This window comes from Bufo gargarizans, chromosome 7, assembly GCF_014858855.1.
Source record: "Bufo gargarizans isolate SCDJY-AF-19 chromosome 7, ASM1485885v1, whole genome shotgun sequence".
Lineage (NCBI taxonomy): Eukaryota > Metazoa > Chordata > Amphibia > Anura > Bufonidae > Bufo > Bufo gargarizans.
In genome coordinates this window covers 27,526,018-27,774,799 of record NC_058086.1, presented here as the reverse complement: position 1 = coordinate 27,774,799, position 248,782 = coordinate 27,526,018, and the positions used below count along the sequence as shown (strand labels likewise).

Genomic DNA, 248,782 nt, shown 5'->3' with positions numbered 1-248,782 from the left:
CTGTGGTACCCAGACCCGAACCCGGGCTTCTTCACTGAAGTTCAGGTTCGGGTTCAGTGTTCTGTAGATTGTATTATTTTCCATTATAACATGGCTATAAGGGAAAATAATAGCATTCTGAATACAGAATGGGAAGTAAAATGTCCCTTGAGGGTTAAAAAAATAATTTAAAAAATTACTCACCTCATCCATTTGATCGCGCAGCCGGCATCGTCTTCTTCTTCTTGCAGAACCTGCGCTGACGTCATTGCGCTCACCACGTGGTGAGCGCGATGACGTCAGCGTAGGTCCTTTTGCAGGTCCTGCACGAAGAAGAAAGAAGACGATAGCGGCTGCGCGATCAAATGGATGAGGTGAGTAATTTTTTTATTTTTTTAACCCTCAAGGGACATTTTACTTCCCATTCTGTATTCAGAATGCTATTATTTTCCCTTATAACCATGTTATATTGGATAATAATAAAGTGAATGGACCTCATCCCTATTTATTATCATCTCCTTAGCAACCATCCGTGAAAAACGCTTTGCATCCTTGCTTGCGATTTTAACGCAGTCCCATTCACTTCTATGGGGCCTGTGTTGCGTGAAAAACGCAGAATATAAAGCATGCTGCGATTTTCACGCAACGCACAAGGGATGCGTGAAAAACATCGCTCATGTACACAGCCCCATTAAAATGAATGGGTCTGGATTCCGTGCGGGCGCAATGTGTCCACGTCACACATTGCGCCTGCGCGGGAAAGCTCGCCCGTGTGAAAGGAGCCTAAATGTGCATTTTGTACAAGCCTCTTCCTGACAAATAATGCTCATTACTGATTGGTTACTGTGTGTTACAATGTATCGTTGCTACTTTGAACCAGGTCCTCATATATAAATATATTGCACAGAAAGATGTGTCATATATTTTTTCCGGATTGTAAAACTTTACAACTCCAGTTGCAGTACCCCAGACCTGGGGGCATCTGCAATTATTGGTGACGTAATCTGGCGCCTCATGTGTTTTCTGCCGAGATCTTCAAGCAAGATGGAGGCTGGGGGTTCTTTGCGCGCAAATGGAGGCGGTAAGTTTGCATTTCAGGATTCATTGATTCGTTGACACGAAGCACGAGGAAATTCGTCTTCTACGCGAATCGAATAATTCCTGAAATTCAGGTCGAATTCCACTTCATTGGATTCGATTCGCTCATCTCCAGCCAGTACCATACAAGTCCTAAATTGCAGTTATCCAACCTGCTTCCATAATCCTTACTGGTGCTAGAAGATTGCACTTGGAAATTGCTGCTATTGAATGTACCTGAAGTTACACTTTGCACTTAGTAAAAAAAGACTGTTCTACATTTACTTCCGGCCTCATTTTTCAACACTGTTTCCACTGCACCGATCCCCAGGGAGCAACGTCCCGAGGGAGTACACTGTGACACAACACTTTATCAGGACCACTACCACTCCCATCCTCTGCACAAGCTCCTCCAGGGCTTGCTGCACAATGACTATTTTTATGTAAGCCCAAGAGATTAAGGTAACTTTTTCCTACACAGATTTCCTCGCTATTATAACACAACCTCCAGTTGGTCTGACCATCTACAGTGACCGTCATCACCTCTTGGGTTTATGGCAAATGCCAATAAACTGAATTTTGGCGTAACACAGAATACATATTTCCAGTATAAAGGATAAAATAGAGTCTCAGTGCGGTGGATGTGTTTTGAACTTCGAAGAATAATGCATTGGTCTTATTCCAAACCACACAGAAGATGCTTAACCTTCTACTCGTTTACAAAGGGGAGGACGCGGCATCACAAGTCTTCATTCTTAGCCTGAATAGAAGGGCTTCTTTTTGAAAGATGAGGACTGACTGAAGGTCTGCTCTTGACTTAGATCTCCTTTGCTTCTCAGTCTTGAAGTTCTTCCTTGTCCTTGATGACCTCCTGTAATGAAAATTCCAAAAAAGGTCTTTCTTGAATTGAAAATTATGTACCCGTTTTTATTTATCGACTCAAAGCTAATCAAATTCTGGTACACAAGAATAATATTTTTGACCGGCACTTGTCTGCTTAATCTAAATTTCTCAGAATTCGAAGCTACTAAGATTTTTTTTTTTTAAGAACACCAAACAATGTCTGTAGGCACATCCCAGAGATAAATTAAGAGTGGGTAAATAGTCTAAAATAGTGTCCTTGGTAACACCTTCTTGAAGATCATGGGAGAGCTAAGCCTGATTCCCAGCATTCTAGCCACAGGCATCTGTCTTACAGCCCAAAGAATATTGTAACGTGAACGAATACTCTGACGGAAAGAAAGCTCTAGTAGTCTGCTTGCCTACAGTAACTTTGGGTGGAGGTCCCCAGGCAGAGGTGATCTCGGGGTCTAATTTACTTCTACGTTAATAATCAACAGAATCTGAGAATGAACTATCTGAAATAATCTTCCCTTCTGACACCTGAACAGGGGCCACCAATGAAGAACCAGAAGATTGGCTCATGTTTTCCTCTGAATGCCACCTCTTACATTGTTTCTGGTAAATGAACCTTGAAGCCGGAAAAAAAATTGCCCTCAGAGTTTAAAGCGAATGCTTTGCATGGACACATAGAGAATATGCCATTCAGCCCAGTGACAGTGGTGGCAGAGCCTACGGCAAGATCTCCTTCTTGGTTTCCCTCAGAGGCTTGGTAGGACATCTAAGACAAAGGAGCAATAGTAAGGCCAAAAACGCAGCAGTGGCATAAACAGCCAGCATAAAGTATAGCTTTAAAAGCTGGGGTTCACAGTCTGGCAAGAAAACATTGTCTTGGTGAACTAGAGAGACAATGTCCAGGACCTTTGCTGGAAACAGAGGTGGGAGTTTCTGTAATGATGTCACCATAACAGATGCAATGATGACATCAGCCTCCAAAGTGGATGGAGCCGCACTTGTATACTCCTTAAACGATCCCAACCATGATCCCAACAAGAGTTGGGTCCTATGTCTTTTTTTTCACCCATTGGTTATTACGCAATAATTCTGTCTTCTGTCCAACAAGGTGGGATCCAAGGGGTAACCCTTTGTGTGCTGCCAGGGGATCAGTGCTTGATATATATACAGTATGTAGGCATTTATGGAGGGTTTATTGTTGGACCACCTTCTCTGGACTTCAGGAATATAGAAAAACATTTTTGGCCAACGTAAAGGTGTTGCCTTATCTGAGACATTGGTGGCATATCGCTACCTCTGGCACTCGCATCTATCTCCATAACAGGACCCCCGAAGTGGCAGAGAGCAGCCGCCCTCCATTCATTTCCATGGGACTGCTGAAAATAGCTGAGAGCGCTGGCTCAGCTATTTTTGTAACACCCCTAGAAATGAATGGAGAGCGCTTTCACTTTCTGGGCCCAGTTCTGGAGATAGAAGTGGGTCTCAGAGGTGGGACCTCAATTTATCTGATGACCTATCCTAGCAATATGCCATCTAAGTCCCACATAAAGTAATTTTTTTATTAATGTTCATTCACACAATGTTTTGCACAGAATGTTGTTGCCGGTACAGTATTGCAGCCCAAATACCCCAGCACCCTGTATATACCGGGCACGTGACCATTCCGGTCTCTCTAATCTGTAACCATGTATGAGGAAGTCCACAGATGAGATCCATAAAATTGTATTTGCTTCCATGGTATTGATCTTCGTCTCTTATCAGGCCTGCGTGATAATTCAGAGTCATTTCTCCTTCCATTCACCGCGGCTGGAATGTCTGCCGCCGGACGTAATGAAGGGATAGGCTGAAGTGGGAAGAACTTCATTACCGATCCTCACCCCAGGCTCTCTCTCTAATGCTGCAATAGATTTTCATATATCTGCCTTATTTCTTCGCTTCTTGTAATCTCTGCATTTACAGTGCGATTCTGTGGTTTTATTGCGGTTGGATTTTCCTTCCAGATTTCTTTTGGTTTAACCATTTCTACTCCTGTACTGCCAAGTGGGAACAAGGGAATCCTAACGATATAAATGGGTTTAAAGGGATTGTACGATCTGGACAAACATCTTTTGTTATGGCCGCATTAGACAGCCCGATTCTGCCGGCGATTTTCGGGAAGGAAGCATTCCTTACGGGTAATCGTCTGCTCACTAGCGGAGGAGACCGCTGCTATTACATGCGGCGATCTCATCCTCAGTATAGGGAGGAGTGATCATAATACCGTCCTTCATCTCCATATTTTCCTGGTGTTTTCCGGCAGCAGATCATGATTAGACATCACAATCTGCCGCCAGCAAACGATTTTTAAACCTGTCAAAAGATCTGGATTGCATGATGCTCGTTCATTGGGCAATTGACGGCAGTATTACACTGCCAGATCATCGCTAACAAGCCCGACAATCGCCTGGTGTGATACAAGCTTTAGATGTGGTTTCCATTGATTAGCTGGTTATGGGGATGAAGTGTCACCACCAGACATCTGAGAAGCTCTGACAGACGTCTAGAACCTCCTCCTTGAGCTTCCTTTGTTTTGCTTTCAGTTCCTCATCTCGTTAGCCTCTCTCAGCTGTCATGTAGTTGGACTGATTGCATCCCTTTAAAGAGCTTCTGTCACCCCACTAAAGTCATTATTTTTTTTTGGGCTAGTTACATTACTTATAGTGCGATATATGAGAATATAATGGTGTTACTTACTTTCATTCGGCCGTTTCTTATAAAAACGAAGTTTTATAATATGCAAATCAGGTCTCTACCAGCAAGTAGGGCGTCTACTTGCTGGTAGCCGCCGCAAAAAACCGCCCCCTCGTCGTGTTGATTGACAGGGCCAGCCGCGATCTCCTCCTCCGGCCGGCCCTGTCAGCATTTTAAAAATCGCGCGCCTCTGTTCATTCGGCGCAGGCGCTCTGAGATGAGGAGGCTCGTCTCCTCAGAACTCCCTCAGTGCGCCTGCGCCGATGACATCACCGAAAGAGAAGACGTCATCGGCGCAGGCGCACTGAGGGAGTTCTGAGGAGACGATCCCCCTCATCTCAGAGTGCCTGCGCCGAATGAACAGAGGCGCGCGATTTTTAAAATGCTGACAGGGCCGGCCGGAGGAGGAGATCGCGGCTGGCCCTGTCAATCAACACGACAAGGGGGCGTTTTTTTGCGGCGGCTACCAGCAAGTAGACACCCTACTTGCTGGTAGAGACCTGATTTGCATATTATAAAACTTCGTTTTTATAAGAAACGGCCGAATGAACGTAAGTAACACCATTATATTCTCATATATCGCACTATAAGTAATGTAACTAGCCCAAAAAAAAAAAAGACTTTAGTGGGGTGACAGAAGCTCTTTAAATTCCTCCCCATAGTGCATCACTTTGCGGTTTATATTTCTTCCTGGAGTGTGTGTGTGCATGCTGATCCTACTTCCCAGTCTTCTACAAGATAAGTGTTGTGCATTCATTTGTGATTTTCTGTTTGCTGGATCCCAGGTGACCCTGACTCCCTCCGTATCAAGTGTAGGGAGCCGGTGGTCGTGTCCCCTCACTATTATAGGGTGTTCAGGTGTTATACAGTCGAGGTGCGAGGATATGCGATCATCTACCATTGGGATTTTCGCATAGGCTGAGCAGTCAGGGAGAGTGCCAGGTCTTATGCAGGGGTCTCCCTTTTTGTTCCTTAGTTTTGGATCCAGTGAGTCGTAGATTCATTTTGTGTTGTCTTGTTTCCTGTACACCTTCCGTGACATGAAAACACCCCTACAGTCATCTGTTAGTCTTAGAGATCAATGGCGTCTTCTCTTTGTAGGGGAGGTTAAAGGGAACCTGGTTCGTTATAGAGCAGGAGGAGCGGAGCAGATTTAGGGTCCATTCACACGTCCGTAAGTGTTTTGCGGATCCGCAAAACACGGACACACCTGCAATGTGCGATCTGCAATTTGCGGACTGCACATCACAGACACTATATAATAGAAAATGCCTTTTCTGGTCTGCAATTGCGGACAAGAATAGGACATGTTCTATTTTTTTCAGGAACAGAATTGTGGATCCCCAAAAAACGGATGCGGATCCCGAAAATGCGCATTCGCATCCGTTCCAGCCTCATTGAAAGTGAATGGGTCCGCAAATTGCGGAACAAATGCGGACCCAAATTACGGACGTGTGAATGGACCCTTATATATAGTTTTAGGGGAAATGTCAGAATAGACTATATTTTATTGATTTTGTGATGCGTCAGAACTTTTGATCTGTGGGAGACTGAAATGAAGGGGAAGAAGCACTCACCTGAAAACTGTTTCCCTTTGGCTGGGGTTAGAGAGGCGAGCATGCGGTGTATTGGTGTATATCAGGCATGCTCGACCTGCGGCCCTCCAGCTGTTGCAAAACTACAACTCCCAGCATACCCGAACAACCTTCAGCAGGGCACTGTGGGAGTTGTAGTTTTTTCAACAGTTGGAGGGCTGCAGGTTGAGCATGCCTGATCTATATCCTTTCAATGGATCTATATGCTTCTTGGCAGTGGCGTACCTTCCATAAAGGCAAACCATATGACTGCTGTGGGGCCTGGGGCATTCCGATGGAGAACTGCTTTGTCCATTCTCAACATGAAAACACATTTTTATGCAGCCGCCACTAAGGCGAGCTCAGTACTAAGAGATTTGTACATGTTTCATTGCAGTCAATGGTAACTGTATACATTCCAATGCACTGAGCTCCCCCTAGTGGTGGCTTTAGGCAAACAGTTTTATAATATACTGAGGGAGGCCACAAACAGATATGGAGAGCTTTATCAATGCAGTTATGTTGGTTGTCTGGTGTAATTCCTGGTTGTGACTTAGCAAGACATTTATGAAGTACCTGTTCCAATTTTTTTATTTTAATTATGATTAAAAAAATTCTGCACAAAAAAAGTAAGTTTTAGGGAACTATAAAACGGGTGACATCAGCAGAATCCTAGAAGTCTTTTGCATGTCATCATTCATGACATTCTGCCGGCGAATGTGATCTGTTCATGTGATTCTCCGACCCTTTACACAATTACAGAGGAGAGTGTGACACCAATTTCCTGTTTGTCCCGAGCTGAATGAAGCCGACCGCATCTGTAAACTGATGTAAAGGGGAGAACGCTCTGAGATCTGCAGAGCAGCATCTCCCCATGTATGACCAGTGCTGGTGTCATCTACCTTGTAAGATATGATCACCCCATAGATATCTTAGTCTGAGATACTGTATAACATACTGTTGGCCATAGCTGACTGAAAGAATATTTCACATGATCTTAAAGGGAATGTGTCATCAGAAAATGACCTGCTGTTTAACCACCTCCGGACCGCCTAATGCACATGTGCGTTCCGGAGGTGGCAGGGCTGCGCACAGTCACGCATATACGCGTCATCTCGCGAGACGCGAGATGACGCGAGTATGCGCCCGCGCGTGCGCAGTTCGCGCCGGCATTTCGTTCAGGACCATTTCGTCAGCAACCTGCCAGCCAATGATCGCGGCTGGCAGGTTGCTGATTTTTAAAAAATCCAATCAAAGTGCCAGATAGCAGATCATATTAGTAAATATGATCTGTTATATGGCTGCCTGCTCCTCTGCTGGTTCCTTTTCGTCGGTTGGATCCAGCAGAGGAGCAGGCATCACAGTGAGTACACCAAACACCACACTATAGCCCCTGATCACCCCCCTGAACCCCAATTAACCCTTTGATCACCCCTTTGATCACCCCTGTCAATCACAAGTGAAAAGAAAAAAGTGATCAGTGCAAACTGTCACTTTTTTTTTTCACTGTTATTGACCGTTAGGTTTTAGGTATAGTTTAGGCCCCTTGGTTAGGTAGTTAGGGATCAGTTAGCGCCCAGTCCACCGCACCGCAGTCCGTTATTCGCTGATTAGCGTATCGCTAATCAGCATTTGTACTTTTATAGTATCTGAAAGTGATCAAAACTGATCACGGTCAGATCTATAATAGTACTAGTGTCACTTTAGCTCGCCCTCCACCCAAAACGCAGTGTTTGCCCGATCAGGCCTGATCGGTCGCCCACACGTGCGTTTGCCCACGCCCGCCCCACCGCAGTGACAAAAAAAAAATTTTTTTTTGATCACTGCACATTCACTTTACACGCACTGCGGCGATAAAAAAATCAGTTTTGATATTTTTTATCAACCGCTGCGGCCTCCGGTACTTCGCTAGCCTCCCCTTTGTAAGACAGGCTTGCTTTTTTTTTCTTGGGTAGTCTCAGGGAATACCCCTAAATTTAGTTGCCCACATGTCAAACAGGGGGTATTCTTCTGAAGAGGCCTACAGGCTTCTGACCCAGTCGGATGAGGAGTGGGAACCCTCATCTGATGAATCCAGCGGGTCAGAATACGAACCTGTAGAAAGCAGTGGCTCTCTGACCCAAAGTTCGGACGAGGAGGCTGAGGTCCCTGATAGCACCAGGCGTACCCGGCCCCGTGTCGCTAGACCAGCAGGTTGCGCAGGATCCGCTTCAAGAGCAGCAGAGTGGGGCTGGTGCTGTCGGATTACGTGGTGAGGCATACACCAGCAGCCCAGCCCTCCTGGACCTAGTACCAGCACTGCCGTACAACCTGGTGAAGTAGCGAGCACCAGAAGGGCAGTTGAAGCTGGTACGGTGGCACGTGCAGTAGTGACCCCGTAGCAGCCACCGCAAAGACGTGCCCGTAGAGCCCCTAGAATCCCAGAGGTGCTGGCAAACCCTGATTGGCAGTCCCCAACTTCAGCCGCACCTGTAGTTTTCCCTTTCACTGCCCAGTCTGGAGTTCGGGTTGAGACGGCTCAGATCGGTTCGGCCCTGGGATTTTTTGAGCTGTTCTTGACTGCGGAGCTTTTAGACATAGTTGTGGCCGAAACAAACAGGTATGCCACACAATTTATCACCGCTAACCCGGGAAGCTCTTATGCCCAGTCTTTCCGGTGGAAACCAGTCCAAGTTTCCGAACTTAAAACTTTTCTGGGCCTCCTCCTCAACATGGGCCTGACAAAAAAGCATGAATTGCGGTCATATTGGTCCACGAACCCGATTCATCACATGCCCATGTTCTCTGCTGCCATGTCCAGGGCACGTTTTGAGGCCATCCTGCGGTTCCTGCACTTTAGTGACAACACCGCCTCCCGTCCCAGGGGCCACCCTGCTTTTGACCGGCTCCACAAAATTCGGCCCCTCATAGACCATTTCAACCAGAAATTTGCAGATATTTATACCCCAGAGCAAAACATCTGCGTAGACGAGTCCCTGATACATTTTACCGGGCGCCTTGGCTTCAAACAATACATCCCAAGCAAGCGCGCCCGGTATGGGGTCAAATTGTATAAGCTCTGTGAAAGGGCCACAGGCTATACCCACAAATTTCGGGTCTATGAGGGAAAAGATCAGACCCTGGAGCCGGTCGGTTGCCCTGACTACCTGGGGAGCAGTGGGAAGACAGTTTGGGACTTGGTGTCACCCTTATTCGGCAAGGGGTACCATCTTTATGTGGACAATTTTTACACAAGTGTGGCCCTCTTTAGGCATTTGTTTCTAGAACGGATTGGCGCCTGTGGTACCGCGCGAACTAGTCGCGCGGGCTTCCCCCAACGGCTCGTTACCACCCGTCTTGCAAGGGGGCAGAGGGCCGCACTGTGTAACGAAGAACTGCTCGCGGTGAAATGGAGAGACAAGCGTGACGTTTACATGCTCTCCTCCATTCACGCAGACACGACAATACAAATTGAGCGAGCAACCCGTGTCATTGAAAAGCCCCTCTCAGTCCACGACTATAACCTCCACATGGGAGGGGTGGACTTCAATGACCAGATGTTGTCTCCGTATTTAGTGTCCCGCAGAACCAGACGCTGGTATAAGAAGGTGTCTGTATATTTGATTCAATTGGCTCTGTATAATAGTTTTGTTCTCTACAGTAAGGCTGGGAGAACAGGATCCTTCCTCAAATTTCAGGAAGAGATCATCGAGAACCTCCTGTATCCAGGAGGTTCCGTGGCCCCAACCACCAGTGTAGTTAGCCGTCTACACGAGCGACACTTCCCCAATGTCGTTCCTGGTACCTCAACCCAACAGTCACCCCGAAAAAGATGTCGTGTCTGTAGCAGGAGTGGAATAAGGCGTGACACCCGCTATTTCTGTCCTGACTGTCCGGACCACCCTGCCCTATGCTTTGGAGAGTGTTTCCTGAAGTACCACTCACAGGTACACTATTAGCATAGGGATCATCTCACCAGGACAGGCACACAGGGCTATTAGGGCCCATTCACTCACTGCTGCTGCAAACGTCTCCTTTCACATGGGACAAAGTGCATAACGCACTTCGCCACATCTTTGGGCGATTTGCGCTTTGCACATTGACCCATGGGGAAGGAGAGGTTTGTTCTATAAAGGTAAAAAAACAAAAAAAAAAACAGGTAAGCAAACAGGTTAATGTTTAGTTCCAAAAGTTAAAGTTACATGTTCTGTTCCAAAGTTAATAAAATTATTGCGTTGCGGCCTGGTTTTTTGTCTTTTTACCTTCCAGGTGGACCAACCGATTGACTAGCTGCAGCACCGATGTGCATTCTGACAGAAGCATTGCGCTGCTGTCAGATTACACGCAAGTCGGTGTATGCGGCGCTGCAAGACGGGATTTTCTCCTCTGCAGTGACAGATACGTTTGCCGATGCATACGAGCTGAGGAGGAGGCGGCGTTCCTATGCTTTGGCAAACACTTTGTATATATATATATATATATATATAAAAAAAAAAATCCCGGCAATGATTTATTCATCCACATCGATTGATGCGAATGGAGAAATCTGGTTTGCCAGGGCATACGAGCTAAGTGGGTATGGATGTAGGGCGGAGCTCCTATGTCCTGGCAGACGCCTTTCCCCTCCATTTTTTTTTTTTGGCAGAGATTTTTTCATCCACATTGATCGATGCGAATGAAGAAATCTGTGCCGTTCATTTTTTTCTTTCTGCCCAGAGGCTGAACGGAAAAAAAAATCTCATTACCTGTATGCTCAATATAAGGAGGATAGCAGAAACTCCTAATGCTGGCCATACATGTAATGATTGCGGAGACCCTCAAATGCCAGGGCAGTACAAACACCCCACAACTGACCCCATTTTGGAAAGAAGACACCCCAAGATATTTGCTGAGGGGCATATTGAGTCCATGAAAGATTGAAATTTTTGTCCTAAGTTAGCGGAAAGTGAGACTTTGTGAGAAAAAACAAAAAAAAATCAATTTCCGTTAACTTATGCGAAAAAAAAAAAAATCTTTGAACTTGCCAGGCCCCTCATTGGATACCTTGGGGTGTCTTCTTTCCAAAGTGGGGTCACATGTGGGGTATTTATACTGCCCTGGCTTTTTAGGGGCCCTAAAGCGTGAGAAGAAGTCTGGGATCCAAATGTCTAAAAATGCCCTCCTAAAAGGAATTTGGGCCCCTTTGCGCATCTAGGCTGCAAAAAAGTGTCACACATCTGGTATCGCCGTACTCAGAAGAAGTTGGGGAATGTGTTTTGGGGTGTCATTTTACATATACCCATGCTGGGTGAGATAAATATCTTGGTCAAATGCCAACTTTGTATAAAAAAATGGGAAAAGTTGTCTTTTGCCAACATATTTCTCTCACCCAGCATGGGTATATGTAAAATGACACCCCAAAACACATTGCCCAACTTCTCCTGAGTACGGCGATACCAGATGTGTCACACTTTTTTGATGCCAAGGTGGGCAAAGGGGCGCATATTCCAAAGTGCACCTTTCGTATTTCACCGGTCATTTTTTACAGATTTTGATTGCAAAGTACTTCTCACACATTTGGGCCCCTAAATTACCAGGGCAGTATAACTACGCCACAAGTGACCCCATTTTGGAAAGAAGACACCCCAAGGTATTCCGTGAGGGGCACGGCGAGTTCCTAGAATTTTTTATTTTTTGTCGCAAGTTAGTGGAATATGAGACTTTGTAAGAAAAAAAGAGAAAAAAAAAAAAATCATCATTTTCTGCTAACTTGTGACAAAAAATAAAAAATTCTAGGAACTCGCCATGCCCCTCACGGAATACCTTGGGGTGTCTTCTTTCCAAAATGGGGTCACTTGTGGCGTAGTTATACTGCCCTGGCAATTTAGGGGCCCAAATGTGTGAGAAGTACCTTGCAATCAAAATGTGTAAAAAATGGCCTGCAAAATCCGAAAGGTGCACTTTGGAATATGTGCCCCTTTGCCCACCTTGGCAGCAAAAAAGTGTCACACATCTGGTATCGTCGTACTCAGGAGAAGTTGGGGAATGTGTTTTGGGGTGTCATTTTACATATACCCATGCTGGGTGAGAAAAATATCTTGGTCAAATGCCAACTTTGTATAAAAAAATGGGAAAAGTTGTCGTTTGCCAAGATATTTCTCTCATCCAGCATGGGTATATGTAAAATGACACCCCAAAACACATTCCCCAACTTCTCCTGAGTACGGCGATACCACATGTGTGACACTTTTTTGCTGCCAAGGTGGGCAAAGGGGCGCATATTCCAAAGTGCACCTTTCGGATTTCACCGGTCATTTCTTACACATTTTGATTGCAAAGTTCTTCTCACACATTTGGGCCCCTAAATTGCCAGGGCAGTATAACTACCCCACAAGTGACCCCATTTTGGAAAGAAGACACCCCAAGGTATTCTGTGAGGAGCATGGCGAGTTCCTAGAATTTTTTATTTTTTGTCGCAAGTTAGTGGAATATGAGACTTTGTAAGAAAAAAATAAAAATAAAAAATCATCATCATTTTCCGCTAACTTGTGACAAAAAATAAAAAGTTCTATGAACTCACTATGCCCATCAGCGAATACCTTAGGGTGTCTACTTTCCGAAATGGGGTCATTTGTGGGGTGTTTCTACTGTCTGGGCATTGTAGAACCTCAGGAATCATGACAGGTGCTCAGAAAGTCAGAGCTGCTTCAAAAAGCGGAAATTCACATTTTTGTAGTTTGTAAATGCTATAACTTTTACCCAAACCATTTTTTTTTTGCCCAAACATTTTTTTTTTATCAAAGACATGTAGAACTATAAATTTAGCGAAAAATTTATATATGGATGTCGTTTTTTTTGCAAAATTTCACAGCTGAAAGTGAAAAATGTCATTTTTTTGCAAAAAAATCGTTACATTTTGATTAATAACAAAAAAAGTAAAAATGTCAGCAGCAATAAAATACCACCAAATGAAAGCTCTATTAGTGAGAAGAAAAGGAGGTAAAATTCATTTGGGTGGTAAGTTGCATGACCGAGCGATAAACGGTGAAAGGAGTGTAGTGCCGAAGTGTAAAAAGTGCTCTGGTCATGAAGGGGGTTTCACCTAGCGGGGCTGAAGTGGTTAAATCACTTTTTTATGTTTAACATATTTTTAAATAATTTTTGATTGTTTTTTTAATTTTCCATGTCACTTTTTATATTCAAACTAAAACCCTACAGTTTTCGCACTGGCCCCTATGTCTAATAATAGGCGCCACTTCTTGGTCTGTACAGATCACTTTACTGCAGTTATCTGCTTATCTGTCATTCTAATCCTGCCTGTGATGATATCACCTCTGTGTATAGATAAGACAGGATCCTCCCTCCTGACCATTATGTCTATGGCCCATGGGGCTGCCATAAAGCAATTTTTTAATGCTTTGTAAGTGCTGTTAAGAACAGCTCAGGCAAGATGGCCGCCCCATAATAATGTTCAGGAAATCAAAAATAAATAAATAATCTACAATCAGAAAGTAAAAACAGATCAGAAAAAAAAGGAGATTTCTTACTGATTTTAACGGGCAGATAAAATTTTTGGTGACACATTTCCTTTTAAGGAACACCCGTCAGCAGGATAAATCCTTTTAAACCAAGCCTACTTCCTAGTAGGGTTGATCCTGCTGATTAAAACAATGCCTGTCTTGTGAAAATTGGTTGTGCCATTTCTGAGAAAAAACACTTTTCATTATAAGGGATTCAGTGCACAGAGGGGCGGGGCCAGAACTGGAACGCAGAGGAGCTGTGGGGCACTGTTGGTCTAGGCCCCGCCCCTTAGTTTACTGAAGTCCTCATTTACATTAAGAATAAAAGTCATTTTTCTCAGGAACGGCTCAACTGATTTTCACAAGGCAGGTATCAATTTAGTCAGGAGGATTAACCCTATCAGCATGTATATCTGGTTTAACAGGGTTCACCCGGCTGACAGGAGCACTTTAAAGAGGTGAGGGCCTATCCTTAGCATAGGTTATCAATATGTGATCACTGGAGGGTCGGCTCCCGGCACCCTCACGAAATGCTGACTGATCTCTTCATTGATTACCGGGCACAGCTTCACACTTTTAGTGGTGGCTGTGCCTGGTATTTCAGCTCAGTTCTATTCCCTTGAATCAGACTCCAGAGAATCCCTTTAAACCCACTTTGATGAAAAGCAGGGGCGTTGCTAGGGTCTCAAAAGATCCGGGGCACAATCCCCAATAAATATGTTGCCCCCCCCCCCCCCCCCCGCACTTTGCTGTACTTACTATACAGCAGCACTTACCTGTAACATCCAGGGCCTTCAGGTGACGTCCCTTCTCTGTCCATCATCGTCTCTGTAGATATTCTCCACTCGGTCCGGACACTTCTCTCAGCCGCCTCGTCTCTGCAGAGTGTGACACACAGACATCTTAGCTTCCTCACATTCTATCATCATCCCCCAACTGGAGTCCCCACAGTCTTATCCTATCCATGCGGACACAAAAACGCTGCGTGCAGCCGTTTTGGAGGCGGACCCCAAAATGCTGCACGCAGCGTTTTTGTGTCCGCATGGCCTTGCAGGGCCAAATGTATCCATCCTGACTTACAATGTAGGTCAATGGGGACGGATCCCTTTGCATTGACACAATGTGGTGCAATTGTAAACGGTTCCGTCCCCCATTGACTTTCGATGTAAGTCAGGACGGATCCGTATTGAGACTTAGAAATTCAAATCTAATACAAACAAATCGGTCCTGAACGGATGCATTCTGAATGGGAGAATGAGAGACCTGAAACGGATCTCACAAGTGGATCCCCAAACGCAAGTGTGAACGTAGCCTAAACAATAAGTCCCATGTACATAAACATCATTCCCCCCCACCATCCACTTTCAACATACAGTCCCATGTAAATAACATCACTCCCTCCCCCAGCCTCCTCAAGCACACAGTTCCATGTCAATAACATCCCTCCCTTCAGCCCTAACATACATCCCAGTTAAATAACTACAACTCCCAGCATCTGCCTCTCCCTTAGTGATGTCCGGATCATGAACAAATCGTTCACTGATCCGGAAGAGTCGGTTCCTCTGACTGAGCCGATCCGAGTGAAACGGCTCAGTCAGATCAGCAGCAGGCAGTGTAATAGGAGCCGACAATGGACGCTAGCCCCACCCCTCCCTCCAACCAATCAGAGGCAGCAGCAGGCAGTGTAATAGGAGCTGACAGTGGACGCTAGCCCTGCCCCTCCCCGCCCTCCAACCAATCAGAGGCAGCCAGCAGCCAGCACTGACTTACAGCACAGGGGGAGTCGCAGGGACTCAGAGACTCATTTGATTCTTTGAGTTAAAAGAACCGTGAGTCACCGAGTCCCTGCCAGGCTCCCTGCTCTGCGGCTCTCTGTAAGTCCGTCCGTCCGGGGGGGAAGGGGGGGCATTGATCTAGCATGTAGCAGAGCTGTGTGTGTAGCAGTGTAGCATCATGCTACACTGCTACATGCACCCTGTACACACACAGCTCTGCTACATGCTGTAGCAGAGCAGGAAGTCTGGTAGGGACTCAGTGACACGATTCTTTAAACTAAAACTCTCAGACAATTATCTGAGTCCCTGTAATAACTATAGCCACTACATCACAGTCTGCTTCACTGCAGCAGAGCTGTGTTTGCCAGGAGCCAGTCCCTCCTGACCTTCGGTTCACTTGAGAGCCGACTCAGCAAGTGAACTGAAGATTGGATGAGCTGAGCATGCGCACTGATCTTCAGTTCACTTGCTTCTGCCGGCTCAGGAAGTGAACCGAAGATCCGATGAGCTGATTCAAATGAACCGATTCATCTGAAAGATCTGAACTTCCCATCACTACTCTCCCTTAACTTACCTCTCCTCATATACAGATATCACCATTAGGCTCCTTCTCCTCTTCATTCCGGTCCAATCCTGCACTGGTCACATGATGGTGACATCATCCAGGTCATCCTATCAGGTCATCCTATCACTGCCTGTTTTGCTGATCACATGACCTGTGATGTCACCACAGGTCCTTCGCCTCTTCCCAGTGTAAGATTCAATTGTATTGCCGGTTTGTGTACGGCAATACAGTTGTATCTAGCAGGCAGGCAGGACATTCGGGGCATGGGACAAAACATCCGGGGCCCAGGCCCTGAATGTTTTAACCTAGCGACGCCCATGATGAAAAGTTTGTTTGAAACAAATTAACGCAAATGTATACATTTTAATTGGAAAAATGCCTTCCCTTTAGTCAGATTCCACATTGATTATAAGCTGGAGCTGCACATGGATCTGCATTACAGCTGTCTGACTGAAGGTCAAGGGTATATTTAGAGGCTGTATACACCTTCAGAGGCAATTTTTCTACTCATTTTTGGCTAAAAACCTTTTTTTCAATTAGCCTTTTATTAAAAATATTAAGCTGTTCTGTCACAAAGGGTTAACTGTTTTTATAGCTGTGTGACTGGTGCTTTCACTTTGTGCCTTTCAACTAATAAACCTTATCTCTAAACTACTGAGAGGTCAAACACTTATGTAACCCACATTCAGATAATGAGTGTTTCGGAGGTCAGAGATAAGGAGTCCCGTCTGCTCTTGGTCTGGCGGAAAAGACAGAAAATCCAAAGGGGGCTACTAGAGCATCTCAGCTCCGTACAGAAAAAAGGACGCCATATTTTTAATAAAGACCAATTGAAAAAAATATTTTTTGCTCAAAATGAGTACAAGGCAATAATTAAAAAAAATTACCCCCAAAAGTGTACATAGCCTTTAAGCACAGCATTAATGCAGTAATATTCCTGCATCAAATCTCGCATTTACCTTTGGGTTTTGCAGTAAAGGATCCTTAGGTGTGTCCTGTCCAAAGTAACGATGCAATGGAAAATATAATTAATGTAATTTAGAATAAAAAAATTAAATAAAATAAAGAGCTGCAAGCCCCCTGCTGTCAGGACTTGTAAATGTAGACTGAAGGAAATGATATCTCCCTTTCTTAATGAACGTGCACAGTCATCATTCACATTACAGTAAAGCACGAGACAGCATGGCTCTATCTATTGCGTCTGCTTCTCTCATACTCCAGATCTCTGCACTGTGCAGAGGTAAAATCCTCGGAATAATAGTGCACTGTGGACCCTCTAGAGCAGGCATGGCCAACCTGTGGCTCTCCAGCTGTTGTAAAACTACAACTCCCACCATGCCCTGCTGTAGGCTGATAGCTGTAGACTGTCCGGGCATGATGGGAGTTGTAGTTTTGCAACAGCTGGAGAGCCTCAGGTTGGCCATCCCTGCTCTAGAGTCTGCATGTTCTCTCTGGACTTAGGTTTGCAGCTCATTCTGATTTTATTCCATGGTCCAAAAACTGTTTAGACTATTAACAGATCTATGCAAAGACTTCAAGGAACTTCATGTAAAATGTGGCAGTCGCAACTGTTACTTTGAAGGGGTCCTCTCACTTCAGCAAGTGGCATTTATCATGTAGAGAAAGTTAATACAAGTCACTTACTAATGTATTGTTATTATCCATATTGCTTCCTCTGCTGGCTGGATTCATTTTTACATCACATTATACACTGTTTGTTTCCATGGTTACAGACCACCCTGCAGTCCATCAGTGGTGGTCGTGCTTGCACAATTTAGGAAAAGGCACCAGCCTATGTCCGCTCCCTTGGTCCCGGCCACCAGAGAGGCTGATGCTTTTTTCCTATAGTGTGCAAGCACGACCACCACTGATGGATTGCAGGGTGGTCTGTAACCATGGAAACGAGCAGTATATATTGTGATGGAAAAATGAATCCAGCCAGCAAAGGAAGCAAAATGGATAATACCAATACATTAGTAAGTGGTTTATATCAACTTTCTTTACATGATAAATGCAACTTACAGGAGGGAGACAACCCCCTTAACAATTACTATAATATATTTTCCAGACATATTGTTCATAAATTAAAATATTCTGCATTTTATCCATCAATAGTGCAAATTATACTGGTTTTACATTTTAATGATCTAAGGCAGGGATGCCCAACCTGCGGCCTTCCAGCTGTTGCAAAACTAAAACTCCCAGCATGCCCGGACAGCGTACAGCAGGGCATGATGGGAGTTGTAGTTTTGCAACAGCTGGAGGGCGGCAGGTTCAGCATGCCTGATCTAAGGCTATTTCCATGGACACATACTTAATACGGATCTTTGAGCACCATTTTTGAGAGCTAAATACATCCAGCAATTTGTGCTGATTCATATCCTAACACAGGGATCAGCAACCTCTGGCACTCTAGCTGTTGTGAAACTACAACTCCCAGCATGCTCCATTCACTTCTTTGGGAGTTCTGAGAACAGCCAAGCAAGTGTGCATGTTGGGAGTCATAGCTTCACCCCAGCTGGAGTGCCGAGGGTTGCTGACCCTTGCCCTAACATATCTTTAAAGGGGTATATTAGACAGGCAGACAGAATTGTATCACTTATGTCTATGATTATGATAAGAAAGAAAAGCTCCGACTGCTATGAATATGGAGCAAGGCATCAATCAGCAGAAAATGTTGGCTCTCGCTGCCTGCAATCAAGGATGGGGTCTTGTAACGACCTCTATCTCGGAATGAAAATGTGAATTTAATTACATTTGGCCATAGAAAAAAGAGAAAATAGATTTTCGCTGCAGGCATAACCTAGACTGTCTATTCCAAACTAACATTACAGTCAGCAGTTTGCTCTTCTAAACTCCAAGTCCCAGGAGGCAAAACAAGGAGAAGAAGGGCAAGCATCAGATCCATCACCCCTGGCTTCTCATAGAAGCCTAGAATGTGTCGGCAGATAAGACCCATGTGGCCCATCTAGTCTGCCCAGTATACTGAGTACTATGGATAGCCCCCTATCTTATATGAAGCATGGCCTTATGCCTATCCCATGCATGCACTGCACTCTTAAAGGGATAGGGGGTGGCCAGCTGTTTTAATAAATGGTGCAAATCCTTCATTTCTCCTGCAGTGCGCCAGATTCCCATAAAGATTATAGCTGATCACTGGAGTTCTCTGCAATGGGAGACTCCTTAAAGGGGTTATCCAGAAATGGATGATGACCAATCCTCAGGATAGGTCATCATGATCACCTCGGCGGGGATCCGAGTCCCGACACCCTGCCGATCAACTGTTTCAGGGAGCCGCCGCTCTCACCCCAGCTCTGGTGAGCGCAGATAGATCCCAGCAGCAATCCAAGCACAGCGCTGTCCATCGTATAGTGGCTGTGCTTGGTATTGCACCTCAGCCTCATTCACTTCCATAATAATAGGACTATTTTTTTGCGGAACAGACATATGGAAACGAAATGCACACGGAGTAACTTCCATTTCTTTTTACCCAAGACCCAAGACCCATTGAAAAATAATGGTTCTGTACATGGTCCGCCCAAAAAACGGAATGGACACGGAAAGAAAATACGTTTGTGTGCATGAGCCCTTATGTTGTGGATTTTCAGCGAAAAAATTTGTGCGGAAGATACGCAACGTGTGTATGCACCCTAAGAATGGTAGTGTTGTGAGAATGCCCAAAGTGGACCTGCAGCTATAACTAAGGGTCTATTCACACATCTGCAAAGTTTTTTGCGGATCCGCAAAACATGGACAGCGGCAATGTGCGTTCCACATTTTGCGGACCGCACATTGCTGGCATTTAGAATATGCCTATTCTTGTCCGCAATTGCGGACAAGAATAAGACATGTTCTATTTTTTTCGGGAACGCCCGGAAGTGCGGGTCCGCAATTTCGTATCCGGGCAGCACGATAGAAATGAATGGGTCTGCAATTCCGTTCTGCAAAATGTGGAACGAAATTGCGGATGTGTGAATGGACCCTAACAGTATGCTTGGACAGCCAACAATTAAAGGGAGTCTGTCATCAGCATTTCACTTTTTTAACCCTTCCCACGGCTCCCTAGCATGCTTACAGTTAATAAAAACATTACCTCTGGCATCAATCCTGGACTTATAAAACCATCAAAAACGATCTTTATAAGATATGCAAATGAGGGCTCGCAAGTGCCCAGGGGCGGCGTTACCCTCGTAGGTGCCCTGCTAGCTCAGCCTTTTCATTGGCTTCCCCCTGCCCCTTCCTACCCTCCGCCCGCCCATCCTTTCCCTCTGACCGCCTTTCTACTAACTTGTTATTCTGCCGATATCCCGCGCCTGCGCACTCATTCCTTTGGCCGGCGCATGCGCACTGCGATGCCCATTCCCTTGTATGGCATCACAGATACTATTGCGCATGCGCCGGCTAACGACGCGAAAATACAACAAAGGAGGCGGTCCATCGGCGCATGCGCAATAGTTACTGTGATGCTGTACAAGGGAATGGGCATCGCAGTGCGCATTCGCCGGCCAAAAGAATGAGTGCGCAGGCGCAGGATTTCGGCAGAATTACAAGTTAGTAGAAAGGCGGTCAGAGGGAAAGGATGGGCGGGCGGAGGATAGGAAGGGGCGGGGGGAAGCAATGAAAAGGCTGAGCTAGCAGGGCACCTAAGAGGGTAACGCCGCCCCTGGGCACTTGCGAGCCCTCATTTGCATATCTTATAAAGATCGTTTTTGATGGTTTTATAAGTCCAGGATTGATGCCAGAGGTAACGTTTTTATTAACTGTAAGCATGCTAGGGAGCTGTGGGAAGGGTTAAAAAAGTGAAATGCTGGTGACAGACTCCCTTTAAGCCACACACATTAGTCTTTTGTTGGCCAAACCTGCTGAGAACGTTGGGTTCGGCGGACATACTAGTGTGTGTTGGGGGCTCTCCACTCTACCCCGGCAGACGATGTCAGGGGAGACAAGGGCCAGACGAAATTTATATTTTCCTCTGATCCTTTTGCTCTCCTGGGAGATAAGCCGCCGGCTGAAGTGCCCGGCAATGGTTTTCTCCACTCTCCCAATAGAATACACATACATGTTCGGCTGAGTATGGGGAAACTGGGAGGGAGTCGGGAGAGATAGCCGTCGGCCCAACGATCGCTTTAGAGTTCCGAAAGCCACCGGTTGCAGAGCACTGATTTAAAGCAAGGTATACATTAAGGGATTATTTCCCATAATTGGATTTCCACAAGCAACAATCACAATGACAGCATGGTCGCCTTGTGTAGACGTATGGAGCCATGTACAATCACTGCCGGTGACGCAGAACACCACTTTCATTGAGAAAGAAATATAAAATTGCCATTCGTTTTTCCAGGAGCAGGTAGTAGCAGTGCTTTCATCACATCCCCTCCAATAGCGCTCAGTTCAAAGACAGGAGAGAGTAATAATATATGGAGCCATTTCTATAATGACTGTGGGAACAAGTAAAAGGATGAGGCCCTTTCTGGTTACAAGCAATCGTCTGGTTACGTCATATGTTTTTGAAGGTTACATGGCTTTATGAGCTGCAGTGTCCTAGTTTATAGGCATTGGCATTATTGTGTCAGGAAGAGACCTCGACTGCAATCTGCAGCAGTTTTCATTTTCTTTTGTTGCAATCTGCAGCGCTTTTTATTTTATTTTGTTGCAATCTGCAGTAATTTTATTTATTTTTAATTTTTTTGCAACTACCACCCCCTTCCCGCAACCAACAGCAGCCGGGGCATCAATCTGCTGGAGGTTGTAGTTTCTCAGCAGCTGTAAGGTTTCAGAAGAGTAAAGGACATTGTTAGCGCATCAACATCCTGGAACGTAGGGTGAAAAACATAAAGCCACCACAATGTGGCCTGAAAAACAAGTGCACGTTAGGAAAATTCAGGTTGTGTTTGCAAAAGCAATTGAGAGATGACAGGTTCTGTTGGAAAAAGAGTTAAAAAAATAATAATGTAAATTTAAACCAAATATTTGAATTTCCAGAATATGCAGGACAAACAGCACAAGGTAACGCTAACAAGAAGATCAAAAGACGGCCTTGTTTTTTGTGCGTTGCTCGAACCGCTCTTCAGAAGAGTAAAACGGCTGATTTATCAAAAAGCTCTCAATCCTGGCATATGAAGGCCCCACAGGTGACGTGTGCCATATTTATTAAAATGGGGCATTACTGATATTTTGGATGTAAGATCTATACCCATCCGCGACACTTATTACATATGGATAGGGGCGGGTCCCATCGCTTTTGATTATCCAGTATCTCCACTCAGAAGGTATAGAGCGTTCCTTCCACTGACCCAGAAAATTCCATGTCATCACTGATTGCACAATTATCAACCCAACCCAAAACTCTAGTGCTGTGTCAAAAGCCCTTGGAAATTTTAGTACAAGGTCGAAATGCGTAGTAGATCTCCTTGAGAGATTAATAGTTCTTTTCAGTATAACATAGTACATTTTGCAAGACCTCTCGCATTTAACCTCTTCACATCAAGTGAGAATCAACTAGATCTGAATACTTTTAAAATTGCATATAATTAAAAATTTAGTATAGCCACTGAACTAGTCAATATTATCTGTATAGCGCCACCTGCTGTTTATTATTTGCCTTATTTTCAGTCCATCTCACTGAGCTGGTTGAACATGCTCAGTTTAAAGGGTAACCGTCATGTTTTCATTTAAAAAAATGAATTTTAGCATATGTTCCTGCTGCAGCAGCATTATGCATAAAGCAATCTTTAGTTTCTTCACTTACCACTGTTTTCCTTGAGCTTTTCCCTTAGTTACGGCTGTTTAAGCCCCAATAAATATGGTCCAGTTCTCTAAGTCGTCCCCCCTCCCCCCACACACCACATTTTGCTGTACTCGCTATACAGCAGCACATACCCGTCACATCCAGGGCCTCCAGGTGACGTCTCCTCTGAGGTAGATCTTCTCTGTCATCATCTTCTCCACTCGGTCCGTACACTTCTCTCAGCCGGCTCGTCTCTGCAGAGTGTGACACAGGGACATCTTAGCTTCTTCACTTTTCTATCATCATCCCCCAACCTGGAGTCCCCACAGTGTTATCCTGCTGCTCGCTGCGCTCCCCGATACCCCCAGATAATATTCTGGAGGAAAATGAGTGCCCCCATAGTAATACTGCCCCCTACAGTGCCCCCAACAGTAATAATGCTGCCCAAGAGTGCCCCCATTAGTAGAAGATCCCTCTAGTATTAATAATACCCTCTCAGAGCCCCCAATAAAAATAACGCCCCCTATTGTTCCCCCAGTGGTAATAAAGCTCTCTACAGACCCCTCAGTGGTAATAAGTAAAAATAAGGTGGATCTTTGAGTCCCTCCTATAGAGCCCCCCAGTAGTAATAAGAACGCCTATAATGTCCCCTGGATTTGCAGTGCCCCCTGTTGTTATATTCCCGTCTCCACCATACAGTCCCATGTAAATAACATCACACCATCTCTCCTGCCCCCTCCAAAATACAGTCCTATGTAAATAACATCACTCCCCTCCCTTCACCCCGTCCAACATACAGTCCCATGTAAATAACACTATTTCCCTCCGGCCATACAGTCCCATGCAAATAACATCACACATCTCTCCAACCCCCTCTAATATACAGTCCCATGTAAATAACATCACCTCCTCCCCAGCCGCTTTCAACATACAGTCCCAAGTAAATATCACCCCCTCCCCAGACGCCTCCAACATGCATTCCCATGTAAACATCACCCCCTCAACATTCAGTCCCATGTAAATAACATCATTCCCTCCACCAGCCACCTTCAACATACAGTCCCATGTAAATAACATCCCCCAGCACCAGCCCCCTCCAACATACTGTCCCATGTAAATAACATCACCCTGCCCCAGCCCCCTCCAACATACAGTCCTATGTAAAAAAAACACCACTCCTTCCTACAGGCACTATCAACATACAGTCCCATGTAAATAACATGACCCCCTCCCCAGCCACATCCAACACACAGTTCCATGTAAATAACATCCCTCCCTTAAGCCTTAACATACAGTCCCAGTTAAATATTACAACTCCCAGCATTCCTCTGCCTCTCCCTTCACTTACCTCTCCTGATGTAGCAGACATCACCTCAGCTTCTTCCCCTCTTCACTGCCGCCCTCTCTTGCACTGGTCTCATGATGGTGACATCATCGTAGGTCCTTCTCAACTACTGACTGTTTTACTGGTCACATGACCTGTGATGTCACCACAGGTCCTTCAGCTCTTCCACTGCATTAGATTCAATTGTATTGCCATCCTGTGGATGGCAATACAGTTGTATCTAGCTGGCAGGCAGGACATTCAGGGCCTGGGATAAAACATCAGGGGCTCAGGCCCCGAATGTTTTAACCTAGCAATGCCCCTGATGAGGACCTTCTAAAGATGGCTCCTCTGCCAGTTCTCTGAGGCCAAAACTGCTCCCCATAAACACTTGCTGCAGCCAGCAGCTCCCTGCCAGCCAATCAGATTGGATTACTGAGAGACACGCCTCCTCACTCTGAAGCCTAATGCAGGCATGCAGTGTGGAGGACCGCCCCTCCGTCTTCTTAGCCGGAGACCGACAAGCCATAGCAACTGTCTTTTAAGGGACCAGTGTAAAGGGACAGGAGACATTAATGAAAGCTGTTATTATAAGGTAATTACAGAACTTTTGACAATCATTGACAGACTAACTCAGGTATACATGCCGAGCGCTAATAAACTAGCAAATAAAATAAAAAATATGACAGTTACACTTTAAATCTTCAACTGCCACCAGCCATATGTTCGGTTAGAAGTTGTCGCAGTAAAAGGGAGAGAGCTGCAGCAGAAAGGACACACCTCACGAGCTGCCAGGCTGAAGATAATCTAGCAGAGCAATTGCAGCAGTGAATGTGGAGATCTCTGAACCCATGTGAGGTACAGGGATGGTTCTAGCTTTTTTTATTTTTTATTATTGTCATGCACTTTACATCAATCATGGCATAAACCCTTTAAGAAAAAGACACCAACACTGGCTTTGTTGCAGGGTGTTTCCATCGGCTTCTCTTATAGTCTGCAGCGGCCACTACAGGGGGAAATGAAGTATTGCATGTGGCCACCCAAATGTCTACCACTGTTGGCTCACTACTCTGGTTCATGGTGGAGGGTCCTGAGCTAGGGAGTAGGGACCCCCTTTGTGATGGACAAACACTGTAATAAGGTATATGGAAAAGGGTGACCATCAGGAGACAACCATTTTAAGGTATGCTAAACCAAAACCAGATTATGGCTGTAAGTCCAGTGCAGTTTATTAAAATGTATTCCCTATCATATCGGACAGGGAGAGTTTGACTGTAAACGCAACCGCATATTAAATGGCTGTGGTCTGAACCTGCCAATTTTGGCCGGAGTTGCTGGCCATCTAATGTGTATGGGGGCCATCTCGACTGTCCCTCAGCAAGATACGGTAGAGGAAAGAAGTGTTGGATCTCTACATGCCACCTATAGGTAATTATCATTGATTTACATGGAAGTTACCTATAGGTGGCACTAGTGACTATTTTTCCTTCTGGAAGCAGAGCTATTATTTTCCCAAGAAGCATTGCCCTTAAAGGTTATCTACACTTTTGGGGGAATTTTTGCATTGTACTCATTTTGAGCTAAAAATAATTTTTTCAATTGGTATTTTAAAAAAATATTAGTAGTACAGGCGTCACCTGTTAGTAAACAGAAGAAAGAGGCGCAGCATAGGGCGATAACGTTCTATAAAGGTAAGTATTGTGCTCCAAAATGGGAGGCCCACCTTGAGGGGTTTTGCAAACCTTATGCACAACTCTAGAAGAAGCTTGTCTCAATAGTGTAGGGTGGATCCCAGGAAAGGTGGTATGCAGCCACGCTGACACGGATGTCGTTCTTCTTAACGGGGATGCCTGATTCTCCAAGAAGATTCGGAAGTGCTCACAAACAGGAGAACATCCCTCGGCGCAAGGAACCAGCCAGAGGATCCAGGTTGATGCAGGATATTGAAGATTTATTGTGCAGAATAAAACAATGCGTTTCGGGGAGTTATCTGCCCTTCATCAGGTATATGACCTATTGGTAATTGAAACCGATATATATACACATAGTAACACATGAAAAAAAACTGCCAAAAAGAAGGGGTGAAAGGTCAAGGGGGGTCCAGGGGTGTAAAGGAAATTCCCCCACGACAAACACAAAATAAAAATCTAACTGATAAAACAGACATGTGGGTAGATAAAATCCAAATAGACATTGGTGGTACAAGTGGTTAACCACAGAAATTATTAAAGGGAACCTGTCACCAGTTTTATGGTGTCCTAACTAAGGGCAACATAAATAAGTGACTGATTCTCTTAGCAAAATGCTGGGTCACTTTCTTTAATTGACCCAGTCAATCTGCCAACATCTTGTATTGAAAAGCTCCAGCTGATAATGATGAGTCATGAATATTCATGAGCTCCTGACTCTCCCCGCCCACCTGCTGCTAAATGACAGTTTGTTGCCATAGGAATCAGCAGCAGGTGGGCAGGGGCGTGGCTATAGCTGTTAATTAAATATACGCTGGACTCAATGACATCACGCTGGACTCGAATCAGCTCATTAGCATGCAGCATCTTTGTGTGTATATTATGAGGTAACCATCTGTCACACCAGTAAGTGAATACATCTAAGGCACTTTTTAGTAGTTAATGATTGTATATAATTAGTTAGATTATAATCAAATATCCACATGACAGGTTCCCTTTAAAGCATATTAGAATAATATCAATATAGAAAATGCTGTGGAGAGTCACATGATCACTGCCGTCTGGTTGTCTAAGTAACCAGACACTGAGTGCACATACTCATCCAGACGGATAAAATGTACCGTCGGATATGAGGACCTCGGAGGAGGAGATGCCAGGGAGCGGAGTGCGGCGGTCACGTGAGGGGCACGTTGCTAGGTATTCAGACGCTGATGTCCGAGGCAACATCTCGGGCTGATCATAGAGAAATGTCAGAGGACGCTGTGGTTCTGGTTGTGACACGTGTGTCCCTTAGATGGGAGAAACATGGACGGTCGTTATTAGTAAAAATGAATGAATGGCAATGAATAAAACAATGATTGGTCCTTACGATTTAGCCCAAGTGAAAGGGAGGGGAAGACGGAGCACAAATATGTGATTGGATAGTTACATAATATGATGTGATAAAAGTTATTACTAAGTAGGAAGGAGGGTGACAATCAAGGGATTACTATAATATAAGACTGGTGGAAAAGATGCTGCTGGCAGTAAAAATATGATGGATAAACCATGAATATGACAAAAAATATAGATATAAATATATATATGTATACAAACACAGATGTATACACATACCCACATGAACTTAATAGTGGGCAAGGCTGAGAAAGTTGCAGATGGTAATATAAAATATATATAATGTAATATAAATATAAATGATTACAATGATTAAAAAATTATAAATAACTATATTGAAATAAGTAAATATAATGGATAAGCAAAAATGAGCGACAATGACACAATGTTCGGGAATAGAGACCACAGTTTACAGATTAATTTCAAAAGCCTTATTTAAAGAGGACCTTTCATCAGGCTAGCTCTAACCTAATTATTATCCTACATATAGGGCGGCCCCCACTGATGCCATGGCACTTTATATTTTTTTCTACAGAACCCCCCGTTCGTCCGCTGTTGGCCCCGTATATTTTGGCGCCTTATGTTATAATAAGGCGACTCGGTTATACTAGGCGGAGACTTGTATTTTCCCTGGGCGCAGTTATCTTCTCCCTGGCTGTGAGCCCATAAAATTAGTACTCCGTGCATCATCCTTTTTGCTGTTGCCGCTTCCTGTCGTGTTTTTGAGCGGTTTCTCTTCACTGTTGTTTTTAGATAGACAATCACTCCGTGAAAGGGTTTTAGCTCTGTCATATGCTGCTTCAATAATTGTGGGCGGGTATCCTTCTTGGAGGAATCTTTTGCGAATGGGTTCACTCTGAATGGTGAAATCCTCATCTCTAGAGAAATAACGTCTCAACCGTCTGAATTGACTAAAAGGGATGTTTGTCTTCCACTTTTTAAGGTGGGAACTGTAGTAGTCTAAATAACTATTACAGTCAACTTTCTTAAAGAAAGTGCGGGTCACTATTTTATCTGTACTGGTGCTTAATTCCAAATCCAGAATTTTTGTAGGGTCATGTGTCCCTGATAGATACCCCAAGTGGTAGCATTCAGGTGGTAAATGAAGTGGTCAATTGGGGTGATGTATCTGATGCAATCTACAATGAATGTTCTCTGTTCTTCTGGTAGTAGCAGGTCGTTGTCCAGAAATTGTTTGGTACAGATGTAGCAGGGTTAACACACAAACTCTTAACTCAAATTTCTTAACTTATCGCGTTATCTTGAAACAAAAGCCATTGAAAAGCAATTGAAAAGTATTTGCTTAACGCATTTAGTTTAGATAACACGTCTTATAAAGCATGTGAGTTAACTCTACTACATCCGTACATTGGAATATAAGGCCGTGACATCCAAGGTTAACCAATGGTAGGAGTCTCTCCATCTGGTATCTTGTAGGGCCTTAATGAGGGCAGAGGAGTCTCTAGGATAGGAGGGTAAGTCTACAGCGTATTTTTGTAAGAGAACATCAACATAATGGGATAGATTGCATGTGAGAGATGATATCCCCGAAATGATGGGGTGGCCTGGTGTTTTAGTGCTTTTCTTGTGAATTTTGGGTAGACGGTAAAAGGTGGCTGTAACAGGGTCTACGACTAGAATGTACTCCTGTTCTTTTTTGCTGAGTATGTGGGATGGTGAACTGATAAGAGATTTGAAGGCTAAATAATGCTCTGTTGCTGGGTTTTGTGTAAATAGTACCCGGTGTCGAATAGAATGCGAAGTGCCTCTCTGATGTATTCTCCTCTATTCTGGATGACTATCCCACCTCCTTTGTCCGCTGCACGAATGACTATATCAGTGTTATTGTTTAGCCGCTGGACCGTTGACTTCTCTCGGTTGGTGAGATTGTGGTTGGAGACCAGTTTTTGGTGAATGGTCCGAAAGTCCTCCATTACAAGATTATAGACTTGCTCTTGTGATGGATGGGGTAAAAGCAGGAGGGAGGTCTTAAATTTGTGGCCACATAATGGGGTGTTTCAGAAGTAGAGGCATCTACCGAAATAGGGAGGGTGGGCTCTTTGGTGGAGTTTTCCAGAATGCTAAAATGTCTTTTAAGGGTAAGACCAAAAAAAGGTTGAACCCATTTGTACCAGAGGTGGGGCAGAAGGAGAGGCCTTTAGATAATACAGAGATTTCTTCCGAACTGAGTGTGTGTGTAGAAAGATTGAAAATTTTGATTTCTTGATTAAGCTGAGTTCACACAAGCGTGTCCGGATGCGTTGCGGCAAACCCGCGCGAGTAGGTACCCATTTGCAGTCAGTTTTGACTGCGATTGCGTTCCGTTGTTCAGTTTTTATCGCGCGGGTGCAATGCGTTTTGCACGCGCGTGATAAAAAAACTGACTGTGGTACCCAGACCCGAACCCGGACTTCTTCACTGAAGTTCAGGTTTGGGTTCGGTGTTGTGTAGATGTTATTATTTTCCCTTATAACATGGTTATAAGGGAAAATAATAGCATTCTTTAATTCAGAATGCATAGTACAAGGTCAATTGAGGGTTAAAAAAGAAAAAATAATTAACTCACCTTCTCCTCTTGATCGCGTAGCTGCCGGTCTCTTCTTACCTCTTTAATCATGAGCTGCTGGCTAAAGGACCTGTGGTGACATCAGATCACATGGTCCATCACCGTGGTGATGGACCATGTGATGTGATGTCAGCACAGGTCCTTTAGCCGGCAGCTCATGATTAAAGAAGTAAGAAGAGACCGGCAGCTACGTGATCAAGAGGAGAAGGTGAGTTAATTTTTAACCCTCAATTGACCACCTACTAAGCATTCTGTATTAAAGAATGCTATTATTTTTCCCTTATAAACGTTATAAGGGAAAATAATACAGTGAATAGACTGTCATCTTAGCAACCATGCGTGATAATCGCACCGCATAAATCACTTGATTGCGGATGCTGGCGATTTTCACGCAGCCCCATTCACTTGTACGGGGCCTGCGTTGCGTGGAAAACGCACAATATAGAGCATGCTGCGATTTTCATGCAACGCATAAGTGATGCGTGAAAATCAACGCTCATGTGCACAGCCCCATAGAAGTGAATGGGTCCGGATTCAGTGCGGGTGCAATGCGTTCACCTCACGCATTGCACCCGCGTGGAGATCTCGCCCGTGGGGGCTAAATCGTAAGGACCAATCATTGTTTTATTCATTGCCATTCATTCATTTTTACTAATAACGACCAGAACCACAGCGGCCTCTGACATTTCTCTACGATCAACCCGAGGCAGGCAACGGTGTCTGAATACCTAGCAACGTGTCCCTCACGTGACCGCCTTAGCGGTCACGTGATCGCAGCACTCCGCTCCCTGGCATCTCCTCCTCCTAAGTCCTCATATCCGACGGTACATTTTATCCGTCTGGATGAGTATGTGCACTCAGTGTCTGGTTACTTAGACAACCAGATGTCACATGATCTTCTCTGCAGTCACATGATCTCAGCAGTGATCATGTGACTCCCCACAGCATTTTCTATATTGATATTTTTCTAATATAACCCCCCCCCTCCCTCCCCTTGACTCCTTCTTTTTGGCAGTTTTTCATGTGTTACTATGTGTATATATATCTGCTTCAATTACCAATAGGTTATATGCAGTTTTTACCTGATATAGGGGAGATAACTCAGCGAAACGCATTGTTTTATTCTGCTCAATAAATCATCAATAACCTGCATCAACCTGGATCCTCTGGCTGGTTCCTTTCGCCGAGGGATGTTCTCCTGTTTGTGAGCACTTTTTTAACATTATGGAACCCTTTTTTCTGTCTGTACAGAGTTGAGCTGGATTTTCTCTCTTTTCCGTCAGACCAGGAGCTGATGGACTCCTTATCTCTGCTCTCTGACATTATCAACACTCATTGCTCAGTACTTATGTTACTGATAAGAATGTGGCTTAAATAAGTTAAATATGTTTTTATGACCTCTTAGCAGTTTAAGGCTTGTTAGATGACCAGCACAAAGTGAAAGTACCAGTCTCACAGTTAGAGAAACAGTTAACCCTTTGTGACAGAATGGCTCAATAATTTTTTTTAAGAAAGGCCGGCTGAATAAATACCTCCATAACACAGCATGTGTGGGATTATTCTTTCCCATGGAGTCCACATGAATCTGGAAGAATAAAAAAATCTGTATGTCCCTCTGTATAAAATCAGACATTTTGAGATAAATGAGCCAGGATGTGTTTAGCCTTTCACCCTGAAGAGGGGACACTGATGTTGGATGAGAGGGCATGGCTCGCAATCTCCATTATAGTTCATCCCAAAGGTATTGGATGGGGTTGAGGTCAGGGCTCTGTGCAAAGTTCTTCTACATGGTGCAACAGAAAGGGGCCTTCCCCAAACAGTTCTCACAAAATTATAACTATACAATTGGCCAACATGTCTTGGTCAGCTGAAGAACTAGGGTCCATTCACACGTCCGTATGTGTTTAGCAGATCCGCAAAACACGGACACCGACAATGTGCGTTCCGCATTTTGCGGACCGCACATCGCCGGCACTCTCATAGAAAATGCCTTTTCTTGTCCACAATAGTGGACAAGAATAGGACATGTTCTATTTTTTTGCAGGACAGAAGTGCAGATCCACACCTGTGGAACAGATGCAGACCCATTTTGTGGACGTGTGAATGGACCCTTAAGATTTCACTTCACTGGAACTAAGAGGCCTAGGCTGCCCCCTGAAGAACACCCCATAGTATTATCCTTCCTCCACCAACTACAGTTACTTGTCTCGTTTTACTTCTATGTTTGCTGCGTGGGGGGTACCCACAAAGTGTGTTCCGCGACCGTTTTCCTGCTTCTATTTAGCACAATAATCAAACAGCCTCGAGGAATTTACACTTTATTAAAGTACTTACATTTTATATCCATAATTACAACACCAAGCTGCAATAAAATATATATATATAAAAAAACAAAACACAAAAGGAGTCATTTAAAAGAAAAGCAGCATGTGTCTATCCCAGGACTCGCGCATGTGATTTACTCCTTGCAAGACACAGGGAGCAGACACTTTGCTATTTTTTCCCCCCATAGTGGTTATGGTTAGAATTCCAGCAGGGGACAGCTGTACGTCAGTAGGATGAGCATATAATATATGAATTATATATACATATTTAATAACTAACAATAATATTGGTCCACATAGTATTCATTATAACAAATAGATTCTATATTTCTGTAAAACATTAGTGTACGTGTAAAATAGCATGGGGGAGGGGTTCTCATCCACACGTGAATATGAACATGCTTCATTGTATAATGACACGTAATGGGTGTGTAATATATTATATATATATATATATATATATATATATATATATATATATATATACACACACACCAGTGTGTGTGTGTATATATATTACTGTATACACACTGTGTGTGTGTGTGTATATATATATATATATATATTTACAAAAAAACAACTACTTTTTGTCATTACATTTTGTACAATACAGGTTTTACAAATTGAGAATATGTACCTTGTATTTGGGAACACTCACCCACATGAATACCTTCACTACAGCATTGCACAAAACAGACGGGTGGCCCAACAACAGGCTTTTATAAAGGTAGTCCCAGTGGCTGGACCCGATTGACAAAGGAGTTTATGAAATTAGAAAAACATAGCTGTTCTCTAACAGAAACTGCGCCACTCTAATCCACAGGTTGGGTGGGGTATTGCAGCTTTCAAGTGAATGTGGCTCAATGGCAATCATGGAAATAAGCCATGGACAGGTGCAGTGCTGTTTCTGGAGGACTGTCAATGTTTTTTACATGTTCAACAACCCCTTAAAGTGCTATCCAATCCATAAGATAAGTGGTAAGACTCTGATCGGTCGGGGGGTCCAATTGCTGGGACCCTCCCTGATCATGAGGACAGTTATCCCGCATCCCCCCGTTTGAATGGAGTGGTGATCAAGCATGCACAAGGTCACTCGTTTTAAACTCTTTGAGACGACCAAAGGTAGGTGAGCACTGGGTCATCTCGATGCTCGACCACAGCTAAAACTCAAAGGGGAGACATAAGACCCCCTTTCTCATCATCGGTGGTAGGTCCAATCCATCAAACCCCTACTGATCAGACACTTATCACCTACCCCATGGATAGGCGATTTGTTTTTCATTCTGGGACATCCACATTAAAGTCTTGGGGGGGGGGGGGGGACACTTTAAAAAAAATCTAAAATTAAAAAAGTACTGCAAAAATGTGGAGGAGAAGAGTGCTGGGGAAAATGAACCATGGCATATGGGAATGGCTGATTTGGGGTCTGAAAAGTGCATGAATGAGCTTTCTGTTCATTTCATGGCACCAGATGACCAAAAAATGACTGCAGTTTTTGGGTTTCTGCTATTCATGGCTAAATCCAGACATACTAAGTACAGAGCAGCTGTTTATAGTGTAAGACATGTTCACTATTCTTGCCTCCGAACTCCACGTTTGCATATTATAAAGGATCAGTAAGTATCCAACGAGCATTACTAATGGCCAAAATATTTGACACAAGTTCTGACACACGCTCCCATTCAGTTCTGCATGTGCACCATTCCCTGGGTATTGGATGACACCTGCTAAAAAGTTTTGGGGATGGAAATGGGGGGAGTGGTTTAAAAATAGTCAGCAAGTCAAGGCATGCTGGGAGTTGTAGTTTTGCAAAGGCTGGAAAGGCAAAGGTTGGAAACCACTGGTCTATTATGTTAGTATCCAAGCTGATTTTAATTTTACAAAAGATGCACTAGAAACTATAGGGGGGGATTAAAACTTGTTGAGCTTTCGTCAAACTTATAGGTCAGACATGGTAAAGGTTTTGATCGGTGGGGGTCCGAGCGCTGACACCCACACCGATCGATAGAACGAGAAAACAGAAGCACTCACATAGCGCGCCCTGCAGGAGACTGAAGCAAGATGTACTCTATAGAACAGGGATGGCCAACCTGAGGCTCTCCAGATGTTGCAAAACTACAACTCCCAGCATGCCCAGACTGCCAACAGCTATCAGCCTACAGCAGGGCATGGTGGGAATTGTAGTTTTACAACAGCTGGAGAGCCTCAGGTTGGCCGTGCCTGCTATAGAAGGTCTAAGGGCCCATTATGCTTCCTTCTCCTGCTGGAAGAGAGAGACTGCGCTATGCAAGTGCTCCTCTCTCCTTGTTATAGAGATTGTTGGGGTCTCAGCACTCAGACACCCACCAATCAAAACCTTTGATATGTCGCTAGGACTATGATTAAAAGTCTTAAGAAAGCCCGGCGACCCATTAAACTGTACCTCCGCATCTGGTGTTATGGTAGCTAAATAGACAGGAAACTGCTTAAATAACAATTCACTAACATTGATGGCAGTCTATACGCTGAAATGGCTTGTTGTGGATTGGAGGCTCTGTACTTGGAAAGGTGGAATACAATTCTCTTCATATTTTCCCCAATAGGTGTATAGCTACCTGTAGTGGGCGCCTGTGTCCTTGTTGCTGGGTGCTATGGAGGCCAGTGACAAGTCACTTTGCTTTGGCCAGGGTACCTAGCTACAGGACTAGAGAAGCTGAGTCTTTGCCCTCGGAGAAGGAAAGCCTCGGTCACAGGTTGGAGATTAGAGTTAAAAAGCATACACGTAATGAAGCAAGACCCGATGCCCCATAGGTACGGTGAGGTGGAATTTGGCACTAAACTGACGAAGGCAGGTCTACTTCCCACATTGCTCCGGCTGTACACTGCCATCAATAATTAAAGTATTTTGCACATTAAAGCACCTGTTCGCAATTGATGAAGTAACTAAACAAATAAATTAAAGGAGTCGTGTACCTTTTTTTGGGGGGGACCTGAAAAGGGGGGTGTTTCCATTAATCCCCACCGGTGCACAACCCCTTTCATTTAGGTTTAGTTTTTATATCACAATAGTTCAGAATAAAGATAAACATCAGCATTAAAAACAACCAACGCCATCAAACTGCTGCAAAACTGTTACACAAGCAAAAAATAGGGGTATAACATCTGCCAGTTGACCTCTCTGAACACCATTAGGCACTGTGGTTAAACTCTGTAATCTATAGGTGCAAAGTACGCTTTAAAGGGGTTTTCCGAGACTTTAATACTGGATAGGTCATCAGTATACGATCGGTGTGGGTCCAACAAGTGGGAGCCCCATGATCAGTTGAGAAGGCACCAGTGCTTCTGTGAGCGCCGCAGCCTTCTCCCTGCTCACCAAGTGGCCATGCTCGCCATCGAAGCTCAGCCCATTCACTTTAATGGGGCCGAGTTGCACCTTGGCCACGTGACCAGTGAATCTGTCCCTGGTGTCAGACCCCCACCGATAAGATACTGATGACCTACCCAGTATTAAAGTCTCAGAAAACGCCTTTAACTTAACCCCAAGACACGTATTATTTTAGCTGGTCATCCAAAAAGGTATACCTAGTGAGTTAAAAGGGATTGTCCGGGATTTTGATATTGATGGCCTATCCTCAGGATAGATCATCACGGTCTGCTTGGTTGGGGGTCCGACTCCCGGCAGCCTCTGGTGAGCGCTATGGCTTCTTCCTAGGCCAGTGACGTCAGGTTCATTGGTCATATGGCCTAAACGCAGCTCAGTCCCATTCAGGCGAGTGGACCTGAGCTGCAATACCAAGCACAGACAACCCCTTTAAAGGGATTCTGTCATCGGATTGAGGCCTAAAACCTAAACATCTGGCCAGGTCCCTACTAATACCCTGAATCCTAAAATGACATATCAAATGCGCCTGTGGCTCTATAATCATATAAAACAGGTTTATATAACCTGTCACTCACGTCCCAAATGTGTCCAAGGCGACGTCTCATCATGCAGGGTGCCCGGCTGCAGCCATCTCCTTTTGGTGCCCAGCGCCGCCTTTAAACTACAAATCGTCGCCCTCTCTTTCAATAAAGCCACCTTCCTCACGTCATCGCCGCCTCTCTAACCTCAGCGCCGTCTCTGAAATCGTCCGCTCTCCTCAGCCAGATCCCGCGCGTGCACACTAGGTATAACCTGATGCACCCGTGCGGACTCCTGGCAGCGGCCTCGTTGAGCAAAGTGCGCATGCGCCGGCCGGCGCACTTTGCTCAAACCTGCCTTGACCGCCCTATTGCAGCTATCCTCTCACAGCCGCACGGGATCTGGCTGAGGGAGTGGACGATTTCGGAGGCGGTGCCGAGTTGAGGGAGGCGGCGCTGAGGTGAGGAAGGCGGCTCTATAGAAGGGGAGGGCAGCGATTTCTAGTGGGAAGGCGGCGCTGGGCGCCAAAAGGAGATGGCTGCAGCCGGGCACCCTGCATGATTACAGGTTATATAAAACCTGTTTTATATGATAATAGAGCCACAGGCGCATTTGATAAGGTCACTTTAGGATTCAGGGTATTAGTAGGGACTTGGCCAAATGTTTAGGTTATAGGCCTCAAATCTGATGACAGAATCCCTTTAAGAGAACCTACCAGTCTATTATGGCTGCATAAATGATAGTGAGTTTTTCAAAAATACTTGATATGGCTATGGTGAACCACGTTCATACACAGGACTGTTCCTCCACACACATCGTGGTTGCCTGTTGCCACCACAAATGGGAAAATCAGTATCCAGCTGCAATTCAGGTCATTAACAGGGGATGTATACATTTGCATGCAGAATGGTTCCCTCTAGTGGTGGCAAAAGATACCTGCGATTTTTACAAGTTATGGGGCACTACATTCATTTCCACGGGGCAGCCCCACAAGTAAAACAGAACATGTCCAATTTTTGTCCAGAATAGGCATTGTTACAATGGGTCTGCAAACAAAGCAGATGCAACACAGGCGTCATCTGTATTTTTTGCGCATCCGCATTTGTGGAATGCAAAATACATACGGTGCCGTCAATGCACCCTAACATTGTATGCAAATCATTGACCTGTCCTTTTCCATATGCAAATTCTATTCAGTATTGCTTGATGGCAACAAATATGGAAGTCATTACAGCCCCTACTTGGGTTATCACCGTTTTCCGGACTCCCAAGGAGCAATCATGGCAAAACCTAGTAGATCTGCAATTTGGGAGTCTGGTGACCCCTCCTGTCGGCAATCATATGGGTTGTCAGCCAGCTTTGCCAAAATAAGCAAACTATCATTTTTAACAATATGAAAAAGGAGAAAATCAAGGATTTACAATTACCGTCAAAAGGCTTTATTTGGAGAAACCCCCCAATTTCTGGGATGTATCAGATGCTGTACGGAGCCGTTTGTAGCGTGGTGCAACTAGTAACACTGCACAGTTTTATTGCAGGAGCATTCCAGGCAAAACCAATACACTGCGACCCACCTGGGGCAGGGCCCGAGACGGTGGTGCATGATACAGGGACTCCTTAAATCCTAGTGTCCTGCTCCACCCACTCGGGCTATGTACTAAGCATCAGAGGGTATTATTTCTGAGCGGAGAGCTCCTTTATGGAGCACAGGTCGGACAACAGCATACAGAAATACACAGTATCACTCCTCAGCCATGTTCAACACACAAGCAGATGACGTTACCTTTTCAACGCCAGAGACTTCTCTAGCCAAGCAAGGATTGTAGAGACGTTTAAATACTTCATAGGTAGAGGTCGCAAACTATTTAAATATTTCTAGAAACGACACAGTTTTATTCCTATCACACCCGATGGCCCGGATGTTTCATGCTTCGGAGATCTCGGACTTGCTGAGAGCTATCGCTAGCTCCAGGTCCTCCTGTTCCTGTTGCTTTAGCCTCTGTAGTCTCTCCTCCTCCTCTCGCTCGCTCTCCCTCTTCGCCCATTCGATCATATCGTCTTCAGACTGGTACTGCAGATTTCAAGAGAGACATTCACTGGCTAAGTGACGAGTCTTAGCACAAAAAATAAAAAAAATTGTGAAGAACTGAGGATTTATTCACAGAGCGGACAAAAGCGGATGTACATATGGGTTCGCCGCGCTCACTCGGGCAATCTAGTGGGTGCGGGTGCACAACAGGGTTGCAATCACAGGACAGAAACAGACATTGGTGAAGAAGTGAAGGAAGACATTGCATTCACATAAAGACAGACATAAGAAACACGACATAAGATTATTACTTGATGTAAATGGCAGGCTGTCGGCTTGAACATTATATGTAAATCACAATCTCTGGAAAATATACAGTAGTGCAACATAGAGGCTCCCTTTAAAACACAAATCATGACACAATGCCAGACCACGCAAAAGGACACTAATGGTGCCCGTCCGTTGGGATCCCTCTGTGGTGTCTGCATTCTGCACTATTCTTCCCAATTGGCCGATGCAGTGTAAGGGACGTCCAATTGGCTAAGCTTGAGAACTGACCATAAGGGCTCCACAGCGACAGATCGTCATCTGTCAGGCTTTTCCTATGGGAGAGAAAGTTGCGAGCGACCTCGCAAAGTTACTTGCAATATATTTTACCCCCAGGGAAACTTTGAAGTCGTGGTAAAACTCTGTGGTAAAACTCCATTGTCGGATAGGTGCGGGTCCCACCTCTGGGACTCGCGCCTAAACCCAGAATGGAGCGGGGAAAGTGGTGGCTGGAGGACCCCGGGTTTTCCGGGGTCTGGCCACCGCCAAGCGCTCTCCCAATAGAAGTAAATGGAAGCATGCTGCTCCCATTCATTTCTATGTGCCCGAAGGAAATAGCCAACACAGCGCTTGGCTTTTTTCGGAAGCCCTATAGAAATGGAGGGCGGCTGCGCATGCGCCGTGCACCCTCTACAACTTTCAGGGATCTGTTCTCAATGTGCCCCCATTGTCTGAGATGGGATTACCCCTTTAATATCGATGGGCTATCCTCATTGGGCGTCTGACTTCCGCCATCTATGCTCATCAGAGGCTGTGGCTCTATGGTGAGTAGCGTGGACTCTTCCTAGGCCAATGATGCCATTTTCATCGTTCACATGGCCTAATCTCAGCTCAGTACCACTCAATTGAATGGGCCTGGGCTGCAATACCAGATGCTATACAATGCATGGCCGTTTGCTTGGTATGCTGTGAGGAGGCTGCAGTACTCACCACAGCTGATCAGCGGGTTACCGGGAGTCGCACCCCCACAGAGCAGATACTGATAACCTATCCCAAGGGTAGGTCATCAATACTATACTCCCGGAAAACTCCTTTAAAAATCAATCTATATCTGATCTGTCGTAATTAGTTATGACTTGTGCTATATTTTCTTCACCATTCCTTATCGCTCGCTGACAGTAGAAAAGGATTTGCATAGGAAACCATCACAACTAGAGAGGCAACAGGCCACATGTAGGTGGGATAGAGACGTGATGAACTGCTACGCCAATTGACATGGGTGTAACCACAGAAGGCGCAGAGCCTGCAGTCGCACAGGCCAATATTAGGAGATCAGTATTACCACTCTGTAAGGATAAGGGTACAGGACCCTCCTGTGTCTTGAGATCAGTGGGGGTCCAATCGCTGGTATACGGGAAAACTTTGTAGTGAGGGACCCAAGCATAGATTTAGCCCTTGGAGGCTACTGCCACAGAATGTACCGACGAGTATTAGGGCAGTGGTTGGTTACTTGCTTGATTTAAAGAACACCTGTCACCTCTCCTGACACGTCTATCTTAGTAAATGTGTGAATACCCCTTGAAATTCTGGAGAATATTCTCTTACATCGCTGTGTTACGCTATTCCTGTGTTACTCCAGCTGAAAACTTGCAAGTCAATTAAAAATGGGGTGCTACCATTGCCTTTGTTAAAGCAGTGTGTCCCAGCACTGATTGGATAGTGACAGGTTGTGTAGGGATGCATCCCCGACCAGTAACACCACATTTCTAGGTGGGATAACAGAGGAACGGCACAATGGTGAATTATTCCATGAGGAATACAAGCATTTACATCTTCCATCATGACAATCTGATTACTAAAATACTTTCAAACCTATGTGGTTCTAAAGAAAAATTAAGCGAATATCCAGTTATGCGAGAGGCCATGTCCCCCGCCAGAAATCTGTAAGTTAGGAAAGCGGGTGGTCTGGTTTCCTCGGCAACCATGCAAAATCCCGTGCCTCTCTGACAACTGGAACTGCACTTTAAAATACAATGAATCTAATAAATGAGTCTCGAGTGTGAAGGATCACATTTAACTAACATAATGAATGTTCTATTATAACATACTTGGTCATTTACTAGCAATTTTTGAGCGAGCGCAACACATTATGGTAGCGTTACAGCTGCGCCAGGGGCAGAATTACCTTTCCTGGTCTTCTGAATGGTAACTCTGACTGATAATACCGCTGCTCTGTGATTCACAACTGTTGAAAGATCCGCAGTGCAGCAATCTGGGAAAGCGGGATGACCGTGCTTGCAGGAGCTAGCATGGTTGCTCTATGGCACAGATGCCCAACCTGCGGCCCTCCAGCTGTTGCAAAACTAGAAACTCCCAGCATGCCCGGACAGCCTACAGATATAAGGGCATGTTGGGAGTTGTAGTTTTGCAACAGCTGGAGGGCTGTAGGTTGGGCATCCATGCTCTCCTAGAGACTGAATGGTAGGGTTAAGAAACTGACAGGAAAGGGTGACACAAAAAATTCTATTTACTGGTGATTTTTTTTTATCATTTCTGTGAAATCATCTGTAAATTCAAAGTGCAGCTTTCAACATCATTTGGCCTCCGAGTCCAAAATGTTGTGCAGATTAATTACTTTATGATATGGCTTCGCTATGCGTAGAAGTGAAACTATTGGGTTGTCCGGGATTCAAAAATCATGGTCACTTTATTCCAAAAACAACGCCACCCCTGTCCATGTGTTCTGCCTGGTATTGCAGCTCAGCTCCATTGAAGAGAATGGGGCCGAGTTGTAATACCACACAAAACCTGGGACAGGTATGTTTGCTGGTTTTGGAAGAAAGCATCCATGGTTTTCTAGTCCTGGATAATCCCTTTAACTTCAGATAGCAGAGGATTACATGTAGGGGAAGTAAGAAGGGACTTGCCGCCAGAGGGGGAAGGAGACTGATTCTATCTACAGCTCCACCCCAGCAGTAAAGATAAGCTGAACCACGTGGTACCCAAAAATGATAAAAATAGTATTTTTATTATTTTAAGTTGGAAGCACTGCAGATTACTTACACACAGCTATTACCAGCAGGTCAGAACTTTGTATGAAAATGATTTGTGGGATAGCCCCTTTACTAAGAACAGTAAGCTCCTAAACCCACCCTAGAGGTGGCAGAAAACTGAGAGATTGGGATTTATTGCAAACGTACGGCTGTGTGAAAGCAATCAGGGGATTTGGTGCTTTGTAACAGATACAGTACTTCCTCCATCTATTACAAGGACACATCATAAATGTAATCAACACAAAAGTTTGGGAATGGGAGCAGCGCTACAGTCACCAGTTATGTCCACTACACAGTGGACAGAGCTCTGTAGTTCTGGCAGATATTTCCAGCCTCTAAAGCAGGCATGCTCAACCTGCAGCCCTCCAGCTGTTGCAAAACTACAACTCCCAGCATGCCTGAACAGCCTACAGCTATCAGCCCACAGCAGGGCATTGTGGGAGTTGTAGTTTTACAACAGCTGGAGGGCCGCAGGTTGAGCATGCATGCTCTAAAGGGAGGTCTACACGATGCAAGGTACAGACAATTGTCGGAAAGGAAGCGTTCCTTCCTAGCAGTCAGCTGTTCATTCAGTGAAGGAGACTGCTGCATTTACATGCAGCGATCTCCTTCACAGTATGAAAAATGGCTATTGCGATCGCTCGTCCCCATAAAGCTGCATTGTTTCTGGGCAGCTGAACGCCGTGTAGACCGCAAGATCTGCTGCCCACAAACGATAATTGACGTGCCTGCACGAACGACAGGATTTGCTCGCTGATCGGGTGATCGGCAGCACCTTTACACGGTGAGACTGTCGGGAATGAGAGTTCGCAGGAACATTTGTTCCTGATAATCTGTTCGATACTGGGGCCATGTAAATCCACCTTAAGGGTGGGGTGCCAGACCCCTGTCGATCAGATATTGATTGCCTATTTTGAGGATAGGTCATCAATATAAAAATCCTGGTGTTTGAAGGGAGATAAAGAAATAATTCAGGGGAGTGAATTAACAGACCATTAATCATAGACCGTCCCCAGGGGTTCTACTGTTTCCGCCTTGTTTTCTCCATTGCTGTACTGTACACCGCTCAGTTAACTGCTCACAAAGCTGAAAGCTATAACCTCGCAGAAATCCTGACGTCTTGGCTGCACAATGCAAGCTCAAACTGCGCGTGCTAGCAAGCAAAATAATTTACCAAAGCAAAAGAATCAACAAAAAAAAAGACAGGATTGGAATATTTTTTTTTTTTACTTCAAATTGGTAAAAGAACAATACAAGAGGTAAGTAACAATAAAATACAGAACGTTTCATATAATACAGAGGAACCACACAATGCTTGCACCCACTCCCTGGATATACACACAGTCGCTTCGAGATGAAGGATTACAGTCTTGACCGCTTCTGGGCTCAGTTTGTACTTACAGTGTTAAAGCTACTATGACTCCCGGCCTCGCCTGTCCCTTTAAAGGCTATGAAGTTGTCAGACTCCACTTCACTGGGGAAGCTGAGATTGAATGCCTGGAATGGGTCTCCTTGCTTGAACAAGTCCTCTGGCTTAGAGTAGGGCCTCTGGCCTAAATGGAAATAGCAGTATAGGACATTCCTATCAGTACTGTGAATTTTTGGAGATTTGCAATTCATAAAACATGTCGCACCCACTCGCTGGCAGCAACATTGCAGAATTTTTATATGTAAAAACACTCCCAATAGAGTAGTAAAGTGCATCTGTCTGCGCCATGTAATCAACCCTTTTGATTATATAGAAGATTGCCTGCAGGGAATATTTAACCACTTTGGATGGAGATCTACGTAACTACCACGGGAGCTGCAGGTGGCACCGCATAGGGTATACGCCTGAGGAAGCTCTGGATGGGGCCATCGCTGTGGCATCCAACATACAGATGTGTTTGCTTTGTGTTTTTATTGGTCTACACAGAAGAGGACAATGACGAGCTATTTCTTCATTACCTTCACATGGTAACTCACATGAGAATTGTTTGTTTTCTAACCTGTTTTTGGTTTCTGATTGTAGTTTTTGTTTTTCAATTCTATTTTCTGTACATGATTATGGGGTTGGCTAATATTGCATGAGCTGCTGAGATTTAGAGATGCATTTTACAACGGCTTTATGGACATATGAACCAGCAGAGAGAACGCCTTGAATTCTTTGACAGTGTGCTGCAGGCATACTCAGGGACCTGGACTCAGGCCATTGTGCAAGGAGGGGGAGTAGATAAGATGTGACCAGCACTTACTTTAAATGTGGGATCCTGTGCTATCTACATAGAGGTGGCACTGTAATGCAGCCTGCGATGATAATGAGATTACTGCTGGGATGTGACAGCCTATTACGAGGCTCAGTGGCCAATGCGAAAACTGCTATGGCGCCTTCATTCGGAAAATAATTATGGGTTCCAGCTTATGGAGCCCCCCTGAAAGTTCTCTTCAGGCACCACATGACAACATTTTCCTTTAATTATGGAATTATTTCCCTGAGAGATATGACACAATCAAGCAGAAGTGTCACTGTGCGTAGGGGATGTCGGGGACTCCAAAGCAGATTTGATGTGTCAGTTTACTATGGTCCTTTGCAAACTTACAGAATATCTAGACCAGGGATCAGCAACCTCCAGCACTCCAGCTGTTTTGAAACTACAACTCCCCAAATCCTTTCAATTTTATGGGAGTTACAAGAGCAGCCAAGAAAGTGTGGAGTCCCGGAAGTTACAGATCCTTGACCTAGACCATACAATTTGGTTTGGATACCAACCTGGCGGGGGCGGACATGGTCGGGTGGGAGTTCCAGTTTTCGGAGGTAATGCAGGTGGAGTGTCTGTCTGAGAAGACTCCGCTTCAAATGTGTTAATGATGTTTAGTGTCTCTTTTTCGTTTAGGGGCAGTGTGCCTTCAAATGTGTCCGCGCTGCTGTTCTGATGTGTTACAAAAATAAAATAAAATCAGCTAACCGCACAAGAGAAGAGCAATTTTACAGAGCCACCATTTAAGACATGGGATCCGCATTTCACCCTCCTCTCCTCCATTACCTAAATAAATGTGCAGGTATAATGGGAAAAGAGGAGGATGAGAAAACAGTTCTTGTTTGGAGGCTGAAAGGTAGAAACAAAATACACTCATTGACAAAAAAATGATGCACCATGTAACGGCACCAAGGAGGAGTAAGTGGAATTATTATTATTTATTATTAAAGCGCCATTCACTCCATGGCGCTGTACATATGATAAGCGGTGCACATATGATAAGCGGTGCACACACATAATACAGACAATTGCACCAAGCATAAACAAGACGAGTTACAGACTGGTGCAGAAGGAGAGAGGGCCCTGCCCGCGAGGGCTGACAATCTACATGGTATGGGAGAAGGACACAGAGGGTGCGGGTGAAGCTGGTCATGGAATGGCATTAAACTTTCTATGTGTGAATGTAATGATGATATATGTAAGTGATTACAATATCGGGGCATAAGGATACGTTTATTGGGCAAAACTGTACAATTGAAAGGAGGCTCTAGGACCCTGTTGGGCCGCGTCTTGCCTAGATACAAGATGACATACGGTTGGGCATGGAGGTACACAGGTTCCATGTGGTATCCTGCAGCACATTTGCTCACAGACGTTGCACACTCCTAGGTTGCCGAAGCTGGCTGATCTAATCAATGCTTGATTGCCGACATATCTGGTGAAAAATATCAATTGGAAGTCCTGCCATGGCAATGACATTTCTATTTGGGTGCATTATGTTCGATCAATTTAGGAAAATATATGTTGTCTAAAAAAAACTTCTGGACACACCTTTGCCGTCTCAGACAATGGCCGCTGTAATACAAGGTCGACTGGCGGATGCAAGAATAAAGAGCTGCTCTTACACAACAGTTCTCCATTCTGGATCATAGAAGGGGATACAAAGCTAGGGACCCCCCCATGATGGCGATTTAGAAAATGGAAAAGGAAAAACCGGATCAAAGAACAAACCAAAGTAACTACGGTACACATCAAAAACACATTTGGAATCAGAATACCTTGGAAAGGGCACTGAAGTCAGCGAAACCGCTACCAAATGACTCGTTTCCAAAGACTGAAGCAAAAGGGTCATCATGTCCTGTTAATACATAATTTGTATAATACTGAATATCACAAACTACTACTACTATTATATATTGCAAATACTAAGTCACATTAAGCAATATGTATGGTTAGTTAAAAAATTGGACATTGGTCTTCTTTGATTCTAGCCAGTTTAATTTTTTTTTTTTTTTTACAGCCAACAAGACCTTGAATAGTAAAAAACAAACAACTATATTAGGCTAGTTTCGGCTGACGGTGTCCTGTGCAGAAATCGCTCTCCATGTGCAAGCATGATTCCCCCGCTATGGACAGTACTTGTTTTGCAGGAGCGCACAGCCTTATACTGATTTATAATGCTGTGCGTCTCTGCATGACCTTACGTCTAAAGAATTTTCTCATCTGTATCATTGGGGGACACAGGCTTGACCATGGGTATAGCTGTTGCCACTAGGAGGCGACACTAAGCACAAAGGTGTGAGCGCCTCCCTTCAGCTATACCCTTTCTACAGGGACTAAGCTAATCAGTTTTAGCTTAGTGTCTGTAGGAGGCAGACCTCCCTGCGTTGGGGAGGTCTGCTGTTTTTTTTTCTTTCCTTTTTTCTTTCCTTCTAGCTGGAGTTTCCATGGTCAAGCCTGTGTCCCCCAATGAACGGAAGAGAAACAGATTTTACGGTAAGTAAAAAAATCTAGTTATACTGATATAATCTAATTATAATTCTGTAGAAGTAAGGTCATGCAGAGGCACACAGCATTATAAATCATTATAATGCTGTGTACTCCTGCGAAACGAGCACTACCCATAACGGGAAATCATGATCTTACATGGAGTGGGATTTCTGCACAGGACACGCTTGTCTGAAATAGGCCTTAGATGCAGAATATTTCTAGGGTTGTTGACAACCTGGCTACTGGGATTTCTCTAGGTCTGGTGTAGACTGAATGCAGGGAAAGAGTAACCACTAATACATTGTCTTCTATAATTGCTTACCAGTTTCACTGGTTGCTGGGACAAAAGTACCACCACCAGGAGCGAAGGGGTCACTGGCCTTCAAATCTTTATTCTACAACAAAACAATACATGTTAGCAGAAAGAAAACTGCAAGCTGTATGCACCATTATTACAGGAAAGAAGAAAGACCAGTCCCTAAACAACATGAATGATAATGACCTCAGTGCGACTGTATCCCAGAGCTAAGTAAGGCCATACACATTGGTTGAAAGTCGGCTGAACCCCTCGACTTTGCCAGGACCAGCTAGCACTGGTTGTTGCATACACTTGTGTCGTGGCTCTTCCCTAAGGCTACTTTCACACCTGCGGCAGAGTGATCCGGCAAGCAGTTCCGTAGCCGGAACTGCCTGCTGGATCAGGCAATCTGCATGCAAACAGACAGCATTTGTAGATGGATCCAGATGCGGATCAGTCTCACAAATGCATTGCAATCAGTCTGTCCTTTTGTCGTACGGACAAACGGATCAGTCTCAATTTTTTTTTCACATTTTTGCTGCAGTATTTTCTCCGTCCTAAAACATCAAAAAGACTGAACTGAAGACATCCTGATGCATCCTGAACGGATTTCTCTCCATTCAGAATGCACTAGGACGGAACTCTATGCCGGAAAAGAAAAACGCAAGTGTGAAAGTACCCTAAAAGCAAATGTTGGGGGGAAGAATAATCAAGGCTGTTGAATTTCACCATGACCATCCTATTTGTTGTCATGGGAGATCACAGGAGCCTGGCAGCATATTACTCCCTTGCCTTATTGATAACATATATGGCATTGCATACATGTGTATATGGGTCAAAAGGAAACGTTATTTGGCAGTCAGCCATCTACAGTCTTTGGGCAGCGTAAAGGACATCTGTCAGCAGTTTTGCACCTATAACACTGGCTGACCTGTTACACGTGCACTTGGCAGCTGAAGGCGGCTGTGTTGGTCCCAAGTTCATATGTGTCCGCATTGCTGAGACAAACAAAGTTTTAATACATGCAAACGAGTCTCTAGGAGCAACGGGGGCGTTACCGTTACACCTAGAGGCTCTGCTCTTTATTCAACTGCTGTGCCCTCTCCACTTCAATGACTTTAAGAGAAGTCAGGGCTAGGTGTGATCACAGTTACACTACCTGGCCCTGTCAATCAAAGTGCAGGGGGCGCAGCAGTTGCAAAAGAGAGCACAGCCTCTAGGTGTAACGGCCTCCTAGAGGCCCTTTTTTTCTCAGCAATGTAGGACCAGCCTATCATTAACATGGATGCCTTCAGCTGCCAGTTTCATAGGTACAAATCTGCTGACAGATGCCCTGTAAGGCTAGTCACATGTATAACCGTAACATTTAATAAAGAAACTGGAAGAGGAATAATCACCATTATGTCTATGGGACTAAACTCATTGCTGCCAACAGATGGAACCTCTGCTCCCTAGACTTCACTATCTACAGGTGAAGGTAACAACTTGATGTCCACAGAGGCAAATCACACCCATGTGATGTCACCGTGGATGAAGTGTCACTGTAGTGATTGGCCCTCCACAGTCATACGACATCAGCTCTGTGAATGTCAGCTTTACAAGGTGCTTTTGTACTACATACTGCAAAGAGAAGTCAAGTAACTTTCTGCCACAAGCATGGATAATTTACCACCCCACTCTTTCCATCGGAGGATGTGTTGCATTGATTTTGCTAAACTCTTCTAACATTTCTGCTACCACAACCAAGAAATCACATAGTAGTAACTGGAATAGAGGCAAAAGAGGCGTTCTCAATTCCCTAATCTATAATGCTCTCTCTGCACTAGAGTAGTTGAGAGAAAATGCAAAGTACAGTTTGCACAATGCCTTATACCAGGGATGGGCAAACTGCGGCTCTCCAGCTGTTGTAAAACTACAAATCCCATCATGCCCAGTCTGCCTACAGCTATCATCCTACAGCAGGGCATGATGGGATTTGTAGTTTTAAAACAGCTGGAGAGCCGCAGTTTGCACAATGCCTTATACCAGGCATGCTCAACTTGCAGCCCTCCAGCTGTTGCAAAACTACAGCTCCCATCATTCCCAGACAGCCTACAGCTATCAGCCTACAGAAGGGCATGGTGGGAGTTGTAGTTTTACAACAGCTGGAGGGCCAGAGGTTGAGGATCCCTGCCTTATACCATGATAATCATCTCAGAAGTCTGACCTATAGACTGTGCATTATTCCTGCGCTGTGTTGCATGGAAAGCCATTGTAATATACTAAACTGGACCTATAAAAAAGGGTTGTCCGGCCTTGGAGATAACAACCCGTTTGGTCGAGACCTGTGAACAGCACTGATGCACTGTTCAACCCTCTGAATGGCGGCAGCGGTGACGGGACCCAGCGGTTTTTTTTTTAAGTTTAGGGACACAGGCCCAGACCAAAGGGGTTGTCGGCTCTAAAGCCAGACAACCCCTTTAAGGTGAATAGTGGCCTATGGATACATTTTCACCGGATGCTTTCCTGGCATATACCTAATGGACAATGAAGTGGGCACTGCAAAGCGCAGTATGAAAGCAGAGAGCCATTTCGAAGCACGTACCGAGGGCAAGCTGCTGTCTGATAACGGGGCAGAAAAAGGATCTGCTTTGAAAGATGTAAATGGATCCTCGGAAAAGGGATCGGCTTTGGAGGAGGAGAATGGGTCAGATTTTGAGGATATGAACGGATCTGCCTCTTCAACTTTTGAAGAGGTGAATGGATCCGATTTTTCAGCTTTTGCAGATGGTAAAGAGTCTGCACTTGTAGAAGAAAACGGATCTGCTTTTGACAACGAGAACAGATCTGCTGGAGACTGTTTAAAGAACACATCAGAGGCAAAAGGATCAGAGTCTTTAAAAGGATCTCCTCCAAATGGATCTGCAAATAAAGCGACACAAGATCATTATCTGTGGACATTCTCCATGATGCAATCAGTAATATAAAAACACCTAAAGCAGTGGTCAACTCTCATTTTTACTACACTTCGGCATATATGACTGGGAATACTCCTAGTGCACGTTGTAAACATATTCATAGGGCTCCATCCACCCAGCACATGCCAAAAGAGAGATCTCTGGCATGTATTGTTTCACTGAATAGGAAAACATAATCTGCTAGGCCTTCCTACGCAGAGGAATACAGTAATAAATGCATAAGACACGGTATACTTTTTTAAATTCACAATGGAAGTCAATGGAGTATGCAAGTTACTCTGTGTGTATACAGGGGCATACATTGGGGAATACTCCTAACATATACCCATGACAAAAGCAGGGCCTAAGCGTGACGTAAGAGCAGGGATTTGCAGTTTTACATTCTAGGTCAGTCGTGCATAGCAACATCAGGGAGTCTTTGAATGGAACATTTATATGCTGCTCACATCTGTGGGGTGTGCTTTATATCTGTATCTATAGCTCCTGTGACCAACGTAATATCATAATGTACAACACAAACAACTCACCTGTTTTGCCAAATGGATCATCTTTAAAGGGATCACCTGCAGAGAAATACGGAGAGATCCCTCATTAGTAAATAAGGATCACGACAGATGTTATGTCATTTCCGAAGGGTAAGCTAGTTCATCAGCTAGTGATAGACAGGAAAGCTGAATGGATCTATCAGGATGGGGATCGAGCAAAGATCTCCTCATGATCTTACAATGCCAACTGTCCCCCAACAGCTGATGGTGTGGGGAGGTCTGGGGGGATCTCAGGAATGTAAGCTTTTATTTTAGTGGCAATTCTCTTCTTCAGTGATGTCACCATGCTTACAAACCGTCTGCAACAACGAGTGTGGAAACATTTTCCTTGTTTCTAGAACCCTTTATGGCATTATCCAGAGATCTTCGGAAACATCATCTCAGAAGCCAGTAAATACTGTGGGTGGTCATCACGTTGTGGTCTCGTCCCATTGTACATATTCTCTTTCCGATCCATTAACACATTTGCAAGTTTAAAAATCTAAATTTAGATGCTAACAGAATATAAGCCTCAGAATGAGGAAAAACAACTCACTTCCAACAAAAGGGTCATTTTGGAAGAAGTCCAGCCCTGCTTCCGGGGCAGGCTGTGCGGCAGGTGCACTTTGCTGCACTTCAAAGGGATCCACGTGGAAAGTAACTTCCTAAAATAAAGACAACACAGCTGAATAATTTACGTTTCTCTCCCTTGGGTACGCTACATGTTGTGAGGATTAAAAACAGCATTAAAAATTCAGTGGTCGGGCTTGCACACTATAAGAAAAAAGTACTGGCCGCTCTGGTGGCTGGGACGGTGGGAACGTGCATAGACACGAATGGGCAGCAGCCCTATGTCCCGGACACCTCGTATCTGTGCTGCAGTGGTGCCCACAACCAAAAACATGAATCCCGCCAACAAAGAAGGCAATATGGACAATCACAATACATTAGTAAGTGCCTTGTAATAACTTTATCTACATAATAAATGCCATTTGCTGGAGTGACACAACCTCGTTAAATCCCAGGGTCTTAGGCTGAGTTCACACGAGCGTGACAGATTAGGTCCGGATGCGTTCAGGGTGCGTTCAGTTAAACTCGCACCATTTTGCAAGCAAGTTCAGTCAGTTTTGTCTGCAATTGCGTTTAGTTGTTCAGTTTTTTCTGCGCGGGTGCAATGCGTTTTGATGCGTTTTTCACACGCGTGATAAAAAACTGAAGGTTTACAAACAACTTCTCCTAGCAACCATCAGTGAAAAACGCATTGCATCCGCACTTGCTTGCAGATGCAATGCGTTAGTAACGCAGCCCCATTCACTTCTATGGAGCCAGGGCTGTGTGAAAAACGCAGAATATAGAACATGCTGCGATTTTAAAGCATTGCAGAAGTGATGCATGAAAAAAACCGCTCATGTGCACAGCCCCATTGAAATGAATGGGTCAGGATTCAGTGCAGGTGCAATGCGTTCACCTACTGCATTGCACCCGCGCGGAAATCTCGCCCGTGTGAACGCAGCCTTAGGCTAGGGCTACAGGTCGACAATAAGTTGCGCGACACATAGGGCACAACTACACTGCTACATGTGTCGCCCATTGATGTTACACAACAAATTTTATAATGATAGTCTATGGTGTCACACTGCGACAGTCGCAGAAAGATCCATCTTGGATGGATTTTTTGCAACTGTCATGTCGCATGTTGCAGTGTGACACCATAGACTATCATTATAAAATTTGTTGCGCGACATGTCGTCGTGTAGCCCTAGCCTTAGGATGAAGTTCTGTCGCTGAAATTTGCCAATACCAACACCAATTAGATTTTTTTTATTGGTAATGCTGGTCTACAAGCTGTATGTGCCCTGCTTTTACAAAACTACAAATTCCAGCATAACACCTGAACCTGGCATGCTGGGAGTTGTAGTTTTAAAACAGCTTGAGGGCTACACGCTAGAGAGCACTGCTTTATAACCATTACAGGCCAACTTATGGTCCAAATCGAAGCCCAAGACATCCAAGCTCCATACCTGTTCGGCTGGGGCTGGCACACTGGGAGCCTCGTCTTTTTCTTCCCCCTCGCTCCCTGAGGTATGGGTGATTTCTGGACTGCTTCTCACCTATAACGCCAATGTAGATGGTGAAGATTCATTTTCAGCACACAGCAGGACTATATGGGGACAGCATTACACAGATAACCATAACAAATCACATATTACACAATGCACATCGTACACGAACCGGGGAACTTTGGCTATGATTTTCCGGCTGGGCTAAGCTTTCGTACTCGGTCGTTTCATGAAGATTTGCTGGCTCGCTGCTGCTGTTACTCAGACTGGAATGATCTCCTGTGCCATTGACCACTGGCAGGTCTAAGTGGTGACGCCAGTTGATATGAAACTGATCATTTACATGGTTCTCAGTAGGCTTGACATCTTGAAGTTTGGCCTTGGAATGAGACAAAGAGACTGTTATAAAGAAATACATAAGAAACTGGAGATTCTCATAGCTAAAGGTAAAGCGCATCATGAACGGATATCCTCAATGTTTCATTGCACAACTATATATTTTATACAGGGTTAAAAAAAGCAAAAGAATAGCCAAACTCCCACCCAACTCAGCCAGTTTGATGTTCTCCAAAACACCAACCCCCCTATCGCCTACAAAACTGCACCTATTTCCCCCGTCATTCTTTCTGTGAACCTTTCCAAAGAAACATCTGCCATACCTGCTATTCCAAACACAGGCATCCTGCCCGAAATGTATACCGTGCATTATGCTTAAAAACAAAACAAAAAAACTGTATCCTATGGCCAACATATGCCACTATATGGCTATACAGTGGCATATGCTGGCGGCATCAAATGGATATGTCAGCAAATCCTACCTCAAGTGTACACAGTAAACACAGCAAGCACTGACTAAGACCTATAAACAAAATACTGTGATTTCATCAGGGGAAATTTTTTTATAAAAATATCATTTTCAATAAAAAGATAAACAACAAATAGGCCCCACTAACACCCATACTGTATACGCAGTCTCACTAGCCAATGATCTGCTGCAGGGATCAGCAACCTCCGGCACTCCAGCTGTTCTGAAACTACAACACAGTTACAACAACAGCCAAGAAAGTGTGCATGCTGGGAGTTGTAGTTTCACAGCAGCTGGAGTGCCGAAGGTTGCTGATCCCTGATCTACTGGATAAAATCCCTAATGTGGGAGCATCGGCCATGCAGAGGAGAACAGAGCTTGTGCTTACTGGACAAGCCCGTCAGGATTAATACGGATATGACAAATTATTAAATTATTGGAGATTAAAATAGTATGTCCAAATTCCAAGGCAGCAAAAATGCTGCAGATGTAACCCCATTTCCCACAGCGCGACTGCTGGGAAGTCTCTTACTAAGCGTAGCTCTTCCTTGCATTCGAGCAGCTGGTGCTCCAGGGGTGTGAGACGTTCCTTCCCTTGCTCCAGCTTCTCCTCCAGCTGTGCAGTCTCCTCCTGCAGTCTGTTCAGTTCCTCCTTGGCCATGCTCACTTCCTCTTCATAGCTGGAAATCTGCGTCTCCTGGCTGGATACCTCCGTTTGCAATAAAGAGATCTGGATAGATGGGTGAGAGGGATTAATTTGTGGAGACGATGGGAAAGCACAGTTGAGTTAGAAATCAAAATCTGGATTTTAGAGGATCCATGTTGACACAAATTCAGCACAAGATTGTTATTCAGAGCTTAAAGGGGTTGTCTCACCTGAGACATTGGTGGCATAATCGCTAGAAGTGAATGGAGTGGTGGACGCATTTGCACGGGGCACTCTCCATTCACTTCTATGGGTCTTCCGAAAATAGTCGGCTATTTTCAGATCTCCCAGAAAAATGAATGGACAGCAGTCTGCGCATGCACAGTGCACTCTCCTTCACTTTCTGGGGCCCAGGTAGGGGTCCCAGAGGTCTCTATCCGACATAGGTGGCATATCCTGGTGTCTCAGATGAGACAACCCCCTTGGAAAAAGGTAGTTCCAACAGACGTGAATGGGAGTTAAAGAAACGGCGTAGCACAGACCGCTCGACAGTTTTTTCCGTAATCCCAACTACCTTTTGCTGCAGCATATGACGGGTCATTATTCATGATCCGAGTGGGCCTTAGCAAAAAAATGTGTAATAATAAAATATAACTTTTATTAAGATTCTCCTAAAATTGGTAAGGTAATGATAAAAATAAGTCACTTAATAGGAATTGGGTCACTAGGTCTACTTTTCTTGTTTGAGGCGGGGGTCAATATAACGGGCGGCTCAGCTACGACACTGTATTTTCTCTCTTTCGGACCCTAGTCTCAGGTCAGGGAAGAGTCTAGTGGCTGTGTGTCAGAGCACTCGCCCTGAAAAGAGCGACCCCCAGCCTTGGGATACCTCGGTCCTAGTCTAAATCATACCCTTCCGATATAAAGTGATTCAAATGCTGAGATGGCTCGTACTAGAAGGCTTCAACTGCATACGACGGGTTGGCCGATCTCATCTATGAACGGCTGTTATGGGGTTGGGAACACCTCTCTAAAACGCTGTCCCATATCGACCACTAACGTTCTGTATGACAACCTTCTAATTATAAAGATGTCAATGTAAGTGGCAGATTTTTAGTCTTCATGTAGCTTTAGTGACGTATCTACAAAAGGACAGCCATAGCATAAGGGGCTCCGCGTGCTTAGCATTGTAGCTTTGAGGCTAACCCAGATATCCAACACATGCCGATTCAGAGAATAATCAAAATGGCTTCATATAGCGAGTAAGATCTTCCATTGTAGGCGATCTTACTTGTGATTGGGAAAAACAGAGCTTGCATGTGCTACCAGCCTAAAACAAGAATATATTATCTGTGGGAAGAAAGCATTAAAGGAGTTCTCTCACTTCAGCAAGACACATTTTTTTATGTAGACAAAGTCAATACAATACACTTACTAATGTATTGTGATTGTCCATATTGCCTCCTTTGCTGGCTGGATTCATTTTTCCATCTCATTATACACTGCTCGTTACTACGGTTAAGACCACCCTGAAATCCAGCAGCGGTGGTCGAGCTTGCACACTAAAGGAAAAAGTGTCGGCCTCTGGTGGCCAGGACTGTAGGAGCCCACACAGGCTAGCGTTTTTTCCTATAGTGTGCAAGCACGACCACCATTGATGGATTGCAGGGTGGTCATAACCACTAACAGTGTATAATGTGATGGAAAAATTATTACAGCCAGCAAAGGAAGCAATATGGACAATCACAATACATTAGTAAGTGCCTTGTAATAACTTTCTCTACATGATAAATGCCATCTGCTGAAGTGAGACAATACCTTTAATAATGGAATAATCAAAGCATGATCCCAGTGATACCTGAAAGTTTGCCTGCTAATTATAATCTACGGTCCTGACTATAGGGAGAGGTACTACAGAAACTACTGCTGGGACAGATCCACCTGGCACCAAACAAAACTTAGAGATTAAAAGGGTTTTCTGAGATTTTGAAACTGTTGATTTATCCTCTGCATAGGCCACCTTCACTTCAATGGGGCTGAGCTGCGCCTAGGTAATGTAACTGATTAAAGGGGTTCTCCGGGAATTAAGAAAATGAAAATACATAACTATTACTTTATTATAAATATATTCCCAAATACCTTTCATTAGTTATAATGGCTCGTTTTGTCAAAGAGAAACAAAATGGCCGCTGTCCTATTAGTGCACACAAAGCCTGTTCTAATCAGACAGGAGGACAAGTTACTTCAGAGCACTGAGGTAAAGAGCTGCCTCATCCTCCTCTACTACTGGTCAGGGATTATGATCCTGAATACAGATGAGAATATCTTCAGCTGAATCTCTGAAGGAATGGAGTTCACGAGGAGACATGAAGTACAGAGAGGACGGACAGGACAGACTGTGGTAATGAAGACTGCACACAAGAGCTGCTGCTCATTAGCCACATCTGCTCATGAACTCCTTTCCAACAGAGATTCAGCTGATGACTATATTAAACTGTATTCAGGATCATAATCCCTGACAAGTAGAGCAGAGAGGAGGATGAGGCAGCCCTTTAGCTCAGTGTTGTGAAGTAACTTGTCCTCCTGTCTGATTAGGACAGCCTTTGTGTGCACTAATAGGACAGCGGCCATTTTGTTTTTCCTAATCATTGCTCCCCATACAAAACAAGCCATTACAACTAATGTAAGATATTTGGGAATATATTTATAATTAAGTAATATTTAAGTATTTTCATTTTCTTAATTCCCGGAGAACCCCTTTAAGGTGACATCACATGGCCTTGACTAAGCTCAGAGAAGGCCGCAATTGCCTTCTTAAACAGCTTATCAGTGGAGGTCCTGGGTGTCAGACCCCACCGATCAGATATTAATGACCTATCCAGAGGAAGTCTTGGAAAACTAGACATCATATGACTTCACAAGGAACATACCAGCTTGGTCTCCTCTGCACACTGCAGCCGCAGCTCCTGTAGTTGGCTCTCCAGTGTTGCTTTTTGTTCATCGAGCCCGGCCAGGACCTCTTCTATCTCCAGCTTCTGAGCTTGAAGATTCTGCAAGTTAGCGTTCTCTCGCAACACCTCATCCTGCAGGTCCTAAAGAATCAAGCCTCAAATAGTGAGCAAGAGACAATAAGGTGGGCATTTCCCAGAGCCCAGGGGTCTCTCGGGAATTCTGCTGTGTAGAAATTGTAGAGACCTGCCACACCCATCACTAGAAGCATCGTTCTGCTGTCAGAGCCCGGACAAGGCGTCGGTCTCACCCGTATTTTGGGCTCCCTCTGGACACTCATTTGTAATAGCCTCCTCCCCAGCATCCAGGGTTTTATTGAGATTTCCATAGACAGACCGATATGAAAAAGCCTGAATAAACCGTACACTATACAATGTAGTCTACCTATTTTATCCTGATGAAAAATTCATACCCTTCTCACAAAGGTTCCAGATTAAGCGTTAATCAGCTTTGTGACCCGCGAGGATTTAATTAACATTGTACTTCCCCTGCATAACCTTTCCATTATTTAACATTAAATATATTAAGGCCAATTAAGTACAATGACTGCAAAATGAAGATAATAAGGAAACTGTGAACTTTCAGAAGATGACATTAATGAAAAATGTTAAATTATAATAAGCCTACAAATAAAATAATTTTCTTTAGAGTGTAGACTACACATAATACCAGTGTTCTGAGTTTACAGCAAATGCCATTTATCATGTAGAGGAAGTTAATACAAGGCACTTACTAATGTATTGTGACACTGCCTCCTTTGCTGGTTTGATTCATGCTTCCATCACATTACACACTGCTCGTTTCCAGGGATTACGACCACCCTGCAATCCAGCAGTGGTGGACGTGCTTGCACACTGCAGGAAAACGCTCCAGCCTCTGTAGCAGCAGGAACTGTGAGCGTCCATAGGCATCCAGCTCCCATCCCGACCACCTCATATCTGCGCTGCAGGGGTGGTCGTAACCCCTGGAAACGAGCAGTGTATAATGTGATGGAAAAATGAATCAAGACGGCAAAGGAGGCAATATGGACAATCGCAGTACATTAGTAAGTGCCTGGTTATAACTTTTTCTTCATGATAAATGCCATCTGTGGAAGTGGGAAAACCCCTTTAATTGGAATAATCAAAGCATGATCCCAGTGATACCTGAAAGTTCGCCTGCTAATTATGATCTGCGGTCTACAGTGCCTTGTATTAACTTTGCCTACATGATAAATGCCTTTTGCAAGTAAGACAACCCATTATCTACTAAACAAATGCTATTAAAAGGGGCATCCCACAACCTATCCTCAGGATAGGTCATCAATATAAGATCAGTGGGGGTCAGCCACCGGTGCTGGAAACTATAGGGTGGAAGGAAGGCTCCATGTACTGTATAGTTTCAGGTGCCAGAATACGATCTGCAGCACCCCGACATGGTCACTACAGAGGGGACAGTACATTCCGTTTTCAGCTCCGTCCACTGTATAGTTTGTGGCGCGGGCACATGCCCAAAAGAGCTGATTGGTAGAGAAGCCGGGAGTCAAACTCCATCGAGCTGATATTGATGACCTATCCTGAAGTCGGGTCATGAATATCTAAGTTCTGGAAAACCCCTTTGAGTGGTTTCTGGGGTATATAGGTTTCTGGCAAAACTACAACCACTAGCCCTAAAGCCTATGAACACCATTGCGCCAAATCTTTTTATTGTTTATTTGCTTCCTAAATAAGTTTTTTTTTTACTTTACTACTGATGACCTGTCCTCTGTATAGGTCATCAGTATCTGATCCGTGGGGGTCTGGCATCCGGGACCCCCGCCAATTAGCTATTTGAGAAGGCACCAGCATTTGCAGCCTTCTGTCAGTTTAGTCTAAGCCATTTCAGGACATGTTCATTGTGGCCTAGATGCAGCTCATCCTCATTGAAGTGAATAGGGCTGAGCTACGATACCAAGCACAGCCACTAGCAAATGGACGCTGTGCTTGGTGAGCAGGGAGAAGGCCGCGGCACTATTTCGAATGACAGTGCCTTCTCAAACAGCTGATCCGGGGGGGGGGGGTGTCCCAGATGTCGGATCCCCACCGATCAGATACTGATGACCTATCCAGAGGTTAAGCCATCAGTAGAAAATTCTCAGAAAAAAACTTTTAAAGAAGGTCATCACCTTTATGCTGCCCATACTAACGGCAGAATAACGTAGAGACAGGTGAGCTGATTTCAACGGTCGGTCATTTATAAGTTAAAAGTAAGTGGTTGCCGAGAACCAACATCACAATCATTACAGACCGGGCCTGGAGAAGAGTCCCGGCCACCTGAGAAGAGTCCTGGTTATTCAGGACTTCCTGCTCTCCTGCTGATGGCTGGCCGTCTTCTACCTAGTTTTCTCCCTTTCTCTCTAGGAGAGAACTGCCAATCATCAGCAGATGGTCGAGAGAGCAGGAGATTATAATAACCAGGACTCTTCTCAGGTAGATGTGACTCTTTTCAAGGCCGGTGCTGCAAGGATTACGATGCCGGTTCTCAGCAACCACTTACTTTTAGCTGATGAGTCACACACCGCTGACATCAGCATTTCTGGCACTACTTTATACTGCCCTCAGTGAGGTTAGCATAACATTGATGACAGGTTCCCTTTAAGCGACTTTTTTAAACAAACAGTCTCCTTCAAAAATTTCCTATCATTTTGTTTCAGCAGAGAGTGCTTTAAGTCCTTCACCTACCTAGCCGGTGGTGGTGCTGCTGAAGCGGACATAAATCTATCAGAGAGCTGATGCTGTTTCCGATGGCTCTCTCTGCTCTCCCCCTTCCTTCTCTCAGGGTTTGAAAGAGCAGCAGGGAGGGGGAAGAGATGCACATGGTCTAGAGCAGGGCTGGCCAACCTGCGGCTCTCCAGCTGTTGTGAAACTACAATTCCCACCATGCTCTGCTGTAGGCTGCCTGGGCATGCTGGGAGTTGTAGTTTTGCAACAGCTGGAGAGCCGCAGGTTGGCCATCCCTGGTCTAGAGGAATAGAGAATGTAAGAAGAGCAGCTCATAAAGGCTGCAGACAGGAAGAAAAGCACACACAAAGATTGCAGGGGGAAGACAGCAGCATCCAGGGCACACAGATCCAGCATGTGTTACAGGGAGGAAAGACAAACTAGGAGCAGGTTGTAAACTGGAGGTCTGAAAATGAATGAAGGAATGAATATTGCAGTCTGAGACTTAGAGCAAGCATTTTATTCAAGGTGACTGCTAACATATGTAAAAATCACGTCAAGGGTGTCCATAACCTTTAATGAAACATGATTTGTTGCAGTGGACAGTCACTTTGAAGTGATAAAATAACCCAATCCCAGTTGCAGGGACCATGAAGGAAGCGTGTTCTCTTCACCATGTAGCCACTCACGGTGCAGGAGACATGAAAGTCGGCAAAGAGATGCATGAGTAAACCTGGGGCCCCTTCACTCATGATTGATGGGGGTCCTAGAGGTTGGACACTATCCAATCAGAAAGTGATGGGATATGTTAGTGATATGCTATCACTTTATGACATGGGAAAACCGCTGTAACCGCAGCCCAGTCTCTGTTCAGCCGGAGTAGGGAATGGCAGGGGCTAGAGGTGCTAAGCTCCAGAGCAATCAATCACAAATCTAGGCTCCTATCCCAGATCACCAGACCAAGAGCATAGTGCTACTGCATGAGGATAACCCCTATTAGGACCTATGAATGTCATGCCCCTTCCAAAAGGCAGAGCAGAGGGCCGCTAAGTAAAGACGGCTACACGCTTTTAGTAGCACTCCCAGTCTCCCACAAAACTTTTTATTCTATGACCTGTTAGAAAGGTGCATGATGTAATATGTAGAGAAGTAATCTTCCTACCAGTGACTTTGTGAGTTATAACCTCCCTTCTGATCCTGAGCGGTGTCATGTGACCAGCACTCTGAATTCCAACTGACACAGGACAGGAAGTCAGTTACTTCTCTATTCATTCCTATGAGACTGACATTGAGGCTCCCATAGAGAAACTGGCTTCCTGTCCATACATAGGATGCTGTGTTATTTGGAAAGTCACATGACACAGCTGAGGATCAGAAGAGAGGTTATAACTTACAAATATAGTCACTGGTAAGAAAATTACCTTCGCTGCAGTTTACATCATGTAGCTTTCTAACAGGTCATAGAATAAAAACATTAGCGAGAGTGCTTCTTTAATATGGGTTGGCTGAATGCTTATTTAACTGCTGAAATAACTCATATATTGAGATCTATGGACTTTCTATAGAAAACATTTATGAAAGGTCATCTCCCTCAAAATATGGAGGTATAGCCCTTTAACCTGAGGCAAATTCAGTTTGCTGCCCTAGCGCTGTATGTAAGGACCCTGGCTAAGGCAGAGATGCTCCTCTGTGTCCTTCTATGGCATTCAGCACCTATGGCACATCACCCCTACCACCCACATCCTGGCTATGCCCCTGTTCACACAGAAGTCTGTGTTCTTCAGTTGCCCTTCTCATTGCAACTGGTGCAGAAAACCACAACCAAGTTCAGACATTCTGGAGCTTGTGGAGACCTGTCTATAGTCTCTTGGTCATCAAAGCTATAAAGAAGTAAACTAACATGGCTGATCCCGCCTGCTCCCCCTTTTCTCCAGCATGGCGCCCCCCCTGTGGTGCTCCTACTCTGCCCAGTACTGACATACACCATTTCTAAAATCAAGATAAATATTCCATGCATGTCCTTGCACCAAGGCTGTTCTAATGTTATGGGAAAATATAACGGATCCCTAAGCCTAACTATTCACAGTTCACCTTTATATCCTGCAGTCCTATGTAAAAGGTCTGCACTGTAAAAGCCTCTCTGGGGCTGCATTATCTATGAAAACGCCCTAAAATCATACATGGCCTGCAGTCCTATGCAAATCTATTGTAAAATAAAGTGGTGCCGAATGGCAAACACGGCTCTGCTACATTTGGATTCTACTTACAATTGGTCAGGGCAGAGAATAATGGCTGATAAGGCACTGCTGTGCTCTAAGGAGACTGCAGTTACTTAGTGATGGGCTCTGTGTATTAGATTTCACATATAGGTCAGATGAAGGTTAAGCAGAACTGAAGGCCATACAGGGCCGATTATAGAAAAAAAAATAAACAATGGTCAAAGTGTTTTTTGAGGATTTATTTTTTTTAGATGGAGGGGGGTGTCATTGTGCTACCAAAAAAAAAAGAGAAAGTCAAAATTGCATATAACTATATACCTATGAGCCTAACGATGCATGCACTGGCCTATCTGACTGCCACCGCCTGATCAAGCAAAGCTTAAAGATGTAGCAGAGCTGAGTTTGTTAAACAGGTTGTATTTTTACATAGGTAAACCTATTGCACTGTATTATTAAACAAGATCGTTAAATGACAAACTCAACCCTGCTACATCTGACTAGAACACCAACACTTGACGTTGGGGTCATGAAGCATAGTCATGTGACCAGGTTTACTCCGCGGGCGGTAGACTCTTCTACAATTCCTGGGGGGACCAGTCTATTCCTAATAATATGGAGCAGTCTGTGGATAAGTACAAGCCAAGACGCTCTGGGACGAAGCAGCTGGAAAATATACAAGGAAAGCTCATCGATATTTTGCGGGGTACTTGAGGATACAAATATTTCCCATGCTACAACCCAGGTCATGCTGGGACTTGCAGTTCGGAAACCATTAGGTATGCCGCAAGTTGTATATGTTGACTATGAAGGCATTCCTATGGTTCTGTACGTATGCCCATTCATTCCTATGGTTCTGTACGTATGCCCATTCATTCCTATGGTTCTATACGTATACCCATTCATTCCTATGTACTGCCATGCCAAGCTAATGATGGCGTGGCGGCGCTGGGCACTGCTGGATCTCATACATCAATCATGGCCTCACTTACCTGAACCTCACTGGTCCTCTTCTTCACCGTGTCTTCCTTCTCCTTCAGTTCCTGCTCCACGTTTGTCTTCTCCCTAGAAGACCAGCAAACCATACAGGAATATCTCAAGACAGCGGGCATGCTAATCCAGCCCCCTAAACCGGAGTCCCACTTCAGGTACATGTTATGGGGGAGCTCCGCACTGGAACGGTTCAGGCCTAGGGAGCACTAAAACCAACGCCTCATTGTGGAGGAGCGCCCGGGGAGAATGGGAAAAGCTATAGGAGGAGAGGAATGAATGAAATAGTCTGGGATGAGCTCACTGTTGCTAAGGAGAAAGCAGCAAAAGGCGAAATGCTGAGGGTTCAGGAGGGAGGGGGAAGCAACAGACGGGCACGCCGAGCGTTTAACCCTCTGCCGTCCAGCGGCAAGCAAAATTACAGATGCCAAAAGGATCATAGCGTCACCAGCTGCACGGTGCCAGGAGGATGCGTCTGCATCGATCGGGAACTGTGCATTACGGAATATGAAAAGATCACATTTGCTGACAGCTATTGACTCACGGAGGTGATTTATTTCACACCGTAGCAGCTTAATTGACCCGCTGAGACCCTGTACACACTGCCGGCCGCGTCCGTCGCAGCAATTAAATGTCTCTGCAAATTTGGGTAAAGCTTGACAAGCATTGACAATACTGACAAAAGAGCTGCTGACAACGCCCCCGATTAACAGGTTGGGTGCTTTTAATAACCCCGCTTTAGAGGATTGTGCGAGCCCATCAGGGGGGCCTTTTGGCAAGTCACAGTATTAGGCAAGAGAAATAACGGATGTGCTACCTTCCAGCGTTTACACTAGGCTTACGACTTTTCAATTGCCACTTGTGCAAAAATGTTTGCACAAGTGCCGCTTCTACGCCACCCTTGCCTTGCTTTCTGGTTTGGACATGGTCTTTGGGCCCCCACAGATCTATCCTCATTTACACCTAATTTCTATCCACATGGACGGAGGATGCGCTCATTTAATGACAATGCATGCACCCAGTCGTAAACTAAGAGCATCCCCCGGCGGGGCAGGGTATATCAAGATCGTCATAGAAAATCTCCAGTTTTGATTAAAAAACAAAGGGGGAGATTAAAATAAAAAACGCTGGGGCCAGATGTTACATATTGGGCCGCAATTACATGAAATTACAACGCTGCGGTTTTCAATCCACCCATGCCCAGGAAGGTTTTTCTTTACCGGTGTTTTCACATAGACTTCACTAAAGCAAAAAAACACAAGTAAATCGTTGTGCGACTAATACAGATCAACCCCCCCAAAAAACTCTAAACACGCTGATGCTGTCCAGGGTGATTAGACAGTATCGGAGGTAAGAGTACCTCTTCCCTTTAAGTGAAGGCTCCTGGTAGTCACCCGGATTCAGGTAATCGAGGACAGAATTATCCGGAGTGCAAACTAAGGAATAGGGGGGTGTAAAAAAATAAAAAATAAAATAAAAAAGTGATACGCAAAGTAGGACTGCGACAATACATAAATGTACTGTTGCTTAACGGGAGTCTGTCCCCACATTTTCACGCTGCTTCTTTGCCCTGCAGGTGACACAGTGTCAAAAACCAAGCCTTCTGGTCCCGCGATTCTTTTTCAAAACCTTAGAAAAATCTAATTTCAGTTATATGCAAAATTAGTTAAAAAGAGCCCAAGGGGCAGCCCCAGGAACTCCCATCTGTATAAACCCTGCTCTTTCACTTGACGTCTTCCCTCCACTTCCTTCAGCTCTCTACATCAGTGGGCGTCCCGCTGGACTTGAGGAGCGCTTGCGCAGACAGTACTCCTCTGTGGTCATGAGTAAGGCCTCATGCACACGAGTTTTTTTTTCACGGTCCGCAAAAACGGGGTCCGTGGGTCCGTGATCCGTGACCGTTTTTTCGTCCGTGGGTCTTCCTCGATTTTTGGAGGATCCACGGACATGAAAAAAGAGTCGTTTTGGTGTCCGCCTGGCCGTGCGGAGCCAAACGGATCCGTCCTGAATTACAATGCAAGTCAATGGGGACGGATCCGTTTGATGTTGACACAATATGGTGCCATTTCAAACGGATCCGTCCCCATTGACTTTCAATGTAAAGTCTGGAGTTTTCTCCAATCCGATGGTATATTTTAACTTGAAGCGTCCCCATCACCATGGGAACGCCTCTATGTTAGAATATACTGTCGGATATGAGCTACTTCGTGAACCTCAGATCCGACAGTATATTCTAACACAGAGGCGTTCCCATGGTGATGGGGACGCTTCAGGTTAGAATACACTACAAACTTTGTACAAGACTGCCCCCTGCTGCCTGGCAGCACCCGATCTCTTACTGGGGGATATGATAGCACAATTAACCCCTTTAGGTGCGGCATCAGGGCTGTCAGGCAGCAGGGGGCAGCGCCCCCCCCCCTCCCCAGTTTGAATATCGTTGGTGGCACAGTGTGCCCCCACCATCGCCCCCCCCCCTCCCTCCATTGTATTAAATCGTTGGTGGCACAGTGTGCCAACCACCATCGACCAATCTTGTGTGCATCCGTGTTCTTTCACGGACCCATTGACTTGAATGGGTCCGTGAACCGTTGTCCGTCAAAAAAATAGGACAGGTCATATTTTTTTGACGGACAGGATACACGGATCACGGCCTCGGCTGCAAAACGGTGCATTTTCCGATTTTTCCACGGACCCATTGAAAGTCAATGGGTCCGCGAAAAAAAACGGAAAACGGCACAACGGCCACGGATGCACACAACGGTCGTGTGCATGAGGCCTAAGGGTCTCAAATCCATGATCAAAAACGCGTAGACGTTGTTTATGCACTGTGTTATATTTGGATTTTACTGCTTGGAAGAATAAAAGGCATCGCTTTTATTGGAAGCTGGATCCATTTCTTTATTCAAAGTACCCCTCTGTGTGCACCGGCAGTGAAGAAGGACCTATAAAATACAGCTGTGGTATACGTGCAATGTACTGGTATAAGCTTTCCCAGCTCATAAGCCATACGCAGTGTGAATGCACCCTCCACCCGATCCAATGCTCACTTTTACGCCCCATTTACCAGTGAAGTTAGACACAATGCCAATTAACAGAACAGCACGATCCAAATTTTAGGTTCCGGTACTGCATTCCAGGTTTTTGTACAGGCAATAACCGATTAGGAAAATGTCTGTCACAGTTTGATAGGGCATGTTTGTGAACAGACGGTGAAGCGCTGCCATGTGCCCGTGTCTGCCTCTGAACAGAACATCCAGCACTCCATAGAATCATTTTGATTCCTGTGCCAGAATAAAAACCTGACAAAATGCATATAAACGAATACTGTATAATAACATGCAGATGGGGTTCAGAAAATCAGTGTGACTCAGTGGTGAATCTGCAGCACAAGCCGCATGTAACATATATTCTGGGGCGGAGTTGCCGCAGACATAAATTTGTGGCTGGATAGTTCATCAATATCATATATCGGCAGGGGACCGACTCCCAGATCCCCCGTACATCGGTCACATGGCCTTGTTGTAGCTCAGCCCCATACAAGCCAATGGGACTGAGCTGCAATACCAAGAACAGCCACTATACATGTACGGCGCTGTGCTTGGTAAGCTGCCGGGAGCTCCAGCGAGTGTCACGGCTCCCTGAAACAGCTGATCGGCACAGGTGACGGGACTCTAATCCCCACCAATGCGATAATGATTACTTAGGGCTCATTCAGACGGCCGTATACTGTCCACAAAAATGCAGATCCGTTTTTTTGCAGACAGCTCTGCAGGTCTGCAAAAAAACGGATTGAATTACGTTATTTTGCTAATCCATAGACTTCCACAGGGCCATGTCCTGATTTTCACTGACATGTTTCATTTTTTTTTGCTGAGCTGTGCTATGGAAGAAAAGGGCCCCATAGATCTGAATGGGACAGCATCTAATCTGCAAAAAAACTGATCCGCATTTTTGCGGACATCATATGGCCGTCTGAATGAGCCCTTATCCTGAGGATAGGTCATCATTAGCATTTCCCAAATAACCCCTTAAATGTCATGGCTTCCCTTCACAAACGGCAGCCATGACTCTGCGCTGGATTAGTCCTACAACGGGTACAAACTGTGTCAGACCCCACTAAATAATAGGTCCACCAACATTTCGGTAATTTTGACATAAGAATACCGCTACCATCTTACCATCAAAAGTGCCGCAATAAACACTGTTGTGACAAGGAAAAGCTGCTTAAAACTTCCTGACTTCATAGCAATAAACGTTTCCTTACAACTGAACACATATATGCCATGAGTGTCAAACTGGTGGTGGTCTGGCAGCAGTCTTCAAGACAGAGTAGTCCAACTAGGATGTTGTCCCAGTGAAAACTCTGAGTGATGGGGTCTGACCACTGGGATCCCCACAAATCACAAAAACTGGGGTCCCATGTCTTCCGTTTGAATGGACCTACGGTCAAACACGTGCACTGCTGCTCCATTCAAGCTCTATGAAACTGCTAGAGACAACTGAGTGCCAGCGCCACCTCTTGGAAGTGGCCTCCTACGAGTCAAAATCTGACTTTCCAACAAGCCTTGAGATTTGACAAGTGAACATTGCCTTGGGAGATAGTGCTTTGCACTTATGCTCTGGAGAAGTTGTCATTCAGGAACAATTCCTTCAAAGGGTCTGGACACCATTGGGGGCATTTATTTTATTATTGCATTGTACTCATTTTGAGCTGAAAATCTTTTTTTTTTACAGTTGGTCTTTATTAAAAATGTTGAGCCCCTTACTCTGTACAGCCTTGAGATTCTCTATTAGCAAGCTCTGTGTTTTCACCATGTTCCGTCAGGCAGCTCAGCTGATGGCTCCTGATCTCTGACCTTAGAAACACTCATTATAGCTAAATTCTCATCTTACTGATAAGAATGCGAAAGTGTTTTAAGCTATTAGTAATTTAAAGATAAGGGTTATTACAGGGAGTGCAGAATTATTAGGCAAATGAGTATTTTGACCACATCCTCCTCTTTATGCATGTTGTCTTACTCCAAGCTGTATAGGCTCGAAAGCCTACTACCAATTAAGCATATTAGGTGATGTGCATCTCTGTAATGAGAAGGGGTGTGGTCTAATGACATCAACACCCTATATCAGGTGTGCATAATTATTAGGCAACTTCCTTTCCTTTGGCAAAATGGGTCAAAAGAAGGACTTGACAGGCTCAGAAAAGTCACAAATAGTGAGATATCTTGCAGAGGGATGCAGCACTCTTAAAATTGCAAAGCTTCTGAAGCGTGATCATCGAACAATCAAGCGTTTCATTCAAAATAGTCAACAGGGTCGCAAGAAGCGTGTGGAAAAACCAAGGCGCAAAATAACTGCCCATGAACTGAGAAAAGTCAAGCGTGCAGCTGCCAAGATGCCACTTGCCACCAGTTTGGCCATATTTCAGAGCTGCCACATCACTGGAGTGCCCAAAAGCACAAGGTGTGCAATACTCAGAGACATGGCCAAGGTAAGAAAGGCTGAAAGACGACCACCACTGAACAAGACACACAAGCTGAAACGTCAAGACTGGGCCAAGAAATATCTCAAGACTGATTTTTCTAAGGTTTTATGGACTGATGAAATGAGAGTGAGTCTTGATGGGCCAGATGGATGGGCCCGTGGCTGGATTGGTAAAGGGCAGAGAGCTCCAGTCCGACTCAGACGCCAGCAAGGTGGAGGTGGAGTACTGGTTTGGGCTGGTATCATCAAAGATGAGCTTGTGGGGCCTTTTTGGGTTGAGGATGGAGTCAAGCTCAACTCCCAGTCCTACTGCCAGTTTCTGGAAGACACCTTCTTCAAGCAGTGGTACAGGAAGAAGTCTGCATCCTTCAAGAAAAACATGATTTTCATGCAGGACAATGCTCCATCACACGCGTCCAAGTACTCCACAACGTGGCTGGCAAGAAAGGGTATAAAAGAAGAAAATCTAATGACATGGCCTCCTTGTTCATCTGATCTGAACCCCATTGAGAACCTGTGGTCCATCATCAAATGTGAGATTTACAAGGAGGGAAAACAGTCCACCTCTCTGAACAGTGTCTGGGAGGCTGTGGTTGCTGCTGCACGCAATGTTGATGGTGAACAGATCAAAACACTGACAGAATCCATGGATGGCGGCTTCTGAGTGTCCTTGCAAAGAAAGGTGGCTATATTGGTCACTGATTTGTTTTTGTTTTGTTTTTGAATGTCAGAAATGTATATTTGTGAATGTTGAGATGTTATATTGGTTTTACTGGTAAAAAAAAATAATTGAAATGGGTATATATTTGTTTTTTGTTAAGTTGCCTAATAATTATGCACAGTAATAATCACCTGCACACACAGATATCCCCCTAAAATAGCTAAAACTAAAAACAAACTAAAAACTACTTCCAAAAATATTCAGCTTTGATATTAATGAGTTTTTTGGGTTCATTGAGAACATGGTTGTTGTTCAATAATAAAATTAATCCTCAAAAATACAACTTGCCTAATAATTCTGCACTCCCTGCAGATGACCGGCACAAAGTAAAAGCACGATTCTCCCAGCTAGGCAGAAGTTAACCCTTGATGACAAAGCTGCTGAATATTTTCAATAAAGACCAATTGAAAAAATTATTTTAAGCCCAAAATAAGCAAAATGCAATCCTAAAAATATAGCAAGATGAAAACAATACAACGGCGCCAACGTCTATTCAACTTCCACAAAGCTGTGACCTTCCACCTTCTCATCCCAGACATAATCGGCCATGCTGTAATTTTGCATCTGAGGCTCGTTCAACGTGGGCAAATCGTAAACCAACCCTTTAAATGCCAGTGCATATCCACTATGCTTTACACACTCACCCTTGGTTATCCGCAGGATAAGGGCAGGGTGCCTTTAAACAATCGCTCAGCGCACGCAGCATTATAATTGGTCAGTGCCCGTCTGAGTCAGAAACATAATTAAACAATAAAAGGATGAAGATGAGATGAAAGTAGCGCTGGCTGCGAGCAGAAAACGAGAGGTACACCTGCGGCTGCCTTCCCCGCTGCTTCCAAGACACAGAATCCTTCAGAGACTTGGAAGAGGAAAAATAGAAATATGCAAGAAAAGAAAAATAAAAAACCCTAAAAATGATGTGGCTTAATCAAAGATGAACGGGTTAATGAGTCCTGGACACGCAGAGGTGTGGGCGTTAGGAGTCCATCTTCTGGGTTCCTTGGAGGACATCGAGGGCGAGAGTGAGTACACCATCACAGATCCACACCGGTTGTTAGCTCACACCCAAGAGACTTACAATATAAACAGCAGCAGAGCCCATAGCAATAGTCAGACTTCCATAAGCTCCACAGGGCGCACACAAAGCGCCATTTACTACCTGACCTGAAGCCGTTTGCAGATACAAAGCTGTTTTTTGTCAGTCTGTGTCTGCTATCCCACAAACAGAATGCAGGCAGCATACAATGGAAGCGTGCACTATATTAAAGGGAGTCTGTCAGCGGGAAATTCACTGATAAGCCAGACACAGCGCCTTGCAGGACTAGCTCAGCTGAAAGTAATGATACCTTTCACTTAGCGATCCGTTGCTTCTAGTGTTGAGCGAATAGAGTTTCTGATCCAAGATCCGAAGTTGAAGTCAATTTGTTTTCAACTTCGTTTGAATGCTGTACGAAGTCTGTCTCCATACAGAATTAAAATGTATGGCCTCCGACGAGGTGAACACCGTTATCACAGAAGTCCCGTGAGAATAACTTCGGCCGTCAATTTTTAAACTTAATCGGCTTCGGATACAAGTTTAAAAATCAAAATCCAAAATTATCCACCGAAGTCCAGCGAGACTTTTGTGATAACCAAATTCCCTCATCGGAGCCCATACATTTGAATGCTGTATAGAGACGAATCTCCGTAAAGCATTCAAACGGTTTTACACGAAATGAATCGACTTCGGATCTTTGATCCAAAGCTCTGTTCGCTCAACACTAGTTGCTGCATTCTGGAGAAAAAAAGTACTTTTAGGCTTCTTTCACATGAGCGAGTTTTCCGTCTGCGTGCAATGAGTGTAGTGAACGCATTGTATCCGGACTGAATCCTGACGCATTCATTATCGGCGATTTGTGCTGGTGACGATTTCTAGGAATCAAAAAGAACAGTTACGGCCACCGTCATAAAGCTGGCTGGACGGCCCATTAATAAGAGCTGCAGGTACGCAGGGCATTCTGAAAAACCTATTTTTTGCAGAAAAAAAAAATCCCTTTGGCAGGCCGCAGGACTCAGGGCAGGTGGGTGCAGGCTGAAGCGGGACACGATGTACCTTGTGAGCGGGGATAAAAAAAGAAAGCAAAAAATGAGAACGCTTGCACTTTCTAGAGGCCTCACTGTGTTTGTTAGAGAGAGGCCGAGTCGTCCCTCCGAGACTCGGTAACCAGGGAGTCAAGCCTTTCAGACTGTCGCCAGGCACAGAACGATTCCCTAACAGCTTCCATGCCAAAGAGCAACCGTCCAAATAAAGGAATGCCTTAAAGTAATATGGTGGGCTCTATGGGAACCAATACAACAGAAGAAGACAAACCATCTACCTACAGCAAACCCCGGAATAAGTAACAAACTAAAGAAATGAAAGGCGGATTTTGTATGCAAGGAATTATTTCTCTTTTTTTTTTTTAGGCAGTGAACCCTCTCTGGGTTTTTGTATTTTCCACGCAGTCAACACCTTCTTCCAGATGCATGTGTCTGCATTAGGGCTGCAGTAAACGAATATTTTTGTAATCGAGTATTCTATCGATTATATTTCTCGATTCATCGAGTAATCTAATAAGAAAAAGCTACTTAAAATAACGTACGTAATTAGGTATGAATAAAGTTATTGGTTTGAAGGGGTTAATAACTGTATACATGCCTAATGCCAAGGTGCTTCCATTAACCCCTCCAAACCAATAACTTTATACATGCCCATTGGGTTTGGAGGGGTTAATGGAAGCACCTTGGCATTAGGCATGTATAAAGTTATTGGTCTGAAGAGGTTAATGAAAGCACCTTGGAGGTGCCTTCATTAACCCCTCTCTAAACCAATAACTTTATACATGCCAAGGTGGTGCTTGCAGCCTCCATTAACCACTCTCTCTCCATCTGCCTCCCCCAGCCTCTGATCTGCTTGCCCCCAGCCTCTGATCTGCTTGCCCCCCCCCAGCCTCTGATCTGCCTCCCCCCCCAGCCTCTGATCTGCCTCCCCCCCAGCCTCTGATCTGCCTCCCCCCCCCAGCCTCTGATCTGCCTCCCCCCCCAGCCTCTGATCTGCCTCCCCCCCAGCCTCTGATCTGCCTCCCCCCAGCCTCTGATCTGCCTCCCCCCCCAGCCTCTGATCTGCCTGCCCCCCCAGCCTCTGATCTGCCTGCCCCCCCCAGCCTCTGATCTGCCTCCCCCCCCCAGCCTCTGATCTGCCTCCCCCCCAGCCTCTGATCTGCCTCCCCCCCCAGCCTCTGATCTGCCTCCCCCCCCAGCCTCTGATCTGCCTCCCCCCCCCCAGCCTCTGATCTGCCTCCCCCCCCCAGCCTCTGATCTGCCTCCCCCCCCAGCCTCTGATCTGCCTCCCCCCCCCAGCCTCTGATCTGCCTCCCCCCCAGCTTCTGCCTCCCCCCCTCCCCCCAGCCTCTGATCTGCCTCCCCCCCTCCCCCCAGCCTCTGATCTGCCTCCCCCCCTCCCCCCAGCCTCTGATCTGCCTCCCCCCAGCCTCTGATCTGCCTCCCCCCAGCCTCTGATCTGCCTCCCCCCCCCAGCCTCTGATCTGCCTGCCCCCCCCCAGCCTCTGATCTGCCTCCCCCCCCCAGCTTCTGCCTCCCCCCCTCCCCCCAGCCTCTGATCTGCCTCCCCCCCAGCTTCTGCCTCCCCCCCTCCCCCCAGCCTCTGATCTGCCTCCCCCCCTCCCCCCAGCCTCTGATCTGCCTCCCCCCCTCCCCCCAGCCTCTGATCTGCCTCCCCCAGCCTCTGATAACGCAACCCCCCCTCCCCAGTATTAATCATTGGTGGCAGTGGCCACAGGGTCCCCCTCCTCCCCCCCATCATTGGTGGCAGTGTCAGTTCCGATCGGAGCCCCAGCAGTGTAATGCTGGGGCTCCGATCGGTTACCATGGCAGCCAGGAGTCACGCTACTGAAGCCCTGGCTGCCATGGTATGTTAGTAGTGAGCAGAGAGCAGCGCATTATACTCACGTGCGCTGTGGCCGCCGGTCGCTCCTTCTTCTGTCTGTGCGGCGGATTGCTAATGCTGTAAGCATTAGCAATGCGCCGCACAGACCTATGAGAAGGAGCGACCGCCGGCCACAGCGCACGTGAGTATAATGCGCTGCTCTCTGCTCACTAACATACCATGGCAGCCAGGACTTAAGCAGCGTCCTGGCTGCCATGGTAACCGATCGGAGCACCAGCATTACACTGCTGGGGCTCCGATCGGAACGGACACTGCCACCAATGATGGGGGGGAGGAGGGGGACCCTGTGGGATATGGCCGGCGCATTCATTGGTGGTGCAGTGGCCACAGTCCCTCCCCTCCTCCTCCTCCTCAGTCCCTCCCCTCCTCCTCCTACTTGGTCTTCAGCGGCAGCCGCGCACAGTGAGGAGGGAGAGACTCCCTCCTCCTCCCTCCTCCCTCAGCTGTGCCGGCCGCTCAGTCCTGCCTCTCTGGCTCCGGAGGACACGGAAGCGGTGAGTGAGACGCTTAATTTCACTCCCGCTCCGTGATCACGTGATCTGAACGATTCCTCGATGCAGGGAAACTGCATCGATGAATTTTTTGACTCGATTTAATCGAGTTATTCGAATAATCGTTTCAGCCCTAGTCTGCATTATTCATTTAGTTTATCTACAGAATTTTGCTTGTTAAAAAGCATCCGTCAGCAGTTTTTTACCTATGACACTGGCTGACCTGTTCCATGTGCACTTGGCAGCTGAAGGCATCTGTGTTGGTCCCATGTTCATATGTGACCGCATTGCTGAGAAAAATGATGTTCTAATATATGCAAATGAGCCTCTAGGAGCAACGGGGGCGGTGCCATTACACCTAGAGGCTCTGCCAAGGCCAGGCATGATCACGTTTACACTGCATTGTATCGCACAGGGCAAGGGCTTTTTACCTGGAGATCCGGCGACGTACCGGCCTCTCCATGGGTAAGCTAGGCAGAGGCTTCTGCCTAGCAGTGAGCCCGGTGACGGCACCGGGACTGATGGGCGGACTGTAGCCTCCACCTGGCAGTGTGCTAGGGCAAGGGAGAGCATCAGAGCATGAAATGCTCATGTCAGAGGGGTTGAGTGGGCGAAGAAGGGGATATGTCCGGGTTCAGCTATAAACAATATCCTGCAATGGACAGCCCCTTTAATAGCCTTCTTAAAGGGGAACTCGTCACATGTGATCTGTAGGCCGCATGTTACAGGGATTCAGTATAACTTTCAAATTTTTTCATTTTAACCCCTCCTCTTATATATCGGGCAGGGTATTCACTGATTAGTACAGAAATTGTACCCATCTTTGTGCCTGACTTATAATACAGCGGACCTTATAGTAAAACAGAAATAGTGTATTTGCGCTTACCTCTGTAAATCCACAATCTCATTATTCAGCGTGTCCAGCTCCTTAATGGCGGAGAAATCAGAAACAGGACTGGGGGCCGAGGGGACCTATAAATTGCAAGATTCACCATTTAAAATCAATTCCATTTATGATCTGCAAAAAATATAGGGCAGTCTTCGTGGCAGAATGCCACACTAGTAAATTGGCCCCGGCATTGACCACCATGTTAAAGCTACGTATTTCAAATAAAAAAATAAAAAAAGTGTAAAAAGATAAAACCACATTTACAGCAAAAAATCTCCAAACTTCAAATACAAAAGTCAGCCCCACAATGCATATTAATACTATACTACTACATTATAATGATGGCCAACTTCATATAGGCAAAGCAAGCTGACCGTACTGAGGCAGTATAACTTACCTGCATGGACATACAGCAATGGGGGACCTGCTATCCCGGCCTATCTGAGGGCAGCACTGTATAGAGGGGAAGATGCTGATGCTATACATAAACCTTTAGGCCTCATGCCTGTATTTTTCATCCGTGCGCTCTCTGTACGGCACACTGACCCAATCATTTCTATGGGGTCATGAACACATTTGTACTTTTTGTGGATCAGTGTGGCTGTTCTGCAAATTTCTGTGGCACCGCAGAACAGGATCATCATTTCTATTGATTTAAGTGAGAAAAATTAGGAGTGTACAGGTAAGTATCCGTATTTGTCAGATCCATGCTTTTCAGACCAAAATGTCGACACGGTCATGCGCATGAGGCCGTAAAAGAAAATCACGACTCACAGGCTCTCTCTATGTGTGGGTGGGGTAAAGAAGGACTCACAGGCTTCCTCTATGTGTGGGTGGGGTAAAGAAGGACTCACAGGCTTCCTCTATGTGTGGGTGGATGAAGCGGGACCCACAGGCTTCCTCTATGTCTGGGTAGGAAAAAGCAGGACTCACAGGCTTACCCTATGTCTGGGTAGGAAAAAGCGGGGCACACAGGCTTACCCTATGTGTGGGCGGGGAAAGCAGGACTCACAGATGTCCTCTATGTGTGATTTGGGGAAGCAGAACTCCCCAAGCGTGGGAAAGGCAGCGAGGGAAGCAGGACTCACAGGCGTCCTATGTGCGGGTGAGGGAAGCAGGACTCACAGGCTTCCTCTATGTGCTGGCTGAGGGAAGCAGGACTCACAGGCTTCCTCTATGTGCGGGCTGAGGGAAGCAGGACTCACAGGCTTCCTCTATGTGCGGGCTGAGGGAAGCAGGACTCACAGGCTTCCTCTATGTGCGGGCTGAGGGAAGCAGGACTCACAGGCTTCCTCTATGTGCTGGCTGAGGGAAGCAGGACTATTAGGCATCCTCTATGTGCGGGTGAGGGAAGTAGGACTCACAGGCGTCCTATGTGCGGGCAAGAGAAGCAGGACTCATAGGTGTCCTCTATGTACGGGCGAGGGAAGCAGGACTCACAGGCTTCCTCTATGTGCGGGCGAGGGAAGCAGGACTCACAGGCTTCCTCTATGTGCGGGAGAGGGAAGCAGGACTCACAGGCTTCCTCTATGTGCGGGCGAGGGAAGCAGGACTCACAGGCTTCCTCTATGTGCGGGCGAGGGAAGCAGGACTCACAGGCTTCCCCTATGTGCGAGAGTGGGAAGCAGGACTAACAGGCTTCCTCTATGTGCGGGGGAGGGAAGCAGGACTCATAGGCTTCCTCTATGTGCGGGCGAGGGAAGCAGGACTCACAGGCTTCCTCTATGTGCGGGCGAGGGAAGCAGGACTCACAGGCTTCCTCTATGTGCGAGAGTGGGAAGCAGGACTAACAGGCTTCCTCTATGTGCGGGGGAGGGAAGCAGGACTAACAGGCTTCCTCTATGTGCGGGGGAGGGAAGCAGGACTAACAGGCTTCCTCTATGTGCAGGCGAGGGAAGCAGGACTCACAGGCTTCCTCTATGTGCGGGGGAGGGAAGCAGGACTAACAGGCTTCCTCTATGTGCGGGGGAGGGAAGCAGGACTCACAGGCTTCCTCTATGTGCGAGAGTGGGAAGCAGGACTAACAGGCTTTCTCTATGTGCGGGGGAGGGAAGCAGGACTCATAGGCTTCCTCTATGTGCGGGGGAGGGAAGCAGGACTCACAGGCTTCCTCTATGTGCGAGAGTGGGAAGCAGGACTCACAGGCTTCCTCTATGTTCGAGAGTGGGAAGCAGGACTCAATGGCTTCCTCTATGTGCGGGGGAGGGAAGCAGGACTCATAGGCTTCCTCTATGTGCGGGGGAGGGAAGCAGGACTCACAGGCTTCCTCTATGTGCGAGAGTGGGAAGCAGGACTAACAGGCTTCCTCTATGTGCGGGGGAGGGAAGCAGGACTCATAGGCTTCCTCTATGTGCGGGGGAGGGAAGCAGGACTCACAGGCTTCCTCTATGTGCGGGAGAGGGAAGCAGGACTCACAGGCTTCCTCTATGTGCGGGCGAGGGAAGCAGGACTCTCAGGCTTCCTCTATGTGCGGGCGAGGGAAGCAGGACTCTCAGGCTTCCTCTATGTGCGGGCGAGGGAAGCAGGACTCACAGGCTTCCTCTATGTGCGGGCGAGGGAAGCAGGACTCACAAGCTTTCTCTATGTGCGGGGGAGGGAAGCAGGACTCAAAGGCTTCCTCTATGTGTGGGGGAGGGAAGCAGGACTCACAGGCTTCCTCTATGTGCGGGAGAGGGAAGCAGGACTCACAGGCTTCCTCTATGTGCGGGCGAGGGAAGCAGGACTCACAGGCTTCCTCTATGTGCGGGGGAGGGAAGCAGGACTAACAGGCTTCCTCTATGTGCAGGCGAGGGAAGCAGGACTCACAGGCTTCCTCTATGTGCGGGGGAGGGAAGCAGGACTAACAGGCTTCCTCTATGTGCGGGGGAGGGAAGCAGGACTCACAGGCTTCCTCTATGTGCGGGGGAGGGAAGCAGGACTCACAGGCTTCCTCTATGTGCGAGAGTGGGAAGCAGGACTAACAGGCTTTCTCTATGTGCGGGGGAGGGAAGCAGGACTCATAGGCTTCCTCTATGTGCGGGGGAGGGAAGCAGGACTCACAGGCTTCCTCTATGTGCGAGAGTGGGAAGCAGGACTCACAGGCTTCCTCTATGTTCGAGAGTGGGAAGCAGGACTCAATGGCTTCCTCTATGTGCGGGGGAGGGAAGCAGGACTCACAGGCTTCCTCTATGTGCGGGGGAGGGAAGCAGGACTCACAGGCTTCCTCTATGTGCGAGAGTGGGAAGCAGGACTAACAGGCTTCCTCTATGTGCGGGGGAGGGAAGCAGGACTCATAGGCTTCCTCTATGTGCGGGGGAGGGAAGCAGGACTCACAGGCTTCCTCTATGTGCGGGAGAGGGAAGCAGGACTCACAGGCTTCCTCTATGTGCGGGAGAGGGAAGCAGGACTCACAGGCTTCCTCTATGTGCGGGCGAGGGAAGCAGGACTCTCAGGCTTCCTCTATGTGCGGGCGAGGGAAGCAGGACTCTCAGGCTTCCTCTATGTGCGGGCGAGGGAAGCAGGACTCACAGGCTTCCTCTATGTGCGGGCGAGGGAAGCAGGACTCACAAGCTTTCTCTATGTGCGGGGGAGGGAAGCAGGACTCATAGGCTTCCTCTATGTGTGGGGGAGGGAAGCAGGACTCACAGGCTTCCTCTATGTGCGGGAGAGGGAAGCAGGACTCACAGGCTTCCTCTATGTGCGGGAGAGGGAAGCAGGACTCACAGGCTTTCTCTATGTGCGGGCGAGGGAAGCAGGACTCACAGGCTTCCTCTATGTGTGGGCGAGGGAAGCAGGACTCACAAGCTTTCTCTATGTGCGGGCGAGGGAAGCAGGACTCACAAGCTTCCTCTATGTGCGGGGGAGGGAAGCAGGACTCACAGGCTTCCTCTATGTGCGGGGGAGGGAAGCAGGACTCACAGGCTTCCTCTATGTGCGAGAGTGGGAAGCAGGACTCAATGGCTTCCTCTATGTGCGGGGGAGGGAAGCAGGACTCGCAGGCTTCCTCTATGTGCGAGAAAGGGAAGCAGGACTCACAGGCTTCCTCTATGTGCGGGGGAGGGAAGCAGGACTCACAGGCTTGCAGTAAACAGTACTGACAGCATGTAAACAGCAATTTTAAATGAAATAACTGTATCAAATCAGAGAAAACTATAAATATATCGCCAAGCTCGGCATCTCACCCTCTATCGTATGCTGCCCACAGAGAAGTACAGGGGAAATGACTGATTCACCTTTATTGTACTAAAAATAAATTTCCTTAGTAAAAAGCACTAAAGATGAAATAATAGGGACAGAAAACAGCAGAAATCCTGGCTGGGGGATTTTCACATGCAGCAGCCCAATAGTTACTAGAGTTGTGACCTTAACACAGTAATAGCCGCCATTAAATAGCCGTTCAGTGAGGTCACAAGCTCATAAATGACAAACGGCATGGGAAGGAACAATAATTCAGCCCATAAAATGGCAGCTTCCATTGTGCACAGGTAACAACACCACTCAGAATAAACCAACTGCTGCAACCCAGGCGTACAGGTAATAAACAGAAATCAAAGAGGAGATTGTAGTAAAAAGTCTAACCTTGCACAGCCAGAACAGGAAAGGCGAGAGTTAGGAATATTAGAGCAAGGCTGAAAGCAGATGGAGGCAGAAGGTAATAAAACAGTCCAGCAAGCTAGAATAGAGCAAAAGAAAGCAAACCAGGATAGTAGATTAGTGCAGGCAGAACACCAGCCGGTCCCGTCCCAGCCTGTGCACTGCCATTAGGTTAGTAACTGACACTCCTCACCTGCAGCTAATGGGGTAAAGCTGGTTAAAGGGAACATGTCGTCTCCGTCATGCTGCTCTCTCCGACGCTGGTCTCAGTGGTCTGTCCTTCACAAAATAAACGTATCCCCTAGTCACAGTGGGGGTTCCCAATAGTCGACGGAGCCGCCGCTCCATTCACTCTCTATGGGACGGCGAGAAATAGGCAAGCACTGTACTCTGCTATCTCCGGCAGTCCCATAGAGCGTGAATGGAATAGCAGTGCACATGCTCCACCTGCTCTTCCATTCTTTCGCGGGAATGGGGCTCAGCAGAAAGACCCTCACTGATCAGATACTGCGGATAGGGGATACAGTTTGTTAACTTAATGTGCTGTCGTTTTTGAGTACTTGCATGCTAATCCTTGTAGTGCGGCCAGTGAGAAGTTCAATGTATTCATGATATGCATAGTCCCCTCCCCCGACCCTCCAGCCACTGACTGACAGATTTCTCCCTATACACACTAAGGGCTCATTCAGACGGGCCTTATGAATGGGTCCGCATCCGTTCCGCAATTTTGCGGAACAGGTGCAGACCCATTCATTTCAATGGGGCTGTGCTTCCGTTCGCAAAAAGATGGAGCATGTCCTATGCAGACTTCTCCTGCCACTAATTGAAAAATTCCTCTCTATTAGGGTCCATTCACACTAAGGCTGCAGATATCGACTATTTTTGCAATAGAGTATTCTATCGATTGATTAATCAATAGAATACTCTAGTACTCCGATAACAAAAAACTAATTAAAAGAACGTTTTTCCTTTACAAAAACTCATCAGCCCCCTCCCGTGCCACCAGCCGCCCCCTTCCCCAGTGCCATCGCGCCGCCCCCTTCCCCAGTGCCATCGCGCCGCCCCCTTCCCCAGTGCCATCGCGCCGCCCCCTTCTCCAGTGCCATCGCGCCGCCCCCTTCCCCAGTCCCATCGCGCCGCCCCCTTCCCCAGTCCCATCGCGCCGCCCCCTTCCCCAGTGCCATCAGCTGCCCACGACCAACTTGCCCCCCAGTGCCACCAGCTTGCCACACAGTGCTACCATCTCCCCAGCACCAGTGAAATAAAATACTTACCTCTCCTGTAGGGGCGCCGCTCCACAGCTCCTTCCTCTTCTTCTCCCTGCTTACATGCACTATGACCTGACGATGTGTCAGGAGGAAAGTGCAGCGCAGTGCGGGCCGGCAGGTGACCACGGAGCAGTGAGTAATAGCAAGCGCTTCACTCCCGCTCCGTGGTTACATGACACAAACGAATCCTCGAAGCAAAAAATTTGCGAAGGATTTTTGTGTCGAATTACTCAATTCAATCGAGTAATCGTTTCAGCCCTAATTTACACGTCCGCAACTGTTTTGCGGTCCGCAAATTGCTGATTCGAAAAAACCACGGACACTGGCCATGTGCATTCCGCATTTTGCGGACCGCACATGGCCGGCACTATATTAGAAATGCCCATTCTTGTTCGTGGTTGCGGACAAGAATAGGACATGCTCTATTTATTTTTTTGCAGGGCCGCGGAACGGAACCGTGTGCTGTCCTCATCTTTTGTGGCCCCATTGAAAATGAATGAGTCCATACCCATTCCGAGGACGTGTGAATGGACCCTTAAGGAGCATTCCAACGACCGTAATGTTTTGTGGACAAGAACAGGCATTTTCCATTATAGTTGCGGCCATGTGCCTTCCGCAAATTGCAAGACACACACGGTCTGGTATCCGTGTTTTGCGGATCAGCAAAACATTACGGTCGTGTGAATGTGCCCTAATAGAGAGGAATTTTTCCATCAGTGGCAGGAGGAGGCTGCATAGTATGTACTGGAAGATCGCTGCAAGGAATAAGATGTACATTCTCCCAAACTACAGCAGATTGACAAGGATTTGGCGCGCCCGTCACTACTCTATGCCCCCAGAGAAGGCAGGGGTAACAAAGACAACAGGGTCCCTTTAAGGCCTATGTATCAAGCAAACCAAATCTACGGAAACCACATCCATTCTCTTATTCCAGCCCAACAATTTTATAGCTATGGAAATCTAACAAAATGCAACTAGAACTGAGCGGTTACCCACTATGGGGTTAAGTGCAAAGCTAGTTATAGAGCTTTTGAATATATATGTTGTGTTTCGATTCCTCACTACTTTCAAGATCTCTGCTTGCTGTCTGTGAATGAGAACATTAATGGTTTATATCCAGAGGCCACCTGTCCTGAACATGCACAACTGACACATGGGCACTGCTTGTTAAAAGAGACTCGCGTTCACCTATGCAAGGCCTCATTCACATCTCCGTCAGACAGATCCGGCTGCCTGATCACGCACCAATACTGCCTGTTGGATGGACAAAAAACCATTGTGAGTGACGGTTTTTATCCAGCCAAAAGCTGACATTTATGCTGGATCACCTCCGAGCCTCATGATAGTCAATGGGGATCCGGCGGTGAATTCAAGAATCTGGCAATGCTACATTCGGCGAAATCCGGATTTGCTTGACAAAGATGTGAACCAGGCTGAAGCACGACACATTCGTGGTGTGTAGTCAGTGTATGGATGTAATCAAGATTACTTCTATTATTGCTTCGTATTAAGTGGATAAAAAGTTTATTTAGAGACTTCCATTTTGTCTCAGTGTCCGTACTACAGTCACGGGGCTGGGGTTTGTGCTGCCATGTCTCAGCAAAAACCTACCTCCACTGACCGATCTGCATTAGAGGTCCAATAAGACTGCCCCATCCCTTTAGCTTATCCCGACCACAAACTGCCATTGCAGATGTACTCCCAGATCCCGGCCCGTCCTGCCGTCATATTAGAAAAAAATAAGTAATTCAATGGTGGGAAGGGGGGGAGGGGGGGATGAGGATATGAGCCGGGAGCCCGTCAATATGAGGACACGCTGTGGAACAAACAGCTCCAGCCCCCAGCTTCGACAGTGTAAAAGTACCTTTATAAAGAAGTGATGGCTCTCTCTTTTAGTTCTCTGATGCTGTCAGTGAAAAAGATGTCAACCCACCTAGAACAGGCACCCATATATAAGAATCCATCCAAAAAGAGTGTGCAACCAAATCCCTTGTTTTGAGAGTGTATCAGAGCCCTGCCTTTTATTTAGGCTACTTTCACACCTGCGTTTAGGTGCGGATCCGTCTGGTATCTGCACAGACGGATCCGCACCTATAATGCAAACGATTGTATCCGTTCAGAATGGATCCGTTTGCATTATGAAGAACAAAGTCAAAACGTATTCGTCCTGACTTACATTGAAAGTCAATGGGGGACGGATCAGTTTTCAATTGCACCATATTGTCAGGATGGATCCGTTTAGCTCTGCATCGTCAGGCGGACATCAAAACGTTGCAAGTAGCGATTTGGTGTCCGCCTCCAGAGCGGAATGGAGGCGGAACGGAGCCAAACTGATGCATTCTGAACGGATCCTTATCCATTTAGAATGCATTGGGGCTGAACTGATCCGTTTTGAATCCCTGAAACGGATCTCACAAACGGAATTCAAAACGCCAGTGTGAAAGTAGCCTTACCTTTGCATGTGTGTGTCCAGGAATGCTATATTCAATATCGCGGATGGTGATGAACTATATATTGGATCTATATTGAACAACAGAGTTATAAGGTTGGTATATTTTTAAGCAAACTGACGAACACAATGGCCGCTTTTACACGAGCATACTGAGATCAGTCAGTATTCTGGCTCAGGATTTCTGATGATAAAAATATCAGTATCGTCATCAATATTGCTTCAGGATTTCATCAGGATTTACATGCGTATTTCTTCCTTCCTTCCTTCACTATTTATGCACAGACTGTAATGTGTGTATTTGGAAACAAATCTGCACAAAACTCAGACATGCTGCGGATTTCTAATTCTGACGGAAATTATACGCCCATGTGAAAAGCTCTATTAATTAACATTAGCAGCGGATTCCGGGACATAAAATCCGGACTATGTATATATACGCTCATCTGAAAGCGGCCAATAGAGTTATAGACACGCCAATTCCTGTTAATACTTAAAGGGGTTCTTTGGGTATTAAGAAAATGAAAATACTTAAATATTACTTTATTATAAATATATTCCCAAATACCTTTCATTAGCTTTAATGGCTAATTTTGTCTAGGGAGCAATCATTAGATGGAAAAAAAATGGCCGCTGTACTATTAGTCCACACAAAACCTGTACTAATCGCACAGAACAGGAAAAAAAAAAAGAGCTGCCTCATCCTTCTCTCTGCTGGCCAGGGATTATGATCCTGCATACAGTTTAATATGATCTTCAGCTGAATCTCTGTAGAAATGAAGTTCATGAGGAGACATGAAGTACAGAGAAGAGGTGGGGGGGGGGGGGGGGGTTTGCCTGATGAGCAGCAGCTCTTGTATGCAGCCCCACATTACCACAGTCTGTCCTGTCTGTCCTCTCTGTACTTCTTGTCTCCTCATGAACTCCATTCCTACAGAGATTAATTTTAGCATCTGTATTCAGGACCATAATCCCTGACAAGCAGAGTAGAGAGGAGGATGAGGCAGCTCTTTAGCTCAGTGTTGTAAAGTAACTTGTCCTGCTGTGTGATTAGGACAGGTTTTGTGTGTACTAATAGGACGACTGCCATTTTATTTCTCCTAATGATTGCTCCCCAGACAAAACAAGTCATTATAACTAATAAAAGGTATTTGGGAATGTATTTATAATAAAGTTATATTTATGTATTTAAATTTTCTTAATTCCCTGAGAACCCCTTTAATACACAAAAAGTTCAGCGAGTTTGTTACTTCACGCATCCCATTCACTTACACATACTGGTCCCGGGATATAGGAACAAGGTACATTCCACATCGGATAAGGACCAGGCCTCTATTACAATGTGAAGTATACAAACAGAAAGAAGAAAAAAAATACTTCATACATATACACTGGTTTCTATCAGACACACAGAATATATACATGTAATCCACCAAATTAACTTAAAGGGGTTGTGTCACTTCAGCAAACAGCATTTATTACATAGAGGAAGTTAATACAAGGCTCTTACTAATGTACTGTGATTGTCCATATTGCCTCCTTCGCTGGATGGATTCATTTTTCCATCACATTATACACTGCTCGTTTCCATAGTTAGTACCACCCTGCAATCCAGCAGCGGTGGCCATGCTTTTACACTATAGGAAAAGGCACTAGCCTATGTGAGCTCCCACAGTCGTGGCCACCAGAGAGGTCGGTGCTTTTTCCTATAGTGTGCAAGCACGACCACCACTGCTGGATTGCAGGGTGGTCGTAACCATGGAAACAAACAGTGTATTGTAATGGCAAAATTAATTAAGCCAGCAAAGGAGGCAATATGGACAATCACAATAATTAGTAAGAGCCTTGTATTATTTTTCTCTACATGATGAATGCCACTTGCTGAAGTGACACAACCCATTTAAAGGAGTTTTCCTGATAATACTGATTTTCATGCCAGCGTCCGCAATCTGCCCTCCTATGCACCTTTCCAGCCAATGCCTGGCTTTAGCAGTAATGTGGCCACAAGCTGCATGTCACCACTGAAGCCAGTCATTGGCTGGAGCGGTGACCATGCCCATGCACTGCGGGATGTAAACAGTGCGGAGATCGGAAGATGGAGACAGTGGAGGCTGAAGACTGGCGCAGCGTGCAGCAGGTAAGTATAAATCTTCTATTTCAGTGGGCAGGCCGTGGGCACTGGCTTAAAAATGAATATTACAGGTAAACCCCGTTAAGGGATGAATAATAAGTTGAAACAATACAATGAGTAGCAGAAATCCTGGGAGTTGTAGTAACTACATCACAGCTGTGACTGCAATCGTATAGGCTCATTCCAGGACAACCTACCATGGGTGTGGATGATCTTTCGGATGGAGGTAACATTTCTGGAGTGAGGGACTGGGGGGGATCAGTGCCCTTTAATAGCTTTTGATTGATGAGATGAAAAGACAGAGCAAATTGTTCTTTGGATAGTTTCCCACAGTCCTTTGTGTCACACAGAGACCTGCAAAGGCACCATTAAAACAAGTTTTACAAAACCTACGCCTCTCAGATGTAATGCAGTCAATAAAACAAGTCTGCCATATATCACAGCTCTATGCCTCATTCTTCATATAAGCTCATGTTACTAGTGGTCTCCTGGAAACATGCGTCGTGCATGCCTTATGTGCTATAGATCTGTACTCCATTATACACGTAATAACACAGACGTATACATTTTTTAGATTTCCCTTTTTTTAATTGGAAAATTTTAATATCCTTTTTTTTAGGCCAGAGGCTGCAAAGACAACTTATCAGCATCCTGCACCAATAAGGTAACACTGTAAAAAAAACCTTGGTTAAACTTCTTGGTGGCTGTGGTCACTATGGACCACAGTATCTAAGGGGTTAAACAGCCCAAACTGGCGTTCGCACCTATCCAAGTAATTGAAGGAGGGTGTCAGCGGTATGTAACAGCTGGGACTTGCTGCAGGTGGCGCGAGCGCAGCTCCTGTGTCTTTCCTGCATTTTAACGGTGTGTGAAGTCACTCAAAATCTTGACATACAGTTATGTTGTTTTGCTGGAAGAGGTTATACAATTGGGACTAATTGAAAGGAGACTTAAAAGGCATTGTCCCACAAGAAATATTCTACAGTTTTCAAACCAGCACCTGGATCTGAATACTTTTGTAATTGCATGTAATTAAAAATTTTGCATAGTCAGTGAGTTATTCAATAACATGTATCAGTATAGCGCCACCTGCGGTTTGTTTTCCTTATTTCTTTGTCCTGCTCACTAAGATGGCCGCACATGCTCAGTTTCATCCTTCAATTGCCCCCTGAGCTGTGATAGGGAGAGCATGGACACGCCCCCTGAGCAGTGATGGGGAGAGCATGGACACGCCCCCTGAGCAGTGATAGGGAGAGCATGGACACGCCCCCTGAGCAGTGATAGGGAGAGCATGGACACGCCCCCTGAGCAGTGATAGGGAGAGCATGGACACGCCCCCTGAGCAGTGATGGGGAGAGCATGGACACGCCCCCTGAGCAGTGATGGGGAGAGCATGGACACGCCCCCTGAGCAGTGATGGGGAGAGCATGGACACGCCCCCTGAGCAGTGATGGGGAGAGCATGGACACGCCCCCTGAGCAGTGATGGGGAGAGCATGGACACGCCCCCTGAGCAGTGATGGGGAGAGCATGGACACGCCCCCTGAGCAGTGATGGGGAGAGCATGGACACGCCCCCTGAGCAGTGATGGGGAGAGCATGGACACGCCCCCTGAGCAGTGATGGGGAGAGCATGGACACGCCCCCTGAGCAGTGATGGGGAGAGCATGGACACGCCCCCTGAGCAGTGATGGGGAGAGCATGGACACGCCCCCTGAGCAGTGATGGGGAGAGCATGGACACGCCCCCTGAGCAGTGATGGGGAGAGCATGGACACGCCCCCTGAGCAGTGATGGGGAGAGCATGGACACGCCCCCTGAGCAGTGATGGGGAGAGCATGGACACGCCCCCTGAGCAGTGATGGGGAGAGCATGGACACGCCCCCTGAGCAGTGATGGGGAGAGCATGGACACGCCCCCTGAGCAGTGATGGGGAGAGCATGGACACGCCCCCTGAGCAGTGATGGGGAGAGCATGGACACGCCCCCTGAGCAGTGATGGGGAGAGCATGGACACGCCCCCTGAGCAGTGATGGGGAGAGCATGGACACGCCCCCTGAGCAGTGATGGGGAGAGCATGGACACGCCCCCTGAGCAGTGATGGGGAGAGCATGGACACGCCCCCTGAGCAGTGATGGGGAGAGCATGGACACGCCCCCTGAGCAGTGATGGGGAGAGCATGGACACGCCCCCTGAGCAGTGATGGGGAGAGCATGGGGACACGCCCCCTGAGCAGTGATGGGGAGAGCATGGACACGCCCCCTGAGCAGTGATGGGGAGAGCATGGACACGCCCCCTGAGCAGTGATGGGGAGAGCATGGACACGCCCCCTGAGCAGTGATGGGGAGAGCATGGACACGCCCCCTGAGCAGTGATGGGGAGAGCATGGACACGCCCCCTGAGCAGTGATGGGGAGAGCATGGACACGCCCCCTGAGCAGTGATGGGGAGAGCATGGACACGCCCCCTGAGCAGTGATGGGGAGAGCATGGACACGCCCCCTGAGCAGTGATGGGGAGAGCATGGACACGCCCCCTGAGCAGTGATGGGGAGAGCATGGACACGCCCCCTGAGCAGTGATGGGGAGAGCATGGACACGCCCCCTGAGCAGTGATGGGGAGAGCATGGACACGCCCCCTGAGCAGTGATGGGGAGAGCATGGACACGCCCCCTGAGCAGTGATGGGGAGAGCATGGACACGCCCCCTGAGCAGTGATGGGGAGAGCATGGACACGCCCCCTGAGGCAGTGATGGGGAGAGCATGGACACGCCCCCTGAGCAGTGATGGGGAGAGCATGGACAAGCCCCCCTGAGCAGTGATGGGGAGAGCATGGACACGCCCCCCCTGAGCACGTGATGGGGAGAGCATGGACACGCCCCCCTGAGCAGTGATGGGGAGAGCATGGACACGCCCCTGAGCAGTGATGGGGAGAGCATGGACACGCCCCCTGAGCAGTGATGGGGAGAGCATGGACACGCCCCCTGCAGCAGTGATGGGAGAGCATGGACACGCCCCCTGAGCAGTGATGGGGGAGAGCATGGACACGCCCCCTGAGCAGTGATGGGGAGAGCATGGACACGCCCCTGAGCAGTGATGGGGAGAGCATGGGACACGCCCCCCTGAGCAGTGATGGGGAGAGCTAGGACACGCCCCCTGAGCAGTGATGGGAGAGGCATGGACACGCCCCCTGAGCAGTGATGGGGAGAGCATGGACACGCCCCCTGAGCAGTGATGGGGAGAGCATGGACACGCCCCCTGAGCAGTGATGGGGAGAGCATGGACACGCCCCCTGAGCAGTGATGGGGAGAGCATGGACACGCCCCCTGAGCAGTGATGGGGAGAGCATGGACACGCCCCCTGAGCAGTGATGGGGAGAGCATGGACACGCCCCTGAGCAGTGATGGGGAGAGCATGGACACGCCCCCTGAGCAGTGATGGGGAGAGCATGGACACGCCCCCTGAGCAGTGATGGGGAGAGCATGGACACGCCCCCTGAGCAGTGATGGGGAGAGCATGGACACGCCCCCTGAGCAGTGATGGGGAGAGCATGGACACGCCCCCTGAGCAGTGATGGGGAGAGCATGGACACGCCCCCTGAGCAGTGATGGGGAGAGCATGGACACGCCCCCTGAGCAGTGATGGGGAGAGCATGGACACGCCCCTGAGCAGTGATGGGGAGAGCATGGACACGCCCCCTGAGCAGTGATGGGGAGAGCATGGACACGCCCCCTGAGCAGTGATGGGGAGAGCATGGACACGCCCCCTGAGCAGTGATGGGGAGAGCATGGACACGCCCCCTGAGCAGTGATGGGGAGAGCATGGACACGCCCCCTGAGCAGTGATGGGGAGAGCATGGACACGCCCCCTGAGCAGTGATGGGGAGAGCATGGACACGCCCCCTGAGCAGTGATGGGGAGAGCATGGACACGCCCCCTGAGCAGTGATGGGGAGAGCATGGACACGCCCCCTGAGCAGTGATGGGGAGAGCATGGACACGCCCCCTGAGCAGTGATGGGGAGAGCATGGACACGCCCCCTGAGCAGTGATGGGGAGAGCATGGACACGCCCCCTGAGCAGTGATGGGGAGAGCATGGACACGCCCCCTGAGCAGTGATGGGGAGAGCATGGACACGCCCCCTGAGCAGTGATGGGGAGAGCATGGACACGCCCCCTGAGCAGTGATGGGGAGAGCATGGACACGCCCCCTGAGCAGTGATGGGGAGAGCATGGACACGCCCCCTGAGCAGTGATGGGGAGAGCATGGACACGCCCCCTGAGCAGTGATGGGGAGAGCATGGACACGCCCCCTGAGCAGTGATGGGGAGAGCATGGACACGCCCCCTGAGCAGTGATGGGGAGAGCATGGACACGCCCCCTGAGCAGTGATGGGGAGAGCATGGACACGCCCCCTGAGCAGTGATGGGGAGAGCATGGACACGCCCCCTGAGCAGTGATGGGGAGAGCATGGACACGCCCCCTGAGCAGTGATGGGGAGAGCATGGACACGCCCCCTGAGCAGTGATGGGGAGAGCATGGACACGCCCCCTGAGCAGTGATGGGGAGAGCATGGACACGCCCCCTGAGCAGTGATGGGGAGAGCATGGACACGCCCCCTGAGCAGTGATGGGGAGAGCATGGACACGCCCCCTGAGCAGTGATGGGGAGAGCATGGACACGCCCCCTGAGCAGTGATGGGGAGAGCATGGACACGCCCCCTGAGCAGTGATGGGGAGAGCATGGACACGCCCCCTGAGCAGTGATGGGGAGAGCATGGACACGCCCCCTGAGCAGTGATGGGGAGAGCATGGACACGCCCCCTGAGCAGTGATGGGGAGAGCATGGACACGCCCCCTGAGCAGTGATGGGGAGAGCATGGACACGCCCCCTGAGCAGTGATGGGGAGAGCATGGACACGCCCCCTGAGCAGTGATGGGGAGAGCATGGACACGCCCCCTGAGCAGTGATGGGGAGAGCATGGACACGCCCCCTGAGCAGTGATGGGGAGAGCATGGACACGCCCCCTGAGCAGTGATGGGGAGAGCATGGACACGCCCCCTGAGCAGTGATGGGGAGAGCATGGACACGCCCCCTGAGCAGTGATGGGGAGAGCATGGACACGCCCCCTGAGCAGTGATGGGGAGAGCATGGACACGCCCCCTGAGCAGTGATGGGGAGAGCATGGACACGCCCCCTGAGCAGTGATGGGGAGAGCATGGACACGCCCCCTGAGCAGTGATGGGGAGAGCATGGACACGCCCCCTGAGCAGTGATGGGGAGAGCATGGACACGCCCCCTGAGCAGTGATGGGGAGAGCATGGACACGCCCCCTGAGCAGTGATGGGGAGAGCATGGACACGCCCCCTGAGCAGTGATGGGGAGAGCATGGACACGCCCCCTGAGCAGTGATGGGGAGAGCATGGACACGCCCCCTGAGCAGTGATGGGGAGAGCATGGACACGCCCCCTGAGCAGTGATGGGGAGAGCATGGACACGCCCCCTGAGCAGTGATGGGGAGAGCATGGACACGCCCCCTGAGCAGTGATGGGGAGAGCATGGACACGCCCCCTGAGCAGTGATGGGGAGAGCATGGACACGCCCCCTGAGCAGTGATGGGGAGAGCATGGACACGCCCCCTGAGCAGTGATGGGGAGAGCATGGACACGCCCCCTGAGCAGTGATGGGGAGAGCATGGACACGCCCCCTGAGCAGTGATGGGGAGAGCATGGACACGCCCCCTGAGCAGTGATGGGGAGAGCATGGACACGCCCCCTGAGCAGTGATGGGGAGAGCATGGACACGCCCCCTGAGCTGCAGCAGGAAAGACACTTCCCTTGAGCTGTCAGCTTGATATAGATCTAGGAGAAAAATTAATGGGGAGATCTCTGGATCCATGTGAGGTACAGGGCTGGTTCTAGCTTTGTTAGAAGGAGATTGCCTTGTACGATATGATCTCAGATTTATACATTTTTTTACATTAATCATGGGATAACCCCTTTAAATAGGGGTGTTCTTTAAAAAAAAAAAAATATAATAAACTTTGTTTTGTGATTTTGCTTGTTGTCAGTGAGTGGACATGGCTCATTACAGGAAAGCGCTCTACCTGTGTCTGTTGGGTGTGATCATACAACCAGATATATGGCAATTGTTAACCGTACTTACCAGATATGGGCAAGCAGCGCTGGAGGTAATCCTGTTTTCAGGAAGATCTCTTTGACTTCCAGCCCTGACAGCAGGCCATCTTGATCCTTATCAAGTTTTACGAAGATCTCATCATATTTTGCTTTCTCGACATGTGATACAACCCACTAGAGGACAAAATGGGGGAAGAGAGGAAAAGGCTTAGTATACTCATCTCGTCCTATTACTGCAGTCTCACTGGTTACATGGACATCTCATTAGGCCCCCTGAAACATTCACATCTACAAAAGCAAATTAAAAAAGTGAACCTTTACAGTTAAAGGGGTTATGGCAAGTATGAAAGTTATCTCCTGTCCACAGTATAGAGGATAACAAACTGATCACTGGGGGGGGGGGGGGTCTGACTGCTGGGACCCACACAGATCCGGACAATCCATGTCCTCATCATGATGGAGCGGCACGCTGAACATGTGCTTTGCCACTCTGCCAGAAATAGACGAATACATGATTGACCTGCGGCTCTATCAGGACGAGACATGGGACCCCCTCATTCTCGAATCGTTGGGGCCCCAGCAGTTGGACCCGTCAGATATCCCCTATCCTGTGGATAGAGGGTAACTTTAATACTTGCCACAGCCCATTTAACTAAATATTCTTTAATTGTTACAAAAATGTATGTGCCATTTCAGTCTTACCTGTGTCGCGGGTGCTTTTGTGGGCAGAATGCCTACAGGTGGCAATGAATGTCGTGGCTCTTTAGAAGGAGGCATAGGCAGAGGTGGGATGATTGGCAATGATGATGGAGCTCCTGAGGTTTTCCTTTTGGATGGTGGCACTAGTGCAGGAGGTAATATCATGGGGACAGGTTCTTTTTCTAATGCAGAATACACCAGGAACATAGCCTGGAAAGTAAAACGTGTTATGTCAAAGACACGATCGACTACTTATCACAGTACTGTATGAAGAACTCTTAAAGCAGCAGAATCGAGATGAGAAAAGTGAACAATGTGTGTTGATTGGGGCAAAAAAAGGGTATACCAGTTATTTCTCAACTATCTGATTAATGGAATGGGGAAACATACTATTTTCTAATATATATGAGCTGCTCACATAACGCTCCTATACAAGTACAGGAGACGATTGCGTCATTGCACCATGGTATAACCTGGGTCTGTCAGGGCATGCAGGGAGCAATCATTGCACAAAAGCTGAACATCCAGAGTTGGAGACTAGTGCTGAGCAAACTTGTGTTTTAAGTTCGGGTTATCGAAGAATCGCTTTATGGATTCTAAATTCCGTTATTGTCCGTGGTAGCGGAATCCATAACGCGATTCTTCGATAACCCGAACTTTAGACGCCGAACTTAAAACACAAGGTTGCTCAACACTATTGGAGACCAGTGGTATAGCCACATGATGTGTCCTGTGTAGTGCATCCATGGGCTAACTGAATAAGACTTCAGCTAGCCATTGGACAAATGATCATTTGGCCGACAGCTACCCTTTCAGACAACCCCCAATATGCATGCATGCTCCGCTTGGCTGATGGCGGAAGTGTTTTCAATACAGAGATGGGAATAAGCAGCATTCATGCACCTCTGGAAGGAGCGTATCTCCCTTGAGAATAGCGGTCTGGGCAAGTTTAAATCCAACTACCCTACTGCTCTAATGTAGTGATGGTTAGCCAGTTGCGTTACAATGGACGTGCTCGGCTGACATTATTCTCATTTGTATGGCCATCTTAAGGATGGTGTCAGTCACATAAGCATGATATTAGTAGACTGCATCCTTATAATTTATCAGATAAGTTTCCCCTTCAGAGGTGCTAATAATTTACAATCACAGCAAGAGATTACAAGTCTTTTTGATAAGTGGAGAATCCAAGCCCAAAAGGAACAAGAATTTCATCTTAAAAGGGTTGTGCATCTTTCAGGAGGGGTTTAGAGAAGCTCCCCCTTTGAGCAGACCAGCTTACTTATGTACGTTCCTGCTTCCGGCTCCTTCTCTCCCCAGCCTCTGCTGCACCGCTGCGCTCCCAAGATGTAAACTTCCATTTTGATGCTGCAGCAGTCAATCGCTGGCCACATTGGTGACCTGCTTCCCTAGAGTCATGACAAATGATCATGTGATGCAAGGGGAGTAGGTCACCACTGCAGCCAGCTATTTGGTGCAACAGTGTCAAGGTAGAAGGTTATATCCCGAGTGTGAATTAGAGCAGCCGAGGCCAGGGAGAGGGGGAGCGGGAAGCCAATCCCAGGAAGCAGGTAAGTATGCTTCCCTTCGCAGGTCTACCCAAGAAGGGGGTTGCCAAAATCCCCCCCCAAAAGGTGCACATTCCCTTTTAACATGAGGCATGTTGTATTATCTGTTCTGTAAGGGCAACTGTAGAGCCAAGAAAAAAATATCACTATATAAAGCTTATAGTATTTTATGAGCAAAAGATTGTTCATTTTCAGTACAGTTGCCTTTTTCTATTCTCTTCCCCGCCATGGAAATATATCCTGTGAGAAGGGGAGGATGTTCCATTTTAGTTTGGTCATGCACATCACTATCAAGGGGCTATATGGACAAATGAAGACTCCATTACTCACAACAGCAAACTCATCCCGATCCAGTAATCCATCATGATCGATATCACTCAACTCCCAGACCTGGAAGAAAAAGAAAAAAACAAAAACAAACACACAAGAACATTACACAAAAATTGCTAATACGGCACAAATAAAATAGCACCACAATAAAGGAAAAAAAAAACACTCACCCGACCCAGGACTTCCACAGGTAGCTTGGAGTTGAGCAGCACAGGTTTCACTTTGTCCCCAGACAGGAATCCATTCACAGGGCTCAGACTGTCGAATATCGCATCATATTTGGCTTTTTCTTCTGGCTGCAATGTAAAGCACAATATTATTAATGAATATTTCTGCAGGCCGCGACAGCGACACTGTGTGGAGAGGGCACTTATGACAAAACGTCCATGTTTCGTCATCAGTATTAGATCAACTGTGAAGGAGCTGCGCTGAGGCCTCATCATTCACATTGCTTTGTACTGCACAACACTGTTTTCTGAGACTTTACTACTGGATAGGTCATCAGTATCTGATCAGTGGGGGTCTTAGGTCTAACACCAGAGACCCCCACTGATCAGCTGTTTGAGAAGCCAGCGGCACTCGCAGTGGTGGTGCAGCCTTCTTGCAGCCTAGCCTAGGCCATGTGCTGTTCGGATCCATATGTCCATGCTGCAGTGCTTTAAAAAAATAAATAAAATTGAGCATGTCCTAATGCTTCTCTGTTTTGTAGACAAGGACAGGACATTTCTACAGAAGGTAGAAAAAAAAAAAAGGTGACATGCACACGGTCGTAGGGTTGTTTCGATACCATAAAAAAATATTGCTATACTCGATACCATTCGATACCACGCAGAAAAAATAAAAAAACCACCAAAAAAACCTAGGTGCATTCTGCATTTTATGGAATGTCCGGCCCATAATAGAACAGTCCGATCCTATTTTTGGGGGGGGGGGACAAGGTGACAAAAAATAAATGGCGAATTGCGCAGGTGTTTTTTTTTTTTCTGTTATGGCGCTCACCGCATAGGACTTTTTTTTCATATTTTAATAGTTTGGACTTTTCAGATGTGGCGATATGTGACAGGTTTATTTATTGTTTATATATTTTTATATGTAAAATTGGGAAAGGGGGTGATTTATACCTAATATTTTGATAACTTTTTATTTAATAACTATTTCCCCCCTTAGGGGCCAGAACCTGGAATCTTTAAATCCCTTGTCCTATTCACACTAACAGAGCTCTATTGGGGTGAATAGGACCTCACACTCTCCCTGCTGCCCTGAGCTTTGTACACACAGCAGCAGGGAGATTACCATGGCAGCCAGGGCTTCAGTAGCGTCCTGGCTGCCATGGTAACCGATCAGAGCCCCAGGATTACACTGCTGGGGCTCCGATCGGAACTGCCACTGCCCAACACCAATGAGGAGGAGGGGAGAGGACCCTGTGGCCACTGCCACCATTGATTTTAATATTTTGGGGGGGTTGAGGGGAGGGTGCGCACGGCACCACCGATTATTTTAATACTGGGGGGGGAGGGGAGGGGGCGCACGGCACCACCAATTATTTTAATACTGGGGAGGAGGGAGGGGAGGGCGCATGGCGCCACCAATGATAATATAATTAACATTTAATACAGGAAGCGCCAGCACCCGCCTCCGGGATTTGTATTGAACATTTACTTTCATTGGTGGCACAGTGCGCCCACCCCTCTCTCCTCATTGGTGGCAGCAGCAACACAGGGAGAGACTGCTTCCTTCTCTCTGTGCTGCTGAGGAGAACATGGAGCACGCCGAGAGCAGCACGCTCCTTGTTCTCCGATTCTAGACTGCGCAATAGCGAAGCCTAGTTTCGAAAAAAGGCAAATCCTGGTATCGAGGTCGATACCAGGCAAAAGTATCAATTGGGTATCGAAAATCCGATACCCGAAACAACCCTACATGGTCGGTATCTGCGTTTTGTACACCAAAAAAACAAAAACAAAAAAAAAAACACACAGTTGTGTGCATGAGGCCTACGAGCGGGGAAAAAAAATAAAAAAATCACATTCCAATGATGCAATTGCCTTTATAAAGAAAAAAGGTTTTATTTATTTTTTTACTCCGTATCTGATCAGTGGGGGTCTGACACCCGGGACCCCGGCCGATCAGTTGTTTGAGAAGGCAGCGGCGCTCCTGTGACCACCACGGCCTTCTCTCTGCTTTTCCAAGGCCGAGTGATAACGCGTTCATGTGTCACATGACCTAAGAGAAGCTCAGCCCCATTGAAGTGAATGCTATACAATGCACTGCGCTGTGCTTGGTGAGCTGAGAGAAAGCCACGGTGCTCACAGGAGCACGGATGCCTCCTCAAACAGCTGATCAGCGGGGGTCCCGGGGGTCCGACACAAAACGATAAGATACTGAGGACCTATCGAGAGGATAGGGAATCTGTAAATAAATCTCAGAAGACCCTTTTAAGTTTAGTTTCATTTACAGATACAGAAGACTAAAGGTTGTTTCATGAACGGCATCCTCTTTTAAAAGAAAGCCAGCCAGGTGACACCCCCGTTATCCCCAGGGGACGCTGCAGCCAACCAGATATTCTTCCTGCAGTGAAATACTGAAATCTAGTTTCTACAGCCGGTACAAATACGCAGGATGAGACACCAGGACAGAGACAGCCGCATTTATGGCTTTATGAGAGCATTTCAGTAAATAAACAGCTCAATAAAAGAGAATGATTACCTACAAGGTGCATACAAAGTATGGAGCGTCTAGGTACAATGTGAGCCAATGTGGAGAACATGATGATGTTATGTGTGGTCGTGCCAAAAGGGCTCACCTTGACAGGCCACGGCGAATCCACAGGAACCGGAGCGGCTAGCAGGGGGGGGCTTGCCATATCATGCTGAACAAGAACATAAAGATCAGTGAGTAATACAATGTACAAGTCATCAGCGAGGGGAGCACTGGGATTCAACATTTCCCCACAGATCTACATATTACATGAACTGTTCTCAAAAACAAGATGGCAAGCCATCTTCTTGGAGGAGAATTAGCTGAGCATGTGCAGTCACCATATAGACCCACCTATGGGAAATATAGAAATAGCCGAGTGAGCATGCATGCCCGTCTCTGCCACTCTCACAGACTTTAATGAAGACTGATGACTATTCTACCAGGGAACTAGGACATGGCGACTTTTCCATCGAATGCACCATAATGATGGTTCCACACATACTGTAGGGTCTTTCTGCAGACATTAACAGGAAGTGAAAAGGAAATTATGACGCCCAGTATAAAGGTCCATTCACACGTCCGCATCTGTTCCGCAATTTTGCGGACCCGTTCATTTCCGCGGCCTGGCAAAAAAGATAGAGAATGTCCTATTCTTGTCTGCAGCCACGGACAAGAAAAGTCATTTTTATCATAGTGTCGGCCATGTGCAGACCGCAAAATGAAGAACACAAATGGCCGGTGTCCGTGTTTTGCGGATCCGCAATTTGCAGACCACAAAACACTGGCGGACGTGTGAATGGACCCCAATGGTGTGCTTTTTGCAGCATTTTCCTCACTTGTATAGCGTTGTTTGGGTCAATGGCGTTTTGAGTATGCAACCCCCCCCCCCCCTCCAAAAAAAATGCAATCCAAAAAAGCATGTAAAAAAAAAAAAAAAAAAAGACTCAAGAAATCCACCCACAAAAACTGCCACAAGAATCCCTTCATGTGAAGAAAGCCTAAAAGTGATTTGTGGTAAGCTCCTTTAAACGTTGTTCATGTGTTTTTGACATATCTGATGCATGGATCAGTCGTAAGGCACCCGCAGAAATCTACAGGCCCAGAATGAGGTAATACAAAGCCGTTTTCCCCAAATTCATAACAAAACAGCAAAAACATTGCTATACTGTGTATACGCTGAAATGATGTTCCACTATGTACCAGTAAATAGGAACGTAGTAGTATGTCGTCTATAGGCTCCCAGGTTAAATACATGTTTCACGTTGTACATTTTTACATATTTTATCTCCACTGGCTGAATTTGGGCAGAAAGCAGCCTTACAGGGCATTGCTTCTAGTAGAAAAAAGCCGCGCCACACAGAAAAAAAAAATCGTCTGGTAGAAATAACAGTACTATTTATTAAAGAGCCACGGGAACCCCATTTGCCGCCATGGCAAATTCATGCATATGGTTATAAATGTGCAATTCCCCCCTAAATATTTCCTACATATAACACTCTAGAGCCCCAATTAGGGGGTCTGAAAGTGTCTCCATGGACTGTCATTCATTCAAATGACGGCTTTGCACATTACAGCGGCCACTGCAGAGGAAATTTAAAGGGATATACCAGTAATTTCAAGTTATTCCCCATCTACAGGATAGGGGATAACTATTAGATTGGTGGGGACACTACAGCTGGGACCTCCATCAATCGCTAGAACAGAGGCCCCCTGAAATGATTGGAACCTCCATTTATTTCTATGGGACCGTCGGAGATGGCCAAGAACAGCGCTGACAGGTCTTTTGGCCAGAAAGGAGTCTCTTTTAGCCTCCGCAAGGTGAATCGAGGTCTACAGATAAGACTGATGCATACGCCGTGTAAACTGACCCTACATGTGCTACGATATGACACAGATCAGCCTCTGCAATGTAGGACGGGAAGGATTTATGTCATCCTCATTATAACGTGTCCTCTTTGTAGGGATCTGCAATAAGCACTATACATTTCAGATTCTTACAAATCTCGGCGGGGGCACCACCTTCTTGAGGCTGCCGAGTGACACCTCCATTCCATTCTGAGCACAAGCCACCAGCTGCAACGCGGCAAAAAATTCCTGGAGAAAATAAAGCAAAATAGTATTACGACAAGACAATGCAATTCAAATATTTATCGCATGGAGACTTAGATATGTACGCGTCATGAGCGCAGTCACTTTCTAGAGCTAGAAGACAAACAAAAGACGCTGCAAAGAGGAATTCACCTCGATCCGGCTGAGCTGAACGCAGCACGTATGTCGACACAGGAATTCCTGTCTGCTGGCCTGAAACATAAGTGACCGCAAGAAAGAAGGGATGTCCGCACCAGTACGGCTATTCTAGTCTTCCCAGAAAGCATCAGACCGGTGCCCAAATCATTACTGGGATAAAGGTCCTAGACTTGCTTTTATATGCACTTTGCTAGAACGCACTTGCCAATATAGTACCAGTCAGCAAAGGATCATGCTGCTGGATTTCAACATGCCCGATCCTTTGTTCTCAAGGGAGATAAGCCATCTACTGAGAACTCATTCACCCTGAAATGAGTGAGCTGAGTGTGCATGTTTGTGGGGGTTGGAATAAATAGCTGTTTGCCATCTAAGGTTACGTGCACATGACCAGATATGTTTTGTGGTCCGTGAATTGGGGATCCACCAAAAAAAACGAATGTCGTCTTTATGGCATCCTATTTTATTTTTGGGCGGATCCATTGTAACAATGCCTATCTTTGCCCGCAAAACGGACAATAGGACATGTTCTATCTTTTTTGCGGGGCTACGGAACGGACATACAGATGTACACAGTACACGGCGTGCGGTCCCCATTTTTTTGCAGACCCATAGAAATGAATGGGTCAGCATCCTATCCGCAAAAAAAACAAAAAACAGAATGGACATGGAAGCAAAATACGTTCGTGCGCATGAGGCGTATGGTATTATAGATAAGCTCTGACAATCGCCTATTGTGAATGGAGGATCCTGTCTTATCCATACACAAAGGTGATATCATTACAGGCAGGACTAGAATGAGTTAACTGCAGTAAAGTGATCTGGACAGAACTTGAAGTGGCGTCAATTATTAGACATAGTGGGCAGTGCAAAAACTGCAGGGTTTTTTGTTTTAGTTTAAATATAAAAAGTGACATGGAAAATTAAAAATAACCATCAAAAATTATTTGAAAATATGTTAAACGTAAAAAAGTGATTTAAACATCAAGTCATTTTCTGATAACATTCCCTTTTTAGGGGAAGGGCAGGTCCACATGCAGAAGATACAAATTAATTTCCATGAAGATTTCTGTTAATTTCTGCACCCAAACCGCACCAAACTCCACAATACTGAATGGCTGTTTTTGGTGCGGATTTGATGCGGAATATCCACAGATCTTAGCCTTCATTCAAAAAGGGTGAAATCCGCAGTTAAAACATAATTGACATGTTGTGGATTTTGAAATCCACCCGTCAGGTCAATTTCCACACAGAAAAAATCCACAAAGCGTACGTTAGATTTGTTTACTCTCATATGCTTTGCATGTACTGTACTACATTGCGTTTTTTCTGCACGGGAATCATTGCGGATTCCGCAACGTGTGCAGGTGGCCTAACAAAATAGATGCATTGGTTAACGCAAGTTCACACCTGGCAGATTTGTTGCAGAAATTCTAACACATGCGGCAGAAACATCTATATTCAAATTTCTGCATAGAATCAATCTACTGCGTATGAATTTACGCTTAGAGAGAGACAGAGCGCGGGATATTCTCGCATATCCTAGACCAGGCATTGCGTGTCCTCCTGGCTGATCACAAGGCATCGGAAATACATAAAATTTAACTGCGTTACCTGCTTGTTTAAATATCCTTTGCCTTCTGTGTCTGCCAAATCCCAAATCTGTGCAGAGAGAAAGCGCATGATGTCAGCACTAGGAGAAATGACTCTCAGGAAGACACGGATACAGCAAAGGAGCGCATACTCAGCATGAAATATGATTCATCACCACTAATGGTACAATAACAGTTTCCATAAAATTTCTGAAACATTTTAAGTGCATGCAAACTACATATTGCCGTGGAAAAACAAAGAAACAGAGCTCATAGTACCGTGTATACAAATATATAATTTTTAGAGAGAGAGGGGGGGGGGGGATAAATTTGTAACTTGTATTTGACAGTGTTTTAACAATGCTGAATAAGATTGAAAAAAGTAAATGTACGACTTGTACCACTGATAATGACTTGTTTTGGTATGTAGTACCCTGTACAATTTGCTCATTTTATTGAAAATCAATAAAAATGATATTACAAAAAATAAATATAAATGATATATATATATATAGAAGAAAGAACGTGTCCCTGGGATAGCACACGTGTGAAATGTAAAACATGATGACCAATGAAATAGGTTATATATGGTACAGTGACCGGCCATTGACGAAGAATAGATCATAGATATCGGTTGAGTCAACAATCAGAAAGATAGCTACACGGGAGGATGAACAGGGGTTGCATGCAAGTGCAGCATAAACCGAAAAGGGGCAGACCCCAATAGTACCACTACCCAGGTATCAACCTGAATCTAATGCCGTATAAGTAAAAAAGGGGGTAGAGACTCGCCAGAAAGGACCGTCTGCTATATCACCCATGATGGAGCTACCCCAATGCTCGTTTCGGCGTGCCTTCGTCCGGGGGTCAAGGCATATAGCACACGGTCCTTTCTGGCGAGTCTCTACCCCCTTTTTTTACTTATACGGCATTAGATTCAGGTTGATACCTGGGTACTATTGGGGTCTGCCCCTATTCGGTTTATGCTGCACTTGCATGCAACCCCTGTTCATCCTCCCGTGTAGCTATCTTTCTGATTGTTGACTCAACCGATATCTATGATCTATTCTTCGTCAGTGGCCGGTCACTGTACCATATATAACCTATTTCATTGGTCATCATGTTATACATTTGACATGTGTGCTATCCCAGGGACACGTTCTTTCTTCTTTTTTCTGCTTCCTTTCACTTTTTAATGGCATATTATTTATCGCTTTATATTTTAATTATGTCATAATAAAATTATATATTTTTATACACGGTACTATGAGCTCTGTTTCTTAGTTTGTTCGCTTGTTTCACTCGGGAGCTAGTACCGGTCACATTTACGGGTGTCCTTTTGGTTCTATTGGGTGGACACCATTTTCCACTTTTTACCAATTGGCCACCTCTGGGCTTCATTGTTTTTTCTACATATTGCCGTGGATAAATGGACTCCACAGATGGCAAATAAGTAAGACCACTTTACTGCAGCGGTCAGAGTAATATGAGTTACTGGATACAGGACCACTGTTCTCATGATTGGTGGGGGTCCCAGCATTAGAATGCCCACCAATGAGACACATACTCCATATTATGTGGATAGGGGACACGGGTGCACGTCTTGGGACAACCCCTTTAAATAGAGCTTCACTGGGATCCCCACTTATCAGCACAAATAACTGGCCAAGCCACTATCCAAACAGTTTGGCCATACCTGGTGCGGCAGGTCATCCCATTAAAGGGGTTGTCTGGGCTTTTATCCTCAGGATAAGTCATCAATATCAGATCAGCGGGGGTCCGACACCCGGCTCTCCTGCCGATCAGCTGTATGAGGACACGGCGCTCGCAGTGTGCACGTGCCATCACCCATCTCTCTCCTGCTCGCTGCTTTGCCCTAGACAGCAGCGGTGAGCAGGAAGAAAGGAGGGAGACGGCATGTGCCCACTGCGAGCGCCGTCTCCTCTTACAGCTGATCGGCGGGGGTGTTAGACCCCTGCCGATCTGATATTGATGACCTATCCAGAGCCATGCTGCACTGACATGGCTTTACATGGTATATCACCACATACCTCTAAATTAAACCAGCTGACATGGGAGATGTGCGCTTGTTAGCTGAATCGCTATTTTATAATATGCAAATTAGCCCCTTGGTGCAACATGGGTGGTGCAATTGCATCTAGCGGCTCTGCTCACTCGTTTCTAGTCCGCACCCCCACCATGTTGACTGCCAGGGCCAAGCAATAAAGACATAATCTTGCCTAGCCCAGAAGTTTTGGCTCTGAGAATGCGGCTTTGAGATCGGTGCAGGCACAGCATAGTACAGAAGATCGCCGGCGCATGCGCAGTACAGAACCCATAATCTGACAATCTTCTGTACTGTAGTGCGCCAATCACATAGTTGAATGTGCAGGCGTCAGACTTTGGAGCCTGGCATGATTAAGTCTTCACTGAAAGACCATTGGTCAAAGTGGTTGGGGTGTGGACTAGAAGTGAGCAGGGCCTCTAGGTGCAACGGCACCGCCCTCATTGCACCAATGGGATCATTTGCATATCATAAAACACTGATTTCTCCACATTGTGCCCACCGATTGAGATGGGACCAACAGCATTTAAATCAGCTGACAAGTGCACATCTCCCACGTCAGCTGGTTTGGTTGAGAGGTATGTGGAGACACATTCCCTTTAAGATTCTGGGACATTCAGAGCAATTCATGGTAGTGAAAGACGACGGGTTTTTATACTACACTACCCACCTACACTAGAACACTACTGGGCGAACCCTAGGTTACAACAGACTGCAGTTTCATGGATTTTCATACAGCAAGCTATTGAGCTTTACTTGCCTTGCCCAGCACCAAATCTGGTAGCCCCGACTTCTTCAGGAAAAGAGCAGCATCTCCAGCCAAGACTTTCCCAGAGTTTTTGGACTCCACCTGAAAAGATGCAGAGAGGAAGAGGTTAACTACTCCTCTATCACCACAACGCCCATCCTCAGATGGATCTAACAGTGGTTCAATGCATTTAGGTTATTCAGATAACTGATCGTCTATCACAAGGAGCGTCCCAGTTACATCATCGCCCAAAAAACGTATCTGCGTCATTCTCCGAATACCAGGTAATGACCTAACGGCTGACGAAGACAAATGACCTCGAGGGATACAGAGCTGAATTTATTCCGGCTAACCTACATATATGAAGGCATCGTGGCTTATGTACATGCCAAACATATAACTGTTGTCAGAATGGGCACGGCATTCCCAAGTATGGGCCACCTGATATTAATAGCGAAGAGGAGCGGAGATGTAGGCTACGTTTCTGATGGCCTGTATACTTCATATGGCCAAATGATGGGCTGGAAGGAGACAACGAGGGAATGTCTCTATTTCTGAATTGCTCCAGCCTATCAAGGATATGCACTGAACATTCCACAAAACTCTGGACAATGAGAGTCCGAATGCAGGGATCGCACCAACCTTAAAAACAGAGGCGCTTGGTCCCCCCGTTCCCACCAGAGCAGTGCATGTGCCATAAATGTCAGTTTGCTGGCCGTGCCTGTATATTGTTTTCAGACCACAATACTGGCACAGCTGGCACACGTCCGGATGCATGCGCACCATATAATGGATGCCGACCCGTTCACTTGAATGGGTCCGCAATCTGGAAGATACGGAGCAGAGCCACGGAGCAGAAGGCCATATAACCACTACAGAGTGCTTCCATGGCATTTCCATCCGTGTCCCCGCACCACAAATTTTTATTTTATTTTTTATTAAAAAAAATATAGAACATGCCCTATTTTTTTTTATAGTGAGGACAGATCGCGGACACATTCAATTGAATGGGTCTGCATCCATCAGCGCCGGCTACATAGACCATGCCCAGGCATTAAATTTGCAGTCCCCAATGCACGGCAGGCACACGTTTGTGTGTATGAGACCTACAGGGATATTCCGGTTTCAAAAAATGTATGACTATATATTGGATAGGGGATACCTGTTAGATCAGAGGGGCTCCTGTCTGCTGGGAACCCGGCCGATCATGAGCATGGAGGACCCGTGTCCCCAGTATTAACACAGCAGATGGATCTCCTCCTATCTAACTACTGTCCCCCATTCAGTGGATTGGGGATATCTTATACAAACCGCAATAGCCCATTAAGACCATGTGATCAGCACCTTCAGTGCCACTTCTGGTTATGTGAAAATGCTCCTCTACTCTGCACCCATGTACCCCTTCTGGTCACCCAACCATGGCGATTTACCAGGAGCGCCTAATACTAACTGTCCTTTTAGATCCACAGATTTCATCAATGTGCCCCTTAAAATGTAGGTAATGAGATTGGGAATTTTAATTTCCCACATTAAAGCACAATTCATCATGATTTTATAAATTTAAAAAAATAAAATTATAAGGAACTAACCTGGAGGAAGTATTTCTCGTACACAGCATTGTTACTCGGGATCTGAAAGAGAATTAAAAGTAGAAAATTAAACCAAAAATATCCATCTTGAACTAACAGTGGCTGTGCCGTCCACAACTGTAAAAATCTATCATATTTGTAATCTAGAATAATAATATAACCTTTAAGGGGGGCTGTCCGGTTCGGAAAAAAAAAGGGGGTCATTGCATGGAAATGTCATAAAATAACAAAAATTATTATATTACTGGTAGGTACCGCGCCGCCGCTTCCGAAGTGTTTTGTCTACCAGTCTGCAGCGGCCACCTGCCCCCCCTCCTAAAATAGGAAATATACAAGCGGGAATCTGAGCACAGTCGTGGGGGACTAAAGGAGCCAGAAGACATCAGTGGAGAGCTGGGAAGCCGAAAGCCAGACCCCCCCCCCTCCCCCCAGCCCGAAGGTGCTTAACCCCTTTAAAGAATAGTCTAATGAAGTTCTTAAAATAGTTTCCATGAAAAACAAGAAGTTACGTTGTATTTGTGGCTTCTCCATCATAATAGAGAAAACCTCGACAGGAAATTAAAAAAAACACCACAAAAAGGTGCACTTTTTTTTTTTTTTTTACATGCTGTTTTTAGAAAACCCTATGCCGTACTGTGCAACATCAGGCCACATGTGCTTGCACCTTCAAAGTACTGACCACCACAAATCACTGCATAATTACATCCCGTTCATCGGTGGCATGGCCTGGGCACAGCTCAGTTCCATTCAAGTAAGCGCGGCCACCTAAAAGTGAGCACGAGGGCACTGCGTAAGCGCATCCGCCCTCTTTTCACCTCCGGAAATAGGCGAACCAGTGCTCGGCTATTTTCATCACTATTATGCCTCATGCACACGACCGTTGTTTTGGTCCGCATTCGAGCCGCAGTTTTTGCGGCTCGGGTGCAGACCTATTCACTTCAATGGGGCCGCAAAAGATGCGGACAGCACTCCGTGTGCTGTCCCCATCCGTTGCTCCGTTCTGTAGCCCCGTAAAAAAATAAAATAATATAACATGTCCTATTCTTGTCCGTTTTGCGGACAAGAACAGGCATTTCTACAATGGGCCGCCCGTTCCATTCCGCAAATTGCGGAAGCCACACGGAAGGCGTCTGTTTTTTTGCGGATCCGCGGTTTTCGGACCACAAAAAACAGAACGGTCGTGTGCATGAAGCCTTATACAAGTGAATGTTGGGCGGCCGTGCTTACATAGTGCCCTCTCATTTATTTTTAGGGCCCCTATTCTAGAGTTAGTTGAGGGTCCCAGAAGTGAGACCCGCACCTATCATACATTGGTGGCATATCTTAGAGATATGCCACCAAAGTGCGAGATTGGACAACACCCTTTAAAGGGCTTGTCTCACTTTCTCTATATGATAAATGTAATTTCATAAAGTTAAAGGGAACCTGTCACCGGGATTTTGTGTATAGAGCTGAGGACATGGGTTGCTAGATGGCCGCTAGCACATCCGCAATACCCAGTCCCCATAGCTCTGTGTGCTTTTATTGGGTAAAAAAAACGATTTGATACATATGCAAATTAACCTGAGATGAGTCCTGTACGTGAGATGAGTCAGGGACAGGACTCATCTCAGGTTAATTTGCATATGTATCAAATCGGGTTTTTTACACAATAAAAGCACACAGAGCTTTGGCGACTGGATATTGCGGATGTGCTAGCGGCCGTCTGGCAACCCATGTCGTCAGCTCTATACACAAAATCCCAGTGACAAGTTCCCTTTAATACAGGGCACTTACTAATGTATTGTGATCGTCCATATTGCCTCCTTTGCTGGCTGGATTCATATTTCCATTGCATTATACACTGCTTGTTTCCATGGTTACGACCACCCTGCAATCTATCAGTGGTGGTCATGCTTGTACAAAATAGAAAAAAGCGCCAGCCTCTCTGGTGGCCGGGATCGTGAGAGTGTCCATAGGGGGTGCTTTTTTCTATAGTGTGCAAGCATGACCACCGCCGCTGGATTGCTGGGTGGTCGTAACCATAGAAAGGAGCAGTGTATAATGTGGTGGAAAAATGAATCTAGCCAGCAAAGGAGCCAATATGGACAATCACATTAGTAAGTGCCTGGTATTAACTTTCTCTACACGATGCAACTTGCCGAAGCGAGACGACCCCTTTAAGCCCTCAGCATTTACCAATAGTAATTTCTTTTCAGTCATTTTTAGCCTATTCCTCGCCCGTTCTGAGCTCTTATGTCTTGAGACACACAATCCCAATCCACTCCCGACTTCGGACTATGCTCAGCCTCTACAGCGCTGCACCGCAGGCAGCACCCTATCAATGATTTATAGAACGGGGAACACCCAAACGACTACTGGCAATCTCACGGTTTACATCCTGCTGTAAAACGGCTTATAGACATAAATGTGGGGAGGTGGCGAGAGGACAGATAACCGGCGCGTCATCTGCACTGCCGAGCATCGGCTGAGAACTTTTTTTATTAAACATTTCTTTGTTTGTTTTTTCAGTTTCAAATAAACGCTCTTTTTACATATTGTCCTATCATTCAAAAAAGAAATGTAAACTTTTCAGTACATCAAATAAAGGAATTCCCCAAAAAACAACCTACCCTCCCGCCACTTACATCCTAAAACTTATTTTCAGCTCTACCTCTCCTTGCGTCACGATCTCTTATAAGTAGCCCTTCCAGTTTATTCTGCATGGTATTTTTTGATTTGTCATGCAAGCCCACTACATTATGAACTACAAACCCAAGATATCCTTCAGATCCTTCAGCAGGCACCAAGCCGCTAGTTTAAAAGGTCCCATCACCCTCGAGACTGGTGTGGTATGTATTCTAGAATAAACCAAGTGCGGTACAGCGTTTTACCCAATATTTATTTCTGTTTGAGTGATTCAAGCCATTTTAGGTGAAAGATATGTCTGAGTTGATCGATCACCATATCCATGGCCGTTAAGCTAGAGTGTCAGGAGACATCTCTTTGTAACCATCAGAAACTTGTGACCCACTGGACGGAGGATCCTTGCACCCACGCCCCTATCCTCTTGTTCATCCTGATCTCTGTCTATATGCAGAATAACCAGAGACGGGGTGATATCTCTGATACCCACTAATGTTATGCAATATTTGTCCCACTTGCGGCCAGAATCCCTCGAGTTTCGGCCAGCTCCATAATCAGTGATATAAGTCTGCATTTGGGACATGCTGTAAATCTCTCTGGTTTCCCTGGTGTCTTAGACTCTTAGGGAGATCCAATATTGCAATATTTTAACGTGGGTTTCCCTCCATTGCTCGTTTGTTACCGCTTAATATAGTGCTGCTAGTCCTTTATGAGCAAGCATTGTGACCTCCTCTATCCTCAATAACTTTTCCCAATTTTTGAATATCCCTTTGGGGTCTCTAGTCCTCCCTCTGTCTCTCAATATCTGATAAAGGGAAGCTATAGATGGCCTATTCTTGCTGTTGAGAAAAGAGTCAAAGTCGTTAGGCAACGAATCCTGAGATAGATCTCTAACAAGACTCCTACTATAGTTCTTCACTCGCAAACAGGGAAGGTAAGTGGATCCCTTCAGTCCCCATTTCTCCTCCAGCTCTGGTAGTGTTGCCCAGCGAGTTCCCTTTTCATGAAAAAGGTCACCCATTTCCTTGATTCCCTTAGCTGCCCAATCTCTAAAGATCTTGCAGGGTCTTCTCGGCTCACAATTAGGGTTGTTCGTTAGGGGGAGATGTTTAGAGAACCGGTAGGGAAGGTGGAACTGCTTTCTAAGTACTTTCCAGGCAATTATTGTGTCTGAGTAACAGGGACCTCTTAATTGAAGTTGGGAGGTTGGGTAATTTAGTATGTAGTAAAGCCACTAAACCCCAGGGTGCAGCTAGTTGCTGCTCAAGACTCAAATGTGTTGACCCAGTCTAGGAGGTGTCGGCTAATACATGTTAAATTATATCCACTTGTTCTGGGGCTATCAGGGATGGTAAAAATTTTCACCAAACGGTCAGCTAAAATTTTTGATAATAAGCTAAATAGGCCTATAAGATCCCGGTAATAAAGGGTCTTCCCCCGGTTTGGATATCAACTTGATATATGAGATATTTTCCTTGTCTGGGTGTGCTTGGCCTTTCAGTTTTAGAAAACTCATTTTTTTATTAATTTTCTAGTGATGAGGTTTGGCCAGAATACTAAAACAAAAAGCCACCCCCTTTAAGAGACTGCTGGTTGGAGTCGCCAGCTGGCGCCTGGTATACGTGTTTCCTGGATGCTCGGAGGGCAGACGAGTACTAGGGATTTCAACAAGGACACTTTTCGTTAAACTGGGAGCAAATGATTTACATCTGTAACAAAGAGCAGAGCAGCCTGCGGTAACAGGAACGAGGAGGGAGACGTTATCTGCAGGCAGATTTCCTGCAAAAAGCCGGAGGAAAACACTGCCACCAGGAAACCTGGGAAGGAAAGATGGAGGAAAAGATAGAGAGGGGTCTGCTGACTCAGGACAGGAGGGAAGCGCGGGCCGCGCTCCAACAGCAAACACTACGCGGGAAATTAGGAAGTCAGTTTTTCTGGAGTCTGTGTCGGCGTAATTTGTAGGATAAAATGGACGCAACTTTAAATATAAGATATTTGTCTAGAAATGTTACTGTTTTTTACACGGTCCTGTAACATACTGCAGGTAACCAGGTCCACTTTTGGTTGGGGAGAAAGCAGCAGTCGATTTGTGCAAAAATGCCATGCAACATAATTTATGACTTTTTCCCACCACAGTTTTGGCGCAAATGGCATAATAAATCCCCCCCACCCCCGCTTTCTTCCGCTTCTTTGCAGCACTGCATGTCCTGTCAAAATCTGTGACATCATGTGAACATAGTCCTATAAAGGCGACTGTAGTACAGTACGGACAGCGTACAGTAGCCCAATGTACAGTCAATTCTGTGTTCATTTGACTTAAAGGAGTCGTCTCGCTTCAGCAAATGGCATTTATCATGTAGAGAAAGTTGCTATAAAGCACTTACTAATGTATTGTGATTGTCCATATTGCCTCCTTTGCTGGCTGGATTCATTTTTCCACCACATTATAAACGGCTCGTTTCCAGGGGTTACAACCACCGCTGAAGCGCAGATACGAGGTGAGTGGGATTGGACGCTGCTGCGCACACGTGCCTACACAGTCCCGGCCACCAGAGAGGCCACTACTTTTTCCTATAGTGTGCAAGAATGATCACCGCTGCTGGATTGCAGGATGGCCGTAACCATGGAAACAAGCCGTGTATAATGTGATGGGAAAAATGAATCAAGCCAGCAAAGGTGGCAATATGGACAATCACAATACATTAGTAAGTGCCTTGTATTAACTTTCTCTACATGATAAATGCCATTTGCTGAAGTGAGAGGACCCCTTTAAAGGTGAGCCAATATCTTTTTTTACAAAAGGGGCAGGTTGGTATATTGGCTGAGCAGTCATCTCCTCCATCTCTAGCCCAGACCTAAAAGCAGGAATCCGGTAAATGTTGTAGCAGTGGGGAATCAGTGAGGCGAGTAATGCTTCTTTTATTCTGCCCCGTATTTTTTTTTAAATATCCCGCTAGTCCAGGGATCAGCAACCTTCGTCACTCCAGCTGCTGTGAAACTACAACTCCCAGCATGCACACATACTTTGCTGTCCTTGTAACTCCCAGAAAAGTGAAGGAAGGATTGTGGGAGTTGTAAGTTTGAGAACAGCTAGAGTGCTGGAGGTTGTTGAAAAAATAAAATACTAATAAAAAATCTCCCTCTTTACATTTTCAAAAAGTCACGTATATTTTTTCAGGTTCAACGTATACCAGTATAAGGTAAGCTCCCTCTAGTGGTGGCTGCAGGCAGGCAGTAGGTCAAGTCTGCTGAAATGTAAGGTAATCTTGATTGCAGTCACATTACCATGCGCCTTGTGTGTGACACTCCATACACTTTCTCTCTGTAGTACAAGATGTCTAGAGGGATTGTGTTTCTCATGCTGGGCAGCAGATACAGCACCATCCAGTGAGCAGGGGAACAGCAGAGCTCTATCAGATCTGTATTGCTTGTAAAGGTTATCTTACATCTTGTAATAGAGGAGCATGTAGGCATGAGGCAATACCTGCAAGAGGGGACAGCAATCATGGGAACTGAAGTCCTTTACACAGCAAACCCCTGGTAGCATCAAAACAAAGGCGCATCACAGAGTCGTACAAGATCAGGAAAATAATAATTCTGCGATACTGTGGCATCATCTGGTGAGCAGTCAGATAGATTTAGGGACTTTTCTATCATTTTCTCAGCTCGGAAAACCTCCATCCAGAAACAAAGGCTGTGCCTGTGGCTCTGTAAACGACATAATCACCAGAGAAACACAGATATAAAACATTTCTCGGGATCGTTTCGCAACATTCCCCGGAGGCAGCTCGGACTTGTTTCTGTACTTCACACACGCAGATGTGAGGAGAATCTACTTTCAGTTTTCATAGCTGCCAATGTTCTGGGAAGACACACCCGAGATGTGGGCGTAATTTAAGAAATATGGGACACAGACAACAAGTCAGTGAGAGGTTGTAGGTCTGCATTACAGAGTCACACAACCGCCTCATCCAGACATTCCCACCTACATACACCGAGCACTGGGACACAGAGCATCTTGAGTGCAGCAGATAAGAACCACCCCACCGGCTTATCTAGCTCCTCAGGTTCTCCACAGCTTGGTGCTAGCTCTGGATAAACTTACATCGACTGTTATGACTACAGACACTATCTAGAAGTAGGCTTTGGGGAGGCATAGATCGTGCAATTCCCCGGCCAACAACACGGACAGTGCAGTTGAACTGTGTCCATCCCAGAGAATCCTACAATATCTGGTCATTCTGAGGGACATTCCAAAATAGTGGTGGGACCAGGCAGTGTAAACATCACCACACCCAGCCTTGACCATCAAAGTGCAGAGGGCGTAGCTGTTGCAGAGAGAGCCGAGCCTCTAGGTGTAACAGTAACGCCCCCGTTGCTCCTAGAGGCTCACTTGCATATATGAGAACATCATTCCCTGAGAAAGGACACCCCACCCCCCGAGCTGCCAAAATGAAATAAATCTAGCAGGGCAATTGGAGCAAAGAATATGGAGATCTCTGGATCCATGAGTGGTGCGGGGCTGGTTCTAGCTTTGATGGAAAGAGGTTGTCATGTACTATATGACCATGTACTTTTTTCATACCTCACAGAGGGGCCGGACCTGTAATAGTGACCGTATTTCCTAGTCCCGTCTGTGGGTTCTGGCTTCATTGCTCCTATGATGGCTCTGCGGCTCCGGTCATCCATCTCCTGTTGATGGGGGGCGCGTGACTACCGTAGCCAACCACTGGCTGCAGTGGTGACTTGTCATCTGTGTGGCACATCACCCAGTAACGACTGCCGCATGGGTGACAGTTCAAAGTTGCACCCAGTGATTGGCTGCCGCATGTGCTCCCCATCAACAGTATTTAAAATGCCAAGAGACAGGAGCAGCAGGGGAGCGATGGATCTGGAGCCCATCAGCGGGGGACCAGGTAAGTATGATCACCATGGCAGGTCCAGCCACTCTGTAAGGTCTTTATATACACCTGTACCCCTTTAAGCATTGTCCTGGTTTTACATAATAAACATAATTATGACTTTGCGAAACAATAATGAAATCCTGGATATCCCCTTTAAGTCACATGACAAGTAGTTCACATATAAGTTCCTGTTTATAGTGGAACAGAACAGAACAATAGTCTTATTTTTATGGTCACGTTCTGGCGGCCTGTACAAGGGACTAATATAATAATCCAATACATGAAGAACCCCCTGACATTCAGAAATACAGCTGGGAAAGTTCCTATAAAATAGTTCATGCAAAGAATTGTAAAATCCCAGAAGATGCCTGCACTTTCCAATTTCACTTGTGTACGTGAGAATGGGGTTAAGCTGCAATACCGAGCACAGCCACTATACAACGTACGGCGCTGTGCTTGGTAGTGTATGATCGGAGGGGCTGCTGGTAGCCTGACCCCCACATATCAAACAGTGATGACCTCGCTCGAGGATAGATCATCAATATTTAGTTTCTGGAAAACCCCTTTAAACATCATGAGCAATCTCTTAAAGGGAGTGCTCGACTACTTTCTGTAACTCCCACATCCAAGTTATTTTTATTGATGGCCTATCCTCAGGATAGGTCACCAATGTCAGATCAGCGGGGGTCCGACTGCCAAGAGAAGTGGTATCCGTCCTCAATACTTGCTCCCCTTTTATGATCCTCTCCTGATTTTGGCTTTAAAGGGAACCTGTCATCTGGATTTTAGGTACAGAGCTGAGGACATGGGTTGCTAGATCACCGCTAGCACATCCACAATACCCAGTCCCCATAGGTCTGTGTGCTTTTATTGTGTAAAAAAAACCTATTTGATACATATACAAATTAAGCTGAGATGAGTACTGTATGCGAGATGAGTCCGGGACAGGACTCGTCTAAGTTTGATTTGCATATGTATCAAATCGTTTTGGTTTTTTTACACTATAAAAGCACACAGAGCTTTGGGGACTGGGTATTGCGGATGTGTTAGCGGCCATCTAGCAACCCATGTCCTCAACTCTATACCCAAAATCCAGGTGACAGGCTCCCTATAAAAACTGCATCAGCGTGTGGCCGTACCCCAAGACCTCCACCATCTGCAGCATCATAAAAACGGACTCCAGCTCTTAAACTCAACAGGGAAACATTTAATTGTTTCAGAATGAAATTTTAGCTCCGCGCCGTCAGATTATAATAACTTAATGTTGTTTCTTCCAGGAGAAAAAAAGATGGAATTTATGTTTCATCTTTGAAGACCTTGTTCTTCCAGCCAAGAAAACTAAAGGGAACATGAGAACTAATTATATCTGACAAATACAAGAGGAAAAAATTAATAAAACCCAAGTCAGACCCGTCCCACTAACTACACGTATCATCCCCTATCCATACATGATGATTGCTGTGACCCCCGAACACCAAGAAGAGGGTCCACCGAGAACCCCCTTTTAACAGGGCCCTGGGTAATTGAGAGGGGCCCCCTCTCTATGACACCCACATGCTATAACAACACACGAAAAGGGGTGTCCCTCAGACGGACAAACCAACCTGCACCAGGTCTTGCCATGTATTCGAGGCAGAAACCGCCATGGTTTTGTCAGCAGTTTTTCAATTTGAATGCCACAGACGGGCCTGGGGGTAATCCCCACTGAATGGTGCTAAACCACAAAGGGACACGGCAGCCGCATCTATCCTTACACAGGGCTGAGGCTGCAGCTAGCGATTATTTTAGTAATCAAGTATTCTACCGATTAATCCAAGGAATAATCGAGTACTCTAATAAGAAAAAACTAATTAAAAGAACGTTTTCTATAAAAACTTCAACAGTTCCTCCCCCAGTGCCATCACCCCTTCAATGCAACCAGTTCCCGCCTCCAATGCAACCAGCTTCCCCATGTCACCAGTTGCTCACCCCCCCAGTGCCATCAGCTCACCCCCCCCCCCAGTGCCATCAGCTCACCCCCCCCCCCAGTGCCATCAGCTCACCCCCCCCCCCAGTGCCATCAGCTCACCCCCCCCCCAGTGCCATCAGCTCACCCCCCCCCCCAGTGCCATCAGCTCACCCCCCCCCCCCAGTGCCATCAGCTCACCCCCCCCCCCCAGTGCCATCAGCTCACCCCCCCCCCCCAGTGCCATCAGCTCACCCCCCCCCCCAGTGCCATCAGCTCACCCCCCCAGTGCCATCAGCTCACCCCCCCCAGTGCCATCAGCTCACCCCCCCCAGTGCCATCAGCTCACCCCCCCCCAGTGCCATCAGCTCACCCCCCCCAGTGCCATCAGCTCACCCCCCCCAGTGCCATCAGCTCACCCCCCCCAGTGCCATCAGCTCACCCCCCCCCCCCAGTGCCATCAGCTCACCCCCCCCCCCAGTGCCATCAGCTCACCCTCCCCAGTGCCATCAGCTCACCCCCCCCAGTGCCATCAGCTCACCCCCCCCCCCAGTGCCATCAGCTCACCCCCCCCCCAGTGCCATCAGCTCACCCCCCCCCCAGTGCCATCAGCTCACCCCCCCCCAGTGCCATCAGCTCACCCCCCCCCCAGTGCCATCAGCTCACCCCCCCCCAGTGCCATCAGCTCACCCCCCCCCCAGTGCCATCAGCTCACCCCCCCCCAGTGCCATCAGCTCACCCCCCCCAGTGCCATCAGCTCACCCCCCCCCAGTGCCATCAGCTCACCCCCCCCCAGTGCCATCAGCTCACCCCCCCCCCAGTGCCATCAGCTCACCCCCCCCCCCAGTGCCATCAGCTCACCCCCCCCCCCCAGTGCCATCAGCTCACCCCCCCCCCCCCCAGTGCCATCAGCTCACCCCCCCCCCCCCAGTGCCATCAGCTCACCCCCCCCCCCCCCCCAGTGCCATCAGCTCACCCCCCCCCCCAGTGCCATCAGCTCACCCCCCCCCCAGTGCCATCAGCTCACCCCCCCCCCCCCCCAGTGCCATCAGCTCACCGCTGGCCACAAGATGGGAGGCAGACTTCACGCATGATGGGTGTATATATCTTATAGGCTGGTGTGTAGGACTAGAACTGTCCAGCTCAAAGATGCCAAGGGCAGTAAACCTTTTCTAAAGAAAATAAATTGGACTGTGTGAACAAGCCCTGAGAATAACAGATCCATAAACAGCAGCTTGTTGACAGTTTTTAAAGGCAGCAAAGGAAAGGTGTAAATTCACAATCGCAAATCGTATTTCATGTTTGTACCCAGAGTGAAGGAGTGTTAGGAAATACAGTCAGTGAATAGGAGCCCATGGACAGAGCAGAGAAGCTGATGACAGATCAGAAGTAACACCACAAAGCTTCTATTGTCTGGGATCATAATGCACAGAGGAAATGGTGACAGGGGAACCAGTCACTCGCCAGAGGAGCCAGCAATGCAACAGAGCTGGTTTAGGCCTTGGCTACATGCAATCTTTTTAGAGTACATCTGACTTTAAAAGGGTTTTTCGAGATTTAAATGATGTCCTATCGTCCGGAAAGGTCATCAGTATCTGATTGGTGGGGATCTGACCCCCATGTATATTAGATGGTCAGCTAGTCCACGTGATATCAGTGAGTTCAGTGAATATACATCCGATGTTTTTTTATACTAATGACATCTCCTCAGGATAGGTCATCGACATTACAATGCAAGTCAATGGGGACGAATCTGTTTTCACTGACACAATAAGGTGCAGTTGAAAACGGATCCGTCCCCATTGACTTTCAATGTAAGTCAGGACAGATCCGTTTGCTTTATTCTTTAAAAAAAAAGTCCAAGTCCAAACGGATCCGTTCTGAACGGATACAAGCGTTTGCATTATAGGTGCGGATCCGTCTGTGCCTAAGGAGTTCTGGCCCCTCATTTCTGGTGGCTTCTTAGCAGATCACTACAACATGAGAGAAGTGTGCTAAAATGAAAGGTTCCCTTTAAACTTGTAGTAATGCCCTTGCCGGACTGCTGCCGGTATGACCAGTGAGCTACGTGAGCTCGGATGCATGTATGGAATGTGAGATCATCTGCATAACTATTCCATGCATCTGAAGAACAAGTCTGCGGGACTTCTAAAGCCGGCCCCACCGCAGGGTCAGGGTGATCCAATATCTTGGAGGCTGCAGGCGAGCACAGAACAGGCAGAGATGTAGAAAGAATGTAATACCTAATAATCACAGGCGCGGCAGGTGCCCCTCAGACACTCTATGGCTAGGAGATAACTGGGGCCCCGCCGCTCTCTGCTTCCTGGTGCCTCTCAACAAACAGGAGATGGCCATCCCGCCAATCACTGAGACCAGTGCGGCCAGTCAATGGCTGCGAGGGCATTACCTGTGAATCGAAAGTCATCATGAAGCAGACACCGACCTTAAAGGGATGGGTGAGGAGACTATAAGTTAGTGACTGTTGGGTATCCGACACCCGGGGCCCCCACCAAGCAGTAGCGCTGCGGCCTTCTCTCAGCTTAGTCTAGGCCAGGTGATGTCACGTTTGTCGGTTTCATGGCTTAGGAGCAGCGTAGCTCCATAGAGTTAAATGAGGCTAAACTGCAATACCAAGCGCAGGCACTATACAATGTGCGGCGCTGTGCTCGGTGAGCTGAGAGACGCCCGCTGCGCTACTTCAAGTGCTGGTGCCTTCTCAAACAGCTGATTGGCGGGAGCCCCAGGTGTTAGACGCCTACCGATCGGATAATGATGACCGATCCAGAGGATAGGTCATCAGTATAAAAATGTGCCGGGCACCTCACAGGTAATATACTCACCCCGCTCTCGGCGCTGCTCCTGGTCTCCGCACTGCTTCTCCCTGTACATGGATGAAAACATCCGATATCATGGGGGGGCAGCCAATGGCAGACGGGGACAAGCCTCCCTAGCATCACAGGTGACACTAGGGAGGCCACCCCCCACCGGATGTTTTCATCCGTGTACAGGGAGAAGCACCAGGAGCGGCGACGGGAGAGGGGTAAATATAATACCTGTGAGGGGCCCGGCACATGGGGGGCTGTTTGAGAACTTGGATTACCCCTTCAAGGATTTTTAAATAAACTATATAATAACTATATTCAATATTAAAGGAATTGTCCAAAAACAAAACCTGCAGTGTGATTTGCACCATTTATTTTAATGGGTCCATGTGTCCTGTGGGTGCAGGCAGCGTCTGAATCAGGTCATGGCCTACCAGCGTTTGCAGCCCTGTGCACTAGATAAAAGCTGGAAATTCTCGTCCGTCCTGCTCTCTGGAACGCCGCCGGTTATCTTTGGAAACATCATCAGCTGAATCGGCAATAGCCGCTGATCCAGCGTGTAACCCTAGACATGCCAACCTACAGGCGTGTGGGCAGGGAATACTCCAATGAATCCCTGGACTCAGAGAGACGTGCAGGACGGGGCCGAGCCATTCTTCATCCGATTTCTAGCAAATATTTATTTAAAGAAACGATGCAAACTCAAACAACGGGCAGAACGCGACGCCAGGCTGCGGGCGCCCTGTCTGTATAGACTGCTATGGGATTAATGGTCCCTATAATGCCAGGCTCCAGACAGATCGGCCTCAGGCGGCCATGACCTAACACTATGAACCTTTAGGGTACATTCACACGTGGCAGGTTTACATTCAGATGAACAATCCAACTGGTCGGCAATGGTTTTCCTTATTAAAGGGGTACTCCATCCTATAAAGGGACGGAGCTAGAATAGGCCATCACTTAATGGTTGGTAGCGGTCTGTCCTTGGGAACCTCCACCGAACCTCAGAATGAAAGACACGGAAAGGGTTAAAAATAACTTAGATGCTTTACTCGCCTCCTGCGCTGGCCAGCCTCGGGCCACAAATTGGCTGAGCGGGCCTTTCCTGACATTTCCGGCATGTCAAACCGGCACAGGAAGTGAAGAGCAGTGGGGACTGGAGCAGCGCCGGATCGGCACTGACAGGGGCGCATTGGAGGGGAGTAAAGCACGTTCATTATGTTTAACCCATTAGTAGCTGTTTTTTTAACAACATTATCTGCCAACGCATCCCTTTAATCTACACAGATTTACATCACTGGACTCTTTGCAGAAGATTTTGAGGCATTGATCATAAAGAAAAAGCTCCGACTTTCACCTTCTATAATACAAAAGGCTCAGGCCTTATTCACACAATAACGGAAGTTTTTTTTAAATTGCTGGCACGCGGGCGATTACGGAAAAATGACGGTCTATGGGTGTATCCAGCAGTTTTGTACCTATGACACCTGCTGACCTGTTACATGTGCACTTGGCAGCTGAAGGCATCTGTGTTGGTCCCATGTTCATATGTGCCCGCATTGCTGAGATAAATGTATGTTTTAATGTATGCAAATGAGCCTCTAGGAGCAACGGGGGCGTTGCCGTTACACCTAGAGGCTCTGCTCTCTCTGCAACTGCTGTGCCCTCTGCACTTTCATTGACAGGGCCGAGTGTGATCATGTTTTCACTGTCTGACCCTGTCAATGAAAGTTCAGAGGGTGCAGAAGTTGCACAGAGAGCAGAGCCTCTAGGTGTAACGGCAACGCCCCCGTTGCTCCTAGAGGCTCATTTGCATATATTAAAACATACATTTTTCTCAGCAATGCGGGCACATATGAACATGGGAGCAACACAGATGCCTTCAGCTGCCAAGCACACATGTAACAGGTCAGCCAGTGTCATAGGTACAAAACTGCTGACAGATGCCCTTTAAAGGAGTCTCATCTCAGACAATGGGGGCATATCGCTAGGATATGCCCCCATTGTCTTATAGGTGTGGGTCCCACCGCTGGGACCCGCACCTATATCGAGAACGGACCCCAAAAGTGAAGGAGAGCGCATGCACAACCGCACTCCGTTCATTTCTATGGGGCCTCCGAAAACAGCAGAGCACTGGCTCAGCTATTGCCATCTGCCCCATAGAAATAAATGGGAGCATGGGCCGCGCATGCGCGGCACGCTCCCACTCACTTCTATGGGAGAGGCGGGGATTAGCGCTTGGTGGTGGACGGACCCCGGGAAATCTGGGGTCCTCCAGCCACAGCGCTCCCCGCTCCGTTCTCGATATAGGTGCGGGTCCCAGCCGTGGGACCCACACCTATCAGACAATGGGGGGCATATCCTAAGATTGGATTACCCCTTGAATAGAAAGCAGAGTAATATTAAAACATTTTTACCGGAGACAACATAAAAATCCTCCTCATCAATGACTCAGTATGTCAGGGAATTCTCTAGGAACCACGCAGTCCGACAAACAATGGCACTTGTATTGTGCACACGGATTAATACTGGCTGGCAGTGGATGCCAGTCAGCCGGGCACATGCATCCCAGCTATTGTATCCTTTCAGACATTTAGGGATTAGAAAGCAGAAGCCGGATAAACGCGATTTGTGCAATAGATGATTCGTCATTTACCGCTGTATTCTGCAGAACAAGTCCCTTTGCAAACATCATCTGTTCTGTGACCAAACATTGTAAAGATTGGAAACTAGAAGTCAAACTCTGAATTCAAGGTTTACAACCCAGGCGGCATCAACAGTCCATTAAAGGGGTTCTCCGGGCTTTTTCATATTGATGACCTATCCTCAGGATTGGTCATCATCATCAGATCGGAAAGGGTCCGACACCCGACAATCAGCTGTACGAGGAGAAGGCGCACGCAGTGCCGTGTCCCTTCTCTCCTCCTGCTCGCTGCTTAGCGCGCGCCGTCTCCCCGTACAGCTGATCGGTGGGGGTGTCGAGACCCCGCTGATCTGATATTGACGACCTATCCCGAGGATAGACCATCAATATGAAAAAACCCGGAGAACCCCTTTAAGGGCTCATGCTACTGAACGTGTATGCCCTGTGCCACAAACAGCGGGTCCGCAATATACGGGCACCAGCCCTGTGCACTCCATATCACAGATGCAGACCCACTGACTTGAATGGGTCCGCAAACCCGCAAGATACGCAACAGTACAGAGCAGGATCGGATGCCTATGGAAGCACTACAGAGCGCTTCCGTGGGCTTTCAGTCCGTGCCTCCGAAATGCAAAAAAATAGAACATATAATACTATTTTTTTTGCGCTGCGGACCATCTTTTGGAGATCGAAGACCTATTCAAGTTGCATCCGCAAACAGCAGGCACACGGAGCACAGCACGGGCACACACGTTCATGTGCATGAGCCCCAAGCCTGATATCACTGGGCAGTGATGGAGAACGAGCGCTCATTCTCCCTGTATGGGAATGATCGCTGCTTCGATCCTTCGCCTCCATACAATTTCACATCAGCGACACATCCCTATTTCAGGTGATCAGCAGCCAACAATCATCCCAATTGTGCTGATAATTGTGCCCTGTAAATGGGTCCTAAAGGGGTTGTCTCATCTCTGTCACACTGATGTCAGATAGGTGCGGGTACCAGAGGTGAAACCCGCACCTATCTCCAGAATGAGGCGCCCAGAGTGAAGGAGAGCGCACACCTCAAGGTAGCCACTCTTTCTTTACTGCTATGGGAGTTTCAAAAATCTGAGCACCAGCTGGGCTATTTCCGGCAATCCCATAGAGAATGCACAGCGTGCTCTCCATTCACCGCTATGGGACTCTCGGAAACAGTGTGCCCGTCCAGCCATCTACGGAAGTCCTATAGCAATGAATGGAGGCAGGCGTGGTGCGTTTTTCTTCACTTCTGGAGATAGGAGCAGGTCTCAAAAGGCGAGAGCCGCACCTATCTGACATTGAGGCATAACCTGCGCACATGCTGCAAAAACAATCCCATTCACACGTATGGAACTGATTTTCTATTTATTTATTTTTCTTTTCGCAACCGTTCCATTTATTTATTTATTTTGTGGCCCATATGCGGAACTATTAACTTCAATGGGGCCGCAAAAAAACGGAAATGATTCCACGTGCATTTTGTGTCCGCCTGGCCGTTTCTGCCAAAAAATAGACCATGTCCTATTATTGTCCGCATTACGGACAAGGATACGACTGTTCTATTATGTCCCAGATGTTCAGTAAAACGTGGAACGCACACGACCGGTATGCGTGTTTTGTGGTCGTCTGCATGGGCCCTAAGGGGAAGTTCACATCACCATTATTTTTCCGTTTTCCTGATCCATCAAAAGAACAGAAAAAGAAAGAAAAATAAAAACGGATCCTGTGAATCAGTTATGTGCATTTGGCATCGGTTTGAGCCATTTCCGTCTGAGAACCCGCACGCAGGAATTTTCTTTTCCCCCCCGTCTAAAAAAAACCTGATCTCAGTCTGACGTAAATGGCTCAAACAGATGACAAATGCGCATAACTGATTCACAGGATCCGTTTTTTTTCTTTATTACAGATCAGAAGAATGGAAAAATCACAGTGATGTGAAGGGTTTAACCATAGACTTATGTCCTATCCGCAGGTTTGATTGCTGGGGGTCCGACCGCTGCTCCATTCATTAGGGGGCTGCAGATAGCAGAGCGCTGTACTCAGCAGCAGTCCTAAGACAGTGAAGGGAGAAGATGTCACATCTGCGCTGCATTCACATAGGAGACCTGGAGCCCTCCATTCTAGGGATTGTACGGGTCCCGGCAGTCTGACCTGGAGCCCTCCATTCTAGGGATTGTACGGGTCCCGGCAGTCTGACCTGGAGCCCTCCATTCTAGGGATTGTACGGGTCCCGGCAGTCTGACCTGGAGCCCTCCATTCTAGCGATTGTACGGGTCCCGGCAGTCTGACCTGGAGCCCTCCATTCTAGCGATTGTACGGGTCCCGGCAGTCTAACCTGGAGCCCTCCATTCTAGCGATTGTACGGGTCCCGGCAGTCTGACCTGGAGCCCTCCATTCTAGCGATTGTACGGGTCCCGGCAGTCTGACCTGGAGCCCTCCATTCTAGCGATTGTACGGGTCCCGGCAGTCTAACCTGGAGCCCTCCATTCTAGCGATTGTACGGGTCCCGGCAGTCTGACCTGGAGCCCTCCATTCTAGGGATTGTACGGGTCCCGGCAGTCTGACCTGGAGCCCTCCATTCTAGGGATTGTACGGGTCCCGGCAGTCTGACCTGGAACCCTCCATTCTAGGGATTGTACGGGTCTCGGCAGTCTGACCTGGTGCCCTCTATTCTAGGGTAAAAAAGGGGAACATTTTGCTATTATCAAAAATATGGGCAGAATAAAGACGTGCAGACCACTGGGTCCACCTCAGCAAATAAGTCGTATCACAACCTATAGGTTTAAAGGGGGTGTCTGATCTGCAAAGGGTCCAACCGCTGGGCCCACTGATGATCAAGGGAGAGGGGCCAGGGCTCCCCTATTTGAATGGAGCGGCGATCACACTTTAGTCACTGCTCCATTCGGCTCTATGGGACTGCCGAAGATAAACAAGTCCTTCAGCAGTCCCATGGTGTGGAACGGAGCGGTGGACACGTGTGTGTCTGACGCTCATATCAAATGGAGAGCACAGGCCCCCATTCTAGTGATCGGTGAGGGGCCCTAGTGGTCGGACCCCCACTGATCAGACACTTATCTCCCGATCCTGGAGATCTCTTAATGGGACAACCCCTTAAATAAAGCAGTCTTATCAGAGACAATCCCCTTTAGGGCTCATTCAGACGTGTGTACATTATCCGCAAAAATGCGGATCCGTTTTTTTGCGGATTAAATGCAGACCCATTCACTTCTATGGGGCCCTTTTCTTCCGTTTCACGGCTCCACAAAACGACTAACACGTGTCCTATACTTCTTAGGGCTGTTTCACACGAGCGAGTCCATTGCGGGAATCGCGCTCCGTGTGAGAGTGTGATCCTCCGCTCTGGACTTGCAGGAGCGCCCGGCATTATCATGATTTATGATGCTGTGTGCCTCTGCTTGACCTTATTTCGACAGAATCATACTGACAGCTTTATGTCACTATGATTCTGTGGAAAAAAGGCCATGCAGAGACACACAGCATTATAAATCATGATAATGCCGGGCGCTCCTGCAAGTCCAGAGCGGAGGATCACACTCTCACACGGAGCGCGATTCCCGCAATGGACTCGCTCGTGTGAAACAGCCCTTTGTGAAAATCAGGACGTCTATAGGTCTGCAAAAAACACTGAATAAAATCTTTTTTTTTTTTTTTTTTTTGTGGACATGCTGAACTGTCCACAAAAAAAAACGGATCCGCATTTTTGCGGACAGCATATGGCCGTCTAAATGAGCCCTTAGTACGTGTCAGACATCGATCATCGGGTCCAGCCCTAACAGCCAGCCAGGCATATCCCCCACAGTGGCCTCTGCAGGGGAAATGTAGTACTACACGGCGACCTCTGACCAGAACATTTTGAATCCGCTAGAACAGGAGCCCTTTGCGCCCCGTCTACGATGTCCCTGTGCCCTAATGGCAGATGGGACAGTGGTTTGTCGCATTAGACAACCCCTCCCTGTATTAATACACACAGTATATATCATTTTATTGATCTGTTGCGCTCAACCCTGCACAATGATGATAAGCGTCTCAACGGCTAAAGCGTCCACACACCGCAAATCACCACTCCCCACCCACGCGTACACACCCAACATTCAATAACATATCACACACTGCTATTACCCACCAAGTAAGAGTCACATGGAAGATACAGCGCAGGCGGATAACGCAGCCCTCTACTCACCAGACAGGTACTGTGCTGTATAGTGTATCAATAAAGAATGGGAACAACATACCGTCACCTGACGCCTCAAACAAAACCTGCCGTGACTCAAGTCGTGTCGTTACACAAGCCGGGTGCGTGTTGTGTACACACTGCATATCACTACACAGGTGATAGGTTTATAGAGGGATTGTCCAGGGACCGACACCATATGGCGAGGATATGACATCAATGGTCAATCAGAGAGGGTCCAACCACTGGAAGAGCCCATCGAGCCACCCTCCACGTTCTGCTTCCTTCAGGCACCCACTTTAATATCTACTGACTATAATGGATTTATGGAGCAGCCATAATGCAAAACGTGGCACACAGCTATCCTGGTCAGTGCCATAGATTTAAATGGGTGAGCAGGGCGCATACTCGACCGCCGCAGCTCACTGCGGCGAAGCAAGAGGACTCACATTCTTGGGATGAGTGGGGGTCCCGGTGGTGGGGCCTGCAATGATCAGATTTTTTTTTTTACCAAGGCCTCGTTCACACAAACCCACAAACCACTGGCATCGGCCACGTGCACCCAATATCGACTTCCCTTCCGTGTGCTTCCAGGTCCGAGCAGCAAAAACTTAGAGCATGTCCTATCTTTGGCGACATCTTGCAGGACCCCACTGAAGAGAATGGGTCTGCTCTGCGATGCAGGGTGCACGCGCCCGGTGTCCGTGTTTTGCAGATCCACGGTCTGCGGTCTACAAAAAGGACACGGTTGTGTGAATGGGATAGGCGATAGACCTTGATTCTGAGTGGCCTCAATGGTTACTTCTAGGGGAGAACAGCGCTGTACGTACAGGACATATGGCAGAACACAGCGCCAGTGTACAGCCCCTGTACCAGTCACGAGGACTATAAGGGTACGGCAGAAAAACCGTAGCGGTAAAGTCCACACCAAACCGCGTGGACTGAGGTGAAGACTTGCTGCAGATTTCACCCTCTGTATTGCCAAGAGAGAAACGTGGGGCCGATACCCACAAACATTCAATTGACGAGCTGAGGATTTAAAATCTTCACCGTACGTCAGGTTACGAGCGGCTTTCGAAAGTTTTTAAGTCTCATCCACTTTGCTGCAACTGTAAACGTTCGTACGGATTTTCCATATGCAATTCCTCTTTGAAGAATCCCCCTCATTTACGCTATGTGAGCTTACCCTAAGGCTGGGTTCACACCTGAGCGTTTTACAGCGCGTCCCTACGCGCTGTAAAACGCACAACAGGCAAGAACCAATGATTCCCTATGGGAATGGTTCTCACCTGGGCGTTTTACAGCGCGTACGATCGCGCTGTAAAAACGCCCGATGCTCAAACAAGTGCTTGAGCTTTTTTTTGGGCGTTTGTCGCGCGTTCCCGCACATAGATATTCGGGAACGCGCGACAATGTGTGCACGCCTGTCTCTGTATGCGCGATTGTAAACGCCCGTACAATCGCGCATACAGAGCGCTCGTTGGAGAACGCTCAGGTCTGAACCCAGCGTTAAGGCTACACGCACACGACAGTGGAAAAACGGACATCACCTGTATATGGCCTCTTGCACACGACAGTGTGGCTTTTTCAGTATTTTGCGGTCCGCAAAAAGTACGGACGACGTCCATGTGCATTCGGTTTTTTTGCGGAACAGAACAGCTGGCCCCTGATAGAACAGTCCTGTCCTTGTCCGTTATGCGGACAATAATAGGACATGTTCTATCTTTGAACGGAAAAACGGAAACGGAAGAAATTTTTTTTTGCGGAAACATTGAAATGAATGATTCCGTATACGGAACGTGTGCAAGAGGCCTCTCTGAAGCAGGCACACCTACCAGCGCCATTCTCTCCAGGGTAAAAATGAAAAAAACAAAAACAAAGGGGTTTTCCAGGATTTTATTTTTTTATTTCAGAAGATCGGTCATCAGTAAAAATAAACACCTCTTAGAAAACCCCTTTAACGTTAACTTGACGAATTAGTTTAATAATAAAAAATTAAAAAAACTAAACTAAATCAGAGTAAATTAATTCGTTCTGGATGTATATCGTATATTATTCTCCGTAGAGCAAAACCGCCACATCTCCCGTTACTAAGCAGCGACCCCGAACTTACCACATCAATTAGCGAAACCTTCTGCGATAAGGAATCCAGAAAAATCAGTTAATGACAGATGTGCTTTACAATTAAAGGGATTTTCCATAATACCCTACAGAATTTAACTTTAAGGGGATGCAAAAATACTACGGAAAAATCCAACAGAATTACGTGCGGATTATGCCGGTCTGCGTCGAAAAGATAAAAATCCGGAGATCCAGAAAATAAATTGACCCGATGACGATTTAAAATGCGCAGTTTACCGTACAACGCTGCTGTTTTGCTGCGTAAAAATTGCGAATCAGAGGCAAACCCACCGTGTGTGAACAAGCCCCAAGAGCATCACTATCCAATATCACATATTAGTAACTTATTACCCATTACTGGTGCAAAACTACAACTCCCAGAGTGCCAAACTACAACTCCCAGCATGTGCACACAATAAAATACCATATATACAGCCCACAGACACATAATCTACTGCTAAAGTGTGTAATAATATACATATCCATGGGAGTGTGAAGAAGTCCCTGCCACAACCGGACTGTCAACACTCGGTCCCTGTGTCACCGCCACACACTCCGAGGTCACTCAGCCACCGGCTCGGTGCGGGGTCTGTGGGTCACCCCGCACATAACTCGTACCCAGCCCCCCCACTCCGAGGTTTACCTGTGTCCTGGGCAGTGAGGCCGCCATGCTGCTTCCGGCCCGATCCGCCCATCATGCGATCAACCCAGAGACGGAGCAAGCGACGGGCGGGGCGAGCTGTCAATCACGGCAAAAGGGTTGGGCTTAGCGGAAGGGAGGGGAGGGGCCACAAGCAAAGTCAAGTTGGAGTGTGGGAGGGGCAAACTGGGACTCGGACTGGAAATGTGGGCGGGGCCATTAGGAATGTGTGAGGATGGGCGGGAGAGGGAAACCTGAGGTGAACTTGATTGCGCGGAGTTGTCCGAGCCGTGGTAGTAGGGGGCAGGCTACGTAAACAGGGGGAGGGTTATCAAAACTGGTGCTAATTGTGTTGTTTTCTGTTATATTTCCTTTTATAATTGTCATTTGAATAAGGATTATATGAGTCCTCAGAGTTTGTAAATTTTATTGAAAAATCCAATAAAGTTATTTATAAAAAAAAAAAAAAAGAAACCTGGTGCAAAGGAAATCTGGCTTAGCTACCCATAGCAACCAATCAGATTCCACCTTTGATTTTTCAGAGCATCTTTGGGAAATGAAAGGTGGAATCTGATTGGTTGCTATGGGTAACAAAGTCAGTTTTCCTTTGAGGCAGTTTTGATGAATCGCTCCCCATAGTGATTATGGGCAGGGCTGGCAACTTGCAAGTCAGGTTGCAATCCCATTCAGTTGAATGTCTGAGCGCTTGGCTATGTCGCACCCAAAACCACTGCAGAGCCCCAGCCTTAGATCGAGAGGTCATACTGACTCCATCTATGGCGGTTTATTACTTCACACCTGCCTACATCTCTGTTCGGAGCCTCTGTGGCGGATTCTGTCCTATTTAGAGGGAAATGTTAGTGTCGTTCGCAACGCTATTTTTCGCGTCAAAACAATGGATGCCTTGGTGACCATGGTAACACGCTGGATAGTCACCAAAATCCATGCAGAATTCACTCCCAGGCTACTTTTTAATAGGAAATCCACGCTGTGCTTAGCAAAAAATATAGAATTTTGGCCATCAAAACAGTATTTAAAAAAATGTCAAATAGTCCATATAGTCTCACCAAAAATTGTTGCAGTTTTTGGCTCTTAGTCTGGGCTTGTTAGGGAATCATGAGAGTTGTAGTGTCAACTGGAGAGACAACGGGGGAGATATATTAGCCGCTACTCCTGTTCTTTGGTGTAAAAACCAAACATTGCGTCAAGCACGTTTTTGCACAAAAATTAGCAACTTTTTGCACTTTTACACCTCACTCCCCACTTTTCTGAAAAGTGGGTATGGGATGGATGGAGCTGAGTGAGCGTGGCCTCCATGGCTCAGCAAATTTCCAATAATTTTCACGAGATGCTGACATAAACTATAACTGAAACCTGTCCCGGCTTTCCAAAAAGAAAGACACACGACTGCTACAGGGGTCCCAGCGCGGAAATCCTTTTCCGATGTGAAAAAACTGCATTTTCATGCAGCCAACATGCAAATTTGCAATAGATGTAAAGCAGAAGATTTAACCAATTTTTTCCCTATAACATGCACTATGTGGGGGGGGAATGTCACTGCGTCTTATGGGGCGAATACTAATGAGGGCTTCCATTATAGAAGCGTTCATTAGTACAGGAGGACCGGGAAGCAGTGAATGCAGCTCTCCCAGTGAGGGCTCTGTACTCACCGTACTCATCACGGACATTGGGGGTCTGATCTGGGGGTCTAATTGGGGGCTCTATTAACATTGGGGGTCTTATTAACATTGGGGGTCTTATTAACATTAGAGGGTCTGATCTGAGATCTGATTGGGGGTCTTATTAACTTTGGGGATCTGATTGAGGTCTGATGAAAAATATGTATTTTTATTACGGTATTTTCCTCCTCTAAAACCTAGGTGCGTCTTATAGGGCAAAAATACGGGTATCAGTGTATTTATGCCAGTATCTGCGGTAATACATCGAGAAATATGGTGGTCAGAATGTGCCGTGAAGAACCAGTTACACTGTACTGATATAGAAGTCGGGTTAAAGTGGTTGAGCCAAGGGTGACTTTTATTACAAATTTTTGAACGGAAATTTTGTCCATTTAATAAAAAACCAAAACATAAATCCATCAGAAGTTTGGGGCATAGTGGATCATGAATGTTACATGAAAGGCCACCCAAAGATAGCAGCCCATTGGTTTAGACCAGGGATTTCCACCCTGCCGCTCACCAGCTGTTGCAAAACTGCAACTCCCATCTCACCCTGATAGCTGCAGGCTGCCAGGGCATGATGGGAGTTGTAGTTTTGCAACATCGACAGAATGACAGGTTGAGGAACATTGGTGTGTAGATGAACTGAGGCGTAAAAATAAAGCACCTTCCATCGTATTTGACCTGGAGACAAGTATAGCACTATTAAAATGGCAGACGTCCCAAAAGACTCCCATTATGTCGCCGCTGGTGTCCGCTATGCAATGGTTCTGCAGTACGGTTTTAAATTATGATGGGAACCACAGCACAAATGTGGACTGCGTCCAAGACCCCCAGGCATGCAAGATTTGTTTTTACGAGAAAACCAAACACTGTGACAGTTCGTACGTAGGTTTTTATTTGTAGAAATGGGTCGCTCTGGAAGATATGTAGGGAGTTTTTTTCTCTTTGGATTTTATTTTACATCCTCAGCAAAATCTGCATTCAGTACATGCTTATATGTCCACAGATTTGACCACAACTGCAGGGCATTTCTGCCACACAAGGGCTCCTGCACACGGCTGGAAGTATTTTGCCGTCTGCAAATCGCAGATCTGCTAAATAATAATACAGGTTGACTGCATGCCGCCATATTTTTTTTTTACTCCTATAGAAATGTCCTATGCTTATCCACACAACAGACAAGAAGAGGCCATGTTCTGTTTTTTTGCAGGGCCGTGGTATGGACTTCAGATGAATAGGTCCACATCCAATCCACTAAAAACGTGGCCGTGTGCATGAACCCTAACAAGCATGCCATGGAGCTGAAAATCCACAGCATGTGCTGAATACAATGGAATGGACTCGAAATCTTGTATTGTGCTGTAACCCAATGCAAATCTGCCATATCTGAGCATGGCCTTAAAGGGACCCCTTCAGGTTTCCTTTAACTTAAAGGGGTTGACTCACTTCAGCATTTATCATGTAGAGCAGGGATGCCCAACTTTCTCTACATCAGGGATGCTCAACCTGCAGCCCTCCAGCTGTTGTAAAACTACAACTCCCAGCATGCCCTCCTTTAGGCTGATAGCTGTAGGCTGTCTGGGCATGCTGGGAGTTGTAGTTTTACAACAGCTGGAGGGCTGCAGGTTGAGCATCCCTGATGTAGAGAAAGTTCATACAAGGCACTTAATAATGTATTGTCATTGTCCATATTGCCTCCTTTGCTGTCTGGATTCATGTTTCTATCGCATTATACACTGCTTGTATCCATGGTTACGAGCATCCTGAAATCCAGCAGCGGTGGTCGTACTTGCACACTGTAGAAAAAACGGCCACTGAATTCATCTTTAGGCCACTTTCCCACAGCAGTATTTTGGTCACTATGTTTCATAAGTAATTGTAAGCCAACACACAGCTCAGGCTACTTTCACATTAGCGTTTTCCCAGGATCCGGCCGGTTTCAGAAAAAAACGCTTCTGTTACTGACAATACAACCATCTGATCCGGTTATATTATCTTTAATATAGCCAAGACGGGTCCGTCATGAACTCCATTGAAAGTCAATGGAGGACGGATCCATTTTCTATTGTGTCAGATTGTGGCAGAGAAAACGGATCCATCACCATTGACTTGCATTGTGGGTCATGACGGATCCGTCTTGCTCCGCATCCCAGGACGGAAAGCAAACTACAACATGCTGCGGTTTGCTTTTCAGTATGAGAACGGAACGGAATGCATTTTCGAGCATTCCGTTCTGCTCAGTTACGTTTTGTCCCCATTGACAAACGGAAACGTTTTTTTTCCGGTATTGAGACTCTATGACGCTAGTGTAAAAGTAGCCTTAGAAAGGCTGCTGGATCTCCTTAAGGCCTCTTGCACACAAACATTTTTTTTCCGTTTGCGTTCCGTATACGGACCGTATACGGAACCATTCATTTCAATGGATCTGCAAAAAAACCGGAATGTACTCCGTATGCGTTTCGTTTCCATATTTCCGTTTTTCCGTTCCTTTCAAAGATAGAACATGTCCTATTATTGTCCCCATAATGGACAAGGATATTACTGTTCTATCAGGGGCCAGCTGTTCAGTTCCACAAAAAACGGAATGCACACGGATGTCATCCGTATTTTTTGCGGACCACAAAATACTGAAAAAGCCATACGGTCGTGTGCAAGAGGCCAAAGAGACATGCCCTGTGTGGAGACTTATTGGCAATGCTCCATGAGAAACAAATATGCAGAGAGGTATCTCCCCAGGAAGAGAAGCATCTTACCAGCGCCACCTTGTGGAAGTGGTTCCCTATGGTTTAGAATCCTATATTCTCTTGTCAAATCCCAAGGCTTGTTAAAAATTGGGATTTTGAATCATAGGAAGCCACTTCTACAAGATGACGCTAGCAAGATGGTTCTCTTCCTTAAAGAGGACCTTTACCAGTTTTTACTGGTTTTGGCGCCTGGTATGGTAATTAATAGCAGGCCGCAATACAGACGCGGGCCACCTATAGTCGTGTGCATGAGGCCTGACATTGATTGGTTTTACAGATGAATGGCCGGAGTCAGTTCTGCTGCTTGTTAGCGGCTCTCGACTCTTGCACGAGGACAGGGGGTTCAGAGTGTGGGACCCCCGCCATAAGCATTAATAGGGCATATAGAACAGGTTGGTCTGATGAGAGCTAAACAAGCTACTGATATCACACATATATGAACTACGATAGCGATCATAGGGCCAGACAACATTCTGGACTTCTGACAGTTATCGCAATGAAGGTCTGGCCTTCTCTAGGCTGAAAGGACTTATCAGGTAAAATAAGGCCCCTTTCACACGAGTGAGTTTTCCATGCGGGTTCAATGCGTGACGTGAACGCGTTGCACCCGCACTGAATCATCCTGACCCATTCATTTCCATGGGTCTGTGTACATGAGCGTTGTTTTTCACGCATCACTTCTGCATTGCGTAAAAATCGCAGCATGTTTTATATTCTGCGTTTTTCACGCACCCCTTGCCCCATAGAAGGGAATGGGGCTGTGTGAAAGACGCATTGTATCCGCAAGTAGGTGCAGGTGCGATATGTTTTTCACTGATGGTTGCTAGGAGATGTTGTTTGTAAACCTTCAGTTTTTTATCACGCGCGTGAAAAACGCATCAAAATGCATTGCACCCACGCGGAAAAAACTGAACGCAATCGCAGACAAAACTGACTGAACTTGCTTGCAAAATGGTGCGAGTTTCACTGAACGCACCCTGAACGCATCCGGACCTAATCCGCTCGTGTGAAAGGGGCCTAAAGAATAGAAAATGCAGATAATATACAGTTTAGGGCTTTCGATCCTTTTTACCTCTGTCTTTTACAAAATGTTTCTGACTGACAAATCTACAGAGACAAAATGAAAAAAATGTATGCATATAAATTCTCAAACTGAATTGTCCTATGTCACCACTATAGGGGGATATATTAAAATGTCATTTGCACGATCAGAGTTCTATTATCTCTCCTTAAAACTGCGTTAAATAGGTTTTTCTAGACTTATATACTGATGACCTATCCTCTGGAGGCCAACCCAAGTAGGCAGGGATAACAGAAGTAGGAGGGGCAGCACAAGATACCGCCCCCGCAGAACCAAATACCACAGGGCAGCAGAAAATGCTGCCTCAGCAGAATCCAATATCACAGTGCATCACAATATACTACCGCCTTCACCACAGTATTCAACTGTATCACCATCCTGAGGATGGAGATGCAGTTGAATTCAAGAGGGCACCTGGGGGCACTGGTCAGGTGCATAAGTACCTAATGCTCCTAGGGTGAGAGCTTCAGATCGCTATTTACCCAGCTGGCGGCCATGAGGAGGGCTCGGGTGTCCCCCTGGGCATTAGTCTACTGGAAAATTTTCCTGTGGGTCTATGGCCAGTCTGCCCCTGGGTGGACATATCTGTAATGAATGTCGATTGAAATATGGCGCAGTGACGGGTATATGGCTTCATTCACCATATTTGCTGATAAAGTTGCACGATAGTACTCAGAGGGAGAACTAAGCATAGAAATGTTGTGCTCTGATCTAACTCTATAGCCATGTAATTCACTAATTATGTCCCAAACATTCTCTGGTTGCTCAGATGGAACAGTTTCCTATGGTGTCACAAGGTCCACGTTTGCCCTCACAGATGATTAGAGACAAGTCGGCCGTGGCTGGGATACAGCTCTGTTCACAGCTCGTCTTTAGGTGGTGGAGGTTGAGGTAACTGTGTCTGTTCCGGAGTTGAGTCTAATCCGTATTGCTTTTGTAATGTTTTCCGTAGCTTTGTCTTTCTTTCTTTCTCTTGCTTCTCCAGCTCATCCAGTCTTGCAAAGTCTTCCTCTAACTTTTTCCATCTTTGCTTCTTTTCATCTTTTGCATCCCTTTCCTCGTCTTGCATCGTCTTAATTTTCAACTCTGGTTCCTAAGATAAATCAGATCACAAAAAGATGTCAGATGTTATGGTGAGTAGGAGAATAGATTGGCGTTTGTACGTTCTCCGTGGGTTTCCTACCACACCCCAAAAATGCTCACCGGTTAATTTGCTTGCTAAGGAATTGTTGTGTTTGTGAATCAGATATGGAATTTAGCCCCACTGGGTACATGGGTGATGACGATCTCTGTACAGCACACCAGAATATGTTGCAAAATGGATAGTCAGTTCTGAGGTTTTAAAGGGGTTTTCTGGTTTACAAGACACATTTTAAAATAACTTGTTACATAAGCAATACTAAGGAAATCTTGAAGGAAGACCTTAGGCCTCTTTCACACTTGCGTTGTCCGGATCCGGCGTGTACTCCATTTGCCGGAATTACACGCCGGATCCGGAAAATTGCAAGTGAACTGAAAGCATTTGAAGACGGATCCGTCTTCAAAATGCGTTCAGTGTTACTATGGCAGCCAGGACGCTATTAAAGTCCTGGTTGCCATAGTAGTAGTGGGGAGCGGGGGAGCGGTATACTTACCGCCCGTGCGGCTCCCGGGGCGCTCCAGAGTGACGTCAGAGCGCCCCATGCGCATGGATGACGTGTCCATGCGATCACGTCATCCATGCGCGTGGGGCGCCCTGACGTCACTCTGGAGCGCCCCGGGAGACGCACGGACGGTAAGTATACCGCTCCCCGCTACACTTTACCATGGCTGCCAGGACTTTAGCGTCCCGGCAGCCATGGTAACCATTCAGAAAAAGCTAAACGTCGGATCCAGCAATGCGCCGAAACGACATTTAGCTTAAGGACGGATCCAGATTAATGCCTTTCAATGGGCATTAATTCCGGATCCGGCCTTGCGGCAAGTGTTCAGGATTTTTGGCCGGAGCAAAAAGAGCAGCATGCTGCGGTATTTTCTCCGGCCAAAAAACGTTCCGGTCCTGAACTGAAGACATCCTGATGCATCCTGAACGGATTTCTCTCTATTCAGAATGCATGGGGATAAAACTGATCAGGATTCTTCCGGCATAGAGCCCCGACGACGGAACTCTGTGCCGGAACAAAAGAACGCAGGTGTGAAAGAGCCCTAAGCCTGTTAATGATACATGAGAGCCAGGAGCGGACTGGGAATTTAAAGGGGTTCTCCAAGAATTAAGAAAATACTTAAATATTACTTCATTATAAATATATTCCCAAATACCTTTCATTAGTTATAATGGCTCGTTTTGTCTAGGGAGCAATCATCAAGAGAAATAAAATGGCCGCTGTCCTATTAGTACGCACAAAACCTGTCCTAATCACACAGCAGGACAAGTTACTTCACAGCACTGAGCTAAAGAGCTGCCTCATCCTCCTTTCTGCTAGCCAGGGATTATGATCGGGAATACAGCCGATAAGATCTTCAGCTGAATCTCTGTAAGAATGGAGTTCATGAGGAGACATGAAGTACAGAGAGGAGGCGGGGATGTGGCTGATGAGCAGCAGCACTTGGATGCCGTCTCTATTACCACAGTCTCACATTACCACAGTCTGTCATGTCCGTCCTCTCAGTACTTCAGCTGTCTCCTCTTTAGCTCAGTGTTGTGAAGTAACTCGTCCTCCAGTGTGATTAGGACAGGTTTTGTGTGTACTAATAGGACAGTGGCCATTTTATTTCTCCTAATGATTGCTCCCTAGACAAAACAAGGCATTATATCTAAAGAAAGGTATTTGGGAATGTATTTATAATAAAGTAATACTGAAATATTTTAATTTTCTTATTTCCTGGAGAACCCCTTCTAAAGTGGCCCTGGAAAAAAATCCTAAAAGTGGCCCCATGTTGTAGGAGTGTCCAAATTGACAGGAGGTGGGGCAGCACAAGCCAGAAGTAGGCAGGGACAGAAATGGGCAGGTCCAGCAATACGGTTCTGCAGCACAAAATATCGCTCCAGCAGAACCAAATACCACAGTGCAGCACAAAATATCGCTCCAGCAGAACCAAATACCACAGTGCAGCACAAAATATCGCTCCAGCAGAACCAAACACCACAGTGCAGCACAAAATACTGCCCTATCACCATTCTGAGGACGATGATACCGTTCAGGAGAGCACCTGCAGCTGCTGGCCAGTACCTGAAGCTCCGAAGCAATAATTAATGCTGGGAGCATCAGATCTTTATGGACCCGGTCAGCAGCTGTGAGGAGGGCTCGGGCAGCCCCCTAGACATCGGTCCATCAGTAAATTTCCCTGTAGGGTGTAAGGCCAGCCCCCCTAGTGAGAGCTGGATTTTGAAACCAATACTCTGGAGGACGCACAGCACATTTTTGCATTACGCCGTCAGCCCAATCCCTGCAATGGAAACTGTATAATGATTTACTTCTCCTGTATGTAAAACTCCTGGATTGCTTAAATCATAGCTGACCGATTGGGGTCCCACCAGCGTTTCATCGTGCAATCAGAGTTTCTGCGGGGGCTTTGTAAAAACGCATCTGCTTTCTGATCAAAGCAGACAACTCATTAAAATCATCTATCAACAGGATCAATCCTATTAAATTAGGCATAATGCCCAATAGGGTTGATCCTGCCGAGAAACTGATACCTTATTTATGTTGCTGCGTTGAGCCATTCCTGAGAAAAAAAAAATACTTTTGATAAGTAAATAAAGTCTTCAGTGTAGTGAGAGGTGGGCCTGAGCCCCTCCGAGCACCAGCGCTCCCACCACTCTGCACTCTCCCCCAGTCTCCGTGATTGCCAGGACAAGGTAACTCACCTGGCAAGGTAATGTCGCTGCAGTCTACAGTATCGGTGCATGAACAGTGAATCTGCCTCTGCATCTCCAGAAATGCAGAGGACTACTGTGCATGCGCTGATGACATCTTCTTCCACCCGTACAAAGCCAAGCATTACCTTTTCCAGGAGGAGGGTGATATCATTGGCACATGAGCAGTAGTCATCTGCACTGCTGGGTAAGCAACGGCAGATGCACTGTGCATGCGCGGACAGTGAAGGCTATGGCCGAGGTGTGAGTTGCCCATTTTGGAGTCCCGGTGTTAGGACTACTACCGATCACATAGTAATGATACAAACGCTATCACTCAGTATACTAGAAAGACCCCATGTGACATCTGATTGGTTCTAATCTAAGCCTTTAGCTTCTTACCCTGGTTTCCCCCCATGTTTCATTTCCAATTGTCTCAGCTAACTCTTCATCATTGGTAATCAAGAAGTTATCGAAAATTGTGCCAGATTTCACCTAAAACACAATGAAATAAAACAATAAGCGTTTTCTGTATTACTTGTTTCTTCTATAATCCTTGATTTCAGTACATACCTCTTTATAATTTATCCTGCTGCACCGAACATTCACTGTGGCTTGAGAAATTTTGGGCAGGGCCACCCTCTCCCCGACAACCCCCCAAAGTCGACATCAACCTTAATGGCACCATGAAAGTAAGGTCAGTCCCCCATAGAGTTATCACCCACTATAGAACCTTAAAGGGGTTGTCCGAGACGATTAAAACTCTCGGAGGACCCCTACCATTACTTAAAGGGGTTGTCTAATAGTAGAAATACCACCTTCCACCAATGCCTAGGCCCCTCCTATAGACGATACTTAGCCAATCTCCGGCACCCTTCGTCCATTCGGATCCCTGCACGGCCACCGCTGCCAATAGCAGGGCGCGACGGTGACCAGCCTCCCTAGCGTCACCCGCCAAGCTGGGGAGGCTGGTAATCATGGCATGATACATTGACAAGAAGATTTAGACTGGCATATTCATAATCATAGTCATGGGGGCACATCCATAAGGCAAACATAATAAATAAATAATGGCTGCACACACAAATAAGCAGTAAAGCTGAGAAATGGGGATCATTCTAAATTCAAGTGGTACTATACCTACAATTTGGATCAATGGAAGCTCTTAGCGCACATTTTGATCAAACTTGTGTCGGGCCCATCCACCAGGCGTCAAGGTGGCTTCCGCGGACGGGTCCCTATCACTAATAGTACCACTTGAATTTAGAATGATCCCCATTTCTCAGCTTTAGGCCTCATGCACACAAACTTTATTTTTGCGGTCCGCAAAAACGGTTTCCGTTGTTCCGTGATCCATGTCCGTTTTTTCTTCCGTGGGTCTTCCTTGATTTTTGGAGGATCCACAGACATGAAAAATGAAAAAAAAATCTAAGTCAAGTTTGCCTTTGAAATGATAGGAAAAAACGGACACAGGTCACGGACACGGATCACGGACACGGATGACAATCTTGTGTGCAGCCGTGATTTTTCACGGACCGATTGACTTGAATGGGTCCGTGAACCGTTGTCCGAGAAAAAAAAGGACAGGTCTTATTTTTTTCACGGACTGGAAACACGGATCACAGACGCGGATGCCAAAAGGAGCATTTTCCGATTTTTCCACAGGCCCATTGAAAGTAAAAAAAAACTGAACAACGGCCGCGGATGCACAGAACGGTCGTGTGCATGAGGCCTTACTGCTTATATGTGTGTGCAGCCATTATTTTTTTATTTATTTATGATACATTCACAGTTTTTTAAAGTGCCGTTCTCTGTGGCGCTGATCCGATTCCCCTGCTGCTGTTTGTTTGCAAACAGCCATGGAAACGGGCCCCAATACAACAGGTGACTGCTGCAGCCAATCAGCGGTCTACAGCTGAAGTAAGTGATTGGCCGCATCTGTCTCATGCCTAATCCAGATAAAACCACTATCACCACCTACATAGATAATTACGCCGGGTAACACAGTGGTCAAGCCACACGTGTTTTTTTTTTTCAACGCGTTTATTTTATGGCCGGAACAAATGGATTATCAATGATAACAATGCAGCCATATTATGATGAGCTCAATGTAATATAAATGACCCACCTGCCAGAGATCCAGGCCAATAACCCCAAGCTCGTCATATCTATATAAAGTGTCGTCTGGTACGTAATCAGGATTATCAATATCAGGCTGGACCCACTCTCCCTGATAGTGCGGATTGTCTATTATTTTTGGTTTCCAAATTCCCTGTTGAACGAAATCAAAAGTGACATTAATATAGCAGCGGGTTTCCAGTTTTATTCATTGTAAAAAAAAAAAAATTGGCCCACATTTACTATGACCGTCGCATCTTACAGTAGTCTACGGTCTCATGCACAAAATAATGTCCATATTGAAGTCCGCAAGTCACGGATCCGCAAAATACAGTTACCTTCTGTGTGCAATCCGCATTTTCTCCCTCCTATCACTAGAGGTGACTATGCTTGACCACAATACAGACGAGAATAGGACATGTTCTATAATTTCAGGAGCTGACATATGGATGCAGACAGCACATGGGTGACATCCGTCCGCTGTCCGCTCTTTTTGTGAACCCATGAACCCAATCCAATATGTGGATCGGACACAGATGCAAAATACGCTCAGGTGCATGAGCCCTAAGACAGAAGATGGTTGGAGTCATTTTGACCAAATGGAAAGTAGTAAAAACCTACAAACCTGCATTTTGAACTAACAGAAAATCAAATCTATGTGTGCTATGAGCAGACACAGATTTCTACCAAATTTGTCCCATTTTACAGTTTTCGGCTTAAAGGGGTTTTCTGCGATTCTGCTATTGATGACCTATCCTCAAGATAGGCCATCAATATCAGATCGGTGTGGGTCAGACACCTGGGACCCCCGCCAATCTGCTGTTTGAGGAGGCCTCCTCTCAGCTTACCAAGCACAGCCCCATCCATCGTCTAGCGGCTGTGCTATTGCAGCCCAGCGCCATTCATTTGAATGAGACTGAGCTGTGTCTAGGCCACGTAACGTCGCCGGCCTAGGAAAAGGCCATGGAGCTACGGTGAGCTCAACAACCCTTTAAAACAGCTGATTGGTGGGAGTGCAGGGAGGCAGACCCCCGCCAATCCTGAGGATAGGCCAGCAATATCAGAATCTCGGAAAACTCCTTTAATAAATTATACTAAAGCTACATCTTCTCGGAGACCACATCCACTTTTCTTGCCACTTTGCAAATGTTAGTGCTGTTATGTTGCAGGTCATTATTTGCAACTTTTTGGTAAGTTTGAACTAAAAACTGGCATGGACCGCTGACTAATAGATAAAACCTTCTTTTTGATATTCTGAGGCTGAAAACCTGTACATGACCAGTCCTGTTCTCAAGTAACACGTGCGCCAAATTCTATCCAGTCTAGACAATCCTCTGTGATCTAACCAGCCTCGTTTTCCCTGCAGTGATACATTGCAGAGAACAATCAGGACTGGAAAGAAATGTGTGCGGATGATATATATAACCCACACGGACAGATAAAGCTAATACTAGTTATTGTCAAATGCTATGATTTGGCTCAGGTACATTTACTGCTTTACAGAGCATCATTAAAGGGCATCTGTCAGCAGTTTTGTACCTATGACACTGGCTGACCTGTTACATGTGCGCTTGGCGGCTGAAGACATCTGTGTTGGTCCCATGTTCATATGTGCCCGCCTTGCTGAGGAAAATAAATGTTTATTATATGCAAATGAGCCTCTAGGAGCAACGGGGGCGTTACCGTTACACCTAGAGGCTCTGCTCTCTCTGCAGCTGCCACGCCCTCTGCCCTTTGATTGACAGGGACAGACAGTGTAAACGTCATCACACCTGGCCCTGTCAATCAAAGTGCAGAAGACATAGCAGTTGCAGAGAGAGAAGAGCCTCTAGGTGTAATGGCAACGCCCCCGTTGCTCCTAGAGGCTCATTTGCATATATTAAAACTTTATTTTTCTCAACAATGCGGACACATATGGACATGGGACCAACACAGATGCCTTCAGCTGCCAAGCGCACATGTCACAGGTCAGCCAGTGTCATGGGTACAAATCTGCAGGCCGAAATCCATTTACCTTCTCTATTGTAAAAGTGGGGCCTCATGCACATGACTGTATTTTCCATCTGTGAGCTAGCTGATTTTTTTGGGGCAGATAGAACACAGACCTATTAATGTCTATGGGTCCGCAAAAAAACGGACAGCACATGGATGTGATTCGTGTGCTGTCTGCATCCATATGTCCGGTCTGCAAATTATAAAACATGTCCTATTCTTGTCTGTATTGTGAACGAGGATAGTCATTTCTCGTGATGGGAGTTAGAAAAAAGTGGAGTGTATACGGAAGGTATCCGTATTTTGTGGATCGGACCGTAATACAGCCACGGTTGTGTGCATGAAGCCTAACAGGCCTTGTTGCTGTGTTCAGGGGACGCCCATGTTTCGCGGTTGGGAAACAGTTGCCTAGACTGAGACATTCCAGCAAATCCTCATATTGATCATCACATTATCTAATGTGTTAATCATGTTATGAGTTGAATTTATCATACCCTTACCTTGTAATTTGGATTTGGAATCATCGGAGGTTCCCACTGCCCGTCCATACTGGAGTCCCAGTCTCGAGGCTGCTTGGACTCTGGTTCTGGAATTAACTCTCTCTCATCCCAGTCCTATAAAATATGCACAGGAATATTTGCTTTGTCTGATTTATTTTTCTTCTGGGAGTCATACAAATGTGAATCAACTACAGCCAACGTAATTTACGATATGTGATACGCCATCTGTGTTTAGAGAAAACAAATCCAATAAACCAAAAATGTAGATGCAGTGCACACCCCCGTGTCTTCTCCAGGCATTAAAGGGAAATTCCATCCGCAAAAACATTCATGGAATGGTTTTACCATATGCCGTGAATGTCTGATCTGTAGGGGTTTGTTCCCTGAAACCCCCACGATCAGCAAAAAAGGGTCCTGTGCCTATTGGTGCTGCGCCAAAGCACCAGGTAGAAGAAATAGGAGAGTAGTCAGAGTCTATGGAGAGCGCTGGACCAGCTGAATCTATGGGAGATAGGTGAAGTTTATGTCATTCTCTTTTATGGCGAGGACTGCATGCATCTGTCGCAGGAGAACAAATGATTTCTACTCATGTGCCTGGCTTTAGAGCATCAATGAGGGGTCTGAGGCTCCAACTGGAGGACTTACACTACTTCAGTTTAGATTGTCTACTATTATTTTTTATTTTTTTTAAATGACTGCCCTGTGTCATCCTGGGCTTAGAGGGTTTTTCCGTGAATTACGAAAATGAAAATACTTAAATATTACTTTATTATAAATATGTTCCTAAATACCTTTCATTATTTATTATGGCTATTTTTGTATAGGGAGCAATCATTAGGAGAAATAAAATGGACACCATCCTATTAGAACATACAAAACCTGTCCTAATCACACAGGAGGACAAGTTACTTCACAACACTGAGCTAAAGAGCTGCCTCATCCTCCTCTCCACTTGTCAGGGATTATGATCCTGAATACAGATGATAAGATCTTCAGATGAATCTCTGTGGGAATGGAGTTCACGAGGAGACAAGAAGTACAGAGAGGACAGACAGGACAGACTGTGGTAATGAGACTACACACAAGTGCTGCTGCTCATTACGACACCTCGACCCTCCTCTCCGTACATCTTGTCTTTTCTTGAACTCCATTCCTACAGAGATTCAGCTGAAGATCTTATCATCTGTATTCAGGATCATAATCCCTAACAAGCAGAGCAGAGAGGAGGATGAGGCAGCTCTTTAGCTCAGTGTTATGGAGTAACTTCCCCTCCTATGTGATTAGGACATGTTTTTTTTGTACTAATAGGATGGCGGCCATTTTATTTCTCCTGATGATTGCTCCCCAGGCAAAATGATCCATTCTAACTAATGAAATGTATTTAAGAATATATTTATAATAAAGTAATATTTAAGTATTTTGATTCTCTTAATTCCAGAAGACCCCCCTTTAGGGCCCCAATACACATTAGTGCATTGTTGGCCAAACCTACAGAGAAGGATAAGGCAAACAGATTTGTGTTCCTCAACCCTTTTGTTCTTCCAGGAGTTACACTGACAAGACATGAGTGGCCAAACTGAATGTGTGTGTATGGGGGAGTCGGGAGAGATGGAGTCATCTGAACAATTGTTCAGCCAACAGCTATTGACTAAGTATGACCACCCTTAGGCTTCCTTCACACCAAGCCACGAAACTGATGCATTTATTACAAACTTTTTTGGTGTTTTTTTCTGGTCACACATTTTTGGCATTTATTTTTTCCCTACAGGATAGTTTATGGGAAAATATTTGGAAAAAAAGCCATATCCAGAGCAAGCTGCATTTTGGAAAAAAAAATGCTATGGGCCCCAAAAATGCACCGCAAGTGAATTGCACTAGAATGATTAATCATTTCCTATTAAGTTACATCTAACGTGGCTGTGGTTGAAAAAAATGGTGCAAAAGACGCCTGAAGAAGTGGCCCAAGTAGCCTCGAAAGCTTGCAATTTTGTCATCATCTTTTCAGTTAGCCATTAAAAGGTATCAACCACCGAGGCAAAACACACAGCGATTTTCAGAACAAAAAAAAAAGTTTTTGTGGCAGTTTAGATAACGTATTTTGAACCAAAGCCAGAAGTGGATTCAAACAGAATAGGATCTATAAAGGGAGGACGTTTACTTCTCCTTGTATCTGGATCCACTTTAGTTGAAATGAGTCTAAACCCCTTTAGGTGTAATATGAATTAATTGAAGTTTTCCAGGGGTTTAACAGGCTCTAACAATGCCATACAGAGGCATCCAATTCAAGGCAACAATTGGCAATTTTGTGAAAAATTACGAACTATCATTTGTCAAAAAAAAAAAAAAAAGGGCATAATGTCGGGGCCAATCCCTTTAACGGGATTTTCTGATGCCTTTAATTTTCGGTTCATATTATGTTTTATGCCTCAGTTTGACATATACGTTAGAAAAAAAAAAAAAGGATACAAAAACGCAGCACACCATGTCCAGTAAAAAAATAAAATAAAAAAATATACTTTTTTTTATAATGGAACTCTATGGTGAAAGGATGGCATCAGCCTGAGACATCTGTTTAACGTATACGTTTTATGGATAGGAAAAAGCGTGATATGAACCCACCCTTAGATGAATTAATATATATTAAAATAGCTGCTGTAAGACATTCCTGTTTTATTCTTTGCTCATGTACATAATGCGGCCCCGGGGAAATGACGCTCGTATTGCCGGCACCGCATCCCATGTTAACCTTATGGCACTGAAATAAGTTACTTCCGCTAACAGTGGGCTTTAGGCGTTTCCTCTCTTTTCTTACATCTGGCTTTGGCTCATTGGGGTCTTCAATTTTAAGTCTCTCGTCCCAGTCTGCTGGCTTTGTGGCGTTTTCATCTTTGATTTTGCGAGGTAGTAAGAAGTCCCAGTCTTCCTCCAGGGTCCCGTTTGCCACCACTTCGTTGTCAATCTTCACTGCGTATGTGTTGTTAGGTCGGATAATCAGGGTGTACAAGTGTGTGAGCTCGTCGTGCTGGAAAGATACAAGAATAAATTCTCATCAAGATGTTCTAGGATGAGAATTGCCTCTAACTATTCAATGCAGCAAATCTTTCCTCCGACACCGCTCCCATAGACACAACACAAGCAATAAGAATTATCAGGGAATTTTTCAGACAAACCCTTTTTTCCCCCTAACGTTCGCATGCGATGAGCGGTTATCATTCAGAGCTCAATTCTCTTTCATTGCAGTAGGGACATAGGCATTCCAATGGATGCAGCAGGTCCTCCAGCGGAAAGGACGCTCTTGCAGTGGACCCACACTCTGGCTCTGGAGGAGGTCCTTTTATAGGGGTCCCCCTTTTGTTACCTCAAATTGCCCTAACTGGGTAACTACGTGGGGTTTTCTAAATCAGGCAGCCACCTTAATTTATTCAGGCTTCCCTTTAGGGTAGGGCCATGCAGAGTGGAACTGACACAGCCGCAACGTAGCTGGAAACAATGGCGATTTGCAGATGCTCTGGTTTTAACACTGACGGTTAGGTGGCCAGATATTTCACGCATGGACTTTACAATCAGCGACGGAGAGAGCTGGAATCTCATGAATGCGAGGACTCACTGGGGCATGCCCTGAATTGAACAGAGACAGCACTGGAGGTGTTCAATACAGATTTTAGCAAAATGGCTGGGTCAATTAAAGGGGTTTTCCAATACATTTTTAGGGCTCTTTCACACAAGTGGATGCCGTGCGGGTAATCTGCTGCGTGAAAGAGAGACAAGCCCGGCTCCGGACAGCAGAGACACGGAGCATTGACATGATTGATAACGCTCCGCGCCTCTCTGTGATTTTTTTACTACAAAATCACAGTGAGATAAAGTTGTCCCCGTGATTTTGTAGTAAAAAGATCACAGAGAGGCACAGAGTATTATCAATCATGTTACTGCTCCGTGTCTCTGCTGTCCGGAGTGGGGCTTGGCTCTCTTTCACGCAGAGGATTCCACGCACGTCATCCACTAGTGTGAAAGAGCCCTTATACTGATGATCTGTCCTCTGGATAGGTCATCAGTATCTGATCAGCTGTCTGAGAAGGCACCGACGCTCACAGTAACACAACAGCCTTCTCTCAGCTTAGCTTAGCTTAGGCCACGTGACGTCACAGTCATCGGTCACGTGGCCTAGGCACAGTTTAGCCCATTGAAGTGAATAGGGGTAAGCTGCAATACCATGCACAGCCACTATACAATGCAGGGCGCTGTGATTGGTGAGCTGTGCTACTGCGATCGCCGGCCAGAGCCTTCTCAAACAGCTGCTCGTCGATGGTCGGATCGATGCCAATCAGATACTGATGACCTGTCCACAGGCACCAGTTTATGCAGGAATCTACTTAGACTGGTGTTTCATGCCTGCGCCTGTCTTAAGAAGTGCGGTGGAGTAATCTGCGGAAACATTTTTTAAGAGGTGCCTTCATAAATTTGGGGACTCTTTTGGCAGTCCTGTATGTCAGAAAATCAAATCTAAACCAGCTATGAGCTGGTGTATGAGTATGGTAAAACGGTCGTACCACAGGAGGCCGCATTCTGCATCCCCCGTGTAATAGCAATTCTGGAGCCTCTATTCTTAGGATTGTATATTGTGCCACTCTTCTCTTATTCCTGCTAGACGTTAATGGATAAAGGTACAGTTAGGGGGGTGTCCCTGCACAGTCTGGCAGCACTGAGTGGACAATGCCGGACTGTGCAGGAACCCCCCCCCCAATGGGTAACTCCCATTTGTACCTTTATCCATAAACTTCTAGCAAGAATAGAGAAAATATGGCAAAACAGAGAGTCAATAAATGCTCCAGAATAATCATTTTATGTGGAATACAATTATTCTCAAAAGTGGAAAGAGCGGTGTAAAATTGAAAAAAAAAAATTTGAAAAAAAAACAAACTCAAAATGCCACTTTTTGTATGGATTTCTGAGATACACCCTTTGATAAATTCCCCGACTCGGTGTCAGTCACATTACCTTACATGTTATGTTCTTGGTTATCAAATGATATTTCTCCTTATAACTCAGTATAACATGGACTTTTTCATGGATCGTTCCACATATATCAGGCCCTAAAAAAATGAGTGAAGGATAATTTTCAAAACACAAAAAAATGAATGATTAAAAGGAGTTATCCAACCCCCACCGCAATTGTAGTGATAGCCCTGAATCTGCATTTGCCTATTCACCGTCGTTCCAGGGCTGAGAGCTCTGTCCCTGCTGCTTCTGGCCCCCTGTGGAATTGTAACGCCCATTCCATCATCACGTGCACTCCTGGCCTCAGCAGTGACATCTCCCCAAAAGGCATGTGACTGCTGAGGCCAGTGAATGACTGCGGCAGTGCACACGACGTCACACTTCTGGTCTCCTTTGTCTGCTGCTTCTGGTCCTCAGGACACTAGGTGGTGTAACACAGCAGCCATCGATAGGTCAGTGCCTTTCTTCTGTTAGGCAGAGCAAATTCAGGCTTATAGATACAATTGTGGTGGGGGTAGGACAACCCCTTTAAATAGGCTGTTAGAAAATCTATGCAGTCATCATGGTGAATACAATACGACAGGAACGGACTGGCCATAGACCCTTTACGGAAACTTCTCAGTGGGTCGATGCCCTGGGGGCCACTCAACAGGCCCTCCTCACTGCCACTGGCTGGTACATAGGGATACTGTGGCGGAGCATGGGAGCCCATAGCTCCCTGCCCTGCTGTTCACCCATGTAGGCTATAGGCCACTAGATGAGGCAATGTAGAAATGGCGCAGAGACACTTGGCTACTTGAGGAGCATACTTCTGGGGTGACAATATAGCGGTCATTAATAGGGGAAGTTCAGGCAGCATGCTGAAGGTTGGGGGGGGGGGCTTGATGGTGTGCACCGCATCCCACCTCCTAAGCCCCTTCTGCCCCGCTCCATATCTTAACCAGAGACAGTTGGAGAAGGAGCGGGACAGAACAGTGGCAGCTACTGATGGCCCCCACTGACGGACAGTTTCAGGGGCAGAATATTAGGTTCTGCTGAGGCAGTATACTGCGCAGCTATATTCACTGTGATATTTGGTGCCAGTGGCGTACATAGAGAAGTAAGGGCCCCATAGCAAGGATCAAACCGGAACCCCCATACAGGACAGATGGGTTTCCGCCTAAACCCTTTTCAATTACACTTGGGCCATTTTTCCACTGCCTCATTTGCTAAAAGTTGTTCCTTTAGAGGGTAGAGTCCATGTTTTCACCTCCAGTAGAAGAGGAGATAATCCCAACTAAGACTGGGCCCCCTCCTGCCCTGAGCCCCATAGCAGTCGCATGGTCTGCCACTATGGTAGTTGCGCCGCTGTTTGGTGCTGCTGGAGCCGTATATTGTGCTGCACCGTGGTATTTAGTTTTGCTCAGGCGGTATTGTGTGCTACACTGTGTTGGCCCGGCCTTCTGTCCGTTTGGACCCACCTACAACATGAGGCCACTTTTAGTTTTTTTTCCAGAACCACTTTAAATTCCCAGTATGTCCCTCTAATACTATAACAAGTTTGAAAAAGCCCCAATACATCTAAATGAAGAGTCACAAACAGGAAATACCGATACATATCTCACTGTGAGCGAGACTGACGGCATTGCTGGAGAGATCAAAATGGACTGCAATGCTCGTCTACGGAAATGCCAAGAGTGAAAGCTGATGGAAAGCGAAAAGTCACAGTACATAGGAGCTCCTTGGTTCTGCTGATTGCTGGGTTCGTATACTTCTATAGCGCTGACATATTCCACAGCGCTTCACAGAGATTATCATTGTTTTCTGTTTCCAGTAGAGCTCACAATCTAAGTTCCCTATCAGTGTGTCTATGGCGTGCGGGAGAAAACCGGAAAACCCGGAAGAAACCCACGCAAACATGGGGAGAACATACAAACTCCATGCAGATGTTGTCCTTGATGTGATATGAACCTAGGACCCCAGCGCTGCATTACTAGTAACACCGGTTAGCGATGATCTGTTCAATTTTCTGGCCCTTTAAACAGGTAAATCCCAGATATATGGCCCTTTTGACATAAGTGCATTAAGTTCAGTACTGGGTGCATAGATTGTATGGTGCATTAGACTCTGACCATCAAGTAGGCTACACCTAAGAGGGGTATTCTAGTTAGAACAAGTTGTCCCCAATCCGTTGGACAGAGGATAATTGTCAGATTGGTGGGGATCCGACCACTAGGACCTCACTGGCCACCTGCGTGCTGCCTTTGGATGGAGCGAAGGTCAAAGATGAGCAGCACTGCTCTGATCATCTCTATGGGACTCCTGGAGGCAGCCATCGCCAAGCGAACAGCTACACGTTAACCATCAAGTTTAGCTCGGCTGCATCTGTAACTCCAGCGGACCCATACTGTGCATGCTTGACCTTCAATCCATTCAAATGGGGAGCTGTGTTCATGACTAGTGGGGATCCAACTGCTGGGACCCCATAGGACAGTGATGGCAGCTGAAGACCTCTGTGTTGTCCCCATGTCCATATGTGCCCACATTGCTGAGAAAAATGTATATATGCAAATGAGACTCTAGGAGCAACGGGGGCGTTGCCATTACACTTAGAGGCTCCGCTCTCTCTGCAACTGCTGCGCCCTTTCCACTTTGATTGACAGGGCCAGGTGTGATGACGTGATGAAGATTATAAGTAATACATCTCTATAGCTCAATATACTGATAGTAACTCATTACCAGCATGCACTGTGAGCTGTAAAATGATGATATTTACCACCAAAATAATCTAGTCAAGCACCACCAGCCTCAAAAAAATCACGGACACATTTATTTTTTTCATGAACACAGGAAAGAAGTCGCCTATTTTTACCGAATGTAAACCCTGCTCCACCCTCCTTCTGTATACGCATAGAATGCTGATGAACATATCATTGCTACATTGTCCAAAGCCGGCCATACACATTAGACAGAACAAACATCTAGTGAACATTCCTTCCGCAGACACGGTCATACACATTTTAGTACATATTGGCAATTAGTTGTTCAAACTACCCATATACGTTCATTGAAACCAGGAGATGGATGAAAGATCTTTCTGGGAATGTTCTTCAAACAAATCTTTCTTTGAATGAAAGGTCTTCCGTCGAACGATCACATGAAAATATTAAACACGGCCAAATTCATTTCAAATGTTTTGGTTGAAATTGTCCATTTTGCTCAACTTTAGACTAATGTGTATGGCCAGCTTAAAGGGGTTGTCTCACGTGTAAGTAAGTGGCATTTATCATGCACAGAAAGTTAATACAAGGCACTTACTAATGTATTGTGATCCTCTATATTGCTTCCTTTGCTGGCTGGATTCGTTTTTCCATCACATTATACATTGCTCGTTTCCAAACAGCACCCTGCAATCCATCAGTGGTGGTCGTGCTTGCACAATATAGGAAAAAAACACCAGCCTATGTGCGCTCCCATGGTCCCGGCCACCAGAGAGTCCGGTGCTTTTTCCTATAGTGTGCAAGCACAACCCCCACTGATGGATTTCAGGGTGGTCTGTAACCATGGAAACGAGCAGTGTATAATGTGATGAAAAAAAATGAATCCAGCCAGCAAAGGAGGCAATATGGACAATCACAATACATTAGTAAGTGTCTTGTATTAACTTTCTCTACATGATAAATGCCATTTGCTGAAGTGAGACGACCCCTTTAAGAGTCCAGGAGAGCAGGGATGTAGTGCAGTGCTTAGCTGCAGTTATAAAACATCCCTATAATACTTTTGTCTTTTTTAAACACAAAAGTATTTAATATCACATAGTTTTTTTCTGGCTAATTGGTACTACGCTATTTTGGCTATAGATCATGATAAATAAATAATAATAAATAATCTTCACACTGCTCTCCCCTGCCTCCTGTATGTAGGAGCTGACAGGGAGAAACCTATCACAAGCAGGAGGCAGGGGAGAGAGACTGAAGCTGCATCACATAGGATAACATTGAGTCTGTGTAGTGTGGGTTAGGGACGTGTGTGTCGCTAATCTATCACTTGCTGCGATGAGATTGTGCCTCTTTTGTCTCCGCATTAGGGAAACCATATTTGAGGGGATGAAGGAATCAAGATGTTAGGAAACCCACAAATGGCACATCACTTAAAGAAGGTATACACAAGAGCATCTCCATTATTCTTCAATATTAGCCTATGCTTACACTATAAAGGCATTTTGGGCGGAGTGCTTCTTTAACGTTGATATTTTCTGTAATCTATTCTGTAAAAGGCTTACCAAACATGATGCAATAAACGGAATCTGAATGTATCTGCTCTTGGTTAATGTCTGCCGGATATAACTTCACATAGCCGCCTCCACAGTCAATTGCTTGCTCATGTTTAACAGTGAATTGTATTACTAGCGTCTGGTTCTCATTGCTGATTGGCTCAAACCGTGCAGACAGTGCGTAATACTTCCAGTCTTGAGTGGTCTGTATACCTAAAGTAACAGAGGCAAGAATTAGGTTGTGTAATGTGCAAACAAAAATGATGGCATACCCGTCAAATTTCAGGGGCTGACGCTCTGTTTATACGTCACAGCTTTCCTAAACCATCCACCAACAACCGCAGCTCCCAAAATCGCAGGATCTATGAGAAAAAAAATCGTGGTGTGCCTCCATCTAAAGGCAGAGGTACAGTATGGGTGCACAGATTTCTATAAGCACCATATTTGGGATCCATGTCACATATGTCCCATAGATGTGTATAGGAGACGTAGTCAAGATCTATGCTTCACATATCCCACAGATTTCTCAAACAGCTGATCGGCGGCGACCCCCACCGATTAGATACAGATGACCTAGCCAGAGGATAGACCATTTGTATTAAAAACTTGGAAAACACCTTTAGGCCTCATGCACACGACCGTGCCGTTTTTTGTGGTCCGCAAACCGCGGATCCGCAAAAAACCAAAGCCGCCCGTGTGCCTTCCGCAATTTGCGGAACGGGTGGCCCATTGTAGAAATGCCTATTCTTGTCCGCAAAACGGACAAGAATAGGACATGCTATATTTTTTTTGCGGGGCCTCGGAAGGGTGCCATGCGGACAGCACATGGAGTGCTGTCTGCATCTTTTGTGGCCCCATTGAAGTGAATGTGTCCGCACCCGAGCCGCAAAAAGTGTGGCTCGGATGCAGACCACAACAACGGTCGTGTGCATGAGGCCTTAAAGGGAACCTGTCATCTGGATTTTGGGTGTAGAGCTGAGAACATGGGCTGCTAGATGGCCGCTAGCACATCCGCAATACCCAGTCCCCATAGCTCTGTGTGCTTTTATTGTGTATAAAAACAGATTTGATACATATGCAAATTAACCTAAGATAAGTCAGAGCTTGAAAATATCTTCTCTGGTCACACAAGTAAGATATGACTCTTATGTTAATTTGCATATCTATCAAATCGGTTTTTTGACACAATAAAAGCACACAGAGCTATGGGGACTGGATATTGCGGAAGTGCTAGTGGCCATCTAGCAACCCATGTCCTTAGTTCTATACCCAAAATCCCGGTGACAGGTTCCCTTTAAACTAATACTTTATTGTCCAAATCCTTTGCACCATTTTTGATTTATATTAGTTTTAATCAATATGGTAAATTAGGCTTCAGTGCACCGAGGGACGGGCCCCTTGGTGCCCCTCAGCGCCTTTGCTTTCCTGTCTTGGACATGCCCCCTTTCCTTTGACTGACCGGGTCAGGCATCCTCATTGTGCTATTGCCTGACCCTGTAATCCTACGCATGCGCAACAGACTCAGCAAATAGCGCATGCGCAGCACATGTCCTACTAATTTCCCTGCTGGGTTTTTGCCCTAGTCAGTGAAAAGTGAGATACTGGTTGCTTAGATGATGTGGGTCTGGGGGACACGGGTCGGCAGGAATAAATACAGGCACTGAGGTGCTGTAGTCAGGATCCATGACCCACGTGTCCTGTGCACGGTGCCTTAGCATCATGAACTGTTCTAACTATACAGGAACAAGATGGATCCCAGGTATGACATGTGAGGGGACATGAGCTGTCCCATCTCCAGGCGAAAGCTGAACCTATTGTTATGGGTTCTTTTTTGGGAGCACATGAAGGCATCGTTTGGCTTCTGTACCTTTATCTTTCTCTGGATCACCAAAGAATTTTCCGGCTGTCAGCTGCCATTTTCCATAGTCAGATTTGTTCTTGGATTCAACCCATCTTTTCTGCCATTCATCTAAAGACAAAGTATAGAATGATACCAAATACGGGAATACACTTCATGGTTAAGGCTACAGGCACACGAACGTTGTTTGTTTCCATTACGTTTTTTTTGCGGATAGGATGCGGACCTATTCATTTCAATGGGTCCGCAAAGAATGCGGACAGCACACCGTGTGCTATCCGCATCAGTATGTCCGTTCCGTAGCCCCGCGCAAAAAAATATAACATGTCTTATTCGTGTCCGTTTTTGGCATTGTTACAATGGATCCGCAAAAAAAAACGAATGTCATTTTGCAGAACGCAAAACACATACGGCCGTGTGCATGTAGCCTAAAAAAATAGATAAGAGTCACACAAATAAGGCCAGCTTTCCAATACATTTTTGCAAACTTTTGGGAGTACAGTCAGTCATAACTGCACCCCCAGGGAGCCTCATGAGCAGTCCTCAGGGGTGCACCTAGCCTTTCTGCTGCCTGAGGCGAAAACTAAAACGCCCCCCCCCCCCATGCCAATTTCTTAAACTAACCCCTTTGCCACAATGAAAGCGCCCATTGCCCATGGCCCTTCCACTGCCCCCTCTTGCCCCTACTTGGTGCTGCCTCACCTGGCCTCATTGGTGGTGCACCCTGCACCTACCCGTCATGATTTGAGAATATCCCACAGAATGAATACCTGTAGGTCCTGATGCATGGACAGTAATTATATCACCTGCTCAATACTAAGGAAGGAAGTCCTGAAAACATGACCAGCTGGGCCCTGAGGACTGACGTGAGGAACACTGCTCATGAACAGATCTACTGCCAAACGCCATGTCATAAGACAACCACTACATGTATTTTGGAATCATTTATAGATTTAAAAGGATCATCCAAGATTAGAAAAACATGGCTGCTTTTTTTTTAGGAAACAGCGCTGCACCTGTCCACAGGCTGCATATGTGGCATTGCAGCTCAGATCCATTCACCTAAATGGAGAGGAACTGCAGTACCACACACAACCCATGGACAGATGTGGCGCTGTTTGCTAAAGAAAGCAGTCATGTTTTCCTAATCCTGGATCACCCCTTTAAGGTTTGAGTCAGTAGCAGAGAAGAATAAACAGGACATCTCACCACCATCTTCAAATTGCTCCCGGAAATATATAATGGGTTCTGCGGATGCTGCCAGGACACAAGCCGCTAGGAGCACGCACCACTTCATAATGTAGAGATGTGGAATTCCGCTTGACTATAAAAGAAACACACAGCACTTACAGATACTACTGTCCTGTTGACATGCAGCGGAGGTGGCCACCTTCTACTTTGGGGCTCCTGTAAATGACCGTAGGCTGTTTTGTGATCCACAAATTGTGGATCCGCAAAACACGGATACCGTCCATGTGTGTTACGCATTTTGTGGAATGGAACATCCGAGTCCTAGTAGAACAGTCCTATCCTTGTCCGTAATGCAGACAATAATAGGACGTTGTTCCTTTTTTTGCGGAACGGACATAAGGAGACGGAATACACACCGAGTCTTTTCTGTTTATTGAAGTGAATGGTTCCATGTGCGGCCACAAAAAAAATAACAGACACGTTCGTGTGCATGAGCCCTTATATATAGTGACTTAGGGCACTTTCACACTAGCGTTTTTCTTTTCCGACAGAGTTCCGTCCTAGGGGCTCTATACCGGAAAAGAACTGATCAGGCGTATCCCCATGCATTCTGAATGGAGAGGAATCCGTTCAGTTTGCATCAGGATGTCTTCAGTTCAGTCTTTTTGACTGATCAGGCAAAAGAGAAAACCGCAGCATGCTACGGTTTTATCTCCGGCCAAAAAAACGGAACACTTGCCTGAATGCCGGATACGGCATTTTTTCCCATAGGGATGTATTAGTGCCGGATCCGGCATTCAGAATACCGGAATGCCGGATCCGTCGTTCCATTATGTGCATGTGCAGACTGAAAAAAAGGTGAAAAAAATAAATGCTGGATCCGTTTTGCCGGATGACACCGGAAAGACGGATCCGGCATTTCAATGCATTTTTTAGACTGGATCAGGATCCTGATCAGTCTTACTAATGCCATCAGTTGGCATACATTTTGCCTGATCCGGCAGGCAGTTCCAGCGACGGAACTGCTTGCCGGATCTCTCTGCCGCAAGTGTGAAAGTAGCCTTAGGGCACTTTCACACTAGCGTTTTTTATTTCCGGCATAGATTTCCGTCACAGGGGCTCAATACCGGAAAAGAGCTGATCAGGCATATCCCCATGCATTCTGAATGGAGAGGAATCCGTTCAGGATGCATCAGGAAGTCTTCAGTTCAGTCGTTTTGACTGATCAGGCAAAAGAGAAAACTGTAGGGAGGCGACAAAGGTGGGAGAACGGAGCCTCGAGGAGCAGGAACAACGCCCCCCCCCCCCCCCCGCTCCTAGAGGCTAATTAGTATATTATAAAGGTTAGATTTCTGGCGTAACGGGGTCGTAGATAAAAGCAGGAATAGGATAGTTAGGTTTAGCTGACATTAGCACATCTCTATTGTCAGCTAGCTTAATAGGGTTAAGGCCTCTTTCACACTACCGCGTTTTTTTTCCGTTTTGTGGGCCGTTTTTTGCGTTCTGTATACGGTCCATATATGGAACCATTCATTTCAATGGGTCAGCAAAAAAAACGGAATGTACTCTGTATGCATTCCGTTTCCGTGTTTCCGTATCTCCGTTCCGCGCAAAGATAGAACATGTCCTATATTTGGCCGCAAATCACGTTCCGTGGCTCCATTAAAGTCAATGGGTCAGCAAAAAAACAACGGAATGCATACGGAAATGCATCCGTATGTCTTCCGTATCCGTTCCGTATTTTGCGGAACCATCTATTGAAAATTTTATGCCCAGCCCAATTTATTCTATGTAATTACTGTATACTGTATATGCCATACGGAAAAACGAGACGGAAAAACGGAAACAAAAAACGGAACAACAGATCAGTGAAAAACGGACTGCAAAACACTGAAATAGACATACGGTCGTGTGAAAGAGGCCTAAATCTGGTGACAGAATCCCTTTAACTTGAGACAGAATGTTATGCCCGAATTGTGGTGCATTTTGGACCAGGCCCCAATCCCATGAAGCTCTGACCCTTTTTCCCTAAGCCCACCCTCTTTTCGATCAAGTCGGAAAACAGGGTAGGAGACCAAATTGCGCCAAAATTGCACCTTTTTAGAACCAAGGTAATTCTGGGCCATTGTATTTCTACAAATACTGTACAAGATTTCCATTGCAATACATTCTTTGCAGTTACATGGAATTAAAGGGCATCTGTCAGCAGTTCTGTACCTATGACACTGGCTGACCTGTTACATGTGCACTCGGCAGCTGAAGACATCTGTGTTGGTCCCATGTTCATATGTGTCTGCACTGCTGAGAAAAATTAGGAGCATCGGGGGCGTTACCGTTACTCTTAGAGGCTACTTTGATCGACAGGGCCAGGAAGGTGTGATCACGTTTTCACTGCCTGGCCCTGTCAATCAAAGTGCAGAGGGGGCAGCAGTTACAGAGAGAGCAGAGCCTCTAGGTGTAACGACAACGCCCCCAGTTGCTCCTATAGGCTAATTTGCATATATAAAAAAACAATTCGCAGCAATGCGGACACATATGAACATGGGACCAACACAGATGCCTTCAGCTGCCAGGCGCACATGTAACAGGTCAGCCAGTGTCATACGTACAAAACTGCTGACAGAAGCCCTTTAGAGCAATATTCCCATCTCTATACATGGCTGATATTAGAATTCCAATTATATATAGTGGACATAGAAGGTTGGGCTTATGGGAGCAGTTGACTCGGTTGTCCTATGCCAGGGATGCTCAACCTGCGGCCCTCCAGCTGTTGTAAAACTACAACTCCCACAATGCCCTGCTGTAGGTTGATAGCTGTAGGCTGTCCGAGAATGCTGGGAGTTGTCGTTTTGCAACAGCTGGAGGGCCGCAGGTTGAGCATGCCTGTCCTATGCTGTTTCCGTTGCTCCCACTCACTCGTATGGGAGTTATGGAAAAAGGGTAGCACAACCCGATTGGCTGTTTTTGTAACCCAGGCCACCTCTGGCTGAGATAGGAGTATTCCTTTAAACGCTGGCCGCAGAGATTCCAAAATTAGCAATGGTTACTTATGTTACTAGTTCCTGTAGGACTGACAAGTAAAATCACATGCGATTTAGGTAAAGATCAGTAAATAACAGTGCCACCATGTGGCTGTTTCCGTAGCTGCAGGAGAAACATTTCTGGTTCTTCAAAAGCTGGTGTTGCCTCTTGGGTCCTTACTTGGTTTTCCCAAAAAAATAAAAAAAATCTACAGAGAGGAACAAGATGATTATTTTTCCTGTCTCTTGCAGTATTGATTTCCTGAAGATACTGAGGGATGACCCTTCAGAGCATGAACTCAAATGCTCCAACTGTGCCACATTTACCTGTATCAGTATAATGCCATTTCATTCAGGCCTCTTGCACACGAACGTAAGGGCTCCGTGCTCATGCTGCGGACCACAAATTGCACTTGAATGGGGTCTGCGATCCATCCGTTCCACAAAAAATCTTTTTGTGAAACGGATGCACGGAACGGAACACCACAGAAGCACTCCATAGTGCATCCGTGGGGTTCCGTTCCATTCCGCACCGCATCTCTGGATTTGCTGACCCATTTAAGTGAATGGGTCCGCATCTGTTATGCGGAATGCACACAGCTGGTGATCCGTGTATTGCGGAACCGCTGTATGCGGTCTGTGTGCAAGAGGGGTTGCATACCTCCCAACTTTTGAAAATCGCACAGATGGACAAATTGTGGGGCGAGTATCACAGCAGTTTTTTCGTACTAAGCCAATCCTCTAACTCCACCCAAAGCATAATTATTGACTGCAGCAGCTAGGGATTGGCTAGGCGAGTATAAGCCCCTTTATTTGTATTTGGAGACCCTGATACCATTTTTATATTAATTTTTTTGCACTTCAATAATCTAAATATTTGCACATAAACCATCAGATTATAGATACTTTAAGGCAGGCATGTCCAAACTGCGGCCCTCCAGCTGTTCTAAAACTACAACTCCCAGCATGCCTGGATAGCTTACAGCTATTAGAGCATGCTGGGAGTTGTAGTTTTGCAACATCTGGAGGGCCGCAGTTTGGACATGCCTGCAAGGTCTAAATTGCACCAAATAATGAAATTTGGTCTAATATACAATACAGGGAGAAACCTTACAGACACTGCGATTTAGTACATTCATTACTACACATTTATGCATTAATTCCCCAGGTCAAAAAGAGGGACATTTAAGGATCAAAGAGGGACAGAGGGACTTGGGTCAAAAAGAGGGACACTTGGGAGGCCTGGGGTTGTTCCATAAACTAACTTTCACTGTAAGGGCTCACGCACACAACCGTGTGTATTTTGCGGTCTGAAAAACATGGATCCACAACAAAATACAGATGACGTCCGTGTGCATTCCGTATTTTGTGGAACGGAACAGCCGGCCCCTAATAGAACCGTCCTACCCTTGTCTGTAATGTGGACAATAATAGGACATGTTCAATTTTTGGGCGCAATGGCCATACAGAAACGGAATGTACGGAGTAACTTCAGTTTTTTTTTTGGCGGACCCATTGCAGAACGGATGCGGACCCATTTTGCGGATGTGTGAATGGACCCTTACAGCGATATCTGTTGGGCGAGATATAGTCATATTAGTGGCTCAACCTGTCATGTTGAACATGGTGTCTGGTCTGCGCACATGTGCAGGAGGAGATGAATATATTATTTTGTGGGAAAATATTCAGTAAAACTTGTCATTTTTTCATTTTAATTCCTGCTCATTCGGGTCTTAGGAGTCCAGTGGGCGGTCCTACTGGTGGGTGATAGCTTTCCTTGTGTCGGTGTACATAGAGACTGGACGGCCGGTTCGGTATGATGGGTCCCCCTCAGTGGGTTTCAGGCTACGTTCAGACGCAGTGAAAATACGTGGATTCTTCACAACATTTTAGGCTCTATTCCCATCTGTGCAGCGGCTTCCATCGACTTTTAGTTTCCGCCAAGATTTTCATCCATAGCATGTAATGCTCATGTGAACATAACCTTAGATGGTCTCAGAGATGTGTTAGGCCTAGTTCACACGAACGTATGGCTTTTTCAGTGTTTTGCGGTCCGTTTTTCCGTTATTTGTTTCCGTTGTGTTTCCGTTTCTGTTCCGTTTTTACGTATGCCATGTACAGTATACAGTAATTACATAGGAAAAATTGGGCTGGGCATAACATTTTCAATAGATGGCTCAGAAAAAACGGAACGGATACGGAAGACATACGGATGCATTTCCGTATGTGTTCCGTTTTTTTTGCAGACCCATTGACTTGAATGGAGCCATGGAACGTGATTTGCGGGCAATAATAGGACATGTTCTATCTTTCAACGGAACGGAAAAATGGAAATACGGAAACGGAATGCATATGGAGTACATTCCGTTTTTTTTTGCGGAACCATTGAAATGAATGGTTCCGTATACGGACCATACGGAACACAAAAAAAAAACGTTTGTGTGAACTAGGCCTTAGAGGTTCACTATCCCAAGGACTTGCGTTGTACAGTATCACGTCGTACACCACAGACCACATGCAGATGAACTGTGTCCCTTGGGATTCTCTGTAGCTGCGTCTTGAAACAATTGCTAGAAGCTGCTGCCAGCAGCCGTATGCAGTGTCGGACTGGGGTACTTAGGGCCCACCAGTGTAACTGATTCTGGGGGCCCACCTTAGGGCTCCTGCACACTAAGGCCCCTTTCACACGGGCGAGTATTCCGCGTGGGTGCAATGCGGGAGGTGAACGCACTGCACCCGCACTGAATCCTGACCTATCCATTTCTATGGGGCTGTGCACACGAGCGGTGATTTTCACGCATCACTTGTGCGTTGCGTGAAAATCGCAGCATGCTCCTCTTTGTGCGTTTTTCACGTAACGCAGGCCCCATAGAAGTGAATGGGGTTGCGTGAAAATCGCAAGCAAGTGCGGATGCGGTGCGATTTTCACGCACGGTTGCTAGGTGACGATCGGGACCCGATCATTATTATTTTCCCTTATAACATGGTTATAAGGGAAAATAATAGCATTCTGAATACAGAATGCACAGTACAATAGCGCTGGAGGGGTTAAAAAAATTAAAAAATTATTTAACTCACCTTAATCCACTTGTTCGCGCAGCCGGCATCTCTTCTGTCTTCTTTTGTGAAGAATAGGACCTTTGATGACGTCAGTATGTTCATCACATGGTCCGTCACATGATCCATCACCATAGTGAGTGCTGTCCACATCTTTTGCGTCCCCATTGAAGTGAATGGGTCCGCATCCGAGCCGCCAAAACGGCGGCTCGGATGCGGACCAAAACAACAGTCGTGTGCATAAGGCCTTAGTCAGTCAGAAACAAGACACATGCAGCGCACACCAATCACTCATTGGACGGATGTGGCACACAAGACACTTATACGTGGCTCACATGCCACTGATGCATATGTCACATACTGCACATACACCACTGATACATAGAACATATATAGCACACACCAAGACATTTATGCCTAACCCTATAAAGTGTAGCACACCTAAAGGGGTCCTCTCACTTCAGCAATTGGCATTTATCATGTAGAGAAAGTTAATACCAGGCACTTACTAATGTATTGTGATTCTCCATATTGCCTCCTTTCCATCATACACAGCACGTATCCGTGGTTATTACCACCGTGTAATCCAGCAGCGGTGGCACTTCCAGCCTTTCACTATAGAGTGTAAGCACGGCCACCACTGCTGGATTACATGGTGGTAATAACCACGGATACGTGCTGTGTATAATGTGATGGAAAGGAGGCAATATGGACAATCACAATACATTAGTGAGTGCCTTGTATTAACTGCATGATAAATGCCATTTACTGAAGTGAGACAAACTCTTTAACCCTTTTAAGCATAAATGTCTGGCATGAAATTTACCAAATCTTAACCTCCTCATATTGCACATAATCCACATTATGATTAAAAGGGTTGTCCTACCGTAATGACCTCTCGCCCGTCTACAGGTGATGAATATCAGATTGCTGGGGTCTGACTGCTGGAACACCCAGTGATCATGAAAGAGGGTCCTGAGACATTCAGTTACATTACCGCCATCTATGTACACAAGGGTCTTAAGACCACGTTCCCTTGACCACGGGGGTCCCGGCAGTCAGACCTCCATCAATCAGACACTTATCACCTGTCGTGTCATAGCTGTTGGACCTTTTCACATTCCCTATCCTTAAAGGTTTTCTTTGGGTGTAAAAAAATTAAATTAAATTAAAATAAAAAATCTGGCCCAAAATATGTGTCAAACTAAAATAGAAATGCTCGCCTGTTAAAGGGCCGGTGTCCACTTTTCTAGTTATCCTCTATCCGCAGGATCGGGGATAACTAAGTGATCTGTGGGGGTCTGAACGCTGGAGCCCCCACTGATCCCTCTTCTTGATTGATTGGCAGGTCGAGCATCTGCACTGCCTCTCTATCCATTCTCTATGGGGTCACTGGAGATGGCGGCGTACAGCGCTGGATATTTCCAGTGGTCCCAAAGAGAATGAACGGAGCAGCAGGGCGGATGTGTGGCCTGTCAGACCATCAAAAAGGGGGAACAGGACCTGTTCCTGGGATCAGTGGGGGTCGCAGAATCAGACCCCACTAATCATATAGTTATGCCCTATGGTGTGGAGAGGATAACTTGATAACCTGGACAACCCCTTTAAATCCTCCACCACCAGTATCTCTTTACATGGCAGCAGTGATGCCTGTAAATACGGAATATCATCACTACCGCCATGTAAACAATACGTGTCAGTACTGGAGAAGGTGACGCACTGTGCAGAATTTTTCGGACATAAGTCCAACCCCCTTTACAGGTCATAACCTTTAACAAAGACCAAGCTAAGGTGCTAGAGGAGCAACGTGAGGGCACAAACGGAGGGTCATAACTGAAACCTAGGTATTACGGGTCACCTGAGGCAGAGTAATAGTGGGGATCCTGGAGCAGCGGTAACTGGAGAAGAGGCAATATTCATGGTGCATTTAGAGTGGGGGCATCTGGAGCTGGGGCATTTATGGGAGTGCACCTCAAGCTGAGGCATTAGGGTCGCCTGAGGCAGGGTAAAAGTAGTGATCCAGGAGCAGAGGTATTAGGGGGGCAAGTGGAGAAGAGGTAATATTAGGGGTGCATTTAGAGTGGGGGCATTGGGGGGCATCTGAAGCTGTGGCACTAATGGGGGTGCACCTCAAGCATGAGGCATTTGGGGGCATCTAGGGCAGAGTCCCCCCAATGCCACTCTGAATTCTGCAGAAAGCAGCACACATTCATAGATATGAGTCTACTATAAACAAATCCCCTATTCCCCCATTACAGTCTCCTACAGCTCACTACTGTCACACACCTGAGAACTCAGCCCAGCACCGCAGAGGAGTCCATCTCTCCAGCAACCACAGTTTTCTGACAGCAGGGAGGGCAGGAGGATGGCCAGACATGTTCTCTCCTCCTTCACTGCCAGCAGCTGGGAAGCTTAGAAGATACTGCAGGGCCTCCTGTACAATGTACACCAGTAGGAGGCTGCATCACTGTGCGATACTGCCACCTAGTGGCTACAATAATTATCTCTCCTGAGAAACAAGAGAAATAATTACTCCTCAGTCTCATCTCCGGGCGCAGGAGACTGGAGGCCTACTGAGGAATCCCCCGCCTCCCCGGTGGGCCAGTCCGAGCCTGGTCGTATGTACATACATTGCATATGGTATATTAATGTGAATGTAATGTGCAGTACGTAGTCACTTGGGCAAATTTAGTCAATGTGTAGTCCCAGCCTTTCAGGGTAACATGGAAAATCAGCAAACTATACAATCTTTATGACACCAAACCTCACTATGGAGTTAGGAACCAGATAAAACAGCATAGCAAAAAGCAGAGACACTTGAGAAGGATGATGTATGCATATGTATAGAGAGGGAACCCTCTTTGACCACCCAAAATCTTCTAATAAAAGATGCACAGTATATGAAATCAGTCATGTGAAGTATTTTTTGCACAGATAATACTAGGCTTTCCCATCATCCTTTGGGAGGCAGCAGATGATGTGCTACAGTCTTCAGCTCGACTACACCTGGCTCCCTGTAGGTTCAGTCTCAGATTTTATATCAAGACACGGAGGCTCCTATTGCATTCTCTCTCCATACATTATGCCTCGCTGTGCAGTTGTCGGGGTGTATACGTGGTAGCCCATTTGTGGCATATCACAATGCACCGTTGTATTAGGTAGTGCAAGACATAAAACAAAGCTGACCAACAACACATGAGAGATGGAGCAGAGGATACATGTAGTATAAATATATATTGTGAGGTTTCGCTCTGGTAGATAGGGGTAAGCGGGCGCAGTACAGAGGCAAAATACAAGTTCTTAACTCAAAACATCAGTGTTTATTCACACCTGAGGCATTTGCACAACTTTGCAGTCTTGGTGTTAATTCACACACAACGGAAAGTTCATATAACACAAGTCACCTTGCTGGCAGCTCTGCCTCCAGTAGTCCACAGCAGGCTTTAGGGGGCCTGTTTTCCCAGCGTGCGGCTCTCAGCCCTCCAGAACTGCACAAAGCCTCAGATCCCAAAAACAGAGACCTCTCTGCTGCGCCCAGCTGCCTATTTAAGGACAGCCAGGTGCTGCCAAAAGCCAGACCCGCACTTAAACTCCTGTCCGGTATTTGACCTCACCTGGCTGGAAAGGAAACCAACCCAGCCGCACATACTGGGAGGAAAATACCTACCTTGCCAGACACAACCCCTCACTGTGTCACTATATATATATATATATATATATACTGTATATAAATATATTTATTGATTTTACTCATTTATATAGCACCGACTTATTCTGTATTGCTTTACATACATTAGCACCACGCTGTCCCCAATGGGGCTCACAATCTAAGTATATATATATATATAGTATGTGTATATAGTTATACATAATATTTGGTGATAAGGACAGCACTTACCAGCAGAAGGTAGAGAGGATAAGTTTACATTTAGTTAAAAAAATAAAATAAAAAAATTATATATATATACACACAGCAGCATTTACCTGCAGATAGGTACCAGAAGGTAGAGAGGATAAGTTTACATGTAGTATATACCGGTGTGTGTGTATATATATATACACACACACACACACACACACACAGTTGTAGATAATATATAATCTACATCAATGATATTTCTTGATAAGGACAGAACTTACCTGCAGATAAGAAGGTACAGAGGATACATTTACATTTGGTATATATATATAGTCAGTTATACAATCTAGAAGGACAGCACTTACCTGCAGAGAGGCACCAGGGCTGCTGCCGGCAGGTGATGTGCAGGACCCAGGTGACCCTCCTGGAAATAGATTCTACTCCTCAAACTATTTCTCAAACAGATGGCTCATTCCTATTGGCCGGGTGAGGCCCCTGGCAGCCAATCACAGCAGACCACATGCCTGGAGATGCAGGAGATGCCTCTTACATCTTGTATTATGTTTTGTAATAGTGTAAGTTATTATTACATCTCTCATCCTTTTTAGCTGCACCCAGGGTAGCTAACCAAAATTTTTCTTTACATTTTTTCCCCTGGAAAATGCATCCAAAAATCACAGATAAATCAATTTTTACAGGCAAATTTGAGAACTATAATGAACTATAAATAAGTAATACATGTACTGCAAGCTCTAAAATGCTGAGATTTACAATCAAAGCGACCTGCTGAAGTACTGCCACCCTAAAAAAGAAATCACGGACACATCTTTTTTTTGGGACTGTCCAGGAATTTCTGGCTACACCCATATTTCCCAGCATTCCTGATAGTAAATCTACCTAAGGCTACTTTCACACTAGCGTTATTATTTTCCGGCACTGAGTTCCGTCCTAGGGGCTCATTACCGGAAAAGAACTGATTAGTTTTATCCCCATGCATTCTGAATGGAGAGCGATCCGTCCAGGATGCATCAGGACGTCTTCGGTTCAGTCGTTTTCACTCTTTAGGACAGAGACAATACCGCAGCATGCTGCAGTTTTATCTTCGTCCAAAATTCTGGAACACTTGCCGGAATCCGGAATTTTTTTATGGCATTCAAAATACCGCAATGCCGGATCCGTCCTTCCGGTCTGCGCATGTGCAGACAGGTAAAAATGTGGGAAAAAAATTAGAAACATATCCATTTGTCATACGGACGGATCTGTTCTTGCAATGCATTTGTGAGACGGATCCTCATCCGGATCCGTCTACAAATGCTGTCTGTTTGCATGCAAATTGCCGGATCCAGCAGGCAGTTCCAGCGACATAACTGTTTGCTGGATCACTCTGCCGCAAGTGTGAAAGCATGCTGTGGTTTTATCTCCGTCCAAAATTCCGGAACACTTGCCGTAATGCCGGATCCTGCATTTTTTTCCCATTGACATGCATTAATGCCGGATCCAGCCCCGAGTTTTCCAGCAAAACGGATACGGCATTGCAGTCTGCGCATTCTCAGACCGCAAAAAATGTGAAAAAAATAAATGCCGGATCCATTTTTCCGGATGACATGACACCGGAGAGACGGATCCGGCATTTCAATGCATTTGTCAGACGGATCAGGATCCTGATCCGTCTGACAAATGCCATCAGTTTGCATGCGTTTTGACGGATCCGGCAGGCAGTTCCGGCGACAGAACTCCCTGCCGGAATCCTCTGCCGCAAGTGTGGAAGTACCCCTAGTTCTTTTAAAGTTTTCTAGCAGAATCTCCCAGCTCGGCCGTTTAACCCCTAAGCGATTATGGCCTGGGATGACTTTAAAAAAAAGGTTAAAGTGGCCCCATGTTGCAGGTGGGTCAATATTGACAGAAAGTGGGGGCAGCAACACCATGGTACTGCGCAAAATACTGCCCCAGAAGTTGCCCCTCTGCGATGCACACTGCCAGCTGCCACATTCTGTCCTCCTCCTCCAATTCTCTGAAATTAAAGGGGTTATCCCAGAATTTGATATTGATGGACTCTTTCAAGATAGGTCATCAATATCAGTTTGGTTGGGGCTGGACTGCCAGGACCACGATTGATCAGCTGTATGAAGAGGCTGTGGCTCTCCGTAAACGCTTGGGCCTCTTTCTAAGGCCTCATGCACAGGACTGTTGTTTTGGTCCGCATCCGAGCCGCCGTTTTTGCGGCTCGGATGCAGACCCATTCACTTCAATGGGGCCGCAAAAGATGCGGACAGCACTCCGTGTGCTGTCCGCATCCGTTGCTGCGTTCTAAGGCCCTGCAAAAAAAATATAGCATGTCCTATTCTTGTCCGTTTTGTGGACAAGAATAGGCATGTCTACAATGGGCCGCCCGTTCCGTTCCGCAAATTTCGGAAGGCACACGGACGGCTTCCGGTTTTTTTGCGGATCTGCTGTTTGCGGACTGCAAAAAACAGCCTGGTCGTGTGCATGTAGCCTAAGGGCTCTTTCACACCTGCGTTCTTGTCTTCCGGCACAGAGTTCCGTCGCCGGGGCTCTATGCCGGAAGAATCCTGATCAGTTTTATCCTAATGCATTCTGAATGGAGAGAAATCCGTTCAGGATGCATCAGGATGTCTTCAGTTCCGGAACGGAACGTTTTTTGGCCGGAGAAAATACCGCAGCATGCTGCGCTTTTTGCTCCGGCCAAAAATCCTGAAGACTTGCCGCAAGGCCGGATCCGGAATAAATGCCCATTGAAAGGCATTGATCCGGATCCGGCCTTAAGCTAAACGTCGTTTCGGCGCATTGCCGGATCCGACGTTTAGCTTTTTCTGAATGGTTACCATGGCTGCCGGGACGCTAAAGTCCTGGCAACCATGGTAAAGTGTAGCGGGGAGCGGGGGAGCAGTATACTTACCGTCCAAGCGGCTCCTGGGGCGCTCCAGAGTGACGTCAGGGCGCCCCAGGCGCATGGATGACGTGGTCGCATGGCACGTCATCCATGCGCATGGGGCGCTCTGACGTCATTCTGGAGCGCCCTGGGAGCCGCGCGGACTGTAAGTATACTGCTCCCCCGCACCCCGCTCCTACTATGGCAACCAGGACTTTAATAGCGTCCTGGGTGCCATAGTAACACTGAAAGCATTTTGAAGACGGATCCGTCTTCAAATGCTTTCAGTTCACTTGCGTTTTTCCGGATCCGGCGTGTAATTCCGGCAAGTGGAGTACACGCCGGATCCGGACAACGCAAGTGTGAAAGAGGCCTAAGCCAGTGAGGTCACTGTATATCTGTTACATGGCCTAGGCACAGCTGCTATACAATGTACAAGCTGCGAAGAGGCTGCAGAGATCACCTGAGCTGATTAGTGGGGGTGCCGGGAGTCAGGCCCCCGACGATCTGAGGCCTCTTGCACACAAACGTATTTTCTTTCCGTGTCCGTTTTTTTTTTGCAGACTGTATGCGGAACCATTCACTTTAATGGTTCCGCAAAAAAAAAATGAAGTTACTCCGTGTGCCTTCCGTTTCCGTATGTCCGTATTTCCGTTCTGCAAAATAATAGAACACGTCCTATTATTGTTCACATTACGGACAAGGATAGGACTGTTCTGAGGGCCAGCTGTTCCGTTCTGCAAAATATGGAATGCACACGGATGCCATCTGTATTTTTTGCGGATCTGTTTTTTGTGGATCGCAAAATACATACGGTCGTGTGCAAGAGGCCTGATATTGATGACCTAACCTGAGGATATATCATTAATGACAAACCCCCCAGGAAACCCCTTTTAAGATATGGAACAGGTAGCTGAGAACGTGATATACAGGCGACAGAGCCAAGCCAGCCCTACCTTCAGCATACTGCCTTTTCGCACTACCAAACATACAGGAGAATACAGCAGCACATACTTCTTACATTCTGTATCGGTCCCTTTGATGTAGACGTTCTCTTTCCTCATCTTCCAGGACAACTTCTAGTCTCTGCAGGGTTTGCCACACAGATACAGATATCTTGAATTTCTCAGGTTTCTATCACGCATGAAAACCCGCAGATCTCACCCATGTTGTGGATTTCAAAATCCGCTCAGCAGGTCAATTTCTGCAAAGAAGGAAAAAGCAAAATGTACATGAAATGTGTCTAATCTCATACCCTTTGCTGGTACTGTATACGCTGCGGTTTTTCTGCATGAGAATCTGCATGGAAAAAAGGTGTGTAATCCACAACGTGTGCAGGTGTCCTTAGGGGGCTTCACACGCATCAGATTGTGGTGCAGAAATTTCTGCCACTGAAAATCAGTTCCATTCATCTGAATGAGGTTGTTTGGGCGACGAGCAGGTGGAGTTCTGCAGGCCACACACGGGTGGAACTGAAAATCTGCTGATGCAAGGAGGCACCCTGTAAGGGTATCAGGAGCGGACTGAGAACTTAAAGGGGTTATCCAACCCCTATAATACCCCCCTCCCCGACAATGCCCGGGCACCTCATGGAGGTTATACTTATCCCGCTCCCTGGCACCCATATCGCTCCTGATGCCCGCACGGCCACCGCTGCATCTCTCCATCACACGGATCAGAACATCCGGGTGTGGGGGGCGGGAGAGTTTGTTGCTAGCCAATAGCAGGCCGCGACAGGGACAAGCATCTAGCATGATTTGATCCGCACAATGGGAAGATGCAGCGGTGGCCGTGCGGGCATCAGGAACGACGCGGGTGCTGGGGAGCAGGGTACGTATCACCTGTATGAGGAGCCCGGGCATTGTGGGGGGAATTATAGGGGTTGGATAACCCGTTTAATACCACAAGACCCTAGTGTAGAACAAAATACAGCCCCTACAGAACCAAAAACCACAGTGCAGGACGAATACTGCCATCTGTGCCACAGTATGAAACAGTATCAGTGTGAGGAGGACCCCTGCTGGCCAGAAGCATAGGGACCTGAATGATGCTCCTACATTAGTTTAAAGGTTTATCCCTTGACTAATGTAAAAAATAAAAATCAGACGACATCATCTAGTACGTGACAATCTCTTTCTAACAAATCTAGAACCAGCCCTGTACCTCCCATGGATCCAGAGATCTCCCCATTCCTTGCTCTGCTAGATTTATGGGAGTGTCCTTTCTGCTGCAGCTAAGGAGGCGTGTCCATACTCTCTCTATCACAGCTCAGGGGGCGTGTCCATGCTCTCCCTATCACCGCTCATGAGGCATGTCCATGCTCTCCCTATCACATCTCAGGAGGTGTGTCCATGCTCTCCGTATCACAGCTCAGGGGGCATGTCCATGCTCTCCCTATCACAGCTCAGGAGGTGTGTCCATGCTCTCCCTATCACATCTCAGGAGGTGTGTCCATGCTCTCCCTATCACAGCTCAGGAGGCGTGTCCATGCTCTCTCTATCACAGCTCAGGGGGTGTGTCCATGCTCTCCGTATCACAGCTCAGGGGGCATGTCCATGCTCTCCCTATCACAGCTCAGGGGGCGTGTCCATGCTCTCCCTATCACAGCTCAGGGGGCGTGTCCATGCTCTCCCTATCACAGCTCAGGAGGCGTGTCCATGCTCTCCCTATCACAGCTCAGGGGGCGTGTCTATGCTCTCCCTATCACAGCTCAGGGGGCGTGTCCATGCTCTCCCTATCACATCTCAGGAGGTGTGTCCATGCTCTCCATATCACCGCTCATGAGGCATGTCCATGCTCTCCCTATCACATCTCAGGGGGCGTGTCCATGCTCTCCCTATCACCGCTCATGAGGCATGTCCATGCTCTCCCTATCACATCTCAGGAGGTGTGTCCATGCTCTCCGTATCACAGCTCAGGGGGCGTGTCCATGCTCTCCCTATCACAGCTCAGGAGGCGTGTCCATGCTCTCCCTATCACAGCTCAGGGGGCGTGTCCATGCTCTCCCTATCACAGCTCAGGGGGCGTGTCTATGCTCTCCCTATCACAGCTCAGGAGGCGCGTCCATGCTCTCCCTATCACAGCTCAGGGGGCGTGTCCATGCTCTCCCTATCACAGCTCAGAGGGCGTGTTCATGCTCTCCCTATCACATCTCAGGAGGCGTGTCCATGCTCTCCCTATCACATCTCAGGAGGCGTGTTCATGCTCTCCCTATCACAGCTCAGAAGGCGTGTCCATGCTCTCCCTATCACAGCTCAGGGGGCATGTCCATGCTCTCCCTATCACAGCTCAGGAGGCGTGTCCATGCTCTCCCTATCAGAGCTTAAGGGGCGTGTCTATGCTCTCCCTATCACAGCTCAGGGGGCAGTTGAAGGATGAAACTGAGCATGTGCGTCCACCTCAGTGAGCAGGTCAAAGAAATAAGAAAAGAGCATACAGCAGGTGGCGCTATACAGATACATGTTATTGAATAACTCAGTGGCTCTGCTAAATATTTAATTACATGCAATCTTTTATATAGATTTGAGAATTACACCTTTCCAATATAGTTTTATTGTGGCCCCTAAAATCTATAAACGCTGACACTGTGGCCCTAGAAGGCCTGTGCGCCTTCCGTGTCCGCCACACGCTGATAGGATACGTGTGTGGAATAGACGATTCCTTTGCGGCTATTTCTTTAGCAACGTCGCCATCCAAGCGTCTCCTAGCAACGGGAGTGATAAACCATTCAGTGACGTCAATAACCACGCCCCTCGATATATCACGCCCACCCGACGGCATCCGATCCCTCCCCTCGTCCTGATGACGCAGGACGCACGCCCAGACGTCTGTTGTTATTTCCGCGATCCCAAGATGGCGTCTATCATGGAGGGTCCGCTGAGTAAATGGACGAACGTGATGAAAGGCTGGCAGTATCGCTGGTTCGTGCTGGACTACAACGCCGGCCTCCTCTCTTACTATACAGTGAGTACTGCGCGCTTTGGACCCGGCAGTTATTTCAGTTCTCGTTGGTTCAGTCGCGGACCTTTCCGGCTCCACCAATCAGAAGGCAGATAAGTGATGGATTCAGCCAATTACGATGGGTGTGTGGGGCGGCGGCAGCCAATGAGTGCACGCCTCCTGAAGGTTTTAGCCAATAGGTGTGAAGGATTGTGTCGCCCGGCCGCCTTCCATCTTGGTAGAGGCACGCCTGTCTGTCACTGCTCTAGGTGATGTCCAGCCTTTATGGGGAGGTGACGGCTGTGCTCTAGAAATTATAACTTTACCTCACAGTCCAGCAGCTTACACTGTGTCATTATTAATGCATTCAGTATCCCTCCCCTCTAAAATAATTTATTTGGTTCTGGCTTCACTTATCTGTGTCTTGGAAAGCTGGGTTATAGTCATATGGCTGCAGGTTACATCTCCTGCAAGGTTGTCACCCAGCTCTCCTAGACATAGTGATGAGATTGGCGAGACCTCCCTCTTTTGGAGGAACAGTCCCTACTTTAGACCCAAGCCCCCCCCCCCTCTCTGCTCCCCCCCACTTCAGGAAATAGCTTTTATCATATAGAAAAAGTTATGTCAAGGACCTTACTAATGTATTGTGATTGTCCATATTGTCTCCTTTGCTGGCAGGATTCATTTTCGCATTACATTATACACTGCTGGTTTCTATTGTTTCGACCAGCCTGCATTTCAGCATTGGTGGTCGTGCTTGCACACTATAGGAAAAAGCCCTGGCCTGTCTGGTGGCCGGGATTATAGGAACACGTATAGATCGGTGCTTTTTCCTATAGTGTGTAAGCACGACCACTGCTGCTGGGTTGCAGGGTGGTCATAACCATGGAAACGAGCAGTGCATAATTAATCCAGCCAGCATAGGAAGCAATATGGGCAATCACAATACACTAGTAAGTGCATTGTATTAATGTCTACATGATAAATCCCATGTGCTGAAGTGAGACAACTGCTTTAAAGGGGCTTTCCAGGCTACTACAGATATTGATGAGATCAGTACTAAGGATAGGGCTTCAATATCAGATCCACGGTGGATCTCGACACCTGATGACTGTTTCAGAGCAGCTGGCGGCACCAGAAACCATCTGGTGTACAGGGCGCAAGCAGACGGCTCTGTAGACCCTTGAGTATCTGATGTAAGCCAAAATAAATGCTCAGTCACCTATGTCACCACTTTATTTGAAAAGGGGCAAGTGTAGCATAACGCCACAAAAAAGACAACATTTGGATACCAGAAGGGGTTTAAAGGGAACCCGTCATCAACTTTTCGCTGACCTCACTGAGGGCAGCATAAAGTAGTGACAGAAATGCTGATCTCAGCTAATACTAAGTGGCTGCTGAGAACCAGCATCATAACCATTGCAGCCCAGGCCTTGAAAAGAGTCACGTCTACCTGAGAAGAGTCCTGGTTATTATAATCTCCTGCTCTCTCCCCATCTGCTGATGATTGGCAGTTCTCTGCTAGAGAGAAAACTACTGTATTACTGTATTTTTTGCCCTATAAGACTGTAACGGCATACAAGGAAATGCTCCAAACTCCGAACGGAACCTCACGAATAGCTGCCAGCAGACGAATAGGAAACGCACCCAAGCGGCTTACACTCCTTGCAATCAGTCTCTAACAGCATACAGTGAATCCCCCCAAGAACGAGACGAGGCTCCGTGTTGAGGGTCAAGCAGTGGACAGCCAGAGCTGTGCGTTTATTGATCTTGTACAACATTGTTACACACTAGTACCACCCACAGGGTTTTGTAAAAACAACCAATAAACACGTACAATACACTCAGACACTCCCACACAAAATCCTTCCCTCTGCCTGTGATACAATTACCTTACACAATGGGTTGATTTAATTATCACAGGCAGGAGAATACACAGTGTCTTCAGTCCTGGAGACAACTGAGGAGTAAGCCAATTATCTCTCAGGACAAAGGGGAATCGCCAATACACACGTGGGGGACAATAGGACAGACATCACTACTCAAATATACAATGTCCCAACAATTGCAGTACACATAGACATTTAACATATCCCAAAATGGCACGAATTAGACCAGGGGTTCAAAAGTTTAGCATGGGCTGATGAGAGGGCCCATAATCCTGGGGCAAGAGGCTGGCAAACAGGCCCCTCCAAAACCCAGGGGCGAGATTAGTTTCGCCACAAAGACGCACCTAGGTTTTTGAGGAGAAAAATAAGAAAAAAAAAAAATTTTTGAACCAAAAGGTGTGCTTTTGGTGGGTTTTGAACTAATGGTGGTCTGTGGATGGCACTGTTATGGGGGCATCTGTGGATGGCACATATATAGCATCTTATTTAATGTGTCACCCACAGATCCCCCATAACAGTGTCCCTGTGTAGTGAATAAGGGTCAGTATCTGGTTCTGTAATGGCAGCGGGGCCCGGTGCAGTCACTGTATTCTACACCGGGCCGCGCTCACAGTAGTATAATCATATCTAACCTGTAGGCATTTGTTAAACTATTCAAATCATCTGAAATCCAGCGCTTGTACTACTAACTTCATAGCAGTCAGCAGGCCGGGCGGGCGGCAGCGTAACTCACTACGTCACGCGCCTGCCCCGCCCACTTTATAAATGAAGCAGGCGCGTGACGTAGTGAGTTACGCTGCCGCCCGCCCGGCCTGCTGACTGCTATGACGTTAGTAGTACAAGCGCTGGATTTCAGATGATTTGAATAGTTTAACAAATGCCTACAGGTTAGATATGATTATACTACTGTGAGCGGGGCCCGGTGTAGAATACAGTGACTGCACCGGGCCCCGCTGCCATTACAGAACCAGATGCCAACCCCCAGCCCCTCCTCCGTCTCAGCCGATACATCCAACAGCTGCAGCATTCGCCCCATAAGACTCACTGCTATTCCCCCCCCCCCCCATGTTATAAGGGAAAATAATAAAATCTACACAACACCTAACCCGAACTTCAGTGATTAAGTCCGGGTTTGGGTCTGGGTACCAAACATGGCGATTTTTCTCACGCGCGTGCAAAATGCATTAAAATGCTTTGCACTCGCGCAGAAAAATCACGCATTTTACCGCAACGCACCAGTATCTTATCGGGCCCTCACATGCCACGCTCATGTGAAAGAGGCCTTAGACTGTCAGTCATCAGCAGGAGAGCAGGAGATCATGAATAACCAGGACTCTTCTCAGGTGGCCAGGACTCTTCTCCAGGCCCGGTCTGCAATGGTTGTGATGTTGGTTCTCGGCAACCACTTACTTTTAACTTATAAATGACCGACCGCCGAAATCATCTCACCCGTCTCTACGTTATTCTGCCGTTAGTATGGGCAGCATAAAGGTGATGACAGGTTCTCTTTAATAAATGTGCCGCCCTTTCTGAAAGAAGCCGCTACTTCCACACTTGCGGCAGAGGATTCCGGCAGACAGTTCTGGCGCCAAAACTGCCTGCCGGATCCATCAAAACGCATGCAAACTGATGGCATTTGTCAGACGGATCAGGATCCTGATCCGTTTGACAAATGCATTTGAAATGCCGGATCCGTCTCTCCGGTGTCATCCGGAAAACCAGATCCGGCATTTATTTATTTATTTTTTCACATTTTTGGCGGTCTGAGCATGTGCAGACTGTCAAAACGGATCAGTCCCGGAATTTTGGACAGCGATAAAACCGCAGCATGCTGCGGTATTATCTCCGTCCTGAAAAGGCAAAAAGACTGAACTGAAGACAGGATGCATCCTGAACGGATCGCTCTCCATTCAGAATGCATTAGGATAAAACTGATCAGTAATTTCCAGTATTGAGCCCCTGTGACGGAACTCAGCGCCGGAAAAGAATAACGCTGGTGTGAAAGTAGCCTTTGAGTGGTGACTAGTCGGGGCATTCCGTATAAATGGCTATTCCCATTATCGACGTATCTGCTGACTATGCCATAAATGTCTACAAGGGGGATAGCCCTATAGAGGGATTATAAATTTTCTAATATTGTTGGTCTCTCTTCGGGACAGCCATCAATATTCTCAGTGTTTGATGGGCGGTTGTCAGACACTCGGCACCCCTGACCATCGGCTATATGAAGGGGCACAGCTCACTTGCTCGCTCTGCTTGCCTCGTTCTATATGATGCTTGTACTCGCAACGCCGCATCGGGTCATAGCAGTCGTCTTTGGGCGCGGTGGTGTAGATGCTGCCGGTGCACCACAGAAGTCCTATTTTGGTGCCATCCTTATCTCTGCGGTTGCATTACTGAGGAGATGCAGAGATGTGCTCTGTTCACATTAAGTTTTTGCTCTACGTCTGTCATGTGATCTGGAAGGGCTTCAGGCTCTTTTTGCAAAGCTCCTCATAGGACTTGACTCAACAGGGTGCCGAACGTGTGACCGTGCGGCGTTTATCCAGCCTGCGTGCAGTGTGTGTGTATAATATATATATAATGCTCCGCACGGTATCTGCTGGTGTGTGTTTCCCGCACTCGCTTCTGCTGTGAGTTTTCCTTTCTGTTGACGGGTTCGTCTTGTGTAATGGAATTAGTCTGGGAAGCGCCTTCATGCAGCTTTGTACAATTTATCATTTATTGAAAGAAATTGTAAGATAAGTAGAGAAGTTGTCAATATCGAGTCGTGAGATTACAGATCTTATTGTCAAGGTATGCTGGAAAACAAATGGGGCTGTGTCTCTTCAGCAAACTGCATTTATCATGTAGAGAAAGTTCATACAAGGCACTAATGTATTGTCATTGTCCATATTGCTTCTTTCGCTGGCTGGATTCATTTTTCCATCACGTTATACACTGCTCGTTTCCATGGTTACGACCACCCTGCAATCCATCAGCGGTGGCTGTGCTTGCACACTACAGGAAAAAGCGCCAGCCTCTCTTGTGGCACTGACCGTGGGAGCGCGCATAGGCTAGTGCTTTTTCCTATAGTGTTCCAGCGCAGCCACCGTTACTGGATTGCAGGGTGTTCGTAGCCATGGAAACGGGCAGTGTATAATGTGATAGAAACATGAATCCAGCCAGCAACAGAGGCAATATGGACAATCACAATACCTTAGGAAGAGCCTGGTATGAATTTTCTCTACATGATAAATGCTATTTGCTGATGTGAGACAACCCCTAAAGGGGTTCTCCGGCTTTTAATGTTGATGACCTATCCTCAGGAGATCATCAATATCAGATTGGCGGGGGTGCCTGGTGTCGGACGGCATGCGCAGTGCAGTGTGCACACTGCGTGCGCCTTCTCTTCATACAGCTGATGGGCGGGGGTGCTGAGTGTCGGACCCTCGCCTAAGGCCTTATGCACATGAACGTGTGCCGGCCTTGCCTGTGCGGTCTGCAACCGTGTGCCCACCATCTGTGAATGCTCACCCATTCACTTGAATGGGGTCTGCCATGCGAATCCAAAGGTCTCACCGCAAAAAAGTAGTGCATACGGTCCGTCTTGGTCAGTGTTTGATCAGTGATTTGTGAAGCCTACACAGAGATGAGGTATAACGGAGAGATTTTCTCCTGTTCTGTGTTTTGGACCTTCACTTCTGGCTTTGGCTCCCAATCTCTAATGGGAATCACTGACCAAACACTGACTGTGAAAGTGGCCAAAGGCAGGAACTGATGGCATAAGGAGCGAGTTCCGTCCTAGGGGCTCTAGATCGGAAAATAACTGATCAGTTTTATCCCCATGCTTTCTGAATGGAGAGCGATCCGTTCAGGACGTCTTCAGTTCGGTCTTTTTGACTGTTCAGGACGGAGATAATACCGCAGCATTCTACGGTTTTATCTCCGGCCCAAAAAAAAAAAAATGAAGACTTGCCTGAATGCCGGATCTGGCATTTTATTTCCATAACAATGTATTAGTGCCGGATCCGTCCTTCTGGCCTGCGCATACGCAGAAAGAAAAAAATAAAATAAATAAATGCCGGATACATTTTACCGTATGACACCGGAAAGACGGAGCCGGCATTTCGATGCCTTTTTTTTGACTGATTAGTCTGACAAATGCCATCAGTTGACATACGTTTGAACTGCTTGGCGGATCGCTCTGCCACAAGTGTGAAAGTACCCTAAGGTGCTGTAAGTTTGGGGCAGCGGACCAGTGTCCGCTCTGGGAAACGCAGCAGTTACCTGCACATGTCCCAGACCGAACACTCGTGTGAAATAAGCCTTAATAATCCCCTCCAGCTTTGTCTTGAGTTTGGCTTGCTCTTGCTGTACAGCGGACAGGCCTAGACTAGTACTTGCTGATTCTGTACACGTCATGCATGCAGGCGGTATGACCGTTGTATACCGCCATACAGGCTCCTTATGGTGCCGTATACAGAACTAGTCAGGGGAGAAAACCTTTGTACATAAAGTGTGCCATGCAGTGCCTCGTACAGAATCAAACACAAATATCCTCTGTATGAAATTGGAGGTATGCAGAGTTACGTTAGAGGCCCTGTACGCCTGAATGGGGGCCCTGTTATGGCTCTGTGCAAAACAGAACTGTAATGCCGCCATGTGCATGATGTCTTGTGTGGTGCTAGAAAGAGGGATCTCGTCTGCGACACTTTGGGCCTATTATAGACCCTCCAAATGTCACCTGGTAGCCTGTGTTCACATCTGCATTGTGGGTTCCATTCTAGACAGAAACCACAATGCAGTGCAGGATCCCTAGCATGACGGATACTGATGGCATCTGACGGAACCCACTGACTTATAATGGGGTATTTTGGGTTCCACTATGGGTGACTGTTGGCTTAACAAAAATTGTGACAGAATCAATTTGAACAAAGTTTTAGAAATATTTAAAGGGACTCTGTCACCAGTTTCTGACCCCCACTTTTAAAAATCTGGTTCTGTGCATGGAGCCCTTGTGATTACTATTGTGGTCTTATAAGCTAAATCTGCTGGCTCATTTAGTTAAAAAAAACGTTTTATCTAACCTGTCAGTCATCTTGTTAAGGTGCCCAGGGCGTTGCTCATGGCCTGAAGATGCCGCCCGCCGCCGTTGGTGCCCAGCTCCTCCTCTGCTCTCATCAGCGCCGCCTGAAAATACTTAGATACGCCTCCGGCTCTCCCTCACTCCCCCCGCCTTCTTTTCTAAGATCCCGCGCGTGCGCACAGGCCTGTGCCTGATGCGCCCGTGCGGACTTTTCCGTTCAGCCTCATTGAGCGAAGTGCGCATGCGCGGGCACTTCGCTCAACCTCCCGATAACGCGAACACTTCCGCACGTGCGGGATCTTAGAAAAGAAGGAGGGGGGAGTGAGGGAGAGCCGGAGGCGTATCTAAGTATTTTCAGGCGGCACTGATGAGAGCAGAGGAGGAGCTGGGCACCAACGGCGGCGGGCGGCATCTTCAGGCCATGAGCAACGCCCTGGGCACCTTAACAAGATGACTGACAGGTTAGATAAAACGTTTTTTTAACAAAATGAGCCAGCAGATTTAGCTTATAAGACCACAATAGGAATCACAAGGGCTCCATGCACAGAACCAGATTTTTAAAAGTGGGGGTCAGAAACCGGTGACAGAGTCCCTTTAAGAAGAAAAGGCGGAAAAGGAAATGCGTATGTAATAACTAGACATGTGAAAAATTGAGTCTTGGGAGCAGCGCTGCCGTGACCGTACTGTCCACTGCAAGATTGATGGGGCCAACTTTCAGTAAGGGAGATACACCAGAACAGCTGATTGGCTGGGTGTCGGACCCCCACCGATCAGCTATGGATGTCCTATTCTGAGGATAGCCCAGAAACTCCAATGAAGGCTATGTACACCTGTGGGGGCACATTTTTATTATTATTTCATTGTACTCATTTTGAGCTATAAATCATTTTTTAAATTGGTCTTTCATAAAAATATTGAGCCCTTTGCTCTGTGCAGGGCTCAGATGCTCTAGTACAGGGGTCAGCAACCTCCGGCACTCCAACTGTGGTGAAACTACATCTCCCAGCATGCTCCTTCCACTTGTGTGGGAGTTTAGAGAAAAGCCAAGCTTGGCTCTAGTAGCAGGAAATGAATTTTGTCTCTGCTCAGCTGACGGCGCCTTATCTTTGATCTCTGACCTTATTAACCATCAGTATAGTTCAGTTATTATCTTACTGAAATTCCAATATTCATTTTTATGATCTATTTAAAAAAAAAAACAGACTTGAAATTGGTTTTTTATTACAAATGTAACTCTGTTTGTCTTCTGCAGCCTGCATGTATTCTTGTATGTTGCAGTCTGCTCGGCACTGTTCAGTGTGAACTCTGTCAGGGGAGCTCTCTCCAGAATGTATGAGAAAAGGTTCAGGAAGCAGAAGACAAGCAAAATGTTTAATAAAACCAAACTATACAAATTAATTTTTAGCTGAAAGACCAAAAGCCTTGACTTTGCTGCTCCAGCCCCTGTGCTCCTGCAGGTTTCAGACCACTACCACATGTCCTCTGGAGATGGCGTGTTGTATAGAAGAACGACGCAGCGTTTACAACTGATCACGCCTTATCCATTATTAATGTCTGTGCAGCTGAATCCGTTCCAAAAATCCTTTCCGCTAAGTGTTGTGTTTCCTGTCATGGGCGTCTCTTCACATGATGTTTTCTCACCGATGTTCTTGGAAAGGAAATGGTTTTTCTCTTCATTTTCAATCAATATCTTCTGTGACTTTTTGATAATTCACTCAACTAGACCTGATTTTGTGAAAATATATATATATATATAATATATATATATATATATATATATATATATATATATATATTTTTTTTTATATTTTTTTTTTCAGCCAACATTTAAAGCGTGACACGTAGGTGAGCGGTACTTCCACCATTCATCAGCATGTCCTACACCAGGGGTCAGTAACCTCCGGCACTCCAGCTGCTGTCAAGATACAACTCCCAGCATACTCCATACATTTCTGTGAGAGTTCCTGGAACAGCATCGAAAGGCATGCATGCTGGGAGTTGTAGTTTCACAACAACTAGTGTACCAAAAGTTGCTGTCTGTCCTACACCTTCAGCAGCTGTCGGATGAACGCTGGCTAAGATTTCTTCTGGCGCCTCTCAATTCCTAGAGAAAAGCATGTGGTTCATACCCAGGGAATGCAGCGTTTTTTTTTTTTTTTTTTTTTTATACAAACAGGGCCTGGAGCCTTCCCCTTTCCTCCCCCCTCAAAAAAGACACAAGAACTATACAACATAAAACATAGGCCACATTTAATAATGTGAGTGCATCTAGATTTTGGCGTAAATAAGTAACCTTTATGTATATATCAAGGGGAGAAAAAGAACTGGATCGCACATCCACAGGCTATGCTTTGATCTAATTAAACTCGCTTCTCAGCACAATATTAAGTGTACAGCCCCCTATACTGCATGCTGTACCAGAGGCATTAGTGTACATTTTGATCAAAAGGCATAAGCCCACCCACCACGCCAAGGTTACCTCTAAGATCTGCTGTTTTCTCGCAGCATACCAAGCACAGAGCCGTGCATTGCAGCCCAGGCCCATTCACTTGAATGGAACTGAGCTGCACCTAGACCATGTGACCAATGAACGTGACATCACTGGCCTAGGTAGTGGGAGGTGGCGCTCACCGGAACACAGCGGTCTCTGCAGACAGTCGATCAGCAGGGCTGGGAGGAGACGTACCCAAGATATTCATATTGAGGACCTGGTCTGAGCACAGACCATCAATATTAAATTCTTTGAAAACCCCTTTTAATGGTGTGTTGTTGTTTTTTGTCATTGTTTTGTTGTGTAACATTTTGTACATGCGAGTTTTTAAGCCCCATTGAGAAGCCTGAAAAAGATAGTCATGCCCAGAACATGGGGAGTTTGTAAAAAAAACAAGAAAAAAAAAACACTACACAAACCAAAATGCTGTGTTCTTACACTTTACAATACTTTGCTGTATACTTTGAATTATCCTCTGGACACAATGTGCGGGTCATTTATTAAGAGGGTTTAGTTTTGTTGTTAAAAAAAAATTGTAAGACCCCCCCCTTATATTTAGCTTTTATTTTGCCCACACCACAGGGGAGTATCGGGGCCGGGCTATCGGCCTTGGAAAATTCACTAACATTTTAGTCTGTTTTCGGGGGTAAATGACGATTGATAACTTCCCCAGTCAGGGACTGGAATAGGTCTCAATTCAGGAGCACGGACTGGTGGAGGGTGTGCCTAATTTCTGACGAGGCACATCCTCCGGGTATTGCAGGGGATATCAAAGACCAGTGTAAAATGCCGGTCTCCATCAGTGACCCCCTAATGCAGGTTGGGGTTGAGGAGCCCTAATGGCTGATTGCACATGAGCGGTTCTCGCGCCGGCATTTATTCAGAGGAGCCACTGATGCATAGTAATGAGCCGGCAATTGCAGACTGTATAAATGTTAGCTCCTCTAGTCATTGTTATGCACCATTGCTTTAGTGATTGAGCATCTGAGCTTTACCTCGTGTGTGTGACATTACCCATCGCCGGTGCAGACGTGGCTGGACTGGAACATGCATGGAAGATAATGATTTCACAGCCATACATTAAATATTATGGTGCATATTTTTGGGTCCCCTATCAAGCGTGTAAAAAGAATGTATAACGAAAGAATAGTGGTCCAAAATTGGCCGTCTTTTGGATTTTTCCCTTTAGGCATCCTCCACCTCCACAATCGGCTGTTGGTATGCTCCAGAAGCGGAACTCTCCATCCACTGTGGCTGTGCCAGTGTAGTGCGGCGCAGCACCCATTCAAGTGAATGGGAGTTGAGCTGCAGTATGCCTGCATTGCCAGTGGCTGCTGAGAACAGCCAGTTGGTGGGGGTACAGTGTTGGACCCCCACTAATCTGATAATGATGATGGCTTATCAGTATCTAAATAAGAGTGGAAAACCCCTTTAAGAGGTTAAAAAAACAAAACAAAAAAAACATTCTCCTACCTGAGGGGTTTTCTAGCCTCCAACCTTAGGACAGTATTGAACATGATGCACTCACCTGCTCCCCAACACTCCAATTTGGTGCCAAGTCTCCAGTCTGTGCCCCTTTAGGTCGCTGACATGCAAATGTTCTGATGGGTCACATGCCACTTTAGCCATTCACTCAGTCCCTGAGTGGCACATCACTACTTGGTCCCTGAGCTCTGCTGCTATGTCTCCCATACACTATACACAGAGGAAGAGGAGATTCTGCTTCCCTGTCTCTCTGTAGCACGCCCTCAGAAGCAGTGTAGCTGTGAATCCAGCACTGGGGTGCCACAGTACAACATCTCTTAGCTCATTTATGGTTTCCAAGTGGGGTTTTGGTATTTAACTGCTCTTTTTTTGCCTCCGATATGTTCTAACGTTGTAGTGTAGATCATGTAGAGCTATGTTTTCCCTAGGAGAAGATGCTTTGAATATTTTATATCGGTTGAAGCGGGAGGAAAGGCAAAGTAGCACCAGGGAAAAATAAACCTAATGGATTCTGAGGTTGCAGTCCAGATAAATAGTAATTCTCCTTTTTATTTTTTTTCAGTCAAAAGACAAAATGATGAGAGGATCCCGGCGTGGCTGTGTGCGTCTCAGGGTAAGTACGGTCACCCCCCCCCCCCCCTCATGCAAATCTTGAAATGTCATTTTGAAGAAAGTGTTTTATCCGATGCAGATCTCGTCTGAATATCCTTAATGGCCAGGGAAGTAAAGTAGTCGTCCTCTCTCCTGCTCCGCATTTCCTGTGTAACTGATCATTCATGGCGCTTATGAGCTATGGACGGTCACCAAGGACCGACCATATGTGATTTATGACCATAGTCAGCAATTAGTGTCTTGGTGTGCAGCTGCTTAGACATGCCTAATGTTTTTAAAGGGGCTGTCCAGATTAAAATAAAAAGTTCAATAATCAGTATAACAATTAAAGACGGTCAGCATTGGGCTGCAGTGGTCACATCATCAGCACAGCCAAGAAGAGGACGTCATGGCCGCAGCGATGGGAAGAACCAGAGTGGTGGTGCTGGAATGCATTTCATGATATTAACCCCTTCCCTGCCATTTTTTTTATTTTAACTCGGACAGCCCCTTTAAGCAGGGTACAACCTTGCTAGATATCATTTTTGGGAACCCCGGCAATCGGCTCCAGAGTTTATTGAAATCAACGGTGAGTCCATGTAATGCATGATGTGTTGGGTCCTTCAGAACGATTTGATACATATGCAAATTAACCCGAGATGAGTCCTGTACATGACATGAGTCAGGGACAGGACTCATCTCGGGTTAATTTGCATATGTATCAAATCGGTTTTTTTTCCCACAATAAAAGCACACAGAGCTATGGGGACTGGGTATTGCGGATGTGCTAGCGGTGATCTAGCAACCCATGTCCTCAGCTCTATACCCAAAATCCTGGTGACAGGTTCCCTTTAAAATGGCTGCCACAATGTGAATAGGACTTTTTGCCTCCACATCCAGAGCTGCCTAGGGGGTTAAAGGGACAGGGCCTCAATATACACTATACTGCTGTACAATGATGTGATTCTGCCTACAATTTACCATCATGGCTGAGCAGCCTGACAGGAACACTCATGAATGTGTAGTATAGGAAAGTGCCAGAGCGTAGTGAGGCCCTGCAAGTGGAGCCAGCCAGTCCTGCTCACGTTCTATGACACGTTGCTGACGGCCATTTTAAATCCTTCCTGGAGAACCCATTGAATAGTTGAGTGTTCAAGAGATTGGAGGATGACCAAGAAAAATGTCAATGGCTTATAATATTGTATATTTAATTTTTAAATCAAGTAATTTTTTATTTCAAGATTTAACAGAATACTATTTCTAACGACGTGGCCTAAGATTAGAGGGGTCCTGTATTTTCTGCCCTTTTTGGGCTATTTAACACTTGTCCATTTTCATTATATGTAATTCAAAACTAGGAGTGATTCCAACGGCAGAGGGGCAAAAATTTCCATTATACTTTTTATTTATGTCCCACTCCTGTATTTTGGCTTCCAAAAACTTCTGCACAATACTGTAATGAGAATGAGGCCTTATGCTGCTGCAAGTAAAGTGACACAACCTGCTCTTATCCACACACTGATCCTGTATAGCTGCAGAGTCCTCCTTCTTTCATTAATGGTAGGGATGTACATTTCTAGGATGTTTTCTACAGTCAGTAGGACAGAAGCTGTTTAAAGGGGTTGTCAGAGTTATGGGGAAAAAAAACAAAAAACAACTCTTAACTCATCAGGACATACATATACATTAGTTAAGCTTGATTTCATCAAGTAAAAACCCCACACTTACACCTTTTCATGGTTCTGTTATTGCTTTGTTTCCATGCTGAGGGGGCGTGTACCGACACAGCCTGAGCTCTGCCTCATGAATATTTCTGGGCGTGAACAACCTGACCTTTCCCTCACCCTGCTCTGCACTTTGCATAAAAAATAAATAAAAATAAACACATGATCATCCCCTGGAGCTCACACTGGCAGAAGATCTTCCTGCACATTGCAAGGACGGATCTGTCTATCCGCTTGTCATACGGATGGAAGGATCCGTCTGGTAGTCTTTTCCACAGTTTTCCTGGTCACAGACCGGAAGGACGAATCCGTCCTTCAGTTGTTTTGCAATGCCGGATCCAGCAGAAAGTTCCGTCGTCAGAGCTGCCTGCCGGATCTGCTGATCAGTCTACCAACTTGTCATGCGGATGGACGGATCAGTCTGGCAGTCTTTTCCACAGTTTTCATGGTCTGCGCATGCGCAGACCGGAATGACTGATTCGTCCTTCAGTTTTGCAATGCCGGATCCGGCAGGCAGTTCTGTCGTCGGAACTTCTCACCAGATCACTCTGCTGCAAGTGTGAAAGTAGACTTAGTCCTGCGACCTCTCACTGTGCGCTGCCGTGCTCAGAGCTCCGCCCCTGTCCCCATTATAGTCAATGGGGACGAAGCTGCAGTCCTGCCGCTAGTGTGACAGTATCTGTATGTAAGCAATATCTATATTATTCTAATATATATTCAATATGGATATTGCTTAGATAAATATATATATTTGTGGCAGATATGGATTATATATAGCTATTTCAATAAATATGATGGCCAATTATATATTTATTCTTCCCAGGGGTGGTAACTGTAAAATGTGTAGTTGTGAAGGGTAACATGGCTGTAAGTACGATCCCCAGACGCAGAGGGGATCACGCTAACTCTAGCCCAGTGAGTGCAGGAGGGAGAAACATGCCCTGTTGCCGGAGAAGAGATCACCTCGGCTCTGGTATGTACTGCACATGAGCGACCGCATACCATCGCCGAGGCAGTGTTAGAAGAGCCGGAGAGAGGAGGGAACCAGAGGCTCTGACGTCTCGTTTACAGAGCCTGGCCGCTCCCTCAAGCACGGAGAAGCCTGTAAACGAGACGTCAGCACCAGAGCCGGCTTGCTGACGTCGGGGGTCACATGACCCATAAGTGAACTGGCCAAATGGGGAAAGATAGCTAATGTAAGTGATTAGAAGAAACTTTCAATAGAATATAATAAAAGAGTAATTAGAAGGAATTTATTTAGGTCTGATAACCCCTTTAGGCCTCTTTCACATTTGCGTTCTTTTCTTCCGGCATAGAGTTCAGTCGTCGGGGCTCTATGCCGGAAGAATCCTGATCAGGTTTCCCCATGCATTCTGAATGGAGAGAAATCCGTTCAGGATGCATCAGGATGTCTTCAGTTCCGGAACATTTTTTGGCCGGAGAAAATACTGCAGCATGCTGCGCTTTTTGCTCCGGCCAAAAATCCTGAAGACTTGCCGCAAGGCCGGATCCGGAATGAATGCCCATTGAAAGGCATTGCCGGATCCGACGTTTAGCTTTTTCTGAATGGTTACCATGGCTGCCGGGACGCTAAAGTCCTGGCAGCCATGGTAAAGTGTAGCGGGGAGCGGGGGAGCAGCATACTTACCGTCCGTGCGGCGCTCCAGAGTGACTTAAGGGCGCCCCACGCGCATGGATGACGTGATCTCATGGCACGTCATCCATGCGCATGGGGCGCTCTGACGTCACTCTGGAGCGCCCCGGGAGCCGCGCGGACTGTAAGTATACCGCTCCCCGCTCCTACTATGGCAACCGGGACTTTAATAGCGTCTTGGCTGCCATAGTAACACTGAACGCATTTTGAAGACGGATCAGTCTTCAAATGCTTTCAGTACACTTGCGTTTTTCCGGATCCGGCGTGTAATTCCGGCAAGTGGAGTACATGCCGGATCTGGACAACGCAAGTGTGAAAGAGGCCTTAAGCAGACGCTGAACAACGAGGCCAATGTCCCGTTTTTAGCACAGTCATCAGTCTGCATCAATTTTTTTTTTTTTCTAATTTCTCTTCGATTCTAGAGAGGGGAGTAAAACGGACAAGAGAAGGATATGTTCTATAATTTGCAGAACAGGAAGAGATCTGTGTGCACATGTTTTTGCAACTGATAGAAATAAATGGGTCCTTGTGTGATCCACCAAAAATGTGGGTTGAACGCAGATTAAAAATACGCCAGTTGTAGATGGGGATAAGCGAATAGACTCGCATAAAACTGTTCCAGTACTGTACGGAGCAAGTGTTCCGTACATTATTAGAATGTATTGGCTCCGATGAGCCGAAGTATTTACTTCGCAAAGTCTCGCGAGACTTGGCATAATTGATTTCTACTGTAAAAAAACATTTGCCAAACTCCGGTTCGGTTCCAAGGTACAACTTGGAACCGAACCAGAGTTCGGGAAATGGTTCTTTTACAGTATAAATAAATTGCTGAAGTTATTATGTGAAGTCTCATCAGAGCCAATACATTCTAATGCTGTACGGAGCGCTCTCTCCGTACAGTAATGAAACATCCGAAGTTGATTCGCTCATCCCTAATTGTAGAATGTAATATCTTGATGCTTCGTAAACTGGGTGTCTGTGAACTTGTAAGTAGAACCACATGGATGCATCGACTACTTGCAAATCTCCGTCTTCGGTTGTTAGAAGCATCTGAATAGACATGTATATCTGGGAGGACCAAGTGACGGCTGATGTGGCCAGCTTTACTGCTTCCTCTAGTTGCCTGTTAAAATGGCTGTTCCGTGGTTTTAATATTGATGATTTACAGTCAGGTCCATAAATATTGGGACACGGACACAATTCTAAAATTTTTGGCTCTATACACCACCACAATGGATTTGAAATGAAACTAACAAGATGTGCTTTACCTGCAGACTGTCAGCTTTACCTGCAGACTGTCAGCTTTACCTGCAGACTGTCAGCTTTACCTGCAGACTGTCAGCTTTACCTGCAGACTGTCAGCTTTACCTGCAGACTGTCGGCTTTACCTGCAGACTGTCGGCTTTACCTGCAGACTGTCGGCTTTACCTGCAGACTGTCGGCTTTACCTGCAGACTGTCGGCTTTACCTGCAGACTGTCGGCTTTACCTGCAGACTGTCGGCTTTACCTGCAGACTGTCGGCTTTACCTGCAGACTGTCGGCTTTGCCTGCAGACTGTCAGCTTTGCCCGCAGACTGTCGGCTTTACCTGCAGACTGTCGGCTTTAACTGCAGACTGTCGGCTTCGCCTGCAGACTGTCGGCTTAGCCTGCAGACTGTCGGCTTTACCTGCAGACTGTCGGCTTTACCTGCAGACTGTCGGCTTTACCTGCAGACTGTCGGCTTTACCTGCAGACTGTCGGCTTTACCTGCAGACTGTCGGCTTTACCTGCAGACTGTCGGCTTTACCTGCAGACTGTCGGCTTTACCTGCAGACTGTCGGCTTTACCTGCAGACTGTCGGCTTTACCTGCAGACTGTCGGCTTTACCTGCAGACTGTCGGCTTTACCTGCAGACTGTCGGCTTTACCTGCAGACTGTCGGCTTTACCTGCAGACTGTCGGCTTTACCTGCAGACTGTCGGCTTTACCTGCAGACTGTCGGCTTTACCTGCAGACTGTCGGCTTTACCTGCAGACTGTCGGCTTTACCTGCAGACTGTCGGCTTTACCTGCAGACTGTCGGCTTTACCTGCAGACTGTCGGCTTTACCTGCAGACTGTCGGCTTTACCTGCAGACTGTCGGCTTACCTGCAGACTGTCGGCTTTACCTGCAGACTGTCGGCTTTACCTGCAGACTGTCGGCTTTACCTGCAGACTGTCGGCTTTACCTGCAGACTGTCGGCTTTACCTGCAGACTGTCGGCTTTACCTGCAGACTGTCGGCTTTACCTGCAGACTGTCGGCTTTACCTGCAGACTGTCGGCTTTACCTGCAGACTGTCGGCTTTACCTGCAGACTGTCGGCTTTACCTGCAGACTGTCGGCTTTACCTGCAGACTGTCGGCTTTACCTGCAGACTGTCGGCTTTACCTGCAGACTGTCGGCTTTACCTGCAGACTGTCGGCTTTACCTGCAGACTGTCGGCTTTACCTGCAGACTGTCGGCTTTACCTGCAGACTGTCGGCTTTACCTGCAGACTGTCGGCTTTACCTGCAGACTGTCGGCTTTACCTGCAGACTGTCGGCTTTACCTGCAGACTGTCGGCTTTAATTTGAGGGAATTTACATCCATATAAGGGTGAACGGTGCAGGAATTACAGCAGTTGCATATGTGTCTCCCACTTGTTAAGGGACCAAAAGTAATGGGACAATTGTCCTCTCGGCTGTCCCATGGCCGGTGTGTGTTATTCCCTCATTATCCCAATTACAATGAGCAGATACAAGGTCCAGAGGTCATCTCCAGTCTGATATCTGCATTTGGAATCTGTTGCCGTCAACTCTCAAGATGAGATCCAAAGAGCTGTCACTATCAGTGAAGCCATCATTAGGCTGAAAAAACTAAACAAACCCATCAGAGAGATAGCAAAAACATTAGGCCTGGCCAAAACAACTGTTTGGAACATTCTTAAAAAGAAGGAACGCACCGGTGAGCTCAGCAACACCAAAACACCCGGAAGACCCCGGAAAACAACTGTGGTGGATGACCGAAGAATTCTTTCCCTGGTGAAGAAAACACCCTTCACCACAGTTGGCCGGATCAAGAACACTCTCCAGGAGGTAGGTGTATGTGTGTCAAAGTCACCAATCAGGAGAAGACTTCACCAGAGTGAATACAGAGGGTTCACCACAAGATGGAAACCATTGGTGAGCCTCAAAAACAGGAAGGCCAGATTAGAGTTTGCCAAACGACATCTAAAAAAGCCTTCACCGTTCTGGAACAACATCCTATGGACAGAGGAGACCAAGATCAACTTGTACCAGAGCGATGGGAAGAGAAGAGTATGGAGAAGGAAAGAAGCTGCTCATGAGCCTAAGCATACCACCTCATCAGTGAAGCATGGTGGTGGCAGTGTCATGGCGTGGGCATGTATGGCGGCCAATGGAACTGCTTCTCCTGTAGTTATTGATGATGTGACTGCTGACAAAAGCAGCAGGATGAATTCTGAAGGGTTTGGGACAATATTATCTGCTCATATTCAGCCAAATGCTTCAGAACTCATTGGACGGCGCTTCACAGGGCAGATGGACAATGACCCAAAGCATACTGCAAAAGCAACCAAAGAGTTTTTTAAGGGAAAGAAGTGGAATGTTCTGCAATGGCCGAGTCAATCACCGGACCTGAATCCGATTGAGCATTTCACTTACTGAAGACAAAACTGAAGGGAAAATGCCCCAAGAACAAGCAGGAACTGAAGACAGTTGCAGTAGAGGCCGGGCAGAGCGTCACCAGGGATGAGACCAGCGTCTGGGGATGTCTATGCGTTCCAGACTTCAGGCTGTAATTGACTGCAAAGGATTTGCAACCAAGTATTAAAAAGTGAAAGTTTGATTTATGATTATTATTCTGTCCCATTACTTCTGGTCCCTTAACAAGTGGGAGGCACAGATGCAACTGCTGTAATTCCGACACCGTTCACCGGATCTGGATGTAAATTCCCTCAAATTAAGGCTACTTTCACACTTGCGTTCGTCGGTTCGCTCGTGAGCTCCGTTTGAAGGAGCTCACGAGCGGACCCGAACGCCTCCGTCCAGCCCTGATGCAGTCTGAATGGAGCGGATCCGCTCAGACTGCATCAGTCTGGCGGCGTTCAGCCTCCGCTCCGCACGGCCAGGCAGACAGCTGAACGCTGCTTGCAGCGTTCAGCTGTCCGCCTGGCCGTGCGGAGGCGAGCGGATCCGTTCAGACTTACAATGTAAGTCAATGGGAACGGATCCGCTTGAAGATGACACCATATGGCTCAATCTTCAAGCGGATCCGTCCCCCATTGACTTTACATTGAAAGTCTGAACGGATCCGCTCAGGCTGCTTTCACACTTAGAATTTTTTCTAAGTTATTAATGCAGACGGATCCGTTCAGAACGGATCCGATCAAGCGCAAGTGTGAAAGTAGCCTAAAGCGGACAGTCTGCGGGTAAAGCTGACAGTCTGCGGGTAAAGCTGACAGTCTGCGGGTGAAGCCGACAGTCTGCAGGTACAGCTGACAGTCTGCGGGTAAAGCACATGTTGTTCGTTTCATTTCAGATCCATTGTGGTGGTGTATAGAGCCAAAGATGTTAGAATTGTGTCGATGTCCCAATATTTATGGACCTGACTGTATCCTCAGGATAGTTAGTTCACAGGGGATCACAGCACTCGGCAGATAACTGGCAGAGAAATGGGTGCTGGTCCCTTTTTATCCCTGACTCCACCGCAGGAATTCTTCAGATAATCCGAGTTTCTGACAGCACACCACATGAAATTTTCAATACAATTAATGTTTTATTCAGCCGGACATCACATCATTTTGAAAAGCAACGTTTCGGGCTTACATATTATGCCCTTCATCAGGCTTGTTTCTGATAAAAGTGTATATATGGAACCGGCGTGCCCGTTCCATATATACGGTACACTTTTATCAGACATGGCCTGATGAAGGGCATAATATGTAAGCCCGAAACGTTGCTTTTCAAAATGATGTGATGTCCGGCTGAATAAAACATTAATTGTATTGAAAATTTCATGTGGTGTGCTGTCAGAAACCGATTGATTATCTGTATCCGCAGGATAGGTTATCAATATCAGATTGTCTGGCACCCCCGCCGATCAGCTGGTTGAAGAATATGCTGCACTCCTTGCGAGCGCAGCCTTGTCTTTGTTGTTTACTTGCTCGCTGTCGCAGCACAGTGGTGAGCAGGTGTAACTACAAGCCGTGCCATTCATTTTAAAGGGACAGCTCGTTCCTATTAAAGTGTATACTACAGGGCCGTCCCATAGAAGTGAATTGGACGGCTTGTAATTGCACCCGCTCGCCACTGCTCTGTCACCGGTGAGGAGACAAACGAGGGAAGGCCGCGCTTGCACAGAGAGTGGCCTTCTCTTCAGCCAGATGATCGGCGGGGGTGCCTATGTTGTTTGTTGGGTGTCTTGCAGCACATTTCACTTATTATCAGGAAGAGCATTCGTTCCCGATAATCGGCCTGACAATCGGGCCCTGCAGACCCGCCTTAACATACGAATTTTGGTGTGGAAATAGCTGTGAATGAAAACAATGGAGAAAATCTGCAGCGGGCGTAGAACATGCTGCACGTGGTTTAGGCTTTGAGTGAAAGGGTCTGCTGCTGTTTTTCTAGAATCAGAGCGACCTCTATCCCGGGGCTGTATCCGATATTGCAGATCAAATCCATTACAGTGAAAGAGGCTGAACAGTAATCCCTTTAACCCCCATCCCCCTGCGCTGTACTTTGTGGCAGAATTTTGGTGCAGATTCTACACTTGATAGGGTCTTATGCAAAGACATCCCTGCTTCATATCTCTGCAAAACCAGCCAGAAACACCCTCTGGGGGACTAGGAAAGCTGGGTGAGCGCTGCTCTGAAGTACCCAGCAAGAGGCTGATTGAACTTTTACTGGAATCTTTGACAAACAAGAACTTTTCCCCATTTCGTGAACGTTTTCCAGAGGCCATGTTCCAGCCACACAACTTGGCCTTTACAACCTTGCACGCTATGTCTCCAGTTCAGTGGCGTTATGCCAGGAAGGCGGTCATGTGCCATATTGCTGTCCTCTCAGATTTACTCACTGGAAGCTATGATAATTGCAAATTCCTTGTGCCTGGTCCCCCCCCCCCTCCTGTCTGCTGTACTGCAGTGCTGTAGTAATACCGTATGTACTGCTGATGTCACTGCTACTCCGCTCAGCAATCTGCTCTTTGTTCCACAGGGGGCCGTGATTGGCATCGACGACGAGGACGACAGCACCTTTACTATAACGGTCGATCAGAAAACCTTTCATTTTCAGGGTGAGCATAAATCTACCTGCCTGTTTGTGTCAGTGTTGTGCGCCACCTCCCTGTCTCCGACGGCTCCTGCCCCTTGGCTGTAGATGCTGGGATGGGATAGCACGTTCTGCAGTGGAGACTAACACAGGACTGGAGGAATCTCCTATTTTACAAGTCTCAGACTCCGGCATCCACCGTTTGCTGGGGAAAGTGCCTGCAGAGCCTTTGTGTTGGAAGAAAGCCGGAACTGGGCTTTTTTGTCTTGCATTACTTTACCTGCTGTTGCCTTTTTAAGGTGGAGTTTTGCTTCAAGACTTTGAGTGTTTTTTTTATTTTCCCCCCCCCCTCTGTCTTTCATCTGCACACCTTGTCACCATTTCTCTGCTTTCCTAACCATTTCCGACCATAACTTCACAAATCAATGCCTTCTGTCACGGCTATGTTTCGGCATTGCATGCTGTGGCTGAACCGTAGAAAGGGTAAGAAGATGCAACTCTTCCTGTAGTCCGCTCCGTGCGCCAGCATGCCATGCACATGGATGCGGTCCCGGGGCTTTACATGAGGGGGTTCGGCTCCTCTTTGGGCATGTGAAATAGATTGCTAAATGCTCTTGACAGGAATGTTTTCACCTCTGGTTATTAAACCGTTATCCTGCTCATAATTCAAGGTAAGTCACTGCGTATGAAAGAGGATTTCGGGTTCACTTACTTAGGTTTGTCGGATTTTCTTGCTTGGGTTGATATTCTGTGGTGCATTGGACCCCGAGATCTGGGCTCATAATCATTTTCTGCATAGCAGCAACCATAGAACAGCCCAATATTCTCCATCGTACGTTAGACCGGTGGATTCCTGCAGCCCTCGGTGTGTTGGGGGATACTCGGGGCTTCTGTCTTGCTGACCCATACCCCACTGCACCTGGATGTTATGGGACAATGGTCAGCCAAACTTAGCTGTAGGCCCCCATCCACCTGATGGAGGCCAAGGATTGGGGAAGCATATGTCGGCATACCTTACGGTGCATTTTTTTAAATTGTGGACAATATACAAGATATGGCTATATAATGGCAGATGTCGGGGAATACTCCTGACATATCCCTCGGCTCTAACAAGATGTGTACAGGGCCTTAAAGGGGTTGACACCTCTGGGACATTGATGAGATATTTCTAGGATATGCCAGGTAGGTGTGGGTCCCACTCCTATGTAGATAACACGGTCTCCGAAATGAAGGAGAATGCACTGCGCATGTGCAGCATGTTCTCCATTCATCACAGTGGGAAGGTCCGGAAATAGCAGAGCCATGAACAGAGGGTGACCATTGCAAAGGGTGAAATGCCTGGTAGAACTCCGCAGCATAAATTAACATTTGAACCTCACATCAATTTACTTTTTATTTATTATTATTTATTTATGTCCAGTGTGGACAGAGTAGAATATTTATTTTTCAAGAAGGGATGACTTCACCGATTCTCCTCTGCCCCTGTTCCAAAGCTTCCTAGTTCCCCCGCTGGTCTCTACCCCCTCGTCCCTCTCGACATGGAAACGTGACAAATCAGCCAGACACTGGGACAGGTCACCCCTGATTGGCCGAGCTGTTATATGTCCTGTGTCAGGAGGTAGAACTGAGGAACAAAAAAGTTATGTTGGAAAAACACAAGTGGGTAAGAATTTAAAAAGTGTGTGTAGAAGACTTGGAGCGTTCCTCTCCAGTGTTCCAGAGAAGGGAAGAGGCAAGACTCTGCACAAAGGGGACTCCTGTATTTCTGCCCGTTTAAATGAACATATAGTTATGACACATGAGGGCTGAAGAGAAGTGCTTTATGTGACTGAACTTTGATGGGCTGAAGCCAAGCCGTCCTGTTGGAACAATTAGTTTTTTTTTCCAATTAAACCCTTATGTTGCATCCAATCCTGCCGACTGCCTACCATTTGTAAAGCTATAAAAGTGTATTTTTTTTTTTAATAGCTTTTATATATAAAACCTTGTAAATTTTGACTTGTGTTGTTGCTGGTAATTCTCATGTCCGCTTTGATTTATAATGTTGTGTGTGTGTATATGTATGTATAGATAGTTAAAGGGCATCTGTTAGTAAAGTTGTACCGATGAAACTGGCTTGAAAAAATTACGTTTTAATATATGCAACTGAGCCTCTAAGAGCAATGGGGGTGTTGTCGTTACACTTGGAGGCTCTTCTTTCTCTGAAATTGCAGCGCCCTCTGCACTGTGATTTGACAGGACCAGGAAGGTATGGGGATATTTACACTGCCTGGTCCTGTCAATCAAACTGCAGAGGACGCAGCACTAGCAGAGAGAGCAGAGCCTCTAGGTGTAACGGCAACACCCCCGTTGCTCCTAGAGGCTCATTTGCATATATTAAAACATCCTTTTTCTCAGCAGTGCGGACACATATGAACATGGGACCAACACAGATGCCTTCAGCTGCCAAGCGCTCATGTAACAGGTCAGCCAGTGTCATAGGTACAAAAAACTGCTGACAGATGCCCTTAAAAGGGGTTGGCTACTATATAAGTACTTTCCACTACAGTTGCAAGAAAAAGTATGTGAACCCTTTGGAATGATCTGGATTTCTGCACAAATTGGTCATAAAATGTAATCTGATCTTCATCTAAGTCACAACAATAGACAATCACAGTCGGCTTAACCTAATAACACACAAAGAATTAAATGTTACCATGTATTTATTGAACACACCATGTAAACATTCACAGTGCAGGTGGAAAAAGTATGTGAACCCCTAGACTAATGACATCTCCAAGAGCTATATGGAGTGAGGTGTCAGCCAACTGGAGTCCAATCAATGAGATGAGATTGGAGGTGTTGGTTACAGCTGCCCTATAAAACACACACCAGTTCTGGGTTTGCTTTTCACAAGAAGCATTGCCTGATGTGAATGATGCCTCGCACAAAAGAGCTCTCAGAAGACCTAGGATTAAGAATTGTTGACTTGCATAAAGCTGGAAAGGGTTATAAAAGTATCTCCAAAAGCCTTGCTGTCCATCAGTCCACGGTAAGACTGTCTATAAATGGAGAAAGTTCCGCACTGCTGCTACTCTCCCTAGGAGCGGCCGTCCTGTAAAGATGACTGCAAGAGCACAGCGCAGACTGCTCAATGAGGTGAAGAGGAATCCTAGAGTGTCAGCTAAAGACTTACAGAAGTCTCTGGCATATGCTGACATCCCTGTTAGCGAATCTACGATATGTAAAACACTAAACAAGAATGTATTTCATGGGAGGAGACCACAGAGGAAGCCACTGCTGTCCAAAAAACATTGCTGCACGTTTACAGTTTGCACAAGAGCACCTGGATGTTCCACAGCAGTACTGGCAAAATATTCTGTGGACAGATGACACCAAAGTGGAGTTGTTTGGAAGAAACACACAACACTATGTGTGGAGAAAAGAGGCACAGCACACCAACCTCAAAACCTCATCCCAACTGTGAGGTATGGTGGTGGGGGCATCATGGTTTGGGGCTGCTTTGCTGCGTCAGGGCCTGGACGGATTGCTATCATCGAAGGGAAAATGAATTCCCAAGTTTATCCAGACATTTAGCAGGAGAACTTAAGGCCATCTGTCCACCAGCTGAAGCTCAACAGAAGATGCAACAGGACAACGACCCAAAGCATAGAAGTAAATCAACAACAGAATGGCTTAAACAGAAGAGAATCCGCCTTCTGGAGTGGCCCAGTCAGAGTCCTGACCTCAACCCGATGGAGATGCTGTGGCAGGACCTCAAGAAAGCGATTCCCACCAGACATCCCAAGAATATTGCTGAACTGAAACCGTTCTGTAAAGAGGAATGGTCAAGAATTACTCCTGACCGTTGTGCACGTCTGATCTGCAACTACAGGAAACGTTTGGTGGAAGTTATTGCTGCCAAAGGAGGTTCAACCAGTTATTACATCCAAGGGGTCACATACTTTTTCCACCTGCGCTGTGAATGTTTACATGGTGTGTGCAATAACAACATGGTAACATTTAACTCTTTGTGTGCTATTAGGTTAAGCCGACTGTGATTGTCTATTGTTGTGACTTAGATGAAGATCAGATCACATTTTATCACCAATTTGTGCAGAAATCCATGATTCCAAAGGGTTCACATACTTTTTCTTGCAACTGTATATAGTGGGAGGTAGGGTAAAAAAAGTGTTTCCTAATATACTTCATAAAAAAAAAAAAAAAAAAAAGAATCGGAATGGTAATGTTTTTATAATGAGCCCCACTCTGCGTGTAGCAAGTTCGTCCACGGCTTTATTCTAACTGCACATGCGCTGCTTTTCCTAATAAGAGCAGCGCATGACCAGTCTGCCCCCCGCCACTGGCGCGCTTCCTGCTCTGACTCTGTCTCTACAAATCTGCTTATTCCCGTCAGATTTCGGGGCGGGAAAAAAAAAAGCATGGACGAACTGGCTGCACGCAGAGTGGGGCTCATTATAAAAACATTACCATTCAGATTTTTTTAATAAAGTATATTAGGAAACTTTTTTATTTTTTACCCTACCTCCCACTTCATAGTGGAAAGTACTTATTTAGTGGCCACCCTCTTTGTAAGGTAGTGTTTGTATATGGAGGATTATATGTAATGGGTGTTCGTCAGAGTTATTGATCACTTCAGAGACGACACCAGAATTGCTTGTTGATTTTTACCCCTTTTATTAGCAATAAGCAGAGGAGCCATTAAACATAATGGTGTGTATTCTATTGCATTATAATAAATGATGAGAGCTGTAGTTCTTGCCTTGGGTCCGGTGGTTGATGTGACCGTCCATAAATAAAAATCATCCTTGTAAGCTCCTAAGAGAAGAGGCACAACCCTATGTTCCAGAGGAAGGCGAAGAAAAACCCGGAGATCTGAGTCTCTGGGGAAAATTAAAATTATTTCCTGACCCGCACATGTGGCGATGGGAGATCACCCTGGATCACATCTGTTCCCCGACTCGGAGGACTCCAGCTGCCCATTTAACTCAATTTCCACTCTTACGTTGTCGGGTCTGATGGTGGCTGCAGGAGACGGAGGCAGAGGCGTGTGTGCGAGATTAGTGCAGAAGGGTAGCTTGACCCCAAACTTAAAATTGACGCTTTGACCCTAAATTTCTACCTTATGGTCATTCCCATATAGGATGATATCTCCCTTTTTAAGGGGTTGTGCCACTAATATAAATGTACATATAGTTCATCGAGAGGTCTTCAATGATTAAATCCTGAAGAGTGCGTCTACAAGGGACGGATACCCTGACGATTTGCTGTCGCAGGGCTGCAGTGTTTTCAGTACCAGCAAAGTGGATTAGATTTTCAGAAATGTCATCCATTAGCTGCAGAAAAAAATGCATAGCGTGCAGTGACCCGTGGCGCAGGTTTTACCTCGGCGGCATGTCAATTTATGCTGCAGATTTCATCTTCTGCAATACAGAGAAATCCACAACAAATGCAGACCCGTAACTCGGGCACATAGACCCACGGTTTAGTTTCAGATTTTGCGGTAGGAAAATCTCCGCCCCAAGTGGCAGTACCTTAAGTGTCCTAAATCTGTTCACATTCACCTTATTATAGACATGTAGTTCCTGTGTATACATAGGGCAGGGTACGTCCTAGGCCACATATAACTGGAAAAAAACAAGGGGGCAGCAACAGAACGAATAAAAAAAAATCCCAAATGACTGATCCTCTTCCCCTCTGAATGATTGGCTGTCGGCAGCATTATTTTATTATTAGTAGTATTTATACATTTTTCTTTCCAGCAGTTGTGCCGATAGCCTAGGACAGGGATGCCCAACCTGCGGCCCTCCAGCTGCTGCAAAACTACAACTCCCAGCATACTCTGACAGCCTACAACAGGACATGGTGGGAGTTGTAGTTTTACAATAGCTGGAGGGCCACAGGTTGGGCATCACTGGTCTAGGAGTTTTATTGGCCATGATGTAGAGGTTTTCAACGAGAAAAGGTTCAGTGCTCGATTGGCATTTCCTCATCAGTACTGGCGACGCTCCTTTCGCTGTGATGCGGTACAAACATGCAGAGCTGGTATGGCGCTTAGACCGCTCTTTTCAACAATATAAAAAGTCTATGAATAGGATGCATATTATTTTTTGAAGTACCCCCCCCCCCCCCTGCCAAAACGGGCTGTTCCGGTTTCTGCCTTCAGCTACTGGTCTTCTTCCATGGGCTGATGCCCGGCGCTTGTTTACTCATTTAAAAGGCATTTCACGTTGCCCGACGCAAAGTGAACTGGGACCGCACGGTTGTAATTCCAATTGATTGTCCCCCATTCAGTTGCATGTTAATGGCAGTGCAGTCCCCGTTTATACAGGCCGATGTGCTGCTGACAAACAGCGATTTTTGAGTGCCACGGAAAAGATGCGATCACCCGGGACCTTTACACCGCCCAACTTTTAGGACCAGGCATTTGTGGGAACATTTGCTCCCCATAATTCACCTGTTACTCTTCTAGTGTAGAAGGGTCCTTTTGTCTGGGTTCACACCTACACTGTTTGTTATACTACTCCATCTTGGAAACAAGGTAATGAAGATAATGGCAGTGCTGGATCCATGATATGGTAGACGCCAACGGCCCCGATGGACCCCGTTGACCATTTGTAGCTATTGTACCTATGACACTGGCTGACCTGTTACATGTGCACTTGGCAGCTGAAGGCATCTGTGTTGGTCCCATGTTTATATGTGTCCGCATTGCTGAGAAAAATGATGTTTTAATATATACAAATTAACCTCTAGGAGCAAAGGGGGCGTTACCATTGCACCTACAACTGTCTCTCCTTCTCCACTCTTACTGGACCAGACAGTAAGATCGCATCACACCTGGCCCTGAGAGTGCAGAGGATGCGGCAGCTGCAGAGAGAGCAGAGCCTCTAGGTGTAACGACAACGCCCTGTGGCTCCTAAAGACTCATTAGTGGAGGCGCAATCTCTATGCCATCGCTTGTCCCCAGGCTGTCTAGTGCTTTGCCAGCCGCACATTGCCATTAGACAGCACGATCTGCCGCCGTCAAGCGCTGATGTTTAGGCATTCTCAAAAATCAGAATTGCCCAATGAACGAGCAATTGACGGCAGTATTACACTGCAAGATTTTCGCTAAAAAAGGGTTAATGCAATTATCAGCCGAGAAATCGACCAGTGTAATACATCCTTATGGGTGCCCTACCTGCCGACATGAGGGTGCCCTACCTGCCGACATGAGGGTGCCCTACCTGCCGACATGAGGGTGCCCTACCTGCCGACATGAGGGTGCCCTACCTGCCGACATGAGGGTGCCCTACCTGCCGACATGAGGGTGCCCTACCTGCCGCATGAGGGTGCCCTACCTGCCGTCATGAGGGTGCCCTACCTGCCGACATGAGGGTGCCCTACCTGCCGACATGAGGGTGCCCTACCTGCCGACATGAGGGTGCCCTACCTGCCGTCATGAGGGTGCCCTACCTGCCGACATGAGGGTGCCCTACCTGCCGACATGAGGGTGCCCTACCTGCCGACATGAGGGTGCCCTACCTGCCGACATGAGGGTGCCCTACCTGCCGACATGAGGGTGCCCTACCTGCCGTCATGAGGGTGCCCTACCTGCCGACATGAGGGTGCCCTACCTGCCGACATGAGGGTGCCCTACCTGCCGTCATGAGGGTGCCCTACCTGCCGACATGAGGGTGCCCTACCTGCCGACATGAGGGTGCCCTACCTGCCGACATGAGGGTGCCCTACCTGCCGACATGAGGGTGCCCTACCTGCCGACATGAGGGTGCCCTACCTGCCGACATGAGGGTACCCTACCTGCCGACATGAGGGTGCCCTACCTGCCGACATGAGGGTGCCTATGAACTGCTGTATTTTCAGTCTGGGTCTCCTCAGCACATTTCTACAAGAAACCTTTTTGTTTGTGGGTGAGAAATGGATCGTCAGTGCAAATCTGCTCTAAGGCAATCTAACCCTAGCAAACAAGTCTGCCTCCCATGGCTCAGCAGGTCATCTCGAAGTCCTGACAGTAACTCGGCGGCAGTCCGGACAGGCCATCGGTATCGAGGCAGAGCTTTTGGTGTGGTCATTCTCTGGTGAAATATTGCCGCACCCTGCAGTCACTCATCCTAATGTCTTTAAGACTTGTTTTTTATTTTGTTCGCTATATAAAGGTGATCTGCAAATTGCTGAGGGACCTCGATGTAGCTTTTCGGCATAAACAGTGCAGGTTATTGCGTCATGGAGATCTTGTGACTGCTGGTAGCCTCTTCTCCTTGACTCCATTGCCTGCAGTTCTTCCTCAGAGAAGGACCATTTGGGGACCCGTGTGAGGTGCACATTTTGGGAACAGTCTAGCTTATATATTTATCTCTTTGCTTTCTTTCCTTATTACAGCCCGAGATGCTGATGAAAGGGAAAAGTGGATTCATGCATTAGAGGAAACCATCCTGCGTCACACTCTACAACTGCAGGTACCGACTTTTATATTTCTGCTTAAGATGGTATTAAAGTTGTTGGGTTAACCAGATTTTCAAGTAAAATATTATAATTTTTTTGCTGCAATCCTGAACTGTACTGCAGCATCAAGTCTCATTTATATCTTAAAGGGAACCTGTCACCGGGATTTTGTGTACAGAGCTGAGGACATGGGCTGCTAGATGGCCGCTAGCACATCCGCAATACCCAGTCCCCATAGCTGTGTGTGCTTTTATTGTGTAAAAAAACTGATTTGATACATATGCAAATTACCCTGAGAGGAGTCCGAGCTTGAAAATATGACTCTTCTCTGGTCACACAAGTAAGATGACTCTTATGTGAATTTGCATAAAAGGTGGGAAGTACAAAAATGCATATTACTTAATGACTTAGTCTGCAAATTAAAAGTGTAATTTAGGCTACTTTCACACTTGCGGCAGTGTGATCTGACGGGCAGTTCCGTCGTCTGAACTGGCTGCCGGATCCGCCGCTGACTGAAAGCATTTGAGAGGCAGATCCGGATGCAGATCAGCCTCACAAATGCATTGCAAGGACGGATCCATCTCTCCGCTTGTCATGCGGACAGACGGATCCGTCTTGTATACTTTTTTTTCACATTTTTACCGGTCTGCGCCGGCCAGATTCGGCATTCCAGTATTTTGAATGCCGGATCTGGCACGAATACATTCCTATGGGAAAAAATGCCGGTTCCCTTTAACGCTGCAGCTTTTGGCCCCCGTGATATAACGTTTGGACATGTTGCACTGCCAGCGGCTGCTAATGATGGTGAATGACAGACACCCAGAAGGGTTCACAGCACCTCATGGTTCAGTAACATTCGGTGCTGCAGGATTGAGATGTTTTGTCATGTGGCGGTGTGTTACTGGAAACTAAGGGGGAGATTTATCAAGACTGACACTTTCTGCCCAGGTCCTGATGTCCCTTGTGCTGCCGGAGGGCGAGGGCTCGAAACACTGGGAGATGCCACAATTTTATAAAAAATTGCTCATGTGACTTTTAACGCCACTTTTCAGGCACAAAGGGAATGATTAATCTCCTCCTATGGCCTGCAATGGGTTTCTCTCTGCTCTCGTGTGAACACTCGTTTTACTGCATTTATCTTTAAAAAAAATTATATATATATATTATATGTGGTCTGGTCCTGACTAAGCTAATTGTGGGATGGCGGTGTTGGATAGTCCTTTATGCTGTAGTCATTTATTGCAGGCTGGGAAGTGGAAGGCGACAGCAATGACCAAAATCCGTTTTTGGCATGTCCTATAGAAGTACATGATGAGCTCACTGATGGGGACCTGGGGCCTTCGACTATCGACTGCTTTGTGAGCGATGGTTGTTATTGGTCAAGTTTGTTTTATGTGGACCCATGGATTTTACTATTTAAAGGGAACCTGTCACCGGGATTTTGTGTATAGAGCTGAGGACATGGGTTGCTAGATGGCCGCTAGCACATCCGCAATATCCAGTCCCCATAGCTCTGTGTGCTTTTATTGTGGGGAAAAAACCGATTTTTATACATATGCAAATTAACCTGAGAGGAGTCCTGTCCCTGACTCATCTCACATACAGGACTCATCTCAGGTTAATTTGCATATGTATCAAATCGTTTTTTTTTTTACACAATAAAAGCACACAGAGCTATGGGGACTGGGTATTGCGGATGTGCTAGCGGCCATCTAGCAACCCATGTCCTCAGCTCTATACACAAAATCCCGGTGACAGGTTCCCTTTAAAAGGGATAAGAAAAAAAATAAGAAAAAAAAAAATTATATTTTATATAGGACTTCTAGATCCCACTACTTCTTCCCCTGACATCTGCCGGCAGGTCACCACCATACATATGAGGCTTCTTTCCTAGATCTGCATTTCTCAGTACCAGAGGAAAACACTTCCATTTTGTCCCCATTCGTTGTCAATTGCTCCAGAATACATTCCGTTCCGTTTGGTTGCATTCCCAAGCCGGACAGAAAACCGCTGCGTTTGAGTGTCATGGGATGCGGAGCAAGACAAAAAAAAGACAAACACACGCATTCGGCACCCGGTCAGTTCACACGTCAGTAAGTGTTTTGCGGATCCGCAAAACATGGACACTGGCAATGTGCATTCCTGCAATTTGCAGACCGCACATCGCTGGCACTAGAATAGAAAATGCCTAATCTCGTCCGCAATTGCGAACAAGAATAGGACACGTTCTATTTTTGTGCAGATCCGCAAATGTGGATGCAAACAGCACATTCCGGCCCCATTGAAAAGGAATGGGTCTGCACCCGTTCCGCAAAATTGCGGAAAGGATGCGGACCCATTTTGTGGACGTGTGAATGGACCCTTACACTGGTTTTAGTGCCAGGTCAGTAATGGCTGTCTTAGAGATTATACAACCGGATCCGTTCATAATGGATGCAGATGGTTGTATTATCATGAAGGATGCGTTTTTTGCTGACCCGTGCCAGCAAAAATGCAGATGTTACTATAATGTGACTGGCCACTTTGGTATAAAGGAAACCCCAGGGGCAGGCAGGACTAGCCTTTTGAAAACTCCTTTGGCTCCTGAATGTACGTCTGTTTGACAGTGACGAGGGCCGTTCTGGTCACGTGAATGCTGAGGCTGTTTATTGGCTGTAGCTGTCAAGAATGGGCCCCTGTGACTTGTGATCAGACGGGGGCCTCCGGGGGCTCAGATGGCGAGTGCAGTTTCTTTTATACCAGGCAGTCTCTTAATTTATTCACATCCTCGTGGGTTTTTTTTTGCCTTAGTTGCGCATAAACCCAAAGGAGGGAGTAACATTGGACAGACCTCATGGGGTTAAACAATGGATTCAGCTGTCAACATAAAAAAAAATAATAATAATAATCCAGTCCTCTTTCCTTTACCATGAGTGTTAGGCCTCATGCACACGACAGTTGTGTGATTTGCGGAACGGCGCAGACCGCCATTAATATAACTGCCTATTCTTGTCCACAAAACGGAACAGGGCAACGGATGCACACTGAGCGCTGTCCGCATCTTTTGCGACCCATTGAAGCGAATGGGTCTACGTCCAAGCCGCAAATACTGCGGCTCAGGATGTGGACCAAAACAACGGTCGTGTGCATGAGGCCTTAGATACATGTTTTTGGAGCCGACACTGGGGCAGTCAAGGGAGAGTCGGCTCCAAAAACTCACGTATTCATGCCGCTCCAGCCCTAAAACGTGATTCATAGGTTCAGATATGTCCCAAAAATGTCATTTTGGACTTTGTTGCTGCATCTCACCAGGTAGCTGCTGATGGCCCTCTCTCCTGACCCATATATATGCATCCTCAGCTTGGCCGAGCGTACATGTGTACTGCCAAACGCCAGATGACCAATTCAGAGGATAAAAAAATAAAAGTTTGTAGAAAATGTATTTGCCAAGAGTCTCAGATTTGCAAAATAAGCGAAGCGTTAGCTCCAGAATATTTTCTATTAGGCTACTTTCACACTGGCGTTTTGGTTTCCGTTTGCGAGATCCGTTCAGGTCTCTCACCAGAGGTCCAAAACGGATGAGTTTTGCCCCAATGCCTTCTGAATGGAAAAGGATCCGCTCAGAATGCGTCAGTTTGCCTCCGTTCTGCTCTGGAGGCGGACACCAAACAGATCCGTCCTGGCACACTATGTAAGTCAATGGGACGGATCAGTTTTGTCCAACACAATAGAAAACTGATCCGTCCTCCATTGATTTTCAATGGAGTTCATGATGGATCCGTCTTGGCTTATGTTACAGATAATACAAACAGATCAGTTCTGAGCGGATCCATGACTGATCCGCATCAAACACTAGTGTGAAGGCAGCCGTACTATGGCATTATTGTACTGGGTTTGCAGAGTGCTGTTTTTTTCTCTCTGGGTTTCTAGCCATGGCGGCGCGCACCTGCGCACTGGGATGTGCTGACTGACCCCCTTTTTTCTTTGCCATTCAGAGGATCGGTGATGAGTTGTAAAGTGTTGGGGACACCTCTCCAGACTGCAGTGCTGCCCCCCAGCCTCAGACAGGGCTACTGCAGTGCTGCCCCCCAGCCTCGGACGGGGCTACTGCAGTGCTGCCCCCCAGCCTCGGACGGGGCTACTGCAGTGCTGCCCCCCAGCCTCGGACGGGGCTACTGCAGTGCTGCCCCCCAGCCTCGGACGGGGCTACTGCAGTGCTGCCCCCCAGCCTCGGACGGGGCTACTGCAGTGCTGCCCCCCAGCCTCGGACGGGGCTACTGCAGTGCTGCCCCCCAGCCTCGGACGGGGCTACTGCAGTGCTGCCCCCCAGCCTCTATCTGACGGGGCAGGACATGTTGGAGTCCATCCTGCCCAATAAGCCACTGCTAGAGGCGCCGGACACATTAGACGTATATTGCTTGAACCGTTTTTGCTGGATCAGCCCCCATCTCTGGTGTATGGGGGGCTCCCGCCAATGAGAGAAGGCATGCGTTATCCCCGGGAGATGAGCCGCCGGCGGGGGGCGCCATGCTCCCATCTCGTTCTCAGACACGAGCATGTATAGGGAGGGATCGGGAGAGACTGCGGCTGTCGTTATTGCTCCTCAGGCTGAGCCGGGCCGGTGTGACTGCCAGGCAGGACACTATCCCGTCACGGGGTCCGGCTTTCTTAGAGGCTGCCGGGTAACACGGGGTTAACACCTGCGGACTGATTGCGGCTCTGAGCGTGAAGTGACTCGGGTCTGGCTCGCTGCTCCCCAGTCTGTTGGCTGAACCGCGCGCCACGTCACGTGACCGCCCTGGCCACCCAATGGGCGGCCATCTCTTTTGATCTGTAAGCTGCAGCCGTCCAATAGGCCGCCGGTGGGAGGCGAGCGGCGGCGGCGGCGGCGGGTCAGCGGACGTGCAGAGGAAGTAGCCGGACGCGCTCAGCCTGTAAGTAAAACGCGTGCATGCCGCCGATGAGGATTTCAGGGCAGTGTAATCTCCATGGCCGGGGAAGGCTGCAGCAGCGTAAGTACCGCCAGCTGTCATGTCACGTGACTCGGGAGCCTGACAGCAGGGAAGTGGAGGCTGCCCCCGGTGCCCCCTCTTCTGTCTGACAGGATTGCCAATGGCAGGAGGGGCCACACGGGGGCATGAGGTGCGCGGTCCTCAATGGAAGATGGGGTCACAATTGGAGACTGGTGTAAGCTGGTTAGTCAGTAGTATTATTACAGTCCAGGGTCCTGTTCTCTTCCTCACAAGAGCGAGTTTATATTATGTGTGTGTTATGTGCATTAAGGGGAAAGATGGCTTGTGATATCTGCCTGCAAATGTGTATACGGCATATAAAGCCGCCTATAGGTGTGTGTATAAAGAGCCAGTTATCTGCACGGTATATAGAGGGTCCCTTATTTGTGCAGTGTATGAAGAGTCTCCTATATGTTGTGGCATATAAAGGTCCTCTATATGTGCAGTGTATAAAGGGTCTCCTCCATGTCCGGAGTAGGAGCCCCCTATTGTCACGATCAGTGTGAGGGAAGAACTCCACACTTAAACACAGGAGCGAAGGGGAACAGGACACCTCCTCCTAGACGACCCTAATCCGGGCCCTGACTACCCATCAATATGAATAGACCGTGAAGGTAGGAATATTTATAAGCAGGATACCTAGGCCCTTGTATCCCTATAAGGCCCTGGAATGAGGTTAGGACCAGAGTCAACCCTTTCCTCCCCAGATGGACAAATGGAAGTCTCTCTGTCTCAGGCCCAGATACAAACACAAAACAATAATAAAAGACAAGACTTATCTGAAAGTAGAAAACTGGTACCTCCAGAAGCCGCACAGAGTACAGCCGACCAGCTGGTAAGACGGCAGGAAGACCATCTATAAACCGCACCTCCGAGAATGAGAAGCGGCTACTTATGGGGAAGGTAATTTACCAACAAGCAACAGCTGAGGCAAGGGGTGTTGCAGACACCATAAGATCCACAGTGAACTTGTCGATTTAGGCTATGTCTACACAACGACATTTGTCGCGTGACAGGTGGGGCACAACTACACTGCAACATTTTGTTGCATGGCAATTTTTATAATGGCAGTCTATGGTGTCGCACTGCAACATACTGCGACGCAACAGTCGCAGAAAAGTCCATCTCGAATGGATTTTCTGTGACTGTTGCATCGCGACACCATAGACTGCCATTATAAAAATTGTCGCGTGACAAATGTCGTTGTGTAGACGTAGCCTTAACCCACGAGTTTCCAGTCTCCGATCTGGTACCTGCCACGGAAACAACCGTGACGCCTATATGTTGTGGCATATAAAGGTTCCTCTATATGTGGAGTGTAATGGGTCCTATATGTATGCAGCATATAAACGATTCCCTATATGTGCAGGAGTGTAAAGAATACCCTATATGTTGAGCCTGTTTGTTTAGGGCAGTAGTCGCCAACCTGTGACATCCCAACTGTTTACAACCACCAGCATCCCCTGACAGCCGCAGGCTCCAAGAGCATGCTGGGAGCTGTAGTTTTGCTGCAGCAGGAGAGACACAGACGGGCCAGTCCTGGTCCATTGGACGATCTGCGCAGATGTCTTCCTTTCAGTTATTTGGCTTGGATATAAATTTTAATGATGATAACCCAAAAGATGATCTTATCAGCGATTTGCTGTGTAGTTGATTGCAGTATACTGTTCCCAGATATTAATCACTTAAGATTTGTCCCATGAAAAATAGGCGCAGTTTTCACGCCCGCACCTAGATCTGAAGCAATTTGTAATTGCATGTTATTAAAAAATGTATTATAGCTACGGAGTTAGGCCTCATGCACACGACCATTCCATCCGCAAAAAAACGGAAGCCGCCCGTGTGCCTTCCGCAATTTACGGAACGGGCGGCCCATTGTAGAAATGCCTATTCTTGTCCGCAAAACGGGGCCACGGAATGGAGCAACGGATGCGGACACCACACGGAGTGCTGTCCGCATCTTTTGCGGCGCTATTGAAGTGAATGGGCCAAACAACGGCCGTGTGCATGAGGCCTTACTCAATTAAATCTGTGTGGCGCCACCTGCTGTTTGCTCTTTGTCTAGTTTCTGTGCCCCGCCTTACTGAGGCAGAAGCACATGCTCAGTTCCAATCTTCAGCTGCAGCAGAAAGGACACGCCCCTAAGCTGATTGCTTCAATTGCTCTGCTTGATTTATTTTAAGCTATGAGTGGGGAGATCTCTGGTTTCGTGTGAGATGCAGGGCTGGTTATGGCTTTGTTAGAAAGATGTTGGCATGTTCTAGGTCAGGTATGCTCAACCTGCGGCCCTCCAGCTGTTGCAAAACTACAACTCCCAGCATGCCCTAATGGATGTAGGTATGCTGGGGATTGTAGTTTTGCAACAGCTGGAGGGCCGCAGGTGGTGCATCCCTGTTCTAGGTTATGTATGATTTTCAGTTTTTACATTAATCGTGGGGCTAACCCCTTTTAGGCTTGAGATTGACTGACTGGACTGCTCTTCAGTGTGGTTGCTGCCAGGAAGTCCAGAATAACGTCTGGCGCTGTGATCGCTCGGCCTAACGTGTAGTGTCTCGTACACGCTGTGATCTGTGTCACGCGGCCGTGACCAGGCAATTGAACTAGTCATGCAGCAGTCCTTCTGTAAATGGCCGTGTGGAGCTGGTGACGACCATCATGGTGGTTCCAGATTTGCAGGCGGTGTTCTGCTTGTGTAATATATCCGGCGCCCGGAGCGGTAGTCATGGGATTGTGAAACGGGAAGTGACCCGCTATTAATCAGTTCTTTACGTTTGGACGCACTCATCTGTGTTGATTGTGTTCGGAGGCAGTGACATTGCTTAATATGTATGTTACGCCTTTAGGGTAGGAATATGTCGGTGGCTCGCCCGTCCGCCTGAGGTGCTATCCATCACATATCATTATTACGTGCCGGTTATAGCACTATTGCATCACTTACTCAGAATTATAACAAGTGATCTAATTATAGAAGATCAGATAATTGTGCATGTATAGGCTCAGCCTATGGGGAAACTGCTCTGCAAAGTAACAGGAACCGCACATTATAAATGAGTTGTATAACAAACCGTCACAATCAGGCCATGTGAGACGGGGGGCGCTAGAGAAACCAATGAATAGTTATTGTAGGAGATTTCTTCGTCTCTCATACATACACGGCGCCTATTGATATCTGTGGGGCTGTAATGCACATGCATTTAAAGGGGTTCCGCAGCTTTTTCTTACTGTGACCTATCCTCTGGATAGATCATCAGCCTCTGATCCCTAGTGTCGGACCCCCGTCAATCAGCTGTTTGAGTAGGCAGCAGCTCCGCGGACATCTCGCTGTTTACCTCAGGCCCAGTGACGTCACGACTAGTATCACTGCCCTGGGCCCGGCTAATGGCCATTGAAGTGAACGTGGCTTAGCTGCGCCCAGGCCAGTGACACTAGTCGTGATGTCACTGGGCCTTCTGAAAGCCTGAAAAAGGCGGCGGCGCTACATTCTAAAATAGCTACTCATCGGCATGAGTCTCCAAAACGGCGCTCGTAAGTTTTGTTGGGAGTGGTTTGTCTCCTAGCGCGCATGCGCAGTGCCATTGGAGAGACTCGCGAAAATCAGCGAGTAAGTAGTACTGTGACCTTGATACAGCATTTATAGGAATTGAATGACCGTGATGGAGCTTAAATCAATGGTAAAAATGGCTGCAGAAGATCAGAGTAAGGCCTCATGCACATGACCATTCTGGTCCGCATCCGAGCCGCAGTTTTTGCGGCTCAGGTGCAGACCCATTCACTTCAATGGGGCCGCAAAAGATGCGGACAGCACTCCATGTGCTGTCCACATCCGTTGCTTCGTTCCGTAGCCCAGCAATAAAACCAAAAAAACCTGTCCTATTCGTTTTGCAGACAAGAATAGGCAGTTCTACAATGGGCTGCCTGCTCCGTTCCACAAACTGAGGAAGGCACACGGGGGCGGCTTCCGTGTTTTGCGGACTGCAAAAACAGAATGGTGGTGTGCATCAGGCCTAAAGCTACATGCACACGACCGTATGTGTTTTGCGGATCCATTGTAACAATGCTTAAAACGGCCAAGAAATAGGACCTTGCGGGCTGCAGAATGGACATACGGATGCAGACAGCACATGGGCCAAGCAGAGTAAACATGATCACATCTGAGCCTGTCAAAGTGCAGTGGACGTGGCAGTTGCAGAGAGAATTGAGCCTCTAGGTGTAATGGTAACGCCCCCGTTGCTCCTAGAGGCTCATTTCCATATATTAAAGCATCCTTTTTCTCAGCAAAGCGGACGCATATGAACATGGGACCAACACAGACGCCTTCAGCTGCCAAGTACATGTAACAGGTCAGCCAGTGTCATAGGGACAAAACTGCTGACAGATGCCCTTTAAAGGTGAACATATGAGACGTGTTTTCCAAGGTGAGAGCTGCCTGCGGGGGAGTGAGTAAAGTTGATGTGTTACCGGCTAGGAATGGGTGTCCTGTTGTAAACTTGTGCTGTCCGGTCAGACGATGTGAATGTTTGTGCGTCTTCTGCTCGAGTAAACCTATTGAGACGAGCGTTGGTATGGTTTACTTAGCAAAACAGGATGTGGAAAAATGGACGGTGCCCTCCTTACTTCTGCACACAGCGCTGCGGTTTCTGAGTCTTTAGTGACTGATTTGTACTTTTATAAGAATGTCCACCAGCCTCTCTGGGAAACCTGGGATGGAGCATGTTGATTGGATTGTCGACCAATCGCACCGATATCAGGCAACAGAGAACGAATCAAAGACTATAACGAGAATATAGATTTGAGAAGACTTTTAGTATTACTATTGGTTTGGTGTTTTTACGAAGCAAGCTTAATGGCATCATCCAAGACCTATAATGCCCCCCACCCAATATGCCCGGGCTCCTCGCACAGATTGTACTTGCCTCGCTTCCCTGCACTGCCGATATCTCACACACTACCACCCGTTAAAACGTAGCCTTTATTATCACTTCATTAAAAATAACCCAAAATAATAAAAAAAATTAGATATAGTGGGGAAAAAAAATATAAAAAATCCAAAATGGTACATAGGGCTAGGGGTGAATAGCTCTATTAGGGTGAATAGGACTTTACACTCTCCCTTCTGCCCTGTGCTTTGTGCACACAACAGCAGGGAACTGACCATGGCAGACAGCCTCTCATGTGCCCCCCAGCCTCTCCCTCTTATCAGCCCCCTCTGGTAACTCAAACCCACCCACCCCTCCCTCCCCAGTATTAATCATTGGTGGCAGTGGCCACAGGATTCCCCCCCCCCCCACCCCCATCATTGGTGGCAGTGGGCAGTTCCGATCGGAGTCCCAGCAGTGTAATGCTGGGGCTCTGATCGGTTACCATGGCAGCCAGGATGCTGCTGAAGTCCTGGCTGCCATGGTATGTCAGTGAGCAGCATTATACTCGGGTGCGGCGTGGCCGCTGGGCACTCCTTCTTCTAAAAGGTCTGTGCGGCGCATTGCTAATGCTATAAGCATTAGCAATGCGCCGCACAGACAGAAGAAGGAGCCACGGCGCACGTGAGTATAATGCTGCTACCGCTCCATGGTCATATTGCGGTCCGGCGATATGCACAAAATCCATATCGTGGCACAAATTTATATCGCATATCGCCTATATTGCCCACCCCTACATAGGGCAGTTCTATAGGCACAGGTGTGGACAAATTGATAAATGAGGGAACTATCCCTAATTCTGACCCTATACTATAGAACCCTGCCTATAAGATGGAATAGCTGCCCTGATGGGGGCGATCCCGTATCGGAAACCTCCTACACGCCCTCTGATGGCCCTGATAAAGGATAAGTTGCCAACTAATATAAGGTGGTCTCTAGTAACATAATGGGTAAGCTACCATAAGTACAAAAAAAAAAGGGTTGTAAACAAAGAATATTCGTCCAGATATACGGCAGTAAAACCGTCTCGATCCTTTAACTATAACACCGTTAACATAGTTGTTACTAGGGCTGCAGCTAACGATTATTTGAATAATCGATTAGTCGTCGATAATTTCATCGATTTTAATCGTGAAAAAACACCAAAATGACAAAAGGGGTTTATATGATTTAACTTGAAAAATTATGTTCAAAGGCCATATTAAAACAAATTGTGGATGGCACTGTTATGGGGGGGGATCTGTGGATGGCACTGTTATGGAGGGGATCTGTGGATGGCACTGTTATGGGGGGGGATCTGTGGATGGCACTGTTATGGGGGGGATCTGTGGATGGCACTGTTATGGGGGGGGATCTGTGGATGGCACTGTTATGGAGGGGATCTGTGGATGGCACTGTTATGGAGGGGATCTGTGGATGGCACTGTTATGGGGGGGGATCTGTGTAGGGCTGAAACGATTATTCGAATAACTCGATTAAATCGAGTCAAAAAATTCATCGATGCAGTTTCCCTGCATCGAGGAATCGTTTAAATCACGTGATCACGGAGCGGGAGTGAAATTAAGCGTCTCACTCACCGCTTCCATGTCCTCCGGAGGCCAGAGAGGCAGGACTGAGCGGCCGGCACAGTGGAGGGAGGAGGAGGAGGGAGGCCCTCCCTCCCCACTGTGCGCGGCTGCCGCTGAACACCAATGAGGACAGAGTAGGAGGAGGAGGGGAGGGACTGTGGCCACTGCACTACCAATGAATCTGCCGGCCATATCCCACAGGGTCCCCCTCCTCCTCCTCCTCCTCCCCCCCCCCCCCATCATTGGTGGCAGTTTGCAGTTCCGATCGGAGCCCCAGCAGTGTAATGCTGGGGCTCCGATCGGTTACCATGGCAGCCAGGAGTCACGCTACTGAAGTCCTGGCTGTCATGGTATGTTAGTGAGCAGAGAGCAGCGCATTATACTCACGTGCGTTGTGGCCGCCGGTCGCTCCTTCTGTCTGTGCGGCGGATTGCTAATGCTTACAGCATTAGCAATGCGCCGCACAGACCTATGAGAAGGAGCGACCGCCGGCCACAGCGCACGTGAGTATAATGCGCTGCTCTCTGCTCACTAACATACCATGACAGCCAGGACTTCAGTAGCGTGACTCCTGGCTGCCATGGTAACCGATCGGAGCCCCAGCATTACACTGCTGGGGCTCCGATCGGAACTGCAAACTGCCACCAATGATGGGGGGGGAGGAGGGGGACCCCGTGGCCACTGCCACCAATGATTAATACTGGGGGGGGAGGGAGGGGGGGTTGCGTTACCAGAGGGGGCAGGCAGATCAGAGGCTGGGGGGAGGCAGATCAGAGGCTGGAGGGGGGAGGCAGATCAGAGGCTGTAGGGGGGAGGCAGATCAGAGGCTGTAGGGGGAGGCAGATCAGAGGCTGGGGGGAGAGTCAGATCAGAGGCTGGGGGGAGAGTCAGATCAGAGGCTGGGGGGAGAGTCAGATCAGAGGCTGGGGGGGAGGCAGATCAGAGGCTGGAGGGGGGGAGGCAGATCAGAGGCTGGAGGGGGGGAGGCAGATCAGAGGCTGGAGGGGGGGAGGCAGATCAGAGGCTGGGGGGGAGGCAGATCAGAGGCTGGGGGGGAGGAAGATCAGAGGCTGGGGGCAGGCAGATGGAGAGAGAGTGGTTAATGGAGGCTGCAGGCACCACCTTGGTATGTATAAAGTTATTGGTTTAGAGAGGGGTTAATGAAGGCACCTCCAAGGTGCTTCCATTAACCTCTTCAAACCAATAACTTTATACATGCCTAATGCCAAGGTGCTTCCATTAACCCCTCCAAACCCAATGGGCATGTATAAAGATATTGGTTTGGAGGGGTTAATGGAAGCACCTTGGAGGTGCCTTCATTAACCCCTCTCTAAACCAATAACTTTATACATACCTAATTACGTACGTTATTTTAAGTAGCTTTTTCTTATTAGATTACTCGATGAATCGAGAAATATAATCGATAGAATACTCGATTACAAAAATATTCGTTTACTGCAGCCCTAGATCTGTGGATGGCACTGTTATGGGGGGGGATCTGTGGATGGCACTGTTATGGGGGGGGATCTGTGGATGGCACTGTTATGGGGGGGGGATCTGTGGATGGCACTGTTATGGGGGGGGATCTGTGGATGGCACTGTTATGGGGGGGGGGATCTGTGGATGGCACTGTTATGGGGGGGGGATCTGTGGGTGGCACTGTTATGGGGGGGGGATCTGTGGGTGGCACTGTTATGGGGGGGGGATCTGTGGGTGGCACTGTTATGGGGGGGGGATCTGTGGGTGGCACTGTTATGGGGGGGGGATCTGTGGGTGGCACTGTTATGGGGGGGGGATCTGTGGGTGGCACTGTTATGGGGGGGATCTGTGGGTGGCACTGTTATGGGGGGGATCTTTGGGTGGCACTGTTATGGGGGGGATCTGTGGGTGGCACTGTTATGGGGGGGATCTGTGGGTGGCACTGTTATGGGGGGGATCTGTGGGTGGCACTGTATAGCATCTTATGCTATGTGTCATCCACAGACCCTCCCTCATAACAGTGCCATCCACAGATACCTCTCCCTCCCCATAACAGCCCCGGCCCCGCCGCTCACAGCAGTAGACTATTCCTTAACTGGCAGTAACTTTTACTTTAAATCAGCGCATCTTTATTACCTTACAATGAAGCTCCGGTAACAGGCAGAGCGGGCGGCGGCGTAACGTCTCTTACTCACGTGACGTGCCTGCTCCGCCCACTTTATTAATAACCCCTTTAAAGGGAACCTCCCTTTCCAGCTGTTTGCATAGACACATACTGTAGCTGTGGTTCACCTAAAATGCTGTTTTTCTCATGTTGGACCAAGGCTCTGTTCCCAAGTTATACCTTTTCTTAAAATACAAATTAGGCTACTTTCACACTTGCAGCAGTGTGATCCGGCGGGCAGTAGGCCTGCACAATATATCGCCATCGCAATTAATCGCCATATCGCAATCTCCAATTGGCCGAACCAAAAATGCTGCAATTATATTACCATATTTTTTTCGCTTTATAAGACAAACTCCCCCCCCCCCCCCCCCCCCCAAAAGTGGGTGGGGGGGGGGAATGGCAGTGCGCCTTATAAAGCGATGGTTGTCTTTTTACGTGGTTGACACGGATGTATCGCCGGCCGCTATGCTGCACAGCGCGGCCGGCGATACATCAGTTACAGTATGGGGAGGGGGGAGCGGCTGGAGGCAAGTCGTTATTTTAATGAACAAATGTTCTTTTATTTATTCTATTTTATTTATCTGTTCTGTGCAGCGCTATTAAGAAAATGGCAAGTTTTGTATTTTGTACTTTTGCAGTAATGCAAATATGTTATTTAATTTAGTAAAAGATGTTTTATTTTGAAAAACACTGTGCATTTCAGTTCTTGAGTTAAAGGGAACCTGTCACCGGGATTTTGTGTACAGAGCTGAGGACATGGGTTGCTAGATGGCCGCTAGCACATCCGCAATACCCAGTCCCATAGCTCTGTGTGCTTTTATTGTGGAAAAAAAAACGATTTGATACATATGCAAATTAACCTGAGATGAGTCCTGTCCCTGACTCATCTCACATACAGGACTCATCTCAGGTTAATTTGTATATGTATCAAATCGTTTTTTTTCCACAATAAAAGCACACAGAGCTATGGGAACTGGATATTGCGGATGTGCTAGCGGCCATCTAGCAACCCATGTCCTCAGCTCTGTACACAAAATCCCGGTGACAGGTTCCCTTTAAGCATAACTACATTTCTGCATTATCAGTAATTTGTGTGTGCTTTTGCCTTGAAAATCCAAGCAAATAGACCTCTAGCACAATTCCCTTAAAATATCGCATCGCATACCGTTATCGCAATTTTTTGGGCCCTAATCGCAATCACACAAAATTCCCATATCGTGCAGCCCTAGTGGGCAGTTTAGTCGTCAGAACTGCCCGCCTGATCCGCTAATTTGGATGTGACTGAAAGCATTTGTGAGACGGATGCGGATCCGTCTCGCAAACGCATTGCAAGAACGGATCCGTCTCTCCGCTTGTCATGCGGACAGACAGATCAGTCTTGTAATTTTTTTTTCACATTTTTACCGGTCTGTGCATGCGCAGGCCGGAAGGACGGATCCAGTATTTTGAATGCCGGATCAGGCATTAATACATTCCTATGGGGAAAAATGCAGTTTCCCCGGAGATAAAACCGTAGCATGCTACGGTTTTCTCTTTTGCCTGATCGGTCAAAACGACTGAACTGAAGACATCCTGAATGGATTACTCTCCATTCAGAATGCATGGGGATATACCTGATCAGTTCTTTTCCGGTATAGAGCCCCTGTGACGGAAATCTATGCCGGAAAAGAAAAACGCTAGTGTGAAAGTGCCCTAAGGCATTTGGTGAGCTCCACTCATTTCTGTATCCAGTTATTCCCCCAGTGCTTTGAGCAAGTAAAGGAAATGCCTTACAATATTACAGCTATTTTCATAAATGATTATGTTAAAGAATGCTGAAGCAAACTGCAAAACCCCTTCAACCCCCTAACAGTTTTGCCCCAGCTCCGCTCAGGCTTTGAGAAAAGGACCTAATAGTTCAGCCCAAGTAGAGTGGAGGGTGGGGAGAGCTATTATAACCCTTTATATCTCAGGGCTGTGTAGCAGCTAGCCTAGTCATGTTTGGTAGCTGACAATGTGTGTTTAAAACAAGACCAGGATTGCAGCATTAAGAAAAAATTCTGCGGTTGGAAAAACAAAAAAACAGATTAGCAAAAAAGATTGAGGTCCTTTATCAAACTGGTGTAAAGTAGAACTGGCTTAATTGCCCGTAGCAACCAATCAGATTCCACCTTTCATTTTTGACAGCTCGTTTGGAAAATGGGCAACTTGGCCAGTTCTACTTTACAGTTTGATAAATGACCCCATATGTTACCATATCTGGTTTTAACTGGCAGAAAGGCTAATATGAATTATGTCACTAAAGGGTTATAATGCACTTAATTCACCTACTAGATATGCTTCAGACATCAATTAAAAATCAACAATTAAAAAAAATTACATTTTTGGGAGAGTTTTTCAAAAAAATTTATGTGACTGTTAGGGGTTAAAAAGGTTATTTTGCCTGTTTTCAGTAACGCTGACATTGAGGCAGAGATGGTGACACAGGCCCAGGGACGTTCTGTTCTGCAGTCCACAGTAGAATACCAAGTTGCCAATTATCATTACAATTAGATTTGAACTGAAGAAGGGGTTGGCACTCTACCAGAATGCCAATTTAAGTGTTTTTTGTTTTTGTTTTCTCCCCCCCAACACGTTTTGAGTAGAAAACTGTGATTTTCTGTGCTTTTGTTTGTTTAAGTTGTTGCCCTAAGAAAAATATTCAACATTTTTCAAACCAGCACCTGGATCTGAATACTTTTGTAATTGCATGTACTTAAAAGGAACCATTCACCAGGATTTGGGGTATAGAGCTGAGGACATGGGTTGCTAGATGGCCGCTAGCACATCTGCAATATCCAGTCCCCATAGCTCTGTGTGCTTTTATTGTGTAAAAAAATAAATAAAAAATTGATACATATGTAAATTAACCTGAGATGAGTCCTGTCCCTGACGCATCTCACGGACAGGACTCATCTCAGGTTAATTTACACATGTATCAATTTTTTTTTTTTTTTTTGCACAATAAAAGCACACAGAGCTATGGGGACTGGATATTGCGAATGTGCTAGCGGCCATCTAGCAACCCATGTCCTCAGCTCTATACCCCAAATCCTGGTGACAGGTTCCCTTTAAAAAATATATTCACAGAAATCTATCCATATGGCGCCTCCTGCTGTTTACCGTTTTTCTAAATTCTCTGTCCAGCTCACTGAGGTTGACATGCATGCTCAGTTCCATCCTTCAACTGCGACCTCGGCTGCAGCAGAGAGGACATGCCCCCTGAGAGAGTGCACGCCTCCCTGTGCTGCCAGCTTGACATAAATCTAGCAGAGCAATTGCAGCAAGGAATCGGAAGATGTGACCTATGGCATAGGTCACACATAGACTTCCTTGTTAAAAAAAATATATTTTTTTTTTTTTTTTATAAAGGATACCTCTTTATTTAACAAAGCAGCAGGCTACTTACATACAGAAGGTTGACTTATACCAGCCTGATGGATATAAAATGGCACATTTTATATCCACGTGAGTATAATGCGCTGCTCTCTGCTCACTAACATACCATGGCAGCCAGGACTTCAGTAGCTTGACTCCTGGCTGCCATGGTAACCGATCGGAGCCCCAGCATTACACTGCTGGGGCTCCGATCGGAACTGCAAACTGCCACCAATGATGGGGGAGAGGAGGGGGACCCTGTGGCCACTGCCACCAATGATTAATACTGGGGAGGGAGGGAGGGGGGGTTTGCGTTACCAGAGGGGACATATCAGAGGCTGGGGGAGAAGATCAGAGGCTGGGGAAGGGGGGAAGATCAGAGGCTGGGGGAGAAGATCAGAGGCTGGGGAAGGGGGACAGATCAGAGGCTGGGGAGAAGATCAGAGGCTGGGGAAGGGGGGCAGATCAGAGGCTGGGGGGGGCAGATCAGAGGCTGGGGGGGGCAGATCAGAGGCTGGGGGGGCAGATCAGAGGCTGGGGGGGGGGCAGATCAGAGGCTGGGGGGGGGGGCAGATCAGAGGCTGGGGGGGGGCAGATCAGAGGCTGGGGGGGGGCAGATCAGAGGCTGGGGGGGGCAGATCAGAGGCTGGGGGGGGCAGATCAGAGGCTGGGGGGGGGGGGCAGATCAGAGGCTGGGGGGGGGGCAGATCAGAGGCTGGGGGGGGGGGCAGATCAGAGGCTGGGGGGGGCAGATCAGAGGCTGGGGGGGGGCAGATCAGAGGCTGGGGGGGGCAGATCAGAGGCTGGGGGGGGGCAGATCAGAGGCTGGGGGCAGATCAGAGGCTGGGGGGCAGATAAGAGGCTGGGGGAGCACATGAGAGGCTGGCGCCATGGTCAGCTCCCTGCTGTTGTGTGCACTATGAGCAGGGAGAGTGCAAAGTCCTATTCACCCTAATAGAGCTCTATTAGGGTGAATATGACAAGGGTTCTAGCCCTTAAGGAGGCCAATAGTTAATAAATAAAAAGTAAAAAAAAAAAAAAAAAAAAATTTAAACACCCCCCCCCCCCCAAATATAGAAAACAATATATCGCAATATATATCGCATATCGCACATGCTTAAAATTATATCGCAATATAGATTTTAGGCCATATCGCCCACCCCTATATAGGCCCATTTTCTATTTCATGGCATGCAGTGGCTTTTGGCAAGTTCTTTCATTATTGCAGACCACCCCTTTAATAGTCTTTGCTCATGTAAAGCTCTCAGAAGTTTGGCCCTTAGCAGTATATACCACAGTATATACAGAGGCAGAGGAATCCGTGCATCCCCTCCATCTGCTGCAGATAACGTGCTCCTCTAGACCCCAGGAATCGCTGCACTTTTTAAAATACATTTTAGCTTACAGTATTTTCATGGTGTAAAATGGACTAATTTTTCATTTTTTTCCCCCCTTTGTGCATGTTCTATTCCATTACTCTTCCCAATGAGTGTGGCAAACAAATCATGAAAATATCTCTCATACAGCGCTGATGAAGAGAAGGTCTTATCCGCTAATCTTTCTTGCGTTATGTTTCCATAAATCCATGGTGCCTGTCAGAGATCCCCCAGCTGTCCCACATATCGTAGCTCACGTCCACAAGCCAAGCAGCTTTGCAGCAATAAGCGCGCCCCCCCCCAATATGGATGGATTGCAATACAGGGCATAATTTGCAAGCCATAAAGAGAGCAGCTCATCCTTAGGAATGGAGTAATTTATGCTGTGTCAGATGGGGCGCAGGGCAGATACTCCTCATGTATTATTTATCAGTGCTAATAGCAGGGGCTGCTTACAAGGCAAAGCTTGGAATTTACATCCAGATTTAAGTCCATCTTAATCTGACTCAAACAGAATGGGTTTTATACCCCACAGCTTTTGGTTAGTAGTAAAGTTAATGTCCACCCGAAAATACAGTTCTGATTATTTGTATAGCAAGTGGGTTTGGCACTGCATCATTTTACTATCTTTATAGTGGGCGGTAGGGCGTTTATCCAGGACACCTTTCCAGACAGGCTGCCTTATTGTGAAAAAACTTGTTTGGAAATGACCGTCTCATTCTGGCCATTGTCATGTCATAGACTGTCTGTCTACCAGTGTGTACGGAGTTTAGTAAGTACAGGAGTGAGAGGCACAAGATCGAGAGAGGGGGCGGTGTGCATGAGGCGGTGTGAACGAATGAGTCTGCAGCGGGGAGAGACAGGGAAGCAGTACTATCTGTCCCCACATTATTTACAGGGGGAGACAGTACCATCTGTGCCCACATTATTTACAGGGGGAGACAGTACCATCTGTGCCCACATTATTTACAGGGGGAGACAGTACCATCTGTCCCCACATTATTTACAGGGGAGACAGTACCATCTGTGCCCACATTATTTACAGGGGGAGACAGTACCATCTGTGCCCACATTATTTACAGGGGGAGACAGTGCCATCTGTGCCCACATTATTTACAGGGGGGGAGACAGTACCATCTGTGCCCACATCATTTACAGGGGGGGAGACAGTACCATCTGTGCCCACATCATTTACAGGGGGGGAGACAGTACCATCTGTGCCCACATCATTTACAGGGGGGGAGACAGTACCATCTGTGCCCACATCATTTACAGGGGGGGAGACAGTACCATCTGTGCCCACATCATTTACAGGGGGGGAGACAGTACCATCTGTGCCCACATCATTTACAGGGGGGGAGACAGTACCATCTGTGCCCACATCATTTACAGGGGGGGAGACAGTACCATAGAAATGAATGGAGGGCGGCCTTGCATGTGCGGTGCACTCTCCTTCACAACCCCTTCTGAGTATAGAAAAAAAAAATATAGCTTTATATGTATAAATTACACATTTTACAGAATGTTTTCCCACAGAACTATACATTAATCAGCTTCTCCTCCACTGCATTTTGTGGTAACGGGTCCTCTTAAAAAAAAAAAAAAATAATAATAATAAAAAAAAAAACCACAAGCTGCACAACCCCTTTAATGAAGGCCACTTTTCAGTACTGTGTGTTACGGGCACTTCTGAGGTTTTATTATAAAGCTTTTAAAAGGTAAGCTATTATTTCTTGGCATAGACATCACACAGATGCCAAGTCTCTACACCTGGGGCCTGACAAATACTTTATTTATCCCCGAACTCCTCCCTTTCTGAATTTGGCAGCAGAAGCTGATGTTCTATCCAGCGTTCCCACTAAGCTGAGAGAGAAAGGGGTTAAAGGGGTATTCCCATCACAGACAGTGCAGGCATATCTCTAGGATATGCCCCCATTGTCTCATAGGTGCAGGTCCTACCGCTGGGACCTACACCGAGAACGGAGTGGGGAAGGTGGTGGAGGGCGCGCCGGCAGAAAATAGCAGAGTCGGCCCCATAGAAATGAATGGGAGCGCTCCCATTCACTTGTATGGGGAGAGCGCTTGGCAGTGGGAAACCCGGGGTCCTCCAGCCTCCACTCTCCCCGCCACGTACTCGGTGTGGGACCCGCACTTATCAGACAATAGGGGCATATCCTAGTGATATTTCCCTATTGTCTGAGATGGGAATACTTCTTTAAGTGGTGAATAGGAGCACCCTGCTATTTATTACCCAGCTTGTACCTCCAGCCCAGGCACTATAGCCAAATTTATGGAGCAAATATTTCATGAAAACAGATGTATTGAGGAAACGCGTCGGTATTGCTTGAGACGGAGTGTGATCAGTTTTTGCTGCTGTCCTCTACGTACACTGCTTCTACAGTAGTGTACAGTGTAGTATATGGCAGGTGAAAAAAATCCATCCATTTCAGTGGGGCTGTAAAAGATGCCACAGCATACCGTGTACTGTCCTCATCTGTAGTTCCACTTCGCGACCCGCAAAAAAAGATAGAACATGTCCTATTCTTGTCAATTTTGCGGACAAGGATAGGACATTTCTTTTGAAGTGAAAAAGCAAATCCGGTCATGTGAATAAGTCCTTAGGCAGTAAATGTTCATGCGGTGGATTTTCCATGCAGATTCTGGCACGTATTCCACACCTGAAAAGCCAAGTCTGTTCCACCTCCCATTGATCCTCAGTGGAAATCTGTGCTGGTGCTCACAGAGCCGCACGTTTTATTTCTGCACTGATTTATAAACCGCACACCGGACCATTCATTTTAATGTGTGAATTCACACATCCGTGTTTTACCACGGTCCGTGTATTTAGCACGGATACATGCTCTATTTTGTAACACGAATGTAACACTGACACACAGAATGCAAAAAACGGACACACGGATACATCACAGGCAGCTTCACAGGTGCATTACTGACCACCGTTTCACGGATTTAGGCCTCTTTCACACGGCCGTTTTTGTTTTTTTCCGTTTTGCGGGCCGATTTTTTTGTGTTCCGTATGCGGTCCATTCATTTCAATGGTTCCGCAAAAAAAAACGTAATGTACTCCGTTTGCATTCCGTTTCCGTTTTTCCATTCCGTTTAAAGATAGAACATGTCCTATCATTGCCCGCAAATCACGTTCCGTGTCTCCATTCAAGTCAATAGGTCCGCAAAAAAAAAAAGGAACACATACGTAAATGCATCCGTATGTCTTGCGTATCCATTCCATTTTTTGCGGAGCAATCTATTGAAAATGTTATGCCCAACCCAATTTTTTCTATGAAATTACTGTATACTGTATATGCCATATGGAAAAACGAAATGGAAATAAAAAAAGGAACAACGGATCCGTTTAAAACGGACCGCAAAACACTGAAAAAGCCATACGGTTGTGTGAAAGAGGCCTTAAGCTCAGACACGGAGGTGTGAGGTTTTACTTTAGGGTCCATTCACACGTCCGTAAGTGTTTTGCGGATCTGCAAAACACGGACACCTGCAATGTGCGATCCGCAATTTGCGGACCGCACATCACAGACACTATAATAGAAAATGCCTTTTCTGGTCCGCAAGTGCGGACAAGAATAGGACATGTTCTATTTTTTTCATATCGAAATTGCGGATCCTGAAAAAACGGATGCGGATCCCAAAAATGTGGATGCGGATGAAGGAAATGTGGATTTGTATCCATTCTAGCCCCATTGAAAGTGAATGGGTCCGCAAATTGCAGACATGTGAATGGACCCTTATTGTGAGCCAAAACATAAAAAAAAAGCCTCATGCAGACGTCTGTGTTTCACGGACGTGTGCTGTACGTGTTCTCCACGGACAGCACACAACCCCATTCATTTTAACCACCTCCGGACCGCCTAACGCAGATGTGCGGTCCGGAGGTGGCAGCCCTGCGCACGACGACGCATATACGCGTCATCTCGCGAGGGCCGGGATTTCCTGTGAACGCGCGCACACAGGCGCGCGCGCTCACAGGAACGGAAGGTAAGCGAGTGGATCTCCAGCCTGCCAGCGGCGATCACTCGCTGGCAGGCTGGAGATCCGAATTTTTTAACCCCTAACAGGTATATTAGACGCTGTTTTCATAACAGCGTCTAATATACCTCCTACCTGGTCCTCTGGTGGTCCCTTTTGTTAGGATCGACCACCAGAGGACTCAGGTAGGTCAGTACAGTCGCACCAAACACCACACTACACTACCCCCCCCCCCCGTCACTTATTAACCCCTTATAAACCCCTGATCACCCCATATAAACTCCCTGATCACCCCCTGTCATTGATCACCCCCCTGTCATTGATCACCGCCCTGTCATTGATCACCGCCCTGTCAGGCTCCGTTCAGACGTCCGTATGATTTTTACGGATCCACGGATACATGGATCGGATCCGCAAAAAGCATACGGACGTCTGAATGGAGCCTTACAGGGGGGTGATCAATGACAGGCGGGTGATCACCCATATACACTCCCTGATCACCCCCTGTCATTGATCACCCCCGTCATTGATCACCCCCCTGTAAGGCACCATTCAGACGTCCGCATGATTTTTACGGATCCATGGATACATGGATCGGATCCGCAAAACACATGCGGACGTCTGAATGGAGCCTTACAGGGGGTGATCAATGACAGGCGGGTGATCACCCATATAGCACTCCCTGATCACTCCCCTGTCATTGATAACCCCCCTGTAAGGCTCCATTCAGACGTCCGCATGCATTTTGTGGATCCGATCCATGTATCCATGGATCCGTAAAAAATCATGCGGATGTCTGAATGGAGCCTTACAGGGAGGGTGATCAGTGACAGGGGGTGATCAGCCTGATTACCCTGATCACCCCCTGTCATTGATAACCCCCCTGTAAGGCTCCATTCAGACGTCCGCATGCGTTCTGTGGATCCGATCCATGGATCCGTAAAAAATCATGCGGATGTCTGAATGGAGCCTGACAGGGGGGTGATCAATGACAGGGGGGTGATCAGGGAGTCTATATGGGTGATCACCCCCCTGTCATTGATCACCCCCCCCCCCCCCCTGGTAAGGCTCCATTCAGACATTTTTTTTTGGCACAAGTTAGCGGAAATTTTTGTTTGTTTTTGTTTTTTCTTACAAAGTCTCATATTCCACTAACTTGTGTCAAAAAATAAAATCTCACATGAACTCGCCATACCCCTCACGGAATCCAAATGCGTAAACATTTTTAGACATTTATATTCCAGACTTCTTCTCACGCTTTAGGGCCCCTAAAAAGCCAGGGCAGTATAAATACCCCACATGTGACCCCATTTCGGAAAGAAGACACCCCAAGGTATTCCGTGAAGGGCACATTGAGTCCATGAAAGATTGAAATTTTTGTCCTAAGTTAGCGGAAAGTGAGACTTTGTGAGAAAAAAAACAAAAAAAAATCAATATCCGCTAACTTATGCAAAAAAAAAAAAAATTCGAGGAACTCGCCATGCCCCTCACGGAATACCTTGGGGTGTCTTCTTTCCAAAATGGGGTCACTTGTGGGGTATTTATACTGCCCTGGCAATTTAGGGGCCCAAATGTGTGAGAAGAACTTTGCAATCAAAATGTGTAAAAAATGCCCTGCAAAATCCGAAAGGTGCACTTTGGAATATGTGCCCCTTTGCCCACCTTGGCAGCAAAAAAGTGTGACACATCTGGTATCGCCGTACTCAGGAGAAGTTGGGCAATGTGTTTTGGGGTGTCATTTTACATATACCCATGCTGGGTGAGAGAAATATCTTGGTCAAATGCCAACTTTGTATAAAAAAAAAGGGAAAAGTTGTCTTTTGCCAAGATATTTCTCTCACCCAGCATGGGTATATGTAAAATGACACCCCAAAACACATTCCCCAACTTCTCCTGAGTACGACGATACCAGATGTGTGACACTTTTTTGCTGCCAAGGTGGGCAAAGGGGCACATATTCCAAAGTGCACCTTTCGGATTTCACCGGTCATTTTTTACACATTTTGATTGCAAGGTACTTCTCACACATTTGGGCCCCTAAATTGCCAGGGCAGTATAACTACGCCACAAGTGACCCCATTTTGGAAAGAAGACACCCCAAGGTATTCTGTGAGGGGCATGGTGAGTTCCTAAAATTTTTTATTTTTTGTCGCAAGTTAGTGGAATATGAGACTTTGTAAGAAAAAAATAAAATAAAAAAATCATCATCATTTTCCGCTAACTTGTGACAAAAAATAAAAAGTTCTATGAACTCACTATGCCCATCAGCGAATACCTTAGGGTGTCTACTTTCCGAAATGGGGTTATTTGTGGGGGTTTTCTACTGTCTGGGCATTGTAGAACCTCAGGAATCATGACAGGTGCTCAGAAAGTCAGAGCCTGCTTCAAAAAGCGGAAATTCACATTTTTGTACCATAGTTTGTAAATGCTATAACTTTTACCCAAACCATTTTTTTTTTTTGCCCAAACATTTTTTTTTTATCAAAGACATGTAGAACAATAAATTTGGTGAAAAATTTATATACGGATGTCGTTTTTTTTGCAAAATTTTACAGCTGAAAGTGAAAAATGTCATTTTTTTGCAAAAAAATCGTTACATTTTGATTAATAACAAAAAAAGTAAAAATGCCAGCAGCAATGAAATACCACCAAACGAAAGCTCCATTAGTGAGAAGAAAAGGAGGTAAAATTCATTTGTATGGTAAGTTGCATGACCGAGCGATAAACGGTGAAAGTAGTGTAGTGCCGAAGTGTAAAAAGTGCTCTGGTCATGAAGGGGGTTTCACCTAGCGGGGCTGAAGTGGTTAATGTGTGTATTCAGACATCAGTGTATTAGCACGGTCCGTGGGTCTGTGTTTTTAGCACAGATGCATGCTCTATTTTTGTCCATCACGTCCATTATAGTCTATGGTCCGTGAAAACCACAGATGCCATTCGTGTTGCATCCGTGTTTCACAGAAGAGATGCTTTGAAAATTATTTTTCAGCTGTTCAGTGTCAGTGAAACACAGAAGCAACACTGACAGCAAAAAAGAGACACGCGGATCCTTCACGGATGCATCACTGACCACCTACTCACGGATTTGAGCACGGACACTGACGTGTGAATGAGGCTTAGGCCTCATGCACACGACCGTGTTTTTTTTTTAAGGTCTGCAAAAACGGGGTCCGCTGGTGCGTGATCCGTGACCGTTTTTTCGTCCGTGGGTCTTCCTTGTTTTTTGGAGGATCCACGGACATGAAAAATGAAAAAAAAATCTAAGTCAAGTTTGCCATTGAAATGATAGGAAAAAACGGCCACGGATCACGGACACGGATGACAATCTTGTGTGCATCCGTGATTTTTCACGGACCCATTGACTTGAATGGGTCCGTGAACCGTTGGCCGTGAAAAAAATAGGACAGGTCCTATTTTTTTCGCGGCCAGGAAACACGGATCACGGATGCGGCTGCCAAACGGTGCATTTTCCGATTTTTCCACGGACCCATTGAAAGTCAATGGGTCTGTGAAAAAAAAAACCGGCACAACGGCCACGGATGCACACAACGGTCATGTGCATGAGGCCTTAACCGATGGAAATAACTGAAGTGTGAACTCGGCCTAACTGGGCCAGTAAATCTACCCTTAACGCTGGGTTCACACCTGAGCGTTTTACAGCGCGTTCCTACGCGCTGTAAAACGCACAACAGGCAAGAACCAATGATTCCCTATGGGAAGGGTTCACACCTGGGCGTTTTACAGCGCGTACGATCGCGCTGTAAAACGCCCGACGCTCAAACAAGTACAGGAGCTTTTTTTTGGCGCGTTTGACGCGTGTTTGGGCCATAGACTCTTTGGACAACACTGCTGTCAATCACCCAAACGCGCGTTCACTATTAAAAAAAACGCGCATTAAAACGCGCATAGAAACGGGCGTTTGAGAAACGCCTAGGTGTGAACCCAGTGTAATAGTATACGCTCTGTTCACAGTGCATTTACAGAGGTTGCCATAAATGTCTGATCGTTGCGGGTTCCATCTCTGGGGCTTCTCCTATCTCAAGAATGGGGTCCCACAGTGAATGGAGAGGACACTGAACATGCCCCGCTTTCTCTATTCACTGCTTTGGGGCCTCCGCCAATAGCGGAGCGTGGTCGCTCAGCTATTTTTCATACATTTTGCATATGCCATAAATGTCTAGATGGGACAAAACCTTCAAGCTTTACTTTTCCATATGTCTGAAAAATTTCCCAATGTATGTGCCAAACGTATCCTTCCAACATGTGCAACTGTGAGCTACCAAAGTAGAAAACTATTACCGCACAGTGGTATACGGTATAGAGAGGGTACAGCGGGCGCCTGTTCCAGCACAGGACCCTGTTCACATCTTTGGACCAATTTGGTGAATGAACTGGCACTTGGCGATGGCACTTGTAAGAGCTTCATATGTAGATTGTTTTAACTATTTTGTCAGTTTTAAGATAATAATGAATAATCTCTTCTGCTTCTATTCCATGGAAAAGCACGGGTCACGTCTTCTGGTTATAAGTATAGGCTAGCTCACTCCTTACAGCCTTCTCATATTTTTTTCCCCCATCAGATCTGATGCCCTTCCAGTTCCTTCTTTATCTCGCCTTCTCTCTCCTCAGATGACATTTTTTAAACTGGATAAGATAACATCAGCCTTTCTATCATGTTTTCTGTATATTTTAGTTTTCAAATGATTCATCCAGTTGTTACTTTTATGTGAAGTTGTTTCCTTTCGTTATGTTTACCTTTTTATATTTCACAATTGTTTTGCTATATTGTAGCTGTTTTATCTACATTTCGTTTGTTTTCTTTTATAATATAGCTAATAGATGCTTTACGCTCTTCAGTGCACTATGTTACACTTTAATAACTACCCTTTTGACGACGGGCAGTGCAGGTCCTCAGTCTTTTGACTTTTTTTTTTGCCTAGCTGCAAATGAGGGGAGTTAAGAGCTACCAGAGCGCCCAGTGCCAAGAACTGGTTATTAGTAACTCTCTGCTCTTAGCTGGGGTCAGAGGAAGCTAAAATACCGGCTATTAACCCTTTTGATTATTTCGCGGTGCATACCATGCATGATCAAAGTGGACTCCCTCCACGATTGTGTTACCAGGCTCAGTCAGCCCTGAGGACCTATGAAGGACACCAGGGTTGCCTGCTGTTAGGGCACACTAGTGTTACCCGAACAGCTGCCTGTGTCATACACACACAGTATAGTATATTAGCATGTTTACTAATACATTATAAATCTGAAATAAAGTAATGAAATAGTAATCCCATAATGGGATTTTTTTTAAATATTGTATAAATAATGTGCTTAAAAAAAATTATCGCACCCCCCCCCCCCCCCAAAAAAAATAGCCATTTAATGTAAAATACATTTTGTTGTGCACACATTAAACACATAAAATACTCCTAATTAGGTATTTACACAAATGTAATAACCTGAAGATTTAAAATTCTGATTTCATGTGAGACGTGGATCGCGTACAAATAAGACGCCCAAAAATCATAATTTTTTTTTCCTATAATTTCCGCAGCATGAAAAATAATGTCAATGATTTATATGTACCCCCGAACAACAGCAATAAGTAATAACATTTACCCAACATAAAACAAGGCCTCAGACAGCCACGTCAATAAAAAAAAAAAAATGTTACGGCTGCCGAAATGGAGAGAAGAAAAAAGGCAAAAAGTTTTGCCGGTCATTTCCGGCCTAATCATTAGGGGCACGGCCGCGCGGTCAGGTTATGTGATGGAGTTTTGGAAGCCAAAACCAGGAACAAATTAAAAAAAGAGAAATAGTATCTATCCTTTTATACTTTTTATTTTTTTCTCCGCAGTTTTGGCTTCCAAAACTGCATCAGGAAACCTGATGGTGCGGCCACTTTCACACTGGTGATGTCGCTGGATCCGGCAGGTTCAGCAAAAAACACTTCCATTGCTGATAATAAAACCGTCTGCATCCGTTATGAACGGATCTGGTTGTATTATCTTTAACATGGCCAAGACGGATCCGTCATGAACTCCATTGAAAGTCAGTGGGGGACAGATCCAGTATCGATTTGTGTCCGAGAAATTGGATCCGTCCGCATTGACTTGCGTTGTGGATCATGCTCCGCCTCCCAGGACTGAAAGCAAACCGCAGCGTACGGTATGAGAACAGAACGCAAAGCATTTTGGAGCATTCTGTTTTGTTCAGTTACATTTTGTCACAAGTAACAATGAATGGGGACAAAACTGAAGCGTTTTTTCCCCGGTATTGAGACCCTAAGACAAATCTCAATACCGTAAAATATTTAATGCTAGTGTGAAAGTGGCCTAAGGAGTTAAGGGGGCAGCAATAAATGGGGATGTATGTTATTTATATTATGTAGTATATTCTCTTTCTATAAAGAGCATAGCTGTGACCTTCCGTCTATGGACTGGTGGGCATTTGTGACACGCGACGTGCATCAGAGCCCATTTGCAGTGATCCCGGGGTGGTGGATTCATGCAGTTGGGTGAGGTCTGTGGTGTCAGGGCTGAATACCCCGGCAGCGCAGTTTCTCCTTTGTTACAGGGCTGTTTCTGTGTGTATCTAAAGCAATGCTTAGGTGCTTAGTAGCACATATGGGAGTTGTCTCTGTGAAAATAACTACATTCACTGCGTTACTGGAGGAATTTTCTTTCCAAGAACTGGCAGAGCAGCAGTGTGGAGCGGCACCCCCTCCCAATACGAGATACGTGGCATACACAGCCATTCTGCCCAATTAGAGATGACACAGAAATGAAGCTGCGGCGGCGTGCTCCCCCACCAGACCTCAGAAACCTGCTAATTGGACATTCTTAGAAGGTCGGTGAGGGATTCTTACGAGTTTCAAGGAATTCTGTTCAATTTTTTTTATTTTTTTTTATTATTTTTTTTGCCATGTTGCACATAATGCATGTCTTTAAATAATATATATTTATACTTTGTGTTATAGTTTCACCTCCTCCTCCTCCTAGACTTTGGGAGACTTGTACATTTCCAGTGCATTGATTTAATATTTAGTCTGCTGCTAGGAAAGGGTTGTGCCCCATTTCTACTTTATTGAGCTTGTGGTTACACCCAGTCTCAGCCCTGTGTACACTCCAGGCTATCTGCATTGATCTCTGTACAGTGTCCTGTGTCCGTACACCTCCAGCTGGATTTTTTATTTTTTTTCCTTGATGCTCAGACATGGGTGAGACGACTTGATTCGCTTGTTCTGCTTGATGAGTGCGTTGTGGTTCACAGACCATCTCGTATCCATTTCCTGCTGAGGCCTCCTCAGAGTGGCCAGGGTGCGATCTTACGTGTCAGTAACGCGCTCTCAGGCTTCTGTCTGGTTATTCTCGGTATTACCCTGTATGATACCTGTGCTTCTGGTTCCCAGGCTCTCATTTAACAGTACACGGTTTTATTTTCAGGGTGTGGATTCTGGATTCGTTCCGAGCGTTCAGGACTTTGATAAGAAGCTTGCCGAGTCGGACGCTTATCTTCAGATCTTAATAGATCAGATAAAGGTAAGTTAACCTCTTGCACCACTAGTAATGGCTCATTTACACGGCTCAGCTTTCATATGAATGTTTGTGCCCGATAATCTGCCCCTGTAAAGTGCCGCAGCTCTTATTTCATGCGGACACCTCCATCATTGTTTCTAGGCAGCAGAACAACCCTATGCTACCCAGAAAGAACAACTCTGTATGAGGATGAGAGATGGCATCGCTCGTCCTCATACAGTGGAGGGGATTGCTGCCTGTAAATGAGGCTCCTCACCTTTACTGACAAGCAGGCAATTGTCAGGACTGAACACTTCCTTCCGATAATTATCTGTGCAGTGTAAGCGCCTTAACCCCTTTTATTTTTATCTGTTGTTTCCATCATATTTTGCACTACTGTTGTTTTCACTAATGGCTGATGCAGTCGACTTCTGGTCTTGATCGTGGTTAAAGGAGCCCATACACCTGGAATAGCTGTCGGCGAAAAAATTTGTTTCGCTGACCGCTTTCTCTCCCGACTGCCCATCACGACACCCTGCGGCAGTGATTACCATAGTACACAAGGATATAGCAGCACCCTGCAGGCTCTAACATATATGCAAACATGGAATATTTCTCCATTATAAGTGATCGCCCCTAAGCCATCTTGGTGATCTAAACCCACCCATTTCTTCTGTAACTCTGGTTGCCCTTCTCTACGCTTTCTACAGCTTTGTGCACAGGGGATGTGCAAAGTCAGAAACTTATACTTTTATGGGGGGGGGGGGGTCCCCCACCATCAGTCACGAGAATGGGGGTCTCAAGTGCCCACCATATGAATGGAGCGGCAGGTCATGCAGGTCTGCTGCATTCATTCATGCTCTCCATTCATTTTCCATGGGACTGCTAACTTCGCACAACCCCTTTTAAATTGGTCAACAACTCCCAGCGCTGACTGATGCAATCCCTTTTGCCGTGTCGTTCGTCAGCTTCAGGTTTGCACAAGAGGTTAATGCTGTCAAATCTGATGTCAAATATACCTTGCATCCCCGTTTTCTTTTTTTTGTGGTCTGGTCGTTTTCAGCAAGGAAACATATTTTTTAATTTAATTTGTGGCCGCGTGATAATGGCGTTTGCCAGTGACCTCAGCTCTTATACTTTAGAGCTGCACCTGTGCAAGCGCTGGAATAGCACGTGATCTGCATCTCTGTCATCCTGAAGTGAATCCCCCACAGGCGCCCGCCATCTTTATTCTGATGCGTGCTCATGAGGACACCAGCGACACGTTCAGTCTCATAAATGGCAGGGGTGTTCTGGGCCTTGAGTTTGTCCGCATGTAGCACAACTCTATCCCTGTTTCTAGCACAAGGTCAGATTCTAGGCGTTTTTGGAGAAGCTGAAGGTTTAACTGCAGCCATAATGTTCTGAGCGGAGCGCTAAAACCCTGGGCTCAGTCTTTAGCAGTCGGTCTCATCATCGAGGCCGGTAGAGCTGGAGACCGGCAAACTGTGCAGAAAGCTGGGTTCTCTGGCCGTGATTTTACCCCTTCACTTGTAGGTAAGTATGTGGCCTAACACTTGGAGAGAATTTATCCCATATAGACATCTACGTTTTTTTCAGATCTGATGCTGTTTGGGGCATTAAGGGGTCTCCCCCGCCGTGAGAACATGAAGTGCCTCCATTACCAGAGTGAAGGGAGCGGCGGCCACACATTTGCATCGCTACTTTGAACCCTGTAGGACTGCCGAAGAAAAGCGGTGTACAGCACTTGGCAGTCTCCGGCAGTCCCATAGAGTTGAACAGAGCAGCAGTACACATGCGTGGCCACTACGCACTTCACTCCGGGGACCGTGGTACCTCATTTGTCTGATCAGCGGGGGTCCCAGCAGTCAGACCACCACCAATTAGACACTTATCCCCTATCCCTGTGATGGCTAACATCTGGCGCTCCAGCTATGGTAAAACTACGCCCAAGATGTACACTTGCTTGGCTGTTCTTGGAACTTTATAGAAGGGAATAGAGCATGCTGGGAGTCGTAGTTGCACCACAGCTGGAGTGCAGAATATTAGCCTTCACTGCCCTATCCTGTGGATGGGGGATAAGTTCTTACGGTGGGACAACCCATTTAAAGGGGTTGTCTCATCTAAGACATTGGTGGTAAATGGCTAGGTACAGGTCCTACCTCTAGGACCCACACCAGAACGTGACCCCCGAAGCGAGCAGTCGCACATGCACGGCGACCCTCCATTCATTTCTGTGGGATTTTTAAAAATAGCCTTGCCAGTGCATGAGCAGTGCGCTCTCCTTCACTTTCGGGAGCCTGTTTTGGATAAAGATCCATTTTAGTTTTTGGCTTGACATATTCCTTCAAGTATAACTTTTTTTTTTTTTTGCTTTTTAATAAACTTTTTAACTATTTTTATTTATTTTTTTTCAGTATAATTGGGGCAATTTTTATGTAAATAGTGGGGGACTGCTTAAAATAAATTAAAAGCCCACTTTATTTTTGTTTTGTTTGTTTTGTTTTTTTTCTCCTATTTTACTGATGGTGGGGACTAGACAAAGGACCTCCTTTTGTCAGCCCCACATCCAGTATTGATGGCAGGACTCAGATGGTTAAACGGCTGGCATTTTGCGGGGCTGCCGGTCACTGCTGCCCTCCCAGCGGTGTCTGCACGTTCATCAAGTGTGAAAAAAGCTGTGGGCACCCATTAGGCTAGGGCTTCTTGGTGACATGGGATTGCCGTGAAATAGTGGTAGAATTTTAACATTACCGTATATTGTGACGAGTGAAAATGTGGTCTTGGAGTCCTTACGTCCACCCTGACTGCTCTGCTCGTAGAATAGTTGATGCCATCCATACAGTGGCTCCTGAGATCCACAGACTTAATTCTGCTAGAAGGCTGTATATGTTCCGTTATTGTCCCTGGCCATTACGAGGACCCCTTTAATTGGACTTCGCTGTTTGTGACGGTGCAATTTCCTGCTGCAATTTCTCTTGTGCAATTATTAGAAACGGCTTTTGTTACAGGCAGACGTCTATAGCGCTGATAATGGAGCAGCAGGACGGTAGTATAGCCGCGTCTAGCTCTCGCATGTCAATGATCTCTCTCCTGTTGCTCTGCTAAATAATCATTTCTCAGCCGGCAGCTCTGTGTATGCCTAGGGTGATGCCATTTCTTTCTCTGTATGTCTTAGATTTACAAGGCGGTTAGAAATAGAGACTTCAGCCTGAAGGTTAACTCTATGAGGGAACGGCCCCGACTTCCTGGTTGTGATTTCTGTGTGTTTGTTGCCATCGCTTTCTTTTTTTATTTATTTATATATATATATATATAATATATATATATATATATATATATATATATATATATATATATATATATATATATTTACTATTACTGCCATTAGCTTCAGAAGAACAGGTACGTTGTGTTCTTTTTAATGAGTTGTGGTTTTATTTTTGTTGTTTCAGGTATTTGATGACAAAATCCAAAACTGCAAGGATGATGAACAGAGGAAGGTCAGTGGTGATATTTATTTCTGATTGTATATGGGGAATATACTGGAACAAGTATAAAGGACTAGCGCCTAAGAATAAGTGTGCAGGCACAGGAGCTTATTACAGCGCTGTACAACCTCCATTGCATGGAGCTGTAATATGGCACCTGTAGACCTCTATGGGGCTCTCCTGTACCTCCACATGCCTCCTATGGGGGCGTACAGAAGTTTTTTTATTTTTTTATTCTGTCAAATCCTGTATGACTCGAAAATATAATTTGGCTCTGTAGGGTGCAGTGTTATGACAGAATTCTCCCTTAAAGGAGTTTTGTCACTTCAGCAAGTGACATTTATCATGTAGAGAAAGTTAATACAAGACACTTACTAATGTATTGTGATTGTCCATATTGCCTCCTTTGCTGGCTGGATTCATTTTTCCATCACATTATACACTGCTCGTTTCCAGGGGTTACGACCACCCTGCAATCCATCAAGGGTGGTCGTGCTTGCACACTATAGTAAATAAAATGCCACCCTGTTGGTGGTTCAACAACCCACACCCCTGCCAGTCAGCTGTTCAGGAGTAACTCCAGCGCAGGACCTGCACAACTCCGACAACATGTGCTGGATGGAGCTGGTCACTGCGGTGATGCTCCCCTACACTTCAGGACCAGTTCTGTCCACTGAACAATGGGCAGAGCTGTTTAGTGCTGGAGGTATTCCTAAATAGCTGATTACCTCTTTTAGGGATAGGTTATAAATTGTTAAATCCTGGAGAACTCCTTTAAGTATTGATGACCTATTTTCAGGATAGGTCATCATTTCAGTGGGATGCCTGACTCCTGAGATGCCTGCCGATCAGCACACCTGAACTGCTCCTCTTATCAACTTTGTAGTAGCTGCACCTGACTACTGCCGCGCTGCTTCCGTTCAAATTGCTAAGAAAAATGCTTTAATAAATGCAAATGCACCTCTAGCAGCAACGGGTCGTAACCATTACTCATAGAGGCTCTGCTCTCTCTGCAACAGCTGCGCCCTTGTGTGATCATGCCTGGCCCTGAGTTCTGCTAAATTCTCTTACTGCTCTGTGCGCTTTAGTATCCAGCGCAGGCACAGTACAGAAGAGACCTATTGGCACAGCTCACTGCCTGGTCCTGTCAATCAAAGTGCAGAGGGTGTGACAGTTGCAGAGAGAGCAGATCCTCTAGGTGTAATGGCAACACCCCCATTGCTCCTAGAGGCTCATTTGCATATATTAAAACTTAGTTTTTCTCAGCAGTGCGGGCACATATGAACATGCGACCAACACAGATGCCTTCAGCTGCCAAGTGCACATGTAACAGGACAGCCAGTGTCATGGGTACAAATCTGCTGACAGATGCCCTTTAAGGGATGACATATCGCTAGTACATGCCAATGCTTTATGTTCGTTGCCGGCCTCCTGTTCCCCTGCTGATCCTGTGAATGAAGGGGTAGCAGCGCTGTTTCCTGCACAGCCGCACTCCTGATCTCCCGCCTGTGCAGCCAGCCCCCTTCACTTGAGCAGTTCTCATGAATTGCTTCATCTCCCACCACTTGCTGTATGCACCAGTGGAGATGACACGTCCCTTTAAGACTTGAAGTTTGTCTGGGCCAAAGCAGAAACCAGCCTCATAGCTGCAGTGAAGAATTTATATTGCTGTGGGATTAGGTATATGGCTGTAAGGAGGAGTTAAACTGATCCAAGGGGAATTTACTGGTAAATTATTTGCAGCTGTTCCCTGCGTGCGGGGCCTTCCTGAGGGACGAGTCGTGTATCAATTAGCCCTGATCCTTGCATCAGGAGACGCCGGCAGCTTCGTGCCGCAATCATTGCTTTCCATTCAATAACATGTTGTATATTCCCATATCCAGCTATGCAGATGATTACTCTTCATCGTCCTCTTCTTTTAGACCTTGGAAATCTCCATTGTGTTTGGGAATAATCTCACTCTGTATTTTTATTCCACAGAAAATTGAAAATCTCAAGGATACCACATGTGTAAGTGATTCTCGTCATCTTCTTCACTGTAAGGGTCCATTCACACGTCCGCAAAATGGGTCCGCATCCGTTCCGCAATTTTGCATATGCGGACGCAGGACCCATTTACTTTAATAGGGTCTGTGATCTGCATCTGACTGTCTACACCACAAAAATTAGTGCATGCACTACTATTTTGCAGTGCGGAGGCACCGACTGAAAACCCACGGAAGCACTCTGTTCTGCACTGTATCTCCCAGATTAGAGACCCATTCAAGTGACTGCAACGGCCATGTGCGTGAGCCCGAACCGAGCAGCTTTTTTGGTTCATCTGAGCATGCATGTGTTTTCAGTGGGGAGAGGGGAATAGCTAGACATCTTGGGCCACAGCATATCTGCCATTTTGAAATCCCTCTTGCGCCATCCTTTTCTCTGACATCTGCCATTAGGGAACGGTTGGAACTAGGGTTGTTTCGATACCACAATTTTGATTCTGTTTTGATACCATAAAGCAGTGATGGCTAACCTTGGCACTCCAGCTGTGGTGAAACTACGACTCCCAGCATGCTCCATGTATTTCTATAGAGTTCTGAGAGCAACCAAGCAAGGGGGGCATCTTGGGAGTTGTAGTTTTACCACAGCTGGAGTGCCAAGGTTAGCCATCACTGCCATAAAGTATTGCGATACTCTATACCCCCAAAAATGGTGAATCACGCAGTTTTTAGTTTTCTTTTTTTTTTTCTTTTCTTTTTATGGCGTTCACCACATAGGAGATATTTTAATAGTTTGGACTTTTCGGACGTGGGGATATGTAATATTTTATTTATTGTTTATATATTTTATATGTAAAATTGTGATTTATACTTAATATTTTTATTTTATTTTTTTCATTTTTATTTTTTATTTTATTATATATAATTATTTTTTTTATAGTTTATTTAATAACTATTTCCCCCCTTAGGGGCTAGAACTTGGGATCTTTTAATCCCTTGTCTATTCTCCCTGATAGAGCTCTATTGGGGTGAATAGGACTTCACACTCTCCCTGCTGCCCTGAGCTCTGTGCACACAGCAGCAGGGAGATTACCATGGCAGCCAGGGCTTCAGTCTTAGTTATACTGACACCTCAGCACACGTCTTGAGTGGCTTTTGTGGGTGCTCGTCTCCTGGTGCCTCCTTCCACCCGCGGAGTGAGATTATGGCTTTAAATGAGTTTTTCAGAGACAGCACACCAATGTAGTTTGCAATTCAATCTTTATTTTACCAGTGGTATATTCTCAAGTTATTTCATGACATTTATTGCTGTTTGCAACGTTTCGGGCCCATTCGGTGCCCTTTGTCAAGCTGATTGACCGGTCCTCATGTTTCCACGGCGTGCGGCACCGCACGCCGTGGAAACATGAGGACCGGTCAATCAGCTTGACAAAGGGCACCGAATGGGCCCGAAACGTTGCAAACAGCAATAAATGTCATGAAATAACTTGAGAATATACCACTGGTAAAATAAAGATTGAATTGCAAACTACATTGGTGTGCTGTCTCTGAAAAACTCATTTAAAGCCAGGGCTTCAGTAGCGTCCTGGCTGCCATGGTAACCGACCGGAGCCCCAGGATTACACTGCTGGGGCTCTGATCAGAAGCTTCCACTGCCACCAATGAGAAGAGGTGAAGGGACCCTGTGGCCACTGTCACCAATGATTTTAATACTGGTGGTGGGGGGGACTGCACATTTGCCTGTGCCCATGCACGCAACCGTAGACTGTCTGCCCATATTGTGGTCCACAAACAGCAAGTCCACAGTATACGAGCCTTGGCCGTGTGCACTCCGCATCACGGATGCAAACCCATTAACTGGGTCTGCAATCCTCAAGATACGGATCGGTGCAGAGCGGAGTCACAGATTGGAAGCGCCACAAAGCGCTTCTGTGGAATTTCGGTCCGTGCCTCCGCTTTGCAAAAAAAAGTCCCCTTTTCTTTCTTTTTTTTTTTTTTGCAGTGCGGACAGTCTCTTGTGGATTGCAGACCCATTCAATGCATCCGGATACAGCGTGCGCACACGCTCGTATGCACTAAATCGGTGACTTTGGTTGACTTTCCTGTTATGTCCCTGGATGGTTTTAGTTTTATTGCAATGCACTTTGTCCCTTCATGATTGGTGGCCCCAATTCTGAGAAATAAGCCATGTTATTTTTATTTATTTGCAATGAGGGCATTGCCGTTGCGCCCGAAGCTCCACTCGCTTTTTGTGCCGGACTTCCCACTCTGAATGGCCAGGAATTGCAGACATGATTACACCTGGCCTTGAAATTTTGCTGCTGCGCCTGTACCTCTGTGATCGGCGCACACGCATTACAGGAGTTGTGAAGCGATTCACAATCCTCGGGATTGGTCATCAATAGCAGATCGGCGGGTGTCCTGGGTCGTCTTTTCAGCTTTTTGAAGAGGAGGCAGCGCGATATGCAATTGCACGACGACGACGCTCCACAGGAGACTATGTATAGTGTAATGAACAGGAAGCAACACTCGCATGGAGCGCTGCCTCCTCGTCAAACAGCTGATCGGCGGGGGTGGCTGAAAGATATTGATGACGATAGGTCCTCAATATAATTAGCTGCACAACTCCTTTAAGGCTTACTGGGTGGATGGAATCTGTAGCATGCATGTGCCAATCACAGAGGTGAAGTCACAGCCACAAGATTTCAGGGCCAGGCCTGATTACATTTACGCAGAAAGTGAGCGTAGCTTCTGGTGCAACGACAATGCCTTTGTTGCACCTAGGGGATCATTTGCACAAACTGATATGGATTATTTTTTTGGGAACTAGGGCCAGCAATCAAGATGAGACCAGGTGCTTTGTGTTCAGCTAACCATGCAGTGTTCTGTCGGACGACATCAACGTCCCTGAAAGCACATGAAAACAAATTCCAGCCCCTAATGGGGTTGTCCTCTTGACAGTCCCAGCTTGCGTTATGGATCAGGGTGACGTCAGGCCAATCATTTGAGATCTCTCTGCTGAGAACCTCTGATATCACTTGATATCCACTGTGGAGACTCAGGGTGTAATAAAACTGTCAGTGATGTTGTTTGTGCTGCTCTAGGATCATCCACTAATGAAGTTATCTGCGTTCCGTCCTCGGGGTTAGTCCCGGTCATCTTGATTAGGATTCTGTTTATCGCCGGTATATTGAATAGTGAAATAATGGTGGTAAACCTCCTCCAGAAGTGATTTATTGTGTCTTGCAACACATTTTTACTTCCTAACTGCGACATCATAACTTGTGTGAGTAGCTGCAGTCAGGAAGGTAAATGTGAGAGCGCCGCTGACCTAAAGCCTAATCTGAACGTGGCCCCGGCTCTGTACTGCGGCTCTAATGCAAATGTCTCTGTCTTTCTAGAGCATGGTAGAATCCATTAAACACTGCATCGTGTTGCTGCAGATTGCAAAGGTAAGTGATGTCTGTAGACCAGATCATGTTGGTAAAGCAGCGGATGTTTGATTGTGCTGTGTTGATACGTGAAATACTCTATTTATCAGTCCTTTTAAAGTGAATCTTCACCATTTACTACCATGTCATTTTTAGGTCCAAAACTATACACTGGTTAAGTATATACAGAGCTCCAAATCCCCTGCATTCACATATAGTCAAAGGCGTTGTCCATCTTTTTATTAAGTGGTGTCCTATCCTCAGAATGGGCCATCACTAGCTGATCCCCGGAGGCGCAGGATGTCGGACCCCTGCCCCTCGCCCAGTTTGGTGCTGCACCTTTGTTTTGATGATGCCAGGGCTTGCTGTGGGTAGGATTACCAACCAGGTAAAAGGGCTAGATTTTCCATTATATCTGTCTGCCGTTACAGACATGACATTGCCTCTATTTACAGCCTCCTGTATACCCCTCTATTTCAATTTGTAAGATCATGATGTAATTTTTGCCCTTTTATTCTTCTGCTGCATTATTTGCCGAGCAACAAGTAAGACATGGGGGGGTAAGGGTAGAGCCAGGAAGACGTGGACATAAGAGGCATGGCATGTGTGGTGTTCCTGTAATATGGGGAAGGGGGGAAATGGGTAACTGTGTGGTCACCGTATGTGGCGTATGGTTATGTGACCTGATGTGAGACTGGCTTGCTGATGCAGACAGTAAATAGTGAATAATCTTACTACATGTAACCCATTTGCACAGAATTTTCTAAGATTGCAAAACTCCTTTTAAAAGATAACATTCTGTCTGCCTACTGCTGCCACTAGAGGGAGCTTACCACATGTTTCTTATTATTGGGTTTATTGTATTAGAAAGATGCAGTAATCTCCCAATGGTGGCAGCTGCAGTCAGTCTGTATGTTATCTTCTAAAGAGGACCCGTCGCCGCTCCTGTCAGGTCTTAGTAAGTACGTTTAATGCCCATGAATAACCGTTTTGCGGTATCTTTTATCATAAATCTGCGTTGTGCCTTTCCTCTGTTATCCCTCCTGGAAATGTATGAATAAATGCACCATTCTTGTTTCCAATCTTTTTTTGTCATCGGGCGTTTCCATTCACAGTCTGGCGCTGATTAAGCAGGATCAGATTAGGAGTAACAGAGGAATGGCACGGCGCGGGATGATGCAGAATTGTTATATTACGGGGAATACGGAATACAAGTGTTTACTAAAACAGACATGTTAGGAGAGCGTATCGGACCCCCACCGATCAGATATTGATGACCTATCCTGCTGCACAGCCAGGAACCTAGAGAATGAAAACCAATCTCTCGTAAGCTCTGCCCATAGGATTTGACAGATCATTTTCATTTCCGTCACTGCGCTTCCCCTTTAACGTTTTTGTGAGAGGATCAGGATTTCCAGTTTAGGCATCACATATTAGGAAAGGATTGCTGCTTCCCACTCTCTAAGGCGGCATTATTTATCCTCCTGTTGGTTTCACAATGTGGAGAAATTGGCTCCACGCAGGGTCTGGAGACTGCGCGCTGCTTAATCCGTGTGTGATGATTTCTGTCCGTCACATTCATTAATCACAGTCGGGGACTTGGCCTTTATTAGGTTTGACCCTCCTAATCTGTGAGAAGTCTGTGTCTCTCTACAGCCGCCTCCGTCGTCTAGACGTGTGTGACCGACCTCCGTCCTGTGCTATCTGTGCTTCTGTCACCGCAAAGGCTTTGGAAGGGACTATGTGGGTTATTGGACCTGTGACCCATTAATCATGAAAGAGGTTCTGTGAAAATCATGTTGCGCTTCCTGTTTTACCTGTGTGTTTGTTCCTTTACTCCCTTTTCTGAGGCTATAATGATGGGCCATGTACACTTTTGTACGTCTGTCCTTTATTTTACGGTGCTTTGCTTAACTTTTTTTTTTTTTTTTTTTTTTTTTTATAGGGGTTTACCAGGTGTTTAATATTGAAGGCATAGCCTCAAGATAGGTCATCAATATCTGATCAGTGGGGTTCCGACACCGCCACCAATCAGCTTTTTGAAGAGGCCGCAGTGAGTATGTCCTGTTCACCAGGACACCAAGCACAGCGCCATCCATTGTATCGTGGCTGTGTTTGGTATTGCAGCCCAGGCCCATTCTCGTAAATGGGACTAGGCTGCGCTTAGGCCACGTGACCAATGAACGTGATGTCGCTGGCCTAAGAAAAAGCCATGGCCTCTTCTGATCTGTGGGGGTGCAGGACCCCACTGATTAGATATTTATGGCCATTTGTGAGAACACGGCCATCAGTATGGAAAACCTCTTCAAACAGCAGATCATTGGGGGGGAGGAGTCGGTCCCCCACCGATCAGGTATTGATGACCTATCCTGGGATAGGTCGTCGGTAGTGATGAGCGAACTTCTGTTTTAAGTTCGGCGTCTAAAGTTCGGCTTCCGGTTAGCGGAGAATCCCGATATGGTTCCCGATATGGATTCCGACTTCCGTTGTGGTCCATCGGCCATTATTGATTCCGCTACCACGGACCACAACGGAAGTCGGAATCCATATCGGGAACCATATCGGGATTCTCCGCTAACCGGAAGCCGAACTTTAGACGCCGAACTTAAAACAGAAGTTCGCTCATCACTAGTCGTCGGTATTAAACACCCGGAAAACCCCTCTAACTACACTACATGATTATCAAAAGCGATGGGCAATTGCATGTTGCACTAAATTATTACTTCAAATAGGTCCATGGAAAGTATAAAGCAGTGTCCCGATGTAAGACACCGCTCTAAAAGCTCAGTCTGAGGCTCGTGGATTGGTTTTACTTGAGAAAACTGCATCTGTAATGGTCAATCTAGAGCCTTGCACGTTTCGTCAGCTTGTGTGGTATCAGTATGTCTACTCCGACCATGTAGAGCTTATACTATAAATCCGAGGAGCAGACGTAAGGACCTTAACATTCTGTATAGATTTATTAAGCTGTGTCGTGAAAGCTGAGATATGTGAAGCTGTTTGAAGGGTTCCTCATACTGTACATAAGGTTTATTCACATATTGTATTGATAAATGGTGGCCTGTCGCCAGGATCGGTGGGAGCCTGTCTTCTGGGAACCTCACAGATCCTGGAACTGAAGAAGCCACATCTTTTACTTAGGAGTGCATCCCCTTCACCGTTCTTCTTCCTTTTTTTTTTTTTTTTTTTTTTTTTTGTGTGTTTTGTTTTTTTCCGGGCAAGGCGAAGCTCCTGGACAACCATCTATGCAGGGAGCTACGCTGCCGTTTCCTGCACAGGCGGGTGCGCAGGGAAAGATTGCAGAGGGGGTGCAGCACTAAATAAAAGCTGTGGTCTCCTTCATTCTCAGGATAGGTGGGGACCTGACTGATCATAAGGTGATGCCATATCCCAGCGATATGTCCTCATTTTATAAGATGGGAATGAAACGTAGAAGAGCGGAGATCCATGCTACTGCAGAGGGCTCATCACCAGCAAGCATTGGAGTTGGGCTTTTTGGTGGAAAATGTTCTGCGGGCTGCAGGAGCTGTTGTTTGTGGCCTTGACCATTGCTGCACGTTCACAATGTTAACATTTCTTTTCTTAAGGACCAAACTAACGAGGACAAGCACGCAGATGGACTTATAGTAAGTTTTTCCCTCATGGCTTACCTCCTTTATTTCTGCAGAGCATTCACACGATCTCCAGAAGACCTGGTCTTCTTCACCATTCTTCTAGATCCTTCCACCTCACCCACTTCTTTCAGTAATCACTTCTCTTAAATTAATAACTAACTGATTGCAGTGGAAAATCTGTTTCCTGAAGGCAAAGGGGACCTTGGTATTTGTGGGCTGTGGTCAATTATCACTTGGTGATGGACAAAATATCTGACTGTTTATGGCCCAGGCAAAAATCTGATATTGAAGCATTTGATACAACACAGTATATTTCATCCTTGACTTTTGGTTTGGATCCTATAGGCACCCGATCAGCTATACAAATACGTTATCTGTCAGCCAGATGTTCGTCTGACCATGATCTGTCTTCCCAGATGTCCAATGAGTCTTGGCAGAGAAAATATGAAATTCACGTTGTCCGACCCTTCCAATAATATGATAATATTGGGTAACTCGTCGGCCAGGGCCGATACACGTTAGATCATCAGCTGACCATCGAAATCGGTGGATGTGGACGTCCTTAATAGGTTCAATACGGACCGTAATGTCGCCATCAGCAGTTCATCTGTCACTGACTTTAAAGGAAACCTGTCCTCAGGCTTTAGGCCCCAACCTGCATCCAGAACATGGGGGAGAAGCCGCTGCTTGAAAGCATCACAATGGCTGGTCTCCTCCTCCTGGCTTGACCGATGTCCCACAGGGTGCATCATTGCAAGACTCCTCCAGCGGCATCTGCGCAGTGAAACATGGTGCACTGGCCTCTGCCTCATCTGTGCACTTTGAGTGCGCCTGATGCCATTGAAGGTGGCTTGTGATGGTGTACACACACCGGAGATGTCAGTCAAGCCTGGAGGGTGACCGGCCAACGTGACCCTTCTAAGGATCATCTTCTACCCCAAGACTCCTGACATGCATTAGAATACAACATTCAGTCTCCTTTTTTCTGAACGAAGGTGAATCGCTAAGAATATAAAAGGACATCATTGTGAAGCTGTCACTGCCCTGCATAACAGATTGGCAGCAGTTGGAGGGGGCTAAATCCTGATGACATGTTGCCTTTAAAGGGATTGTTCAGGATTGGATCTTGGATCTTCCAAAAGCAGTATCTGAGATAGATACAGCACTCTTTGTGGAAGGAAGCCATGTTTTGTTTTTCCTTAATTCTGTATAAACCATTTTGGCTAGTTTCATATATGCAGGAGAACCTGCCAAAATTCTTCGGATCCTGCCCACTGCACGCCATTGACTTTAATGTGGTCCGGCAGAGATCCAGCAAATATGCCAAGAATTGGCCCCATATGTGAAACTAGCCTTATTTGTGTGTCCACTTTGAGCAGTATTTTGCTATAGAATTACTCAGTTTCATTAAGTTTGTAAATTCTTTGGGGGTCATTTACAATCAGAAATGTATAGATGGTGAATGGGCACTCTGATAGATGGAGTCACATATAGAATAAAATCAATGGCAAATGTATTTAAATCACACAATATTATATCACTATTAACTATAAAAATCCTGACACGAATAAAAATCAAAAAATCAACATATGTATATATGATAAATGGGAATAAAAATGTTATCAATATAAAAATATATATAAATAGTTAGTATCGGATCCAGAAATGGAAGCTGACAATTAATACATTAGACTCTTGAAAAAACCTCTGGTATGTTAAAACAATAAATGGTTAATATTCATACATGTATAGTCAAAGAGTCCAAAATTCCTTATAAAAGGATAGAAGGTGATCCTGCAATCGTTCTACAAGCTCACATTTGTTTGTCACAAAAATGATGATTCTTTCTTGTTCCACAGTTATATATGTGTCGGTAATGTCATACGAATAATTGTATACAGATGGTTTGCAGATAATGATATTTGATATTTTCAAAATGGATCGTAGTTCTTAATCGGTAGCAGCAGGTAATTGTTACATAGATTTTAGTAAGCTCTCGGTCTGAGAAGCTATTACTCACAGTTAGCAGCCTCGGTTCGTGGCGCCCCACGTGCTGTCCTTGTATAGTGAGCTTACCTACTATTGAAGATCTTTCTTACGGTTTGTGTGCCGGATCTTTAATGTTTCTGCTGGAACATGGCTGTGTAAAGCTATAAAACACGCGGTCCCGATATTTCCACTGATTGTATAGTCAGCGGGATTCCTTTAGCGTTCCACGTGTCTCCAAGTCTGTGGAGCCTCAGTGTTTGCTAGTATAACGGCTGTATGCCGGTTGTTTTCAGAGTGGTGAACTTGGGATTCCGCTAGTGGATCTCTTTGGTGAAGCGCTTCACTTGTGGACCATCCGATCGATGTTGTCCGACATATGACCGGCTGTTTGAGTCCGATGACCGAATATTACCGCCAGACGCGTTTCGGGGACTATGCTCGTCTCCTTCCTCAGTGGCTAGGTTCGGTCTCTGTATGCAGCCGGGTTTTATACGTGTCCTCTCCGGATTGTCTGGAAAAAGTGGACTAAAATCCAGGGCGAGTCAATGTTAATTTGTCTTTGCAATTGTCCCACCCTATCGATGCGATATAGATGCGTCTTTTCATGGTCTCATATGTTTTTTTGGGGGCCAAAGGGTCTCCGTTTACTATTCTACAGTTTCTGTGGGTTATTTTCAGTCGATATTTTACATTAGAAAGTGACTGCAAATTTATACATTGCATCAAAAATAATTCAAACAAACATTATAAAATACTATAAAATATCATAAAATGTAGCAAATATGATATAAAATACATTATGAAATATAGAATAAACAATAATATAGAATAGATATATAAAATAAATATCCCTCAATCCTAGTTAAAAAGGGTTTTATAGTTCGAAAGTAAATTGCATATTAATTATCAGCTATATGATATTAAATCGTTTGGGTTCTATTTTATGTTAGAAATGGAAAAATGTGGGCATTATATACAGGTCGTCTTATTATATACAGCACGCTGTTTATTTGGTGATCTCCAACTTCTTCTTTGACTTCTGTTGCTGCAGTTGTCTTGCGGTATGTGTGCGTTTCTGAATATATTGACTTCTATTTTGATAATCTCAAGTCTCTCTCATTCCTATATTGGAATTGCTATATTTATTTTGCACTACATATATTATATGAATGCCATATAAGCCGTTATTATCAATCTAGAAAAATCTCAAACAGGTGTTAACAATACTATTTGATGTGGGTGAGTCTCCAGGGCTAGTTTAGTGCCCATTAGAAAACAGATTTTAGTGGTACCTTAGCGGTTGTTTTGCGATGTGTACGTTTTTATATGGGCTACTGCGTTTTTTAGTGTATCGGATCTGTAACTACTATGGTGAGATTCCGGTGTTTCTTTTAGTCATAATTATAGTGCATTCATGTCGTATAGTTCAGAGTGTATCATTGTATGGATAGGAGTGTCAGAAATGAATTAATGAAAGAAAATGTATATGTGTGTGAAGAAATATATACAAAAATATATAGAAATGTATTACATAAAAACGTGCGCCAACTCAAAATCTGTGTTGTGATAAAATGTGGGATATTTCTAATATAACTATCTGCTATCAGAATAGCAGATAATTATAATTATATTAGAAATATCCCACATTTTATCACAACACAGATTTTGAGTTGGCGCACGTTTTTATGTAATACATTTCTATATATTTTTGTATATATTTCTTCACACACATATACATTTTCTTTCATTAATTCATTTCTGACACTCCTATCCATACAATGATACACTCTGAACTATACGACATGAATGCACTATAATTATGACTAAAAGAAACACCGGAATCTCACCATAGTAGTTACAGATCCGATACACTAAAAAACGCAGTAGCCCATATAAAAACGTACACATATCGCAAAACAACCGCTAAGGTACCACTAAAATCTGTTTTCTAATGGGCACTAAACTAGCCCTGGAGACTCACCCACATCAAATAGTATTGTTAACACCTGTTTGAGATTTTTCTAGATTGATAATAACGGCTTATATGGCATTCATATAATATATGTAGTGCAAAATAAATATAGCAATTCCAATATAGGAATGAGAGAGACTTGAGATGATCAAAATAGAAGTCAATATATTCAGAAACGCACACATACCGCAAGACAACTGCAGCAACAGAAGTCAAAGAAGAAGTTGGAGATCACCAAATAAACAGCGTGCTGTATATAATAAGACGACCTGTATATAATGCCCACATTTTTCCATTTCTAACATAAAATAGAACCCAAACGATTTAATATCATATAGCTGATAATTAATATGCAATTTACTTTCGAACTATAAAACCCTTTTTAACTAGGATTGAGGGATATTTATTTTATATATCTATTCTATATTATTGTTTATTCTATATTTCATAATGTATTTTATATCATATTTGCTACATTTTATGATATTTTATAGTATTTTATAATGTTTGTTTGAATTATTTTTGATGCAATGTATAAATTTGCAGTCACTTTCTAATGTAAAATATCGACTGAAGGCCTTTCTTGGTGAGACACGCCTTGGCCTGTTGGGATTATTGGACCTTGAAGTTTCAGATTTCGCACAAAAGAGGTCCTATGACTCCAATTATGGGTAACCCTGATTTCATGGCAGGAGAGAAGGCATCCAGTTTTCTAATTTGGCACAAATCCCAATACCCTAGGATCCGTGACGTTATGATACAACAACGCTTGAAAGCTTATGGTTCCCTTGTATCTGACGACAGGCAGAATGGCTCCACATGGCTCGCATATGCTCAGATACGGTCCTTTTTACACAGTTTATTTGATCACAGTTCATGCCCTGACATGACGTCTTTTGACAATATCTATGTGAAGCCTGATGTCCATTGCAAGCTCATTTCACAGCTGTATGGGGTTCTAATGGATAGCAGTAATCCTGATCTAGCCCCGTTTTTTGGAAAATGGGAATCTGATCTAAAGCTTTCCTTGTCAAAGGAGGATGTCCTGAAGGTGTGTACACTCTCTCATGGATTGTCTATGGCTGCGCATGCAAAGGAGAAGAACTTTAAGATTCTATCTAGGTGGTATTATTGCCCTTTGACTCTTAGTAAAATGTTCCCAAATGTCTCTAACCTGTGCTGGAGATGCGACTCAGCGGTGGGGTCCATGCTGCATATATGGTGGGAGTGTCCAATAATAAAGGAATTCTGGGATCAGGTGTTCCTCATCTGTAACAAATTCACAGGTAAAAAGGTTCCTAACTCCCCTGAGATTGCTCTTTTATCACTTATCCCTGGCTCGATAGCTAGTATTAAGAAGAATCCAATACGGTTCTTTCTAATGGCAGCGCGTATGGTAATTCCGCGCCAGTGGAAGAAGACGGAGGCTCCCTCTCTCTGTGCATGGGCGTCCGAAATTAGATGTTTGATGCGAATGGAGGAGCTTACGGCGCTTTCGCAGGGTACAGAGAGCATGTTCTACGGTAAATGGAACCCTTTGATGGATTTTGTACAATCTTCTGATTTTTCAAGGCTGATAGGGGAATTAAGCAACGCAGGAGGGGGAGGGTTGGGAATCGGGGTGTAACAGTTTTACAGTTTACATCTTGTATTCTATTCTTTGTTGTCAGAAGTCTGATCATCTACATAACGTAGGTGGTTTTCTTGGGGGTCACGAGGGTGTGTGTTCCCCTTTTTCTTTTCTTTTCTTTCTTTTCTTTGTGCATAAGCTTTGACTGGGAGATAGCTCATCTTTGAATGCTACATGTGTACTGCCTCCCTGGATTTTTGTAGGGTCTCTGGGGGTGAGGGACTAGATTGCTAATCTGCTATATGACATAAATATTGCAGTGTATTTGAGGATGTTCTCTTTATACCTACTATGTTGTACTTATTGGTACCATTTGGTTATACTGATTGTTATTGTCAATGTGGATCCTGCGCGATCCTATATATTTATTTGGTAATAGTGTCACTTGATGCTCAAGTGTTTATTGAGTGAAATTGACACCTCCTGAAAATAATAAAGTGGAGTAAACGTAAAATATCGACTGAAAATAACCCACAGAAACTGTAGAATAGTAAACGGAGACCCTTTGGCCCCCAAAAAAACACGAGACCATGAAAAGACGCATCTATATATAAAGATCCGGCACACAAACCGTAAGAAAGATCTTCAATAGTAGATAAGCTCACTATACAAGGACAGCACGTGGGGCGCCACGAACCGAGGCTGCTAACTGTGAGTAATAGCTTCTCAGACCGAGAGCTTACTAAAATCTATGTAACAATTACCTGCTGCTACCGATTAAGAACTACGATCCATTTTGAAAATATCAAATATCATTATCTGCAAACCATCTGTATACAATTATTCGTATGACATTACCGACACATATATAACTGTGGAACAAGAAAGAATCATCATTTTTGTGACAAACAAATGTGAGCTTGTAGAACGATTGCAGGATCACCTTCTATCCTTTTATAAGGAATTTTGGACTCTTTTTGACTATACATGTATGAATATTAACCATTTATTGTTTTAACATACCAGAGTTTTTTTCAATAGAGTCTAATGTATTAATTGTCAGCTTCCATTTCTGGATCCGATACTAACTATTTATATATATTTTTATATTGATAACATTTTTATTCCCATTTATCATATATACATATGTTGATTTTTTTATTTTTATTCGTGTCAGGATTTTTATAGTTAATAGTGATATAATATTGTGTGATTTAAATACATTTGCCATTGATTTTATTCTATATGTGACTCCATCTATCAGAGTGCCCATTCACCATCTATACATTTGTCTAACTTGGCGAGTAGGGTGTCGCACTTTTTGGAGCACCTATACATCACCACCACAGGGGTGAGCCGTCCTATACTTTTGTTCTACAATCAGAAATGTGCCTAAGTGCGGTAGCTAGGTAGCTTGCTTAGGCTACTCTCACACTAGTGTTTTAGCTTTCCGGTATTGAGATCTGTCATAGGGGCTCAATACCAAAAAAAAACGCTTCAGTTTTGTCCCAAAACTGAACAGAACGGAGTGCTCGAAAATGCATTCCGTTTCATTTAGTTGCGTTCCCATACCGGAGAGTAAACCGCAACATTTTGTAGTTTGCTTTCTGTCCTGGGATGCGGAGCAAGACCGATCCGGCTTGACCCCCAATGCAAGTCAGTGGGGACGGATCCGTTTTCTCTGACACAATAGAAAACTGATCCATTCTCCTTTGACTTTCAATGGAGTTCATGATGGACCCATCTTGGCAATGATAAAGATAATACAACCGGATCCGTTCATAACGGATGCAGATGGTTGTATTATCAGTAATGGAGGGTTTTTGCTGAACCCTGCCGGATCCAGCAAAACCGCTAGTGTATAACCATGTTATAAGGGGAAATAATACAATCTACACAACACTGATCCCAAACCTGAACTTCTATGAAGAAGTTCGGGATTGAGTACCAAACATGACGATTTTTCTCACGCGCGTGCAAAACGCATTAAAATGTTCTGCACTCGCGCAGAAAAATTGTGCATGTTCCCCCAACACCCGTGTGAAACCAGCCTTAAATTTAGACTGGTGCTGGATACGCCGAAGTTACATAGAGGCCGGCACCGGATCCACCGCCAGTGCGGGGGCTTATTAAGACTGGCGTCTAAAACGCTGGTCTTAATAAATTGCCCCCATTGTTTTCTTATTTTTACCCTAGCCCTGGTCCTGAGTTACAGCCTGTAATTATACCTGGAGCTGCTTTCAGAGTTGTGCAGGCTTCAGAGCTGGAATCTTAAAACTGATTTGAAATATTACATGAGGCATTTGTACAGCACCCTCATAAATATCCATTATGTTGATGGCCTCACAGCATTTGTGGACGGCTGACGCTAGTAAAGGTGAGGTGCCTCGGTCAAGTGGAATTTGTTTGCAAATTAGGAC

General features: G+C 46.3%; 3 protein-coding genes across 10 annotated transcripts in view; 1 reads left to right on the top strand and 2 right to left on the bottom strand.

Annotated features, from left to right (window-relative positions):
* Positions 1 to 36,597: 36,597 nt before the first annotated feature.
* Positions 36,598 to 125,874, bottom strand: EPS15 (epidermal growth factor receptor pathway substrate 15). 3 transcript variants are annotated; one of them, XM_044300439.1, is made up of 26 exons: positions 125,760 to 125,874; positions 103,843 to 103,884; positions 102,266 to 102,355; positions 99,463 to 99,510; positions 97,603 to 97,698; positions 95,708 to 95,773; positions 93,078 to 93,203; positions 92,908 to 92,967; positions 91,013 to 91,219; positions 90,339 to 90,484; positions 84,381 to 84,537; positions 83,325 to 83,384; positions 73,761 to 73,846; positions 62,199 to 62,271; positions 56,234 to 56,395; positions 53,190 to 53,387; positions 52,025 to 52,231; positions 51,814 to 51,903; positions 50,349 to 50,457; positions 49,796 to 49,831; positions 48,896 to 49,212; positions 46,336 to 46,408; positions 45,302 to 45,381; positions 44,036 to 44,195; positions 42,688 to 42,839; positions 36,598 to 38,008 (listed from the first exon to the last, which is right to left on the bottom strand). In XM_044300439.1, the coding sequence occupies exons 1-26, from the start codon at positions 125,784 to 125,786 to the stop codon at positions 37,862 to 37,864; spliced, it is 3,015 nt and encodes a 1,004-aa protein (XP_044156374.1). In that variant the 5' UTR covers positions 125,787 to 125,874; the 3' UTR covers positions 36,598 to 37,861. The 3 variants fall into 3 exon arrangements, with proteins under 3 accessions (XP_044156374.1, XP_044156373.1, XP_044156377.1); XM_044300438.1 differs by lacking the exon at positions 125,760 to 125,874 and adding an exon at positions 109,952 to 110,029; XM_044300442.1 differs by lacking the exons at positions 83,325 to 83,384; positions 125,760 to 125,874 and adding an exon at positions 109,952 to 110,029.
* Positions 125,875 to 132,122: 6,248 nt separating this feature from the next.
* Positions 132,123 to 152,113, bottom strand: LOC122944131 (calreticulin-like). Its single transcript, XM_044302360.1, has 9 exons — positions 152,026 to 152,113; positions 150,826 to 150,927; positions 148,968 to 149,171; positions 144,707 to 144,801; positions 142,521 to 142,730; positions 139,709 to 139,822; positions 137,227 to 137,370; positions 135,501 to 135,593; positions 132,123 to 132,356 (listed from the first exon to the last, which is right to left on the bottom strand). The coding sequence occupies exons 1-9, from the start codon at positions 152,111 to 152,113 to the stop codon at positions 132,123 to 132,125; spliced, it is 1,284 nt and encodes a 427-aa protein (XP_044158295.1).
* Positions 152,114 to 168,646: 16,533 nt separating this feature from the next.
* Positions 168,647 to 248,782, top strand: part of OSBPL9 (oxysterol binding protein like 9) — a 104,201-nt gene continuing 24,065 nt past the window's right edge. For 2 of the 6 annotated variants that reach the window (XM_044300490.1, XM_044300488.1), the window contains exons 1-9: positions 168,647 to 168,796; positions 180,268 to 180,318; positions 189,909 to 189,987; positions 198,345 to 198,421; positions 228,242 to 228,337; positions 231,769 to 231,816; positions 233,785 to 233,814; positions 237,188 to 237,238; positions 240,805 to 240,843. In XM_044300490.1, coding sequence (XP_044156425.1) covers positions 168,686 to 168,796; positions 180,268 to 180,318; positions 189,909 to 189,987; positions 198,345 to 198,421; positions 228,242 to 228,337; positions 231,769 to 231,816; positions 233,785 to 233,814; positions 237,188 to 237,238; positions 240,805 to 240,843 — 582 coding nt within the window. In that variant the 5' untranslated portion in view covers positions 168,647 to 168,685. Of the gene's footprint in view, positions 168,797 to 180,267; positions 180,319 to 189,908; positions 189,988 to 198,344; positions 198,422 to 203,217; positions 203,399 to 228,241; positions 228,338 to 231,768; positions 231,817 to 233,784; positions 233,815 to 237,187; positions 237,239 to 240,804; positions 240,844 to 248,782 lie in introns of those variants that run through there. The other 4 variants (XM_044300491.1, XM_044300489.1, XM_044300493.1 and 1 more) reach the window with 3 other exon arrangements.

What these genes read in the sequence shown, in the direction of transcription:
- EPS15 (XM_044300438.1), bottom strand. Translation starts at nt 110,014, where the DNA reads ATGCTACCAGGGGTTTGCTGTGTAAAGGACTTCAGTTCCCATGATTGC. An exon ending in TGGTGCCCCCGCCGAGATTT is followed by an intron (nt 95,774 to 97,602) that starts GTAAGAATCTGA and finishes GTTCTTGTTCAG; the next exon opens with CATGATATGGCAAGCCCCCC. An exon ending in ACCATGTCCGCCCCCGCCAG is followed by an intron (nt 42,840 to 44,035) that starts GTTGGTATCCAA and finishes ATTTCCATTTAG; the next exon opens with GCCAGAGGCCCTACTCTAAG.
- LOC122944131 (XM_044302360.1), bottom strand. Translation starts at nt 152,113, where the DNA reads ATGAAGTGGTGCGTGCTCCTAGCGGCTTGTGTCCTGGCAGCATCCGCA. An exon ending in GGAGCAATTTGAAGATGGTG is followed by an intron (nt 150,928 to 152,025) that starts GTGAGATGTCCT and finishes CTTTGTCTTTAG; the next exon opens with ATGAATGGCAGAAAAGATGG. An exon ending in CCAATGAGCCAAAGCCAGAT is followed by an intron (nt 139,823 to 142,520) that starts GTAAGAAAAGAG and finishes CATATTTTATAG; the next exon opens with GACTGGGATGAGAGAGAGTT.